This window comes from Equus przewalskii, chromosome 7 (genome assembly GCF_037783145.1).
Source record: "Equus przewalskii isolate Varuska chromosome 7, EquPr2, whole genome shotgun sequence".
Lineage (NCBI taxonomy): Eukaryota > Metazoa > Chordata > Mammalia > Perissodactyla > Equidae > Equus > Equus przewalskii.
Window position 1 is genome coordinate 63191067 of NC_091837.1, and position 243793 is coordinate 63434859.

General features: G+C 37.6%; 1 protein-coding gene across 15 annotated transcripts; it reads left to right on the forward strand.

The window, feature by feature from the left end:
- The first annotated feature begins 85686 nt into the window (after positions 1-85686).
- Positions 85687-237735, forward strand: PIK3C3 (phosphatidylinositol 3-kinase catalytic subunit type 3). 15 transcript variants are annotated; one of them, XR_011542007.1, is made up of 26 exons: positions 85712-85882; positions 88127-88315; positions 91746-91889; positions 104937-105066; positions 140444-140530; positions 142938-143033; positions 145627-145698; positions 148393-148497; positions 149164-149256; positions 155867-156052; positions 163199-163353; positions 165233-165323; positions 171515-171582; positions 177986-178091; positions 179636-179752; positions 184030-184161; positions 187544-187672; positions 188324-188393; positions 190729-190793; positions 193641-193725; positions 198823-198897; positions 201237-201300; positions 212982-213150; positions 219774-219864; positions 229382-229507; positions 236956-237735. XR_011542007.1 is itself a non-coding variant. In XM_070627570.1 (25 exons), exons 1-25 carry the CDS (start codon positions 85815-85817, stop codon positions 236968-236970), a joined length of 2664 nt encoding a protein of 887 aa, XP_070483671.1. In that variant the 5' UTR covers positions 85687-85814; the 3' UTR covers positions 236971-237735. The 15 variants fall into 15 exon arrangements, 6 of the variants coding, with proteins under 6 accessions (XP_070483671.1, XP_070483677.1, XP_070483672.1 ...); XR_011542005.1 differs by lacking the exon at positions 201237-201300 and adding an exon at positions 204137-204273; XM_070627570.1 differs by lacking the exon at positions 201237-201300 and having other exon boundaries at positions 85687-85882.
- The last annotated feature ends 6058 nt before the right edge of the window (positions 237736-243793 follow it).

Genomic DNA, 243793 nt, shown 5'->3' on the forward strand with positions numbered 1-243793 from the left:
TGCCCATTCTCCAAAGTTCACAAACCCTCCTCCGTATTCCAGGGACACAGCCTTTCCTCCCTGCCAGATAATTAGCAGCAGCAGCAAGCCCTGCCGACTTGTCACTGGGCACTCAATGGTGCTCCTTCCCTCCAAGCTCGTTTCCTTGGAAGGTGAGAGCCATTATCGTAAAGAGGAATATTGTCAATTCTGTTCCTTCTGCTACACAGTGGCTCTGAGTAGAGAAATCTGTATTTTCTGCCAGGGAGAAGAATAACATTTATTTAATGGATGCTGAGCAAAAGGTATTCACATTTCACGCTTCGGGGCTTAAGCCGATCCTAGATCAGAAGGGAACTTTTCCAGGCTCCAAATGGTACAACTGGGTAAGTGCTTAGTGCTAACAACCCTCTGTCCCCATCCAGGCATAGTCTGAGGTCACCATCTCAGGGGTGCCCCCACATCCCCTCAGCTCCTGAATTTGTTCAAAAACCATGTTTTATGCACCCTCTCCTGCCAGCTACCCTTACAAACTTAAACCTAGTGGTACTTCTTATAGATGGCTCTGCTCCACTGAATTCCAATCCTGCCTCATCAGCATCCCAGACTCTTCAAGAGAATCCTTTACAGTGTTAGAGTTATGATACGAGTGCATCCTCACTGGGATCGGGGACAGCAGAAAATCGAGAGGATGAAGAGAGCCTGGGACAAGAGAAAGAGGATGGCTTTCAAGGTAGAAAGATTGATCCAGGTTCCACTCATTTTTGCACCCTAAGTAGTTGGGTAATCATAAATTGCTTTATCTCATCGACAGTCAGTTTCCTTGTCTATAAAAAAGAATAATAAATCTTGTCCTGCAGCAATGTTGCAGGGACCAAGTGAAGTCACATGTCAGATTGTGTGGTCCATAGAGGGCAGAAGTTGGATCACGTCTCCCTTCTCTCAGGAGGTTGCAATCTAGTCTCGTTCTAACACTAAGCTGTTAAGTAGCTTCTGGAAAGTCATTCAAATTCTCTATGAGTTCATCTTCAAAATAAGGGGAAAAAATCTCTATCCTGCCACCCTTGCAGGATTATTATAAGGATTAAATGAAATACTCATTAAAACAGGAATTTTAGCATTGCCAAGAAATAAGGTGTTGATATTATGCTGATGCTTACTGTTATTATCTTTGAATTTTGGAAATTGTGTTTTTTAAAATATTATCTACAATTAACTAAGCCCATGTAAAAGTGCAATGACAGCTTTCAATCATATATAGATACAGGCCACGATGCTTCAATTGTAGGAAAGCTGACATAATCTTGTATCTTGAGAATATGTTTGCTCTCAGAGTTGGGACAAAAGATTCCTAGTGGCTTCATCTATACATTAAATGAATAAGCACTTGAAAATTTTATTGCATTATAGTTAGATGAAAGTTTTGTGTGCAGACGCTGAATCATTTAACAGACGCTCACGAGTCAGATTTCAAGCATTTCTTGTGCGCCAGCCAGACCATCCTCCTCACCCCCTCTGCTGGCATCTTGGCCCTCTCTACCCTCCTCTCTCAGCCACTCTGCCCCACCCCTGTTCCCAGTGTCTTTTGGACTTGAGAAAGGTAACAGCCAAGCATTTCCAATTGCACACTCAATCCTTGCTGCTGGTCTTCCCTGGGCATGAGTTCCCAGTCTCCTAGCTAAGGTTCTGCTTCATGTCTTTGATTCTATTAAGGGGATTCTGCCTTGTTCTTGGTTCCGGAGCCCTTTCTCGCTAATGTCCAGGGAAATTTCCTCCCCACTCTGGAAACTCAAATCTGCCAGCACGTAAGACTCTTCTAGTTGCAGAGTACAAAAGCAACTCAATCTTCCTTGTGAAATAAAAATTAGAGGGATACACTAGAAGAACACAGGAAGGCCTCACAGAACCCACAACTTGAATTGTGCTGGACTCGTCTCCATGCCTCTGCCTCATTGCCCAGCCTTTCTTACAGTGGGCCTCTTTGGTTCCTCAGTTCATGTAACCACCACCAATTCAAAGAATGCAAGACATGGATCCAGCTACCAGGAGAGAGTAAATACCTCCTTTGGGCCCAACTGAAATTTGTGGATAATGGGAATTAACTAGCCTGGCCTGGATCACGTACTCACCATGGTTAAACAACAGTAAAAAGTGATTGGGTCATTATTGACCAAAATTTGGAGAACAGCAGGACACTGTGAGCTGGCTACCCCAAAGGTGCCCACTATACATGGTAAGTTGGTCCCCAGCATTGGCCTCGACTCTTGTTTTAGCACCTTTAGGTAATGTCCTGCCCTGAGCCCTCCACAGCCTGCAAGACATCATCAGGCTGTGCGAATGGCATGGGGCCTTCCTGGGGCTTTCCAAGCCGCAGGAAACAATCACACGTGGTGTCTGCCACTTGGTTCACTCTGGTATCCGCCTACACTGACTGACACTGCTACTTCTCCTGTGCCTCCCTATCGCCACTAGAAGCCATTGCACCTCTGCTGGATCCTGCCACATCCATTAGGCACTGAGGTAGCATCTGCTGGGTTCCATCATTCATGCTACAGTGCCCAGCCTTGTTGTGCTTTGTGGCCACATCTAAGAATTACCTTCCACAAAGCACTGCCGTTGTTCAGAAGTCATTCTCTCCACAGCTGCCCTTCTATTGTTTGCACTTCCCACCAGGTGCCTTCACTGGTACATGGATTCTTTAAAGAGCCAAAATACTCAGGGGTGATTAGAAAGGGAAAGAAGGCTTTTAGACTTCGATTCCATTCTTGTGTCAAAGTCTTAGTGGGCTTTCAAATCCAGGTTGCTCGTGCCTTCCATGTTACAGAGATTTAAGTGGAACTACTTTTTCTGCTTTTATTTGTGACCGTCAGCATCACTTCAAACCCAAGGCTTTGCCAGGAGGTCAAGATCATCATGCTTGGTTCCTTCCTCCCCTTGATTTTTCCTCCTACAAGACTGCTTAGCTTTCATGAAATTCCTTCTGGCATGGCCTCAGATCCAGTTGTTCTGTAGGCGTAGGTGTAGGAATCTCATCTTGAGCTGAGATCTTGTACAATCAGAATTAAAGAGAAATAACTGTGGACCAATTGTGAATCTAAAGTTTAACCGAAAAGGATTTTCCTCACTTTAAGATTATTAGAATTACCACTCTTGGTGAATCCCATTATCTGGTCAACTAGGATTTTGTTTATGTCAAGAGCAATCTCTTACAAAGAGGAAGTTGTCCCCAAACAATTTAGTTTGCTTTGTATTAAAACTTTCTTTGTACTGAAATTATATCATAACAGATCTTCCAGATTATTGAAATAGTTTGAAACTGGTTGTATTTTTCAGGCAGGCCATGGATAGTCTCCAAGGCGAGGGAAGTTGGTGATGGGTTGGGTGAGACTAGGACAGGACAGGAAGGAGAGAGAGGCTGAAGTTGGAAAGCCACAGCAAAATACTGTAAACGTAGCCGAGGGTATCGTCCTGAGCTCCTTCTCCCTGAATTCCCTGGAAGAACTGACAACTGCCTGGCCTTTACAAAATGAAATTGACATTTGCAGGCTTAGGTTCAACAGAAACTGAAAAGGGAGGGGTGGAGGATGCTGCAGGCAAAGCCAGAGCCCAGTCCCCTGGATCCAGGGCAGCAGGCCCATAACTCTGCAGTGAGTGATGGGTCAATATCCAATAACTCCAAATCAAAAGCTGAAGTCTCCTTGAGTCAGCAGAGCTGAAGCCTCCTTCAGGGGATAAGAATACCGCACTGGGCCTCCTGACAGAGCTGGAGTTGCCAGGAGCCTTTAATCTAAGGAAACCACAGGCAGAGCAAACTTGGCATATAACTTTTCCTACATTAATTAGCACCCTTAAGTTTAAAGGGGGAAAAATAATAATACTCTTGGGAAAGCGGCTAGAGCTTAAACTCAACTCATTTGGATTCAGCACACAAAGACTCTGGGGAGGGGACAATGGGGCAGAGAACAGAGCACAGGCGTGGAGCAGCAGAAAGATTATTTTCAGGTCAACTGAACAGTGGCTCCCAGAAGCGGGCCATTGTTTGAATTGTGTTTCATGATATTGATTACGAATCATCCTTAGTAGTTCTTTACCTTTTTGGGCAGGCTTTGCCTGTCCTATTGGAAACGGGAGGCGGTGTGTCCTAGAGCTGTGCTAAATGTGCTCTTTTCTTAAAGGCGATGAGCTTATTGAGGGGACAAAGTCCGACATGGTTTTAAAATGCATTTTTAGTAGGTCTTTGTCTAGTTAAGGGAAATTAGCTAAATATTCTTATTTTCACTGACTAGCAATCAAAAACAAGTCAGTGATTGAAAAAAATTACAGAACAATATGTTCTATTTACTATTTGTATGATGCTAAAGACGTACAAAACAAGTGCTTTTTAAAATAAACTGAGGATATACCCACCAAACTCACCCGGTGGTGAGGGGGACAAAGGATCAGAACTCAGAATGGTGGACAAAGAAGACAGTCAGCTTTATCTTACCATTCTCATTTTTCTTTTTGATAAGAAGAATTAAAATTCATAAATCACTTATATAATTATTTTTCAGAAAAAAAAGAAATCAATGTAGCCTTCTGTATTTTTGTTAAATTCGCAGAATTAAAGCAAGGAGTTGGTATTAGGTGGTTATTGTTTCTGTCTGTAGATGGCATTTTAAGAACAGCTCTTGAACAAGATTCTGAGGTCACTGTCTAAATGCTTCCTAAGTTTCAACGTGGACACGGGTGTGAGGCTTTGTTCCCTGAGTCAGCGAGAGAGGCAGCAGCCACAGGGATCCCTGCAGGAAACCATGCCCCTTCTTCAAGGCCATCTGCAACCAGGAAGCCCAGCAGCCTGAATTCACTTCCTTTTATTTTTATATTTTTTGTTTCCCTTTATTGCACATGTAGCATATTTTAAAACATTGTGGAAACATTCAAAAATGAAAACAACAGTTTAAAATTGTATTTCATTCTCCAGTTACAAAGTACTTTTGCATCCATTATATTATTTAATTGTCATCATACACTTTGGAAGGTGCTAGGATTAGGATTATTTTATCACTTTGCAAATGAAGAAATTGAGACCCAAAAAGATTAAGTAACTTCTTCCAAATCATACCAAGAATAGAAAGGACCAAAACTAGAGTTCAAGTCTTCCAATTCTTGGCTATCCATCCATTATTCATTCGACAAATATTTATTAAGTTCCTAATATATAGACTTTTTTCTAGAATTCTTTTCAGTGCCTCTGGTAATTGTGTTTCCCTAACTCTTTATTTTGTCATTATAAGATCCCGTTAGCAGCTATATCACTAATTATTGTTCTATTTTGCATTTCTTCTCCTTCACCTTATCTACCTAATTGATTATGACATCCTTGAGTAGCTTCATAGTTCCATGGTATAAACTTTTTTCATGTCCCACAGGGCTTAGCACAGTTCTGAGCTCATGGAGAGAATCCGTGTGTGCTGCTTATTTGATTTACTGCTGATTATTCAATAGGTACGAAAACCTAGATGTTAAAGATTAGCCCACAGAGCATTCATTATAATAAGGAGATAGAACCACACTACATATGTACTGTCTGCCCAAACATGTGAAGAAGGTGGTAGAACCAAAAGCTGGGCAGGAACTTCAGAGAACATTCTCAGTGCCAACATTACCCTAGGAACTGTTTAAGCTTCTCGGTTTCCTTCCCACTTAGAGCCTGTTATATAACATTGAGAACATAATCAGACAAGACAAGACCATTAGGTTAGGAAAAAAAATTAAAGAGCACATGATTGGGGCCGGCCCCGTGGCCAAGTGGTTAAGTTCCTGCACTCCGCTTTGGTGGCCCGGGATTTCGCTGGTTCAGATTCTGGGCAAGGACATAGAACTGCTTGTAAGGCCATGGTGAGGCAGCGTCCCACGTAGCACAATCAGAGGCACTCACAACTAGAATATACAACTACGTACTGGGGGACTTTGGAGAGAAGAAATAAAAAAACAAAGAAGACATAATTGTCATCTCTCAACTGGTTTTTATTGAGGTCCTGTTCCATGCACAATATTTTGGATGATATTATGAATAAACAAAGCAAACCACATGGGCACGCACCTTTTCCTCAATGTGAATTGCACTTTACAGCTTATGTGTTTTCTCATTTCCAATTTAATAGTCCAGTATGGCCCTTATAGGCTTGAGCTCTGAGTCAGTCTAAATTTAAATCCTGGCTCTGCCACTTTCCAGCTGTGTGACCTCAGGCAATTTACCTAATCTCACCAAGCCTCAATTTCCTCATCTGTCCAACAATGATAATAGAGTTCTGGGGAAGATTAAAAGAGATAATTCACATAGAGCACTTAGCACAGTGTCTGGCACAGAGTAAGCCCTCAGTAAATGTTAGCTCTTCCTATTATCATCTTTACAACCACCCTGCATGATAGATAAGGTGTGCATTATTGATACATTAACAAGAAAATGGGCTGAGAGAAATTACATTAGTTGTGAAGGGTGACAGAGCTAGAAAAGGCCATCAACTCAGGCATTCTCACTGGAGTCCTGGGTGCTAACCCCATTTCACACTGTCTCTCTAACAGTGGGGGTGAGGAAAGTACAAATGTGGAAGACTATTGAAGGAAAAAGGACCGTCCTTGCTGGCTGAGCCCTCCTCTGCTTTCACCAACACCTGATTTGCTACCTACCAACCGATGAACACGTACTTGGTGTTATGAAGTTCTTCCCAATTAAGTTTATTTTCTTTATTCTAGGCCAGTTCTCTGTATTTTAATCTCACACAAAGACTTGTTGGATTTTTTGACAGCATGCTGTGACTTCAAATTGAACTAAATAATGCAAACATATATTCAAGGGATAAACATTATTCATGACGTGCCCAGAGGATTTACAAAGGAGGCAAAAGCTACCCCCAGTCTCACTACAGCCCCAGACCAAGTTCTCATCCTTTAGCATCCGAATCACAAATTGCTGGACCCATCTCGTAGATTCTGAGTCAATAGGTCTAAGGCGAATCCTGAGAGTTTGCATTTCTAACAAATTCCCAGGTGATGCTGTTGGTCTGGGGACCATGATTTAAACACTGCCCTATATCAGTGTTTCCCCAAACACAGTCCCCAGACTATCTATACCCAACATCTCAGGCAATTGTCAAATGCAGCTTCCTAAGTCCCACTCCAGAATATGATTCTCTCTGGACGGGTTCTAGGAATCTGCATTGTCACGAGTATCCCAGATGAATGTTAAGCCCACAACAGTTTGAGAACCACTAATATAAATTCTGAGTTTTTCCGTGACCTAAATTTTATTGTTGTATGCCGAGGACCCACCAAATGCTTGGCCTGTATTAGCTACTCAATAAATGCTTTTATTTAAATATATTCCTCTTTGTATGTCCTCCCACCCCCAAGGAACAGCTCTCTACTATGAATTTTCACCTTCCTGCGACACCCACTCAGTCAACATTTACAATGTATTGTCTTAAAACAGCTTTCTTATTGTCATTTTAATAACTTCCTCAAGTTGTTATTAACCCTTGTACAAACTCTTTTATTTAGTGGGTTTATAATCTCCCTGAGGAGAGTGACCAGGCCCTTTGCTTCTTCCATCCACAGAACCCAACCACTATCCCAGTCAATGCATTGTCCTTTCACCCCAAAATAAAATATTCATTTTTGTCTTATATTTAATTTCATTGGATTAGAAACTATATTTTCATTCATTCAATGGTTTAATTGGGGACCTACTAGATGCCAGACACTTAGCAAGACACCATGGTCTTTATTAACATATATAGAAATAATCAGTGAATAAATACTTAGCAAATACGATTCCTCTTTCATTTTACCATCTCCCCCATCACAACACACACACACACACACACACACACTCTAGGAGGCTGACAGTATTCATGGTAGCTGAAAAGGGGCAAAGCTGATAATAAAGTCATTTCTCAGGAAAGACTAGGGAGCTTATCTCAATGAATATCTATGCAATTCTCATTCCCACCTCACCCCAGAGAAAGAAGAAGGCCACTCTTCTTGCCCCCTCCAATCTGAGGACAGACACCTTCATATTCCTGGATTCAATCCATGCTTTATCATGTCACACTACATTGTTTTTTCACTGTGTGGCAAGGAAATGCTATAATCAGTTTTATGGAACACTCTCCCAGACTCAAGTAGCTATAGGCAAGATTGGCTGGCAGCAGGACGCACATGTCTACAGATGTGGATCTAGCCATGAGGGAGCAAAAAGCAATTTAAAGAGACACTGTCAAGTTTGAGAGGCCTAAATATTTCATCTTTAGTTTAGTAATTAGTCTCTTGAAAAGTGCCCAGATTAAAAATATTTTCATAAATATTTTAAAAAAAGAAACACCGAATTGGGGTATTTTTTAATCCATAAGATTATTCCCCCAAATAATAAAGCCAGGGAAAGCTGAAGGGCAATTAATAACTGTCTCTAAATAAATATAAGTTTATTGCTGAAAAAGGCCTTAAAGATCAGCAATCCAGCCCCCTCTTATGATGAAGCTAAGGCAAGATTTTGTTGCACTGATTAGGTAAAATATTAATGGCAGGGACTCTTGGAAATCTTAAAGCGATCATGTACTTTACAACTGAGAGAACCTGGACAAAGCAATGACCTAGGGTCACACAGCCAGATCCCAGTTTTGTGGCCTTGTCTGCTCCTACTCCCACTTACTGCCTCCCAGGAAAGACTCTCCCCAAGTTGAAGCCAACTTAGCGAGAAAGTAGTCTATCTCCATAAGGGGTTTCAATTAGATATAAAACCCCATTTCCCCTGGTAAACTTGGCTGCAGGGAATCTCTCCTTCTGCACTCTCCTGTTTTCCTTTAAAAGGCAGGAATGATGGCAGTGCCACATTTGTACTTTGGCAGATGCCTGTGACATGCAATTTGCAAGAACTAGAAAACACACTCTTGTGCCTTGAAACCTCCCTGTCATTTGCTTATCATGGTGTCTAAAGCTTTTGCCATTAAAAAAACTGTTCCAAAAACACTAAAATTTAAAGTATTTTGTCTCAGAAAACTCCAGGATTATGCTCCTACTTCCAGGAAGGGTAAAGCCTGAATCACAATAGCAGTCCAGAATGCACTGGCATAGAAGGACCCTGAGGGAATGAGACATGGAGCCCGTGCTGGGAGGAGTAGAGTCTGAAGCCATGGGTGCCACCCAGGGACGACAGACACAAAGGTGGCATAAAGGTGAGCCCTAATAAAGCCAAATTACAACTTGAGCAGAGCAAGCAGCTGAATTACTGAAGAAGAGAAATAAATGAAAGAAGAAAACCAAAAATGAGTCACCTTACTTCATAATTTGAGCTATAGTTGACTTTGGATGTCCCCAAGAAAAGCATAGGCTAACACAATCTTAATGACTCATTCAGCAAGTATTGATTGCACACCTACTCTGTCTTAAATTCTGTTAAGGAATATAGAAGGGAACTTAAGGTATGTTTCTTTCTGTATAGAGGTAGCAAATGACTAAAAAGACAAGATTGACTGAACCCTAATAACAGAAGAAATGTAATGGCTACACTTTAGAAGTATGGGTAAGCAGCATTCACTGAACTCTAATACGATCAAGGCTGTGAGTTACGCACGTACAAGGTCTTGCTGCTCTCCTAGACCACTAGAAAACGTGGCCGCAGTACACAAATAGTCCTAGTAGCAAGGGAGATGAGGTCCAGGCAGGAGGTATAAGCAAAACCTAAGCCTTAAGTGTGTGTGTTTGGAGGCAGGAGAAGACCGTTCTACTGCAGAAAGTCTTCACTGTGGATGTGCCATTTGTAGGAGACGAAGATATTTCTTCTACCCACTCTGGGTCCTTCCGGCCAGACAATGAATTAAATTCTCATGAGACAGAATAACAGGTGAAAATTAAACAAAGCTTTATAACATGTGTACATGGGAGAGACACAGAAAAACTGAGCAACTCACCAAAATGGTGTAAGCTCTCACCTTAAATAGCATCCTCAGGTAAAGACAAAGGAGGATGTTGGGGTTGGGGGGAGCCAGTTATGGGAGATTAACAGAAAAGCACAGTAAACAAGGGTAAGGTTATTATGCAGATTTAAGTTCTTGCCTTCTGCATCGTTAAGAGTGTCTAGAGATAAGGTCACCCCACTTCTTCCTGGTACAAAAAGGGAGACATCTTTACCAGATGGAAATTTCCTTTACAAATGTAAATGTTTCATACAAAGGGTAACTTCTGCTTTTCAGAGTTTCTCTCCTGTCTGCACTTTTTAAACGTAACCAGCCTAAATTGATCCTCCTGCCAAAGAGACATATCTTGGGGTGGCCAATTCCAGTTCCCCACACACTAAACCTGAATCTGAATTTGAAGGAAAGCTACACCTCAATAGTTGAAGATTAGGGATGGTGCATTAAAGAAGACCACAGAAGCAGATTTACAATGTATGTTAGCAGGACTATGAGCAGTCCTGTAAACTGGAATGACGGAAACAAGTGAGATCTTAGGAGGTGGGTCTTAGACAGCCTTGCAGATCTTGTCCTTTTTCCACCTTTTAGGCATCCAGGAATAGGAGGAAGCCTTGAAGGGCCCTTGAAGACTCCGCCTATTTCTCTAAAGTAGCTGAGTGAGTTAGACCCAACTTCAAGGCCTGGCTTCATCATTTAACATGTGAGTGACTTGGGCAAATCATGTAACCGGCCTTAGCTAGTTTCTTCATCTGTGAAATGGGGGAATTTTTCTACTAGCTTGATAGGGTTGTAAGAGACTAATGAGGTAAAGTTTTAAAAAAAAAAAGTCTTAGACATTTACACAAATATTCATTATCACCATTATTATGGAAGTGTGCCCAGCATGGCTGGTGAAAGCCATCCAGCACCAGGGCAGGACACAGAATTAAATTAGTCTGTCCCAAAAAGACCTTCTATTTTGGGAAAGTAGAGATCTACCTAAAATTGGAAATCAAGAGCTAGTACATGTGTGAGGTGCGCCTGGCTTCTGGCTTAGACATCCTCACTGTGTCTACCTTTTAAGCAGTGGAAAAGTTAGTGTCCATGGTGAGGTAGGGATGGGGGGTCACCTTGACCCTTCTGGAAGTGTTTAGATGGACAAAATGCTGCAAATGCTTTCAGAAAGAACAACCAAGAAATATTTTCTATACTTTTGATTGGTTAGAACTCCCTTGTATGTCATAATACTAATAGGATTATACGTCTTTCAATAGAACCAATGTATTTTCTAATTACAGATAAATACAATGCACAGTGTATTCTGTTTTCCTTTACACATACTTCAAAGATGTCAAATGCAGCTTGGAAGAATCTTAGGGAACTTAAGGCTGGTCAATGACCACTCCGGGGTAAGTGAAAAATAGATGGGTAATAACCATGGAGATTTCAAACTTATTATAAGAATGTTCCAAAAGATCAAGCAACCAGTGTGTTCGGTAAATGCCTCCTGTTGCCTTATTTCGCCCCATCTCAAATCTTCCTAGTGAGTGCCGTTATCTGCAGACTTCCCATACGTCTTTAGAACCTGTGACAGTCCAGGGTTACAGGCAGGCTTTGCGAGCAGTCACACAGGATCCCACATTCAGAAAGGCCCCATACTTGGTTTAATGCTCTTATTATTAGTCTTAATAATCTTATCTTTTGTTTTATAAGTAAGTCTGATAGGACAATGGAGCCTAAGTGTGAGCAGAGGAGATAAACAGAGGAAAAGAAAAACCTTCACAATTGGTACCTTTCAATGGTGTATTTTTACCTGAGTTGGCCAATGGCTATATTTACAGAACAGCACTTCAGACACGATGCATGACAATCAGGCTGACCTGGCAGGTACTGTTTCTTCGTTTCCTACTGGACCTTGTTCTTAAGACCCTGGTATGCCTCCAGCTTATTCTACCAGGGCCATGATAATTGCCACACTGTGACCCAAGCTATATCTTCTTTTGACCACAAAGCTATGCTACATTTTCAGAAATACATTAAGATGGTGATTTATATTAGTCTTTTGAGTTGTGAGAATGGTGTTAATCTTCTGTTTCAATCTATGATGAAGAAATATCCCCTATCAAAATCAATCCAGCCAGTTTTTGACAGTAATTCTTGAAAATAGAAGTCAAAGAAATGTTAAGCAAATTACTCAGAAATTCAAAGTAAAACAATGAGTTAGGATTAAAATTTTAAATGTCAAATCAGCTTCTATTTTGGCTGCTGCTTATCTAATTCCTTTCAATGGACTAAATTTGGATTTCTCCTTCATTTTTAATACTTCAGCACATTCTGATTTGTTTTAAATGGGTGCAGGGACACACACACTTACACACACCTATGTGTCCACAAATGCATTTGCTAAATTCACAGTCTGTAGATATCGATGTTCTATTTAGAAGGACATCAGACAATATGTAAAAGCTGTGGGGAAAAGTTTCTTTGCATAACAAAAGAGCTAATGCATCAACTTAGGGTTTGTTAATGGCATTCAATTAACACATAACTGTTGTTAGTTGATTAAAAATTAACTGTGAATAACCATTTAACATTTAGCACTTACAAATGTTCCTTGATTTATTAAAATTGTGGGAGCTAAAGGGTCCAGGGAGAAGCTAGAAATATTTGGTTAGATTTTTTAATGGAAATTTTAGGCACATTGTGAAATATTTCTTCCTAGTAAATATACATTTGTAAATCAATCTTCATGTTTTAACCACTCTTGAAGAATTTTGCAGACCTCCTGTTTTAAAGGCACTTGAGAAATAAATATCTGCCAGGGAGAGAAATCCCATCAGTTTTCTTGCTGTTCCTATACAGATGGTGGACCATACTGTGAAATTTGCTGTTCTTCGATTGCTCCATTCTGCACACGCCCCAAGGAATCTCAGAATTGTAGAAACTAGAGATGTAATAGACTAAATAGGTCATCTATTCCAATAGAAATTGTACCAGATTTGTACAAGACTCTTTTGAATTTACAATACAACTTACTTCCAAGGGGGTCCAAATGCTGCACAGAAAATTGGCTTTTTTTTCCCAGCCACCCTAGCGTCATATATTATGTTCTACTATTAATCATGTTTTTCTCTTGTGAAGATAATACACTGTCAGAATGTGCCCACGGAATTGCTTTTCCAACAAAGGGATTAGATTTGTAGTGATCCATTTCCAGGCTTTCATCTGCACCCCCAACCCAGCAGCTATATTTGCAAGACAGCTTGTCTGAGGCCTCAGGAGTATTCCATGGCCCTGGAAGAATGAATGTACAGGTAAGTGGCCTTTGTGAACATAATATTCAACAGTTTGGACTCTCTAAAAACCATATCCTAACCAACCAAAATAACCAACTACAGACACATTACATAATTACTCCAAAATCATTTCAACATATTTTTGAACACCAAGTGTGTATAAAGAATAGTCAGAGAAACAAAGGAATTTGAGACACAATCTTAAGCCTTAAAAGTTTGCGTTCTTGAGTAGAGGAAAACCATTTAATACATGAGAACTATTTACAACTAGGTATCATGGATGTCTATCATTTTTGTCTGCTTTCCTTCATTCTTCTGCTCACGCAGGGAATATTCTCTCTGTGGTTCAGATGGAACTGACCCCACAGTAACTCATACTGGTAGCCACAGTAATTGGTGCAGAAATGATGAATAATCTAAATTTGCAAATTGGGGTCCTCCTAGAAATGTTATGCTGGAGATCTCTAAGAAAATTCCTCTCTATCACCAGGAAGTCCTAAACTTCCTAAACTGAGAGAATAAGGGTCAGAGGCTGCCAATAGCAACTCACCCAATGCACAGAGAGAGCCTATCTGAGAAAGAAGCCAAGGTGAGAGATGCACAGAGAATACAAGAGCCCTGACAATGTCACTGAACTTATAAATTCAGCTACTCCTGAAGCTACACTCAAATTTTTACTTTCTCTGCTCTGCGACCTCTCACAAAAGATCTTCTTGCAGTTCAGATAGTTTGAGTTGGGTTTCTATCACTTATATCTGAAAGAGATCTAACTAATACATAGAGATACCTGCCAAGTGAGATATACAGATAACAAAAGTTATAGGAGTTCAGGGTAGACATTCAAGGGAAGACTTTCCATAGAAGATGGAGCTTGAGCTATGCTTTTAAGAATCTGGGAGGATAGAAAGGAGAAAAGAGGCATTGCAAGTAAGATGGCATATAAAAAGGCTGAAAAGTACAAGCCAGTTTCAAGGGTAGTAAAAGATCAATTTTGGGTGCAATGGAAGCTATATATAGGATAAGAAGTAGGAGGTAAGGCACAAAAATAGGAATATGCTTAATAAATGTGGAATGTAATTAATAATCTAGAAGAGAGAGAATGTTTTTTAATAAGCTTTATAAAGAATAAAATGCTGGATGATTATCATTGTCATCATTATTAAATACCATCACAAATTAGTTTTACTCATAAAAGCTTTGCCATGGATGCTCTTCCTTCCTGGAGAGGATGCTGGATACAAGCACAGAGAAAGCAGCCGTTTGGTAACCAGCGTTGCACATGCACTCTGACTCATCTACAGACTTGAGCATCCAGGGCTGTCTCCCCAACATTTGTCATGATGACATAACCCTTTTAGAAAGACCAATAGAATCGACTCTAGATTGCAATTTTTCTCCTCTCCTGGTGTCTTATCTCTGGAAAATAATTCAGTTAGATACCCTTTCTTCTCACTCATACCATCCTGAGCTTTTGTTTGTCTATTTCTTACTTTACGTACTCTAACTTTGCCTTGCCCTAGCATCCTATTGCATGCCTGATATAGAAGAGAAAAACTTATAATGTTTCTTCGCCTGCCTCTGTAAAGTTCTTTTGTACTTCTATAAAGCATGAAAAATATATGTCAGATGTCAAAAGAATTCTCTAGCCATCCTGATCCTTTGGGAGAAGAAGTGAGGAGTTTGGAGTAATTTACGAAGACAAATTTTGTAAGCCACATTAATAGGAATATGTAGTTAGATGCAGAGGATGTGGATTTAGATATATAGATATAGATGTAGATACAGATGTAGGTGTAGGGAGAGGGAGAGGGGAGGGAGACGGAGACAGAGAGAGAAAGAAAATGTCTGCAATCTAAGATTACCAGGGTAATTCATACTGTCTTCTTCTGATCTCCCCTTCCCCAGTGACTTCTGGTCAAACTGTGCTCCTTTTGGTTCTACAAGGGTTGTTAAATAACCTGTGTCTTTATTAGAATGAACTCACTCACAGAGGTGGTATATTTTCTGTATATTAGGCAACAATTGGTTGAAAAGGTAGAATAATTTGAACCACCTTTTGAATTCTGGCTGGGGAAGAGCAAAGATTCAGCTATGTCTGACTAAGAGAAAGAGGTTAGGCGAAGCTTTTTTCCACAAGTGTCATTTTTATCTACTCATTTAGAGTTCATACTTATACACACATATCTAACAACCAGAGAGAAAGCAATCTGCAGTGCATGCAGGGATAAGGATGAGAAATGAGTGTCCGTCTTACAATTTCTAAATAATTTTTATATTAATAATGTAGCTAACAAACATTGGTTGAGTACCTACTATGTTCTAGGTGTCAAATTACCTGCGTCACATGGCATTTATGTGCCCAAATTCTAGACTATGAGCTTGCTGAATGGTCTAGCCTATATCTTTCCATTTTTGTGTCATAGAACCAAAAGCAATGTCAGATATGTGGTAGATGGTTAATATTTGTTCAACAGAATGGTTTGATGGTTCAATGATATAATGCATGCAAATTATAGAATAAGTATTCCATCAGTGTTACTATTTTTATTATTATAACATTTAAAGAGCTGGAAGATGAAGAAGAACCTATAAACGTTGAGAAGGAAGAGAGAAGAGAATCAGTAAACAGTGATGTCATGTAAGCCATGCCTTCTGCCCACTGTGTTTTCCTCCTTAGAATGCCCTCACAACCCCTTTTGCCTCACTGACTTCTACTTGTCCACCAAGACTCAGCTTCTTTGAGAGGATCTATGAGTCTGGGTTACATACTCCTCTTTTCTAGTGTTGCCAGACTCCAAACCCACCACCTCACATTCGGTATTTATAGCTTCTGGAAACCTTCATAGTTAAGGTCATGAAAGCAGGAGTCTGATGAGTTTATCCATTATTTAGATTCTCTGCTGATCTCGTTTACTTATTCAGCCTACATTTTTTGAGCACCTGCTATGTGGTGTACTCCATCATCTAGGGAGTAAGCAATATCCCATCTCAAGACCAGTGCAAAGAGTAGGCTTTTTAACAAGTCATATGAAATAAGCCTATCTTCACACTGAAGCCATTTTTGCAAGTCACTTCTATTACCATAACAGCCCAAACCCATAATCATCAACATTACAAGGAAATTGATGAAATCTGGTCATTTGTCCTCAGGCATATTCAATAACGTTAAATCTTTCTGAGAGGTCAAGTAAGATGGGAGTTTAAAAATCTGCTGGATTGAGTCTCAGACATTCCTTCATGCCCTCTGCCAGGAATGTTGAAGTAAAGTGCAGTGATGGAAATCAGAAGGCAGTGGGTTGAAGCCTGAATGTGAGGTCAGGCAGCTTGATTCTCATCAAAGGAGAGAAGGAAGTCATTGCTAGAGGGAGGCGTGGAATATAGAGAGATTGTCTTGAGGATTTTTTGTCTTTTAAGATAGAAAAGGCTTGAGCATATTTATAGGACAAAGAAAAAGAACCAATAAAGTGGGAGAGGTTGAAAAGCAGAGAAAGAAAATGACAACATTTTAGAGGAGAGGTGTGGGACGGCTCATGAGTGGCTCTGGAGGGATTCCTGTTCCTCAGGAAAGGAGAGGAGTCTAGCGGAAGGTATAAATTTCCCAGAAAGCAAAAGGCAAGGTCACCTGCTATGATGGGACAGATTTGGGGATGGGGACTTCCGGAACATGAAGTGACCCTTCACAGGATATTAGAGCTTTGGGAAGGCCAGGACAAAGCCTTACCTTTGTAGAGATGCCAGCCCTCACCTTGAAGCCTGGCTGACTAGGGAAGAAGATGAAATCACGCCTGGTAGCAGCCTGGAGGAAAAGGAGGGAAGTGGAGGTCCATCACATTAGGAAGGAGAGATGGAAGAAGTGTCAGAGATCATACAGCCAGTTTAAGATTTTAATTGATTAAAAGAAACAAAAACCCAAGGTATGATCTTGAATTATGAGCCTTCAGTAGAAGAGATAATAAATATTTTTTAAGTTTTAAGGCTGGAGCAAGAAGGTCAAATGTGTTTTGTCTCATGAACTGCTATGTTGACAAGGATTCTAGGGGCTCATGTAGGCTTAACAGAAAAGAGTACCATAGTCAATGAGTAATATCTGCCCTGGGGAAGTAAACACAGGAACATATGGCAGGATTTTGCCACCTCTTGCCTGGGCTGTCTACGTGGGATTGAAGTCACCTAGGACTTTAGAGACAGAAACCGTAAGGTAAGGCAAGAACCAAAGTCCTAAATGAAAAGGGGTGGTAAAGAGTAGCCAGTGACATGAACCTAACAAAGGGGGATTTTTTCCATGATAGTCTAAGAGTCGTGATCTGGAAATAGTCATGGGGAATTTAAAAACTGCTGACCAAATATCAGAAGATAAGCAGTGCTGCCAATGTAAGAGAGATGGTGACTTTAGGGGGAAGTCAGTTTTCCATTAAGAATGTGGTTCAAGGCCCCCAAAAAAGTGTCCCAACAAACCATGAAATTGTTCTCTGTAATATGCCCCTCTTTGAACTTACCATGGAGAAAACCTGTTTTCGCTTTGTGCATAAATCATTGAGGGATATCACAACACTGAATTTGATCTGACGTGGGTTAATAGATAAAAATCACCTGAAAGGCCACTCTGACATGGCAACCTCTGCTTCAACATCTTCCATTGAAAGACAGTATGCCTTAGCCTGGCTTCAGTCTCGTTTCTCATTTTCTCCCACCATTCCCCTAACTAACTCTGTGCCCTAAATAGGCTGATATGTTCACAGTCAACGTCTAATCCACATTCTTGTGCTCATTAACCCCTTTCAGCATCATCTCCACCTCAGGGGCCCCTTTGTTTCTTTCTGGCTATTAACATCTTTCATGTCCTTCCCAGTCCAGTCCATTACCCGCTCATTTCATAAACTCTTTCTTTGATACCAGAGAATTATGACTCTGTCCTCCTCTGTCATCATTTGCACCCATTTGTACTTTCAGGTGTGATTTTTTTTATTTTTTATCACCAACAACTCTATTAGATCCTTGCATGCAAGAACAATTCATGTCTCCTACTTCTTTTAATCCCCCCCCAATACCCAACATATACTAGATACTCAGTAAATGACTGGTGGATAAATGAGTGAAGGAATTAAGGCAGGTCCCTGCATTCCTTCCACCCTATAAGTTTTACCTTCTTAAGAGGCTGGGGCAGGGGTGGGTTCTGAGTGATAGAATCTAGGACCCAGAAGGACAGCAGCACGATTCCAATAGGGAGATGAAGGAAGAAATTCAACTTTAATCTAGACACCTGCAGAGAGGTTTGACAGTGGGAAGGTGGGAGCCACAACCACCTGAAGGACAGAGGTGAGGAGGGGTGCACCCTCTCCCCCAAGGCTTGAAGGGTATCTCCATCATCACTCACCAGAGAGTACAGCCCTTCTGGCAAGCTCCCATTATCCCATCACTCTCTCAGATGGTGGGCAGTGGAATCGATATTCCCAAGGCTTTAAAAAGCTCCCAAATGTTGTGTTGCCATTCATTCAACAACAGGGGGAGAAATAAGGGAGGAAAAAAACTGATGTTGGCTTCTTATTTTGCTTATGTTGTTAAAAGCCGCTCCGATGCTGCGGTTCTGGAATAGGTCCCCTCTTTCTTTGAAAGCATGCTGTGTGATAGACTGTCATTTGTCCCCTGCCTCCAGAAGAGCCAGCTGGCAGCTAAGTGCTAAAGCCAGTGACTTGCATGTGTTTTTCTGACATTTAACAAATGGGAACAGCTTGCAAATCTGCATTAACTCACTCTGTCTCACAAATAATCAGGGCCTACGCAGTGTAGACGCTGGGAACATTAGCTCCGACACAAAAGAGTGAGAGGCTAGGGGGTGGGGGCGACAGAAAACAAGTCAGCAAATAACGGATGTTTTAACGAAGAGATGAATGCAACATTCTGGTTCAGAGGGAAGAGTTTTGAAGTCATTTTTGTTTTTCAACAAGCCACTGCTAATGGTGCTAAATCCGTCTGTCAAGGCCCAGCTTTGCCGCTTGAAGTCATCTTGCCTGCACCTCACAAATGCCAATCTGTGGGTTGTTTCCATCTTGCAAATACCATCGCAAAGTCCTCATGCTTCAGAGCCAAGCATCTCTCAAAGGGGCTGTGTTTGACCTCAAGTGGACTTTTGCAAAGCCACACCACACAATTAGATTGCCATCCTTACTCTGACATTGAATGAAAGAAAGAAAAGGTATCAAGTTAAAAGGGCACACACAGACATACATTTGCAGGAAAGTTGTCATATGCCTGTGTAGGTGTCTATTGTATGACTTCCTGACACACACGTACGCCCATAAATTGGGGTACAGGCCCAGGTCTTGTTAGCACTGTGGAGTTAGGATAAATTTAGCAGCCTTCCTCATTAAGGGTGATTAGGCATTTGGGGATATGCACTGCCATTCCCTAAATGTTTCATCCCCTTTAGAAGATCACTGCTCCTGATGTTTCAACTTCTAACCCCCCAATCCAAATAAGTCCCTAAGCATGAATAAAGAGAGAAACAGATACACTGGGGAGTGTATTTGGCACAGGTCTTGGAAAAGCTGTCTTCTAGGAGAGGTGAACTAAACTTGCACTTTCAGGAAGGGTCATGGTGGAGCAGCTTTACCCCATCCTCCTATGGGGGCTTGTGAGACACTGAGGCAGACCCTTAGACCCTCTGGAGGGAACCAGGAGGAGGGCCTGGGTCTCATAATTAGGTCACTGGTCCACAGGACTGAGACATTTTCACAAAAAGAAGGGATGTAAATGTCCCCAGCCACAGGCATGAATGCCCAGGAAGGCAGCCACTTGGCCAGAGGGAAGAAGATGTCATAGAGCTTGGCCCTGCCTGGAGCCCGGGCATGGTCAGAATTCTTGAGGTGGTATCTCTCTGTGCTACTCCGCGTCACAAGAAGAGGTTCCCAGCAAGGACTTCCTTCCTTCCTAGGTGCCTTGATAGAGGGAGCAATAACCCTAAGACCAAAGCTAACATTTAGGAACCAAAAGAGCAGGAATTAGGGGGCAAGGCCGGTGGCCGAGTGGTTAAGTTTGCACACTCGCCTTAGGCAGCCCAGGTTTTGTCAGTTCGGATCCTGGGTGCAGACGTGGCACCACTCATCAGGCCTTGCTGAGGCGGCTTCCCACATAGTGCAAACAGAAGGACCTAAAACTAGAATACATAACCATGTACTGGGGAGCTTTGGGGAGAAAAAGAAAAAGAAGAAGATTGGCAACAGAAGTTAGCTCAGGTGCCAATCTTCAAAAAAAAAAGAACAGGAATTAGAATCCTAACTGACCACTGATGCCTGAAAGAACTGTGACACTCAGAAGTAAAGTGGCAACTGCCAATGGAACAGATAGTGATGTGCAACCCTGCGTCTGAGGCTCACATTTTGGAAAGACTTCTAGTTCAACAGAGAAGAGCACGAAAACTGATTTGAGGTTCAGCGGTATGAGGCCAGCTAGTCAGGATAAGGCGCCCTGCAGCCTTGAGACTCTCTGGGCTGTTCTACAACCTTAATTGAGTTGTTCGTGATGCTGGGAAGAAAGGCAAGAAAAAAGTGTGGCCCATTCCTCTAGCATAGGGCATTGCACCTGTAGCCACCACGGAACTGGTCACGATCCAGAGGCATCTCTGCATAGCCCATGAAACCTGATTTGTGCCATGGCATGGCGCTGGGGAAAGCAAGAGTTACAGACAATTTTCATGCACAAAAGACTAACCAATTATTCGAGTGAAATGTGAGATAGCTAAGGAATATATCCCGGCACCTGGATCAAGCAGAGTTTATTGCAATATAATATATTTCAAAAACATTATATCCTAAATAAATAATTCTGGGTCCAAATCCTCTATTTTCCCTACCCTTGCTTTAGCTCCAAGCCTTGTGTTTTGATGACTTTTCTCTCGAATAAGGTTCACACACACCTCTTCATTTCTATTAAAAATATGCCAGACTAACCTGCCATCATTTTATCTTCTTCAGGGCAAGAGCTTCTGAACTCATCTCCTCCAATTCCACTTTTGATTCTGAGCAATCCACAGGCCAGAGTGGATTCTTCAAAACACAGGCTGGTCATGTGAATGCCCTGCTTAAAATTGTTTAATTAATAGTTCCCCAAATGTACTCCATTAAAAACTCACTAGAGTCTTTCAGGATATTTTTAATTTTTGAGGGAAACAGCAATACTCCACATCAGATGCTGCAATTTCAATGTTAGATCGCACTACATTTCTTCCAGTGACATCATATCTTTGTGATGCTGTTTTCAGTGATTGCTGTGATAAGAAAGCCAATACCGCATGAAAATCAATGTGGAACTGGAAATAAGGGTGGAAGTGTCCAATCTAATTCCAAGGTTTGAGAAGTTATGTAGTGCCCAACAGGCAAACGCATCCAATTAGTAAGTCAAGACATAGACTGAAGCCCCAGGTCCAGGATCCTGTGGTTAAGGAACCAGCAATGCCTACTGTGAATATCACACTGTAGTTCTCCTGGTTAACACTTATTGTATGCAGCCAATTCTTTATCCATCCGATTAGCCTTCTGGCCTGGTTTCTTGCTTGTACTTCTGCCTTCACCAAAATTGAAGTCTTGCTACAAAGCCCCAGGCAGTCAGCTGCCTCTTCCCCACTCTGCCTGGCTCTATCTCCCAGGATGGGCCCCTGTGTCTAATATGCTTTGTCCCAGCTTGGACAGTCCTCTTTGAACTACATCCCTGAGCCAGAAACTGCAATCTGTTGCCACTGAGAAGCCCTTACTTTCCACCATACCCCCCCCCCATCTTTCAACAACAATAAAAAATTATTGAGCACTACTGTGTGCCAGTCACTGAGGAAACTGTAATATTCATACAAACAAAATTTAATATGCACAGTGGGGGAGACAGAGAATAAAGTAGAACACAAAGAAATAATGTCATTTTTCAGCTAGTGTAAAATGATCTCGTTTGTGTTTTGACATCAGCTTGGATTAAACTTGAGTGAATGCTGCCTTTTGTATCTAGTATTTTCTGCTTCTGACTCTTCCCAGACAGAAAGGAGCCACTGCAGCTACCATAGTCAGCTTGCCCTGCCTGTCTACTGGACCAGTCTCCCTAATTTCTTTCTGCTAGAAGCTCCCAACATCCTTCAAACTTGAGTTCAAGCTTTTTAGAACACTCTTGTGATAGTCAACTTTATGTGTCAACTTGGCTGGGCCACAGGGTACCCAAATATTTGGTCAAACATTTTTCTGGGTATCTCTCTGAGGATGTCTTTGGATGAAATTAACTTTTAAATCAGTGGGCTTTGAGTAAGGCACATTGCCTTCCATAATGTGGATAGGCTTCATCTGGTCCGTTAAACGCCTGAATAGAACAAAATGACCAGCCTCCCTCAAGCAAGAGAGAATTCTCTAGCCGACTGCTTTGAACTTCATCTGCAGCATTGGCTCTTCCTGGTTCTACAGCAGATGGCCTTCGGACTTGAATGTAACATCATCTCTCCCGGGTCTCCAGCTTGCTGGCCCACCCTGTAAATCTTGGGACTTGCCAGCCTCCATAATTGCACAAGCAAATTCCTCATATTAAATCTCTTCCTATATATATACACATTCTATTGGTTCTATTTCTCAGGAGCTTATTGACTAATACAACTACAATGACCACTCAGAAATCAAAAGTAACTTCTTCCCCTAAATAAACAAAAACAAAACAAAACCTAAGATATATCCAGCGAAGACCAAGGTCAAATGGTATATACCAATCCAATAAACGCTTGCTGATTGATTGACTCAGCAACCAGAGAAAGCAACAATGATACTAATCACTGGATTTAGGATTACAAAATGCATACAAAGGCAAAAGATCAAGACATTTCACAAAGCACTTGAAGCAAGAACTATTGACCAGAGAAGCAACTAGGGAAAGAGATCGCATGTGCTATGTAATTATAAGGAGAAGAAATTGGGAGGGGTGCGGGGGCTGTAAGAAGAAACTTGTTTTATTCTCAAAATCAATGTGTCAAAAGTGGCAGAAGCAGAGGAGACTGGGCTCTTTATTACTTGGATCAGTAATGTCAAGCGTAAAACGAAGACAATAATAGCACCTACCTCATAAGGTTGTCATGAGGATTAAATGAGAGGATGAAAGAAAAGCATTCAGACAGTGGCCGACTCTACATGTAAGTGCTCAGAAACTGTTAACTGCTCTCATTATTATTTTTTTGTCCTACATCTTGAACTGTAAGGTCAGATAAGTGCCTAGAAATGTGAAGAAACAGAACAAGGATAAGAAATTAACAGGTTAGTACAGCGTATCCTTAGGAATAACATTCATTAACACAGCTCCAGCTCCCCACAAGGAGGAAGGCAAAAGTAGTTAGGACCTGACCTCCCCACCCCTGAATGTGACTATCTGGTAGATCAGTTAACAGTTATACAAACAAATGCAATTCAATGTAGAAACAGAAACACTTAAGTGCCACAAGAGCGTTTCAAGTACCACGCTGTTGAAGTTTAGAAAGAAAAAAGAAATCATTTCCTACCAGGAAATCAGGAAAGCAAGTGGCATGGAGCCTGGTTTTGAGGACGGAGATCACTTGTCTCTGTGGGGGTGAGTGATGAGAGGGGCAAGAGCGTGAGCCTGAAGGTGGAGCCTCCGCAGGAGCAGAAAGTGGTCCAGGTCGTTGGGGGCAAGGGAAGAGGGAGGCAGAGTAGCGACAGCTCAGTGAAAAGCCACCCTGAAGAGGTTAAATAGCTTTCCCAAAGCCACACAGTCAAGATGGGACTTGACTCCTATGCCCATTCCGAAATCCAGCCATCCACCCTGCTCAGAAAAACAAGCAAACAAAAAAGGCCACTATGATAAAGGCAAATCATCTAACATACAATAAGCAGATACTTTAAAATGTATTAAGAAAGGGATAATGAAATAGCATAACATGGAAGGCCAGCTTGTTACGTGATAAAAAATTAATATACTCAGTGAAATTTAATCAAGTTGTATCGAAATACCTCCTGATCCATGCCCAGAATTATGACTGAGGGAAAGTCCCTCAAAAGGAGTTCTGCCCCTCTATTCATACGCCTGTCTCAGCAACCTGGAAAATTCTCATTGACAAAAAAAATATCACTTCTGTGGGGTCCCATCTCAACTCCTGCTGCCTTCTAATTACAAGCCAAGTCATTCTACCAAAGTCTTTCTAGTAATCTACAGACCAATTCAAATCTCAGTTTGGAAAACCCTTTACAGGGCATTTGATGTTAATCACCATTTCTAGGCTCACCCTGAACTAAAGTCATGAAGAGGACTCTGGCTGGCACTTGAGTCAGGCTGCTGAGTCTTGTGTGCACTGGACTTATTTCACAGCCTCTACTGTGAGGAGTCAGGACATGCCACCATGACAGGCCTGGGTACAAACTCTCTCCCCTGAAGGCTTTCTTCAACATTCCTTGACTTCTCACAGGCCTGTCAATAGCAATCTCACCCAGCCAACAGTACCTTTGTATCAGGCCAGGTGTGTGTGTATATATGTATGTATGTATGTTTTATTGATTTATTTATTTTGACAATTTCTCCCTCCTTTCCAAACTACCATTTTGACACTGGCAAGATCATTTGTTCCCTCCATGATTTTTTCTTGTGCTTCTTTCACTTTTAACCCATTATCAGGCTAGAGGAATAAGCTTTTGATTTAGTCTTATAATTTCTATAAGAGTTTTGTTTTTTGGTGGCTACCCTGACCCTTCAATGTATATAAAATGTGTCATCACTGTTTTCCAGGATATTCAACCATTTATTCAGCTAATATATTTATGAAGCCCCTACTATGTGCCAGGCTTGGGCTGGATGCCAAAAAGATTGCAGGCATTCCATGTAAGTAAATAATCGACATAAAAGCCAGAAAACACTGAGGTTAGTAACATAGATCTCAATTGTAGGCGCAGCCTGGTATGCTAAACTAGGAGGCTGAGGCTCTAAATTTGGATCTGCCTTTAAAAATCTGTATTTTGGGGGCCGGCCCAGTGGCACAGTGGTTAAGTTCGGACGTTCTGTTTCAGTGGCCCGGAGTTCACCGGTTCGGATCCCAGGTGCAGACATGGCACCGCTTGGCAAGCCATGCTGTGGTAGGTGTCCCACATATAAAGTAGAGGAAGATGGGCACAGATGTCAGCTCAGGGCCAGTCTTCCTCAGCAAAAAGAGGAGGATTGGCAGCAGATGTTAGCTCAGGGCTAATCTTCCTCAAAAAAAAAATCTGTATTTTTGTTTTTCATATAAAAAAATTAAAGAACACAACGGAATGAATAATATTCCTTCCAGCTCTAAAATGATAAATTTAGGGATTTATAAAACTGCCCTGAGGGGCTGGTCTAGTGGTGCAGCGGTTAAGTTCGCACGTTTCACTTCTCGGCAGCCTGGGGTTCACCGCTTCGGATCCCAGGTGCAGACATGGCACCACTTGGCAAAAGTTATGCTGTGGTAGGTGTCCCACGTATAAAGTAGAGAAAGATGGGAGGGGGTGTTAGCTCAGGGCCGGTCTTCCTCAGCAAAAAGAGGAGGATTGGCAGTAGTTAGTTCAGGGCAAGTCTTCCTCAGAAAGAAAAAAAAAAAAAAAAAAAAACTGCCCCGAAACTATCCATGTTTCATTATGTAGAAAAATACCTTACTTATAATTTATCTCATCATATATTTCTCCAATGTGTTCTTCATATTGGCTATCAATGTCTTCTCCAGTATAACCCTAATATACCTTTCTAATAAAATCTACAATTTACCTTATACATACCCTAATTTCTAGGTCAATTTGACCTCTAACTGTATCCTAAAATCATGCCACATTCTCCCACCCAAATGCTTTTGCTGTTACTGCTCTTTCAGTCTGAAGTATCTTTTCCTACCATCTCTTTCAAAAGGCCACCCTTTTCCGTGTGGCTCAATGAAAACATTTCCTAATCCATAAACTTCACCATCCTTAATTCAGTCAACAATGATCGTTTTTTACATTGACCTCTCTAACACTTTCTACCTTCCTTACTAAACCCATCATATCATGTGCTCAAGTGTCACATTTGTTACTTCCTACTTGCTAGACCCAAATGTACAAAACTAGCATCAATATTCCCCACCTCGCCCCCAACCTTCATGTCCTTCTATAGGGTCTTTCTTGGTAGACAATAGCCTGAGAGCAACGATTCATTCATAAATGTTTACCAACTGGTTCTCTAGGGAAAAAATTAATTAAACGTTAATGAAAAAGATAAAACTGAAACATGAAGATGTTGGAACTTCACTTTTTGGTCAATGATATTAGAGACTTCTTTGTGCAATCAGTAATAGTTTTTGAATACTAGAAGAATATTTCCTCAAATTTTATCCTATTCACAATGTAACAGCTACAGAGATACCACACATTAGGTTTAATCTGCATTATGAGCATATTCTCCATCACTTTTGAAGTCTAGATAATCAGCAAAACAATAAATCAAGCCCTGGTTTGTAATGTTTGCTGATTCCCATGGTGTAAATATGTAATGCCTGATTGTAAGGTACCAACATGGCGCCACTGAACACAGAGCTCATCTTTCTGGACCCTGCTTAAGTGTCATCTACTCTAAGAGAATCTCTTGTCTTTATCCCAAATTTCCAAGATATCTCCTCTGTGTTCCCAAAGCACAGGATTTGGAACACGCCTTTTATCTTGGGTTTGAATTTCAAAGCTCTAATAAGATTCCTTAACTTTATAAAAGTTTGCTCTCCACCCAGAAAAAGAAGTTAAACATTAAAAAAGAAAGAAAGGCACTGAAGGAGGAGGGGGTGTAGTTGTGTATAGTTCCTTCACCAGCTCTTGACTCCCCTCTGTTGATGAAATAAGACACTCTCTCACTGCCATAGGTTCAGGAAAGGCCACTGGGCTCTTGGGCAATTGATCAAAGATCAAGGGTGCTTCTCTCAGAATTTTTGAGATGAAAGCTGCTCCATCTTCAAGAAGCTTGTTTCACATTCCCAACTTTTCAACAGGGTATATTATAATAAGTAATTACCAGAAGCATAGGATATTGGGTAAAACTGTATCCCCCATCTGAAAGCACCAGAGAATGGGGGCTTTTCCTCCCCATCAGTCAGCCTCCCCACTCACATTCATTAGGTGGCCCTCTATCTTGATAAATAGTTCCTTAGCATTGTGGATGAGCCTTCTCTGGGTACTACCTCAACCCTCAACTTACTCTTAACATTTTTGCTCATACCTTCCTCTGTCATAATCTTCAGCAGTTTACAGGGAAACATGCTTTATGATACATTGATACACAGATATTATACTCTAACTAATACAAATAACTTCCTACTTTATAATTTTCACCCACAGCAATTCATTCTCATAAACGATGTTTCTAATACTCTCCCAAGATGATACTATAAGTAGTAGAAATTATGTATGAGTGATGGTGGGGGTGCCTGGAGTAAGCACAATAACGAAGTTACATACCATCACAAGATCTGGGTCTGCCGTTCCTACAAAACAAAGAACTCAAGTATGGTAAGCCCAAGTTTCCCAGACCTCATAAACCCATGGGAAATGCAATCATAAAATCTCTGATTTAGAACTCCTCTCAACAAAATGACTGTAAAACCCCACCTACCTCTCACTTCCATATCCTTCCTTTTCTCTTCACTGGCTATCTCATAGGTCCTATGCATAGTCAGTAGAGAATGGCTGCAGGACTAAGATTCTTGGGGAGAGAGCAATATGCACAAGTTAGAAATGATGTAATGTTAAAAATAATTCTTTGGCACCAAACTGAGTCATCATCCCAGCTCAAACAAAGTCAATGAATCCCACCTCCCAGTATAAGAATGGCCATTTAACACATTGCTTGCTTGAGAATTTCAGCACTAAGACTTGACTACAAGTGCCACCATTTTTGGAAGACCCAGTCATTCCTCATATGAAAGTATTCTTGAAGGTCCAGGCAACAACAGGAGTTTCTATTATCCAACCATAATATCCTTTGGAATTCTCCCTGGATAGCACAAGAATTATACACATGAAAGGAGGAAAATGTTTTATTGGGTCATCATTGACCTGCATCTCTCAAAGAGCCAATTGATTCTTGCTTCTAGCACTGCCTATTAAGCACTCAACAACCATTTATAAGCCAACCCAAATAACCTCCCTCTTTCAGGGCTATGAAGATATGACTCTTCTGTGTCTTAGAACTTATTCATTCAGCCCATCTCAGAATCTTCTGGAGGAGTCAAAAAAAGGACATTTTTAAGATAGGAAATGGAAAAGTAAGAAGAGAGTATCTTTCCCTTGGCACCTATACTTCTAAAATTCTTTATGTTATTCTGAAAGATCCAGAAAAGATAATTAAGATTGTTAAGAAAATGGAGACTTCCTCTATAATGTCAAAATTCCAAGATCCGAAGGAAATGCAAGAGATAGTTGAAATCAATTACGTTTTGTATTATATATTAGTTTTATCCATTACAGGTTACCACATAGTTTCATGTATGTTAAGTTTTTCTTTTTCACAGCCTACACAGTAGATATCATTCATCTCTATTTCTCAGAGGTGGAAGCCAAGTAGAGAACTGAGTTTTTCATATTTACCCAGATACATGTTGATGGAACAAAAATTAGAGGGCCTTCTGATTGTTAAACCAATGTGCTTCCATTTTACTACAAATCCATTTTCACGAAAGTTTTGGTATGGTGGAGAGGAGAGGGTTTACGATATTGCAGAATATCAGAATTGGAAAAGGCAGAGTGGAGAGACATTTAAAAATTGAAAGAAGCAGTTTTAAGATGAATGAAGTTGCTATTAAGGCAGTTTAACAAACCTGTCATGCAGACAAATTCTGCAATCAGAAGATCTGAATTAGAATTCCAGCTCTTTCACTTACTCTAAGTGTGTTCTAAGGCAAATAACCTTATAAAATCTCAATGTGATCATCTGTAAAATGGGAGTTATCAGAGTATCATCCCTCTCAAGGCTGCCATAAGAAAATGAGACAGTGCATATGGAGCACATGGCATAGAAAACATAATAAAAACTTAACCCATTTTAACAATTGTCATTGGTATCTCACTGATTCTAACACTGGCTAGAAACTTAAAAATAGCTCAGAAAGAGTTGATGTGAATTCATAGATCTAAAAGTGTTCTTGAAAAGAATCAGCATATTTGGAAAATGTTCCTATCTCCTTAACTGCAAGGAGAACAGCCAGGGGCTCCCACAACCTCTCCTTTTGTGCCTTGTTAGAATAAATTCTAGGTGGATGGAACACAGAGTTTAATGTACGTATTTATAGAAAATTTTGTGTCTTGGTTAATACATTCTTAAGATTATTGACTTCTGGAGGGCAAGGACCGAGTCTTCTTTAGAGCATCTAAAACTCTCCCAAAGACCAATACACTGCTCTGCACTCAACGAAATAATTTTAATCCCTTATTTATTGATGGAAAAAACATGAGGTATTTGGAGAGATTTGCCAACAGCAATTGATCGTGAAAAACAGCAATTAGATTTCATCAAGCAATGTCAATGGCAGGCAGAAACCAAGGAAATAAGCCATGAAAAGATGGGCAACTGAGGCAGCAATTGCCTGGTTTAGAAAATACCCAGAGAAGAGCAGTTAGTCTGTAATTTTACATTAAGATCTCATTTGATCCTCTTGATAGCCCTAAAAGGTAGGGTAACGTTTTTACATATGATAACTCTGAGACTCGGCGAGAGAAAATGGCTGGCTTAGAGGCTCACAGTTAATAAATTAATATAAAAACATGAAGCCAACACCTTAAATTAAAAAAAAAAAAAAAGGTAAACAGTGTTTGGGGAAATGATCCTGTTTCAAATTTCTGTGCTTAAAGGCAGCTATATTGACAATGACTTTCAGGCACTATTCTCTAACTATCAAGATAATAATGCTTTCAGACTACAGATGAGTTTTGTTTTTTAATGGAGCTATAGTTGCTAAGATATAATGTTTGATAACTTCGTGGCACTGCCCTGAAAACCTGACTCCATAGTCTGAAATATTGAAATATATATATATATATATTCTCATCTAACACCACTTCAGTCCACTATTAACTGGGAAGAAATCAGATCATGTGATAGAATAATGCCGTGAAAGACCCAGATGTGCCCCAGGAGAGTAACCCGAGCAGTGAGGAGTCCTGGCTCATCTGGAAGCCTGTCCTTCTCCTCTGCTCCCACGAACCTCTCCCAGCTCTGAGCAATGCCCCTCTCAGCACCATGCTCTGCAGTCCCACCCAGCAATGCTGTCTGAGGGCCATGCTGGTCTGATCTGATCTGCCCAATTATCCCGAAAGCCCCTTAAAATCAGGTGCCATTTCTTCTCCTTGTGTTTAGGCAAGAACAGGTGCTTGGCAAATATTTACTGATGAATGTATTGGGGCTAGGGAATTGTAATGCAATTTAATAACTGAGGGTAAACATGAAAGAATTCTATAAAAATACAAATAAAGAAAAACTATTTCTGACCGAGGGAATCAGACTAGACGTTACCACATAACATCTCAGTGGGTCCCTGAAGGGTGAGTGGAGCACCACAGAGGTAAGACAGTTAGATAAACACAGGGCTGGGTGGAAGTTTAGTGGTGATGCAGTCCGGCAATGCTTTCAGTACCGTAAAATCCCTCCATAGTTTGAAAAGTGGACTCAAAATTTTCAATCGCACAACATGTCCAAGCTGATTATTGTGAAGTTAATGAAATGACAATGGTGGCATTTCATTTGATGGTATAAACTGGATCACAGTTATGGTTAGTGCCACCTGATGGCAGTTATCTATTCCAGATTAATACTGATGAGGACACTCAGGGCTGTAGAGCTGGCTGGGACTCCTAAGATGGCTGTAGCAATTCCAGGAATCATTTAATGAAGTGGCACCCGTTCCCTAGGTCTGGTCAGGAGAAACTGAGCCAGGAGAATAGAGGCCTGCTTCCCTGGGTGGGCTTACCTGGTATTTCCCTACTTAACCTCCCTCTCCTCTTCACATCCCAGTGAACTCTCCATTCCCTCTCTATGGCCCCCCAAAGACAACAAATTTAGCCAGCCCTTTTGAAGAAGACAATGGACAAAATGGCCAATTGTCAAGTGCATTACATTAGAATCCCTATTATCATGGCGCTCATTATCACAGGATTTTACTATATTTGACACCCTCTTATGGCCTATAAGAGATCAATCACTTAAGCTATATACCTTAGTTGTAAAGCAACCCGTTCCATCAGAGGATGCTTTTAATTGGTAGAAAGTCATGGCCCAAACACTACCCTATTTTAACATATATACCTTAGCATTATCTCTGTGATCCGCCAGAAGGATGCTATGCCCTTCAAATATTGGAAAACAGCACATATTTGCTAAGTTTTCTTTGACGAATTAAATTTCCTGAGTTCCCTCAGAAATTACTTGTCTGCCTTATTCACTGTTATATTCCAAGAGCCAAGGGAAGTGCCTGGAACACAGTAGGCACTCACTGAAGATATGCTGAATGAGTATGTAAATGAATGCATGAATGGCTCCAAATGCTTTTGCCCTATGATGAGCACGCCCACATTTGTCTCTGTTCCTCTACAGGTGTGGCACCCAAAATAGAATGTAAACTCCAAGTAATGTCCAGCAAGCCCAGAGAACCACATTTATCACTACCTTCATCCTGGATACCAAACATCCAGGAGAGCAACCTAAGACTGACTTCTGTTTTTCAACAATCCTATTACTATGGATTCATATCAAGTTTAGAGTCAGCTAAGACCCTCCTGAGATTTTTTCCACAGATCTACTGTTAAGCTACATCTCCCCCAATTGAGTTTTCAGACTGAAGTGCAAGACCTCACATTATTCCCTGTAAATTTTATCTTATTGGATTTAGACCATTACACCAACATCTGAAGACCTCTTTGAGCCTTGATGCTGACCTCTGACATATTAGATATTCAGCCTAGCTTTGTGCCACTTACAAATTTGATCAGCCTTCTCTCACTGTCCTCACACAGATCTTCAATAAGAAGACAAAGTGGACAAAATCCTGGACAGAGAGAGCCCCGAGACTCACTTCAAGAGACTTTCTTCTAGATTAATGGTCATTTATCTTGCAGCTGCATTATTGCCTGAAGCCACATGGGAAGTCAGAAGAAAGAGAAATAATATAGCAACAGACCTTAGACAGACTTACTTTGTAACCCCAGGTTATCATTTACTAATTGTGTTCCTTCTGGCAAAAGAAAGGGAAAACATAGCATCTACTGTGCATTCATTGTTGTATGTCAGACACTGAGAAAGGGTTTTGAACCCATACGTTCATCATCATTGGAACAACTTACATAAATATCATGATCCCCATCTTACACATGTGAAAATGGAAGTTTAAAAAGGTGAAATAGGAGCCAGCCCAGTGGCACAGTGGTTAACTTGGCACTTTCCACTTTGGCAGGCCAGGGTTCACCAGTTCAGATCCCGGGTGTGGACATGGCGCCGCTTGGCAAGCCATGCTGTGGTAGGCGTCCCACATATAAAGTGGAGGAAGATGGGCACAGATGTTAGCTCAGGGCCAGTCTTCCTCAGCAAAAAGAGGAGGAGTGGCATCAGATGTTAGCTCAGGGCTAATCTTCCTCAAAAAAAAAAAAGGTAAATAACTGAACCAAACTATGTAAGTAGGAGGTAACAAAGCCAGTATTAGAAGCCAGGTCTTCCTCAAATTAAAGCCCATATTCTTTCCACTAAATCTGTGCTCCATACAAATCTAACTTTACAAGATAGAAAATTTAGAAAACTTAGCAATGGAGGAAGGAACAGACACCACCTCAGTGTAATCTTATGTTAAACCCAGATGTCTTTGGGCATTTGGGCCTTTTAAAAGTCTCTTGAACACTCTTAAATAGAAATAAATTCTGACTTTAAAAAAAATTCTGGGAAATTAATCATCTTATCCAGAGACATGGGGTGTTTGGTAACAAAGCCCATTTGGCAAAGATCAAGTGAGACTCAGACTTCCATCTCCTTCATGTATACTATGCTTCAGGATAGGAAAATGCCTGCCTTGCCTTGGTGGAGATCAAAATCAATCAATAAATACTCAGCGAGTATATTCTTTGAACAATTTTTTTTCTGATGAATTTCTGAGAGCACACAGAGAAAACCAAGATATGGACTTTTTCCTCAAGATGCTCACGTTCTAAGTGGGAAGACATAATACACAGGATTTGATTTCATCTCATCTATACAATTCAACACTCTTGTATTAATGATGGCCCATAGCCAAGACAGTATGGCATATACAGGTATAATTAAGAGCTCCTGTGGGCAGATTGCTTACTCTCGAGTAAAGAGCAAAGCTAAGCAAACACATAGGATAAGATATAATAGTATATTAGGGCCCCAAGAGATACCGGCAAACTGTTCTAGGAAGAATGAGAGACTTTCCTAAGATCTAGCAGAACGCCTGGCTCTTTGTTGATACTTATGGCAAAAAGGTATTTTTCACAATAACAGAAATATTAGTTCCGAGTAGGAAATCCTTCTGACCTGCAAAATAAAGGGAAAATGACAATGAGAAAATGAATCTTGATTTTGATCTTGAGAAACTGGTAAATTTAGCTATATTATAAGTCTATTCTAAGGGTCTTCATCTAGACTGTCCAATATGATAGCCAGTGTCTATGTGTGGTGATTAAGCACTTAAGATGTGGCTAGTCAAAACTGAGATGTGCTATACATATAAAATGCATACCAGATTTGGATGGCTTAGTACAAAGAAAAGAATATGAAATATCCTATTAACAATTTCTATATAGATTACATGCTGAAATGATAATATTTTGGATGTACTGGATTAAATAGAACATGTTATTAAAATTAATTTGTACTATTTCATTTTTTTAGGTGACTACTAGAAAATTTAAAGTCTCCTGTGTGGCTTGCATTCTATTTCTGTTGGACAGTGCCAGTGCTGAAAGCATCTGGCACAGAGAAGGTGCTCACTACATGTGTATTGAAACAGACTGAGGCATAGGAAGACTATTGCAAGAGATGCAAACAACAAAAGCAGTGGCACAGAATTGGAAAACTCAGACATGGGCAAGGTCAAGGAAAGAAAGGATATGATGCGATGGTGCTGTGGAAAAAAGATAAGCTATGAATGCATCTTTTTTTTTTTTTTTTTTTTTTGCTTTTATGTTTGTATAAAGATTGCCTAACTCCTTTTTCCATCTACTATCTTGGGCTCATCACTTTGGGAGAATAACCACCTTAAATGACAACAAGATAATTCCTTTCAGAACAAGTATTTACGTGCAATTTAGTATGTCAAAAGAGGACAGGGAGTCCTGGTTCCTCCCGAACTTGCTTTGTGACATTGGCTAGATCACGTAATTAACCTCTTAGGTCTCCTCTTGTACAAAATAAGGGAGTTGGACTAAGGTGCTTGCATTTCTACTGTGGGGGTGGTGGGAGGTAAGGGGAAAAGTCTATGGGACCTAAGAGCAAAAAGTTACATTCTATTTCCTGCTGATGTGTGTTTTTCCTTCATCTAATCCTGTCACAGTTAGGTGCCAATCTCCAAAAAAACAAAAGAGCAGGAATTAGAATCCTAACTGACCACTGATGCCTTGTTAGGAGAATACATAAGAGAAGAACACTGGCCAGCTCAGCACACTGCCAGTCATCACAGTATTTAAGCAAAAAGCCCAGGAGCTGGTGAAAAATATATTCACTAAAAATTCCCCTATGAAAAGGAGGTAAATTGGTGTAAATGTTATTTGATTCTGTCCTAAACAATATCTCCTGAAGCAATACTCAATGTTTGTGCTTCAGGTCATAAAAAATGCTCATGAGTCAAAATGACCAAAATATGAATTATAATTATATTTTCTTCTAAAGATACTGACTGTTGTCTTTATTAGAATCAGATGGCAACCTGAGCTGGAGATGTAAAATAATTTAATTCATGGAATTCCTACTAACAACACATGTGTCTTATTAGAAGACTCAGTTGGGCTGGTTGGGGAATACCTTAGTCAAGATTCTCATGGCTGCCAGTGACAGAAACCCAGCTCAAACAGTTTAAGCTAAAAAGGAATTGAATTGGGTCATTTAACTGGGAGGATCAGAGATGGAGCTATTTTATCATCTCTCCCTTTGCTCAACTCACATCTCTGCTTCTCTCTGCGCATTGGCCTCATTCTCTATGACTTCCGACAGTCTTGCTCCATGTACTGAGGAGAGGAGGGAACCAGGCCACCAAAAGTTCCAGGCTTGCCTCACCCCAGCTTTGCTATGCCGGAGAAAGAGATAGCATTTTTCCAGATATAAAATCCCAGGCAAGAATTCTGATCAGCTGGTTTTGGATCATAAGCCAGTTACATACCGGATATTATGGATTGAGGAGGCCTAATAACATGTTTAATCTGTAACCAGAAGATTGAGATACTATATTTGGCAGACCCAAAAGGACCACCTGGTCAATTACCCAAAGAAAGGGACATATTCATACCAGAAGAAAGAGGAAACGTAAGTTGAGAAAAAAAAATGCCCAGGATAAGAAGCCATTGGCCCTGCATATGACCATTTCTCATAAATGATAAAAATTCACTTCACTCTACTTAGGAATCTTCTGGTCATCTCTCTGTTTGCCCCTGACAATAGTAGCAGGTATCAACTAAATCCTCAAACTTTCTTCAGGCAATGATTAATGCCTACAGGCTCAGGGCACTGTGCTAACAAGGAAGACCAGCACAGAGGGAGCAAGCAAGCTCTGATCTTGGGCTAGTTCTTTGTGCCTGACAGTGTCCGCCATCAATAGGGCTCTTTCTTACTTGGACCTTGTCAGCTCTGGAACCTGACTGCCTTTTGCACCTGTGGCTTCCTGTCTTAATCTTCCATGAACTCCACCTCTTTCCTCCATGGAGTTTTGGTACCTTTCACATTCCCTCAATTGAGTCAGTCTCCAAGGCCCTTTGCTGCATCTACCTCCACATGATCCTTGAGCTTCTCATGCATAATTTTCAATGTATTTGCTTTTTCACATTCTTTTATGTGTCCCTCACCAAATTCCAACTCTGGCACTTTACCAATAATTCAGCCCTGTTTATTTCCTAGTAAAAGTGAGCATATTCGGTGCTGTCAAAAACCAAGAAGCTAACTAGGCTCCTGGTCATACATTAATTTATGTAGTCAGGGATAGTTTTGTAAAAAACACAAAAGTAGATAGCCTAAATTGTGGCTTCACAAACAAGAGGGAGGTGTGTCTACACTGCTCGCCAAAACTTTCATTCTTACCATTAGAGTTTGATGCCACTGCTTTATCAATTTCTTGCTTTGACTCCTTTTAAAATGGCAATCTTCAGTTGGAACTAGTTTATCAATTCTCTTCCCAAGGTAGGATTTAAAAAGGAAATTTGGGAAAAGAGCCTAAAAGCTCAAGTAACCAAAAAGAGGACCAAGAGATGTCATTCTAGAGGTCAAAGGCATAGGACTACAGACATAAAGAGAGCTCCTGTCTCTGGTGTGGCTTCCCCAGAACATACATTTCTGTGTCTGATCTCCCTTTACTCCTTTGACCCAATCTGCTGTTTTCTTTTTGCCCTATTGGGACTCCCTGACCTCACCCTAATCTTCTTTAGGACAGATGTCCCTTTTATATCAGATCTGGCGATGCTTCAAAACATGTGCTTACAGCAGCTTAGGCTAAACAGGAGAAAGCTGAGGTTACTGAAAGGCCAGATTAGACAAGACCCAAAAGAGATCAGGCTCAGCACAGCAGTGACAAGCTCATGGGGTTGGCAGAGTGTAACTGGCAGATCGCCAGCATCACACCTTCCAGAAAAGGAGTTGTGGTTTGCTAGGTGGTTCTCAATAACAGCTCCAGGCCCAGAGAAATGAGGGGGCACAGGTTAGGCAAGATCGTCAATTCCTCTGGTCCTCCATTGGGATGTCTTGTGTTATTGAGGTTTTTGTTTATGTGTTTGATTGTCTGCTTGCTTGCTAGTTTTTTTCTTTTTTTTGAAGATGTGTCCTACACTGGTCTCAATACAGTTGTGGATGATGTTCACAGTTACTATCACACTTTGCATCAACTGAAGATGTCCAGATGAGTTGAGGCAGCAGTGAACAACCAGGCAGCCAGCTCTCATAAAGATGAATCAAACTATGGCAATCTGATAAGAAGACTTGTGAGATCGGTGTTTTTCACCCAAAAGGGTAAGAGTTATTATATCTTCTGAAATCGTCAGTGTGATAAAGTAACTAATTGGAAGACACACTATTCATGCTTCACCGAAATGCACTGGCTGGATAAACAGAGAACCATGGCTGGGACCAGCAATCATAAATTTAAAGTTAGTATTTCAAGTCTATGTCTAAAGAATGACAGAACATCATCTCTCCTGATTCATCCTGCAAGAATGCATCATCCTTTTTCTCTGGATCTAATCAGGAACACTTCTGCCATGTTCATTTTTCTTTATAAGTCAAAAAAGCATAGAAGAGATTTAGTCCCTCTATTCTACCCCTCTTGACTCAAGGTGGGGGAGGAAGTGGGCTGCATAAGAGCAAAACCTCAGATTCTATTCTGACCACACGGTGGTATTCCCGTTTTCACAGGAACCAATTTCAAATGCTGTTACACAAGTGCCATCCAGTGGTCAACAGGAAATTAACATGGCTCTTCAAGAAAGAAGGAAAGACTTCAAGCCTTTCATGAATAACCAAACATGTTTTTATCTTTTCTATTTAAACAGGATGACTTTTCTCCGTTTGCCTTCTCTTTTAGAGGAAATTATTTCTTTTATATGTTTATTTTTGGTCAAGATAGAAGTATCTTGGCTCATCTTCTGTCAAAGTGTGCTCAAGCCATAACATGTAGGCTGGGGTTTATTCACAAGAAAACACATCGAGAATGTCTCCTTTATCACCAGTCACTGCTCTGTGGAATAAAATTGAGGAGCTTCTATTGACTCTGTACTCTGTTTTAGCAAATGCTTTAGGGTTGAGTGGTGGCTGAAATGAAAGAGAAAAGTAAGAAATGGGGAGGGAGCAAACCACGGTCATCACCTTCAATGGTTCTCCATTGCATATAGGATGACAAAAGAAGCTTCCACCCCAAAATCAAAATCTTTAACAGTCTGACTCAAACTCACTTTTCTAGCCTCTTTCTCCTTCTGTGCCCTGGTATAAAGTTTTATCTCCACACCTATCCACTGACTCCTGAATAAATATATATTTTAGCCTTCATTTTCTTTCTTCTTCATTTTCTTACTATTGTCTCTTCTCCCCAGTTGGTAATATTCTTCCCTGCCTATTCAACCCTATTCGTTCTTCAAGTTTTATATCACTATAACAGGATATCAAAATGGAACTATTTTAGTCTTGGTTCTCATTGAGACCTGTATCAATTTGCATAATAAATCACCTCAAAACTTAGTGGTTTTCAATTACAAGCATTAAGGGATCAGCCCTGTGGCCTAGTGGTTAAGTTTGCATACTCTGCTTTGGCAGCCCGGGGTTCACTGGCTCAGATCTCGGGTGCAGACCTATACACCACTTATCAAGCCATGCTGTGGCAGGTGTCTCACATATAAAATAGAGGAAGATGGGCACAGATGTTATCTCAGGGCCAATCTTCCTCAGCAAAAAGAGGAGGATTTGTGGTGGATGTTAGGTCAGGGCTAATCTTTCCCCAAAAAAGCCTACAAGCATTAATTATTGTTCACAAGTCCATAAGTTAACTAGGTAGTTCTGGTCTCAGCTGGGCTTACTTATGCCTCTGCACTCAGTAGATAGTTCTGCTAGTCTCGGTCCAGCTGTCTCACTTGTATGTTGATGTGACATAATAAGAAATAGATGTTTGGTTTCTGCTCCTGGTTCCTGACACAGAACTCCTAAATCCCTTGGAAGTATCTCAGTGCTAGGAGCACTACGAGCATCTTTTGTTCTAATATTTGGTCTTTGACCTTGGTTCCTGACGCAGAACTCCTAAGCCCTCTGGAATTTCCTGGGTGGTGGGAAAGTCTTTTGTTCTAAAGAGACAACTCTTGATGAGCTCCTGGATAGCTCCAGGTTGGAGGCTGGTCACTAGAAAGAACAAGCCATGATTAGAAGCTTGGAACTTTCAGCCCTACTCCCCATCCTCCAGGCGTGGGAGAGGGGCTGGAGATCAAATTAATAATCAATCGTGTGTACATGATGAAGCCTCCATAAAAATCTCTGAACTAGGAGGTTTGGAAAGCTTCTGGTTGGTGAACACATCCCTGTGCTGGGAGGGTGGCACATCCCAACTCCATGAGGACAGATGCTCCTGCTCTCAGGACCCTTCCAGACCTCACCCTATGTACCTCTTCAGCTGGCTATTGATCTGTATCCTTTATAATAAACTAGTAAATGTAAGTAAGGGTTTCTCTGCATTCTGTGAGCACTTAAAGCAAATTATTAATCCTGAGGAGAGAGTTGTTGGAACTCCCAATTTATAGCCAGTTGGTCAGAAGTAAAGGTAACAGAATGGGACTTGCAACTGGTATTTGAAGTCAGGGGCAGTCTTGTGGGACTGAGCCCATAACCTGTGGAGTGTGCACTAACTCTAGGTACTTAATGTCATCGTTGAATTGTAGGACAGCCAATTGGTATCCAGAGAGTTGGATAACTGACTGATGTGGGGGGAAAAAACCCCACACATTTGATGTCAGAAGCGTTATGAGTACAGTATAAGAAAACAATTTCTTATTTAATTGGTTAGCTGCTGTGGGCTGGTCTAAGATGGTTACAGCTGGGACAACTCAGCTCTTATTGTTCTCTCCCAGCCTCCAGTAGGCTAGCCTGGGTTTGTTTACATGGTGGTAAGGGGTACCCAGAGAGAGCAGTACCACTCCAGACTTCTTGAGGCCCAGGCTTGGATCCTATTTCAATCAACTGGCCAAAGCAAATCGCAAGATCAGTTCAGATTATAAATAAATAGACTCCACCTTCTGATAGGATGAACTACAAAGTCACTTTGCACAAGATGTAGACACAGGAGAAGTGAAGAAAAATGTCCATTTTAGCAAGCAATCTACCTCAAGACCCCTGTAGATGCTACATTTCACAGCGACAAGCGACACCCCCCTGTAGAACTTTAAAGGGACTGTCTGAAACAGGTTTATAGTTCTTAACCCCTCACTGTCATCAAGAGTTGGAGATTAGGTAAGATGCTGAGCTTTGAGTATAACTAACACTCCCTTCTACAAACACACCAAAATGAAGGGTAAGGAGTGCCTGCCCTTAAACTGAAGTCAGAAAGAAGTAAAGCTTTAGATACACCTCCTAAAATCTGGAGGATTCCATGAACTGGTGTCTGACTCAAACTAGATAAATCTGAAGTAAGAGCAGCTGAATAAATCACTGCAGTTTGTGAAATTAATATACTCCTACCAATGATGGGTCACAGATACATGGCTTCCTGTGGAATAGACATGAACCAAGAGTTTTAGAGAGATGATGAGAGAGATGTCCTGGATCCCTGTCTAGAGGGACATGAAAACCTAAGTATTGAGAAAGACTCAAGCAAAAGGAAGCAGGATGTGCACCATGGGATGCCTGGAAGTCAAGTGACCAGTTGGAAAAGAAATGTAATTATCCATTTTGAGGGACCTGATGATCAGAGATGTTCAGATTGGGAGCGGGGGAGGAGATGGGGTTTAAAGAACCACAGAAGCACTCCCATGAGAGAAAGAGTCAGCCTTCGGTATAGGAAACTCAGATCACAGTGCTATCATCAGTCAAGTAAGGACTTTACTCCTGCCACTGACTCTCCTTTGTCCCCTCCTGAACCCCCAATCCCATCACTGTAACTCATACTAAGGAAGATGAACAAACAGCAGTAGCCCTGGGTGAGGGGAAAAGTTCCAAGCTCCCTTGCTCTTTGTAAGACCTAATCTTGGGGTGGGAAAGCAGCAAAGCTGTAATGTCAAAAGAAGTTTTGCTGTTTTATTGTTACCCTAGACATACTAATTACTGGGCTGGAACCATTTCTATCACCTCAGATTTGCCAAGAATCATGGACCATGCCTTAGCTTTCACTCAAAGGTAGACAAATATTAGTCCTGCAGCATGTGTTTGAATGGGCAGTGGAGAAGTAAATCAAGTTGTTTTCTAATTGCCCCTCTTGAGTGCTGCAAGTTCAGTGTAATGATTTATTTAAGTTTCCTCCTTAGTGCAGCTGTCCCAGATGCCTCTTCAACTGCTGTCCTCTCTTCCTTTTCTGGGTTGATTTGACCTTTTCTTAAAAGAAAGCATAAAGTCTATTTAGAGCAAAAGACCTAAATTGGAATTATAATTCACTCTATGACCTTGAGTATGTCTCATAACCTCTCTAAACCTCTATTTTCTTCCTTTCATTAAAAGTAAAATGTGATAATAATACCTATATACATGGTTATTGAAAGTACTAGATGAGATAGTACAAATGGAAGATTTTTTAAAAATATTTATTATTTTAAAAACTAAAATGTTTTAAAATATTTTCTAATTCATTTACAATAACAATAATAAACCTATGATATATTTATATAAGTAATATATTTGTATGAAAAGAGTATTTTCCAAAGCAAAATAATTTAGGGAGATGAGTGGCATTGTTTTTCATTTTTGCAAATCTTTTTAACATCTGCTCTAATGGAAGACAGCTAGATTCTTACATCTGCTTGTGCATTCAATATTGCAATGTGTGCTTTAGGTTATAGTATGTGAAGAAAATTTGGCCTCAAACAGATATGTAGTTGAAAGGGAGAGGAATATTTTAGTAGCAGCTTCAGATAATTGTGAATATTTTCTTTGATACTACACCAAAATTCAACAAGTGGTAATTTCTTTAAAGTTACTTACATTGTGGAATCTGAAACCATATCAATGATTTTTGTACACCATTACATAAAAATCCGTTGGTTTATTGTGTACTTTGAGTGGATCTTTTATCCATGTATGATTTTATAACAGTGGTCATTTGACACTTTGAGTTATATAGATCAGCCAAATGTTGACACATTTTATTATACAATATCAAAAAAATCACACTTGTTAATAATATCGCCACTGACCTCATCAGAAAATTCTTTAAGTACTGAGAAGCTACCATGGTCATGCGGTAGATATGAGGGGCCCATACTGCCAATTTTTGCTTAAAAGCTCAAATGTTTTCATTGACAATAAATATTGTTCATTGTTTTCTTGAAGTGACAGATTCACATTGTTCATTTTCAAAAAGGGTCTGCCAAATTCTCAAGTCTAAATAACCATAATTTGTCTGTCAGTGTTCAATTTCAAGCAAAATAGTGTCTCATGAAAAAAGCTGCAAGTTAAATGATTTCAGAAGTGCTTTTCCAGTGGGAGAGGGATTGTCAATGATGTTGGCCACACTGTCTGTGCCTCTTGGCCAAGTTAACAGTGGTGGCTTTCAGTCATATGTCTCAATGGGAATTTTATTTTGGCTTGAATCACCCAGAAGAGTCATCGTAATAATGCCAAATTTAGTGAATCATAGAATTAGAAGTATTTTAGACATCATCTAGTCCACTCTAAGAGAAAATTCTCTCTACAGCAGGCTTGACATGAGGTCATTCAACTCTGATCAAGTACTTCCAGTAATGTGAATTTCAATAGTTCTCTAAGCAGCCTATTCCACTATTCTTGGATTGCTTCAATTATTATTCACATCTTCATCATATTAGGCCAAAGTGTTTTTTTCTTGGTTTCATGATGCAGAAGAGAATGAATCTACTCTTCCATATGGTTAACCTTCAAGCATTTAAATTTAAATTTCTTTGAGTTTTAAAGACCACTTTAATCTATATCCTTCCCCACTTCATGCACACACACACACACACACAAACACGCTTCCCAATTCATGCTTTTCTTCTCTAGGACAGAATCTGATTTATTTACTACTTGTCCACAGATAACATAGTTTCAAGATCCCTATCACCTTATCATCCTAGACCCTTTATATTCACTCACATGCCTCTTAAAAATAGCACCAGAACTCTATTAAAAGATTCTGAATTAAGCCTTTCTGGATGAGAATTCATTTCCTTCCTGCACATTTGTATTGATGCAGCCTACAATTGCATTCACTTTTTTGTTTGTTAGTGTGTTTATTTGTCTTTCAAGAACAACATCAAACTGTGGCCTCATATGAATTAGTCTATGAGCAAAATTTCCAGGTCTTTTTCCTACATGAACATTGTTAATTTGGCTTTCCTATTCTGTACTTGTGCAATTAACTTTTTTTTGGCCTAAATGAAGGAATTTACATATTATACTGAGAAATTTTATCTTATGTATTTAGACCCATTTAGAATGACCTAGACTGTTTGAATTTTATCAAATTTAATTTTACATCTGTGGCAGAGAAGACTTGCTGGCCAAAACCTAGTCTTCCCTTTCTGGGCACTTGACTGAATCCCAGCCCACTTTGTAGTTATGCAGCTCTGAAACACATTTCCAGCCAACTGGATGTGAGCAAAAAGGGTGGGGACTACTTTAGGGGGCTTTAAGGCAGTGGTATACCTACTTCATCCTTTCTCCATCCTTCCTCTTGAACTTGGACATTATGACTCACCTTAACTATACTGTTGACAAAAAGTCCTTGGGTACAACAGAGCCATAGGCAGAAGGAGCCTGGTTCACTGAATCTGTGTGCAGAGAAGAGCTGCCTTCTGGCCTGGAATACCTGCCCTGGAATTACATGAGCAAGAAATAAACTGATTGTTCCTTAAGCCACTGAATTCGGGGTCTATTTATTACAACTGTTTAGCTTACATTAGCTAGTATAATATGCAACATATTGATGGCAGAAAGGATTATTAAGATATGTATCTTCATCTAAATTGATTATCTTTTTCTGTGGTTAAAATAGTGGGGAGAAATATAATACCCACTAATAAAATCAGGCCTTCCATATGTCTATGCTTCATTTCAACTCAAGAAACCTGTTTCATTTCCAGGAACATGCCCTAAGTATGTGATCCTACTCATATTGTGCTTTCATCATAAGTAACTTCCTCTTTGAAGTCCTTTCCATATTCCCCAGGCAGAGTCAGCACCTCTGTCTACCACGCTCCCACAAAAACCTTGCCCAAGCCTCATGATTTGTAATTCCATTAAAACGGTTTGCCTGCTATCCTTACATTAGACTATGTGCTCCCAAGGATAGAGACTGTATCTTATTTATCCGTGTCTCCTCAATGCTATGTCACAGTGTCTGTCACATAGTGAATACTCAATAAATGCTTGAGAATGAATGGATGAATAAATAAATAAATAAATGGATACTTTTAGATTTGGACCTATAAGAAAAAGAAATCATCAGGAGATAGTGGTTCTAATGTCACTAAATTTCCGTTAATGTCAAATAAAGACTGAGTCCCTGAGTACAAATTTATAGGAACAGAGTAATTACTTATCTGAAGAGTCTTTCTGGTATTATGAGATCTATGAATCCTTTTATAATCCTATTTTTGCTTTGATGGTGTAGAACTAGTCATGGTGTCATAATCACCTATGACTAGTCAATGTTTCACGTTGCAATGCACAAGCCTCTGAAAACTGGAGCATGTTTTCAAACTCATTCTCATTCTTACTCATTCTTACTCAGTCTCCTAAGATGGAACCTACTGTCTCCTTAGATTTCTTACTTTTGGTTCGATTTATTTAAGACTATTCATGACAGCCAGATGGTCCACACTGGTTTCAGACAATTTATCACGGTGCTCAGCTGTTGCATCAAACCTATTTCTTAAAGGAGAAAAACCATTTACTATTTTAACAAGAAGAGAGTAGGACTCCAGACCTACAAAGTAGCCTAAATGTCAGCTCATGGCTCCCTGCTCTTTAGAATCTTATCTAGAATGTATCTGATTGGCTCAAGCTCCACTAAATGTCCTATAGAAATCTCAAGCCCTTACTAAATTTTCTCCAGATTCTTGGGAAAATGGAAGTGAATGTTATATGTCCTAATGACGACCTCTTGCTTGAGGATCTTGCTTCTCACCTTCTCAGGTCTACACTCCACATTCTACACCACATCAATACAGGTACGAAGCTAAGTCCCTTTCTGGGGTCCCACTAAAATTCCCATCAGATGTTATCAATGATCTGGGGAAAAGGGGATGAAACATTATAGAATTGCAAACAACTTCAAAACAAACATTAGCCTTTCAAGTAGCCTTGTTCTCAATTTTTTTAATCCACCCCAGGGATGTTTTTCAGCTGGCCACATCAGCCATGGTGCCTCAGCCCTCTTTCTCACTGGCTCTTTTCTCCTTCCCTCTATATCTCTTCTCTCTCCCACCTCAATTTCTATTTCTTTCTAACTCAGAGCAATGTGCTTATTTCACTTGTGGTTTGGGTTCCTGCAGACCGAACGAGGATCTCACCTTTCTCTCTGAATCTTACCTAGGTACTTTCCTAAAAAAGATTATTTTTCTAAGTGAATTTCTATCTCCAACTGTAAGACAATAAAACTGTAAGCCCATTACAAACACTTGTTGGGGTTGGGAGGAGACTGCTGATTAGACCTCAGTCTTTTTGTACAGAGACTTGTCCAAGGATCTGCAGTACATCAGCTGCAGAATATGGCCCTGCCTCGGGGCCCCCTGACCCCCAGTTGACTCCTTACCACAGGCCATATCACCAGCCTCTGCAGTGTGGAGTGAGTGCATTTCAGCCTATACCCCAAGCCCAACTGACATCCCTCCAACCTCCTCCCTTTATGCCCCCGTTCAATAACAGTATATCATTCTTGTTCGCCGATCCTATATTGCTGTCCTCACAACCTGCCCATTGCCTCTGTTCCTCTAAGACTGAGACTCTGATACTCCAGAGCATCTAAGATTGGGGCTACAAAACCATGTTTCAGTATTTCACTGTTCCAGAATATTCTGATATTTCCATGTACTAAATCACCACATTTTGCTTATGTTTTTCAAAATCACAGATCAATATGATTTATATCTTGAGCTAAACCTTTAAAAAGCATTCTGACCACATCCTCCTCCTGATTTAAAATCCCTATGATATATCTCATTTTAATTCACATTTCCTGAGTTCCTAGGTAGGTTAAGCATGTTTTCTTATCTTCATTGGTCATTTGAATTCACTTAGGACTAGGTGACCTTGATAAAGTGTTAGAAATTGGGATGGAGATGAGGGAAAGCCAAGAAAAACTAGGAGTGAGTATAATTAATTAACAATTACCAAGATGAGTATTCAATATGCAATATCCAAATAAAGTTGAGCATTAGATAATCAGCATTCATATATATGCTGAGATAGAATTATCCACATTTTATCAATAAGACCAAAATATAATATGGACTATACTTACACATTCCTTGAAACTATATCATATATACTTTATCTCAGAGTTGGGTACAAGAGCAGTTAATAATTGTTTCAACATTACATCAATATATCTCCTCAAAAAGTTCATACAAACGTGTGTGTGTGTGCGCACACGTGCGCACACGTGCACACACACACACACACACACACACTCATCTTCCAGATGTTTTGTCTTCATGTTCCAGGCACCTGATTGTTTCTAAATAGCTGGGTGCATGGCCTCCTGCAGGTGGAACATCTGGATGATAGACTGTATTCTTCCCTATTCATCCAAAAGTTCTGGCAGCTAGCTGCAGACAGATTGAAAATCTTCCCCTGAAACAAGCAAGAGTAGCCTCTGTCAGCTGGATATTGACAGGATCCATAGTAGAGATTTTTTCCCAAGCCTCAGCTACCATCAAATTGTTATTTTCCAGCTGCTAAGTGTTGGCCTTTTATAATATAACTCAAGAACAATTATATTCAGAATGAAACATGAAAAATAGTTTTAGTAAGTTTTCAGTCCTGGAAGTGGTGTTTGGATAACAGATTAAGTCATAGAACTATATATGGGTCAATGTACTTGTGATTATCAGACTATTTGACATCTAAAATTTTCCCTCACGACTAATTTGGGCTTTCTGTATATAGGAAGAATTGGAGTTGGTCATCTATTGACAATTAAATTTATGTTAGTCCAGACCTGACGCGTCCGTTTATTCTAATGAACAGCAGAATATTAAATTAAGAAATGTTCTGAGTTCTAATGGAATAAACATGTAGTTTAAGTTGGTTACAGATTGTCTGACATTAGCAATTTCACAGATTAAGTGAAATATACCTGTGTAGTAAAATACATACACATATTTTTTGCCTGCATAGGCATACATTATTTAGCTATATGGATTGGTGGATAAGAACATCTGTTCTGACAATCAAGGTATGTATCAGTTTTGGCTCTACCACCTACTATCTACATGAACTTGGGCAAATTATTTAACCTCTCTGTGACTTTATAAAATGTGAATAACAATAAAGCCTGCTTCATAGGGTCATTGTATGAGGGTTAAATGAGATAACATGTGGAAGCTGCCTAGAACACAGTAAACTGTCAATAAACGCAATAGGACTGTGCCTGTGAGTGTGAATGAGAGTGGATGTGAATGTGTGTGTGCTTAAGATCTAGATATATGCCTTTTTTTCTGAATATTGAAAAGCTTTTGGCATTTTCTGAATTTTATCCTCAAAGAATTGTCATATGATTCACAGGTTATAAGAAAACAGGAAGCAAAAAGCCAACTTAAAGAATGGAAGGAAATTTTGTTCAAAAATAAAACGTAACTGTTAGGGCTTATCTCTATATTGTTAATCTTTCTTAAACATCATTGTGATCATTTCACTTCCCTGCTCTAAAATAGTCAATGGATTTTGATCAAGTTCTTGCTCAACCACTTACAAATTATTTGACTTCAGGCCAGCAACTGTGTCCTTATAAATTAGTGAGAATGAGAATTCCTGTCCTACCTGCCTCTTGGAACTGCTGTGAGGGTCACATGGGAAACTTTGATGGATATTTTGTGCTCTTGTCTGCCTAACTCCTTCTTTCTTTGGAGGAACTGTCCCCTTTCTCCTCTACAAGTCTCCTGTGGGATTGTCCTTCACTGGAACCCACTTGCTTCTAATCTCAGACCTGGGCATAGGGTAGAGGCTTAATCATGTGAATCTCCATTCCCACATCCTCAGCAATTGGTCCAAGGTACAGATATCCAGGAAGAACCAGGAATAGTCTACCCATGAATTTAGACATAAACAGACTCTTACTATCTTCCCCGGCCACGTACTGGAAGCTGTCTATAACAGTAGAGAAAGAGGGCAACTGGTAAAAAGAAGTAGATATGAACAAAGAAAGACAGAGCAAGTCCACACAAAATCACTTTTCCAATCTTGCTATAGATCTATGAGGAATCATTTAAATTATTTCTCACTACCCTGTGTCATGCAGGCTCCAAGTTTATACCTTTAGTCATGTGGCTCTATTACCACTCTCCCCGACCCCATTTCGAACACCTACATCTCTTTTCATTTTCATTTTCAAATTTTCAAATCTTGGGTCTTTCAATTTCTAGATTTCTTTTACTTCTGCACTCTTTACTGATTTCCTCTGAAATTTTACCAAACATTACCATGCACTTCATATTTTCCTACTTAATAATATTCTATAATGATCCTATTGGGTGTTTTATGTATCAGTCTGAGTCTTTGATCCACACCTGCTTCTGTATTATAGTCCTAAGACTTCTCTTACTCTACAGCAGACTCAAGGCTGCTTGCTTGTGAGCTGCTTTTTAAGTTTTAAATATCCAATCAATGTTCACAGCAAAACGAGCATATCTTTAAGAGATAGTGCTTAGTAAAAAAGTAAAAGAACAGAATGTTATACTAACACCTTTCATAGACATTGAACATAGAAAAAAATTGCTTCTTATAAAAATACAAACAAAAAAGTATATATTAAGCAAAATAAATGGACGTAGAAGAAGGCATAATTATAGGAGTGGCTACAGTGATGAAGGGGTTCCTGCATGAACTAATGGCGATGGTGTGCTGTAAACTGAGAAGCAAAAAAAAAAAATCAACCCTCTGCATCTGAGGTCCTAAATAAATCCATAAATATATACTTATATTCTGGGTCGGAAGTGTCAGAAGTTCCCTCAATAGTTTTGAGAACTGAAATCAGAATCCTCCCTAAGTGTATGTTTTGCTACATATATTCTGCTTATCCAAGGAAGCAAAAAGATTGCACATTGAATGGATGTCAAACTTTAAGAAAATCCAGCATAAGGAAATATGGATAAAAAATTCTAAAACATATATTCAAAAAGTTGGGAAGCAATTATTTCTATTGCCAAAAAAAAAAGTATCCTATTTAATAGATGACTTTCTGAAAGGTTAATTTCAAAAATTAGCTATCTTGTTCATGTAAAAGCATGTTTCAATTAAAACTTTCTTCCATTTATACGAATTTAATTCGCATCAATATTTCAGAAAGAGAAGCAGCTCCAATTTTTTGTTGTTGTTGAATCTCTGCTTTTCCAGCTTTAGCTTACATGCTACGTGTCTTAATAATGAATGGAATATATGCAATGCAAAATACAGACTAGAGAGTCTGAGAACATTTACTTTAGGAGTAATTTAACCAATTTAAAAATACATTTTCCAAGTATTTGCTGAAAGAGTTTTTCTTTTTTTTTTTTTGGTTTTTGGTTTTTGGATTTTTTTAAATTCTGGACAACACTAAAGACCTTTAAGAGCAGAGACATCTGATGTCTTTTCTTTGTGATTCCCAGATTTGCAGGGTCTGATGATGGCAATGATCACACTAATGATGCTAATGACAGTAATAATGTCTATGGCAGAGGTAATCAAGACTGGCAAAATGAAAAATCTTGTATTTGAAATGGGCCTTTTTAAATTGTCATTTCTTCCCTTTTTTTTCCTTTTCTGCATTGGCAATAATAGGTAGAGAATCACAAATAATTTCAAACCACATTACATTCCTTGACACAGGGGACTATATCTTAAATCACCAGTTCTCAACTAAGGTGTCATGACATGTTGATTTGTTCATCACAGCTGTGAAGTACTTTAAGATCAATCTTAGAGTGTGATCTAATTAGATAGGGAAAATACTTTAAAATGTGATTTTTAATAAAACAGTATCTTTGAGGCTCTACCTTGAGCAACATAACTTTCACTCATTTTCTTTCAAATATGCTCTCTTAAGAGAGGAAAAATGAAGATACAACTAGTATGTTAAAAATTGTACATAAAGCCTTTCTATTTTGTCCATACCATAGCTCCATGTTGAAAACCTTCACGGATCCTCATTTTAAATGTCCTGTCATCCCATAAGCAAGGAAAGATCCCAGCATTCAAGTCTGTAACAATCTCACAATCTAAATCGAACAATGAGCTTCTCAATGGCAGCATTGGCTCAAAAGTCTTTTGTCAAATTCTGGATCCTGAATTTTTGGTTGAAAAATACGGTCACCATGGAAATCTGCTAAAAATATAATGTTTGTTTAATCGCCATATAAAAAAGAAACAACTAGAGAACCATTATACAGACATTTAACCAGGTATAAATCAGGCACAAACTGGAAATATATGAAAACCCAGACAAATAAAAATTCTCTTTCAACAGAGCCATGCATTTAACTGATAATTTCAACATTTTCCATCTCCAAACCCTTTTTACTATGTCAGTTAAAAAAAAAAAAAGGAGAAAACTGCAAAGGGCATCCAAGCTCTAAGAATTTATAAGACCAAAAAGGGAGACATTTGGTTATATTCGTACCTGCAATAGAATGCCAGTCATTTGCAGTGCCCTGAATAAAGAATCGCCGTTTTCAATTCACACCGGGGAGAGAGAATGGGGAAATTCTATAGGTAAAAAGGAAAATGTCACATTCACACAAAATACTAAAAGTACAGAGTTGAGTGAGGCAAAAAAGTGAGAAGAAAAGGAGAAAAGGGGAAAAGAAGACTGTGGATGTCGGGGCAAGTCTGAAAGAGCAGAGAGACTGAATTGAGTTTTTAATTTTAAGAGGAGAAGGAATTAAATTCTCCGCCAGAAAAATAAATCAAGGGAACTTTTATAGGGTGATAATACATTAATAACCTACAGGAAGAGCTGAGCTCTCAGGTGAAGCCAGTTCAAGGACAAAAGGGCAATCTCCCACCCTCCGAATACCATCAAGGGATCTTCAATGAATTCATGGAGCAGAGACACAGAATCCGGGATTCTTAGAGATGCTCGTCTGCATCCAGAAAGCCTCTTGTGTACGTCTCTGAAAGGCCTTATTATTGACTAATGAGCTTGTCTGAATCACCTGTTTGCTTTATTATTTGCAAGCAAACATACAATTATGCCTGAGCTAATTTGAGATTCCAACTTTTCATTTTCAATGCGGCTTAGTTAACGCATAAAACCTTTCACAGTGTTCGTGACAAAAAGGTTATTCTTTATTCTTTTGTGCCGGTGATTTTTTTCAAAGCGAGCTTCACTGGATGTCATTTTCTCTAGAAACTTTTTTCCCTCCTTCCATTAGTGGAACAGTCTAATTACTGCACAATCAAAAAGAGAGGCGCATACGGGCTGCCTGGCTTCGCCACATCCACACAATGGTGCCGAATGCGTCTTAACAGTCCAGTGAACTGTCAGCGGCAAAAGTAATTGGAAATTGGGGGCTATTTCTTCGTGTACTGGTAGTGGGAGTTGTTCTTGTGCTTTGTTAATAGGCAAATCACTCTCGGGAGGTAGGAGTCTATAGTTAGTTTGTAAAGACTCTTTATAATGTTTAAAAAAAAAAAGTTAAGACACTGCCTTACTCCCTCCTAAAACTTTTTTTTCAATTACACATTAAATGACTTGGTATTTGAGGTAATGTTATCTAGTGTTAATTCACCTGTTCAGAAATTGCCTCTCTCTAGAACCTGGGGTTAATAGAGTGCAAAAGACCATTCTTATCACGGGGTGGGAGAAAGGCGATTAATTTACACTATAAATTAAAACATAGAAAATGGAAAGAAAACAGACTCTGAGTTCTGGCCTCACTCCTGAAAAGCTATTATGTTTTGTTGTTTTTTCTGTTTTTAATTTGTTATTTTTATCCACTTTAGCAGGCCTCTAATCATTCCAGGCAGAACACACAGCATGGATGAAACTATACATGAAAGAGTATGCTTCAGGAAGCAAAATTAATTGACATTGCAGGCAGCGTATTCACAGAGGCTGTGGAGTTACAGCTGTGTGGCTTCTATTCACATCACAGTAGAATCATTTGTCTGTTTAATATTTGCAAAAGCACATTTGAAAAGGAAAACCACGAAGTGCTAAGTAGCCTTGTTGACAAGCATGAATCTCCTTTGTCGTATTTCACCTTTAATAACAATAGTGATGCTAATAATGATTAAATCCATTTGTAGCACATTCAGAAGCCATTGCAAAGCAATGTAGGTCAGAAGATGGCTTCCAACAAGTGAGCCGGGAAATGATTGTTTATGGGCCACTATGCTGCTTTTTGTAAAAATCAGTTATTATAAATAAAGTCTCTGGTGAATTAATAGTAAAAAATAAATAAATAACTAAAGATAAATATATAAGTTATTCATCTTCATTTCAGGAGACAGGCCTTTGTTCTCTATGTCACCCACCTCCAACATCTAAAGGTAACAGCATGTCTTGTCACATGTGAAATTTTAAGTAAGTTACTGATGCTTACTTTTCACTTCCCCGATGGCCAAGTCCCAGCGTCCTCGTGATGTCTGGTACCTTTCCAGGAGCCCACACTCAGATACCTCAAGTTGCACCTCAGCATTTCCCTTCTTCTTCTCTGCCAGTACTTACTTCTCTTGTTCCTTTCTCTCAAGACTCTAACATAAGTAATCAAACACACGAATTTGGCCTGACTGGCAATTGCTTAATGTACAAGTCAACTAAGTAACGTGTGATTCATTGAATGTCAACCACTTACAAGTCTGGTGGCACTGGACGTGTTGCTTAATTTCTTAAGCCTCAGTTTCCTCATTTACAAAACTTAGTCAATGACCCTAGAAGATTATGGGGAAAATTAAACGAGATGATGCCCATAAAATACCCATCCCAGAGCCTAGGACATAGTAGACACTCAATAAGTATTAGATATGGGATTATTATCCTACTGCCAAGTACAGTACTTGCCACATATTAGAGCTACATATACGTTTGTTGAATAGAATGAATGAATAAAGACAGATTAGGCCAGATTGTCTCTGCACCTGAAATATCAGAACAAGTCATTGACCAAGTAGCAAATATTTTGTACATAAAATATCATGCAAATATCAACATGGTTTCCAGAAGAACATAACATTTTAGATTGGTTTGTTTCTTCCTATGATAAAGCATAGATTACACAGACAAAAGATAAATGTTTCATGCTTTCAGTAAGACATTAGAGGCTACGACAAATATCATTTGCACTGGAGGAAACATGGAATTGTAGCCATTGATGCTACCTGGGATTATTTGAAGGGGAGTTAGTTAGAAATGACTCATTCTTCCCCTGACAATTTCAAATCGTGGCCCAAATGATACATCTTTAGAATCCACTGTATTCAACCTATTTGTTGAAAACAATGGCTAATTCTTTGTTAAAAACCAACACTGTAGTTAAAGAAATTTCAATATAGTACAAAGTGTTAGAAGACAGAAAGAAAATTTCAAACATCCCTGATCAATTGGGAAAATTGTCTTTAAAATAATACAAAAATCATTGGGGGCAAGGAGATACATTTAGAGAAAATATAGAGAGAGATCTAGAAAACTGGGTAGAAGAAAAATCCTTAGGGGAGGAAAAGGGCTTTTAAAGAAAATGAATTTGGATTTGAATAAAACTCCATCACTTCTTAGCTTTATAAGTTTACATACACCACTTTGCCTCTCTAAACCTCAGTTTTCTTATCTTTAAAATGGAAATTATAATATATCCTTGCAAGTTACTTGTGAGCATTGGGATAATGGATATTCCAGGTACAGAGCAGCTGCTCGGGAAAGAGCGGTAGAGGAAGTATTGGTGGTGTCAGCAGCAGCAAGATAGAAGGAGCAGCAGGACTAGCTACTCTTTGGGGAGGCATATTTAACCACAGGCTAAATACAAAGCAGCAATTTCAAACTGCAGGAGAAAAAATAGTATTCTGAAATGTATTTTTTAAGCATGTAATGGAAGGGGAAAAAACAAATGGCCAATAAACATAGGAAAAAAAGTTCAATTTTACTAGTGATCAGGGAAATGCAAATTAAATAATGAGATACCATTATGCACACATCAGATTGTCAAAAATTAAAAAGTGTGACAATATCAAATACAAGTGAGGATGGGAAAAACAAGAGCTATGAGAAGCACTTTGGAGAGCAATTTGTAATATCTAGTTAAAAAGCTATAGGTCCTCTGCTGCTCTCCAGTGGTATTTCTCCACCGAAGTCACTCTCATATATGAACATGAGGACAAATGTACAAGCATTGCTCATAACAGAAGAAAAAGAAGAAAATATAAATGCCTCTCAACAGGAGAAAGGATATATAAAAGTGGTATATTCATTAAATGGAATATAATAGAATATTTAAAGTGAATGAATCAAAGCTACACGTACCAACATGAATAAACCTTAAAAACAATGCTAAAATGAGAAAAACATGTTGCTGAATGACCAAGAAAATTACACTCTCTTGTATTGGTTCTGGAAAAGTACAAAAACATGAAATGATACACACTAGATTCAGGATGGAGGTTTTTCTCCTCGGATGGGAAAGAGAAGAATAGAATCAAGCAGGAGTACCAAGTCTGTGATATTTGATTTATTGCAAATATGACAAATGGATGAGATTTCTTTAACTTGGTACTATGTATGCAGGAAAGCCCATATGATCACATCATGTAGACAAATCTCTGTGGCTTAGAGTTACCATCTGCAAAGTGAAGTGACTGGACCAGCTAATCACCAAGTTCCCTTCCAGCTGAGATATTCCATAACTCTGAAAAGAAGGACTTAAAATGATGGAGTGGGCCAGTCAAATTGTTCTCACTAGCATAGGAAGAGAAACTTAGTTTAAATTTAAGGAGAAATACTAGAAAGCTACAGTAATCAAAAGTGCACTGCTGGCATAAGGCTAAACATGGATCAGTGAAATAGAATTGAGAGTCCAGAACTGAAACCCCTATATTTATGGTCAATTGATTTCAATAAGGGTGTCAAGACCATTCAATGGGGAAAGAATAGTCTTTTCAACAAATGGTACTAAGACCAGTGAATATTCACATGCAAAAGAATGAAGTGGACCCTTACACTACACATAAAAATTAACTCAAAATATATCATAGACCTAAATGTCAAAGCTAAAACTATAAAATTCTTAGGAAAAAAAAACAAGAATCTTTGGATTAGGCAATGTTTTCTTAGATATGACACCAAAACCACAAAAGACAAAAGAAAAATAGATAAATTGGATTTCATCAAAATTAAAAACTTTTATTTTTCAAATGACACCATCAAGAAGGTAAAAAGACAACAGATATTATGGGAGAAAAATATTTTAAACCATAGTCTAATAAGAGACTTATGTCAAGAATACGTAATGAATTTTACAACCGAACAATAAAAAGATGAATTACCTATTTTTAAAATTTGCAAAGAATATGAAAACACATTTCTCCATATACGAATATACAAATGATATACAAAGGAGTAATAAATACGTGAAAAGATGTTCGATGTCCTTAGTCATTAGAGAAATTCAAATGAAAAAACCACAATGAGATACCACTTCAGACCCACTAGGATGTCTATAATCAAAAAGACAGATGCTATCAAGTGTTGGTGAGACTGTGGAGAAACTGGAAACCTCGTGGATTGCTAGTGGGAATGTAAATTGATGTGGCCACTTTGAAAACAGTTTGGAAGTTCCTCAAAGAGTTAAACATAGAGTTACCATATGATTCAGCAATCCCACTCCTAGGTATATATCCAAAAGAATTGAAAACGTATGTACACACAAAAACTCGTACACATATGTTCATAGCAGTATTATCCATTATAGCCAAAGAGTGGAAACTATCCAAATGTCTATCAACTGATGAATGGATAAACAAGTGTAGCATAGCCGTACAATGGAATATTATTTGGCTTTAAAAAGGAATCAGGTACTGATACATGCTACAACATGGATAAACATTGGAAACATTATGCTAAGTGAAAGAAGCCAGATATAAAAGGTCACATATTGTATGACTCCATTTATATGGAATGAACAGAACAGACAAACTCAAAGAAAGAGAAGGTAGGTTAGTGATCACCAAAGGATAAGGGAAGGGAGAATGGGAATTACTGCTAATGGGTAGAGGGCTTCTTTGTGAAGTGATCCAAGTGTATTAAAATTAGTGGCAATGGATGCACAACTGAGAATATACTAAAAACCACTGAATTGTACTCTATAAAAGGGTAAATATTGTGCTATGTGATTTATATCTCAATAAAGCTGTTAATAGAAAGTTTAAGGGGAGCCACCCCTGACTGCCTAGTGGTTAAAGTTCCGTGCTCACCACTTCAGCAGCCTGGGTTCATTTCCCAGTCATGGAAACACACCACCAGTCTATCAGTTGACACGCTGTGGCAGTGGCTCACATAGAAGAACTAGAATGACTTATAACTAGGATATACAACCATGCACTGGGGCTTTGGAGAAGAAATAAAAAAGAGGAAGATGGCAACAGATGTTAGCTCAGGGCCAATCTTTCCCTGCAAAAAAAAAGAAAAGATAAATATCTTTAAAAAAAGAAAAATAGTTTAAGAGGAAAAATTGGTGGTTAGGTTTTTCAAAGAATGTCTCAATTATCATAATTATTAGAATTACTAGAATTTGCTTGGAAAGCTCTAAGAAAATATATGTGGCATTGTTGTAGAGTGCTTCCAGAAGAGAATGTGTTATAAACTGTCTTGATGCCTTTAGACTTTTTTAATCTGGAGGCATGAAGTTGGTTCATAGAATTTTATGAGATTTCTTCCAGTTTTATTCAATAATGAACTTAAGACTTCTGTTACCAAATTTTGATTTTTCTTCTGTTCCTCTCTTGGGTTTTATTTTCAAATACAAAATGCATTCACTTCCTCATCAGATTTGAGGAAAACCCTTTGTGGAAATCAAAATTCGATGATACTATATTCACCTGTCATCCTTAAGGAAGGAATTGTTATATATAGGTAAACATTACAAAGTAACTGAAATTTATCTGCAACCCAGCCCCACACTGTGTTTTCCTTAATCATACTTGATAGAAATATCTCAAAAACGCTTTATTTTCCTGACTCCTGAAGCAGAGAATTGTGACTATACCCAACTTTTCTTCATGAAATGGGAACAGGATTATGAATGTCCATTCCCTGTAAAACACTATTATGCACCATCTGACTCTGCCTTGTTTTGAGTGTCCTATCCTCCCAGGCTGTCGATGGCTTCTTCTGTTGTCATTGAAGAATGTCTTCTATGAAGGCTTCTCATAAATTTACAGAAAGGTTATTTCACCTTTCCCTAGCCCTTCCCCATGTTTCAACCAAACAAACTCTTTAACATCAGTCACGTTTAGAAGGAAAAAAAGGGACCTTGTTATAGAAATAAAATTAAAATAAAGGACAGTTGCCCTGCACTTCCATAACTCAATGAGATCCCAGTTTGACTGATAGATGGAAAACTCTTGAGTCCTGCCATTCTTCCTTTAACAATGGATAGCTTATGGTAGACTCAGTGTTAAAGAACAGATGAATTCCCATCTTTTCAGTCCCAGGGAGAGCCAGAAGAGTTGGGATGGGTACCAGGACTTTATCCTCATAAAACGAATATACTGCTCCTCCCAGCAGCCCCATTCTGTGACCAGGACCCCTCCTCCCACCTTCTTTCCCTTCTCACTAATGTCCTTTCCATAAAGGTGGTAAGGGGTGGGGGGTGATTTTAGAAGATGAGAGGACAGAACAGATGTGGGAGCAGAGTTCTTACATTGACATTTCTTTCTAGGACATAAGCAGAAGAATAGGGATCATCACAGTATTAGCTTCTTAATCTTACTTAAAGATACAATTTCAATAAATTATCGCATTCTTCTGGCTGCATCATGTTGACCAAACAAGATTTTTTTTATTCTTGTACCATTTTTTATCTTTGAACCCTGAATATTGACATGCTCTTGGCTTTTGTTTTTTCTAAAGGAAGGGAAAAAAGCATCTATGAAGAAAATTTTCTCCCAAACTGGCTGCCGCCTGTTTTCCTTCTTTTGTTTTCCTAACACTTGTGTTAGATAATTACAAGCAAAACTTTAATAGCCTTTGAATCTGTATGAGTAGGAAATAATCAGATTGTTAAATGCTAGAATATTATAACAGATAATTTTGAATCTCAGAGTTTCTTTCAGTTATTTCTTGGTCCACAGATATGCTATTGGGTTGAGTATATCTGAAGTCTTGTTTCTTAGTAAATTGGATGTTATATTCCAGGAATTATTTGGAAGGAACAAATCTAATTTCAGTAAAGTTACTGTGTGTTCCAGATGGTAGGGCTACTTTTTTCAAGTATTGGTCCCTGAGTGATTGTGCGGAAGAGAAAGCCCTGATGACCTTTATTAGAAATGTAGCACGAACAAGAAATAAAGATTTGTGGCCAGCCCCACGGCCTAGTGGTTAAGTTGGTGCTCTCAACTTCGGTGGCAGAGGGTTTCGCCAGTTTGGATCCTGGGCGCGGACATGGTACCGCTCATCAAACCACGCTGAGGCTGAGGCAGCATCCCACATGCCACAACTAGAAGGACCCACAACTAAAAACATGCAACTATATACTGGGGGGCTTTGGGCAGAAAAAGGAAAAAAATAAAATCTTTAAAAAAAAAAGAGGAAGAAAGATTTGTTAAATGACTGATATTTCAAGGCATTTTGTTACCACACATAACCCATCAATCCTGACTAATATAGGCTATGAGTCTAAAGTTGAAGCAAATTTGTATGAAAAGAGGGTTCAGCTTGTGCTTTGTCAAGAATGGTTGGTATTTGGAAACAAAGAAAAGCATTCTAGGCTAGGATACGCAAGTTGAGCAAAAGGAGAGATGTGAGGTCTATGTAGTAAAAGAGGACAATGACGAATGTAAAGAAAGCATTCAAAAACATTGAGGACTATGGTTGGCCATATAGCATAAGACCAGATCTTACAGAGCCTTTGAAACCCAATGCATTACATAAGATAATTTACCTGCAAGCAACAAACTGATTTGACCTAGTTTAAACCAAATAGGGAAAATTATTAAATGATATGGAAGAGTTCAAAGGAATCCAAATGCAGGAATGCCTCCAAGCCTCAGAAAAGGTTAAGAACCAGATCTGGGAAAAGTGGTCCAAGTACTTTCTCTGGACATTTCACCTCTACTTTTTTTGACATCTTTTCATTCTTCTCTCTCTCTCTCACTCTCCAGACTGCCTTTCTCAGCTTCTATTTACATGTTACAGTTCCAGACACAGACTGGCCAGTTTTAGATTCCAGTATCATATCCTACGAGAGATGACCTTTGGGTGCTACTCAGGTCAGATGTCACCCACTGACCCAATCAGCTGTAGACCAGAGGGAGGATCCCATTATACATACAGGGATGCTGGGGAGCTCACTCTGTGAATCAAGGGACTCCCAGAAGGCAGATGGCCTTGGGGGCTGGACTGACCCCCAGCAGTTGCCCCTACACAGAGTGGACTAATTAACATATGATACCTTACATGATGATGAAAAGGTAAATAATATGATAAAAGCTATTTTAGGAAAATTACTTTGGTAATATTGAGCAGACTAGATCAAGATCAACATAGATCAGAGGCAGAATAGATCAAGAAACGTATACAGGTAAACACATATCCTAGTAAAATTAACTGCAATTTTAAAATGAAAGCAAATATGAAGGGAAATTCAGTTAAACCATTTCAACAATAACGACTGTTTCTTATTTGAAATCACAGGACTTGCATACTGTGTAGACAATCCATTTCTTACCCAGTTAGGGGCAGATGGATCATGAAAAAAATATTTTTTAATGAAGCCAATCAAGTCAGTTCCTCAAATTTTAAAGATAAATATACACAGACCTTACAACATTAGTAAGTGAGACAGTGATGCCTTCTATCTGGTCAATAATGGTAATCTCCTCTATCTTTAAACATTTAAGTCAGTAGAGTTAGTTTAACTTTTCATGCTATGAATAACATTTTCTCATATTTTTTTTCATTCAGAATTTATATCCTCTTTTGATTCAAACCTACTAGAAATGATAGTTTGATGAGGTGGAGAGGTTTCTAGCTTGATAATTAGAAGACCTACTCTGAAACCATAATTCCACCACTCTTGGTTTAAAGCCCTTGAGCAAAGATTTAGGCAGACTGAACCTTTGTTTCCTCATACAGATATTGATTTTAAAAAATATTTAACAAATAGGGTTTTCAGCAACACCAGAAAGGACCATTTCTTTCAGGCTGGACACCAAAGACAGAGGGTTGGCACATGTATGTCTTCCCAATTCTTAGGTCATCCTGTGAAGTAATCTGATTGACTGAGTAGCAATGGTCCCACCATGAGACTGGGCTCCAAGAGAAGGATCTTGCCCTCTGCAGCTGCATTCCTTTCCTGTGCTGCTATGCATTGTGGAGGATGCGGACATAGTCTGAGCGTGGACATCAAAGTCTGAACTTCAGGGCAGCTGTTCTGGGGTTGCTGAATGCTAGCAGCCTTACACAAAGCCACCTGTAGGAAGTTGATCTTTTCATAGGCTAACCTTCAGTTATTTACTGATCTGACTAATTTTCCTGTTCCAGGGTAGTGTCTGCCACTATCTATCAGCAAATAAAAAGGCACACATAATCTAAGTAGTCTTTGCTGCCACCATGTGATAACAGGTTTACACTCATGTTTTCAAATAAATATATATTCTTCCATAAGAACCAAACCTGCATTAGTGTAAGCCACGACTCCATTTGGCACAACTCCTACTGACATCTCTTATCACGTGGTCATATCAACATTAGTGTCCCACATTGAACTCTGAAATACTAGGGTGGAGATAATTTGCCTTTTTCCCTTTTGTGTTTCCTGAACTTTTTACAGTGCCTAGAATAGAATATAGTAGATGTTCAATACATATTTATTAAACAAAGAAAACACAGAATGCTTCCTTGCAAAACAAACATCCAAAAGAAAAAAATGAAGAGAGGAAGAGAAGCAAAGATTTGAAAAGTAAGCATGCAAACGAGTCGCTTGAGACCTTAGTAAAATTCCAAGTGGATTTCCACCTGTCCTAGGGAGTGCTTTTGTAAAAAAAAAAAAAAAAAATGGGGCTCATTAAGCAATGTGATGTGCCCTTTCTCTCCAGCCCAGATGCTTTTGCCCTTTCTAGTTAATACTTATCATCAGAGTGGGTGTGAGTCTTTGGATTTATTGTATTTGATATTTGATATGCACTCAGCTCTCTAATCTGTAGATTTATGTCTTTCACCACATTTGAGAAAATTTCAGCTGTTATTTCTTTGAATAATTTTTCAGTCCCATTCTCTCCCCTCTTTTGGGAAGTCTAGTGATACAAATGTTAGCCCAGGTCCCTGAGACTCTGTTCATTTTTTCATTAGCTCATTTTCTCCCTGTTGTTCAGATAAGGTAAATTCTATTAATCTATCTTCAAGTTCACTCATTTTCTTCTCTGTCATCTTCACTCTACTACTGGGTCCATCATGAAAGTTTTTCATTTCAGTTACTGCATTTTCCAGTTCCATTAATCTCCATTAGGTTTTTTTTTAATGTATATAACTTCTATTTCTTTACCAAGGTTTTCTCTTTTTTCATTTGTTTCAAGAGAATTTGTGGTTGTTTGCTGAAGCATTTGCTGATGGCTGCTTTAAAATCTTTGCCAGATAATTCCAAGGTCATTCATCTTGGTGTTGACATGTATTGATTGTCTTTTCTCATTCAGCTTATGATTTTCCCAGTTCCTGGTATGAAAAGGAATTTTTGAATGTATCCTGGATATTTTGGATAATATATTATGAAAGTCTGGATCCTACATAATCTTCTTTTTTAGCAGGCTGTCCACCTGTTGAAGAGTACTGAGAGGGCCAGGTGGGTGTGTATGTTCTTCTCTAGGCCCCACCTCCCATGTCTCCATTTCCCAGCAGCACTCCAGCAGAAGCGGAGTCCTGATTCCTATTGCTTCTTTGCAAATGCATGGAGTAAAAGTTCATCTCCCACTTTGGCCAGGCTGACACCTTCCCAAGAAAGTGAGACAACACTAGTACCATGACACTCTCTCCAGTGGGAGTGTAAATGGAGCTCTAAGCTCGGCCTTCTGCTGACACCAGAAGAGGAGAGGAAAGAAAGTGCAGTACCAACTAGCCCTGCCTCCTACCAACTCATTCTGCTTCATTAGATGCCAGGTAGGGGTAGAGACTAGCGCCCCACTGGGCCCTGCTGATGAAAAGATAGAAGGGGGTGGGATATGGGAGGGAAAGAGCTGGTAGCAAGAAGGGGGACTGGAGTGCAGACTAGCCCTGTTTTGCACTGCCTCATTCAGTCTCATTGCAGCTAGGTAGATGTGAAGGTTCAGCTCCCCACTGAGCCCTGCTGACAAGAGTTGGGTTGAGGAGGAGTGAAGCATAGTGGCACTAAACCTCCTACACCCCTCAAATCCCCTACAGCTGCCTACCTCATATCATCTCTTTAAGTCTTGTTGCTGCCTGCTGTGAATGAAGGCTCAGCTCCACATAGGACCTTGTTGCCACTGCCCTGTCAGGGGAGCCTGCTTCACTGAGGGAGGGAGGGAAGGATGGAAAATCAGTTCTCCATTCAGCCTTGCTGAAACCACAGTGGAAGTGTGTGCTGGTTTTTCTCTAAGGCCACCCTTTTCCCGATTCTTTGGCTAGGAGAAACAGGCTTTTCTTGGAGCCTTTTTGTCTGTGCTTCTTGCTGATTCCAGGTGCTTCTGCCAGCCAGATCTAATCCTGGAATATATGGGAGGTGAAAAGGAAACCCAAAGAACTCATTGCCATATGGTTGCTCGAGTCCTAAGGTCCCTAGGCAGTCTATCCATTTCTTTCCACCTTTCAAAGTCTTCTTATGTTTGTTTGTTCTGTTATGACCAGGTTTTTTCAGTTGACCTTCGTTTTGGTCAAAACAGAAAGTTTGGGGTCTGATGCTTTAATTCAGGCAACTGAGACACTCCCCAGATCCACAGGCAGGAGCCAGCCCAACCAGGAATCTTCCTGGGCAAAAATACTCTGGGGCTGGCCCTGTGGCCGAGTGGTCAAGTTCGCGCGCTCCGCTGCAGGCGGCCCAGTGTTTCGTTGGTTCGAATCCCGGGCGCGGACATGGCACTGCTCATCAAGCCACGCTGAGGCAGCGTCCCACATGCCACAACTAGAAGGACCCACAACGAAAAATGTACAACTATGTACCGGGGGGCTTTGGGGAGAAAAAGGAAAAAATAAAATCTTTAAAAAAAAAAAAAAATACTTTGGAGGAATGAATGAATACCATATGCTCTAAAATTTTAGTCTTTGATATATTATTTGAAGAGCAGTTTCATCCTACTGTCATCCATTTCAACATAATTTAATATGACCACCCTTTATTTTCACTCTAATACTAAAAAGATATTTTACTAAAACAAATAGATTAACGTAAAATCACTCTCTATTCAATTGTGATGTATATATTTCAAGATTTTAAAGAGTATTTAGTTGTTAATCTAATGAGGAGCTTGTCTCCAACTCTGATTTTAAAATATTTTTTCTGGGGCTGGCCCGGTGGTGCAGCGGTTAAGTGTGCACATTCCACTTCGGTGGCCCGGGGTTCGCCGTTTCAGATCCCGGGTGCGGACATGGCACTGCTTGGCAAGCCATGCTGTGGTAGGCGTCCCACATATAAAGTAGAGGAAGATGGGCACGGATGTCAGCTCAGGGCTAGCCGTCCTCAGAAAAAAGAGGAGGATTTGCGGCAGTTAGCTCAGGGTTAATCTTCCTCAAAAAAAAAATAAATAAATAGACATACAAAATAAATGAATAAATAAATAAATTAGATCCTTTTTCTTTAACTTTTAAAAAGCTCATTTTCATTAGAAAAGTAATATATGCTTATTACGGAAACCTTTAAAGTATAAAGAAGTTTAAAGAAGAAATTAAAAATGCCTTTAACCTTACTACTTTTAATATTTTGGAATATTCCTTTCCAATCTTTTTGTGTGTGTCTACTTAGATGCATTAAGAGGATTCATATAGTACATACAATTTTAAATCCTCCTTTTTTTAAAAAATTTAACACTGTATCCTGACCATTTTCTTATGAGACTAAAATTATTGGGAAAATTTATTTTATTGTCAACAGAGTTTACCATCTCAGAGATAAATCTGAATTTATTTGGACAATCCTCTTTTATTGAAAATTAGATTTTTTTTAAATTCTTTGCTGCTATAAATTGTGCTGCAAAGTATAATTTTTTAAATAAATGTTTATCTTGACATAATTGTGATTATTTCCCTAGGATAAATTTCTTGCCTTCAATCTTTATTTTCATCTATATTTCCCTTTTTTTTCCAAAGATTTCATTTTTCCTTCTTCTCCCAAAGCCCCCCAGTACATAGTTGTGTATTTCTAGTTGCAGGTCCTTCTAGTGGCATGTGGGATGCTGCCTCAGCATGACTTGACAAGCCGTGCTGTGTCCGAGCCCAGGATTCGAACTGGCGAAACCCTGGACCACCGAATTGGAGCCTGTGAACTTAACCACTTGGCCACGGGGCCAGCGCCCTCAATCTATATGTCAATTCCATTGCATAATGTTAATACCAGTATTTTGGTCTGTTCAGTAAAGGTGGAGAAAGTCAAGATCCTACTTTTGAACTATGCAAAATGCTGTAAAAGCATATAAAAATATACACAGTTATATGGAAAGTGAGAGCTCCATGTTTCTAGTAGATATTTACATCTTTGTTATTAGATATCTTAATAAAGAGCTCATGATATTTTCAATTGTCTCCATAATTATGCTGGACTAGTGATGAGTGGCTCTTTCCTGATGCATCTGATTTTCTCACCAAAGTTTGAGAATAGAATTAGAAATAGTAAGGAACATCTTTAAAACGTACCTGAACACATGAGTTTTGTTTGTTTGTTTGTTTTAGTTTTAAGTCTTTATGGTATCATGAGAAAAACATATCATACTAATTTTTCTTGAATGACGTGTAGGAACAACATTGTTGAACACATAATTAGTTTGAGAATGGCCATAGGTGGCATGCAAATTAGTGAGATTTTTAAAGACCTTTAGTTTATAAAATTCATATGATTTTTAAAAAAAATCTGTTTATCATTGGTAAGCTTAATAATTAAGCTTCAGAAAAAAGGGGTACCAGGACTATCATAAAAGATGAAAAACAAATTGTGTTCAGATGATTTGAAGATGAAAAGAGACTGGTTATAGGTACATTTCTTCATTTCCTAAAATGCTCAATGGTAGAAAAAAAATAATCACATGAAAGAGTTTAAAGATTAAATTGCTTTGAATTGCCTTTTCTTCCTTTAGAAAATAGACACAATATGGCTCTTTGTAGCAACAGATCTCTTCTGTAATTGAAATGATAAATAAACGGAGCTGGGCAAAACCCGAGGTGGTTTAGAGTTTGAGCTAAGAGTATTGCATTTACACTTTCCAACTTTCTTAACTTGTGACTCTGGGGCTGAAATAATGATCTCTTTTTTTCCCCTTTAAAATAAATCCTTCCCTGCTTCTAACTACCAGGGGAATATTATGAAAACATTCAGAACTCACATTACAGAACTAACATAGCTAAAAATCGTGCATCAGCATTGTGAAAAGGCCTGTAATTCCAGAGAGAGAAAAACTCCAAATGTGATCATGTAGGGCTCTTTACTGTTGATTCTGAGAAACAGTAAGTTTGGGGCTCTGGCTGCTCATTTAGCAAAAATAAACTTAAAAAAAAGAAGAAAGAAAAGAAAAAAAGAATCACATAGGAAACACCTCCTTGTGTTACCTGCCTCTCAGTACCTCATGACCAAGTAACCCATCCTGTTCTCTCAGGACCACAGCTGATGTATGGGAAGGATGGGGAGGAGAGCATGAACAGGAGGGACAGAGTTGGAGTTTCAAGCTTCTGGGGTGTTGCTTCCTCCTCTGTGCTGCTTTGCACATCTAGAAAAGAATATAGATGGCAGACACCAGTTTTACTCTGCTATGCCTTCCCTGTGGTGGGGGACTGATCAGGGAATCTTAAGCAGCTCAGGCCAAAAAAGTAGCTGTCCTCAGAAGAAGTATGACTGCCCCCAAACACACAGAAATTAAATGCCACCATCTCGATGTGAGATCTCTGGTTCCTTTTGATATTTAGTTACTTTCACAGTAGTGTCAAAGTCCACTGTGCATTTGTTTATCACAGTATGCAGAACTCTGTGTGTGTGTGGGGTGGGTGTGTGTGTGTGTGTGTGTGTGTGTGTGTCAGGGGGGAGGAGGAGGGGTAATTCATTGTTTCACTGTCTCACCACTTACTTATGATCTCCTTGAGAGTATACTTGAATCCCTAAGACCTTACAAAGTACCTAGCACATAGTAAGTATTCAACAGTAACAATTATTATTATTTATTGAGCAACTATTGACTCATAGGAATTATACTAAGTAATTTTACATAGATAATAAACAAAGGTTTAAAGGAATGAAGTAATTTGTCTAGGATAGCCAGATAATGGGGGCAAGTCTAGCTTCAGTAGCAATGTTCCTGACAAGCAATAAAATCTGGAACATTTGTAGAATAAATATAGGAAGCTCTCTTATTCTTTCCCCATTGTGATAACTAACGAGGACTACGAATAGCTGATATTTTTAATATAGGAAGCTGAAAACTCTATCTTTTCACTATCATCAAAACACTATTCAGCAGTTGGATACACTGAGATTGCTTTAGAATGTTTCCTGCCCTCTAGGAAGCTAGAAGCCAGGGCAATTACGTTATGGGAGGCACAGATACATAAAGGACACTCAGTCTAAAGAATAAAAGCATTACCTTACACAATAATGGACCATTATACACTATACAGGGGGCCTCGCTTTTCAAGGCACACTTAAGACTACAGCAGAAACATCTGATATATGTGTGTATACATATATACTTCTGTATATAAGTGTTTGTATATATATAAGTATGTATATATACTTCTGTATATTTACATACTTTTGTAATTGTATATATACGCTTCTGTATATACATATATACATGTATACACACACACACACACACACAACACAGAGAGAGAGAACGTCATTACTGAGGAGTGCCCCCAGACAAGAATCCACCTCTCTATTTCTCTGATCACTCTTCTGTAAAATGGGTTGTTGTTAGAATTAAATGACATGAAGCATAAAAAGTGCTTTGAATGCAGTCTGCACCCTCTCGGTCATTTCACAGATCATCACAGCAGGGGGGAACTGTCCTTTGAGGTTAAAGATAGCACTCCAGTGAGCTGAATTCCCAGAGTAGAGCTCTGATGGGCCACCCACCCACTTTTAAACAACTCAGGACCTCTCCAAGCGTATCAAGCCTCATACTCATATTGCCCCTCGCCGCTAGAAGTCCAGGTCATCCATCATCACCCGAATTCTCATTCCCATTTGGCCACAACACCCCTAATCTGACTCAATTCCGTCCCTTCTCTTCTCTGAATCTTTTCTCTGGGCCTTCTGGAACTGTCTACTGTGATCAGACAGTAACCTCAACCTCATTTCCGGAAAATGCCTTCACCTCTGTGCCTACGGGTAATGTATCCATCCCCTGAGGATACCATGATCGCTTTCAAACAGAGGCTGTTGTTTCTTTTTTCCTGTTATACACCACCTACTTCAGGGCCAGGAGGTGGAGTAGATATTCACTCGATCCCCACTGCTGCTTCCAACCATTTCTCCTTCATCCACCTTCAAATGAAGACAGACATCCACTGGGCACAGTGGGCACAGTGTCTAGGGCCTATGTTGCTTTTAGGGGACTAGGAAAATATTTTGATTTTTTTTTTAAATCAGAAGAAAAAATGAATATATTCCAATGCTAATTATATTCATCTTTTACTAATGCAGTTGTAAAATACATTTTTTAGTATTTTTTATGAAGGAGGGGCTATATGCCTAGGGCCTAGGAAAGTCATAACGTGGTCCTACTTTGAACCCCAAACTCTTTCCAAGCTCCTGCCATCAGGGTCCATCACTTCTACTCAGTTACTCGTCTATCTAAGGACCAGAGGTCTGCCCTTATTTATTGAGGACCAGAGCTCCCATCCACTACTTTCCTCTCCACCCAGACTCTAATATTCACAGTTGGCCCAACTGTACACTGAGGCATTAATACAACAGGCTACTCTTCTAGATCAGCCTCTCTGCTGGATTGGAGTATGTGTGTGTTTGGAAAGGCGCAGGGGGGAAGAGCAAGGAGAGTCAACACTAAGGGCTGGAACACTAAGTATTTCCTATTCAGTTGGTATCACCTTGGACATTGGGGAGAGATTGACTCTGCAAGTAGAAGGCCTTGCAGGCCTGGTGAGAAGAGCTGGGGAAGATAGAGGGAGGCATAGCAACTGAGGTTGAGGACAATATCATCATTTGGGGTTTTTCACCAATTATTATTTCCCTCTCTGTAGCCTCAGCTGCTCCCATTTACCTGACAGGGCTGGGTGAGCCAAGAGAGGATGCCAGGTGGGTGTGCTCACAGCCCAGTGCTGCTAAGGACCTCCTTGAGCTCCAGCCCTGGATCAGCAGACCACACTCCTTCTGTCTCTGAATTGCCCCATGTCTTGAAAGCTGCATGTGAATTTTCAAGGTGCTTCAATGCATCCTGTGGGGAAAGCAAATGCTCATCACAATGGAGGGAAAAAAAATTCCTGAATCCTTATTTCCCCTGAAGCTTCCTAAGTTCTTGAAGTGCAAAGTAGAGAGAAGAGCTCAATGTGTGTGCAGAGGGCTCTTCACGCTGTAAAAGCCAGCCCGAGAGTGGCAGACAGCACTCATTAGGCAGTCACACTAGAAAGCCTCTTCTTCAAAAGGCAGGAGGCAAGATAGCAGCTGATGGGGCAGACGTGTTTGTTTTAGCCTGGGCTTGGTCCTGGGACTGCTCCGTGGGGAAGGACAATCGCCTGGGGTCAGAGGATGACCCTGCCCCAGGCATCTCGCTCTCCTTCCCTTTTTCTCTCTTTTTCTCTTTGTTAAAATACAGATTTACATCAGGAAGCAGCCTAGCTTCATAATGATGGAGACTGCCTCTGTGCAAATATAATCTCTGATTGATGGGGTATGGGGAGGGAAGGAAAAAGACAAAAGAGAGTTTATGAATTCACTTTAAGATTCAAATCACATCAGGGGCCCTGCGAGTCACCTTAGGTATAAAATAGGGCAAAGCAGAGCCAGCACTGTGTGTGCTGGTGTTTCACTGCTCCCCCTTTTCTCAAAATTTCTATTTACTCACTTAATGACCTACTGAACTTGCAGAATGGAGCCTTAACACCCTTCTTACATAAGGCCAAACAGAAATGGAGATTCTTGCTGTTTTCTTTTAATCATCATCCTTCCCTGGGGACACCAGCAAAACTGAATTTATCGGTTCACTTTCAAAGAAATTTTTATCTAAGTTCCTTCCAGTGGGATGCCCCAAGGTTATTTAGTTGACTTTTTGTCTCAGTATTTAAAAGATTAACATATTAATAAAAACAGGGATTTGCAAATGCTCACTGTCACTCACCTAGAAGCAATTGCTCAAATGATAATCAATTTAACACAAACACCTTTTTTTTTTTGAGTGCCAGTATCTGTCTGGCGCTGTTCTGGGATCTTTCATGAATATAAGAAAATAAAAGTCATATTGCATGCTGATCAATGTGGGGTGAGAAAGCAAACACGGGAAACAATAACAAAGAAAGCAGCACACTAATTAAAGTTACCAACAGGAATATCAATGTTCCTTACATATTCTAGGTGTCCCACATGTGTGTTGAATAAATAAAGCTTGTATTTTCTGTATAGTAATACCAACCTATAAATAAATTACGTCATTTGACAAGAGATTTTCACATATTGAGGTATGTGGGGTAACTATTCGAGTTCAAAACTGATTCGGCTTGAACCAGAAAGCCTGATTTATGGCCTATCAAACACATGCTGTACATCTGCTTATCCATTAAAGTAAAGAATGCACTCTCTTGAGATAAAGAATGTATACTTCCCCTCCTACGCCCTATTGGTAACACCCTATTCATAACACATGGATTAGTTCCTTTTCTGGCATCCTGGTCATTTTGACCTGCTAATTTGCAAATGAATACCTTTTGAAAATGTACCCTGGGTGTGTTTACTGTATCTTTTTTGTTCTAAAAAGATATAAGATTGCACTGAAACCCATGCTTCTCTGGAATGCCTTCTAAGCCCTTCCTGGGTTTTAATCCTCACTCTGACTCATAATAAACTTACCCTAATTTTGATTTATAGGTTGGTTATGGCTTATTTGCATTGACACATTTCATAATGCTGGTTACCTCACCCATATAACATTTTGGAATAAAATGAAATCAAAAAGACCCCCTGAGAACCAGATGGACCCTGTGTGGCTAACTGGGAACTAAAAACAAAATGGAGTCAAACGGCTGTGGTGGGGCCCAGATGCAGCTAACAAACTCTGTTCTCAGAAAAATACACAGAATGAACTCTTGAGCTTTGACTCTGCCAAAGTTCCTGATTTTACAAAAAGCCTGGAACAGCCACCTGGACCTAACCAATAAGACTGTGACCTGCGCCAACCAATCAGGACTAAACTGGCTTGCGTTCCTCATTTGCATAGGTTAACCTGGGTGGAACTTGTTCTACAAAAGCAGCCCCCTTTCTCTGTTCTCCTAGAGCAGACAGTTTGCTGCTGTCAACGAAAATAATCCATAACCAATCTGTAAATGAAAATTTGGGTGAGTTTATTCTGAGCTGAAATCTCAGGACCATGGCCCGGGGCCTTTCTTCCTGAAGGAAGAAAGGACACCAAAGAAATGAGGTGTACAGAATGGTTATATACCCCCAAAGAGGGTGCTTTACATATGATTGAAATGTCCCTCCCACAATAGTCACAAGATTGCCCTGTCTGCACAGCGCTTGATGGACACAGCAGGTAGTGGGTCTGCTATCTTCGTGGGTGTAGCAGGAGGTAAGTCTATTGTCTCGAGCTGGGCGGTCACAGGTGAGCGCAGCAATCAGTTTCTAGCCTAAGGAAAGATGCTTAATCCTTAAGGAGATGCCAACTTTGGGAGGGGGAGGGAAGTTGCACCTTTATCTCAAGGGCCTTTGTTCTTGCCATAGGGAATATCTAAAGCAGATATGTAATGCATGCTCAACGGCCTCGGTCAGGCTCTTTTGGAAAGACAAGGTCAGGACAAATTAGGTTTACACCAAAATGGTTTCCTCATATATTCCAATATATCCTATTACTTGCCATTTTTATTTGACACTGCAAGAGGCCATGTCTCCCAGTTGGTGTGTATGAGCAATAAAGCTTTCCTAACTAAATTCTTGTATTCCAGATATTGTTGTTGACACACACAAATTATCTAGTTCAAATAAAATTAAAAAGGGTGTGAGGACTTTTGCGTTTTAAGGTGGGATCATTTGTGAGGCTAAGGGAAAAAATCGACAACTCATAGAAAGATTCTGAGTCATGGCAGAACTAAATCAGTATAAGAAAAACTTATATTTTAAAAGGGTGCCTTCTGATGAGGATTTTTAGGCTGCTTAATTTTAAAATGGCTTATGATGAGGATTTTTAGGCTGGTTAGTTTTAAAACTACAGATGAGATTCAGGCTCCAAGGAGTGGAATTTGTTTGCCCCTTTGTTGGGAAACATTTACATTTCTAAGGGAAACCTCTCTCTGTGAAGATGCCTCCCTCTCTGTGCCAGGAAGAAGGGGGAATGGTCTTATCTCTAGAAGTTCTTAATGGGGAAGGCAAGAACTTAAGTTGGTTGATGTCTGGCAGAATCTCATGTAACTGATTTAGGGTGGTGGCTTCTGACCTTTACTTAATCCGATTTGATTCTTGTCTAAAAGTCACGGGATCACCCAACGACCAGACCCCACCTGCACTGATACCATTTTAACTTTTTTTGTTCTTTCCTTTGTCTTCGTAAAGAGATGACTCACATACCTATGCCTTAAATTTAGCCCTAACCCTCAACTCAGGGCAGCAGCAGGAGCTCTGACTGCCCGTGGGTCCTGTCCCCACACACCAGCTCTGCCTGCCCATGGGTCCTGTCCCCATGCCATTCCACACTATTCTCTAAATAAAAGAGCACTACTGCCAGATCTTGAGAGTCTAAGAAATCTTTCTTTCGACTCCTTGGCTCACCGACCCCGCATCACCTTCTATAAAAAAGGGGAATACATAGCTTTTAAAAATAACTTTTTAAATTTATTTTTATTTTTTGGTGAGGAAGATTGGCCCTGAGCTAACATCCATTGCCATTCTTCTGCTTTTTGCTTGAGGAAGATTGTCACTGAGCTAATATCCCTGCCAATCTTCCTCTATTTTGCAGGTAGGACACTGCAACAGCGTGGGTTAATGAGTGGCGCATAGGTCTGTGCCTAGGATCCCAACCCACCAACCCCAGGCCGCTGAAGCAGAGCACGTGAATTTAACCACTGTGCCTCTGGGACAGCCCCAGTTTTTAAATTTTTATCAGAGGATTATCGTGCAGGGAGAAGTCAGGCCTCTTACAGTGATAGGGTTCCATTAGCAAATATATTCAAGCAATAAATACAAAAACTACACGATGAGATCCAGCTATGGAATGGGAAAAGAGAAGGCAGAGTTGACACTGGAATTAAGATTGAAGAGGAAATAATAATTTCACTGAATGTACAAATTGTCTGTTAAATTCTAGATTTCATTCCCATTTCAGGAATGCTTGGAGGCATTGGAATCTGGGATTGGCTCTTGATAAAGACAAAACAAGGAAGGAAATTACTTTTTTGGGGGGAAGGATAAGATTAGCCCTGAGCTAACATCTGCCAATCTTCCTCTTTTTTCTGAGGAAGACTGGCCCTGAGCTAACATCCATGCCCATCAGAAGGAAATCACTTTTATTCAGGCTATGAATAGTGGGACACTCCAGATCTGAAGATCAGTGTTTCTCAGCAGGATGGTTTCATCTTAGACTTTTATAGGGAGAAGTAGCTAAGTCACAGGTGGGATGATTTCACAGTTGGGATTGTTTTTATAATCAGGAGGATTCTCAGGCAACTGAACAGGAAATATTTCTCTCTGTGTTTAGCTAATTTGGGGAGGACAAAGAGTTCATTTAATCACTTAGGAGACAAAGAAGGAAAGGTCTGTGTCTGGTCTCATCATAAATAAAAAGGGGCTCATTACCAAGTTTTATCTAAATCACGGAGGGAAGGGTGGTTCTTTGCAGTAATCCATTTTCCCAGATCACAAAGAAGAGAAGTTTTCTTAACCATTCTTGTTTTCCAGTAACACAGGGCTCAGACAAAGTTCAACATTGTCATTCTCAATCTGGTTATTAACTAGAACCAAACTGTCTTGTCTCTTGAGAGTTCACCTACTAGACAACCTGTCCTATACATGCACTTCTTCATTTATTGATGTATCATGCATGGAGGGCTTCATATTCCTGTAAAAGGTAATTTTCAGAAAAAGGTAAAATGATGACTCTCACACAGATATAAAAATGAATACATGTTAATAATTTTATTCTACACATCAGCCTGGTATGACCAGATGTCCAGGATTCAAAGAATATTCCTGATGTTTTTGAATCAGGAATATTGACATAAATGTGCAAGTTAAGGCAAAACTCTTTTTTCCAAAGGTTGTGGAGGGAAGTTGTGGGGGACTGGCATTGGCCACCCCAAGATATGTCTCTTTGGCATGAGGATTATTTGGGGCTGGTTACTTTTAATAAACTGCAGATGGGAAGGAGGCTCTGAGGAGTGGAACTTGCTTGTCCTTTGTTAAGAGACATTTACATTTGTAAGGGAAATCTCCATCTGTAAAGTTGTCTCCCTCTCTGTACCAGGAAGAAGGGGGATGACTTTATCTCTAGAAACTCCTATCAATACAGAATGCAAGGACTTAAATCTGCATAATAATCTTATTCCTGTTTATTGTGCTTGTCTGGTAACCTCCTGTAACTGACTCCCCCAACCCCCAAAATTCTCCTTTGTCTTTAGCTGGATATGATATTTAAGGTGGTGGCTTCAACAATTTTGGTGAGTTGCTCAGCTTGCCTAGCCTCTCCCATGTATACATGTTATAAAGATTTGTTTAATTTTCTCCTGCTATTCTGCCTCCTGTGAATTTAATTCATTCTCCGGCCAGATGAACCCAGAGAGGATAGAGGAAATGTCTTCCTTCCCTAAAAAGGCCAATTGAATTTGTCTGTAGGAATTATTTTGCATTGCTGTTAGTTGCCTATAATTTAAGAAGTGGTAAGATAGTTCAAAAACAATGAAAGATTAGAATCATATAACCTGGAGGAGTGTCAGTGGGAAATGTGTAGTTCTTCATTGAAGCACCAATTTTTTCTACATGACCTTTACAGTGAAGTCTGAACTTTTTAGTAGTCTACCAGACCCTGGCTCCTCCTCTCTCTCACCTTCCTTCATTGCTGTTTCTATCTGTTATGGGTTGAATTATGTACCCTCAAAATTCTTATGTTAAAAGTACTAACTCCCAGTACCTTACAATGTGATCTTATTTTTTATTATTGAAGTACAGTTGACATACAATATTATGTTAGTTTCAGCTGTACAACATAATGATTTGACATTTATATACATTATGAAATGATCACCATGACAAGTCTAGTAACCATCTGTCATCATACAAAGTTACTACAATATTATTGATTATATTCTCTACCTGTACATTACATTACTGTGACTTATTTATTTTATACTTGGAATTTTGTACCTCTTAATCCCCTTCACCTATTTGGCCCATCCCCAAACTCCCCTCCTCTCTGGTGACCACCAGTTTATTCTTTGTAACTATGACTTTGTTTTGGGGATTTTGGAGTTGGTTTGTTTATTTAGGTTTTAGGTTCTACATATAAGTGAAATTATATGATATTTGCCTTTGCCTGACTTATTTCACTTAGCATAATACATTCTAGGCCCATCCATGTTGTTGCAAATGGCAAGATTTAGAATGTGACCTTATTTGGAAGTAAGGTCATTGCAGATGTAATTAGTTAAGGTGAGCTCATACTGAAGTAGTGTGGGCTCTAATTCAATGACTAGTGTCCTTATGAAAAAGGGAAATTTGGACACTGACACATACGCAAAGAGAAGGCCATGTGAATATGAAGGCGAGTTCAGGGTGATGCATCTATAAACCAAGGAACAAAAAAGATTGCCAGCAAACCAGTAGCAGCTAAGGGAGAGAGAAGAAACAGATTCTCCCCCACAGCCCCAAAAGAAACCAACGCTGTTGAGACCTTGGTCTTGGACTTCTAGCCTCAAGAGCTATGAGACAAATTTCTGTTATTTATGCCACCCAGTTTATGTCACTTTGTTACAGCAGCCCTAGCAAACTAATATACACCCTTCCTCCTACTGTGTTTGGTGCTTCTTTCAATTCATCCTCTTTTGAGGGAACCCAGGCTGTATCCTCTTCCCAGTACACTCTTCTTCCTTCCTTCCCATCTATGTTTCTCCCCAGTTACCTGCCAACTTCTACTCATCCTTCAGATCTCTGCTTCATCCTTTATTCCTCTGCAAAGCCTTCCTTGTCTCACCTGCACCCCACAAATGTAATGAACCACTCTGGTGTTCTCCCATGGAATACTATGTCACTTTTCATACTTATCACAACTAATTACAGTCAGTTCTGATTCTTTGCAGTAGTTATGTTCTATAAAGTCTCCATGGTCATTCAATTGGTGAATACTGTTCCTAGGGAAAGTATAGGGTTAAGTTCCTGTGAGCCTCTGGTCCCAACATTTTCATCAGTCAATACACAATCTTGTTTTGTGTGTCTTTTTGTTTAAAGACACCCGGGGCCAGCCCGGTGGCACAGCAGTTAAGTGCGCACGTTCTGCTTCAGTGGCCCGAGGTTTGCTGGCCCGGATCCCTGGTGTGGACATTGCACTGCTTGGCAAGCCATGCTGTGGTAGGCGTCCCTCATATAAAATAGAGGAAGATAGGCACAGATGTTAGCTCAAGGCCAGTCTTCCTCGGCAGAAAGAGGAGGATTGGCAGCAGATGTTAGCTCAGGGCTAATCTTCCTCAAAAAAAAGAAAAAAAGAAGAAGAAGGAAGAGCATTGTCTTGTTTGATCCCCACTGGGAATGCGCACATTGGATGACTCAAATTTTTTGCCACTCTTCATGTCTGCAAATGACCACAAAAGTGCCATATTAATTTGGGGGTTACAGATAAATTTTAGTGAGACTAGGTAAATTCATCAGTATGGAATTTGTGAATAATGAAGATTACTGTACTTGTTTAGTTTTCTCTCTTCCCTATGAGATTGTAACTCAGAGAGAGCAGAGGCTATATCTACCTGTCTGTTTTCTCTCCAGTGCTATGCCTGGTCCATGGCAGATGCTCAGTAAATATCTGTTGAAAGAATGAATGAATGACAGGTGGAATAATAAATTTGCATGCTATTGTGCTGTGGAAAATGCAAACATAAATTAATTTGGGCTCTGGGCTACTTATACAAAATAACAAATTGACAAATAAAAATGGCAAGTAATAGGATATATTGGAATATATGAGGAAGCCATTTGGTGTAAACCTAATTCAGCCTGACCTTGTCTTTCCAAAAGGGCCTGACCATGGCCGTTAAGCATGCATTACATATCTGCTTTAGATATTCCCTATGGCAAGAACAAAGGCCCTTGAGATAAAGGTGCAACTTCCCTTCCCCTCCCAAAGTTGGCATTTCCTTAAGGATTAAGCATCTTTCCTTAGGCTAGAAACTGATTACTGCACTCACCTGTGACCACCCAGCTCCAGACAATAGACTTGCTTCCTGCTGCGCCCAGCGAGATAGCAGACCCACTACCTGCTGTGTCCATCAAGCGCTGTGCTGACAGAGCAGTCTCCTGCCTATTGTGGGAGCGACATTTCAATCATATGTGAAACATCCTGTTTGGGGGTATATAATCACTCTGTACACCTCACTTCTTTGGTGCCCTTTCTTCCTTTGGGAAGAAAGGCCCCGGGCCATGGTCCTCACATTTTAGCTCAGAACAAACTCTCCCAAATTTTCATTTATAGATTGGTTATGGATTATTTTTGCTGATAAAGTGTACATTCATATGTATGCCAATAAGTATAGGGGTTTCAAAGACATCTAGGAGTTTAAAAAATTTGTGCCTGAAGATCAGTGAGGGCTAAAGGGAATGAAGCTGGTTCTTGAAGTAAGTCAGACGATGAGGAAAGAAGAGACTTTTTAGGGAGAGAACATAGCATAAGCAATACATATGTGGGAAAACATAGGTTGCACAGAAGATTGCATTTGGCTAGACCATAAGCAGAGGTTCACCTTCAGAAGCAGTAGAAAACAACATACCAAAAGGAGGCTGAAGTAAGAGTCTGGAAGATAAAGCAGTTCCAGATAGGAGACCTAATTTTTATCCCTTCAGATGTGATGAGGCATTGGAGGGTTTTGAGCATGGGAGGGGCAAACTCATTGTGATGTATAATAAAGTGTAAGCATGATGGAAAGGATAGAATGGACCTTCATCTGGGCTTATAAGAAATCCTATTAGACAGATTTTGTTCTTTTTAAGAAGTATTAAGAAGACCCTCCATAGCATTGAGGTAGCCTTCAAGAAATGCAAGGAGATTTACGATAGAATGGAGAAGGGGAGAAGCAAAGAGCAACCAAAGCAGATCATAGTGTGGGGGCCTGGATGTGGCCACCCCAAGATATGTCTCTTTGGTATGATGATTATTTGGGGCTGATTGCTTTTAATAAACTGGGACAGGGAAGGGGGTTCTGAGGACTGGAACTTGCTTGCCCTTTGTTAGGAGACATTTACATTATAAAGGAAATCTCCAACTGTAAAGATATCCCCCTCTCTACCAGGAAGAAGGGGGGATAACTTTACCTCTAGAAACTCTTAATCAATGCCAAAGGCAAAGACTTAAATCTGCATAATAATCTTATTCCTGTTTCTGGTAACCTCCTGTAACTGACTCCCCCCACCCCCAACATCCTCCTTTGCCGTTAGCTGAAGATGATATTTAAGGTGGGGACTTCAGCCATTTTTGAGAGTTGCTCAGCTTGCCTGACCTCTCCCATGTATACATGTTATAAAGCTTTGTTTAATTTTCTCCTGCTATTCTGTCTCATGTGAATTTAATTCGTTCTCCAGCCAGACGACCCCAGAGAGGGTCGAGAAAATGCCTTCCTCCCCTACAATAGCTTTCTAAGAAACCCTAACCATAAATTTAGTTGGTGCCTCTTAGCCTTGCAGAGGTCCACTTCCTCCATGAAGTCTTCTCGAACACTGTACTCCAGTTCCAACTCTATAATTACCCGTATGACCTTAGCAATTTACTTTAGTCTGTACAGGATTCAATTTCTGTGTCTCTAAATGAAGAGGAATGGATGATACGGATTATCCCTACTCATGAGAGTCTTAGCCTCACTCATTAGAAATGAAGACTCTCAGGCCCCACCACCCCATATCTACCGAATCAGAATCTGAATTTTAGTAAGGTCCCCTAGTGAATCACATGCACACCGACTCAGAGAAACTCTTCATTCTCCTTTGAGAACAAATACAGTTGATTCTTGTTAGTCACAGATTCCGTATTTGCGAATTTGCCTGCTTGCTGAAATTTATTTGTAACCCCCAAATGAATACTCATAGCCATGATGGAGTATTTGAGTCACTCGGAGCAGTGTAAAATCAGAGTCGCCTGAAACACATGTTCCCAGCTGAGGTCAAACAATGCAACGCTCTGTCTTCTTCTTTCAGTTCTTATACTGTAAACAAATGTCTTTTTTGCAGACTATTTAGTGCCATGTTGTGGTTTGTTTGTTTGCAATTTTTGTGTTTTTTATTGGTGATTTCACTGTTTAAAATAGCCCCCAAATGCAGTGCTGAAGTGTTGTCTGGTGTTCCTAAGAGCAAGAAGAATGTGATGTGCCTCATGGAAGAAATACATGTTAGGTAAACTTCATTCGGGCATGAGTTATAGTGCTGTTGGCCATGAGTTCAACGTTAACAAATTAACAACATATATTAAATAAGGTGTCTTTAAACAGAAACATGTAAAACAAGGTTATGTGTTCATCGTTTGATGAAAATATTGTGACCAGAGGCTTGCAAGAACATAACCCCACTGTACCCCCAAATAACATTATTTCCACTAAGAGCAATAATTCAATATTCACTAATTCAGTGCATGATGACCTTACACACAATAATTTACTATCCCACTGCTGGGTGAAGATAGAGGCAAAATCTGAACATAGAATAAGAGAAAGGATATTACACAGAACTGATACCTTCAAACAAACATTGAGAGACAAATAGAAAATAACCATTTCACAAAACAACTAAAACTTAGCTGCAATTTTAAATAGTCCATGAGGTTTCTAGAAAGCCTGTTTTCTCTTAACTGCTGTGAAAAGCCCTGGGATAGAACCACACTTTGTGTTGTTTTGTCTTTCTTGGTTCACAAACATGGAGCTTCCCAGGTGAAATCTGAAACTGACTCCCACACACAGAGGGCAAAGAGAGACCAGAGAAAGGGAAAGGCCTCTCCAGATTGGTAGGTGGTAGGCTTAATAAGCAAGGGTACTTACCTATGAGGCTTTTCTTGGGCGGCTGGGAGATGAGTAGATCTCTGAACCCACCCACCAGAATCTTGAGTTTATATAGAGAATTCAGTCTGGGTTCAGTCTTTACTGGCTTCAGTCCCATATACCATCCAGATAGTCTCAACGACACACTGCTGTCTCTCACGGCTACTTCCTTGAAAATGGTTCCCGCTGTGGGAATAGTGGATAGAAGTTACCTTCCAAGGACAGGTGAGGGAGATGAAGAGCCTCTGATTGCCTGGGTCCAGCTTGTAGGTCAACCAGTGGTCACATCCTCTCAATGACCACCTCCAACTGTCTTTAAGATGAAAAAAGAGACAAATTTTCACCCCTGCACCTTAGTTAGGCTTGGTTTCTCTGAGAAGATGGAGGGCCCAGTGTTTTACTTCTCACATTCTCTCATTTGAGTCTTTCTCTGTCTGTTCCCCTATTAAATCCCCCTCCAGTCTGATAAGCATCCCTCTCTTTCCGGAATGAGTATTAACTTTTGGAAACTTCACAATAACACATAGCTCAAATCCAAGCAGACTCTCAAGTGAACAATTCTCTCTCTTTCCCCGCCTATTTTTTTCATTTCAGGGTTTCTTTTAGTGTTTAAATAAGCTCTTTGTTCTTTTTCTCATTAAAAGATAAATTCCTACAACATAGTGAAGATCTTTCCTTTTTTTTGAGATCTCTGTCACTCTCTCCTTGTGCATTTATAGAATTTGGGTAGGTGGCAAAGTGACTTAGAATGATTCCAGGGATCACAAGGAACTACTTGTGTCACTAATTATTGTCTATGGACTCAGACTCTGATCGCTCCTCTTCCTTCTCTCTCAGAGAAGCAAGTCTGAGTGCTGGGTCAACAACGTGTCCGTGATTAGATATTCATGCACAAACACAAACGCACACAGGAAAGGCAATAAGAAGTGCCCAAAATAACAGCAGCATCTCTGTCCTGTGGAGCACGTAGATGCACAAGTAAGGAGTGAACACAGACTATAGTTGTAGATCTAACATAATGTAGGCTGAGGATGCACTCATTGCAATGCGTTTCCTAACAATGAGTTCTCAGCAATGTCTAAAGTTATTGCCATCCCACAATATTTACAGAACAAATGAAATAAAGCTCTTTGTAGCCTCTGATCTTACAGGACAGGTTGCATGATGACATTGAGGGATACCAGGGGTGGCACCACACACAAGATGGGGCACACCATTTTCTTCCTGGTGAGATTGGAGAGGCCAATGTCTAATACAATGGTTGGTGTAGTTCATGGCACATTTTAAGCACTCAGTAAACATTTTTTAAATAAATGGAGGACCTGCAAAGATGGAGTGGATCAAAATCTCCTCCCTCCGTGGAGTTAATGTGTAATGAGTCAAGACATTTACCTGAGAGTATAATCTATATAGAGGTAGAGGATCAATGGTAGTACTAAATAGCACCAAGGATGTTAAACATACCTCCATTAATGGTTTAGTTTTTGTTGGAAAAGTTCCAGAATTGTTCTGGAATACTTCCTCATAGTTTGGTAAAGATATTATGCATTTTGAAGTCAGACACACCTGGCTCTGTCATACATTAGCTATCATCTAAACTACCTTATAGTTACTTTTCTGTAAAATAGGGTAACAGCACCTTCCTCACTAATTTGTTGAAATAATTAAATACATAATCTACACGAAATCACCTAACGTGTTATCTGACAGATAGTAGTCTTTCAAGAGCTAGTTTCTTTCCTACTATCCTTATTCAACACCACTATGTGCCAGGAACTAAAGTAGGGTACAGCGCTAAGTAAAATTGACACAAACTCTTCCCTTGGAGACCTTGTAGTCTAGTGAGAGAGACAGCCATTAGCTGAATTATTCTAGCAGGAACTCTTGAAAATACTGTGAAAGAAGACTAGAAGGAATGATAGCTTTTTGAGTAAGAGGACTTAACTAGGGTTGGGGAGGAAAGTGAGGTCAGAGGAGGCTTCTTGGAGGGTGTGATCTTAGGCTTGCAATGCAAAGATCTAACAGATGTTCCTTTGGTGGGATGGGGGAGGATGATGGAGAATCTCCTAGGGTCCAGTATAGCTTTGTAAAAGCCCAGAGTTGATGGGGCTTAGAGTTTTTAAAATCTTTTAAAATCTTGACTCAAGAGAATATAAATAACAATCAGATATTTCTCATACTGTTTTTTAACTCTCTTTTCCAAGGTCTGAGTATTAGAGATCCTTACCATGTTGAGTGAGAGGGGTGAAGAGGGACAAAGAGCTCATCCCACAACCATGTTCATTGGGCATGACTTGATCATACTTCCTAGGGGAGATATGACCCCAATCCACTTTATAGCTATGATTCTTGACAGTGATATGATTCAACTACAAATTTTCTTTTTTTTTTTTTTGAGGAAGATTAGCTGTGAGCTAACTGCTGCCAATCCTCCTCTTTTCACTGAGTAAGACTGGCCCTGAGCTAACATCCATGCCCATCTTCCTCTACTTTATATATGGGACGCCTACCACAGCATGGCTTGCCAAGCGGTGCTATTGTCCACACCCCGGATCTGAACCAGCGAACCCTGGGCCGCTGAAGCGGAATGTGAGTACTTAACTGCCGCGCCACCCTGCCGGCCCTACTACAAATTTTCTTTTCTCACTTGTGACACTGAGAAAGGAGCTTCTTCTATTACATAACAGAAATAGTACAAAGGGGGACACATGCAAGATATACTTTTTTTATTTTTCAAAATACCTCATGCTTTTGATCTTTTCCTCTTTGTAGCTGATAGAAATTACCTTTTTGAATGGAATCCCTACCCAGGCCTTGTGAGTTCCTGCTCCAGAATCACTAGGAGACATTCTCACATCCATCTTTTTCCACATTGTCGCTTGACAAATGGCCAAGAGTCTTGGCTTATGATATAAGATTTTTCAAGTTTCCTGACACCGTTATCTGTTCTCTCATGTGATTAGGTTCTAAGACACCTGGAGTTATTAGAAAACTTGTAAAGGCTATTTTTTTTGTTAATTAGAGAAAAAGGAATTATGAGATCATTTTAATCTCACAATATCAGAGTCATTTTTTCTTGACAGAAGTTCAATAATAGATGGTTGCTTTTTTAAACTATGAGTGCAATTTTTTTTATTACAAGCTAAAGAGGATAAATTGGGTGACAGAAACTGACAAAAACAAACCTCATTATCACTCCACGAGTTGTGGGCAACTTGAAGGAATAGACCATTATCAACAAACTTTTCAACCATCATTCAAACATTATTTGAATAATTAAACGTGAAATTGAAACAATATGGCAAAAGAAACACAAAATGAAAACTACAACTCCAAAAGTGAATTAAACATGGGACCAGTCAATGAAGTAGCCTAACACACAAAGAAAACACCTATGCATAAAAGTTACTTTCCTACAGATCAGCAGTGGTCTGTGGAAATGTGGGTTCTTGCAATGCAAATTGCGTTCTATAATTATGTGTGTGTTATATTTATGAGTTGTAAGAGATCAAATGGGAAAAAAAATTATCATTCCTTTCCTTTCAGGATAAGATGCCTAAGGCTTCCATTTCCTCTATGGACATAACCTTGCCAACTGGACTTGGATACCCAGATCTAATAATCAATATCTTCCTCACCCATGGTTGGTCCAGGAAAGGCACAATCAGTTTTGGCTTCTGTGACTTTTACAATGCCTCTATGACCTACCAAAATCCTCCTCCTTACTGGCATATTAGTTTTTCTTGTTGCATTAATGTCCAACAATTACAGTCCAGTCTTCTAAGATTCCCCCATAATAAATTTTTAACATTATTTTTACTGATGATTTTCTTGGAAAAGTTAATATAAGTCTACCATGTCTTCTATGAGTGAATATCTCAGAACTAAGCACTAATACTTCATTTTTATGCCTTTATCTGTGTTGTGTTTGTGACTGTGTTTGGGTCAATTAGTATTACTTCAACTGCTGTGAGCTAATGAGAAAAGGACAGAAATAGACTTAAAACCAAAAATGCTTTGGGGGCCAAGAAAAGGCCAAATGCCATCACGGTACTTACACTAATGAACATATCATAGTAATTTGAGTTAGATAATGAGGCAAGAAAATTGAATGCCATGTGGTAGACAGCAGTATAGATGTGCTGAATTTCAAAGAACTGGTCCTGTAAGAGTAGTCAATGACATTTCAGTGTTGTAGGCAATAGAGTTTCAGAGAAAGACCATGTATTCTACTAAGGTTGTTAATTTGAAGTTTTTACATTTAATTTGTAAGTTTGATTTTTTAATAGTTTATAAGAATATATATCTATACATACAGACTTTTACTTACGATTATACATTAAATAATATTATAATAAAAGTAATTTAAGTCTAGGATGAGAGCATTTAATCCTCTACAATTTTATTCAAGTTTGAGAAATCTGTTTCACATCAAACCTCACACCATTGCTGGAATTATCCCTTAGACAGGGCAGCTGTAACTATTTGTTTTATTGTTGGACAGCTCTTATGATTAAAAAGCTTAATTTTTATTGTTTGCTGAAACTACATTTCCTGTAAGTTCCAAACCTTGGTGGTAGTTATACTTAGGAACAAATCAAGTCTGCTGTTCTTTTTGTTGGAAGTTGAAGTTATAGGAGGATAACTGTCATGTTTTTCCTTAGTCTTGCTTCCACAAATATTTTTGAGTACTTAGTTTGGAAAAAGCATTGTGCAGTAGTCATTTTTTGCCTTTCCAGGTTAAACAGCTATACTCCTTTCAACCTTTCCATGAAAGATATTTTTTCCCTAATTACTGTAACTTACACACACTCTAGCAGGTGTCCCTCTTACAATGTGGCACCTAAAAATAAACACATAGAAAATAGAGACTTTTATTCAATATCATCAATAATACACAGGAATTACTCAACTCAGCAATGTATTGGGCGCCAATAGGGGCAGACAAAGAAGTATATGACACACTATTCTCGCCTTCAAAGAGTTTTGAATCTAGTTGGAAATGAAGATTACAATTTTAGATAATATTAAATATTATGAAAAGCATTGTTGTTGTTGTTCAGAGCATTCAGAAATTTGAGTTCTAGAGTCATTATTGGACGTTTCTAGGTTTTAACTGGGGTTAGGTCTTGGAAGTCACATTGGGTCTGAATACATCCAGTGTAAACAAGCACCCAAGTATTTTGTCCAAAGCAGCTTAAAGATTGGTAGTGCCAAAACGGGAATCCCGGTTCCCTTGTTCTTTGTTTAGCCCTTTCTCCACTCTTTAGAGCAGAAAGAGGAAATCTTTGCTTGAGATAGCAAATTAGTGATCAAATCCATAATTTTTCGAAAGGCCACTGGAATTTACACTTGGCAAAATTCTAATTCTCGTAATTGTTCCCTGTTCAGCCTACAGCCAGTGGAAGTTGTCACAAATCTTTTTCAATCGAATTTGCTTTTGCATTGATTTTAGGTACAGCTCAAGCTCAAACGACAGCTTCCAATTTTCTTTAAAAAAAGTAAAATCCTGTTAAGACAGGAAGAACACAGGAAGCCTGGAACCTAACCAGATAGGCTGTGTCTCTGGAATCCGATTTGCCCTTAAGCAAGATGGTGGGCGCCTTCTGCACATGCGCAGAATGGAAGCCTGGGCGGGTGGTTCCGCCGCATCCGGTCGCGCTGCGGGCAGGGATTGGCTGCCCTCGGGCGGAGAGGCGAGGCCGGAAGCGCCCGTGTTGTGGGGCTCGGCCGGTTCAGTCCCGCTGTGGTTCCAGTGCCCTGCTTCCAGCCGTAGGTCCTGTTTTTGCACGGGGCGCCATGGGGGAAGCGGAGAAGTTTCACTACATCTACAGTTGTGACCTGGACATCAACGTGCAGCTTAAGATGTAAGAGAATCTGGGGACGGGGCTGCGATTGCTGGAGCTTAGGGACGGGGTGGCAGGTGCCTGGGAGTTGGGGAGTGAAAGTGGTTACTAGCCTGAAGGCCGCCCAGGGGGCGGCCGGGAAGGCTGTGGCCGGGGAAGCGGGGAGAACGGAGAGTGGGGAGGAGCCATGTGGGGAAGGATTGAGGACGTGGTCTCTGTGAGAAGGACAGTGGTAGGTATAGCCCTAAAGTCGCGCGGTGTTTTACTTTCCTCAAAGCATTTTGCTGTTCACAGCAACCTCTTGATGGGTTCTTACCGTCCCGTTTTACCGATGAAGAAATCAAGCCTCGGTAAAGTCATCTTCACGCAGTTAATAATTGGAAGATCTTTACTTTAGAACGGGGCTAGAAGGTGGAATAGAGACTGCAGAAGTTATGGAGAGGTAGACACAGGCAGGTGTGGGGGTTGAGAAGATGAGCACGTGAGTGTAGTATTAGAAGCGCCGGAGGTGATAGATGCTTAGGTTGAATCTTTGGACAGTCTGGAATTGTTTAGCCAGCGAGGTTGTGAGTCAAAAATGAAGGTGCTAGGTGGAAAGGGACCAGAGATCTGAGAAAGGAGCCTTGCAGGAAAATCTTGGGGCATCATGGTTGAAGTAAAGGGCATGACATCTTGATATGAGAATAATGGAACTGAGATGGGGAACGGGTAGGACTGAGTTGAAAATTCTGTCCATTTTAAGGCAAGTCTTCTAGAAGTATTTTCGTATGTGAAAGCTATCACAAATTATTAATCACAACGTCATTCATAATATGTTTGCTCAATAGTCAATACATGTGCCTCAGGCAAAGGGCAGCACACCTGCAGTGATTGTTAACATCATTCATCAAGGTGGTTAAGACAGAAAACTTCCAGTTGTGCTGACTCCCCTCTCTTACCTTCTCCGTTTAGTCATTCACAAGTTGTCTTGACTCTACCTGCTAAATATCTTTGATCCCTGCCCCCTTTTCTGCCCTACTGCCCTTAGCCTTAGCCTGCCATTTTCCTTTCTAATTTTGGCTGAAGTTCTTTTAAGTGATCTGTTTGCTTTGAATACCACTTCTCCATTACGTTCTTATCCCCCTGCCAAAAGTGCCATAAGTACAAATCTGATTATATTACTCTCACTTCAGATAATTCAGTGAACAGATTTTTGCATGTTCACTTTGTGTCAGGCACTGTACTGAAATTTCATTTTCCCCTTAATTTGCATTTTCACCTCCAGCTTCTTCCTCACCATGAGCTTTATGCTTTCGCTATACAATCAAACAACTTGGATTGCCCCAGACACACCGTCTTGCCTCTTTGCCTTTGTGTCTCCTGTTCTTGTCTTCTGGGCTGACTTCCTACCTCCTCGGCTCCCATCTGCCTTATCTTGTTCAGGCTCATTTCAGGCATGTATCTGGGTTAGGTGCTCCTGAGACTTTTTGATGTATCTTTCTATGGTGGGAAGAAGGTTCGTGTTGGCTTCTTCTGCCCTGGTTTTTAGTCTCAGCTTTGTTACTTACTTTGTGATCCTGGATAATGAGCTTGATCTCTGAGTTTCTGCTTCATCGTTTATAAAATAAGAATATGGTGAAAAATAAGTAAGAAAGAGTACATAAAGTGCCTGGCACAATATCTTATGTAATCTTGATGTCCAAGCAATGTTCTTTCCTCTTTTATAGTATCTTGTGAATATCTTTTATGACTTATAACACTTTATTTTCAACTTAAAGAAGTGATCATACATACATCTACATAGTAAAATAAAAAATTGAAAGAGTACAAGAAGAATATGCAATTAAAAAGTGTGTTTCTTCCCCAGAAGCAAGGACTTAACATTTTCTTGTAATACTATGTTGTCTTTTATTTCTGGACCTCTGTGCCTAGTACAGTAAATGTTTGTTGGAAGAATAGATGAATAAGTGGTCAGCTTGAAATTAATAAAATGAAATTAAGGCCTGGAAAGCTGGTGACATCTAGATGATAGACCAAGAGTTGATGACACTGTTTCAAATTAAGCAGCCTAACATAGAGAAATATGTTGATGAAGAAAGGAATGATCTTAGGTATGTTAGGATTTTTAAGAGGCCTTTATTAGATATAAAAGTAAGTTTAATTTCATATATAGGACAATGTTTAGGTAGCAGCAGTTTACTGTGACACAAGCATAAACTCTTCTTAGTATTTGTTGTGTACATGCTTAAAAAAATGTATCTAAACGTTATTGTTTTATGCTTCCAGAGGAAGTTTGGAAGGGAAGAGAGAACAAAAGAGTTACAAAGCCGTTCTAGAAGACCCAATGTTGAAGTTTTCAGGACTGTACCAAGAGACGTGCTCTGACCTTTATGTTACTTGTCAAGTTTTTGCAGAAGGGAAGCCTCTGGCCTTGCCAGTGAGAACATCCTACAAGGCATTTAGTACAAGATGGAAGTAAGTTGTTTTATTGCATATGGTGAGTTCCAGACTTTTCTCCCATTTCTTTATAGACGTTGCAGGTATGGAGTATAGTTTGGTAGGGATTACAGAGGAATTTTTGGTTTTTAAAATTTCGTTATTTGATAGCTATAAGCACTGATTGCGTAGTTTAAAGCAATAACCTACTCAGATAGAATAAAGTATCACACATAGCAGTATTATAACTGCAATTGAGGTGGAAGTGAATTTATGTTTGTTTTCAGTATATTGACTTATTTTTATAAGAATTTGACTGATTCACAAAAAGACCCAAACCAAAAGCATATGTGTAGCATCTTTAAATTCTTTACCATTTTATGCCCTTGAACACGTGAACACTTCTGGATAGTCTGAAATGTTGTCCAACCTGATATTTGGAGCTTAGGTGTTTAGAGAGATCTGTTGTCATCTGTTTGGATCCAATTTTTATTATTATTTTAAATATGAAACCACCTTTGTAAGTTCGTGGTTTATAGAGCATGGTGCATTAGCAAACCATTGTTGGGATACAAGGTAAATATAATGAACATGAAGTCCCTATTTTTCCAGAACAGTATTGTGAGTTCTTAGTTTAACTTCTTGACAGTTCTTATTTGATAGATTGTATGATGTAGTGTTTTTTTTTTTTTGCTGGGAAAGATTTGCCCTGAGCTAACATCTGTTGCCAGTCTTCCTCTTTCCTTTTTTTTCCTCCCCAAAGCCCCAGTACATAATTGTATATTCTAGTTGTGAGTCCTTCTATGTGAGTCACCGCCACAGCATGGCTACTGACAGATGAATGCTGTGGTTCCGTGCCCGGGAACCAAACCTGGGCTCCCAAAGTGCAGTGCGCTGAACTTTAACCACTAGGCCATCAGGGTTGGCTCTGTATGGTGCAGTTTTAATGATTGATCCATGAGTATTATTCAGCACCCTGGTAGCTCAGTGCAGGATCCATAGGTTGTGTTCCTCTTGAGGAAGGAGTTTATTCCCACAGTCTTCATGGAAGACAAGGTGTGGCCATATGGACTGCCAAGTTCTGCTGTTGAGGGTACGTACAGCCCTGAATTTACCAGGTGTGGCCTAGCATGCTGACAGTGTTCAGAGACAGCAGAAGCCTGAGCTCTGGTGATCTGGCTACATTGAAACCAACTATTTTAAAGGTATAATTTCTTTACTAGTCCTTTTGTGGCTAGATATACACACGAAGTGTGTGTGTGTGTATACATTTGTTATTCTGGCAAATTTCAGACTTGTGAAAGTAGAGAGAATAATACAATGAACTTCCAAGGCCCTATCGCCTAGCTTTGATAATTACTAAATCAAGGCTAATCTTGTTTCATCTATGTCCACTATTTGAAGCAAATTCCAAATATTATACCATCTTAACTGTAAATATTTCTGTATATCTCTTTTTTAAATATAACAACCGTACCATCATTACACCTAAAATGGTGGACCAAAATGCTTTAATTGTATCAGAGGTTCTTAATCTGGAATCAGGAGGTCTACAAAACCTTGAAATTGTATGCAGAGTTTGTGTGTCTTGCGTGTTTGTACGGGAACAGAGCTCCAAGCTTTTATTAGATATGTTTTGAGATGATTTGTGACCCCAAAAAAGTCTTAGAAGCACAAATTTAGGGTGGTTTGTTCATTGGCACAAGATGGCACTGCTTAGTATTTACCTTTTCAGCCTGGCCCACCATGTGGATAGTAATTAAATAAGTTCATTTAGTTCCTCAAGTTATCTGTAGTGGAGAATGGCTTTTTAAAGCATATGACTTATTTTTTTAAGAACTTCATGCAAGAAAAGGATTTAATGACTTTTTGATTCTCTTTTAAATTGATAGCCATCTCTAATTTGCCTGTAGGCTCTTGAATTTATATGGTGGATATAAATGACTTACTCTTTGAGTTTTTGAGAATTCTGTTCAGTTTCATACCAGTGCAGATATATTTGACCTAGATTGGGATATACCCCTTTAAGAATAATTTTGAGTAAACAGAATAATTTTGAGTAAACAGAGAAACAATTTTCTGTGTCTGCTGGGTATTACTTTGTGTATTGTTTGCATAGTTTTCGTCTGGGATTTTGAAAGCCATCTCTTATTTAAGGGCTTTGAAATTGTCAAAGAAATCCAGTGTGAAGTTTGAATACCGAAGAAAATTTGCAGAGATGAGTAGAGAGTGAAAAAAAAAAGAGTTCTGCTGTTATTGCTATATTATTAAGAACAGTCCTTAGTGAAATCATATATACAGACATGCTTTGAAAGCATAAAAAACTAATAGTTAAGCATTATCAGTATTAATGAAATAACTTGAGGAACAGAAAAATCTCTCGTAAAAAAATTGTCACGTCTGGCCACAGCAGTCTGGTAACTTCATGTCATGAAGGTAGTGGATAGGCTGCTTCAGTCTCTTTAAAGTTGGTTGTTTTTTTCTGCTTTATTAAGGCATTTGGGACCATATCATCCTCAGCAGTGTTTTCAGGTAATATGAGTCATTCTGATTTTTTTCTCTTCAGAGAAAACACTTCTCTAAGTGTTCTGGAGAATGCTTATAGAACATCATAGTTCAGTTCAAAACAGGTTTGGTTCTAACAGGTTTAAGTGGTTTCCCAGATTTTTATTGGCCATTATCATATTCCTTGTGTTTTAGTGATGTTGTCTGAGTTTCTTTTTTTTTTTTAAAGATTGGCACCTGAGCTAACAACTGTTGCTAGTCTTTTTTTTTCCTGCTTTTTCTCCCCAAATTCCCCCAGTACATAGTGGTTGGTATATTTTGGTTGTAGGTCTTTCTAGTTGTGGCATGTGGGACTCCGCCTCAGCGTGGTTTGATGATTGGTGCCATGTCTGTGCCCAGAATCCGAACCAGTGAAACCCTGGTCTGCTGAAGCAGATTGTGCGAACTTAACCACTTGGCCACGGTGCCGGCGACAAACTTTTCCTTTTTTTTTTTTGAGGAAGATTAGCCCTGAGCTAACATCTACTGCCAATCCTCCTCTTTTTGCTGAGGAAGATTGGCCCTGAGCTAACATCTGTGCCCATTTTCTCCTACTTATATGTGGAACACTTGCCACAGCACGGCTTGACAAGCGTTGTGTAGCTTTGCACCTGGGATCCGAACCAGTGAACCCAGGGCCGCCAAAGTGTGAACTTAACCGCTGTGCCACTGGGCCAGCCCCTGAGTTTCTTGATTAAAGGATTTACCACTGTTGTTTTACATGAGCTTTGTTTTTAAAAAATTTTGTTTCATGTGTTCTGTATTGAAAATTGGAGTTGCCTAGAGCAAAATTGAGCTAACTGCCACCTTCTTTTTTGTAGTAATCTTTTGGGACATTTTCTCTGGCCAAACCTTCTTGTGTGGTTTGTTAATTTAAAAGACAGTTATATATATATATATGTTTATGTTGACTTTATTTTCATAGCTGGAATGAATGGCTCAAACTGCCTGTGAAATACCCTGACCTGCCCAGGAATGCCCAGGTGGCCCTGACCATATGGGATGTGTATGGACCAGGAAAGGCAGTGCCTGTGGGAGGAACAACAGTGTCGCTCTTTGGAAAATACGGGTGAGCATTCTCTTCTCCTCGTCTCTAGGAATGGTGCAGGCCCTTTTCTTTTTTGGAGGGCTTTAATCATTTCTGCCCAGTCTGGTTCTCTGTGTGCGAGGAAGTGAAAAACCTGTTTGGTACATGATTCTGTCATTCTTGAGACTGAATTTGACGCATATTTCTTACGGGATATGTAGATAGATTAATTAAGAAACAATTTATGTAACTACTGTTAGTGATGGGTAAAGTGATTTCTATGAGGAAATCGTCATTGGAAACTAGAATCGTGCTTTTAGGAAACAAAGGTTCTTTGTCATCTACTGCTTTGTTATAGGGTTTTTCTGCTTTGTCATACTAGTGATAGAAAGGGCAATAAGCAGGTTTAAAAAGTGCTAATTTGCTAATAATGGTCATGATTATAATAAAGTTGTTAATTCAGTTTTTAAAAAATTTACAGAGAGTAGAAGTTTATTGTAAAAAAAAAAATAAAACCCATAGTCCTGAAGGGTGTTTTTATCTGTCCCTTTTCTCCTGTTACAGAGGGGTTGCTATTTATCTTTGGAGAATTTGTGATATTTTATTCTTTTTATGTTTATTAATTGGAATTTTCCTCTAAAGAACGTGGTCTTTCATCAAGTGTTGAGTTACCTTGTTGTATATATATTTTCATGTAGTTCGTATAGGAAAGGCGGATGGATGTCTAATTTTTTCCCTCTTGCCAGTTTTAAGAATGAGTTGGTGCCCTGGTAATTGCAGAGGTGATGATTGATGGGTTTTTTTGTTTTTAAGTTTTGTCTTGAACTTTTAGTTGTAGACATTTTTGAAATGTTTCACTCCATTGCTCTCTTTAGTCGTTATAATGCTGAAAAACTCTCATTTTTGGTCGGTAGGAGCCTCTTCAAGTTCATCCTGTGTCCTTTGGACAGTAGTCCAGTGGTCGTTGGTAGCTTCTTTGCTTTCTGGTTGACAAGCTGTTCCAGGCTCATTGGGCAGTTTTCTGCACCAGACCTGGCATCTCTCAAAGAAGTCCTCGTTCCTTTCTCTGAAATGGTAGAGACCTTCATCTAGGTATTAGCAGACTTCTTAATTTTTGCCCATTTTAAAGTTGAAAAATTTTATCTCCTTGAATTAGTTTTCATGTCACTAAATATGAATGAGGATGATCATATTTTGATGTCTTCATTTGCTCTTTGTGTTTATGTTTCTGTGAATTGCTTTTTGATGTCCTTTTCCTAATTTTTTTATTGAGATAAATTCACATATTGTAACATTCTTTGCCTTTTTTCTTCTTTTCTTTTGTTTTCTTTTTGGTGAGGATGATTGGCCCTGATCTCTTGCCAGTCTTCCTCTTTTTGCTTGAGGAAGATTGTCCCTGAGCTAACCTCTGTGCCAGACTTCCTCTGCTTTGTATTTGAGAGGCTTCCTCAGCATGGCTTGATGAGCAGTGTGTAGGTCAATTCCTGAGATCTGAACCTGCGAACCCCAGGCCACGAAAGCAGAGCATGCGAACTTAACCACTATGCCACTGGGCTTCTCCCTTTTGCTTTTCTTTGAGTTGTGATTTTTCTTATTAATGTATAAGGAGTCTTTGCAGATTAATGAAATTAGCCCTTTGTGTGTTATATGTTACAAATATTGTTTTTCCTGTTTGGCATTTCCTTTTGAATTAGTATATGTTTCTTTGCTTGTTTGCTTGCAATTCATGGCTCTTAAATTATGTTGAATTTGTCAGTTTGTATTTTTTTTTTTGAGAAAGATTAGCCCTAAGCTAACATCTGTCCCCAGTCCTCTTTTTGCTGAGGAAGACTGGCCCTCAGCTAACATCTGTGGCCTTCTTCCTTCACTTTTTATATGTGGGACGTCTGGCACAGCATGGCTCGACAAGCGGGATGTAGGTCTGCACCCGTGATCTGAACCAGTGAACCTCGGGCTGCCGAAGCAGAGCGTGTGAACTTAACTGCTGTGCCACTGGGCCAGCCCCCAGTTTGTATTTTTTTATTTTATTTGAGTTCAAAACAATTTACATCTTTGTGAGATTTCAGTTATACATTATTTCTTGTCTGTCACCACATAAGTGCTCCCCTTCATCTCCTGTGCCTACCCCCCAGCCCCCTTCACTTAGTAACCACTGAACTGTTTCCTTTGTCCATGTGTTTGTTTATATTCACATATGAGTGAAATCGTCTTGTGTTTGTCCTTCTCAATCTGGCTTATTTCGCTTAGCATAATTCCCTCCAAGTCCATCCATGTTGTTGCAAATGGGATGATTTTGTCTTTTTTTATGGCTGAGTAGTATTTCATTGGGGATATATATATATATATATATATATATATATATATATAAATAAAAGAAGATGTGGGATATATATATATATATATATATATATATATATATATATCTCTTCTTTATCCAATCATCAGTCACTGGGCACTGAGGTTGCTTCCATGTCTTGGCTATTGTGAATAGTGCTGCAGTGAACATAGGGATGCGTATGCTACTTTGGATTGTTGATTTCAAGTTGTTTGGGTAGATACCCAGTAGTGGGATAGCTGGGTCATATGGTAGTTCTATTTTTAGTTGTTTGAGGAATCTCCATACTGTTTTCCATAGTGGCTGCACCAGTTTGCATTCCTGCCAGCAGTGTATGAGGGTTTCCTTTTCTCCACGCCCTCTCCAAAATTTGTTATTTTTAGTCTTAGTGATTATAGCCATTATAACAGGCAAAAGGTGGTAGCTTAGTGTAGTTTTTATTCCTTTCTCTTGCCTAATTACTCTGGCCAAAACCTTCAGTACTTTGTTGAATAAGAGTGATGATAGTGGGTATCCTTGTCTTGTTCCTGTTCTCAGGGGGATGATGTTTAGTTTTTCCCCATTGAGTATGATGTTGGCTGGGGGGTTTGTCATGTATGACCTTTATTATGGTGAGGTAATTTCCTTCTATCCCCATTTTGTTCAGAGTTTTTATCATAAATGCTGTTAGATCTTCTCAAAATGCTTTCCCTGCATCTGTTGAAATGATCATGTGGTTTTATTCCTCATTTTGTTAATGTGGTGTATCACACTGATACATTTGTAGATGTTGAACCATCCCTGTGTCCCTGGTATAAATCCCAGTTAATCATGATGTATGATCTTTTTGATGTATTGTTGTATTCGGGTTGCCAATATTTTGTTGAAGATTTTTGCATCTGTGTTCATTAGCGATATTGGCCTTTAGTTTTCTTTTTTCATGTTGTCCTTGTCAGGCTTGGTATCAGAGTGATGTTGGCCTTGTAGGATGTGTTAGGAAGTGTTCCATCTTCCCTAATTTTTTTGAATAGCTTGAAAAGCATAGGTATTTAAATCCTCCCTGAAAGTTGGGTAGAATTCCCCAGGGAAGCTGTCTGGTCCTGGGCTTTTATTCTTTGGGATGCTTTTGATTACTGTTTCAATCTCTTTACTTGTGTTTGATCTATTCTGACTCTCTATTTCTTCTTGATTCAGCTTTGGAAGGTTCTAAGAGTCTAAGAATTTACCAGTTTCCTATAGATTGTCCATATTGTTAGCATATAGTTTTTTGTAGTATTCCCTTATAATCCATTGTATTTCTGTGGTATCTGTTGTCATTTCTCCTCTTTCATTTCTGATTTTATTTATCTGAGCTCTCTCTCTTTTTTTTTGTAAGTCTGTAGGGGCTTGTCAGTTTTATTTGTCATCTCAAAGAAGCAGCTCTTTGTTTCACTGATCCTTTCTACTGCCTTTTTTGTTTCAATAGCATTTATTTCTGCTCTGATTTTTATTATTTCTCTCCTTCTGCTGACTTTGAGCTTTGTTTGTTCTTCCTTTACTAATTCAGTTAGGTGTAATTTGAGATTACTGATTTGGGCTTTTTCTTGTTTGTTAAGGTGAGCCTGTATTGTGGTGAATTTCCCTCTTAATACGGCTTTTCCTGCATCCCATATGAGTTGGTATGGTATGTTTTCATTTTCATCTGTCTCCAGATATTTTTTGGTTTCTCCTTTAATTTCCTCAGTGATCCATCGCTTGTTCAATAGCATGTTGTTTAGTCTCTACATCTTTGTTGCTTTCTCAGCTTTTTTCTTCTAATTAATTTCTAGCTTTATAGCATTGTGATCAGAAAAGATGCTTGTTATTACTTTAGTCTTCTTAAATTTATTGTGGCTTGCCTTGTTTCCCAGCACATAGCCTATCCTTGAGAATGTTCCATGCACACTTGAGAACAATGTATATTCTGCTGTTTTTGGATGGAATGTTCTGTATATGTCTATTAAGTCAACTGGTCCAGCTTTTCATTTAATTCCACTGTTTCCTCGTTGATTTTCTGTCTCGATGACCTATCCATTGATGTGAATGGAGTGTTGAGGTCCCCTACTATTATTATCTTATTATTAATATCTTCTTTTAGGTTTGCTAATAGTTGCTTTATGTACTTTGGTGCTCCTGTTTTGAGTGCATAGATATTTATCTATTTCTTCTTGATGGAATGTCCCTGTGATCATTACATACTGCCCCTCTTTGTCTGTCTTTACCTGTCTTATCTGAAGTATTGCAACATCTGCTTTCTTTTGTTTGCCATTAGCTTGGAGTCTTTCATCCCTTCACTCTGAGCCCGTGTTTGTCATTGGAGCTGAGACGTGTTTCCTGGAGGCAGCATATTGTTGGGTCTTGTTCTTTAATCCATCTAACCACTCTGTCTTTTTGTTGGAGAATTCAATCCATTTACGTTGAGCGATTATCAATACATGAGGGCTTAATGCTTCCATTTTATCCCTTGTTTTCTAGTTCTCCTGCATTTCCTTTGTTTCTCATCCTGTGTATTTTGTTCTACCAGTTGAGTTATGTAGTATTTTATGTTGTGTTTCCTTGTTTTCTCCTTATTTATTATTTGTGTCTCTCTGCTTTTTTGTTTAGTGGTTACCATGAGGTTTGTATTCAAAATCTTATGGATAAGATAGTCACTTTTCTAATGGCCTCTAATTTCCTTAGACTAAACCGATTCAGTCCCTTTCCTCTTCCCCTCCTAAGTTGTTTTTCTCACATCTTATTCCATTTTGTGTTATGAGTTTGTGGTTAGAATAAGAAGATTATCTTTTTTTTTTGGTGTTTTCCTTCCCGTTGTCTTTAATGCTATAATTGAGTATTTGCTATTCTGTTCTTATTCTTATCTCCTGACTCCATGCTTTGTAACCCCTTTCTCCCTTTTTTCCCTCCAGGTATGAGGACCATCTTGAGGATTTCTTGTAGGGAGGCTCTCATGGCTATGAACTCCCTTAGCTTATGTTTGTCTGGGAAAGTTTTTAGTTCTCCATCATATCTGCAGGATATTTTCACTGGATATCTTGTGGATCCTGAAAATTTTTGTCCTTCAAAGATTTGAGTATATCATTCCAGTCTCTCCTATCCTGTAAAGTTTCTGCAGAGAAATTTGCTCAAAGCCCGATAGGAATTCCTTTATAGGTTATTTTCTTCTGCCTTGCTGCCCTTGGTATTCTTTGTTTGTCATTCACTTTTGCCAGTTTCACTACTATATGCCTTGCAGTTAGTCTTTTTACATTGACATATTTAGGAGATCTGGTATTGTCTTCTGCATGGATTTCCATCTCCTTCTCTAGGTTTGGAAAGTTCTCTGCTATTATTTCATTGAACAAGCTTTCTGCTGCATTCTCCTTCTTTTCTCCTTCTGGAATACCTGTATTTCTTATGTTGCATTTCCTATGTGAGTCAGCGATTTCTCAGAGACTTTCTTCATTTCTTTTTAGTCTTAGTTCTCTCCTCCTCTGTCTGGAGCATTTCAACATGTCTATCTTCAATTATGCTGATATGCTCCTTTATGATGTCTGCTCAAGTATTCAGAGAATCCATATTTTATTTTTTCCATTGTGTCTTTCATCTCTAATATTCCTGATTGATTTTTCTTTATAGTTTCAATCTCTTGTGAAGTAGCTCCCAATCTCATTGAATTGTTTTTCTTTATCCTCTTTTAATTCGTTGGGATTTTTGATGAGAGCTATTTTGAATTCTTTGTCATTTAGATTACATATTTGGGTGTCCTCAGGACTGACTTCTGGGTACTTGCCATTTTCTCTGTGGTCTGAAGATCTGATATAATGTTTGATATTGCTAGAGGGAGTGGCTCTGTGTCTTTGCTTCCTGGTGTTATTTGGTTGCTGTTACCGCCTGTCGCCACTGGGTGGGCGTCGAGAGCCCCGTATTCTGAGCTCTCTGCCTTCAGCTGAGATGCCAGGTGCTGGACAGGTGGGAGGAGGGGTGCTTTCTCCTGCATGTTCTTGGGTTTTCTTGGTCTGCTCTCACTATCTGCTCTCCTGGGATATTGGCTTTATGAGGTCCCCTCCACCCCCACCTAGCGAAAGGTTTTGCCTTGATAGAAGGCTTCCCTTTAGGCTGCAAGGGCCCTGGGGGATCCTTGATGTTCTTACCAACAAACGTCCCTCCCCCTTTCCTTCTCTTTCCAAGGCTTCCCGCTGTCCCAGTATCAGTCTTCAGGGGAGGGAGCAAAGTTTTCTCTTACCCTGTTCTACCTCCTCCAAGGGAGGCTCCCGCCTCTCCGCTCTCCATTGTATGGCTGCATGGGACTCTGTGACGTTTTTTGTGTTCTGTTTGGATGTCCTATGTTGGAGTATGAATGTCTTTTTCATTGTATGTTGGAGGGGAGAGATTACTAGGGAAACTTACTCTGCCATGATGCTGACATCACCTCCCTGGTTTGTATTTTTATGACCTGTGAATTTAGTGTTTTGGAAAGTCCTTTCCCATTTTTATTTTATTTTATTTTATTATTTATTTATTTATTTAATTTTTTTGTGAGGAAGATTGGCCCTGAGCTAACATCTGTTACCAGTCTTCCTCTTTTTGCTTGAGGAAGATTGTCACTGAGCTAACATTTGTTCCAATCTCCTTCTATTTTGTATGTGGGATGCCACCACAGTGTGGCTTGATGAGCAGTGTGTAGGTCTGTGCCTGGCATCCGAACCTGTGAACCCCAGGCTGCCAAAGTGGAGTGCGCAAGCTTAACCGCTATGCCAACAGGCTGACCCCCCTTTTTCTATTTTTAAAAGGGGTTTTATCCTGTTGTGCTTTTAATCCTTTACATTTAAATCTTTGATTCAACTAGATTTACTTTCGTGAAAGGAACAATATTTTGATAATCAGCTCCTTTTTAAACAACAAGAAAATAACAAATGACTGGTTATTTGTCTCAACACTGTTTATTAAATAAGTCATTATTTTCAACTATTTTGAAATGGTATCCTTATATATTCAATTCATCTTGTATTGAAGCCTAAGCAAAACAGTGTGGTATATCATATGGTGGTTAGGAAGGCAGGTTGTAGAACTAGATTATCTGGCTTGAAATCCTATCTCCTTTGCTTAATATCTGTGTGCCCTTGGGCAAGTTATTTAGTCTCTTTATGCCTCAGTTTCTGCCTCTGTAAAGTGAGATAACAGGGGCCGGCCCAGTTGCTCAGCGGTTAAGTTCACATGTTCCACTTCAGCGGCCTGGGGTTCACTCGTTCGGATCCCGGGTGTGGACATGGCACTGCTTGGCAAGCCATGATGTGGTAGGCATCCCACATATAAAGTGGAGGAAGATGGGCACAGATGTTAGCTCAGGGCAGTCTTCCTCAGGAAAAAGAGGAGGATTGGTGGCAGATGTTAGCTCAGGGCTAATCTCGCTCAAGCAAAAAAAAGAGGAAGATTGGCAACAGATGTTAGCTCAGGGTGAATCTTCCTCACCAGAAAAGAAACCCCCAAAAAACAAAAGCTCATTGTTTTTTTGTTGGGAAATCATATTGAATTATGTCTTCCAATTAAGGAGAGAATCGAAACCTTTATAATATTGAACTTTTCTCTCCAGCAGTTGGGTGTTTCAGAAAGGCTTAAACTCATCAATAAAATCTAGATGTAATTCCATTGAGAATAGCTTGATTGCTTAGTAATGTGTTGGTATTTTAGTTTATTGTAGCTATTAAAGAGATGTTTCTTATTGAAATACATGCAGGAACAGTAATTTAGACATAGTCTGAAGCATTGTGGCCTCCAGTTTTTAAATATAATTTTTGATAAAATAGCATGTCACAGTAGGACGGACATATTACTAAATCAGTAAGGTTCCTCTCCAGAACGTTTGTTCCCTTTTACCTTTCTTTACTAAGGTGGGATTTGCTTGCCACACAGAGAAAAATGAACAATAGTTATTTATAGTTATCATAGTTATAATAGTTATCTTAACTGTAATCTTAGTGGTTAAATGTTCTTGAGAAACAGCCAGGTAGACCTGTTGGTTTTTCCTCCCAGTCTTTTCATAAATGATTTACCTCCTGGAAAATCAGCTGGAGGTTCCCTTATAAAAACACCTCTTTTAGCACACTCGTGCATTTTAGATGATCTTAGGATAGAGTTTCAGGAGATATTGACGAGACTGTAGGTGTAAGACAATTGAAATTTGCACAGAAGTGTGGTGAAATGACCTGCCTACAGCCAAGCAAACTCTCAGATTGACATTGGTGACAGTCTTTTGCTTGGCTTTTGGCACTTTTAAAAAAGTACATGAAATAAGTAGCAATCAGTCCCTGTATAAGAATCATCTGTGAAGCTCACTAGACAAGCGCCTTCCTATGTTCTCACTAATTCAGTAAGTCTGTGGTGGGGCCCAAGAATCAGCATTTATAATAAGCATCCTGAGTGATTCTGTGAAAGGTGGCCTGTGGACCACGTTTTAAGAAACACTGCGTTAGCCCCAAGTAGTCTATTTATGTGACTTATGCATGCAGTTCTTTTCAAGAGTTCTTCCTTTACTCCATCCCCTGGCTTTATTTGTATTTTTATGTACATCCCAGTAAAAGAAAAATTCCTTTACCTCCCATCCAGATCACACTGGAAACGTGCCTGAAAGATAAATCAGTAGTATATGTTCTATTTTAAGAAGTAATTAAATTCCAAAGATTTCCATAAAGGTAGTAGTAGCAGTAAAGTGGGAGTTAAACTTCAACTAGTTTTTCTGGTGTTAAGACTTTGAATCTTGGACAGTCATCTGTTTTCTCTCATCTCTGAACTGGAAAATAGTTCATGCCATTCCTCCATGTCGTGAGCACATCAGATGTCAGATAGAAGTGAAATATGTTGGAGAGCTGCATTGATTCTGTGAAATTACTTCGCTTAAAGCAGAGTTTCTCAAATATGAGTAATCATTGACTTAGCACTTTCAGAATTCCTGCTCTGTCTCTGTACTAAGTATACTCTTATTTACTTGAGATTTTTATTTAAACCAGCTCCCTTTCTTTGCTTCCAATTAATTTAAAACAAGATCTTAACATCCCTTCTTTACATGGAAAGCGAGTATTAGTTAACATTGGTGGGTAATGATAAAAATAAATACAATGAAAATAACTATGTTATTAAGTTTTGGAAATTCAAGCAAAAAACCCTTAATGAAATACAAATGATACTAAATCTATTTGATTTGCAAAATGTGCATGCAGTGATCTGCAAAAAAAAGTCCTGTAATTGGAATGGTTCTGTTTGTGCCTAGTCGGGGCTATTCGGCTCATTGTCACTTAATTTAAAGTAAAGGTAAGGTTTTACATCAGCATTTTCTTTCCTAACCAGTCCAACTCCTATGTGGTTGTAGGGCAGTTAGCCAGATGATAACATTAGATTTTAATAGTGGCCGATGTATACTTTGAACAGTGGGGAAGGAATACAAAAAAGCTAGGTTATCTGCTCCTGTTCACTATAGGCTCATACTTATGCTTATCTTCACCTCAGAAAAAGGAATCCTAAGAAACCTCAGGACATTAAAATAACTTCTTTTTCTCTGTCTCCTGGAGCCTTTCCATGAGAGCAAACTGGGTTGCAGAGGAGGCAAGTCTAGGCATTCCCTAGCATGTTACTGGACTTCCTGTGTAGCTTTGGATCATGGAAGAATATGACGTGGAGGAGGTTCCAGGTGCGGTAGCAGAGTGCAGACATCCACTGTGACCGCTGGGTCACATCTGCTGCTCTGTATGCTGCTGCTCACATCCAGGGAGAGAAAGCAGCGTGAGTCTTCTGGGTGGCCGTAGCAGGAAGCCTGGGCAAATTTTCTTCCACCTGCCATTAAAAATCATGTCCTGTGCCACCACAGTTCTCGTGACTTAGGGAAATGGTGCTTTAGACCCAGGTTTCCTGGAATGCTTCTTAAGCAATGAAATAACACCGGTTGCTCCTCACTTGTTTCCTAAATAGGCCTGTTATGGACTTAGCAGCTTTTTAAAAGTAGTCCTCCAAGCATCTAATAGTTTTATTGTAGTACTGGGAATCTTGTGACTACCAGCTCTTGCTAAATGCTGATATCTGTTTTGTATATTTGAGTCAATGTGAAGCAGCACTTCTTGGATAATAGTGTAATTAATAATTGAAAGACTGATTTGTTAGGATATGGCTAGGATAACTAATAGTCCTCATTTTGAAAGTCTGGTTTGTGAGATTTCTAAGAAGCTAAAGAATGGATTGATCATTAGGTTGAATTGGCAAAGACCCATAGGCAAGCTGCAGATTTCGCTTGCAGATGTTTTTTCCAAATGTGGATTCTGGAGTCGGGGTGCTTGCTGCTGTAGTGGCTTGGCACTGGGAGCTGGCGCTCTGGGCCCTCTGCTGGAGTCTGAAGGAGATCCTGCTGTGCTGTTTCTTCTGTCTTGACTGTTTGGCTTAATTTCCCAAGTGGACACGAGGCTCTGAGCATCTTCTGGCTTGCCACCTGGAGGCTGTGTAACTCTCTGCAAAGGTTCCATTAGTGTCAAAAGAAAGTAATATGTTCACTTGATCATTTGAGTCACTTGGCATCTCTCCTACCCTCCCTATCCCCTATCTTAAATCTTCTCTCCAGACCCATCCCCAGACACCTAAATCATTTAGTAACTGACTTCCTGCCAAATGTGCTTATTTTTGATGTAGTTAAGTTCAGCCAAAGTATTCACTGGGGCTGGGGAGGTGGAGAGAAGGGAAACCTTCTGCTGTTTCTGAAGGTACACTTAAGGATGTTCGTTTAGAGTGGTGCTATTACCTCACTGTACCAAGTTTCTTAGAGACTGAGTGAGTCAGCTTGATGGTGAATCTATATCTCACTTGAAAGGGAAAGAATATAAATTTTATAAAAGGCTTGTATATGTGCTCTTTTGGTAATATGCCTTTTTTAAATCTTTTTTGTTGTTGTTGTTGATTAGCCCTGAGCTAACATCTGCTGCCAGTCCTCCTCTTTTTGCTGAAGAAGATTGGCCCTGAGCTAACATCCGTGCCCATCTTCCTCTCTTCCTCTATGTTATGTATGGGACGCCTGCCACAGCATGGCTTGATAAGCGGTGTGTAGGTCCACACCCGAGATCTGAACCAGTGAACCCTGGACCACTGAAGTGGAACATGCGAACTTAATCACTGCACCACTAGGCTGGCCCCCCTGTTTTTTATCTTTAACGTGATAAACAAATATTGAGAATTTTGATTCTTCACAACCAGTCAGTGCATTTTGTATTGGGCCTATAAGACAAAATTTCGCAGAGATGGTTGCTGGATATTACCTGTTTTATTGCCAACCTTAGAGACCTTATAGTAGATATGGTCCTTAATCTTGTTGTACTCATGAGCTTGTAGCTGTCCTTTATAGTTCCCAATCTAAATGTTTATGGCATAATTACTTATATACATTACATAGTGTTTAGTGAAAATCTGGTTTATTACCTCAGAAAAATCTGTGAAGAAATTTTCCATTAGTTGGAACATGATAATGGTTTAAAAAAAATTATGTAAACCTTTTTACAGTTAAGTAGACAATGTTTTTAAAGATGGAAAAAATGTATCAAAATATCTAACATGTACCTTAGTTTTAGAAAAATTGCCAAATGTGAGAGTGTGCAAAATACTGTGGACTTGCCTCGTCACCTGCACGTACTTTCAGCCTTACTCATTCTGTCGATGTTGACAGCTTGCTCTTTCTGCTTTAGGAGGATGTTCTTGAGTAGACTTTATATTGTTTGAAAGGCCTTGTTAAAAAACGGTTAAATAAAGAGAACACACTAACAGAAGAACATGTCCAACCCCTCGTAAAAAAGCAAACTTGAAAACTTGAGAGCAGCATATATGAAAAGCATAGTTGTCTAAAGCTCCTTTATGAATGTGTTTGGCATTTACTCTAGATCATTTTCGTAGCTTTTTCAAGGAAATGTGACACTAAATGTTAAATAGTCTTTCACTTTAAAGCAGGATCATCAAGCTTAGACTGAATTCTGACTATATGTTCAGTTTCTGATTTGTAGACGTGGCACTTTTTTTTTTTATATAAACGCACTATTGTATTTCCTTTTAGACATCTTTCTTATGGAAAAGAAGACAGGAGACAAATCAACCTGTACCTAGTGAAAAGGATAATAATAGCTAACATTTATTGAATACTTATTATGTGGCAGGCACTATTCTAAGGGCTTTTTACTTCTGCTAATTTACTTAATTTTTCCAACAACCCTGTGAGATACAGATACACTTTATAATCTCACTTAATGGACTAGGAAACTGAGGCACAGATAAGTCACTTACCCAATGTCACATAGGTCATAGATAGCACAACTGAGATTGAAACCCTGGCAGTTTTACTCTACAGTCAACTATGCTGAATTGTCACTTAAAGAAGACGCTTATGTAATTATTTAGGTTTTGGCTTCAGTTGTTGTAAATGTGGCCTTCTTCCATTGGGTAGGAATTTGGTCTCCATTATCAAGGTCTCTGTAAAAGTGATGCAATGTGTATGGTCTATGATGGATCCTTCTCTCCTTCCACTCTACCCTTAGAATCTATGATAGTTCTAACTGCTTGGAAGAGAAAAGAATGACCTGTGAAAAACACTATTACATGGGTTCTAGTTGCTTAGTTAATTGCTTCATAACCCACTGGGGGCTTAAAGCTTGGCAAGAGAGACATGCATTTACTCGTGTAGAATTCTTTGTTTAGGAATCTAAAATTACCTGTAATGAACTGCATTAATTTACTTCTACTCTGAACATTCTCTTTTTGCCTAGCATGTTTCGCCAAGGGATGCATGACTTGAAAGTCTGGCCTAATGTAGAAGCAGATGGATCAGAACCCACAAAAACTCCTGGCAGGACAAGCAGTACTGTCTCAGAAGATCAGATGAGCCGCCTTGCCAAGGTAAAAAAGAGACTATTGGAACAGGCGGAACGCTCTGAGTGATGTCTGTTATAGTATAGAATGACATTATAAATTCTGTCAGATTATTTTTTTATTTAAATTTAATTTTTTAATAATAGTTTTATTGAATATGATTCATATACAGTCACACGCTGCATAACGATGTTTTGGTCAACAACAGACCGCATATGTGACTGTGGTCCCATAAGGTCAGTACCGTCTAGCCAAGGTCTGTAGTAGGCTACAGCATCTAGGTTTGTGTTAGTCCGTGCTATGATGTTCACACAAAGACGAAATTGCCAAATGATGCGTTTCTCAGAACATATCCCCGTCGTTAAGCAACGTGTGGCTGTGCCATAAAGTTCACCTTTGGAAAGTGTACAGTTTAGTGGGTTTTAGTGAATTCACAGAGTTATGCAGTCATCACCGCTATTTAGTTTTAGAACATTTTCATAAAATACTCCTGTATACCCGTTAGTAGTCACTCCCCACTGCCTCCTCCCTCCAGCCCCTGGTAGCCACTAATCTACTTTCTCTGTGGATTTGCCTGTTCTGTACGTTTCATAGCTGTAGCCTTTTGTCTCTGGAATTCTGTCAGATTTTAAATTCTGGATGTTTTGGTGATATTTTCAAGATGACCACCTGCCTTTTTTTTATTGACATAGATAGAACAGTTACATGCTAGAGATTTTTAGGTTGTTTAGAAGTGAAAATTTTTTATACTATTAGCTAGTCTAAATTGCCCTCACTTCACACCCCTCCCCCCTGTTTTTGTAAGCAGACTGAGTTATTACCTTTTTCTTTCAAAATTATTTTAATGAAGTGTTTTCATTTAAAAATACAAAAACAGCTCAACTCTGTACTTAAATCACAACAATATAGCTTATTTTGTGAATACCAATTCACAAAGCACTATGCTAGATACTGTTTAAAGATCCTTTTACAATTCTTTTATTAAGAAACTTCTTTTACTTCTTACATGTAAGTTTCCTTTGCAATCTTGTTAGTATGGTTGACTCTTTAATGTCTGGAGAAAGTTTTGTTTCCAACTATTTTTCAGCTTATCTCAAGCTACATATGGAAAAAATCTTAATTATAAGGAATAAGTACTTGTGCTGGCTAGGCTTTCTGTTTCAATGTAAAATTTTTGTTGTCAAGTTCATTGTATGTGATTTTGTATTACTCTTTTATGGAAAAATGTCATAGCTACCTAATAAACTTTTAAACCAAATTACTATTGTTAGCTTTCCTCTCCATAGTTAAATAAATAAAATTTAATTTTCATTTCAGCTACACATTCTGAGGTTTTGTTTATATTATTACACGGAGTATAGGAAAGTTCTCAAGCTTTTCATATGTCTAGCTTCTCTTTAAGTGTTTCTCTTAGTGATGAATTTTCATTTAATTTATTCTCTGTGACTTTTATAAACCTTGAATATTAACAGAAATTTTATCAGAATCAGCTCATTTGTAGCCTATGGGTCACTATAATGTGAAAAAGGTTAAAACTCAAGCATAAGAAGATATGTTGACAAAGCAAAAGATTTACATGGTTTTTGAGAACCAATATTATGACTCACATTATGGGTAAAACTCCAGATTTGAAGGAGAATGGGCACAGTCAAGAAATATAAAACTGTGTAGTTGACAATTTATCCACTTTGTTGCTCTCTTAAGCAGACTATTTAGGCATCTGTTCACATGTTCCTAATGTTTTTTCCCAATTATTATTATTACTGTTATTATTTTTTTAATTTTTTTTTTTTTTTTTTTGCTGGGGAAGATTTGCCCTGAGCTAACATCTGTGCCAGTCTTCCTCTATTTTGTATGTGGGTTGCTGCTGCAGCATGGTTGATGAGTGGTGTATATCTCTGCCTGGGAACTGAACCCACAAACCCGGCTGCTCAAGTAGAGCACACTGAACCCAACCACTATACCACTGGGCTGGCCCGTCAATTATTTTTTATGGAAGGTTCATAAATAATTTTTATAGGGGCTGGCCCAGTGGCACAGCAGTTAAGTTCACATGTCCCACTTCAGCAGCCCGGGGTTCACTGGTTTGGATCCTGGGTGCGGACCTGTGCACTGCTTGTCAAGCTATGCCATGGCAGGTGTCTCACATATAAAGTAGAGGAAAATAGGCACAGATGTTAGCTCGGGCTCAGTCTTCCTCAGCACAAAGAGGAGGATTGGCAGTAGATGTTAGCTCAGGGCTAACCTTCCTCAAAAATAAATAAATAAATTTTTATAACAACTGACTGACATTTTTCAAACAGCAGTATATGTGTCTTTGGAATTTGTTTCAACTGGCCTTCTGGCTTTTAATGTAGCGTGATGGTACAGTATACATTTCTTAATTTTATCTTTTCAATTTTATGGTAGGAAAAAAGATGTGCCTTGATAATGATCAAGTTTTTAATGATTGAAACAGTAACCCCTTAAAGAGTTATATGGTTCATATTTATTCTTTTACTTGTCAGAGGTCGTGAGCAACTCTAGGAACGATGACTAAGCATGTGCAGAGTTGGGAAGGAGCGTTCTTAGCATTTTTGTTCATCGGGAACAGTCATCATCAACAGTCTGAATTCTTTATATTGGAGAGTATGACAGGTTGAGTCCTACTTTTTCAAGAGCTAGGTATTAAAGTTTAAATGCTGTCTTTATTGCCTAGAGTGGTTACCAGTTTTCAAGTAAGTCTTTGTGCACTGGTTTCTAAATCTTTAAAGCGGGAATAAAGATTAATGAGACTAAGCATCTTACAGTCTTTCTGAAGCTAGTTGGAGATGAGCTTGTTTCAAAATTCTTTGCCCCTAATAGAATTGTGCTTTTTGCAGCTGAGTGGAGAGGAGACTTCAGAGCTTGCTATGCTGTGACAGCTTGCATTAGTCTCATGTTCCCAAGAGACTATATAGAAACCATCAAAAGCAGTAATTACTTTTCTTAAGGGGAACATGCATCATGTTTGAAGCATTGTTGAAGGAACTGCTCCCTCTTTGAAGGAAGCTCTTTTTATCTCTTGGCACTGGGGGCTAATATGTTTCATTCTTTTCTGTTGGTCATGGTGGTTGAGGTTTCAGAACCTTTAACATCCCTGCTGCTGTTGAAGAAGAATGTGCTTTTAACATTATGTCTTAGGTTTGATGCAATTGGAAGCTTGGGCGCTGGGAAGCACTCTACAGTGAGAAAAGAGAGCACTGTAGTATGAGTCAGATTTGGCCATCCTACTGACTCAGGGAAAATAATTGCTAAGGCTGTAAAATTAAAAGTTTAGAATGGATGATTTCTGAAGTCCAATTTGGCTGTTTATATTCTGTGATTCTAAAAGTACTGAAATAGAAATAATTGGGATTATTTGTCTACCTGGATTTTCTAGTTATCACTATAGAAATATATTTTTAGAGATAATGTACTGTATATCTCGTATAGTAGAGAATAAACAGGTGGTCATCAATTTGCAATTGTGAACGTGTTGTGTTCATGTTATTCCTTTTCCTGTGCTGCGTGTGCTGAGAGTAAAGCGTTATTCAGGGCCTGCCTGATGTGTTCTTAGGTGTTCTTTATGTTGTTGTTGTTTGATTAGTGCCTGCTTCTTTACTTAAACTTTTCAGACTGACTTCCTGGAAGCTCTTTCTTTCCCCACACCATGGTGTTGCCCTTGCCTTTTACCAGAGAAAGTGTGCTTTGGTATTTATTGTGGTCTTGACTTCTTAAGTGACTGGAGAGAGTATACTTTGATATTTGTTGTGTTCTTAACTTAAGATTATACTTTGATATTTGTTTTGTTCTTAAAATTGTGCCACGACAGCTCTCTTTCTTCCTCCTTCCCTCTCATTTCTCCTCCTCCTCTGATTTTTTTGGTTCCACATGGAAAAGTTTGTTCAGTTAGATTGTCGTTCTCTTCCTCAAAACATTTTAAAATTGTTTTTGGTACAATATGCTTTTAAAAACTGGAAAAGAGTGTGTATATTCATGTTTCCATTTTCATACAAAAGGAACAGAAATTTTAAATATCGCACTTATATTTCTCGCACTACCGTTTTAAGAAAATAAATGAGTATTCAAACAGATGAGGTTTAAGTGGTTAGAACTGAATGGTTTATTTCTTGTTGCGCTTTGATTTTCTAGCTAATGAATTTACTATGATTGTTTCTAATTGTTGAGAAGGCAGTTGGCCTCAGAGTAAAAAGGTGCTCATAAATCTTAATAATAGTAACACAGAGTTACCATGCATTGTACCCATGAGCCAAAATAAATAGCATAGTGATAATTTTCAAACCGCAACGTAAGAAAGTTTGTTCAGTTCTAGAGCTGCTTCAGTCTTGGCTGCCTGGGGATGATGGGACAGGAAGACTGTAAAATGCAGTGACTATTTAAGTGGCCTGTGGAAAGTGGTGTCAGATAATTATTAAGAAAAGAACCTCAATCTCAAGCTGGACTAAATATTTTTATTCTGACTTACTGCTCAGCTATGAAAGTTGAGTTATAACTGCAGTATGAATAACTGAAGTTTAAAAGCCTGATTTCTAGGTTTAACATTTTTTGAAAGTCAAATCCTTTCGGAGGGATTTTAGTAGAATTAACCTCTCTAACGATTTCACGCATTTTGTGAATGTGCCTAGTTTTTCTTTGAAGAAAAATGAGTGTGAGAAAAGGAAACAAAACTGAATAGTTTTCAGTTTAGTTCTTATTTTTTATAACTTCGATTTCTTAGGCTTAGTAAGGAACAGGAAGAAACGAATGTATTAAAATATATTCTTTCCCCCCCATCTTCCTCATTGTCTTCTCTTTCCCATATCTAAGCTTCCCTAATTAATTTTTACTCATATAGTATCTTTCTGTTTGAATTGATTTGTGACAATAATCAAAGGCCAGGCTTCTGGGGCATTTATTACACTTTCATTAGCCGTGACCCAGCCTTTTAATGATTGTGAGCCTTCCTTGAGCAAATTTGCCCGTTGTTCCCATCTGCTCCGTTTCTCAGCTTGTCATATTGTAAGAGTTTTATGACCAAGATGCATATCCACCTGGGGTTGGAGATGTGACTACCAAGCTTTACTGTTTGATTTATATTTGAATCCGTGTCTTTAGACATGAAAGGTGAGTGCAAAAGCATGCTCTTCCACTGTCTCCTTTTCATTTTAGCAGCTCTGCTTGATGCCTTCGGAATGTGCTTTAGTTTCTGTCAATTTGATTAAGAGGAGGCAAAGAGAAAGTAACGACTAGATGAAAAATGCCTTTTTGCTCTGTGTGACACAGATAGGTTGGGGAATGTTGAGCAGAGTGTATGGGTGAGCATTTGCTACAGTGAAGTTGTGGTAAGATGTGGTGATGTTTCAGGCTGACCCTTGGGTTGCCTGCGTGGGGTCACTCTGGGTCCAGGGTCCAGACCTCAGGTTTATAGCAGTAGGAACTGGATTTTTTTAGTTCATCCAGGAATGATTACTATGTTGAGACTAGGTTCATGCCAATCAATTCAAAGTGTTATTTACAGTCTAGAGCTGTACTGTGTAAGATAATAGCAATAATTCACATGTGGCACTTTGTTAATTAAAATTAAATAAAATTAAAAATTCAGGTGCTCTGTTACCATAATTACATTTCAGGTGCTTAATAGCCCCATGTGGCTAGCAGCTACCTATTGGACAGTGCAGATAGGGAATATTTCCATTATTGCTGTAAGTTCTGTTGGACAGTACTGGTTTAGAGTGCCAATTTTCTAATTTGTAATGGGTGAGTAACCATATTATTATCTTTCTGGTAACTGTATTACTTGTGTCTGCTACCCAGGACACCATTTTTCAAGGCACCTTGGAAATTAAATTAGTCTTCAGGAGATTGTTGATTTCTTAGTGAGCCATGAAGAAACTAGCCTGAAGGAGCTAATATGAGGAGCTAGAAAGTTTGGTGAGCTATTTCTCGCAGTTTGGGGAGATCTTAAAAGGACTTTCTCTCTTGACATTATCTTTCTAGTTGCAGGATTACTTGAATATACTGGCCACACTGCATCTTTTGCATAAACATTGACAAGTGATCATGGTCACAAAATAATCCTTTAAATTGAAGTTAAGATAACAAGAAATTTTTTTGTCATATAATTTCGTGAAGTGGGATTGAGGCTATTTTAAATTATGTTATAGTACTTTTTGACCTGCTGAAACATTTTGCCTTGAAAGAAAATATTTTGCAGTGAACGCATTGCATTGAATGGGTACTTGTTTTGAGGCATTGATTAGAGGAGCTCACCGAGATTTTTATTTTACGTATGTGAACAAGTCCTCTTTATGTCTACCACCATCACCTGCTGTGTCAAAGGCACACTTGTAAATGTTGGAGACACAAAAAGTGTATTACGAGGTTGATGTTGTCATTATTATTAGTGCCATTATGAGTAATAATAGTAGTAACTATAATGATAATCACTATGTATGTATAAAGTGCTTTAATATCTATAAAACCCTTTAGCATAGATTGAGAACTAAAATGGAGAAGTGGTTAAAATCAGGGTTTTGGAGATTTTTTAATTCAGATTCCAGTTGTGTCTTTTCTTTAGTTGTGATCTTGGATTATCTACTTAATCTTTACTAAGCAATGAAATCCTCATCTGTAAAATAGGAATAATATGTAGTTACATCTACTTTTTTGAGTTATTGTAAAGACTAAATATAAATGAGATACAAGATTTAAAGGATTTAGCATATTGTCCAGCAATACTGAGCACTAATAAATGTTAGCTGTTGTTGTTAATTTATCTTATTTGCTTTTGTTTGATTCTACAAGTGTAATGATTGGACTTGTAATATACATTGTTTTTAAACTCATGAAAAGATGGAAGCTCAGAGAAGTTAGGTGATTTATTTAAGGTTTCATGTTTAGTAAGTTGTAGAACCATGAGGTAAAATCAAGTCTTTAACTTCTTTGTAAATGTCTTTCCAAATTTAAGTATCAGTGACGTGTTTAAGATTTAAGAATTGTGAAGTATTTGTTTGCATGGACATTATGTTCTTCTTATCAAGAGGATTAAAATTGAAAATTGAAGAGGCAGAGGGAGTATGAAACCATTCTAGGGGAGCAGAATTTGCTACCCCAAAATGTGTTTCTTTGGCTTGATTATTTTTAGGAATAAGAGACTCAGGAAGAAACTTTTGACCTTCCTCCTAAAAGAATTTTAGAAGGTCTGTTCTAGGAAGGAGCCATCACCATAGATAACTGGCATAATATAAACTAGGTGTGGTAGACAGGGAGGAACATAGCAAGGCCCATTTGATCAAAGTCCTCTGCATGTCCCATTGTCTCTGCAAGGCATGGCAAACAATTGTTTACCAAACATTTACTTTTCCGTCTCCATGTGAATTGCCTTCTTCTCCTTTGAAGTCCCAAACCACTACCCCCAACATCTTCTTTTGTCTTTGGCTGAAGATGGTATTTAAGGGGGTAGCTTCAGCCAGTTTGCTGAGTTACTCAGTTTTCTTGGGTTTCTCCCATTTATACATGTTATTAAACTTATTTAACTTTTCTCCTGTTATTCTTTCACATATTAATTCAATTCTTAGACTAGCCAGAAAAACCTAGAAGGGTAGAGGAAAATTTCTTCCACCCCTACATGGTATATGTACCTGCAGGTCCTCAAGTGGTGCATAAAAGATGAGGCCTAGTAACTCAGTAAATAGGGACTTGCCTGTGGTGACTGAGTGCCCATTACATATTTGTGCTCTGAAGGAACTGGAGTTATAAACAATACTTACGGCTCCAGTTGTTACCAATGCATAAATTAAAAGCAAAAAAACCAAAAAACAGCCACTCTTAAGATTTCTTTCACCCACAGACCTCAAAGGACTAAGGTTTCAGAGGAATGGAAACATAACTGTGAACTGGATATGTGTTGTTCAAAGAAACAATATGATAGGAACTTCAGGGTACAGACACATGAGAGAACCCTCTACTAAGGATAAAAGACAAAGAACAAATGCTGATACAATTGTGGAAACGTTTTAGAACCATGGAGAGGAAGTAGCTGATACTTTTTGTGTGATCACAAAAAAATGATGCAGTTTGAAAGTTAGTAGTGGTAATGAAGTATCATTTATTTAGCCCAAGGTTTTGTCAAATTATTGCTTGATCACAAGATGGTTTTTCAGAAGGTTAAGGAAAAAAGACATGGCTACTCCAGGACTAATTATAACCAATGTGAAGGAACCAGTTGGTGAAAGGGGAATAACAGGAACTTTGGAAAAATCTAAAGAGGTCACATTATATTTTGGGATAGCAGTTATGGTCAAGGAGTGGAATAATTGACCAAGTGAGAGGTTAGTCTTTGGACTCTAAGAAAACAGTTTTCAACAAGTTTGGAGAAAGGCAAGATATTCTGTTAATTTGAGAATGTAAAAGAGAAGATAATCCAAGAGAAACAGTGATTCTCAAGAGGTGATTTGAGTTGGACATGAGAAGGGCTTGTGACAAGAATTGTCTTACATTTGGAAGGAAAAATCCCTCAGGATAACAGAATATTTGTATTTTTCCTTTTGTTTTGAAGGTCCTAAAAGCACATTGAAGAAGAAGGTCTATGTTAGACAACCTAATTGAGTTAGTTGAGTTTTATCTTCTTTATCAAAGTGCTCTTCAGCCTAGTGGAGCTAACCAGATAATTTGGTTAAGTGGTAATTGAAGCTCAAGAATGGTGAGAAGAGGTAGTAGGAAGGCACACACTGACTATAGAGTTATTCACTTTTCCCTTTCCTGGTGCATTACATTTTTAAAATTATGTATGTATGTATTTAAATTTTTTATTTTTATTGTATAACAATCTAGAAAAGTATGCAGAATAATGTAGTAGGCGTCGTGTTCACTGTCAAGATTGAATCTTTTTATTTTTAAGATTCTATTTTTCCTTTTTCTCCCAAAGCCTCCCGTTACATAGTTGTGTCTTTTTAGTTGTGGGTCCTTCTACTTGTGGCATGTGGGATGCTCCCTCAGCATGGCTTGATGAGCGGTGCCATGTCCGCGCCCAGGATTTGAACCGGGGAAACCCTGGGGCGCCAAAGCAGAATGCGTGAACTTAACCACTTGACCATGGGGCCAGCCCCTCAAGATAGAATTTATGTTAACATTTTGCCTTGTTTCACATCTTTTTGAAAAAAGATTTTAAAAAGATAGCCGATTTTTGTAAAGACTTCCCTCATTCTTTCATTTCATAATTTACTTTTTTAAACTCACTGCCGTTTTTGAGATTGATCTCTGTTAATCTATATAGCTCAAGTGCTTTCATTTAAACTGTTGTATAGTATTCCACTGTATGAGTAAATCAATTTATTTATTCTCCCAATAACTTCAGCTTTTTATATTGTTAACAGAGCTGAAGTGAATATCTTTGTGTACTTCTTTTTATGCCCCTTTTTGAGTTTCTTTAGTGTAGAAATCTAGGAGTGAAATTGGATTTCTAAGATGAAGATCTATACATTTTCTATTTGGTTTATTTCTAAATTTCGTGTGGTTTTTGTTGCTGTTGGAAATATCTTCTAAAGATTATACTTTTTGATTGGGAAAAAGGGAATAATTAGGAATTTTGGAATAATATTAATTTCTGTTTATTAATGTTGTATCCAGCAACATTTCTGAACTCATTTCTAATAGTTGGTCTTAAAGTTCTTTTGGCTTTGTATCTGATCATCTGTAAATAATTATTATTTCTTTTTCTTTTGTTTTTTTCAGTAGTGCCGAGATTGAGAAACCCTGGCTTAGATAGAATTTTATTTTATTTTTTAGGGGAGGGAGATTAGCCCTGAGCTAACATCCACTGCCAATCCTCCTCTTTTTTGCTGAGGAAGATTGGCCCTGAGCTAACATCTGTGCCCATCTTCCTCTATTATTTTTTTAATTAAGATTATGATAGATCACAACCTCGTGACGTTTCAGTTTTACATTATTGTTAGCCATGTTGTGGGTACACCACTTCACCCTTTGTGCCCTCCCCCCACCTCCCCCATTTTCCCTGGTAACCACCGATAAGTTCTCCTTGTCTATATGTTAACTTCCACCTATGAGTGGAGTCATATAGAGTTCGTCTTTCTCTGTCTGGCTTATTTCGCTTAACATAATACCCTCAAGGTCCATCCATGTTGATGCGAATGGGACGATGTTGTCTTTTTCTATGGCTGAGTAGTATTCCATTGTGTATATATACCATATCTTCTTTATCCAGTCATCAGTTGCTGGGCACTTAGGTTGGTTCCATGTCTTGGCTATTGTAAATAATGCTGCGATGAACATAGGGGTGCAAGGAACTCTTGGAATTGCTGATTTCAGGTTCTTAGGATAGATACCCAGTAGTGGGATGGCTGGGTCATAAGGTATTTCAATTTTTAACTTTTTGAGAAATCTCCATACTGTTTTCCATAGTGGCTGTACCAGTTTGCATTCCCACCAACAGTGTATGAGGGTTCCTTTTTCTCCACAACCTCTCCAACATTTGTCACTCTTGGTTTTGGATGTTTTTGCCAATCTAACAGGTGTAAGGTGATATCTTAGTGTAGTTTTGATTTGCATTTCCCTAATGATTAGTGATGATGAGCATCTTTTCATGTGTCTATTGGCCATCCTTATATCTTCTTTGGAGAAATGTCTGTTCATGTCCTCTGCCCATTTTTTGATCGGGTTGTTTGTTTTTTTGTTGTTGAGCTGTGTGAGTTCTTTATATATTATGGAGATTAACCCTTTGTTGGATAAGTAGCTTGTAAATATTTTTTCCCAATTAGTGGGCTGTTTTTTTGTTTCAATCCTGTTTTTCCTTGCCTTGAAGAAGCTCTTTAGTCTGATGAAGTCCCATTTGTTTATTCTTTCTATTGTTTCCCTCATCTGAGGAGTTATGGTGTCCGTAAAGATTCTTTTGAAACTGTTGTCAAAGAGTGTACTGCCTATATTCTCTTCTAGAAGACTTATTGTTTCAGGCCTAATCTTTAGGTCTTTGATCCATTTTGAGTTTATTTTTGTGAAGGGTGAAAAAGAATGGTCAATTTTCAATCTTTTACATGTGGCTGTCCAGTTTTCCCAGCACCATGAGTTAAAGAGACTTTCTTTTCTCCGTCGTAGGCCCTCTGCTCCTTTGTCGAAGATTAGCTGTCCATAGATGTGTGGTTTTATTTGTGGGCTTTCGATTCTGTTCCATTGATCTGTGCACCTGCTTTTGTACCAGTACCATGCTGTTTTGATCACTGTAGCTTTGTAGTATGTTTTGAAATCAGGGATTGTGATGCCTCCGGCTTTGTTTTTCTTACTCAGGATTGCTTTAGCAATTTGCAGTCTTTTGTTGCCCCATATGAATTTTAGGATTCTTTGTTCAATTTCTGTAAAGAATGTCATTGGGATTCTGATTGGGATAGCATTGAATCTGTAGATTGCTTTAGGTAGTATGGACATTTTAACTATGTTTATTCTTCCAATCCATGTGCATGCAATGTCTTTCCATCTCTTTATGTTGTCATCAATTTCTTTCAAGAAAGTCTTGTAGTTTTCATTGTATAAATCTTTCACTTCCTTGGTTAAATTTATCCCAAGGTATTTTATTCTTTTCGTTGCGATTGTGAATGGGATTTGAGTTCTTGAGTTCTTTTTCTGTTAGTTTATTGTTGGTGTATAAAAATGCTACTGATTTATGTATGTTGATTTTATATCCTGCAACTTTGCTGTAGCTGTTGATTGTTTCTAATAGTTTTCCTATGGATTCTTTGGGGTTTTCTATATATAAGATCATGTCGTCTGCAAACAGCAAGAGTTTTACTTCTTCATTGCCTATTTGGATTCCTTTTATTTCTTTTTCCTGCTGAATTGCTCTGGCCAACACCTCCAGTCCTATGTTGAATAGGAGTGGTGAAGGTGGGCACCCTTGTCTTGTTCCTGTTCTCAGAGGGATGGCTTTCAGTTTTTGTCCTTTGAGTATGATGTTGGCCGTGGGTTTGTCATATATGGCCTTTATTATGTTGAGGTACTTTCCTTCTATACCCATTTTATTGAGGGTTTTTATCATAAATGGATGTTGGATCTTGTTGAATGCTTTCTCTGCATCTATTGAGATGATCATGTGGTTTTTGTTTTTCATTTTGTTCATGTAGTGTATCACGTTGATTGACTTGCGGATGTTGAACCATCCCTGTGTCCCTGGTATAAATCCCACTTGATCCTGGTGTATAATCTTTTTGATGTATTGCTGTATTCGGTTTGCCAGAATTTTGTTGAGGATTTTTGCATCTATGTTCATCAGTGAGATCGGCCTGTAGTTCTCCTTCTTTGTGTTGTCCTTGTCAGGTTTGGGGATCAGAGTGATGTTGGCTTCATAGAATGTGTTAGGGAGTGCTCCGTCTTCCTCTATTTTCTGGAATAGTTTGAGAAGGATAGGTATTAAATCTCCTTTGAATGTTTGGTAGAATTCTTCAGAGAAGCCGTCTGGCCCTGGACTCTTATTTTTGGGGAGGTTTTTGATTACTGTTTCTATTTCTTTACTTGTGATTGGTCTATTCAGATTCTCTATTTCTTCCTGATTCAGTTTGGGGAGGTTGTAAGAGTCTAGGAATTTGTACGTTTCTTCTAGGTTGTTCAATTTGTTGCCATATAGTTTTTCATAGTATTCTCTTATGATCGCTTGTATTTCTTTGGTATCTGTTGTGATTTCTCCTCTCATTCCTAATTTTATTTATTTGAGATTTCTCTCTTCTTTTCTTAGGGAGTCTGGCTAAGGGTTTGTCGATTTTGTTAATTTTTTCGAAGAACCAACTCTTTGTTTCCTTCATCCTTTCTACTGTGTTTTTTGTTTCAATATTGTTTATTTCTGCTCTAATTTTTATTATTTCTCTCCTTCTACTGACTTTGGGCTTTGCTTGTTCTTCTTTTTCTAATTCTGTTAGGTGTCATTTGAGGTTGCTTATGTGAGATTTTTCTTGTATATTGAGGTGAGCCTGTATTGCAATGAATTTCCCTCTTAGGACTGCTTTTGCTGCGTCCCAAATGAGTTTGTATGGCGTGTTTTCATTTTCCTTTGTCTCCAGATAATATTTGATTTCTTATTTAATTTCTTGAATAATGCATTGTTTGTTCAGTAGCGTGTTGTTTAGTCTCCACATGTTTTGCACTTTTCTCTGCTTTATTCTTGTAGTTGATTTCTAGTTTCGTAGCATTAAGATCAGAAAAGATGCTTGATATTATTTCAACTCTCTTGTATTTATTGATGTTTGCTTTGTTTCCCAAGATATGGTCTATCCTTGAGAATGTTCTATGCGTACTTGAGAAGAATGTGTAACCTGCTGTTTTTGGATGAAGTGTTCTATATATATCTATTAAGTCCATCTGGTCTAATTTTTCATTTAATTCTATAATTTCCTTGTTGATTTTCTGTGTGGATGATCTATCCATTGGTGTTAATGGGGTGTTGAGGTCCCCTATGATTATTGTATTGTTGTTGATGTCTCCTTTTAGTTCTGTTAAGAGTTGCTTTACAAATTTTGGTGCTCCTGTGTTGGGTGTGTATATATTTATAACTGTTGTGTCATCTTGGTGGAGCGTCCCTTTTGTCATTATGTATTGTCCCTCTTTGTCTTTCTTTATCTGTTTTGCTTTGAAGTCTTCTTTGTCTGATATTAGTATAGTGACACCTGCTTTCTTTTGTTCATTATTAGCTTGGAGTATTGTCTTCCATCCCTTCACTCTGAGTCTGTGTTTGTCTTTGGGGCTGAGGTGTGTTTCCTGGAGGCAGCATATTGTTGGGTCTTGTTCTTTGATCCATCCTGCCACTGTGTGTCTTTTGATTGGAGAGTTCAATCCATTTACATTTAGAGTGATTATTGAAATGTGGGGGCCTACCGCTGCTATTTTCTCTCTTGTTTTCTGGTTCTCTTGCATTTCCTTTGTTTCTCGTCCCATGGTTTTTGGATTACTAATTCAGGTATGTAAATTTCTGTATTGGGTGTCTTCTTATTTGTAATTTGTGTCTTTATTGTTGTTATTTGTTTAGTGGTTACCATATGGTTAGTATAGAACATCTCATAGATGAGATAGTCCGTTTTCTGATAGCCTCTTATTTCCTTAAATTAAAACTTTCTATCCCTTTTCTCTTCCCCTTCTAGGTTGTTATTGTCAGATTTTTTTTCCCCCTTTCTTGTGTTATGAGTTTGTGGTTAAAATGACAGGGTTATATCTATTCTTGGTTTTTCCCTTCCTTTTATCTTTAATGTTTTATTTGACTTTTGCTAACCTGTTCTGATGGAGAGCTGCTACTTTCTGTTATTGTCCTTCTACTTATCTCCTTTGCTCTGGGTTTTGTAACCCCTTTCCTTTTTTTGATTTTTCAGGTATGAGGGTTTTCCTGAGCATTTCTTGAGGAGGAGGTTTTGTGGCAATGAACGCCCTTAATTTTTGTTTATCTGGGAAAGTTTTTATTTCTCCATCGTATTTAAAGGATATTTTCGCTTGGTAGAGTATTCTTAGCTGCAGGTTTTTGTCCTTCAGAGTTTTGAATATATCATTCCACTCTCTTCTAGCCTGTAGAGTTTCTGCTGAGAAATCTGCTGATAGCCTTATGGGGGTTCCTTTTTAGGTTATTTTCTTCTGCCTGGCTGCCCTTAGTATTTTCTCCTTGTCCTTGACTTTTGCTAGCTTCACTACCATATGCCTTGGGGTTGGTCTTCTTGCATTGATAAAGTTTAGAGATCTATTGGCTTCTGTCACATGAAGTTCCATCTCTCTCCCCAGGTTTGGGAAGTTCTCAGCCATTATTTCTTTGAACAGGCTTTCTGCCCCCTTCTCCTTCTCTTCTCCCTCTGGTATACCTATAATCCTTACGTTGCATCTCCTAATTGAGTCAGATAATTCTCGGAGAGTTTCTTCATTTCTTTTTAGACTTAGTTCTCTCTCCTCCTCTGCCTGCAGCATTTCTATATTCCTATCTTCCAAATTGCTAATTCTGTCCTCCATATTATTGGCCCTACTGTTCAGTGTGTCTAGATTTTTCTTAATCTCCTCTATTGTGTTCTTCATTTCCAGTATTTCTGTTTGGTTCTTCTTTATCGTATCAAACTCTTTTGTGACATAGCTCCTGAACTCGTTGAGTTGTCTATCTGAATTCTCTTTTAACTCATTGAGTTTTTTAATGATGGCTATTTTGAAATCATCGTTGTTTAGGTTATATATTTCATTGGCTTTGGGATTGTTTTCTGGGTATTTGTCATTTTCCTTCTGTTCTGGAGATTTAATATATTTTTTCATATTGCTTGATGGTGTAGATTTGTGCCTCCGCATAGAGATAGAGTTTAGTTACTGCTTCCACTTGTTTCTCCTGGTGTGGTGGGGGAACAGCTGTTTATACTGCACCAACCAGGAACCCTATCAGCTGTTGCTAACTGGTCCTGGGCCCCTCCTCGTAGTCACAGTGGTCCTGTGGGGTCCCTCTTCAGCTGTGGGGGCAGTCACAAGGGGGCTTCAGGCTGCTAGTGCCTACTGTTGCAGACCACCTAGACTTGCTCCCTCCTTATGGTCTGCAGTGGTATTATGGGCTTTCCCAGTGGCCAGGGGCAGGATCGCCTATATTTGCAGTTCTGTCACTATCGGCACCCACAAAATCTTACTTGTCCACTATAGGTCACAGCAGAGCTATGGGCATCTTCTGCAGTCTGTGGTTAGCTCACCTAGCTGTGCTACTTTTGTCCCAGGGTCTTCCAGCCTTGTGGTTGCCAGGCAGGGGCTCTCTACTAGTGCTGTGCAGAGGCTCTCACTGAGGCTGCTGTGAGACTGTAGAGTTTCCCCCTCGGCCACGGAGCCGGGCCGCTGGAACTCCACCCACCCCCAGTCCTCTCCTAGGAGATCTCTGGTAGCCCCGTGCCCCGACCGGGCGACAGTCGCAGACCATGAGACCGGCAGCGGTAGCCGGCAGCCTGCTGCCCCGATTGAGATTTTCTCCGAGACCCTCCCAGTGTTCTGAATGCTGTGTGGGGCCTCTCCGCTAATGGTAGGTAGAGGCTTTGCCTGCTGCCAGGACGGATGCCTGAAGTTTCCCCCTGGGCCGTGGATCCGGCCACTGGAACTCCACCCAGCCCCAGTCCTCTCCCAGGAGATCTCTGGTAGCCCCGTGCCCCGACCTGGCGACAGCCACAGACTGTGAGACCAGTGGCGGCAGCTGGTGGGCTGCTGCCCCATTCAGGATTCTCTCCGGGAGCCTCCCGGCATTGTGGATGCTGAGCGGGGCCTCTCCACTAATGGCAAGTAGAGGTTTTCCCTGCCGCCTCTGGTGTGGAACTCTGGAGTTTCCCCCTGGGCTTAGGTGTAATCGCGGGGAGCTTAGGTAGGGTTGTGGTCACCTGTTTCCACAGTCGCTCCTCTGGTGTGCGCACCCTCCTGCCCTTGGTGTGTGGCGATGTTCTGGGGGCGTCTGATGGAAGAAAGCTGCTTGCTGGTACTAGGCTGTTTGGGGGTGGGGGTTGGAGAGTTTTCAACTATCTCCACCTCCTCCCGGGGCGAAGTCCGTCCCCCTTCCGATGTATAGCAGCACGGGTCTCTCAGGCATCCTGAGATGCTATATGGATATCCTTTGTTAAGCGATGAATGTCCAATTAGTTGTAGATTTGAAGGGGGAGAGACAAAGAAGACTACTCACGCCGCCATCTTGGTCCTAACTCTCTAATTATTATTTCTTACTTTGATATATGTGTTGTTTTTGTACTGGCTAGTACAAGAAACTCTGGTATAGTGTCTAATAGAAACAACAATAGAGGCATCCTTGTTTTGTTCCTGACTTTCATGAGAATGCTTCTTACATTTAACCATTTGGTAAGATGTTGGATATTAGTCTTGATCTATGTCTTTTATCAGATTAAGAAAGTCCTCTTTATTTTACCAAAACTTTATATGAATGAATGAGTGTTGCAACTTACCAAAAAATTTTTGGGGTCTTTTTGACCATATTTGTTTTTCTCCTTTAACATGCAGGAAACAGTTAACATAACATGCCTAAGGCTGTTGTCTTTAGAAGGACCTGCTTGCAAGAATGGCCTTTGGCTCATGTTTGGGAACTTGGCTTCTGAAACATTCCATAACTGGTGTAGATGTTTCACTGTGCCTGGGCTGTTTGTACATTGTGATTTACGATGAACACCTGCTTTCTTTCTTGGAGTCTAGAATTTTGGTAGTTGAGAGCGGAGAATGCCTGTGTTAGCAGCTTCCAATAAAACCCTAATCTCTGATTCTACAATGGGCTTTCCTAGGCTGCATTTTTCTTGCTAGAGAAAGAAGCACACTCAAGTGTGTCTCTCCTTGGCTGGGAGGGGATGGCATAGGAAACCTGTATATAGATTTCTCCAGACCCCACCTATGTCTTTTTCCCTTACTGAACCATCTAGCTGTATATTCTTACTGTTGCTATATTAAATCTTAGCGGGGATTACAACTGCCTCTGAGTCCTATGAGCCCATCTGCTGATCTTGGGGACCCGTGCAACACTTAATAGTGTAATGCATTACACTAATAGATATTCTGTGTTAAACTGCTCTTACATTCTTGGGATAAATCCTATTTGGTCATGGTGTATTTTTTTCAATTGCTTGATTCCATTTGCTAATTTTCTGCTGAAGTTTTGCATCTATATTTATTAGTGAGAGTTGCCTATATTTCCTTTTTTTTTTTTTTTAACTTTTCTTCTCTAGTTTTAATATCATGGTCATATTGATCTCATCAGCTTTTGTAGATCTGACTTATAAAATCACTTGAGTTTGAAAAAGGAGAATGAAGGGGGAAGAATTACTTTACTCACTGTTAAGGCTTACTATATAGCTATAGTAATAAATGATGTCTTGTTCTTTCCTTTGTATTTTGATTCCTTGGTTTGTGTTTTATGTTTTTATACTATTGTTTTATTTGAAATAGTTATGTCATTTCCAGTAGTCATTATCTGAATTTCTGGTGTATGTATTCCAGTTATTATGATTATTGGTTTTAGCCTTCATTGGATTGTAGTTTTTGATTGTAAACTCATCTTTTGCAAGGCTTACCTTCCTAAATTGTTATACCTGTTTTACTGTTACTTCACATTTTTATCTGTTGTGGGAAGATTTTCAGTTTATAGTCGTCTTCTACATTGTTGAAACTTGAAATCAAACCCCACACCATTTGCTTATCTGCTGCTGATATTAGAGGAACCTAGAGAATGGAAGAGATATATTGGAAAAGTAAGATTGGCAAATGTTTTTGTTTTTTGAAATTTTATTTAAGGAATGAGTTTTGTTATAAGCTGGACATTATTTCTTGTTACAAATCCTAGAATAGATTATCAAATTGATGATTTATGTGGATTTTTAAAGTTTTACCCACATAATAACATGTTTTTTAGTTAGATTTTAGAGAAACGAGGAACATGGAATTATCTAAGGAGGTGTTTTGAAAAATAGGGCATCTTTTATTTTATGCTTTTAATATTAATAGAACTGTCAAAACTGATGGAGGATTTAAATTGTAATGAGATACGTTATAACTGGATATAAAGACTGGCAGTCGAAACTTCTGATTTATAGCTCTCACAGTGGCTCATTGCATAACCAATTACTTCTGTATTTGTGGATATTTTTCATTGATAAAATGTGGTCACTTGGACTCCATTCTTTTGGTTAAATATAGGAATCATAATAATTCCATTATTATTAATATATTTGAGCTATTCTCACAAGGAAACAACCTTAGAGACCATTTTGTTCATAGCATAGCAAGTTAATTAAGTATACTTTTCTTGGGTTCTGAATACATTGCTACCTTGAAGCAGCTTTGTGAAATAATTTTCATGAATAAACTGACATTCTGGGTAAAACTAGTTTAATAGAATAAATTATTTAGTAGAACCTATTAATGATCTTTCCCCCTTATCACGATTATGTAATTTACTGTTTTCAGAATATAATACTGAGTTCCTAGAGATACTTTCAGTTGATTTTATGTTAGGGCTTTTCTTGGGAAGTTGGTATTCTTTGTAATATCTGTACTTGATTAGGTCTCTTCGCATAAAGAAAGTATTCTTTTTTTCATAGTGCTAATGATTAAGGTTATAAGTGATGTAATATCTGTACTTGATTAGGTCTCTTCGCATAAAGAAAGTATTATTTTTTTCATAGTGCTAATGATTAAGGTTATAAGTGAGGTACCTTGATAATCTTCAACTTTTCATCTTCCAACCAGTTCATGTATGAACTGCTGTTATTATGATATGAACAGTACATGCAATGCAATATTAGATTAGGTACAGCAGTTTAGAAATGTGATTCAGCTACCCACAATCATGTAACCCACATCTAAGTAAATGTATGGACAAAGTGCATACAGGGTTTGGTCTTTATGTATGTCTGTTATATTTACATTTTATCCACAATATAAAACAAGCACTTGAGACTTGACCATATAGTAATGAGTACAGTAAAAATAATTTCATGTTCTCAAAAAATATGAGTACTCCATTTATGTATTTTGTCTGTAATAATGTACTTTAATGACAAGAAACAAAACAAAAAACTTCTGTTTTTTAAATGTCTGCATTTTAGAGGAAGGAAAACAGTGATCAAAAGTGTTAATGGAGAAATTTTTTGCTTTGAAAATGAAAAAACAGAATCCTGGCTGTCTGATTTAAGTTGGACAGAGGAGTCTCATTTTGTTTTATTTCCTTCCTCATATGTTTTCTAAATGACGATAGTAAACATCAGAATTATTATGACAGGTGCTGAAATTATTCAAGGCTATGAAACTTGTTCAGTGATACCATTGACATCATAAAAATACCTCTTAGCTACAGGTTTTTGTATAAATAATATCTGTAACCTTTATAAACGTAGCTTATTTGATTTGATTCTGTGTTGCCATTCTTTTGTGTCATAAAAGAAGGATTTGGGAATCTCTGATAAATTTATTCCTAATGATACATGGTAGAGACTTTTTTATCAGTGACTTTGGTTTGCTTATTGTTGTCTAAGACTGTCAGAACTTTTAGATTTGTCTAGAAATCAATGGTAGCAAGTAGACTAAATTAGTTTTTGCAGTGTAAGATTGAGCCCTAAAAGAATATTGATTTATGTTCTGTAAATCTATTGTCTGTCTTTATGGCTATAGTTTCTGCCAGAAAAATAGAAAGTAGCATACTTTTAAGACTAGATTAATCTCTGAGAAGTTTAACTGAATGAAAGTTTATGAGGCAAATATCACTCTTCCTGAATAAGATTTACATGTAAAGTTTCAAAGTAAAATGGAAGATTTGTGGCTAAGGCTTCATTAATCAGGAAAATAGAAGAAACTCCTCTGCTTCCTAAGAATTAAATATATAGGCATTTGTGCAAACTAACATACACACCACTCCTTTTTTAATCTCAGTAGTTCAAGTGAATTCTTATATACAACTACATTTTGTTTTGAATTATAAATTACTGCATAGCTTGTATTTAATTTGATGCAGATAGGACTCATCATATGTTTATTGAAGAATTATACTTTGTAGTAATAGAAATCTATGAACGAGCCATAGTGCATCATGCAGATAGATTAGCTGACGAGTAATGGTCTTCTCATCAAGTATTTATTAATTTAGTGCAGTTCTAGTTTAGGCTCAGGGAAGTGTTAAATGAAGGGGTTACATTATGGCCTTTATAAAACTTGAGGGAATTTAGAGGAACAAGATATGGGGTAGTTGAATAAACACAACCCTGTATAATCATGCTGGAAAAAAATAGTCTTGTATGTGGTAGTACCAAGTACTTTTATTGGCCGATTCCTATAAATGTTTCAAGAGAGAAATTTTGAACATTCATATAGGCTCTGTGACTATGAAAGTTTTCTGTTTGGTGACAGAACAGACTGAGTTTTGTTTTTTTTTAAGATTTTTTTATTTTGTTCCTTTTTCTCCCCAAAGTCGCCTGGTACATAGTTGTATATTCTTTGTTATGGGTCCTTCTAGTTGTGGCATGTGGGGTACTGCCTCAGCATGGTTTCATGAGCGGTGTCATGTCCGCGCCCAGGATTCGAACCAAGGAAACTCTGGGCTGCGTGCAGCGGAACGCGCGAACTTAACCACTCGGCCACGGGGCCAGCCCCTAGACTGAGTTTTTTTGTTTATCTTTCAAATGAAAGAGAAAAAAGGGAAGCAGTATATGGCTTTGTTATTTTTTTATGCTTAGATTTCCTAAGAAAGCTTACATGTATCTGGCCCAAGCATCACTTATTGTATAGCTACTTTTTTTGTAAAATCCATTTATCTTGTAACTCTCCTTTTAAAGTTTCTTGACATGAGTAGGGTTTGATACCTAAAGCCTATAAATTTCTACATATAGGAGTTATTATTAAACACATATTGAAAAATGGTAGCAGCATTTAATTTATGTGGTCCTTTAGTTGGACCTAGTTGAAAGGCCCCTGGAAGAAATAATTTTAGAGAGAACAGTTATGTTAATACCTGGTTTTCATTTCAGTTGGTCAAGTTAAATTAATCAGATAGGTTTTTATTCTTTGAGTTTTTATTATGAAGTAAAATAATTTTATTTAGCATCATCTTGATGAATTCCAGTCTTTAGTGGTTTTCTCAACAGAAATTACTCTGCAATTAACTATTTTAAAATAACTTTAGTTTTTAAGTAACTTATATCATTTTTTCTTATTACAAAGATAATATGCGTCTTCCATAGTGGTAGATGATTGTTAAAGGACGAAGACTATAACAATGACCTCTAACCCTCTGCTCAGAAATAAACATCATTAATATTTTAGTTGATATGCTTCCAGTAAATTAATAAATGTGTGTATGTATGAATGTATGTCTTTATTTTTAAATTGTGATCCTATTGTGTGTGTTTAGTTGATTCCTACTTTTGCACTTAATGGTGTCGCAAGATCGTTTGATAATTCTGCAACATGATTTGTAAAGACTGCTGGGCTTTACATAATGTGTCTAGCTTATTTCACTTAACCTCGTACCCTCAGGGTCCATCCATGTTGTTGCAAATGGGACTATTTTGTCTTTTTTTTAATGGTTGAGTAGTATTCCATATATATATGCACCACGTCTTCTTTATCCATTCATCCATAGCAGGGTACTTAGCTTGCTCCCATGGCCTGGCTATTGTGCATAATGCTGCAGTGAACTTAGGGGTGCATAAATCTGTTTGGATTGTTGATTTCAAGTCCTTTGGATAAATGCCCATTAGTGGGATAGCTGGATTGTATGGAAGTTCTATTTTTATTTTTTTGAGAAATCTCCATACTGTTTTCCATAGCGGCTGTGCCACTTGGCATTCCCACCAGCAGTATATGAGAATTCCCTTTTCTTCACATCCTCTTTAACATTCATTATGTTTTGTCTTGGTAATTATAGCCATTCTGACACATATAAGGTGATATCTCATGATAGTTTTGATTTTTGTTTCCCTAATAATTAGTGATGTTGAACATCTTTTCATATGTCTGTTGGCTATCTGTATGTCTTCTTTGGAGAAATGTCTATTTCCTCTACCCATTTTTTGATCTGGTTTTTGTTGTTATTGAGTTGTATGAGTTCTTTATATATTTTGGAGATTAACCCCTTGTTGGATATATGATTTGTAAATGTGTTCTCCTAGTTGGTGGGTTGTCTTTTTTTTTGTTCATGATTTCCTTTGCCTTGCAGGAGCTCTTTAGTCTGATGTAGTCCCATTTGTTAATTTCTTTTATTTCTCTTGTTTGAGTAGACAGGGTGTTTGAAAAGATGCTAAGACCAATGTCAAAGAGTGTACTGCCAGTATTTTTTTCTGGGAGTTTTATGGTTTCTGGTTTTACATTCAAGTCTTTAATCCATTTTGAGTTAATTTTTGTGTATGCTGCAAGATAATGGTCTACTTTCATTCTTTTGCATGTGGCTGCCCACGTGCAAGTTTTCCCAGCACCATTTATTGAAGAGACTTTCCTTTCTCTATTGTATGTTCTTGGCTCCTTTGTTGAAGATTAACTGAATGTAGATGTGTGGTTTTATTGCTGGGCTTTCACTTCTGTCCCATTGATCTGTGTGTCTGTTTTTGTACCAGTACCATGCTGTTTTGATTACTATAGCTTTGTAGTATAATTTGAAGTCTGGGCTTGTTATGCCTCCAACTTTGTTCTTTTTTTCTCAGGATTGCTTTGGCTATTCGAGGTCTTTTGTTGTTCCATATAAATTTTAGGATTCTTGCTTCTATTTCTGTGAAGAATGTCATTGGGATTCTGACTGGGATTGGATTGAATCTGTAGATTGCTTTAGGTAATATGGACATTTTAACTATGTTTGTTCTTCCAATCCATGAGCATGAAATATCTTTCCATTTCTTTATATCATCTTCAATTTCTTTCGATAATGTCTTATAGTTTTCAGTGTATCAGCCTTTTACCTCCTTGGTTAAATTTATTCCTAGATATTTTATTCTTTTTGTTGTGATTGTAAATGGGATTGTGTTCTTGACTTCTCTTTCTTCTAGTTCGTTATTAGTGTATAGAAATCAACTTATTTTTCTAAGTTAATTTTGTACACTGAAACTTTGCTGTAGTTGTTGATTATTTCTAATAGTTTTCTGATGGATTCTTTAGGGTTTTCTCTTTTTAGAATCATGTCATCCACAAACATCGAGAGTTCCATTTCTTCCTTTCCAATTTGGATTCCTTTTATTACTTTTTCTTGCCTAATGGCTCTGGCCAAAACTTCCAATTCTGTGTTGAATAGGAGTGGCGAGAGTGAGCACCCTTGTCTTGTTCCTGTTCTCAGAGGGATGACTTTTAGTTTTTCCACCATTAAGTATGATGTTGGCTGTGGGTTTGTCATATATGGCCTTTATTATGTTGAGGTACTTTCCTTCTATACCTGTTTTATTGAGAGTTTTTGGCATAAATGGATGTTGGATCTTGTCAAATGCTCTCTCTGTATCTATTGAGATGATCATGTGATTGTTATTCCTTATTTTGTTAATGTGGTGTCTCACATTGATTTGCAGATGTTGAGCCATCCCTGTGTCCCTGGGATAAATCACACTTGATCATGATGTATGATCCTTTTAATGTATTGCTGTATTTTGTTTGCCAATATTTTGTTGAGGATTTTTGCATCTGTGTTCATCAGCGATATTGTCCTCTAATTTTCCTTGTTTGTGCTGTCCTTGCCTGGTTTTGTTATCAGGGTAATATTGGCCTCATAGAATGAGTTAGGAACCCTTCTGTCTTCATCAATTTTTTGGAATAGTTTCAGAAGGATAAGTATTAAATCTTCTTTGAATGTTTGGAATTCTCCAGAGAAGCCACCTAGTCCTTGACTTTTATTTTTTGGGAGGTTTTTGATCTCTTTACTTGTGATTGGTCTATTCAGATTCTCTATTTCTTCTTGATTCAGTTTGGGGAGGTTGTGTGAGTCTAAAACTTTATCCATTTCTTGTAGGTTATCTAATTTGTTGGCATGTAGTTTTTCATAGTATTCTCTTTAATCCTTTGTATTGCTACAATATCTGTTGTAATTTCTCCTCTTTCGTTTCTTATTTTATTTATTTGAGCCTTCTCTCTTTTTTTCTTTGTTATTCTGGCTAAGGGTTTGTCAATTTTGTTTATTTTCTCAACTGGATCTTAATTTCATTGATCCTTTGTACTCTTTTTTAGTCTCTATTTCATTTATTTCCACTCTAATTTTTATTATTTCTCTCCTTCTGCTGACTTTAGGCTTTGTTTGTTTTTCTTTTTCTAGTTCTGTTTGGTGTAGTTTAAGATTGCTTATTTGATATTTTTCTTGTTTGTTGAGGTGGGCCTGTATTGTTATAAATTTCCCTCTTTCACCACTTTTGCTCCATCCCACAAGAGTCGGTATGTTGTATTTTCATTTTCATTTCTCTCCAGGTATTTTTTAATTTCTCCTTTGATTTCTTCACTGATCCAGCCGTTCTTCAGTAGCATGTTGTTTACTCTCCACTATTTGTGACTTTCCCAGGTTTTTTCTTGTAGTTGATTTCTAGTTTCAAAGCATTATGGTTGGAAAAGAAGCTTGATATGATTTTAGTCTTCTTAAATTTATTGAGGCATGCCTTGTTTCCCTAGATTTGGCCTATCTTTGCGAACGTTACGTGTGCACTTGAGAAGAATGTGTATTCTGCTGTTTTTGTATGGAATGCTCTCTATATATCTATTAAGTCCATCTGATCAAGTGTATCATTTAAATCCACTGTTGTTGACTTTCTGTCTGGAGGTCTATCCATTGATGTAAGTAGGGTGTTGAGGTCCCCTACTGTTACTATGTTGGTGTTAATTTCTCCCTTTAAATCTGTTAAAAGTTCCTTTATATACTTTTGTGCTCCTGTGTTAGGTGCATATATGTTGATAAGTGCTATGTCCTCTTGGGGGAAAGTCTCCTTTATCATTATATACTGCTCCTTTTTGTCTCTCATTGTCTTTTTTATCTTGAAGTCTGCTTTGTATGACATAAGTACGGCAATGCCTACTTACTTTTGTTTTGCTATTTGCTCAGAATATCGTCTTCCATCCCTTCACTCTATGCCTATGTTTGTCTTTTGAGCTGAGATGTGTTTCTTGGAGGAAGGGTTTTGTTTTCTAATCTATCCAACTACTGTGTGCCTTTTGATTGAAGAATTCAATCCATTTACCTTTAGAGTGATTATTGTGTGTGAGGGCTTAATGCTGCCATCTTATCTCTTGTTTTCCAGTTGTTCTATATTTCCATTGTTTCTCTTCCTTTGTATTTCTGACTGCCATTTCATTTTGGTGATTTTCTGAGGAGGTTTTCTCTGTTTTTGTGAATTCTGGCTCTGCTCTGATTTTTTTGTTTAGTCGTTACCTTGGATATAAAAGATCTCATCAATGAGATAGTCCATTTTCTGATAGTGTCTTATCTCCATTAGCCTAAGTAGGTTCAATCCCCCTCCTCTTCCCCTTGAGTTATTGTTGTCACAAATTATTCTGTTTTGTGTTATGAGTTTGTGACTAAGGTAAAGTGTTTATAGTTACTCTTGATGATTTCTTTCCCTTTATGTTTCAAGTTATAATTAAGTATTTGCTACCCCTCTTCTGAAAGAGAGCTGAAGTTTGCTGATTTTGCCTGTCTGTTTATCTCCTTGCTCAAAGCTTTGTAGACCTGTGCTTTTTTGTTTCAGATATGAGAGCATCCTAATCATTTCTTTTATGGGAGGTCTGTTGGCAATGAACTTCCTCAGCTTTTGTTTATATGGGAAAGCTTTTATTTCTCCACTGTATCTGAAGAATAGTTTTTCTTGGGTAAAAGTTTTTGTCTTTCAGTATTTTGAAAATATCATTCCATTGTTTCCTAGCCTGTAAGGTTTCTGCCAAGAAATCTGTTGGAATTCTGATATGGGTTCCTTTGTAGGTTATTTTCTTCTGCCTTGCCGCCCTTAATATTTTTTCTTTGTCTTTGACTTTTGCCAGTTTTACTATTACATGCCTTGGATAAAGTCTTTTAGCATTGATATAATTAAAAGTTCTATTGTCTTGATGTATTTGTAAGTCTGGTTCCTTCCTGAAGTTTGGGAAGTTCTCAGCTATTATTTCTTGGGACAAACTCTCTACTCCTTTCTCCCTCTGTTTTCCCTCTGGAATACCTATAATCCTTAGGTTGCTTTTCCTAATTGAGTTACATATTTCTCTAGGAATTCCTTCATTTTTTAAAAATCTTTGTTCTCTCTGCTTCTCCAACTGAAGCATTTCTATATTTCTATCCTCTAAATCGCTAATTCTTTCCTCCATACTGTCAGCTCTGTTATTTTAAGGATTCTAGATTTGTGCGTGTGTGTGTGTGTGTGTGTGTGTGTGTGTGTGTGTGTGTAAGTGGCCGTGTGCTAACATCTCTTGCCAATCCTCGTCTTTTCACTTGAAGAAGATTGTCACTGAGCTAACATCGGTGTCAATCTTCCTCTATTTTATGTGAGATGCCACCATAGCATGGCTTGACAAGTGGGGCTAGGTCCATGCCCAGGATCTGAATCTGTGAACCCTGGGCCACTAAAGTAGAGTACAGGAACTTAACCACTATGCTACTGGGCCAGCCCCAATTCTGAATTATTTTTTACCTCATTAATTGTGTTCTTTATATCCAGAATTTCCACTTGGGTTTTTAAAAATAATTTCAGTCTCTTTGGTGAGGTATTCCTTCTCATTAATTTTATTCCTGAGCTCATTGAACTGTCTTTCTGAGCTTTCTCGTAACTCGTTGAGTTTCTTTATGAGAGCAATTTTGAATTCTCTGTCATTTGGATTGTAAATTTCTATGACTTCAGTGATGGTTTCTGGAGATTTGTCATTTTCCTTTTGCTTTGAATTGTTGCTGTAGTTTTTTCATGGTGTTTGGTGAACTAATTTTTTGCCATGGCATTTGTGGTAGTATCAGGTCTCAGATTTCACCTGCTGCCACTGGGGGGAAGCAGGAACTGTGTTTCTGATCCCTCCCTGTCTCCTGGAAGTTGTGAGGGTATGGTGGGTGCTCTGCTTGGCTAGGAAAATGTTCACACATGGGCTCAGGGCTGCTGCAAGTCTGACGTGTGTTCCCTCTTGTGGGGCCACAGCAGTACTATGGGTTTCTTGTGCTGGCCGGGAAAGCGTTTGCTGCATGTGTATATCTGCCACCACGTTTTCTTATGGTCATGCTGGCCCCTGTGATTGATGAGGGGGGCTTCTTTGTGGGATTCGAGCCTGGGCCACTGGTTGGGACCACACTGGCAAGGTGGGCTCTCCCACCAGCTGGTAAAGTGTTTGCTTATGGGCCCTGGGTGGCCGCTGCCCCTTCTCACAATCACACCTAGGTGTGTTCCCATTTTCAGCACTGCAGCAGTACTATGGATACTCCTGCCAGCTAGGAAACATTCAGGCACACACTCAGGGCTGCCAGGGAAGGGTAAGGGATTTCTCACCTATCTCTACCACTTCCCAGGGAGCCAGTCCATCCACCTTCATATGTGTAGCTACGTGGGTCTCTTAGGCATCCTTTTCTGCTGTGTGGGTATCCTCCATTGGTTAATGACTGTCCATTTAGTTGTAGCTCAAAGGGAGGGAGAGAAAGGGAACAGCTCGCTCCACCACGTTGCTGACATCACTCCATAATTTTTGTTTTTTAAATTAAGCAAGCAGTGCTTTCGTTTTTACTTTCTTTTTTTTTGCTAGGAAAGGTTTGCTTTGATGTAACATCTGTTACCAGTCTTCCTCTCTTTCCTTCTAGTTCATCTGTGTGAGCCACCCCCACAGGATAGCTACTGATAGACAAGTGGTGTGGTTCCACATCCAGGAACTGAACCTGGGCTGCCAAAGTGGAGTACGCCAAACTTTAACCACTAGGCCATGAGGGCTGGCTCTTGAGTTGTTTTTAGATGGGTTATTTGATTTGCTCATATGCTGTATTTTGAAGTTAACAGACATAATTATAAGTTATATTTGGATGCTTAAAATTAGGATCAAAGTTTGGTATATATCTTTGAATTGTTTTTATCCATTGTAGTGTATTTTATGTGTTCATTTTGTTTTCACAGCTAGATATTAAACTCCTTAAACAATCATACTATCTTTTAATAAACAAATAAAACTAACCCACCTTGTGTAGCATCTGTGAACTTGGGCCATGTATCTAGTATTGTTTTTTAAATACAGTGACATGTCTTTTGTTAAGATAAAATGGGTATGTGAATATGGAAGAAACTGGCCAAGGAAAATTTGTAGAGTGGAAGACAGTGCTCTATAGTTTCCCTTTGAGTCTGTCTATCTGCCCCTGTGTCGTTGTCTCCCTGACCCCTACCGTGCCTCACCTCCTCAAGCAGACTTGAAATAGATAAGCATTGTTGTTCAGTCCTTCTCAGTCTCTCCCACTTCAGGCTTTAAGTGTAGTGTCTACTATAAGGAAAAATCTAGATCATGATGAAACTCAAGAAAGATGATTCCCAGTAAGCATTTTATGTACGTATAGATCTTTCTACTCTCCACCTTGAAGAGGACTTGATTTATTTAGCTAAATATTTACTGAGGCCTACCATTCTGGTCTCTGTTTAATGCATGAGCACATTAAGCTCACTTATGTGCTGACAAACCGTTTCCTCTGTCTGCAAGATTTCATCTTGTTTGTTTGACTGATTCCTTATCCTTCAAGCCTCTGCTTAAATGTGACCTGCCTGAGAGGCCTTCTCAAGACCCCCCCCCACCCCCCCAGTATTTTCTGTCACAGCATCCTGTTCATTACCTTCATATTACTGTTTCAATTTGCGGTTACACGTATAGGCATTTGCCATATGAATGGCTCACCTGTTCCTGCCTTTAAAGTTCTGTGAGGGCAGGGAACTTACTTCTTTTGTTCAACATTCTATGCTTATTTCCAGAGCAGAAGACCTGATGGAAGTTTGTAACTTCTAACAGCTATCAAGTAATATGTATTTCCCTTGAAAGTATGTAAATACTAGGGAAAAGTGACTAGGGAAAAGTCTCCAGCTTTCTTTTGAGTAGCACTCCCTCCCCTCCCCCCATCAACTCTGTAAAGTTCTTGAACAGAATTCCAAAGTAAACAAACATTTGTTTTCCATTCTATATCACCCTTCCTTGTTAGAAGCACTTTCAATAAATGTAAATATTCATTGAGTGAATAAATGTTGAATTCTATCAACCATTCATAGCTCTAGCACTCATGAATAAGGAGTGATGAACTGTAAGTTGTGGTGATCATGGCAGTCTGTCTTTTCCCAGGCATCACCATCCAGTTTGACATGCATTTCCCCTGCTATTCTTAGTCTATATACAATGCAGTGAGTTGGCCCACTTTTAGGTCTGTCCTTGGTACTTGTATTGAACACCTACTAATCTGAGACATCTTTCCCAAGCGCATATTTCTGTCTTCCCATTAAATCTGATAATATATGATTAGTACTCCAAGTAGTTTCCTGGGCATGTTGTTATGTGGTCTCACAGATTCTTTTATTTAAATAGCTTTTAAAATCCATTGCTGTTTAATTCTTGAAGAAGCCATAGCTCAGTAATTATGCTATTATTTGTGTGACAGTGGCCTTCTCTTCCAAGCTCTATATGACTTCTTGTGAATTCTGTATTAACTTGTGCTCCTTAAAAAGAGAGAATGACTCTTTTATGGATTTCTTGACCCGTCTGCTTTCTAAGATGGGCACCCTAGTGAGGATTATTTCTTTGCAAGCAATTTGAAACAGATTGTACTAGTTTTACCCTGCTGTTTAACAGAATGCAGATTTTCTCTTTTGAAAGATCTAGGTCACTGACATTTCAGACCCAAAATGAAATATAAATTGTTAAAGTTGAATTTTGGTCTTCAGTATCTATAGAAGGTCCCAGACTGGAGATAACTAGAGCTGCTCGGGACTGGTAAAAACCACCCATGTCTGTCTGCATTGCTATCAGCATCTATGAGAGATGAAGTGACATAGATCATGGGTTAATTGTAATAGTTGCTTACAATTTGCATAGTGCTTTGTAGTTTTATAAAATTTTACAAAATTTTTAGTGAGAAATTTTCATCTAATATTTAATTATTTCATCTGCATTGAGTCTTAAAAGTAAAAGACCTTCTGGTTTGAAGAACTGAAAAGGGTGGCTGGAGTGTAGCTCGTCAGTTGGCGAGTTGTAGGAGATTATTTGGAGATGAAGGCAGGGGCCAGTCGTTTAATAATTGTGATAACCAATTCTAGACTTTCCCTGCTGCCTAAAGTCTAGCCAAGAGTTCATTTTACCATTTCCAGATTCTCTCCCTCTGCTCTTTTGCAATTGAGCAATCAATTATATTGTATGCTTGGACTTTCCACTACGTAAGTGTTATGCTAGCTGGTCTCCAAAGATGACCCTCAATGAAACATGCCTCCTGACACTTACACCTTTCCACATTGGATCTGTACTAACCCTGTGACTCATTTTGACCAATATGATACAGCTGAAATGGTGCTATGCCTGTTCCTGGCCTGAACCTTAAGACAGCTTGATAGGTTCTGTTTTTGTGCTTTGGGGAATAATGAGCTACCGTCTAAAAGTCTGGCTACCCTGTTGGAGTGACTGTTGAAAGACCACCTAGAGAGGGAGCAGCACCGAGAATACACGCAGGAAGAGAGAGACCGCACCACCTTAGTTTCCCAGCTGAGCCCACCCTTTCCCACAGAGGTGTTGGAAATATGAGTGAAGCTATCTTGGACATTCCAGCTCCAGCCCCCAAATGATAGCAGTCTCATGAAAGACTGTTAGACCAATAGAAAAAAAAAATGTCCAGATTCCCCTCAAGAAGGTGACTTCTTGACTTCTCTGAGAATCATGCGAGATAAAAAAAAAGAATGTTGTTTTAAGGCACTAAGTTTTAGAGTGCTCTGTTTCATAGTAATAGATAAGTAGCACAAGTGGCTAGGGGACATTTTGAGTGGTAACTTTCCAGTTCTGCAGGAATTATAAAACTAATTCGAGAAATACTTAGAAATTCTGCTCTCAATCAGAGAGTCTGGTGCAGGAGACAGGCTTGTAAATAGACAGTCATAGCATAAGTGTAGTTGCTTGTGCATTCAGCAGTTATAGTGATTTTTTGCTATCGGTATATAGATTTTCCCTGTTTTTCATTATAGTATTTTATAATGTGTGTGTACTATAGTTTACTTAACAGTACCCATTACTGATGGACATTTACATTCTTGTATGTGTAAATTTTCTATATTGCAAATAATGATACACAAATGTGAATGTATCTAGGATAATTTAAACTTGTCCTCCAAAGTGGCTTTACCACTTTATGGTGCTACCATCCTGACCATGCATTCTTTGATAGCTATTGGTAAGGTTGAGAATCGCCATCTTTAGTATTCAAGTAGGGAAGCTACGAGGATGCTATATAAGAAGTAAAACATATTAGCAACAGATCTGAGTTCTGGAGCTAGTGAGAAAGACTTTAGAAAATTTCTGATTTGTCCAATGATTTAATAAGGAAAAGAAGAAGCCCCGCCACATCCTCCCACGTCTAAGCTTAATTGGCTATTGGCTGATTCTTTCCTCGAGGGAATCAACTACTGTATCATAAGTATGAAACTAGTGTTTGGTAAATTACAGAAATTAGTTGAACTTAAATCTCTTAGTAAGAGTGCATCAATAGACAGGATAACAAAGACTGGTGGAAGGAACATAGACTTTAGAATCTTATAGATCTGGCTTTAAATCCTAGCTCTGCCACTTCACTGTGGTTGTTGATAGTTCTGACCCCAACTTGTGGATGATTATCTACTTCATAGTGTGGTCAGGTTTTAAAAAGTGCCAAAAATTTGATGTGTAAATAAATGTTATTTTTCTCTTCCTTCTTGCTGTATATATCTAGGAAGTGAATATAAGCTTTTGTTACAAATTTTGTACTGTTACTTTGTTCATAAAAGCAAAGGATGTAATATGACCCCTTTTATTTTCATTAATTTTAAAAACCGGTTTGGAACATGTTGCAAAGTGACAGAGAATATAATTCTTTAAAGACTGCACGAAATAATGCTACCTGTCCTATTTTGCATCCATTATCTTATTTGAATTTGGGGAGGAGGAATAGAAATTAATACTTCCATGTTGTAGATGTGGGTTAAAAAATGACAGAGTTTGAAAATGGAGTGCAAGGTTTCGAACCCAGGTCTTCTGGCTCCCGGGCTAGCACTCCTTCATTGAGGTCACATTGCCTGATGTTCTTTTGGTTCCCTTGTGACTAATTCTTGGTCTCTTTCCATGTTGCAGCATATTTGTCTAAAATTCCACCAGAGCCAACAAAATGTTTATCCCTGCTTTATGTGAGTAGTTATATGCTAAGCACTTGTTGTTGCCTTATCAGTTTTTGCTTAGAGATTACCTCAGGTGAAAAGGAATTTGTTATTTGGAGGAAGGCTAAGCTGGTACTCTTTCCCTTTTTTTTTTTTTTGGTGAGGAATATTGGCTCTGAGCTAACATCTGTTGCCAATCTTCCTCTTTTTGCTTGAGGAGGATTGTGCCTGAGCTAACATCTGTGCCAGTCTTCCTCTGTTTTATATGTGGGATGCCACCACAGCGTGGCTTGGTGAATCACGCTGTGTAGGTCCACACCTGGGATCCAAACCCGTGAACCCCAAGCTGCCAAAGTGGAGCACACCGAACTTAACTTCTCTTCCCCTGGGCCAGCCCCTGATATTATTTTTATATTAGAATGATCCTGAAGCTTTTTGTATGAAGTTACTGTTTTCATTTCTATAATCATATGACCACATAGCTGTGATGAGAGTTGCTTAGTTGACGAAGATAAAGAGTATTGATGGTGAAGAGTTTTAGTTCTGTGAGAGAGATAATTAATTAGTGGGAGTGTTTGGCATCCTTGTAGAAAAGCCATTGTAGCATGTATAATGGAAAGGAAGACACTGATATAGACAAGCTACTATGTGAGGCTTTGATCCTCAGTTTTGCTTTATACTATGAATTTGTTCAGAAAGAAAGAGGGAGTTTTGATAGATGGATAATGCTGATGTTTAAAATTACGCTTTCTAAGACAAAATCTTGTTCCAATTTGAGGACCTTGGAAATTATCTTGAATTCTCTGGATTTGAAGTGTCATTGTATTATTTAATTAGTGAAGCCAACAGTAGATTGGTATGGAAGAGGACTCTACCAACTGCAACTCTAGAAATTCTTTTATAACTGTTAATTCTTTTATCACTGCTTCTTAAAATTAAAGCACACCAACACACCTATGCCCTTAAATCTTGGAGTATTAAATTATAGACTCCAGAGAAATACCTTACTGTATGTAACTCTTTATTTTTCATAATATTTTTTAGATTGAGAGGTGTGAAGAAAATAGAAAAAAGTAGTTTATGTCCCATTCGAGTAACTATTCTTACTATAATTCTCTCTCTTTGTCATAATCAAAATACAAGAAGTGCAGGACATGGAGATAGTTTCAGGAAAGAAGTCATCCTCTTTTAGCGTGTTTAGATGGCAGATTGTGGACTTTTTAAAAAAAATTTTTTTAATTGTTTTTCTCTAAAAAAGCATAATGATTATTCTCTAGCCAAGTCCATTTCTTATCCTGATAGTTGTGAATGGTTTCTGTTATGTACAGGAATGTATCAAATATGAAAGTGACATTACTAGTTTTTTTTCTCTTTTTTGTAGATTTAAAAAAAATTTTTATTTATTTATGTGTTTTTTTGCTGAGGAATATTAGACCTGAGCTAACATCCATGCCATCTTCCTCTATTTTATATGTGAGATGCCACCATAGCATGGCTGGCAAATTGTGTAGATCCGTGTCTGGGATCTGAACTTGTGAACCTGGGCTGCTGAAGTGGAGTGCGCTGAACTTAACCACTAGGCCACTAGGCTGTCCCCTAAAGATTTTATTTTTGTAGTGCAGTTTTAGGTTCATAGGAATATTAAGAGGAAGGTATGGGGATTTCCCATATATTTCCTGCCTCAACACATGCAAGGCTCTTCCCTTATCAACATCCCCCACTGCAGTGGTACATTGTTACAATTGATGAACCTACATTGGCACATCATAATCAACCAGAGTCCATAGTTTACCTCAGAGTTCACTCTTGGTGTTGTACAGTCTATGGACTCAGACAAATGTAAAATGACATTTATCCATCATTATAGTAGCATACAGAGTAGTTTCACTGCCCTAAAAGTCCTCTGTGTTCCACCTTTTCTTCCCTTCTTGCCCGCTCACCCCGGACAACCAATTATCTTTTTATTGTCTCCATGGTTTTACCTTTTCCAGAATATCATATAGTTGGAATCGTACAGTATGTGGCCTTTCAGATTGGCTTCTTTCAATTTAGAAATATGCACATAAGTTTCCTCCAAATCTTTTCCTGGATTGACAGCTCCTTTCTTTCTAGCGCTGAATAATATTCCATTGTCTGAACGTACATTTATCCATTCACCTACTAAAGGCTATCTTAGTTGCTTCCAAGTTTTAGCAATTATGAACAAAGCTGCTATAAACATCCATGTACAGGCTTTTGTGTAGACATAATATTTCACCTCCTTTGGGTAAATATCAAGGAGAACAATTTCTGGATTGTGTTGTAAGAGTATGTTGTTTTGTAAGAAACTGCCAAACTCTTCCAGAGTGGCTGCACCATTTGTATGCTGCAGCTTTGCTATAATTGCTTATTAGTTTCAGGAGGTTTTTGGTCCATTCTTTCGTAGTTTCTACATAGATGATGTCATCTGCAAATAAACACAGCTTGCTTTCTTTCTTCACTGTCTGTATACCTTTTATTTCCTTTTTCTTGTCTTCTTGTATTAGCTGGTGCTTCCACTATCATGTTGATGATCATTACCATTTGTTTGTCCTCCTTTCTGAGAGATCTATGTTAAAACTTTCTCCATTATGTTTGTTCTGCAGCTCACCAAAGCTCATCGACAAGGACACATGGTGAAAGTAGATTGGCTGGACAGATTGACATTTAGAGAAATAGAAATGATAAATGAGGTGGGTTGTATCCTTCCTTTTTGTTTCAAAATATTTTCTCCAGATTTCTAAATCAAGAATTTTTTAGAAGAATTGTTTATTGCCAGGTATCTCACAAATGTTGGAATGTTAAGGATAACCTGTAGTTGTGATTTCTATGCTAATAAGTCGAAAACTTGAGATATCCGCCTTTCTTATGTTTTAATGTTATAGCAAACCATGAAGTAGGTAGTGGATATTATAAGTGTATTAAGTATCATATAAGTGAAGCCTGTATTAAGCTTGATGCCTCACTTGTGCGTTCTCCCTCTCTTCGTATGGCTGCCTATGATCAAATTCAAGTCAGTCTTGGATAAATCTGTCAACACAATGCTACCTCTTCACTTCAAGTTACGTTAAATCATCGTTAACAGTTCCTCTCCCCAGTTAAGATACTGTGTGTCTTATGTACTACTTGTAGGACTCTGCACCCTTAATAAGGTTACATGGGTCAAGTAATGTATTTTTTTCTTGATCTTGTGTATTGGTTTGAATATGTTTAATTAAAAGATGGCTTCAGGGGCTGGCCCCGTGGCCGAGTGGTTAAGTTCGTGCGCTCCGTTGCAGGCAGCCCAGTGTTTCGTTGGTTCGAATCCTGGGCGTAGACATGGCACTGCTCATCAAACCACGCTGAGGCAGCGTCCCACATGCCACAACTAGAAGGATCCACAACGAAGAATATACATCTATGTACCGGGGGGCTTTGGGGAGAAAAAGGAAAAAGAATAAAATCTAAAAAAAAAAAAAAGAAAAAAGATGGCTTCAATGTACCTCTTTCCAGAAATTAGAACAAAAAATTTATTTCTTTTTTTGTATATTTGTATGAAAATACTAGCTGTTTAGCCTAACATTCTCTGTCGAGAGAGCAGAAATAAAAATTATATTCATAACATTAGGAGAGAGGAGTATTACTTTTTTGATATGTCTAGCTTATAATGATGACCACAAGGCACAATTCTCTTAATTTGTATTCTCTGAGCTGTTTTCAGCAGATGGAAAGAGAGAGAAATTTTTAATTTTACAATGAATTATAAAAGTTAAATTCTAGCATTGTTCATTTTTTACAAAAAATGAGTGGTGTTTCATAACATTTAAATTCAGTATGAATACGGGACATCTTTTCTAAATTTACTCATAATACACTTTCATATACTGAAACCAGAAGAAAAGTTTAATTTTTTAAATTTTTATGGTACATACCAAAAATAGTTTAACCAAAATGCTTAACTTATATAGAAAACGTAATGTTAGGGCTTCCTTGGCTCAGCCTTTCTTATCCTCCCTATCCCCACTCTTGAAAAGGTAAGAGACCATTAGCATTACCATAATAGACTATGAGATGCTTTCATAAAGCTGAACAATTTGTGACCTCTTTAGACCTTTATGGCTTTATACATATTGATTTAATAGCCATTTTAAAAACTGTTTTGGGTCAAGACTAATCACCCTTTTAGACTTCATTTTTATTATTAACATAGTATTTGCTTTTTTTTAAGGGAACGCATTTATACACACAGTCAATGTTTTCGTATGTTGGGGAAAAAGTAACTATTCCCCAGTATACTTGTAGTATATTGATAAAAATTTACAAATGACTGTTAGTCATTTTCCGGCCATTTATAAATTGTGAAAAACTTGTAAAAATTATATCTATCAAGCTCAAATGAACTCTTTCCTTTGTTACATACTTTTACTTTTTTTTTTTTTTGTGATACTTAGATTAATTTCTGTAGTTAGTTATATCATTTAAGGGAGAACTGTTCTTTGCTTAAAATTGTTAGAAGTACAAAACATTAGGGCTGGCCCCATGGCCGAGTGGTTAAGTTCACGTGCTCCACTGCAGACGGCCCAGTGTTTCGTTGGTTCGAATCCTGGGCACGGACATGGCACTGCTCATTGGACCACGCTGAGGCAGCGTCCCACATGCCACAACTAGAAGGACCCACAACGAAGCATATACAACTATGTACTGGGGGGCTTTGGGGAGAAAAAGGAAAAAATAAAATCGTAAAAAAAAAAGAAAGAAGTACAAAACATCTTTATTTTTGGAATAAAATAGTTCTTATGCAAATATATACAAAATACTTTCATGATTTTATATCATAAAATGTAAACTACCGTATAAACCAAACATTTCATTAAGTTTGGAGAAGGAGTTATAAGTGAACAGTAGACACTACTGGATAAAATAGTAGTGCTGTGTATAATAAAATAGCAGTACTGTATAAAATAGTGCATTTATAATAATGAAATAAAAATTTGTTACATTTTAAGTTATAATTGATAGGTTTATGTATTACTAAATGGGGAATGACAGTATACAATGATTCTTTAAGAGAATGTTGAAGATGATCATTTTTCATAAAAATCTTTTTTTTTCTTTCTTTAGAGTGAAAAACGAAGTTCTAATTTCATGTACTTGATGGTTGAGTTTCGATGTGTCAAGTGTGATGATAAGGAATATGGCATTGTTTATTATGAAAAGGTATTTGCCTTGGAACTGTTTATAGTCTCTAAAGTAGAGGGGAGAGGAAACATTAAAAAAAATTACTGTTGTTCCTGCTGCGATGAATTATTTGGTTGCGGGATAGCGGCAGACAGCTGTCAGCAGCAGCTGTTTATGTATACACAAATCAAATCGTATAGCTACAACAAGATTACAAAAACCGATCATTCATGTAATGCAGTTTTGGGTTCCAGAATTCAATAAATATGCAAGAGATTAAAAACTTTTTGATTAATTGTTCTTCAGATTGGCAAGTAGGACATTAAAGCAATAGCTTTTAACAGTTAGTATTCATTTGAAAAATAAAAAGAGGGAATCATATTTTTTAAGTGGTAGGCTATTGAAAGTTAAGGGTATGTTTGTTATTTGAGTATAATGTGTTGGAATGTATATATGACCTAATATAAATATGCTTATGAAAGACTTCATAAATATGCATTTACTTTTATAATATATGCAGAATTAAGAAAACTGTGTTATTAGTAGGCTGAGTGATAAGTATGCAGTTATGGATTTACTCTGATCTGCTCATTATATGAAATAAAGTAGTTGTATGTTTGATATTTAGCTACTTGAAAAATATCTGTGCCTTAAATGTTTGTTGAAGGGTCTTCGTTTAAGTACTACAGAAATGTGTATTTCCAAACCACATAAACCAAGTACCTTCTATTATTGAGGAAATACTTAGACAAGTGCTTAAATCACTGTGAATGAGGACAGACTTTGATACATGGCATAATAGCGTAATATTTCTTCTAGCATATAGCTAAGCTTATATGCGGTATATTTGTTCATTAGAAGCAGCACTTTTAAATTACGTTTACACTTCATTGTTATTTATTAAAGCTGTCATGAGTGATTTTTTGAAATACATATATTTTTATAGCTATAAATTACTGTTTGAAACATGTTTTCAAAATGGATTTTTAGGATTTGTTTAGTCAATTTATAATCATTTTTCTGGTATTTTTCAAGTAATATTCATATTTTTTCCCTTTAGCTTGTACCCTACCTTCCCTTTAGTAAAAGGTTAGGAAAAGTTAACTTGTTTCAGCTTTTTATTTTATAAATGATACTCCCTAGGAAAAAAAGAAGAGGAAGATAGAGTATTCAACATTATTTATTAATTCATTAGAAAAACTATGTTAAAAAGGAAGGGAAATTCAAATGAATGAAATTGTTTTGTCACCAACACATTTCAGTAAAATCACATTTTACATTTTATAGTATATGCAGTTTCATTAAAAGCAATATTTCCTGCCCATATGGAGTTTATATTGCAAAAACATGCTAATGGAGATGGTACTTTCAAACGTTGGAGATCTTTTGAAAGACAGCTTTGATAATAGATGAAATAATAACAGAATAGAAATTAGAAGAATTTCAAGTATTTTTGAAAAGGTTCTTGACCCCTTTCTACTGCTTCTTGAAAATTGCCCATAAATTAATGCCTGTCTACCTACCCTGTCATATTTCCACTTAGTGTAAAGATTGCTGGGCTAGTGTATTGAATCTAATGAAAATAGACTTTCTTGTCACCTGTCTTTTGTGACAGATAGCCTTAGTGAAGATTACTTGTCACAGTTGGGCTGATAAATGTGTTTTCTGGTGTTGTGACTGAGAACCAGCCTGTTAAACAACGGCTGTGGGGATTTGTGGTTTTCTGTAAGACTCAATTACCGAGCCCAAGTAAAGTCACAATACTTCCCCTTTTTCCGTCTCTTCTGATTTTGTTGCACGTATCTAAAATTGAAAATATTCTAGCATTTGGAAATTGACAGAAAAACTTGATGCTAGGTGTACAATTGTGAGGCATTGCATTTCGACGTTAATTAGTTTGCCTTTTCCAGTGTGTATGCTGTGACATTTATAATGCTGAATTATCTTTCTTGCCTAAATTGGATAAAAATAAAAGCTAGCGTTCTTTTAAAATGATAATACCAACAAAATAAGACAGCTTTATTTCTTAAGAATTGATGGATTGATATTTGGTATTCATGTTTACATTGTGTTGAGTAGGTGTTTCTCTGAGAAGCAATGCAGCTGAGTTTCTAGTTGTGTATAAATTTGGGTAACATTAACCCACACTTAAAATTCTGCTTCTTTGAATGGAACTCAATTGTGATAATTTGAAGAGTAACCAACATCCACTTAGTAGTTTTTGCAAATGATGCCACACATCCATTGTGACATATTTCAGTTATACTCTGGTTTCTTGTTGTAAGTTTGAAAATTAGGACATGTTAGTTTTGATCCTTTGTCAATATAAACAAAGTTAAAAAAAATCCAACAAAAGCAGTCTGTTAATTTTAGACCTCATATCTCTAAAAGCGGTAGTATAAAATTTTATTGTTAGATTTTATTTTTCTCAGAATTTCTCATCAGCAACAAAAGATAAAGAGTGGATATGTATTTTAAAATATAGTTAAAAGAAGGTAATGTTTTTAAAGGGAGGAATGATGTTCACTTAATAGGCTTAAAATACATTGAGGTGTACATCATCGTGTATTGTTTCTTACTATTGATTAAATTTTATATATTTATTTTTTTAACTTACAACACTGTAATCCAGGATGGTGATGAGTCATCTCCAATTTTAACGAGCTTTGAGATAGTGAAAGTTCCTGACCCTCAGATGTCTATGGTGAGTTATTGTCAAATTTCTTATGAAAGTGCTTTTCTCCAGAGTGATTATTACTTACATCCATGTCATATACTTTCTTTTTAAAAAGTGTATCTGTAACTACCTAAAAAGTATGTCTATACCTACCTCATAAATCCACTTCAGCTGTCTGGGATCAGATTCAGAGGGAATTTTTACAAGAAATATCAACACCTAAAAATAAGGTCAGGATAGTATAGTGTGGGGAACCATTTTATTTGAATTATTGAAAGAGCTAGGGAGTGTAGTCTTGAAGTGAGGACTTGGGGGAACAGGTATCTGAAAGATAGTCATCATACAGAAGGGGAATTTGTTTATACCGGGAAGTAACACTAGGATCAGCAGATGAAAATCTGATTTTGTTGAAAAATATGGAAGATCGTTGTTGCTACTACAGCTATTCAATTTGGATCATGGTGACTTGGATGATTTTGAGATACCTACCTATTGAATTTTTGAGATGATAGCTATCTAGGGGATATGGAAGAGGAAGAATTCTTACTTTGCAACAGAGGTTTAATTAGACGACTTTAGATTTAGAAAGTTCCAGGCGAAAAATCCTTTTAGGAGCACAATACATGGCGTGATGTTCACACGTATAACTCATTTATGTCACTCTGAACCATTTTATTCTCATTTTATAGATTTCTAATTAGATTAGTTACCTTCCTAATTAGACCAAAGTAGATTAAAAGTAGCACATTGGAAGATGAAAACATGATGACCTAGGTAAATACAGGTCATTAAAGCAGGAAGTAATGGCTGATGGCCCAAGATCAAAGAGATGGGAGAAAAAGAGTATAAAAAAGTTAGGAAAAAAGGTTACTTGGGAATCTTTTAGAAACAAACACCCTAAGTACCTTCACAGTCCCTATGCATAGCATAATGAAATCAAGTTAGTATATCTACAATTGACACTGGATTTTCATTATAAAATCAAATTATATTTTACATTCTGGATACTTGCAACACGTGAATGGACATTCTTTATGGTTACCTTCAAAATGGCTTAGAGTAAACAAATTTTCTCATACTGGGACCTTAGATGTCACTTTTGTGTAACTCCCACCAAAATGTCAAGTAAATGAGATGTCTGTATATTTAGTGGATTCTCTCCAAAAAAAAATGCCTATTGCCAATTATAGTTTTGGCATTATGGATGCTGTAATTAAAAAAAACAAAATAGAACTAGGAACTCTGTTAAAAATTTTTACTTTTAAATGCAAGCAAGCATAAAACAAAAGATTAAAAAAATGAAACTACCCTCCTCACCCTCTATGTTCATGAATTCTGTTCAGTTTGTAGCTGTGATTATTTACTAAATAGAGGAATATATTTTAACAAAGAAACTTTGAGTACCACTGTATCACACAATAAAACAGACTGTAAGACTTCTATAATTACAAGTGTGGTACTACACACATAGCTATACAAATTGACTGATAAAACAGAATAAAAAGCCCAGAAATAGATCCAAGCACATATGGAAATTAGTATATGATAAAGGTGACATTTTATCATTGGAACTTAGTGCCAGGGAACTGATTAGCCATTTGAAAAAGATAAATCAGATCCGTACCTCACACCATACATAAGGGAAAACTCCAAATGGATCAGGGATTTAAACGTTAAAATATGAAACCTTACTAACACTTTACTCTCAGTGTAGGGAAAGACTTTCTAAGGATGACTCAAAATCCAGAGGCAGTAAAAGAAATGATTGATGAATTTGTCTATGTTAAAAAAATTGCATGGTGAAACCACCATAACAAAGTCAGTCAAAAGACAGTTGACAAACTGGAAGAAACTATTTGTGAGACACATCACGGACAAAGGGTTTGATATCTAATATATAAAGACTCTTAAAAACTGAGGAACAAAGGATCAAAAAGCTAATTGAAAATTAGAGAAAAAACATGAACAGACAATTCACACATGCAAAAATAAATAAAATAAAAAGTCTCTTAAGCAACATGTTCAAAACTAAGGGTTTTGGCCATAGGCAAACTACTGAACACCAAATATGTGTATTCAGGCCTTATGGTCATTGTCCCTGCCTCACTTACTACTGGCAGTTGAACTGCTAAGACGATAGTGCAGTGATATCACAAGGTCGCTAGTAGCGCAGAGGCAGAGGGAAAACTTTAGTTTGGGTTATCAGGGGAGATTTTAGAGTGATGGTGATATTTAAGTGGATAGAGGATGTGAGTATGTGGAGAATGAAGGCTAGAGGTTTTAAGAAGCTGGAATGGTTGTGTGTATTATGGCGCTAGTGAAGCACAAGGCATGCTTAGTTTCCCTATCTCAAAATGGTGATTTATTTGTAAGAGATATATAGGAGATTAAAGTTACAACAATAAAATGTTAAGTACAATCGTGTGCCACGTAGCGATGTTTCAGTCAATGGTGGACCACGTATTTGATGGTGATCCCATAAGATTAGTACCACAGAGCCTAAGTGTATGGTAAGCTATCCCATCTAGGTTTGTGTAAGTACACTCTATGATGTTCGCACGACAAAATCGTTTAATGACGTATTTCTCAGAACATACTCCTGTCATTAAGTGACGCATAACTTTATTCTAAAATGATCTTAAGTAACTATTTACTTTCCTATTTCTAACTGGCTATTGGTGAAGTTTTCCTTGTTGATTAATACTTTTAAATAATTTGTAGGAGAATTTAGTTGAGAGTAAACACCACAAGCTTGCCCGGAGTTTAAGAAGTGGACCTTCTGACCATGATCTCAAACCTAATGCTGCTACAAGAGATCAACTCAATGTAAGAGAATTCATAAAATACTAATATAAAAATAATTAAATGGGTATTTTGGTTTCAACTGATGTGATGTGATGCCACTTCACTAAAAAGGGATTCAGATGCATGTTTTTTCCAGGTTAGTGAACCCTACGTAATTTTAACAGTTTCACACTTTTGTAGTTTTATTATCATTTTGGGGCTTTCAGCAAGTATATTAGCCCTGGAGACAGAGCTACAAATAGTAACATATACTTTCATGATACAGTGTTCTTAGAAGCTGGCCCTAAGTACACTGCCTTCAAAAGGCCTTGGTGTGCACACATGCTTTGATGTGTACGTTGACTTTACAAGAGAAAGATTTATTGTTTGGGTTTTTTCCTCTTTTGTCGGGGGAGGGAGCTTTTGTTATTTTGGTTTGTTTTGTTTTTGGTTCAATTAGATTAGCTCTATAGTTATATACATTTATCTGGAGTGTGACTTTTTCATCTCATCTTTTTCTCCCCCTTACACTGTGATAATTAATCCCTTTGGACTGATAAGTACAGCAAATTTAAGTCTTACTCAGCTGCATGTACATTCTCCTTGCTTTTATAATAGTTCTATTATAGAAATATTTAAATAACTGAAATGGAAATGTATAGGAAGAATACATTTGACAAAAGTAGTTCTTTTTTTCCTTCCTTGTAGATTATTGTGAGTTATCCACCAACCAAGCAACTTACATATGAAGAACAAGATCTCGTTTGGAAGTTTAGATACTATCTTACTAATCAAGAAAAAGTGAGTTTCTTGAATATTTTCATATATCAAATTTATCTACAGATTTTGTTGCTAATGAACAAGATGAGGTAAAACTGTCATGGAAATAGAGAGTTATCATAGAATTAAAAAAAAGTTATAGAACAGTATATCTCACACTCTTTTTTTAAAAAAATTATAAAGGTATACACACAAAGACACATGTACCAGTTTGTTGATGCATAGACAGTCTTGGAATGGGTTAAGTCAGAGAGACTTGGGTTCAGTTTCTGGCACTAAAACTTATTCTTACCAGATAGGTGAGGCAGATTGCTGGGGAAGCTTGGTTTCCTCATTATTCTAATGATGACAACCCTCTTTCACAGGTAGGGTAATACAGGTGAATAACCTGGCCATGTACCTGGCACAAAGTAGGTGCAGAGTAAATCTTGATTCATTTCTATCTTCATTTTTCTTACCTCTTTGAAGCTAGGTGACTAGCCCAATACTTACATTATTAAAAGAAATGTAGGATTCTGGAGGAGATGTGGCCAGAAAGTATGAGAAATGTGATTTGAAATGTGCAAATTGAGTTGGAGTGGCATCCAGCTTGGCATGCAAGATAGAGGTTGGGTCAGAACTAGGCATTTGCTTTCCGTAATGAAACATGGAACAGATAAAGTTTCTGGAGAGAGAGAATTGTGAGGAAGTAGTCAGCACTAGACTTGTGTCTGGACACTTGGTTTTGAGTCTTGTTATTGCCGCTAAGAAAGCTTTTTACTGCAGGCAAATTACTTCAGCTGTCCAAGCTTTAGTTTCCTCATATTTAATAAGAGTCTATTAAATGATAGTGAACTTTATGTCTCTTCTAGTTCTTAAAATAATCTACAAATTCTTCGAACATAGCTTCAAGGACTAACTCTTAAGGTATAGTAAAAATAACCAGCATCTATTAAACAGCCTCTGTGTGCCATGGATCTTTTAAATCCCACAGCAACCCCACAATGTAAGTATTATTGTTTTGTTCTACAGATGAGAAAACTTGAGTCGTAGAGATTAAAGGACCTTTGCAGAATCATAAAGCTTATAAGTGCTTCCTCTTGATATGCTCACATTTGTGAGTTAGAAGAGATGGTAGTCAGTGAAGCCGTAGAAGAGAGTATTGTAGAGAAAACATTTACAGCATCATGCACATGCTTCAGCAGGAATCCTGAAATGCATTGGGTGCAAAACAGAGAAGCATCGGGAAAATTAATATCTGCCAGAAAGCTATTATACAATTTTGTGAGAATGAATGCATATATTTTACTTGAGATGGTCTTTTAGGTACTTTAACTTGTTTTTTCTGAAACAATTGTATTTCGTTTAGTTTCTCAAGTAAAGATAAAAATCCTCTTGCAGCTCATCTTAACTCTTCAACTTTTCCTCTTTGTCTTTTATTGATGCCTTGGGAAATTCTTTGTAGTGGAATCATATTCACTCTCCTTTATATCCATAACAAGCATAAGAGAAGAATTTTAAGTTTTTTCTGTTGCTTTGAGTGTTATTCTCTTCATCGCTGCAAAAAAGGAAATATTCATCCATAGAAACACAGGTTTGTGATTTTGTGTTTTGTAAAAAGATCAGGTGAGTACATGATACTCTGTTAAATGAAGAATAACCTTGGTCACAGAAATTGCATCTTGAATGCTGCACAGTGTTGTCCAAAATACATGACAAGATACTGAATTAAACCTGTTACAATGTATAGGTTCAGGAAGCATGGAATAGATTTACAGAGCAGAACTGCCTAGATAGAAAGGCTTGCAAGAAAAATTGTTTGTTTAAACAAGTAGTCACTTCCCACTGAAATTCAATTACTTCTAGATATGTGCAAAAGAAATAAAATGCTCAAGTGATATAAAGTGTGTGACAAGTTTCATTTAACTAGTTGATTTCAAGTTTTCGAAAGGTGGGTGATGAAACTTCAATTCTCAGGACATATTATAGTATTCTGATTATCACTAGAGTAGAGTGAACGATATTTTTTAATGTTCAAGAAGCAGTTTTCAGTAAACCAAATATATACTGGCCTTGAAGTGACCAGAGGAATTATTCACACAGCCATATTTGTATCTTTGTAATAATTTAAAATGGGTTTTGTAGAAAACAAATACTCCTTTACTCCTGTCCCTTAATTTATTTACACAAAGAAATTTTTTCAGTGTCAGTTTCTCAGGAACTGTGATTTAGGTTATTTGGCATTTGGGCCCTGAGGCTGAAAAGATTTCCTAGAGAGAAAGCAGTGCGCAGAAAATGAATTGGTGGAAATCAGTTCTTACACAGTTATACTTCTTATTTATTTTTTAATTAAATTTCATCTTTCCACCTGTTATTTTCCAAAATGACCTGTCTTGAGTGTTTCAGATGAAAACCCTCTAGTTTGGATTTGATGTTGCACCTAAAAAGTTCGCAGTAATAACTGTGTCCAACCAAACCAGTTAAATTTATGAAGTATTTTTAAATTTGTGTTCCATAGCCTGTAGGAAGTGACTCATTTTTATGGAACCCAAAATCTGATTATTGTAACTTTTCAAAACCAGCTTTTACCATGGTAAATAGCCTTTCTTCTTATAAAAATGTTAACTAAAAATAACTGTTATTTTAACTGAATGCCTTCCGTTATGGTTAGGAAGAGTCATATTTGGTGAAGGCAATAGTGATGCACTGAATGTTCCTAAGAGAATGCTTCTGAAGTGGCTGCCGAGACAGTGACAGCAGGACAGTAATCATGTTTGTACCTCATGACAAGAAGTTGGTGGTGACCCATAGCAGAAATGAATTCAGTCCAGCAAGCATTTGTTATCAACTATTGGCCTAGCATTATTCAAGACTCTGGACTTTGAGATGTCATTTCTCTGTCTTCATATAAATTAAACTGTTTTCCAGAAGGATATTCATGCACAATTAAAATGGAGATGTATAGGAGAGTGGTTGACTGAGGATTACTCTCAGTAAACATTTAGGTAATTACTATGAGTGATAGAAGTGTGGGGTAGAACAAGATCAGTGTGCTGTGATATGAAGGAGCTTTCACAGAGCAAAGATTGGTCAAAGTTTGAGTAAGCTTTTATGGTGTTTTTTATTTGATGCTCATTTTTCATGGGGAGGAATAGCATGAGTAACACAGAATGTCTGGTTCAGAGACAGAAAAGTCTGTATGAGTGGTTATGAAGTAGAAAAAGTGGAATCAGTTTATGATGCACCTTGAATTTTATCCTTGGGAGTTAGATTTCACTGGCAATAGGAAACCGCTAAAGCAACAGAATGTGTCTTAACTAGTGATGTTTTAAGACAAACTAGGGTGGATTGGAGCAGAGCTGAGAATGAAAAAAGCAACAAAATTAGGAGGCTTATGTACTGATTTTGAGGGTGATAGTGGAGGGCAAAGGAAGGGGAGAGAAAGAAGAATGTATAAATGACTTGGAGACAACTCCCAGGATTAGGCCTGAGTGCTTGAAATGAGGAAATGTGGCAAGTGGAAGAAGCAGGGTAAGGAGATATTTTTGTTTTTGAATTGAAAATATTAGAACAACTGTGATATTGCAATATAGTAAGAAATATCTGTTGGGTCTTCATCCCTGGTTCCTGGCACAGTTTCTAAAACTCTAGAAATTTCATGAGTAGGAGTGTCTTTTGTTATTCATAGTAATCCCCTTTCAGCCTTACCTGAATATATGCTAATAAGGTAAATCTTGGAGGATGGGGCTGATTGCCAAAGGAACCAACCATGTGATTAGAGGGTTTGAACTTTCAACCCCACCCTCTGACCTCTGGGAGAGGGACTAGGGATTGAGTTAGTCACCAGTGGCCAGTGATTTAATAAATCCTGCCTGTGTAACGGAACCTTCATAAAAACCTGTAATGATGGGGTTCGTGGAGCTTCTGGTTGATGAATGCATCCACGTGACAGGAGAGTGGCACACCCCAAACTATATGGGGACAGAACCTCTTGTGCTTGGGACCCTTCCGGACCTTGCCCAATGTACTTCTTCACCTGGTTATTCATTTGTATCCTTTATAATGAACCAGCAGTAATAAGCAAAGTATTTCTCCTGGTTCTGTTGGACATTATAGCAAATCATCAAACCTGAGGAGAGTGTTGTGGCAACCTCTGATTTGTGGCCAAGTCAGACAGAAGTGTGGGCAACCTGGGGACCCAGAATTGGCAGTTGGCATCTGAAATGGGAAGCGGTCTTGTGAAGCTGACCCCTTAACCTGTGGAATCTACACTAACTCCAGGTAGTTAGTGTCAGAATTGAATTAAATTGTAGGATACCCAATTGGTGTCCACAGAGAATTAGAGAATTGGTTGGTATAGAAAACCCACACATGTGGTGTCAGAAGTGTCTTAAGTAGAATAAGTTTTCTGTTAGCAACAAAGTAAAAATTTCCAGTAATCGATTTAATAGAAGTTAAAATTAAAAATATATATGATAAATAATTTTTTTCAGTTCTGAAGTGATTGTGATTGTGAATTCTAAAAATAGAAAATAATAGTGAGATGATTCTAAAATAGAAGGGAGGTTAACAAAATATTTATTGCTGTTAATATAAAACATGGTAATAAATGCAGGTAAGTTAACATTTGACATTGGACTCAACATCAGAAATAGAATAACAATAATGATATTGAATAATAAAATATTAACAATTATCAAGTATTATATACAAGGTACTGTTCTAAACATTTATGTTCAAGAACTTATTTAATCTTTATCACATCTTATGAGATAGGTCTCTTAAAAGTTAAATGATGTGCTCCAAGCGGCTCAGTTAATAATTGTTGGAGCTGGGAATTAGGAATTGACCCCAAGCACCCTGGCTCTCAAGTCTGTACTCTCCAGTTATCCGCAGAGTCTGCTACCTCCTTGCTTACATTTGTAATGTTTAGCATTATAAAGTGGTGGAATTCTTTGTACAGTGCCTTAAGTTCCCTGGCAGCAGTGCGCTCTATAAATCTTGCTAGTAAATCTGAGAATCTGGGGGTTAGATTGTTGCAGTTATTGAATTGAGTACATTGGCGTGCTGCAAGATTTGCCTATAATAAGTACATACCCACACGTTTCTATTAAGACTGCTGGTATACTGTGAAATGGAAAAGCTTTCACTGTAGTTATTTAAGAAGTATTACTTTGTTTCCACATTCAACCGAGAAGTGCATTTTAGAAGTAAAAAATAGATGCATGGAGTAAATTAGTAGGGCAATCTGTGTTCCTCTATGGAGATGGAACATTATGCTAAATGGTGTGCAGGAGGTGCAGAAGAAATGGATAGCTGTCCTTGGGGAATGCAGGAGGGAGATCAGTGTTGGTGAGGTAATGGCTCCAAGGGGCATGGGCTTAGCTGATTAGGAGATGGTGGTGCCTTAATGGTAGGGAGGAACTGTTGGTGGAAGAGGCACAGGCTGAGACTTAGTACACCTGGATTCTAGGTCTAGATTGTCAACCACTTGTAGTGATGGGCAAGGCGCTTAACTGAGGTTATATGAAATTTGAGCATTGGACTAGGTAATCTCCACAGTGCCTTTTTTTCTTAGTTTAGTAAAATCAAGAATAAATTAGGGGATGGGCATGAAGGTTTGTTTTGTTTCATACTATACAGTAATTGTGTTTTGTTGTCCAAGTGGACGTTTTCTTGAGAGCTTGACTGGTTGACTCGTGAAAAGATTTTAGTTTGGCAGAGCAGGAATTTAAAATTTTAAAGTTAGCTTTGTTCAAGAGATGAATTTGTAGAGGGAGACAAAGAAGAAAATGTCTTGGGTTCAGTTGGGAAAGTGTTACCAGTAGGGAGACCTAAAATAGAGATTGCTTTTTATGAAAAACAGTTATGTACCTTTCTTAAAAGAGCATTTATTACATAGGCAACCATGAGTGATATGAATCTACTTAACTGACAGTCTTGTGAAAACTTCCGTATGCTACCGATCTACAGAAGTGAGGTTCCAGAAAGATGCTACAGCCAGCTGGATCATAGAATATTTGCTGCTGCTTCTGTATATACCTGTTTTTGTTCTTGTTTCTTTGAGTTTTTTTTGAATGTCTGTCTTTTTAAATAGTTACTTCTCTGTGTAAGAGAGACATACATATTCAGTTTAGTTTGAGTCCTCATGTGGGAGCCTCTAGGAAACCCAGTGACTTAGGGGAGGTGATGGAGAGTGGGGTTAATCGTAGGGATTCTGCCTTCACTTGGCATCAGACTCTTTCATCCGTTGGCTGCAGTATTTTATGTCACATATAGATGTAAAATGAAGATTGTCTCTAAGGCATCTCAGCTTCATGAGACATCTCTTAAGTACTTCCATGAGGCATACAGTATTTTAACATAACAAAAGCAAAATGAAGAAAAGCCAAAACAAATTTAAAAATTCATAGTGCTCTGCAAGTGGTTTGGCCTGAGAAATGTGGAGTTACAGGGAACATGCTTTTTTTTCCCTCTCCTGTAGTGTTTTTCTAGGATCATATGTATAACTTTGTTTAGCGTTTACGCAAGGAGTCTACCATTGACTGTATGACTGCCATCAGGACCAAGTGGAACTGCCTCGTCACTCTTGACTTTCCCTAGCCCAGGCAATGCCTCTTGTTTCTAATTTTAAAATCTTTTCTGATTTTAGGCTTTGACAAAATTCTTGAAATGTGTTAACTGGGATCTACCTCAGGAGGCCAAACAGGCATTGGAACTTCTGGGAAAATGGAAGCCAATGGATGTGGAGGATTCCTTGGAGCTGTTGTCCTCCCATTACACCAATCCAACAGTGAGGCGTTATGCTGTTGCCCGGTTGCGACAGGCAGATGATGAGGTACATTATCCATTACTCCTCCTCAACGGGGCACATTTTAAACTAGAGACGGGTTATAGACTCCGCGTGCGTGTGTGTGCGTGTGACAGAGAGAGAAAGAGAGAGACAGAGATTTTAGAAGGGAAGAGGATATACTAGGTGTGTTTTCAGAGGTAAAATTAAAATATTCCTCCAAGGACTTCTCTGTGACATGAAAATTTACTTCCTGATCTGTTACGTGATAGGACACTCTCTCCCAGGACATTTACCTGGCAGCAGAGCTTGTGTTGCTGTGTCTGGAAAAAGGAATTCTAATGAAAAATGGTTTAATGCAGCACCAGCTAGGGAATAATTCAGATCCCCTCCGTCAGTCAGTATACAACAAGCCACATTTAATTGTAGCCTTGGAAAGCCCTTGGGGCCTTTAAAGCAGAGAGATGCATGGTCATCTTATTCTCCGTCAAACTCCTTCTTTAAACTTTCAGCTGCTGACAATTAGGTGTATATGTAGATTTTCTGAAGGTGGTTTTGAATCCTCTGGAAAGCAAAGACTGCAAACTTTATGCTGGCTATTTATATACATATAAGGCCACCAGGGAAGGAGGAACACTCTGTGTTGACACAAATCATTGCTGGATTTTGAATTTTAGTAATTCCTAATGAGGCAGACTAATCCAGCAGTTTGTTTTTACTTATTAATTTTTATAGAGTGAATATGTTCTCCAGTATAACCTAATAGTTTGTGCCAGCCCCTAGGGCTTGTGGGATATGGGATGACTCTTCTCAAGCCTCGATGCTGATCCCATAGAACAGCTGTTATCAAAGACCTTTTTTTAAAAATAAAAATAAATCATTTTTGAATTCATAGTGGTATCTGAATATCAGGAAGCAAAATGCAGCATTTTAAGGTTGATAGTGCATGTGTATATTTAATTATAGTAAAATTTAAACACTAAAGTACATCGTATAGTGAATGCTCACATAGAATTTACCTGTCTTCAGCAGCTGTCAACTCATAGCCAGTCTTGTTTCATCTATAACACCATTTACTCTCTCCTTCCTGTCCCCTACCTGCCACTAGATTATTTGAGGCAAATCTCAGATGTTGTATAATTTTGTCTGAATAGGATGTTTTTCACTCTCCTATCAAAAAGCAATCTAAGCATTGTGATTATCTTTTCTTTTTTCGTTGTCTTTACTATATCACAAGTAAAAAATTTATTACAATGTTTATTTGAAATATTGAAATATTTATTTTGATGTTTATTGGAAATGTCACTTAAGTCATTAATTCTCTATCTATGTTTGACATGAGTCATAGAGTTTAAATAAAGCCCTCTGGGCTGTAGTCCAGACAGCCCCTGGATGTGAGTTCAGGATTTAAATCAAAAAATTGTAAATCATCATTTTTGATTGTCTGACGTCACTTCCCTTCCAAGCTTAGAGGCTAGGTATTTGGTTGTCTCTGGAGTGATCAGTGTTCATGCAGATACTGAACTATTTTTAGACCATTTTATAATTTTTATTATGAGATAGATGATAATGGTAGAAACATTGCATGTGTTCCAAACTCCAAAATATGATTCAACTATTGATAGTTATTTTAATTGAGGTTTTAGAGATATAGCGTAAATAGTATGGCAGTTATCTCTTGATTTCCCTTTCTGTGAACTTAGTTCAGTAATGAATTATGTATACTCAGCTAAAACAAAAGGTTTTTAATTCTTTACTACTGATTCTTCAGATGTATATTAAGATCTGAATTTTGTCTTTCCTCTGACTCTGTGTACCTTTATATATGTCTTTGGGAACACTATACGTTATTCTCACCTCGGTTTCCTATCCAAAAAAATAGTGACAGTAGCTACTTAGGTCACTTGATAGTTATGAAGGAAGAATTGTGGGGCAAGGTTTTGAAAACTACTTATACACATATGCAGAAAGAATGCACATTTATATTATGTAAATTTCATACTAAAATTATTCATGTACCTTTTGTTCCTAATTGGTTTAAAATATCCCCTTGTTTTTGCATTATCTGTGGAATAGAGTATTTATGGTTTTATAAAACTTCAGAATTTTTTTGGTATCAGAATCATAGCATCAAAAGACACATTAAAGGCCACATTGTCTAAATAGCCACATCTTGGGCAACTTGAATGAAAAATACCGTGTTGTATGTTTGTACAGTTAGTCTGATTTCTTGAATATGCCATAGTCTGTCCAGTAGCCATGCCCTTATGTGTGTTACTTCATCAGCATGGAGGAGTCTTGATCCTCTTCATCCTTCAAGCTGCAGCCCAAATCTCATCACTTTTGGGAAGCCTGTCTTAACCATCCCATGAAGCAAGCAGCATTTTCCTTTGTTTCCTACTCCCACAGCATTTGTTTTATTCCTTTGCTGTAATATTCATCTTTTTTTTTCTGATTTGCTTTCCTTTTTAATTATGAAAGAAATAATGTAGACAGTAATACTCCTTGCAACAGCCCTACTCCTCCCACCATTTCTTATCTCCAGAAGGGTAGCCACTTACATATCCTTTCATGTATTCTCTATGCAAATTGCAAGCGTACCTACGCGTGTATAGTATATATACTTCTCACTATATAGAAGTATATAGTATATATACTTCTATACTATGTATATACTGTTAAAAACTTGCCAACTTAACAGTATATCTTGGACATTTTCTTATTAGTGTGGGGACCTGGAATTGGCCACCCCAAGATATGTCTCTTTGGCATCAGGATTATTTGAGGCTGATTGCTTTTGATAAACTGGGACAGGGAAGGAGGCTCTGAGGAGTGGAACTTGCCCTTTGTTAGGACACGTTTACATTTGTAAGGTAAATCTCTATCTGTAAGAGGTGCCTCCCTCTCTGTACCAGGAAGAAGAAAGGAGATGACCTTCTCTCTAAAAACTCTTAATCAATACCAACGGCAAGGACTTAAATCTGCATTTTATTGTGCTAGTCTGGTAACCTCCTGTAACTGACTTCCCTCCCCCTCCCAACGTTGGCATCTCCTTAAAGATTAAGCATCTTTCTTTAGGCTGGGAACCGATTGCGGGGCTCATCTGTGACCCCCAGCCCAAGGTAACACACCTGCCACCCTGCGGCGCTCACTGAGACAGCAGACCTATCTGCCGTTTCCATCGAGAGCTGTGCTGACAGAGCAACCTTGTGACTATTGTAAAAGGGACATTTCAATCACATGTGAAACACCCTGTTTGGGGATATATTACCATTATGTGCACCCCACTTCTTCGGTGCCCTTTCTTCCTTCGGGAAGAAAGGCCCGGGCCATGGTTCCTCATAAAGCTTTGTTTAATTTTCTCTTGCTATTCTGTCTCATGTGAATTTAATTCGTTCTCCAGCCAGACGAACCCACATTTGGGGAGAGGAAATGTCCTCCTCCCCTACATTAGCAACTTATGTATTCGGTGTCCATAAAGTCTGGAAACATAGGCAAATGAATGTCCATAATGATGTCAAGATATGTTTAATCTATAAAAAAAAAACCACTGTGTTTCTAGACCTTATGGATACCTGTAGTTCTTATTCTTTTTAAACAGCAACATAATATTTTACTGCAAGTTTGTTTTATAACTTGTTTAACCAGTCAGTCTTTCAGTAGGCAGTTAGGTTATAGTCTTCTGCTATGACTGTATTTTAGTGAACAAACTAGTGTATATGTTTTTTTCCATATTCTTGACTAAATAGCTTGCATTGGAACTATTGGGCCTTTTACGTTTTGCTGATAATCCTCTTCAAGTTTTCTATTTTTGTGCTTGTATTGTACTTAAAAAAAATTACAATAGATTTATAATAACTTTAAATATATGGTTTGACAAATCTCCCTTTGTAATTCTTTATAATTTTTGTATATTTATTCTTCCCATGAATTTTAGAATAATTTTGTCATTTTCTTAAAACTCCACCAAGATCTTAAGTGGAATTACATTAAATTTATATTTACATTAGAGAAAAACTGACATCATTATGATATTAAATCTTCCCTCCTAGAGATATATGATTTTTTAATTCATTCAAGTTTCGAATTTATAAAAATCTTATACATTTCTAAAAATTAATTTTATCTGACAATTATATTATTATTACTGTTATGAATTACCTCACCCCTTTTATCTCTTTTTTTTGTTTGTTGGTTAAATGTGGAAAACTGTGTTTTTGTTGTAATATGTATTTTTTCATCTAGCCGCTTTAGTGATTTCTTTTGGTACTTCTAGTTGATAGTAGGTAGGTATATTTTGTAGGTATTGCTTCATGCTATCTGAAAAACATCGATATATATAGTATATACTATATATGAAATCTGTGCTGATAGATTTCCTAATGTTATACCAGCCATACATCTGTAAAATAAATCTTACTCAATTTTTTAATACCTTTGTGAATTTGACTTGCCAATATTCTTCTATTTAGGGATTTTTTAAAGGGATATTTTGTACTGTTGTGTGGCTCAAAAGGAGAGAGAGATTCCTTATTAGATTTTAAGGAGGGAGTGGCATTTGAGATAGGCATTGAAGGAAGAATAGAATTTTGACAGTTGGACATGAGTTTACATTCCAAATGGAGAGAGCAATACGAGCAAAGGCAAGGAGATTGAAGAGTACAGGAGTAGTAGAAAATATTTCACTTTAACAGGAGTGTAGGCTATATGTAGGTGTCTGGGAGACAAGATCAGAACTCGTGTCTCTCTAACTAAATGCCTATATGAAGAACTACTCCTAATTGAGTAAGAAATGGGACAGTCGGGGAGTGAGTTTTGACATGGGACTTTGGATTTGCACACTCAAGCATTAGAATTAACTTGTTCTTGAGAAAAATGGTGATCACTATCTAGATAATATTTTATAACTCTTGGGAGATTTTTACTGAATAGCCTGAGATGAAAACCTGATTTTTCTTTTGTTTTATGCTTTAGGTCCTTCATGCTTGGAGGACTTTTGTATTTTTCAAGATGTGACTATGTAATGAGCAAATAGACTTTGTATTTACTATTGAAGTTAATTCATTTTCATACAAATGAAAGAAAGTCTAGTTTGAATATAGAATACCAGATGGACCAACAAGTCAGATGGTGATGAGTGACTTAAAAAGAGAAAAGTTTTCCCCTGAATTTCCCCTTGTTGGGGAATTTAATAACAGTGCCGCCGTTTTGATTTCGTGTGGTTAGTCTTTTGTATAATTGGGAAAACACAACAGGTGATAGATTCAGCAGCCCTTCTGAAGCATGCCTCGGTAATGAAGGCTAGCAGTGAAACGAATAACTCACACCTCCCCAGAAGGATACTTGTCCTTACATAGTTAGATCAGTTTTCTGTTATGTAATACACTTTTTTTCTTAGAAAAAGCATTTAAGTATTCCTGTAGCAATTGGAGCTGCATATCTCAAATAAAATAATAGAAAATCAGATGTGTATTGTTCCAAATAAAAAATGGTTTTTCGAAACAGCACTCGAGAGGTGCTCTGATACAGTCACTTGATTTCCCTGGCCACTGACATTGACATGTTTGAATAAGAATAAGCCAGTTAACCTTTCATTTAATTTTTTTGTGAAAAAATCATATTTAGGAGCCATCCCGGTGGTGCAGTGGTTAACTTCACATGCTCCACTTCAGTGGCCCAGGGTTCGCAAATTCGGGTCCCAGGCACGGACCTATGCATCGCTTATCAAGCCATGCTGTGGCAGGCATCCCACATATAAAATAGAGGAAGATGGGCACAGATATTAGCTCAGGGCCAATCTTCCTCATCAAAAAGAGGAGGATTGGCAGCAGACGTTAGCTCAGGGCTAATCTTCCTCAAAAAAAAAAAAAAAATTTACTGGTAAAATCATGCGTATTAATTGCACTTTGTCAGTATTTGGGTAATGATAAAAATGTTGACTATGTCAGTGTAAGAAAAAAATTATGAAAAAAATACATATGGTATTAGTTAAGGGGAAAGTGGTCTCTGTCCTCATGGAGTTTATAATATAAAATATATAATATAAAAGTGGAAAAGACAGAGTAAATAAGCAAGTAATTACAATTGCTATAGGTGTTACAAATAAGAAAGGAAAGAGTGGGCCATGAAATTTTCACAGGGTATTTAACCTCGTTCGTGGGCTTAATGATGAGACTGAAATTGAATCAGTAGTTACAAAGTCTCAGAATGATCTAATTATGAGTTTTAAGGGGCTAACTAGGTGAGTCGGAATTGGAATTGGAAGATAATAGATACTTGTAAAATATTTTTCAGCTCTCTGAGTTTCTTCAGTTTGTAATTCTGTTTAAAAGTAAGATTTTTGGAATATTCTTAATAGTCCTTGGGAATGGCTAAGAACTACATTTATAGAGTAAGACAGGAAATGTTTCCCATCCTAACCATTAAACCTAAAGAATCTTTTTACTTGAAGGGAAAACTCAGAAAAGTTAAAGCTACTTTATTGGCACTTTTTAAGTCCTAATTATCCCATTGAATGTCAATAGAAGTATGGAAAATTTAGGCTCAGCAGTTTGTTTTTTTCAAGCCATTATTGGTAATTGGCAGGAAAGTAAGCGTTTCGCTTAACCAAGAATATTAAATTAAAACACCTGTTTTATGGGATTTTCCAGTAAAGAAACAACTGAAATTCTCTAAAACTTGAGCTTTCAGCCAAAAAAAACCCACAAGATTTTTAAAACCAGAAAAGGTTATAAAACAGAAAATCTTTGAAAACTTGAAAATTGGGTGTCTCTTATCTAATCTTAGACGTAAAATGCCAATATCTGATCTATTGCTGAAAAAAAGGATCCTTCCCCAATTTCTTAGTTTTATGTGAACTCTCTTGATCCTTTCTTTGTTTTTGTTTCTTGCTTTGCTTTCTGGATACTACTTTAAACAAAGCATTTACTGGCCACTTAACTTGTGCCAGGCGCTATTCTGTGACGTGGTTTAATCCTCGTGACTCATCTCTAAGGTTTATGATTATGTCCGTTTTACAGATGAGGACCCAGTGAGGCACCAAGAGGTTAAGTAATCTAGTAACCCGCCAGAGGTAACACAGCTGATGACTGGTAGATAAAAGTAAATTGTTAACTTGGTATTTAGGAGTAAATTATGCCTATAATCATATTGCATGTTTTTCTAATATTAGCTTATTTTTTGTTTCTTTTCCAGGATTTGTTGATGTACCTATTACAGCTGGTCCAGGCTCTCAAATATGAAAATTTTGATGACATAAAGAATGGATTAGAACCTACCAAGAAGGATAGTCAGGGTTCAGTGTCAGAGAGTGTGTCAAATTCTGGAATAAATTCTGCAGAAATAGATAGGTATGGATATCCAGGGAGGACTTACTTTCAAATCTTACAATTTTCTCCCTTTTCAAACTTTCTTCCTTTCCTTTTTTCCCAAATGTGCCAAACCCTAGTTGGTACTTAGTTCCAAGTTTTACCAATGAATAAGGGAGGTGCACTCAGAGAACACAAATTACCATCTTACAGAGCAGCATTTTCAGGCTGTGGAGTCAGAATACCTGTGTTAAAATATTGGCTCTGTGTGAGTTACATACTCTCTGTGTGGCCCCAGTTTCTCATCTTAAAAATGGGGATACAGCAATAGTAACTGATATGTAAGGGTTGTTGAAAGATTAAATGAGTTAATTACACATAAACCATTTAGAAAAGTGTCTGACACATAGAGCTCAGTGTTAGGTACTATTACTGTTCATGCGAAAATAAAATGAAGGACGGGGCATGTTAGTGGACTCAAATATTTTATTATAAAGTTGTATTTTTATTGACTGCTTTTCACCTCTTTAGTAGTTATACTGAAAAAAAAATAGCACGTTAACTTGAATTGAAAGTCAGGGATGAACAATAATAGCAGTTAAGAACTCCCACCTTTGTAACAGACACTGTGAGGTGGTCCACGTGTATTAACTCGTTACCATAATCCTCTGAGATAGGTATTCACATCCCTAATTTCAAGATAAAGTACTTAGCAAGAAGTTAAGTAAATTGCCCACAGTCTTATATCTTGCAAATGGTAGTGCTGATTCCAAAGCCCACGTTCTTTCTACTTTGCCATTTTACTCTTCATCAAATTTTCAAGTTTGAGATAAATGGGAACTTTTGGGTTAGAAATCTAAGGTTCAGTGGTTATAAAATTGTTTTGTGAAGGTCATGAGATTCGTTAATCCCCCAGAATGATGTCTAGAATTCAGATTTCCTGTGTCGGTCCAATTATTTCAATTATCAAGATATATTTCTGAATTTTTTTTATGTTTATGATAGTACTGTTTTTTATCTTTTATGTTTCATTTGGAGAAGAACTGAAAAACAAGAAAAATCGTTTTCTCTTCTCTAGGCTGCTTTCGACTTTTCTATTTTTAAGAGAAGAGACCCCTTAGGTTTTTTTCCCACTGTACATTGGAATCCTCAGTCTCTAATCATGCTTGTTTACTTTCCTCCTAACTTATGCCACCTAGAACGTCTTATTAGAAGTCTAGGATTTCATGACCGGATGTAAACTGTAACCCGGTATTTCTCAAATTATGGTCTGCTGGTCACTAATTTTTGTGTGTTCTTTAAAAAGATAAAGAGGTGATGGTGGTCTTGTGGCCAAATATATTTGGAAAATATATTTGGGTTTACAGTAAAATGGGCTTCTTTTTAAACTACATTATTTTTCAAAACCTTTTAATAGGGGCTGGCTCCGTGGCCGAGTGGTTAAGTTTGTGTGCTCTGCTGCGGCGGCCCAGGGTTCAGATCCTGGGCGCGGACATGGCACCGCTCATCAGGCCACGTTGAGGTGGCGTCCCACATCCCACAACTAGAAGGACCTGCAACTAAGATATACAACTATGTACTGGGGGAGTTTGGGAAATAAAGCAGGAAAAAAAAAAAAAAAAAAGATTGGCAACAGTTGTTAGCCTAGCTGCCAATCTTTAAAAAAAAAAAAGGAAAAAAAAACCTTTTACTATGCAAACTTGCACTTAAAAATCTCCAAGAGGCTATTCATTACCCATATTATTTAACTATGGAGCCTCTTTTTCCAGAGCATGATGCGACTCAGTGTTACACAGAACATACCTTAGGGAGTGGTGCTTTAACCAGACACAAGTGAGGTCAACTGTGCTAAAAAAATGTGTATCTTCTATTATAGACAGAAAATTTTTCATATCCGTGCTATCTCCTATTATCTTTTCAGCTCCCAGATTATAACTAGCCCCCTTCCTGCAGTGTCTTCCCCTCCTCCTGCATCTAAAACAAAAGAAGGTCCAGATGGTGAAAGTCTGGAGGTGAGTACAAAGCTTTCCAAGTTTCCTTTAGGAGATCTCACCAGATAAACATTTTATGTTAGTCTTTTAAACATTGATTTTGACTAATAAACTAAATATTACAACTTTATTAAATAACTTGTTTTATGATGCATGTTTATGACTTTTCCTCTCAGTAAAAAGTGCCAGATTATCCTCAATTCAACGCATTTTATTGCTGCTTCGGGCGTATAAATGGATTCATATGCAATGTGAAAATAAACGGGGCTTAAATATTTTATTAAGAAAACAGGAATATTTATTGTTAACATATTTATGAACACTACTGTAATTGTCGGTGTGATTACATTGTAGAAATGTATGACTTTGCTACTAGGGATCATATATTAAGCAGCTGTTTTTAACTCTTACAGAAAATTGTTGAGTCCTTTTAGATAAGTAGGCTAATTTTTAAGGTAAAACAGTCTATTTGGCTAGTGCTGCTCTGAAAAGTACATTTGGAAGTGCATTGCAGAAGCTGATCCAGTACGTATTGTTGAATTTCTCCCCAAGACTTCTAATTTGAGAAGAATATTTCACACTCCTGATGTTGAAAACATATAATACATGCTTTGATATTTGAAAGTTCAGTTGATTTTTCTAACATATATACATTGCTTTTAGTCAGATTTTAGGAGTTAATGTTGATGGCTGAATGACTCTTGTTTTCACTCTTAACTGTTAACCAAAGTTTGAATGTTTGCCTGCCTCTTACTATCATAGAAAATGTTGAAAAAAGAATTTTAAATTACAAGATCATAGAATCCTTAGGGGAGTCCTTTAAGGAAGCATTCACCTCCAGTTTAATTATTTTGCCCTTTCAAAGGTAAGATGCTGATTTATTGATTCAGTAATTCATTCACTCACACTTATTTTTTGAGCTTTTATTATGTACCAGATGCTGGGGATGATGCAGTAGAGAACAAAACTGTGAAAACTTGAGTCTTCATGGGGCTTACATTCCAGTTTTTGGGTGGGTGATAGTCAGTAATATTTATGTATAGTCGAAGAGAGAATGATCTGTATTTTCTATGGAGAAAAATGAATTAGAGAAGGATGATAGAGAGTGTTGGGGTAGGATTCAGTGTTTGCAATTTTGAAACGATTGGTCAAGGAAGGCCTCCCTGGAAAAATAGCATCCTTGTAAAGATGAAGCAGGTAGGGGAACAGCCATGTGGCGATGTAGGGGAGGAGCATTTCAGGCAGAAGGGACAAGTACAGAGGCCTTAAGACCAGAGCTTACCTATGTCTTTGGGGAACAACAGAGGCCACTGTGCCTGGGTGGGGAGTGAGCGAAAGGGAGCTTGGTGGAAGACTGGATCAGGGAGAGAGCAGGAGATCAGCCTCATAGGGCCTTACAGGTCATGGGATCAAGTAACTGTTACTTGGAAGCTATTGAAATAATCCAGGTGAGACTTTCTGGTGGCTTGAACCAGGCTGATTTACACTGAAGATTGTGTGAGGTGATTGGATTCTGAAAGTTATGTTCAGAATATGGTTTTACACACTCAAAACTTCTAGGCTAAAATTAAAAGTTTTATATATTTCTAATATTTCTTTTGTGACTGCTGAACTTGTCTGTTGTTCCTCAATGATTAAGTCATTTTACCTTTTTCTCAGCTGAATAGTTCTTTAAAGGGTTCAGGTAATCCATGCTATCCCGGAAAGCAGTGGGGATCATCTTGAGTGCAGCTCCCCTCCCCTTCCCTTGCCCCCAGTGGAGTAATAATACTGGGCAAGCAGTCGTTACCCTTGGGGTAGCCCGAAACAATTAAGCGTCTAGAGATGTCAAGGTGCTATCCAGCCGAGCTGAGTTCCCTCTCCTCATATCACGGCTTGACATACCAACATCCTTGTCACTTCCCTGACACCTGAGGAGTCTCATTTTTTTCCTCTTCCCTTTCCCTTTTTTCTTGGAGTTTCAGGAAACCACTATGTATATCTGGCAACATGTTAGAAAGAATATAGAAACTCAGTTAATCTCATTGCCCCAATATGGTCATTTTTCATAAGTTCCATGGGTTCTTGAAAAGAAAATATATTCCCCAATCGTTGGGTACAGCATTGTACAGATGTCACTAGGGCCAGCTTATTAATTGTATTGTTGAAATTTTATGTACCCTTGCTGCTGCTTTTTCCTGCTTGATCTTTGAAAGAATTAGGATAAAATTCCCCCTGTATAATGGTGGAATTATCAGTTTCTCCTTGTATTTCTGTTGGCGTTTGCATGAAATATTTTGAAGCTATTTTTTTAGGTACATTCAAGTAAATTGAATCTTTTATGACTGTTTAGTAACCCTCTTTATATCTAATCATGTTCTTTGCCTTAGAGTCTGTTTTGTCTGATATTCATATAGCTTTGTCTTGATTAGTATGCACTGGTATACTTTTTGATCCTTTCTTTTCAATATTTCTGTAGCTTTGTATTTTAGGTTTGTCTCTTGAAGATATCATATAGCTAGATTTTGTTTTTAATCAGTTTAACCCTCTGTCTTTTTTTTTTTAAAGATTTTATTTTTTACTTTTTCTCCCCAAAGCCCCCCAGTACATAGTTGTATATTCTTCGTTGTGGGTCCTTCTAAGTTGTGGCATGTGGGACGCTGCCTCAGCGTGGTTTGATGAGCGGTGCCATGTCTGCGCCCAGGATTTGAACCAACGAAACACTGGGCCGCCTGCAGCGGAGCGTGCTAACTTAACCACTCAGCCACGGGGCCAGCCCCCCTCTGTCTTTTAACTGGAACTTTTACACCATTTGTTTTTATTGTGATTAGGGCTATATTTGGATTTATTTATTGGATTTTATTTATGAAGGATCACCATCTTCCTTGATACTTTCTATTCTTTCTTTTATTTTTTTCTAGTCTTTTTTTTCTTGTCTGTATTTGCCTGGATTCTCCTCCCCATCCCTCCACCCACAGCTTGGAGGTTATATTGTCCATGCCAGTTCTTTCACTGGTTATACTAGATATTTTAACAACTATCCTTAACTTTAAGTCTGGCATAATCAGTATTATCCTTCTCCAAAACAAGTACACATCTCTTCTTGTATGTAATTTTTATCCAGTGATTTAGTTCTGTCTTGTTTAACCCCCAAATTAGATGATGTTGTTATTGTAGACAATCAGTAATTATTTAGAGGTACTTAGCTGTATCCCTATTCACCATTTCTTCTTATATCTCTGAACTTCAATATGAGATCATTTTCTTTTTGCCTAAAGCGCATTCTTTTATTCTAATTGTTTTTAAATTTTAAAATATTGCTTATACAAATTGAATTTAAAAATTGATAAGACATGTCACCTGTTTCACAAATGTTTTTAAATTTAATTCTTCTCTATTTATGCTCTGTAAATATATATATATATATATATATATTTTAAAGATTGGCGCCTGCAATGGTTGCCAATCTTTTTTTTTTTTTGCTTTTTCTCCCTGAATCCCCCCACTACGTAGTTTTATATTTTGGTTGTGGGTCCTTCTAGTTGTGGCATGTGGGACGCTGCCTCAACATGGCCTGATGAGTGGTGCCATGCCCGTGCCCAGGATCCAAATCCTGGGCCACCGAAGCGGAGCCCGGGAACTTAACCGCTCGGCCACGGGGCCTGCCCCTGTAAATAATTTTTTAATGAGAAAAGCATAGTGTCAAATGAGACACATGCATTTTCTGTTTAAATATATACATCATTATGTAAAAGTATACTGTCCTTCTTATATAGTCAGATAAACTTTAGGCCTAGATTCTACCTGTTAAACTCATGGATTCAGCATTGTGTTATGGCTTTCTGATTGACGAGTTTCCTTATTGGGTTTTTAAATGTTTTACATTTAAAATGTGGTGCTAAGATTTTAGCTCTAGAATTGCAGATAAGATTCCTGCTACCTCTGAAAGCACTGATGTATCTGCTATGTGATAACAGTCTTGTATTACTCTAACTTACTTTCTTAAATGCTCCTGTTGCATTGAAACTTCGAATCCATTGATCTTTACCCTTTTCTGTGTTCATCAGCCCCCTTCAATATTTGGTTTCCTCTGAATATAGCTTTTATCCCATGGCTCATCATTTTAATCATTCTTTTAATAGTACTTTCAGTTCCTCCAGCAAAATCTCACCCCTTGATAAGCCTAATTAATTACCTAATTTCTCTATGCCTGAATATTACTAAAGAAAAGCGCATGGCCTAGTATGTTGGTATCACTATAAATTCATGATCACAGACGTGAGCTGGGCGCTAAGTGGATTGTCCTCCCCGCTCTGCAGTGTCTCTTCCATAACTTTTCTTCTCTGTTCTTCATGCCTTGCCTTCCAACCTCCAAATGACAGATCTGCCTCATCCTTAATGGAAACATGTAGAAGCTGCTAGGTAAGAATGGCCTCAATTTCCCATCACCTGGTTTACAGACGTGAATGCCTTCCCATCCTGTCTTTCTGTTGTCTTACACAGAAGAAATATAACTCCCTTCAAAGATATGCTCTCTTCTTTTCCTGATAGAAATATTCAAGTGTGTGTTAGTATCTCACATCTTAAAAATTCAGAAATGAAAAAGAGAAGACGAAACAAAAACTCGCCCTTAATACCACATCTCTTGAAACAGCACCTTATTTTCTTATTTCCCTTCGTGATCAAACTTCTCAAAGGAGTTGTTTGCACATACTGACCCCTCTTTCTTTTCGTTCCAGTCTTTAATCCACATCATCCTGACTTTGCTTCCCATCATTATATTAAAACATACTTTGCTAAAGAAGTAAATGACTTTAATGTGTGGTTGCACATACATTTCAGTTCCTCTCAGCAAAGTAAATGATTCCCTTCTTGGAAAACTAACTCTTGTGTTTTAGATGATCCTGTACCTCCTTTGTTTTCTCTTCTCCTCTCTGGCTGTTCCTTCTCAGTTTCCTTTGTCAGCACTTTCTCTGCTGCTTGACATCTTAATGTTCCTCAGGGTCCTCTTCTGTTCTCAATTTATACTCTTGCCCCAGACTGTACCGATAAACTCAAATTTATATTTCTAGCACATTTCTCTCATCTGAGTTTTAGATTCATATATCCAAATACCTACTTAATCTCCATTGTATATCTGACAGGCATTTCAAACTTAATATTTCAGAATACAACTCTCCCCACACTAGCCTGTCCCTCATTTGGAAGTTCCATCTGTAATGTAACAAATCAACCCATTTGTTAAATTCATAAATTTGGGAGTTACTGTCAATTTTTTTTCCTTCCTCCTTCCTCTTCACCAGCAAGTCCTATTAATACTTCCAAAGTAGTTTTAGAATCTGTCTACTTCTCTCCATCCCTACTCTCACTGTTCGCTCTTCTGGACTACTATAATAGCATCTTAACTGATCTCAGGTCTGTACTTTTCAGAGCAACGAGAGTCATTTTCATACAATATAAATCAGATCATCTCACTCTCCTGCTTAAGATCTTTTGTTGAATATCTGTTGCTTTGAAAATAAAATCCATACTCAATAGTGTGACCTTAAAGGTCTTGCACAATTTGATCTTTGCCTACCTGTTCAGCCTCCCTTACTTTAGTGTCCATTATATTTTAGCTACGTTGAGCCTTTTTAAAATTGCTTCAACAGTCAAGTTCAGGGCCTTTATACCTACTGTCATTTTGCTCTTGCCTAAATTTCATGTCCTCATTGCTGCCTTGTCTGACTTCCCAACCTAAATTATTTCTATTATTGTTTCTTTTTTTTTTTGGTGAAGAAGACTGGCCCTGAGCTAACATCTATGCCAGCCTTCCTCTATTTTGTTTGTGGGATGCTGCCACAGCATGGCTTGATGAGCAGCGCATAGGTCTGCACCTGGGATCCAAACCCAGGAACCCTGGGCCACGCCAGCAGAGCATGTGAACTTAACTGCTACGTCACTGGGCCGGCCCCTATGACTGTTTCTTTAATGTCTTTCTCCTCCACTAAATGTTAAGCTTACAGTAGGACAAGAAAATCTGGGAACCATGGTGTCCTTAGCCTCTCATATGTTGCCTGGTTTAGAATGAATATTGGATAGTGAGATGGAGGGATAGATGGACGCGTGAAAATCTGATCTGTGACATAAGATACGTAGATGCAAACTGATAGGCAAATGTAGATTCTCTTATTTCCTCCTTGTTAATAGCAGATGGTAATATAATATATATACATGTCTTTTAATTCTTTCAGCAAGATCTCTGTACCTTCTTGATATCAAGAGCCTGCAAAAACTCAACACTGGCTAATTATTTATACTGGTATGTGAAATAATTTTCTTGTTTATTTTCTTGTCACTCTTTAGGACTATTTTTTTCCCATATGTAAACACGAAGGCAGTTTAAAATAAGGTATGATCAATCATCAAAAGCCTCAGTGCAGTGTTTATATCCAGCTGTATCCCTTTACAACTGTTCTCATGGCAATGCTTGTTTGCGCCAGTGTTTCTCTGTCAATAACTTCCAGGATCTAAGATAAAACGGGGTAAGGTCATGGGTTTTTTCAGTTTGATATCTGTTTGCTTTCACCCTATTAAGTAGTGTAAATATGATACATCACAGTCCTTTAAGAATGTGTATTTTCACAGTATTTACCAAAACATTTGAATCATGTAAAAATAGAAAGTTGGAATTTGAAGTTACTTATCTCATAGATGAGGAAACTAAGGCAGAGGCATGATGTAACTGACCAGGTAGAAGCAGAACTAAGATTAGATCATTTATCTAGCACTTTGCTATTTACAGAGGACTTCCCGGGACCTTATCTCATTTGTCCCTTCTACAGGGCAAGTATAAGTATCTCTATTTTACATGAGAACAGATTTCCTGAGTGAGTTGCAGGAAAGAGATAAACTAAAGCACAGAGAGGCTGACTTCCTGAGATGCAGTTAATATGAAGCATGGCTCCCTTTATCTGTCACAGAATTCTAAAGCATAATGGATGAGTAGCTTAAGCCATAATGAGAAATATTTTGGTTCAATAAAAGAAAGCAATAGGATTAAACACTAGACAAGAGAGCCTTAACCAGTTTACAGAGCAGACAAAGGACAGAGCCAGCTGGGTCAGCCCTCCTGGAAGTCTTCTGTACATTTGGTTTGAGAGAACACTTTAAACTTCTTGATATACTTGATATTTTTCAACTCTGGAAATGATCTCTGGTCTTACTCAATTTACTGTGTTTACTTAAACAGTACAAATTAATAGATGTCCATTCTGAAAGTTCAGTATTTTTGAAGAATAATGAGGCATTTTGCTTTCCATGAAGAAATTAAACAAAATATTATCTTGTTCAGACTGAGTTTAGAGAAACTGTGTTGCAGGTCAGATCAAGCCTTACCTTCATTCTCCCGCTCTCCAAACACAGCATTATTCTGGACACTGCCCCTGTAGCCCAGAAATAGGTAACGAACTCAGAGGCACTTTTAACAAACACGGGTGTTCATTACTTACATAGTAAATAATTGTTTAGTTTAGTCTTTATCGTTCTCTAAGGAAAACTGCTATCAACAATCTTAACTAAATGTTGCTTTTTCTTCTCTTTGAAACCTGTGATTTGTTTTTTCTGTTGCCCTTAGTAGTGGAAAGAGAAATAGTTCCTTACTTTTACTTTAGCAGTTTAATATAATACTCATAAAACTACATTTCCCTCACATTAAATTTCAGTGTGTCCTTGAAAATATACCCACAAGATTTTTTGGGTAGTTGTTAATCACCATTTTTGCTTTCAAAAGTTTACTTGGAACTTCTCATATTGCCAAATGGCTATTGCCTTTTAATGAAACCTCTTGCTTCCTAATGTTCTACATATTCCAATATGAATTCTTAAGTGCATGTCTATTCACTGGTGTTAGGGAAAAATATTTCTTGATGAAAATCTAGGTAAATATTTAAAAGGAAATGAAAAAAATGTATGGAGCATGTTACTGAGTTTTTAAGTAAGTACTTATATGCTTCTTAGGTATTTTAAAATTAAGATTTTACACATTTTTAAATCATTTACTAAGAATTCCTTTATAGGTATTTTTATTTCATTGCAATATTCATGAAAAGTTTTCTGGCTGACAATTTGTAGTCTAGAGTAGTCAGTATTATAAGAGCTGTGTGTGCAATATACTGATTATGTGGTATTTTAAAGTTATGTATTTTTTTGACCATACCAGATTTCATTGTAAAATCTGAAATTAGTTATGATAGAATCTTTGATCTCCTATTTCAAGGAGGAAGAGTTTTTAAACCATTCTGAAAGCAGCCGAACAGTAGATGAACTGTTGGATGAGCAGTTTCCCACAAGGCAGTAGTTTTTGTTCAGAAAGAGCACTTTGTTTTCTCCGTAGATAAGAAACGAAGTGCACCCCCAGCTCCCAGTCTTATAAGCATTCCATCAAATTTAGATTTGATTTGTGTTTTTCCACTATTTCTGTGATTCATTGAAGCAGTAGCTTGTACTATGTCTTTTCATTCTCTGAGGAGTAATTGTTTTTCCTATATTTACAGTCTACATATTACATATTCAGAAATACTCCTGGGGCAAAAAGCTATTGATGTGGACTTCTGACTTTGGTACACACTGCTTTTTGTGATTGTAGGATGAAAATATGGGTAATAATTTCAAATAGTTGGTTTAAAATGATCATTCTCTTCCTTTGAACATGCACAGAATAGTATAAAAATATTAATCAAGTGTAACAATTTAAATGCATTTCACTGTTAAGCTTACTCTTTTATAACAAATGTATTACAATATAAATTTTAATTGTGCTGTTTCCTTTTGAACATTTTGATTTTCCTTTTTCATTTGTTCCCTTTCCAGTAATTTAAATGGGATTCCTGCTATAGCTGAATCCTTAGGGGCCTATAGTTGTGCAGACAATCCTTTTAAAATGAATAGTGTCAACCTTTTAAGCCTCAGAGGGGAGTTATAGTCTCAATCTGTAAAGTGTTTGGCATCAGGATCTATAAATCGTTCCAGTTTTTTATTTTTATAGCTATTCCAGTATGTTGAAATTGAAAGTAAACTTTGGATGCTTTGACATGTTTTTCTATAACTTTTAAGACCTTTCAAGGTAATAAAGGTTATTTACCCACAAAATGAAATGGCCAGGAAGCAGGTAGCCCACTGACGTCATCTTACAATAGGTACCTGGACAGTTTTGTCTGCATTTCTACTTGAAGATGGCAAGTTTCAAGGGAATACCTTCGAGTGCTTTGTATAACCTAGCTTATTGCTGTGAACAGAGAATTCAGAAGTGATTCAAACCTAGGTCTTCTAGTCTTGATCTAAATTTGTTCTTCACGTTGGAGATGACGCTGTCATCTTTATTTTAGATGGACTTTCTCTTTGCAGCAGAACTTTGGCTTGAGTGATTTTGAGAGGTGTTTGATACTTGACCTTTATCATGAGCATCAACATATACCCTCAATCACAGGCAATAACTGGGCCATTGTGTTCACTTGGTCAAGGAGACCTGAAGATAGCAATGGAGCCTATATATTGTGGTTATCTGTATTCTGTATTGCTCATTTGGAAATGAGTTTGCTCTGTAAACACAGGGAAAAGACAATGGATATACTAAAGTGATGGAGACTGTCAAGGACTTTAAAGGTTAGAAGGCTATGGATTAGATTTGAATAGGACTGTGTTGCCGGCTTTCTAGTTTAGAATCACTGTCTGTCTGACAGTCTTAGGTGGTGTCCTGAAATGCCCAAATATCCTGGAATGCCACGAATAGGAAATATGAGTTTGTTGTAACTCTTCTTAGCTTATTCATCTAGAACAGAGCTATTCAATGAAACTTTCTGCAATGATGGAAATAATCTACAATGCTGCACATATGGCTACTGAGTGCTTGAAATGTGGCTAGTGTGACTGAGAAACTGAATTTTTTAATTTAATTTTAATTAATTTTATTTTAAATAGTCATATGTGTCCTGTGGCTCTAGAAAGCTTTCTTGATTCAAGATTCAAGAATACCTTCGTGAATTTTTAGTTTAGAACTCTTCTTGTGAACATGATATGGTCGATATAGTGTCATGGTTCAGTTCCTCATACCACTTTACAGAAAATTCTAGCTTATTCAACTCTGGGAACTTCCAGAACACCTGTTATTATTATGGCAAAGCGTTGCACTGGGAAGTCAGGAGAGGAGAGCTCTTACTTTTATCAACCTTTAAAATATTTCTGTGTATAAGACTATATTGGGTGTGTCAGGGGCTACTGAAAATTTTTGAGATATGGCATCTGGCATCAGTTTCTTTATAACCTATGTAGGGAGCTAGGAGTTTAACATGTGAAACAGTGACAAGCAAGATAACATTATCAGCACAAGTTGTGTGAGAGGCCATGCCTATTCTAGAAAGTCAAAGAAGGAAGAAATTGTTAGGGTCTGTGAAGACTTCCTGGAAGAGATGGTATGTCATGTGTACTTGAAGGCTGATCGGAATATGGAAAGATGGCGATGGGAACATGTTTCTGGGTGGTAACTGCAACATGAGCAAAAGCACAAAATGGGTACATGTGAGGGTTGCTTTGGGGGGTGACCTGACTGGAGTTTGAATGCATAAATTAGGGTTAGTGGATGTTTGAACCAGAAGTTGGGGCCGTAGAAAGTGTTTTAAAATAGTAGAAAAGAGGGAACCACTGATGTTTTTGTTAATATAGATGGGAGACAATGACAGTAGTTTAAAGAAGAAAAATTCAGGATGATTGCATTGAGCAATAAGGAGTTTCTTTTTTAATAGTTGGAAAGCCAGGTAAGAGGTGTCTGCTGGTTGATTCCAGATAGAGCTGGCTAGTAGTGCAGAACCATCATAAGATGCATTTTTCAGGAAAAAGTCAACAGGCTGTGGGGACTAATTGAGTACAGGTGTTTGAGGGAGGGAGTGTGAGCTGAATTTGACTCTAAATGCAGGGACTACAAATTAAACTCAAAGGGCCAATGACAGTTTTAGGTAGGCCTTGTGTTCTCTGGTTTGGTTACAGCCTCAGCTCTTTTTTCTTGTAGTCAAGTGATTCTAACATTGATGTTTCCTGCCTGACTTTTGAGAAAACTTGAGTTTGTGAACCCTGCTACTTGAGAATTTCCAGCCCAAATACCTGGAATATCGATAGTACTTTCAATGGAGATAGAAAAATAAGTCATTTCGTATGTTCAGTTTTACACATGTTCAGTTAAAAATGACAAAATGACAAACAGTATCTTGAAAGGGGGGTCTGGTGCTTGAAAATTAGGGTGGATAAGTGTGAAAGCAGGCCACATAAGGAAATGCAAAATTAGACCTTAAGTGTGAAAAAAGGGAAGTACGTTCATATTTGAGAATTATCAACATTGAGTAGTCATTAAATTCAGGAGATTGGAGTCATTCATTCAACAGTAATACATTGAGTATTACGAGCTAGGCATGGAAGTGCTGAGGGTATAGTGTGAACAAGACAGGGAAGCTCTCTGCTCTCACGGAGTTTATCTTCTTGATGGCTGAATATACTCTTTTCTCAGAAAAAGTGTAAAGGCAAATAACAAGTGACTGTGACTTGAGATTTGTGGAACATTATGAGTTAAGGAGGTTGAAGTTTCATGTAGTTTTTAAAGATAAGGCATTGAGAGGAAGCTTAGTAGAACAGAAAGAATTCTGGCCTAGGAGGCCAAAATCCTGGGTTCTGATCTCAGCTCTACTGTCAACTAATTGTGCCACCGTGGGCAAGGCACGATCTCTCTAAGTTTTGCTTTTGATAAAACAAGCAGATTGGTCTAGATCTGTGTTTTTTAAACTACACATCATGATCCATTGAAATCAATTTAACAGTTCACAATCTAGTATTTCTTATTTAAACAGTAATGAAATAGAACAGAATAGCAAATATCAACATATTGTTCATTGAGTATTGCTATCTGAAACTTTTTTTTCAGTTTTAAGCATTTATATGTACATGTGGTTATGTGTACCAAGTTGTGATATAAAATTTGTTTTTTTCTGTGGCTTGTTCCCATCAGAACAGTTAGAGACACTGGGTTAGATGATCTTTAAGATCTAATCCAGATCATTGTTTATAATTTTGTAATTGTGTAAGTGGTTTAGGTTTAAGAAAATATTTAAATTTCTTTAACTCCCTAAAACCACAATTTTATGGTAGAAAAATTGAAGATTATATGTGGATATTTAAGAAATGGGGAAATTGGATGGGAAAGGAAAAATCAATTAAAAATTTTATTCCTTGTTCAGAAGTATGTTAATAAGAGAAGTAGCTTCAGAGTAGTTTACAGAATGGAAAATCCTTATGTAATATTAAAAGTATTATATTACATAGATTATGAAAATATTCTTCTGCTTGAGTTACTTAGTAGGGACATGAGTATAGATGATTTCTGAAGATGTTAATGCTCAGTGTACCTTGTAAAGTATTAGGAGAAAATGCTTGTTTTGATGTGACAATTTTTAGAAAATCTAGGATCTTGTACAAATTAAGGCATTACTATTATCAATTTACCTTTCATAGATGGTTGTATATGTTGTTCCTTAATTTTCCACTTTAAAAGAGTGATGATAAAATGTGTTTCGTAACTCCCAGTTATTTTCGCAAATGTGAATTAATCTGCTTTAATGGAAAAGTACATTTACAAAATGAATCTGAATTTTATTTCAATTCACATGACTTAACATATATTTTAGGTATGTGATAGTGGAATGTGAAGATCAGGATACTCAGCAGAGAGATCCAAAGACCCATGAGATGTACTTGAATGTAATGAGACGATTCAGCCAAGCATTGCTGAAGGTAACTGGTAGTGGGGTTAGCAAGCACAGTGACTGGGCCAAATCTGGTCTGTCGCCTGTTTTGGTATGTCTATGAGCTAAGAATGGTTTTTCTATTTTTAAATGGTTGAAAAAAATCAAAAGAAGAATAATATTTTGTGATATGTGAAATTCAAATTTCAGTTTTCATAAGTAAAATTTTATTGAAACATATTCATCCTCATTTGTTTTTATATTGTTTATGGCCTTTTTTGCCCTGTAATAGGCACTTATACACAGTATTGTAAAAGTACTTATTATGTATGAGATCCATATTTTATGAGTTTGTAATAGGAGTTGAATAGTTGGAATGGAAACTTTATGGCCAACAAGGCCTAAAGTACTTATTGTGGGCCCTTTACAGAAAGTTTGTTCACCCCTGATTTAATGAAATAAACCTATACATGCAACAAAAATACCCAAAGCCTTCCTTTTTCATTTCACTCTCTGTTTTCTGTTTTTCTTATCAAGACTAGGTACATCTCCAGAAATCTGGCAATGGTAATATTCTGGATAATGGTCATATTGCAGATACTTCCTATGTAACTTATATTTTTGCTTCTTAAACAGTTTCTAGAGATTTGTAAAGCCATTTCTCCCCAGGTATTCTTGTGATTCTTAAAGCAGTGTCGCAGTTCAGCCAGCAGAGGGCGCACGGGCAATGAAAAGAAAACTCACAACGTTAATTTGTGATTTGCTAAAGAAGTGTTTTACTTCATAGCATCTTTTATCTATTTCCTATTCCATGTTCTTAAAAATTTAAATCACATCTTACTGAACTGTTTGAGACTAAACTTAGTTCACAGAGTTCAGAGCTTCTCTACATCAAACTAGTTGGCAAATAAGCAGTTGGTCCTCTGGTCTCATCTCAGGTCTATCACTGACAGCCTTTGCCATCCTGTGAAGAAATTTCAGTTTCTCTTCGAAATGAGCATGATAATATTTGCCCAGCTGCCCTTTGCGTAATTGGGAAGATTAAATGATAAGATGTATTTTCCAGTGTTTTATGAACAGGGAATCGCTTCATAAGACTTTATAAGAGGCATTTAGTTTTTATGACTTATATTTTACTAAGCAAGCATGTATTATGTTGCTATTTGAGTAGTTTCCTTTTTTTTAGTAGATTTTTAGTTTCTTGAAGATAATATTGTTTCTGCCATATGCCCAGCACATTTATGAAGACATCATCGGCTTCCAGATAGTAACTAAATCAGTGAGTGAATGCATTTTGGATGAGTGAATTCTATCTTGTTACATGGTTGTATGTGAAAAGAAGTGCTACTTTTGATAGACTTTAGTATTCGCTGAAGGCTCAGATAATTTTCAGCTGTGGAAGAGTTGGTGGCGTTTAACTAAGATAGCAGGTTTCTCATTATCTCTAAATCAAGATAATTAATCTTTTTCAATTTCACTTTATATTGAGGTTTGCAGCTATTAGAGAATAAGTAAAGATCACACATGCTATTGAAGAAACCCTGATCATTATGCTACATAGAACTCATCTCCCGTTCCTTTGAATCCCTTCAGGGTGATAAGTCTGTCAGAGTTATGCGTTCTTTGCTGGCTGCCCAGCAGACGTTTGTAGATCGGCTGGTACATCTAATGAAGGCAGTACAGCGGGAAAGCGGAAATCGTAAGAAAAAGGTAAACTTCTGGGCCTTGCTTTCTGTTTATGACTCATAATGCCTCAGTGTCATAAGATACTGAGTTTTGGTACTGTCTCTTTGGGCTTATATATTTTATGAAATTCTTATCATCTAACTATAGTAATAGGAACACTTAAAAGTACTTATTATGTATGAGATCCTATTTTATGGGTTTACGTATAGTGATTTAGCCCTCACAACACCCTAGAAGTTAGGTACTGTTATTATCCCAATTGTAAGGAAGAGCGGGGTAGAGAGGTTAAGGAATTTGTCCAGTGTCCTCAGCTACTAAGTGTTGGGTTTGGGAATTGTACCCAGGCATTCTGGGTCCATAGTTTTATCTATGATGTTTTATTGACTCTTATTTTAGAATCTTAGCATCCTAGAAATATAATCTATTTGACATGGAAAGGACCTCTAGCAATCATTTGGACTAGAATTCTTCTGACAAATTGAGGGTCCAGAGTGACTTGTCCGAGGTTGCAGAACTAGTTTAGGAACAGCACTGGCTTTGTATCTGTTCTCATGGCTGGTACACTGACCTTTCTCTCAACAGTGAGGCCTCTACTCACAGGCCTCAGATGGGTACCTATCCGTTCTTCATGTCCTTTTTCCTGATTAATAGCTGAAATGATATGAAGGATTCACTTGCTATCTTCCCCTTACCCGTCATAGGCAGATCTTTCTTAGTGACCTTTGTAAAACAACACAACCCATTCATCAGACTGTTGCTCTGCAAACTTATGAGAGGAAAGTGGAGAGCAGAGATGGTGAAAAATAGAGTCAGGAGTCCAAAGGCAGGGGATCAGGTCTAAAGATATGTGCAGGAATGATGTTCACAAGGTTAGGGAGGAGAAAACAGGATGAAGAGAAACACACTTTTATTGAGTTGGTGTTTTCTTTGTTGTTGAGAAGAATCACAAACTGTGGTTAAATAACTAAATCCCTACTGCTGTTCCTCCTGGAGCCCCCCTCCCCAGAGGTGCCTGTGTGAGAAGGTGAGATCCCAAATGCCCACCAGCCGAGGGAGTGTGGGTTCCTATGATGGTCAGTTTGGGGCATATATATGTATTTTTTTTTTCCCCTTCTCCTTCTCCCCAAAGTCCCCCAGTACACACTTGTACATTCTAGTTGTAGGTCCTTCTAGTTCTGCTATGTGGGATGCCGCCTCAGCATGGCTTGATGAGTAGTGCTGGGTCCGTGCCCAGGATCCAAACCAGCAAAACCCCGGGCTGCCAAAATGGAGCGTGCAAACTTAGCCACTCACCCATGGGGTCAGTAGGGCATATATTTAGAGCACAATTTCTTTTTGTGTGACATGCTCGTCTGTTCACCACACATAAAAGCTTCTGGCTACACCTCAGTTTTTAGCTCTTCTGGAGGATGACTGCCTATTGAAACATCACTTAGAGCCCCACCAAAATAAATTTTGTTTTTGCTGCAGAGCCTATATTTTAAGTCAGACAATCCCAAATACAGTCTCAAAATTGGCTAAAAATCTTTTTAGACAATTTTTTATGATATGGTAAAAGACAATTTTATTTACACAGATTTACTAGAAACAAGCCCCAGCACCAAGGAGAAATGCCAAGATGGGTCTCTTCTGTTATTATTTGTGTTACTACTAGTAATAATGAAATGACTACTGCTAATAATTTAAAATCCTGTGTTGCACTTTTCCATCTCTCATAAGGAAGTTGGGAGAGACATTGGTAAGTGCATAGTGTTAGACAGATGGCAAGGTCACTAGTGAGTTATGTGTCAAATGGTTAAAACAAATGATGCTATTGTTGCTATCTTCTTTCTCACATCAACCTCTAGTTTAGGAGAAATTCTGTTAGAAGAGATCTCTGAGTTCAGATATTTTAGTTCTAATAAAAATGTTTTTCATCGAAGTTTTTTAAAAATTAAATTAGCTTTCATTTTGCATATTAAGTAGTTGCTTTTCATTTTGTGATTCTTTAGGTGACTTTACTCATTTATTTGTTCTTTAAAAATGTATTGCATGCCTACTGTGTGACAAACTGTTTTCTAGATTCTGGACATAGAACAGTGAATATAAAAATTCCTGCCCTTTTGGATCTTACCTTCCTGTTGGAGGAGAAAGTAAACAAAATAAATAAGTAAAATATATGGCATGCTAGATATAGTGTTCTATGCTATGGAGAAAAATAAAGCAGGAAAGGGGTGTTGGTTCACAAACTGGCCCCCATACGTGGAGGGTAAAGAGAGACTGAAGAACAAGGCAGGCCACTCCAGATGGGTAGGTGGCAGTTTTAGTAAGCAAGCGATATACTTAGGAGGCTTGTCTTGGGTGGCCACAAGATGAGCAGATCTCCGCAACTGTCCACCAACTCTTAAAAGTTTATATAGAGGTCATAACTAGGTACAGTCATGTATGCTGTCCAAATGGTGTCAACGATACATTGCTCTCTCAAGACTGCTTCTTTGAAACCAGCTCCCACTGTGGGAATTGGGGGGAAAGTGTGCATTCCAAGTACAGGGGTAGGGATCAGGTGCCTCCTATTGCCCAGGTCCAGTTCTCTGGTCACCTGGTGGTCACATCCTTTTGAAATAGAGAGTGGGAAGGACTGGGTTTGAGTAGTAAGGTAGTGTTTCACTTCTCAATACAATGGTCAGGGAAAGCCTCACTGAGAAGTTGACATTTGGACAAAGACCTGAAGCAGATGAGGGGGCAAGTCATGTGACTATCTAGAGGAGACTATTCCAGCCAGCGGAACAGCAAGTACAGAGGCCCTGGTGTGGGAGCATGTGTGACGTGTTTGAGAATTAGGAAGAAGTCCAATGTATTGGGAGCAGAGGGCGGATGGGGGAGAGTGGTAGGAGATGGGAACAGAGGTGATAAGGCAACCGATGGAGTATATCCTTGTAAGGCATTATAAGGACTTTGAGTGAAACAATGAGCAAGAGTGGAAGCTATTGGACGTTTTAAGCGGAAGACTGACATGACTTTCATCTTAGCAGCAGCACTTTGGTTGTTTTTGATAAGACTGCAAGAGGCAAAGGTTGAAGAAGAGGGGCCGTCAGGAAGCTGTTGCAGTAATCAAGATGAGAAGTGATGGTGGCTGGGACCGCAGGGCTTACAGCAGTGGAGGTGTGAGAAGTAGCTCGATTTCTCACCCTTCTCTTATTATCTGCTCTCTGGTTATTTTAATGTTTATTAGCACATCAGCTAGAAATTTGTTGTGATAGGATAACTGGAAATTCAGATTAGTTGACATTAATTCATACTAGTCTAACTGATCGTACATTTGGTGTGGGGTAGATTTACTGATTTTTTGTAAGGGATGTGTAGGAATTCATACCAATTTTCAGTTGACCTTAACTTGAACTTTTCATCATTCGGAAGGAGATTTGGAGTATTACTGAAAGGGAGGAATTTAATTTGGTATCTTGGTGGTCCTAGAAACATACTGCTTTTTTGAACTTCCATCTCATTGATTTAAGAATTCTCTCCTTTGATGTTCTCAGTAGTGTTCTGGTTGAAGTGCTTTATGCTGCTGGGATTCGCAAGTCAGGTTTTCTCCCTTTAAGAACAAGCTCACCTGTTGAATAACTACAAGACTCTCACAGCTTTCAAAGGAAATAGAGTGTTCTTTTGAAATGTAATGGAAGGCCTTGGTCTAAACACTATAAATACTGCTAGATGATGAAGCTGTTTTGCCATGACTGGAATTTCTATTTTGGAAATCATGGCTAAATGCAGTATGTATGTGAGCTATAGAAAAAAAAATTATTTTCCTAGGAAATGTTTGATCAGACAGAGTCAACGAACAGGAAAAGGTAGGGTCCAAGTTTCCTCCAAGTGAGTTGAGTTTACTTTTTAAACCCAGAACATGTAGTTGAACAGCATAATGAAATTCTCACTTAATATTTGGTCATGCAAAATTAAGCTTCAAATGAAATTACGATTTTTTTGTGGCTTCAGAAATCCTTTGAAAACACAAATTGAATCTTTAAGTCCAGCTGGAGAGCACTCCCGATTCTCAGCTGCAGCAAGAGAAATGTATTCCCTAACCTTGTGAAAGTCCAGCTTTTCATAGTTAACAGATTGCTCCTTTTAAAGCGTGCTGCTGCTGTTGTCAGGTGGATTAGAAGTGCTTGTCTTTATGTTTACTATCTCCTTTATGTTACTTTGCATATTCTTTTATGGTGCTTTGCAAATATTTTAAAGTTAACAGAATCCGTCTTTACCATATGTTTTATAAACCGCTTTTCCCTTTTATCCTAATTCTTTCTAACTTGTTCTCCTAGAATGAGAGACTCCAGGCATTGCTTGGAGACAATGAAAAGATGAACCTGGCAGATGTGGAACTTATCCCATTGCCTTTAGAACCGCAGGTGAAAATTAGAGGAATAATCCCAGAAACAGCCACATTATTTAAGGTAATTGTGATGGGTTTTTAATGTATATGATTGGAACCCAATTCTTTAAAGCTGGAACAGAGACACTACCTTTGAAAATTATTATGTTGCAAGTAATATTTATAATTTTATTTGATTTAGTAAATACTGGATAAAAAGGTACTTTTTATTTTTCAGTATGTTTTAAGATCTTGTATTACCAATAGGTGTTTTTATATGAAATGTATAAAATATTTTTATATCTCTGGATTGTTTTTTAATCTTTAATTCTTTGAACTATTTATTAATCAGAGCCACACCTGTTTTCTTCCAAGTAAGCTATTTTTTTTAAAAAAATTAAATTGCAGACTTATGTTTTGTATTCACTTCATAAGTTCACATGGTTAGATGAGTCCTGACATTTTTAACATTTCTCAATCTGCTATCTGTTCTTATGACTTAAATTTTTTCTTATGCTTTCAAATAGTAATTCTTTGTAATCCTTAATAGTTTCTTTTGGCTGGCCACCACTTGGATAGTTAGAAACAGCTGGTGGTAGCTGCCGCCTCTAATTGGGCCACAGGACTGAGCATTACTACCTATGAAGCATCGTTATCTGCCCAGCATCATAATGAAAGTTCTCTGTGTTTTAGGTTTTGTGATTCCAGGGGTGGAGGGCATAAGTTGCATTAGAATATTACTTTGCATCAGATAAGAAAAGACTCATAGAACAACAGCTTAGGTGTATAAAAAAAAGACGTGATTATAGTAAGAAATAGTTCAGACTTTTTAAGGACATGATTAAAGGCAACCTATGGCAGTCCAGCTCACACAACTGAAACATAAGTTTCATAAAGTGGTACTAAAGTGTACTACATGTTATGGACTCTGATAGTTTCTATTCTTTTAAAAACTTTTCTGTTGCATTAATTTTTAAATGTTGCTTGAGCCTGTTTAATTGGTTTTAAAACTCAATTGATTATAACCTTCAATTTGAAAAATACTGGTACAGGAGATAAAATCCAAACATTTCTTAGTTCGTGCTTACAGTCCACTGGAGGCCGAAATATAAAGAGCTACACACAAGATGGTATATATGTAACAACTGATGTTCCTTTGGGCTGGAACTCCCAAAAAAGACCAGCTTCTAATGTTCTCGGTCCCTAAGGACTAATCAAGAGCATTGAACCAAAAAGGTAGTTTTATCACTTTTTTCAAACAGGATGAAAAAAGATATGTAAGATACACAGCAGGAGTTGTCAGAGTTGGGTGTAAGAATGTCTATCTTTGGGGCTGGCCTGGTGGCATGGTGGTTGGGTTCACACGCTCTGCTTTGGTAGCCTTGGGTTTGCAGGTTTGGATCCTGGGCACAGACCTGCACACCATTTTGTCAAGTCACGCTGTGGCGGCATGCCACATACAAAATAGAGAAAGACTGGCACAGATGTTAGCTCAGGGACAGTCTTTCTCACAAAAATAAAAGAAAGAAAAAGAAAAAAAAGGTATGTGTATCTTCCACTATTGTTAGGTGGATTCTGGACCCATTTTTTTCTTAATTATATAATTTTATAATTGTATCTTATATATACAAAGTAGATGGTCAGTAAAATATCATGGGACATCTTATTTGATCCTAATATCCAGTCCTGAGTTTTTTCTTTGAGCCCTTAAGTATTTGGACAGTCTTGAAAATTCCGAGTTGGAGTTTAGGATTAATAGTTCTAGGACATTTACTACATAACTCTGCCATAGTAATTCTTAATCATTTTTGGGTCATGAGTGCCTTTGAGAGTGCAAGGAAAGTGATGGATTGATTGTACACTTTAGAAAGTTACCCATATACTTGCCCATACGCTGAAATTTCTGTACACATTCATGGATTCTTGTCCTTTTATGAACTCCTTAGAGGGAAGAGGTTATGGACCCAGTTTTTGATATTTTTCAAGAGTATTTTGTAGCCCTTAGCTGAGGAGCTGAAGCTAGATCTTCATGGGGGTGAGTCCCTGAAGGTGCTGGGATTAGCGCTGGCATCCTGTGGTCATCATCTGCTTGCTTTAGATTTCACGTAGAATCTGAATGTCAGAATCAGATCTGAAGCTGAAAAGGGAAATTACAACAAAGATCCTCTTGCCTATCATTTATCTTTAGGAAGATCACTTCCAGTTATTCTTCTTGAGCTTTTGTGAACTAGGGCACAAGATAATTTATAAGATGTATTTTTGCCTGGGGTGATAAAAGGACAGTCCAAATTTAAGATAATTTAATGTTCAGAGTGGCAGTCCATAGAGGTTATAAGTTGTAAAAACATATTCTTTATAGCTTTTTGATGCCTTTTTCCCAACATTTTATAGGATAGTTTTCAAATGTACAAGAAAGTTGAAAGAATTTAACAGTAAACAGCTGTATACCTACCCCTTTGATGTTGTCATTAAAATTTTTGTTTGCTTTGTCACATAGCTGTTCATCCCTCTCTGTGATACTTTTTGTCCTATTATTTCTCATGGCCGGTACAAATTAAGATTATCATCATTTGTTTTCTTTGTCAGATTCATTTCTTTTCTTTATATTATTATAAAATTTCTCCAAATTTCCGTCTTATATAATTTCTTCTCAGTGATGAACACCAGTAGGGCATCTCTCTCAGGATAGTTTTCTGACCTTTTATCTCCAAATTAGTGGTCTCCATGTGCTAGTCCATGTGATGTTTTGTTTCTTAAGAGAATTTAATTTCATTATTTGTTAATTTAAACATTTACCTAAAGTAAATCCAAGATTTCGTCTACTTAAGGGAAGACTTCTGGGGAAAACATATAGTTATTCCAGAGTAAAAGATACAGATATTTGAGATCTCCCTTCGTTTTATAAAAGAGGAATTTGAATCTCAAAGCTGCACAGTCGTCGTGTACTTGCTGTTAGGAACCAGGGCTCTTGACTTTTTATCTGGTACATTTTTATGCGACACTGTGTCACCTCTTTGACTGCAGTGTGTCTCTAATAATAAAATAATAGTGGTGAACGTATGTAGATTGTCTGCTCTGTATCAGGCATGGTGCCAGACTCTTGACTTCTACAATTTCTGATCACTTTAGCAACTCTGCAGCAGAGGTGTTATCTTTATTTTACAGGAGAGGAAACAGGTTAAAGAGTATGCACAGAATCATTCAGCTCATATCTGGCAGAGCTTGGGTTCATGTCCGTGACTAACTCCAGAGCTGTGCTCTTTATACCATGTAGTCTTCTCGCTATTAGCCAGCTCACGGTTCCCTCCAAGGTACCCAAGTGCATCTTGCTGCCAACCCAGCTTGTTTCCTTCAGTCCTGTTTATCTGTTTGTTTACCTGCAGGTCAGCGTTTGCTTCTCTACATAGTAGATCTTCATGCATTAATTTATATCCAAATTTGAAAAGTCTGTTTTTTGTTTCCAGAGTGCTCTTATGCCTGCACAATTATTCTTTAAGACAGAAGATGGAGGCAAATATCCAGTTATATTTAAGCATGGAGATGATTTACGCCAAGATCAACTTATTCTTCAAATCATTTCACTCATGGACAAGGTGAATATAACCTTACGTTAGTGGGGAACATTATTTCATTTTAGAAAACTATGGTTTAATGCATACGTTACGTATGAACATAGAAGTATTTGTAATATTTAGGTACAATCCAGAAAGCTGAGCGATCTCCACTTGACCTTGAACAAGTTTGGTGGTGGTTGTACACTGCAGAATGGCTCTTGTCATGAGTATAAAATGAAAGTACATGTTCCTTTCTATAAAAACTTTTTTCCCAGTTAAGATCTCTCAATGTTGGATTTAGTCATGTCCTTCCTCTTAGTCAAGATCTTTTTAAAATCTTATCCCTGTCCCTGGCTTTTAAAGGAACATATCTGCCCTCATTTTCTTTTTTCTGAGTTCTAAAATACTTTATGACAAGAAAAAACTGCATAAATGAGTAGCAGGAACCCTGCTGTTCATTGAAAACTACTGACAGTGATTTAGAATAAGAAAACATTTGGCGTACCCTCAAGTAATTGCTTAATAAATTTACTTTGATGATGAAAGTTAAATTAACTAATTAATTTAGTTAAACCTTAATTTAGGTTTACCTCCTAAATCTCTTACATTAAACTGCTGTAATACATGTCTGGAAAATTATTTCATAGCAATCTTTATATTTGGTTAATGCATTTATCTTTTGGTCAAAAGCTGCTACGGAAAGAAAACCTGGATTTGAAGTTGACACCCTACAAAGTATTAGCCACTAGTACAAAACATGGTAAGTTTCTTTTACACCATGATTGTTTATTTCAATGTCCAATGAGTATACTTTTCCTTTTTCAGTTGAAAGTTGTTAAGAATGTTAGACATTGAGTTCATTTGTAGCCCTGAAGATCAGTTGGGCCAGCCTGCCTCCCTGTCTCCCTCCCTCCATTCCTCTCTCATGAAATTATTAAACAGTGTATTTGGAAGAAAAATTAACACCTTTATGATGTATTTTTTTGCATGCAAAACTGGTTGTAATTCACAGTAGTTTCTTACGTGGTAATCTGTGTCCTGAATCATCATTTGAGAATTGCTATGATCAAAGTGGCTTTGTACTGTGTCTGCTTATAAAAGCCGCTCAGCAAATGATGTTACCTTATTAATTAATTTTCTATGTAGATCTATAGCGTCTAAGTCTTTTTGAGATTGAATAACCTCTGTAAGTTTGGTGTAAGATTTCATAAGAATGCTCGCCTAATGCCTATTGTGAATTCCATAGTCTTGTTACTGTTAGAGCTTTTTACCCTAAACACTTTGGAGAAACAAAAGTACCTCTTTTAGGTTTCCTGCCCTTCCCCTGGCTGCTCTCAAATCTTTTTGGTGGTTTAATTCCTCTTCTCGTTTTCCTCTTAGAATTATCTTGTTAAAAGTGCACATGGGCTCTTTGACTATCCTATGTACATGATTTATTAGCTTTCGTTTGCTCTTGGGACAAAGACAAAAGCCTTAGCCTGGTCTACAAGTTCTGGCATGGTGTGACATCCCTCCTGCACCTCTCAAGCCTTTTTTGTCTCTCTCCCCTTTGTTTCCTAGGTGTTAGCCACACCAGCCGCCTTCCATTTTCCCAAGTGCTCTTTTAAGCCTTAAGGCCTTCTCATATGCTATGATAGTTATTACCTTTAACATCCTTTCTTCCACACCTTTACCGATTTATGTCCATTATCCTTCAAAACATGGCTCAAATGTCAGATGCCGTCTGATCTCTATTGTGATTTAGGTTTCCTTACACAATTCCCTTTCATTTGTAGAATAAATAAAACTTGCAAGCTTGTATGACTATGAAGGCAGGGTCAAGGTTCTATTTTTACCTGGAGAAGTTCTTGTTATAATGCTAGAAAAACAATAAATATCTCAAGTGAATTAATGCAGACTATTCCGTGTTTGTGATATAGGAATGAATGAGACATTTCTTACTCTAAAGTATGCAATCTCCTAATTTGCATGCAAACAATTATAATGTAAGGCTCACCAAAACCAAATCTTGATAGTTTATGCTCCTGAAATAGTTTCCTTTCTTCAACTGTGATTTTTTTCATAGAGTTGTTATCTTATACGCCAGTTGTTTCCCAGACTTCCTGGACTTAGGTTTTCTCCTTCTTGCACTCTTATCCCCTTCTTTTTGGTAGTTTAAGGAATTCCCATACTTTCTTCTCATATCATTTCCAGGAAATGGCAGAAGATGGAATAATAAACGTAGTATAGCTTTAGCATTGGGTGATTGGTATAACACAATTTCAAATTACTTAAAGTGATTTTAAATTTGGAATATTTTTAATTGCTATATGTTATAAAACTACAGAAAGAAGAAATTTTTATGCCAGGTTTAAGAAGCTTAGTCTATTACTTTGTGTTCTTTGTGTACAGTAATAGAAATTGGCCTGGAGAAGCATGCAGATTAAATCAGCTTAATTTTTTTAAAAGCTTCCTTGTAGTTTCTGATGTAAATGCCAGTATAAACTTAATATAGTGTTTACACACCTCTTTAAGTTGTTCAGGTATGCAGTGTATATATTTGTAAATGAAAGTTAGTCTTAGCAGAACCTTTATTTTATTGCTTAACCAAATGTGGTAATTAATAAAAGGAACCTTAACTAACTAAATTGGAGTGGAGAAGGCCTGTAGGGGGAGCTCTCACGCCCTATCATACATCATCAATTACACCAACCTGGAAGAGAGGTAGGCTTGTATCTTGAACAGGAAGTAGAACCACTTTCCTACTGAAGGAAGGTTTCTCTCCCTACCCAGCAACAGCCCAGTCAATGAGAAACGCTGCAGCTCAGCCAATGAGAAGCCGTTGTCACCCTGAACTGTTACTTACTCCCAATGGACTTTCATTTAGAACAGCTCCTTCCTACCGCTCCCCACCCCCCACCTTTTTCTCTATAAAAGCAGCTCCCCTCCTTTGTTTTCTGGATTTGCCTCTGGTTTGTCATAGCACGCATGTCCCGAATTGCAATTCTTTTGGCTATTCCTGGATAAAATCATTTCGAGGATAAAATACAGGTGAATTTGCTTTTAGGTTAACATACAGTAGCATTGTTTAATACAGCGGATGTATTTCTGTGTAGGTTTCATGCAGTTTATTCAGTCAGTTCCTGTTGCTGAAGTTCTTGATACAGAAGGAAGCATTCAGGTACAGTATCTATTTTAAAGATTTATACAATTCATAAATATATTTTTGTATGTTGTTATAAAAAGCTTAATCTTTATAAAAAGTATATAGAATTAAAAGTGAAAGGCTCCTTTTATCACCCATCTTCCTTCAAGTTCTTTTCCTTTTTCCAGAAGTAAACAGTGCTAATAGTTTAAAATTTTTCCATGTCAGTACATAGAAATGCTTGATTCCTTAAACAGTGCCTAGTACATAATAGATCAGGAATTAATTGGTGAACAAGTTAAAAATTTGTTAAATTTTATGGTTATATCCCAAAGTATGAAATCATATAATTTATTTAAGCATTAATGAACATTTTGATTATTTCCAGTTTTTGTTGTTATTCATAACAGTGCTATAGTGATATTCTTGCTCATGCATGTTTTTCACGATTGTTTTAAGACCCTTTTCCTCCCCCTCTAACCTCATTGCTCTCCTTTAATAAAAGAAAAAGTGAGTGTTCCCAGGACTAAGCCATTTATACCTTTGGAATTTTTTCACATTTTAAATACACAGATTAGTTCTTATTGCATCTTAATGGTTTATTTTTATCTTTTAAATATAATTTTTCTTTTCCCCTGTATAATAAAAATTTGTGTAAGTCACACACAAAAACTGATATGCCTGAGATGAAAGATGATACAGAGAAGGGCTTGATAGAGGATGTTTGCTGCAGTGTGTTTTTGTCTTTCCCAGTTTAGAGGGTCCCAGTAATTCAGTGTGGAGTTTAGATTTGCAGAAAAGCGTTTCTCTGATTTCTTGGTAAAGCAAGTAGTTATTGTGGTCTTAGGTTTGGGGTGTAGTTATGTGCGATGGTTAAAAGCTCAGACTCAGAACATCAAACTGCCTAGGGTTGAAGTTTGGCTATGCAGCTTTCTAGCTATGTAACCTTAAGTGACTGCTTCACACTTTGTGCAGAAAAGAGTTAAGAGCCGGCCTGAGGCTACTGTCTTGAGAAAGGCCTGCTTACAAGTTTAGCCTTTGGCTGGTGTCTGGGAACTTGGCTTTCAGTGTTTTCCCTCTGTTCCCTAACTGAGAATGTGGTTCACTGTGCCTATACGGCACAAGTGATGTGATTTATAGTCAACAACCTGCTTTCTTTTTAGAATTTTGATAGTTGCCAGACAGAGGGTGCCTATGTGAGTTCCTGCTGGGCTTCCCCTGGACAGAAACATTGTACCATATTACTCCTTTTTTTTTTTTTTTTTCCTTGCTGTTGGAGAAAAGTAGTAAGTATGCTTAGTGTATCCCTCACAGAAGAATGCAAGGTTTGTGCCTGGATCCTCTAGACTTTGCCTATGTATTTTTCCCATGATGATCCTGTTGTGTATCCTTTCACTGTAATAAACCTTAGTTGTGTATTACAACTATATGTCGAGTCTGTGACTCCATCTAGCAAATTAAACCTCAGTTTTTGCATCTGCAATATTTGGGTAGTAATTAATAGTACCTAGCTCTAGGATTGTTCTGAAGATGATATGAAATGTATATAGAGTTTTAACATAGATTCTAACTAAAATAATTATTTAATAAAGTTACCAATTATTATGCTACTCTGCGTAATTAAGATTTTGTAAAATAAAGACAACAGCAGTTTGTATACTGATTCTTGGTTCCATGTCATTTGTGTCAGTAGTTAGCAGGGTCACAGGTTATTCTCATCTTCAACTTGAGTAGATAGTAATTAAAAACTGTTTTCCAAAATAGTTTCACCTCTTGTGTTTCTTATTGCTACACATCTTGGCCTAATCTTGGTATTGTCAGACTTTTAAATTTTGTTATTTTATTGTGGTTTTACTTTGTATTTCCCTGATTACCCACAAGGTTGAGCATTTAAAAGGATATGGATAGGCCATTTATTTCTGCAAAGTACTTGTTCACATACTTTGCCTGTTTTCCCATTGTGTTGTTTATGTTTTTCTTATTGATTTATAGGAGTTCTTTATATATAGATTTATATATATATAGATTTATATATATATAGATTTATATATAGATAGGTATATATAATATATTATTTAGACATATATTATATTTATATTATACAGATATATTAGATATATTTAGATATAGATCTTTGTCTAACTTATAAGGTATTCATAGAAGCTAGAAATATAGGCTAAACTTATTTTTTTAACAGTGCATTATTGTATTTTCAAATAATATACTCTATGTGTTTTTCTTTAACATCTAAATGTAGGGGAATAGATCCAGTTTGTAATCTTAAAAAAGTAAATAAATATTTTCCTCCATTGTTTCCAGACTCTTTGGACACTCCAGTGTATTGCCCCCTTAATTCTTTTGTTCAGTCATTATCTTTCTCATATTTATCAATTTCTACTGAATTCTGAGAATTCTTAGCACTTGTAATTATTTAAAAATTTGGGGCACAATTTTATTGAGCGTGCTAATGGTGACAGGATTTCAGTAGGTATGCTTACAAGGTGATTTTAAAAACTCTGTTTATTTTCAGGGGAATGTGTGATACAAAAAGACCCACTCATGTTTACTTTCAGGAGAAAGATGAAACAAAGTGATGTATTAAGTATAGAGATATAGCAGTAAATTTATTTTATTTTATATTTTCCCTATGGTATAGAAATGGCAGCATATATATATATATTGTATGTGTGTATATATATACATAGTCTGTAAGCATAGTAATAAGACTGATTACTGAGGAGTATGCTTCCTAAAATCCACAATTTATAATTATTGACTAAGTCTTTAGAGCAGACACTTCTTGGTCATTATTTACAATTTTGAAATGCTTAATTTATTTAAAGAGTATATTGAATTTATAAACATGTAATAATATCTTTTCAGAACTTTTTTAGAAAATATGCACCAAGTGAGAATGGGCCAAATGGGATCAGTGCTGAGGTTATGGACACTTACGTTAAAAGCTGTGGTAAGTTTTTCAAGCTGTTACTTTCCATTGATGTGTTTGAATAAAGGAAAGCAGTCTATCTTGATATTGCTATATTCATACACATTTAGAACATGATAGGGTTTTGTCTTAGTCCATTCGGGCTGCTATAACAAAATATCAGAGACTGAGTGGCTTATAAACAACAGAAATTTCTTTCTCAGAGTTCTGGAGGCTGGAAGTCAAATCAGGGTACCAGCATGGTCAGGTGAGGGCCTTCTTGGGTCGGAGACTTCTTGTTGTGTCTTCATGTGGTGGAAGGGGGTAGGGAGGTCTGTGGGGTCTCTTCTGTAAGAGCACTAATCCCACTCATGAAGGCTCCACCCTCACGACCTAAGCACCTCCCAGAAGTCCCACCTCCTAATACCATAACATTGGCTGTTAGAATTCCAACATGTGGATTTTGGGGCGATACAAACATTCAGATCATAGCAGACTTAAATGCTCTATGAGAAGATGACAAGATATAAAGTGTTGACAAAAGAAGTCATTAATGTTTTGACATAATCTTAGTAATGAGATATAAATTCTGTTTAGTCTTTAATAGATGTATCTTTGAAATCACTTATCTACTTTATAATTACAAGTTCTCTCTCCCTGGAAGCTGTTAATTCTCCCCTAGATTTTCCCTGTGCTTGAGTAACTGATTAAGTTGACTGTGGACAAAGTCTCAGTCAACAATAATTATGCTTTCGATAAATCTCAAGAGCTAGGATAACAGTATTGTTATTATGAGGGTTCCTCTCATGGTATTTTAGATTAGTTTTCATGGTTCTTTCCTGGAAATAAGTAAGTAGCAGCATGCCGTGGGGATTAATTCATATGTTTCAACCATTTATGCCAGTTTTCATGAAGTTATATTCTAGAAGATTATTTTTTATTTTCTTAAAAGATTTGTTTTTAATCACTAAACATTGTTTAGGGGAGGGTTAATAAAGGAGTTGACACTAGAGTTGAGCCCTGAATGGTATCTGGTATATAATATGTTGTTCCTATTTTGTATAAATATTATCTTTATTTATGTTTATGCCCCTATTCATACCTATACTCAAGTAATCAAAGCTGGGAGAACAAAGTAGAGGGCTTTCTAGACATATAACAACTATATTTAAACTTACATATCATTTTATGGTTTATAAATTGCTTTCTTATACATGATTTTTTAAAATTTTCACAATGCTCCTGTGAGGTAGTATTCTAGATTATTTTAGACCCCATAATTTATTCCCAAATTTATACTTGATAATCCAGTTTTGGCTAAGAAGTATGAAGAAGATGTAATATTCCTAGGAACTTTAAAAACGTAGAAATAAAATATGTGTGTATATTAGAATCCAAGGTTTTAATTCTTATTTTTATTGAAGGAACATAACGTGTGTTACATCTAACTGTGTTTACTCATAAAAATGATCACATACAGTGTATTTAAATTTAAAGACTAAAAAACACTGATTGAAACATTCCAGAGAAAATGTTTCCCTTCTCTTAATCTCCCACTCCGTGTTTCTCTCTCCTTCGCTCCCTCCCTCCCTGCTTTCCTTCCTCCCTTCTTTCCTTTTGTCTTCTTTCCTGTTTTTCTCACACCTTCAAGTCTGTGTTTTCTATAATGTAAAAAAATTACATATGATCTAAAGACTGGACTAGGCTGGACATCTAAGATAGATCATTCACATGACTGGTAGTTTATACTGTCTTTCAGCAAGGCTTGTCGATCAAGTCACCTATGCATGGCCTCTCTGACTTGGGCTTCTCAGGGCTGGGTTCCAAGAGGAAGTGTTGTAAGACACAGAAAGTACAAACTGTTGGTTTTTGAAGGCCTGGGTTGGGAAGCTGGTAGTTTGTCACTTCTGCCGTATTCTGTTGGTCAAAGTAGTCACAGAGCCTGCCTGGATTCAAGCGGAGGGATATAATTCCCACCTTGAATGAAAAGCGTGTTGAATAATGTGTGGCTCTCTTTAATTCACCACACCTAGTTCTCAGTACCTTATACATGAGATATTTTGCATGCCCTCAAATACTTGGGTCTTTTAACTTAACTTTCAGATAGTTACGATAAACTTTTTTATATCTTAAGTTTATTTAATAAAGAAATGTTAACTTTTTCTGCTTGAAATATACATACACACACAACCTATAAATGTTGACTAAAATTTGAAAACCCTGCTCACTTAGTAAAATTACTGGAAGAATATGTTATGGATATATGCTAAATGTCATAGTGTTGTGCCTTTTATAGAATGTTCCATTTCTCCCGAAGAGCTAATGAAAATATGACTGCTTTTTCATGTAAAAAAAAAAAAAAAAACAGCCGTTTGTCATACCTATCAGACAGTTAAATTCAAGTTAGATCCTGTTCCTCTCATTTTCTCAACATTGCACATTTATTCATTCCCTCATAACTGATTTGATGGCGAGCCACTTTTCTTTGCATCGTATTTTGAATAGCCTTCTGTTTTCTATATATCTTACTATGTTACAAAACAATCTTTTCTGTTTCACTGAGGTTGGTAGCATTCCAGGTAGTGTTAGAGGTTGAAAGCCATTATTTGAATTTTTTCATTAGAGGATTCAATGCTTGATAAGTTGCTACTTTGTACTAGAATCTGATTGTTGGACATTATCATATAGATGTATGTATAACTTTCATTTTAAAAAGTAACGTTTTAGGTTTCTGGCAGAGTGTAAGAAGAAAGCGATAATAGTTACGGTGACATTTTTTCCAGATTACACAAAGTGTCAAGTCTGTATCATGTAAGTGAATGTGAGAATACCAATTATTCTCACACACATATCTTTACTAAGGAAAGGTAAATCATATCATTTAGTTGTCTGTATTTCTCTTTATTTTACTTTAAATCAAAATTGTTTTGTAAAATCAATTTAATGATAGAGGCATCTCACGTGGAGTTAAATTCTGGTTTACAGCAGCCTTTTGACAAGATTCCCTTGGACTGGTATAGTATTTCCATTGTAGTTAAAGAATAACTTCAGTTTCCCTAAAAATCCTCTAATCTACTATGTAAATATATAAATGAATGGGTGTTGCTGTATTCCAATAAACTTTATTTATGAAATGTAAAAACAGAGGGAGACCAGTTTTGGCCCTCAAACTGTCTCAGACTCACCCTTTAGAGTGCTCTCAAGTCCGCCAGTGGACCACTAAATGTATAAGCAATTGCCTTCAGCTGCAGTTAACATGATCTAACTTTCGTGAGTTACACACATAAGAATTTTCTTTTTTGTAAGAAGCTCAGATGTAATTGCTGTTGTTGTTTTAGGTGCTTAAGGATGCTAGGGCCCCCAAGGTCTCTGTGATTCTCTTGGTCTCAGATGACTCCTGCATCTGCAGTCATTGTGTTTGCAGTCTAGCCAGGAAGAAGAAAAAATCTTAGGGGCTCACCTCCCAGTCCAGTTGGCCTCCTTTTTAGAAATGTTCCCCACAAAACTACATTTGCTTACATTTCAGTAGACACGCCTAACTGCAAATGAGGCTGGAAAATGTGGTCTTTTACCTAGGCTCAGTCTTGCCCTGTAAATCCTGGTTTGGTTTTGTTTTAAGGAAGAAGCATAGAACGGATATTTTGTAGGCAAACTGGTAGTCCCTATCACACTACAGACTAGGTTTTGAAGATAACTGATTATTAGTGAACTGTAACTGATTTGTTACAGTTAAGTAGAATTGTTAGTAGACTAGTATATGATTAGAAGTGTTTTTTTGAATGATAGTATGCTATCTTTTACTCATTTTCTACATATGGATATATTTTGAAATATATATAATATGTAGTTTTATCTATAATTAGAATATAGTTAGTTAGTCTAAACAGATATACTTGATCTCAAATATCTTGTTGAATCTTGCATCTATCAAAATAGCCACTTAGGGGAGGAGGAGTTGCAAAGTGTAAAACTGGCATGAGCAAGGACTTTAGAGTCACACTTAGGTTCCAATTCCAACCCAGCGACCTTAAACAATCATCTTAACTTCTGGAGCCTGAGGTTTTTTCATTTGAAGGATGGTTATAATACTTAGATGGCATCATTAAAAGAGTTAGAGATGATGAATATAATGTGCCTAGTGAAGAGCCTAGCCTTCAATAAATTTTAACTGTTATTATTATTAATTACTAATTAAAGATTAATCCAATGATGATATCATTGTTTAAGTCACTTTTGGACTTCCAGAATGGCCTTCAGAACATGAGTCAAATGAACTTTAATATTTATTGAATTTGTACAGGATTAATTTGTTTATTAACAGGTGGTCTAATCTCTTTTCTACATATTGGCTGAAATAAACTTTTTTTTGTAAGTACTGGTATAGTCGTATGTATGTTTGCAAGTTGTATTTGTTGTGAAGTTACTAATGGGAGAAAGAGGGTGGAAAAAAATAAGCTTCAAAAAGGTGTTATTTCCTTAATTGTGTTTCAGCATTTTCAACACATGCCAGATTTCCAGACCTTTTAGAAGAGAAAGATAAAAGAGAATAAAGCGAGAACCAGAGACTCTGCCCCAAGCTCTGCTCGTGTAATTTTTCTCAATAGTTTAGATTATGCTGTGAACTTCATAAACGCCTTAACGCTCAAATAAATTCATTTGTCTTCCTATCTGCTGGCACTTCAAGATTGTTTCTCTAAAGATTTTTTTTAAACCCTGCAGTTACTTCTCTTATCTTGTAGATAACAGGGTTCTATTCTTTATGTGTATTTTTGTAGATGCTTTTTTCCAACTGTGATCTTTAACATGTGTCCAATTTGAAGTGAGAAATGGCAGACACAGGTTATAATTAAGGTTCTTGGGACTTTATTTAACTTTTGATACACGTGACTTTTATAATTTGACAATACTCTGCAGGATATGTTTTCTGCTGCAAATCATAATTTATTTTGCATTTCAAATGATAAACTCTTCATAGAGTCAAAGAAGATTACCCATTTAATTTGAAAATTTAGGTGAGAAATCAAAAAGTAATAATCAAATTGAAATTAAAGTAGCACAAACTGCTTTTATGTTGAATTATATGTGTAACCTGGTTTGCACGTGTTTTTCACAATTCTTTTTTTTGAACTGTTACTGCAGCTGGATATTGCGTGATTACCTATATACTTGGAGTTGGAGACAGGCACCTGGATAACCTTTTGCTCACAAAAACAGGTAACAAATGACAGCTACTAGCAGATACACATTTTTATATGCCAGTGATTTTTACCCTGGAATCTACTTAGTAACAAAATAAGTTGCATAATGAAGATAAATCATAGAATTTTAAAAGTCCCTTTATATGGTACCTTTGAAGCATCGAGGGGAACTCTCATCCCTTTTAAGAATCACTTTAGTAGTAATCCTACAGATGGTTATAGCCCTTGCTTCTTGAAATGCCTCCTTTGGTGGACAGCCCGTAATGTATGCAAGCAGTCCAGTCTCTTACTGTACAGCTCTAGTTAGAATGTTGGAACGTTCTTTCCCTTATCAAACTACACTTACCTCACATTAACCCCTCTCTTTCTTTGCCTTTCCCCTCGGAGCTCCATGGAATAATCATTCACATCTCCATCCATCCCATGGCTTTAAACACCATCTCTATGCAAACAACTTCCAAACTTAGAGCTTTCTACTTCAATCCATTTCATCAGCTTCAAACTAAAATATCTAACCACTCGAAATCCTAATTATATGACCAGTTGTAAAAGTTGTTTTCTTCCTCCACTGCTTGTCTAATGCCGGCTTCTCACCTCATTTTCCCATCTCAATAAATAGCAACATTATCCACCCAGTTATTTAAGCCCCAGACTTAGGAGTCATTTTTAATTCTACTCTTGGCCTCATCTCACATATTGAACCTATCAGTAAATCTTGTCTACTCCTCACCTCCAAAATAGATCATGAAGTTACTCATTCTCTTCATTTCCACTGCTTTGACCCCATTTGAAGCTACCAACGTGTTTTGTCTAAACTGAATAAAATCTGACCTCTACTATGGCCATGGTGCCTTGCCCACAGTGACCAGTTTGAGTGTCAAACCACTCCTGCTTTTGGCAAGTGCCCTTGTTGTTTCCTCTTCCTGGCAAGCTCTTCTCTCACGTCTTTGCCAGTCTGACTTTGGTTATTAAATCTAAGTTTGAAAGGCATCCCTTAAAGAAACCTTTTCTAACTCTCTGATCCGAAATGACATATACCTGCCACCCTACCCCTCTCATTACTCTGTATTTATTATTCTGTTTTGTTTCCTTTACAGCACTTATCACTAGCTGAAGTTATCTTTTTTATATAACTCAACAAATGTTTATTGAGCACCTACTATGTGCCAAGTATTGTTCTCAGTGCTGGAGATACCAAAACGAACAGAGCAGACAGAAATCCTGGCCCTCATGGGGTTTGTTGACTTCTTATCATCATCTGCTCCCATTCAGGATGCAGGTTCCATGAGAGCAGAGACCCTGCCCACCCAGTTTGCCACCACACCTCCTGAGCCTTGAACAACACCTAGCTAAACTGTTTGATAAATCAGTGATCAGTGTTAAATGAATGAATGAATAAATATTTCTGCTCTTCCATGTGGGCTTTTCTTTCCTAGGTTAAATAATCTGTTTCTTCAGCCTTTCACAGAAAATAAATTTTAAAGTACTCTTAAAATAGTCTCTCAGGCAAGAACATTTTCTGTTTTGTTAATATTCTTCCAAATTGTGATCCCAAGAATTTAACATAGTACGTGGAGTGGAGACTGACTAATTAATAATATAGTAACCCTATTAATTCACATAATCTGGAATTTCATATATTCAGTTTTAAGGTATTAGTGTGAAAAGTTATCTGTGGTAGAATTTACATATGAAAGCCATGTCTGTGTCAAGGCCAGGCAGTCCCTTTAATAGCCAGGACTGAAGTAATGTAGTCAGATTGTCATGGAGGTTCTTGCCAAATTTGCTAATTTAGCAAAGGATATTTATAAAACATAAGTGTATTTGGAGAGAATTGTAAATTGGTTGAATCTTTTAACCACATTTGTTTTTGCATTGTGATCATTTTATAACCATAATGGAATTCTTTAATGTGTAGAGTAGCATCACATCTATAATGTTATATTCACAGATCTTACTTGTCTCTTCTTTTGGAAATTAATAAGTAATAGGCCTTTTTCTGATGGACTTTGAGAACTGCTCTGTCTTGTGTGTGTGTCTGTGTCTGTGTGTCTGTGTGTGTTGAAGGGAGTATTTTGAATAAAATTTGGAAAGAGGAGCCTACCTAATATAGTTTTTTGGCCCAGGTCACAGTTACTTGTTTTATGGAAATTGATTTATAAAATTTGTAAAACAGAAGGTTTTAAGCTTCTTGTCACCAGTTTTCCACTAGAGGGTGCTCCAAATTTGCCTTTAAAAACCAAAAAGTTAACCTTAAAATGTGCTAGATAAGAGGCACAGTCTCTTTCTTTTAAAAGAGCATTTCTTGAAATTACTTTTTCATAACTACTGTTTAATTATTTTATCCATTTACAGGCATACCTCAGAGACACTGCAGTTCAGGTCTAGATCACTATACTAAAGTGAATATTGCAATAAGGCAAGTCACACGAATTTTTTGTTTCCCAGCACATGTGGAAGTTAGCTTTACACTGTACTGTAGTCTATGAAGTGTGCAGTAGCATTGTGTCTGAAAAAGTAATGTACGAACCTTAATTAAAGAAGACTTTATTGCAAAAAAATGCTCCCGTCACCTGAGCCTTAAGCAAGTCGTAATGTTTTTGCTGGTGGAGAGTGTTGTAAAAAACGCACTTATCTGCAAAGTACGATAAAGCAAAGTGGAATGAAATGAGGTACTGCTGTATATCAGACATTTTAAGTCTTCCTCACTCGGATAAATGTTTTCCATTTTCAGGTTCAGTTTGAATCAAATTAGATTATACATATAAAGAAACAGCAATTATGTCAAGACAAATGGAAGTATAATGAATGCTTCAAATTCAAAAAATTTAAAATAATTTATTTAAAAATGTTTTGTGTCTATAGTCATTTTCACTAACAATATTTCAGAGCAGCTTCAGGTTATATTAATTGCATATAAGTTATAATTAGACTTGTATGGTTTAGACAACTATTATATATTTAAAGTGAATTTTGAGTGTAGTTCATTGCAGGAAATACATTTCAGTAACTGTGGTTAAAAATACCTCAGATATCATGAAGCGTCTTCCCTTGTATATTTTGGATCCATGATGCCTTCAACACAGACTGTTACATGTTAAAAATTTAGAACTTTAGATTCTCTTATATAACTCTTTAATCTCTTAGTATTGATAGAACATCTTTTTATAAGTAACGTTCCTCCCATTCTTCGAAATAAAACACTTTTTATCTTCTGTTCTTCTCATTTGCCAGCTTGGGCAGGTTTAGAGTCTATGACTCTGCTCTGGGTGAAATTGGCTTGGGATTGTAATCAGAGTTCCACTGACTCATCTGTGTCCCGTTCCCTGGTCTGAGAGACGGAGCAGGGAGGAAGGAGACACCCAGACTGCATTTCACTGGAGTGTTTTGGGGATTTGCCCCCAACACACTGTTCTACCTATAAATATAGATAAGACAGAAAAGGGTCAGACTGAGAACTTTAGGAGTGTGTGGAGGAAAATGTTTCACACTGCATGTAGAGAACTGCAAAATCTATATGGTGGTAGTGTACAAACATGCAAAATATAAGTCTTAGTGACAGATTTCCCAGACATGCTTTTGCCCCTGCTTTATTTTCTTGTGCCAGCTTTCAGCTTGGAGTTTCCTCAGCTTGTGCAGCAGAGGGCGTTGTGTATCCATCATAAACGTAAAAGTCGAAATCCTTTGTCAGTGTGTTGTCATGTGGGCAATTATAACTTGTTTTTCTTGAAACAAATTTAGGGTGAATGATGTTTCCCTTATTAATGCATTAAGATAACATTATTTGGGCAAGAAATTACAAAATTTAAGCTATGGTGTGAGATGAGAAAAAATGAATTTTTTCAGAATGGGTGTTCTTTGAGGAAGCTTTAATAAGTTTATTCAGGGTAATTTAGTTGTGGCAGGACTGAAATGAAACGTGATTTGAGTTTATCTCAACTCTGTGGAGAAAGTGTTTGTTTTGTTTTTATTTTTGAGAATTTGAGGGGCAAAAAGGAATAATGTAAGTGAAAACTTTGTTGTTATGGTATAAAGACTTTATAATGGAATTAACGCATAAAATTAATATATAAATAACCTGAAAACATTCACAAAGGAAAACAAGGAGCTGGATGTCTGTAGTAAATAGAAAGTTCCGTGTAGTCCTAGGGATGGCCCTTCTAACCTAGAGTCATCGTTCACAGAGTGAGAGGAGTTGTGACTTTTTGTGTGTCTTGGCACTTCACAGTAATACCCTTTGAGCCTTTTGCCAGAAAGCTCAATGTAAAGGAAAATAGTCATTCTTATTGTGATCCTAATTGGATATTTTTTTAAATACATCTCTTATCCTGATCTTCATCATTCTTTAATTTTATCTGAAATTGATTCCCTTCCTTTTTTAATTTGGAGGAACAGACTCACATAGAAGTTAATATGTCAAGCTCTAAAGTCACATTCCTTAGGTTTAAATTGCTACTCCACCATTGGGTGACTTTAGATAAGTTATCTAATATGTCTGTGACTCAGTTTCTTTTTCTGAATTTGTAAATGATAAAAATAGAACCTCTCTCCTGGTGGAGTTGGGAAGGTTGATGAGATAGTATAGTAGAGTTTTGTTTGGTACTGAGCAGGCAGTACACATTCCTGAAGGACTAGTCAGCTATTATGGTTTTGCTTGTTTGTTTTACCACCAGGAAATAAGAATGCCCTCTGTTTTTGGCTTGTTATTTGCAATCTTAATTTTAGAGATAAGAAAATAAGTAATGTATTTCAAAAATTACTTTTTTTCACCCTAAAACCCAAACTCCTTTAAGTTACTGCCTTCTAAATTCTGAGTGGCTCTGTAGTTTGGGAGTGTAGGAAGATTTATAAAGAGAAACAGTCAATTTGATCATTGATTTAATGTCATCCTTTCTGTGTTTTCAGATAAACCTTGATAATTTAAAAATAAACGTTTATTTATTTGTTTTATTTTTTTCTCAGGCCATAATACAGTTGTTCATGATTTTCAAAATCTTTTTACATAGAAAGCACTTAGTTACTATTCAAATGGTGGTACTTCCTTAACTATTTGTATTTGAATTATTCAGTTTAATAGATTAAATATACTGTAAAATCTAAAACTACAGACTTATTTTCTTAATGTGCTTGTTTATTCTCTGGGACATGAGAGAAAGGGATATAAACAGTTTTATGCCCCTAGTAGGCACCCAAAAAATGGTTTTAAAATGAATAAATCAGCTAGATTTTTTCATGTCATTTTTATCTGTCTTCAGGGTTTCCAGAAAAATCTGTCTCCTGTCTAAACTTTTATTGTTCCTGTAGACTGTGGGCTTGCTACTATTTTGTAGAAGTTTATAGACCGGTTGGATTGGTTTTTCTCAGTTGGTGTATGCAAAAGAGAATCAGGCACGTAAGACCTTCTCTTTTTATCCATAAATACTTTTTTAGTCTTTATCAATCATTACTTTAGATAATAATGAGAAGGACTTGTCTTGATGTGAATAGTTTTCTTTTTAAACATTATTTGAATCTGATCTTTTGAAAGTTTCTTGAGTATTTCTTATCAGGTCAGTTGTCTTATGTTTACTGAAACCTATCTTAAGGAAAATGTTAATGGTTGCTGTAAAGGGTGCTTTTATTTTTAATTTTGTTTTAGAAGGACATTGTTTCTTCTCATTAGAAGTAATAAAAAATGATAAAGTGCTATACTCTCTGTGCTTCCGGAGCTGGAAATTACCTCATGAAGAAAGTAACTTAGAGTGTGTTGTGAAGGATGCGTTGGGCTTGTATAAGATGCAAATGGAGAAAAGCACACATTCCAGTAAAATACCCAGAAGCTGAAATAAGCAGTGCGTTTGCAGGTTTATATAGGCTGGTTAGATTAATTTGAGGTCAGATTCTGGAGGGAAATCAGTCTACTTCCTTTTGGGTTACCTTTTATATAGCACAGCTGAATTCAGTCATTGAAGTAGAGCTGCAGATTAGGATATTAAGTTTTTTTTATGTAAGTTTCCTTATCAGGTGATATATTCCTTAATGCTGCAAAGACACTGCGTTTGTTTTGCTTTGCAATGAATAATTTGGGGGGAGGTTAAATTGTAATGTCCTTTAAAGCATTCAAAGTTCCACCATAGACTAGTGATCATAAACTAGATTATTAAAACGTTAATACATTTTCATAGTGACCCCTTGAACAAAAAATGTGTCAAATTTTAAGGTAATGGGATTATACAACACAAGAAAACTGTAACTATTAGTCTTGAATATGAGTTTTAATTTATTTAAATGATTCATCTTAGTACTATCCCCTTCACAGTGACCTAACAGAAGTTCAGAGTTCTATTAATCCGTATAAACTAGATCAGAAGTACTCAAGCTTCGGCCTGTATCAGAATCACCTGCAGAGTGAGTTCAAATACGGATTGCTGTGTCCCAGGCTCAGAGTTTCTGATTCATTAGGTAGGGTAGAGCCTGAGAATTTGTTTTTGTAGCAAAGAAAACTATCCATACTTATCTGAAAAGGTTATTAAAATTCTCTTTTTTTAAAATCCATATCTGTTTAGAGGCTGGATTCTTTTCTTTTGCTTCAGTTAAAACAATATATCATCATAGACTGAGAGAAGAATAAAAAGTGAGAATCCAGCTGTCTCCTTTTAAGCCAGACATTAAAGAGATTTGCAAAATATAAGGCAGTGCCACTCTCCTCACTATGTTATTTTTGTTTTGGAAAATGGTTATTATTCATAAAAACAAGTTACATTAAAATGTTATTGACTTATTATTTTCAAATTAATTAATATTTTTTAAGAAGTTGCAGTTTTAATTTCAAATTCAGTAAATATCGGTAGAGGTAGCCCAACTAAGGCTTTTTTGGGTCCTCAATAATTTTTTTTTTTTTTTTTTTGAGGAAGACTAGCCCTGAGCTAACATCCGCCAATCCTCCTCTTTTTGCTGAGGAAGACTGGCCGTGAGCTAACATCCGTGCCTATTTTCTTCCACTTATATGTGGGAGGCCTACCACAGCATGGCTTGCCAAGTGGTGCCATGTCCGCACCCAGGATTCGAACCGGCTAACCCCGGGCTGCCAAAGCGGAACGTGCACACTTAACCGCTGCGCCACCGGGCCAGCCCCTCAATAATATTTAAGAACATAAAAGGGTCCTGAGACCAAAATGTTTTAGAATTGCTTATTGAAGGTCATTGTTTTACATCTTCAAAGGGTTACTGTTCTGCTTTAGACATTAAAACAGTTCTCTAGAAGAAAAGAATATTTCAGGGGAAAATACTTCATTGGTTTTAATCACTATAGGAAAAAAAATATATATAAGATTTAAGAATATGTTTTTCTTGAATGGAAATAGACTATATGATGCGGGGTCGGTGAGCCGAGGAGTTGAAAGAAAGATTTCTTAGACTCTTAAGATCTGACAGTAGTGCTCTTTTATTTAGAGAATAGTGTGGAATAGCATGGGAACAGGAGCCATGGGCAGTCAGAGCTGCTGCTGCTGCCATGGAGACAGGACCCACGGGCAGTCAGAGATGCTGCTGGCATGGGGAGCCGCTGCTACCACCGCTGGCATGGGGACAGGACCCATGGGCAGGCAGAGCTGCTGCCGGCATGTTGCTGCTGCCGCTTCTCCTACAAACATGGGTGGAGAGTAAGGCTAAATTTAAGGCATAGGTATGTGAGTTATCTCTTTAAAAGACAGAAAAACGGTTAAAATGGTACCAGTGCTGGTAGGGTCGGGCCATTGGGCAGTCCCACAACTTTTAGATAAGAATCAAACCGGATTGAGTAAATGGCAGAAGTCACCACTTAAATATTATCCTCAGCTAAAGACAAAAGAGGATTTTGGGGGGGTGGGGGGGCGGTCAGTTGCATGAGGTTGCCAGACAGTAAACAACTTAAGTCCTTGCCTTCCCCATTAAGAGTTTCTAGAGATAAGGCCATCCCCCCTTCCTCCTGGAGCAGAGAGGGAGGCATGGAGATTTCCTTCACAAATGCAACTGTCTCTGATCAAAGGGCAAGCAAATTCCACTCCTCTGAGCCTGCCTCTCATCTGCAGTTTTTTTTTTTTTTTAAAGATTTTATTTTTTTCTTTTTCTCCCCAAAGCCCCCCAGTACATAGTTGTATATTCTTCGTTGTGGGTCCTTCTAGTTGTGGCATGTGGGACGCTGCCTCAGCGTGGCCTGATGAGCAGTGCCATGTCCGCGCCCAGGATCCGAACCAACGAAACACCGGGCCACTTGCAGCGGAGCGCGCGAACTTAACCACTCGGCCACGGGGCCAGCCCCCTCTCATCTGCAGTTTTAAAATTAACCAGTCTAAAAATCCTCATCATATATAATCAAGATATAATAAGTAAACATAGTTTGCCCCCGTTTCATCAGTTAACTTAATTTTGTCCCTATTCATTAGAAGCCTTCTTAACAGTTGAATGTGAAGTTATGATAAATTATATGAAACATTTAGCAGATAGTTGGAATGTCTATACTAATCTGTACGTATGTATGTCTTATTGTCCTTTGTTACTCAAAAACTATTGTTGAGAAATATTTCATCGTTGCTATGCTTTTAACTCTAAGTGAAAATACTTCTAATTATATCATAAGGGTTTAACTAATAAATATTGGGAGCAGTGGGAGTGTGGATAGGCAGCATTTTTAATTCCAGAAATACAGGTTCCATTGCATTGATGAATAGTTGTTTGCCACCTTCTTTGTTTCTAGGTTTCATGGTAGGGCAACAGGAAAGATGTAACATTCACATTAGAAATAAAGGTACTTAGTGGGAAAATAGTAAAATGTCAGGTTTGTATACAAAAAAAGAAAATTGAAGAGAGTGAGAAACTTACTGTGGAATAGAGTGGCAGGGAGGAATTTTTGAATTTGGGAATTGCAGGACTTTCAAAAAAACAGAGTTTGGATTATAAGGAACAGAAGAAGAGAATCAAATAGAAGGGGAGTAAGCAGAGGAGTGAAAAATGGAATAAGTACAACTTTGAGATTGGTCACTTTCAGCTATTAGATAGCCAAAATGGAAATTTAAAAAAACCTCTACTGTTAAATAACTATTCATTTCAGCACTTTCTGTTCTCTTTAATCCAAGAACTACAAATGTCTTGAACTACAATTTTAGAAATAAGTTCATGTTACTTATGCAAATATTCCCTTATTCCCTTTGTATTGCAAATCAGGGACAAAAGGCAGTAATTACAGTCAACATTAGTTTTGTTTTATGTACACTTTACCTCTTGACTAGGTGATAGATTTGAATAGGGCCACATTCCCTGAATCTCTTAATTGAAAATTTTGTAAATTTCATGAAATGCGTTTTAAAAATCCTTACAAGTTTCATTTACAGATATTAACTTTAAAAGAGCTATTCTCTTTGGTTTGTATGAGGATGAATTTTCTTAAAATATTAATAACCTCTTTTCAAAATACATGACTCTTTGAACTTGCAAAGCATAATAATGGTTTCATTGTTAGATATTGAATCTTTTATGCCTTATAATTAAGCGGTAATCCTGTTCTTTGAGAGTTTTCTTACAAGAAGGATAGAAATATGCTCTTCATTTGCAGGCAATGATGCATAGCTGACACTGGAATTCCAGTAATGCCTGTAATGAAATGAAGAAAAGTGGGTCTAGGTTTCCTATTAAAAGCATGGAGGCCATTAAATAAACCATGTGTGATGGCTGATGCCATTTGAAACTAGGATAGCATGATTTATTAAGGGTGGCAGTTTTGAATCAAAGATTGGTCAGGAAGGTCATCTGCTCACGAGCTGAGTATCATTAGGAACTATACTGGTAACAAAACTTATTTCAGTAATTAAGTAAAACCCAGGAAAGTTTATCTGTACCTATAATATTGTAAGCTTCTTATCTCTTTATTACTTGAAGGGTAGAATGTTGTTTCTCTAATAAGGTAGAAAATATGCGAATGAGGCACAAAATGAAGTGTTTAGCTTTTTTGAATAGAGGATACATATTTAGTTATAGGCAGTGGAATCCTTAACAGAAGTTGGTCATGGACTTTTTACCAAATCATGGAAAATTCAATGATAGCATATTCCTTTGAACCTTAAGCGATTAGGAGATGCTGCTTTCCCAGTGAGTACTACAGTTATCAAATTCATTATTCTAAAACTCGTTTCTCATCTTTTTGGAGTTATGAACTTCCCTTTGAATTTGTTGAAGTCAATGGATTGCCCCAACAATTGATTTCGTTGTGTTTAGAGACCCCTGAAGCCTATTTCGAGATTCTGAAAAGGTATTTTTCAATTGTGAGTAACACACAGAACTGTTTTAAATAGAAATGAAGCCCCCTGTGTTGACATATTACCTTTTATAATCTTAAATATGTACAGCATAAAACCTAGTATTAACTTCTTGTGCATCTACTCTTACATGCTATAAAATAAAAACAGATTTATAAATTAAATCATGTTACACAGAGTAGCAAAATTAAATCTAACAACATTAATGTGACAGATGTAACATTGAAACTAAATTGTCACTTGCAGTGTGACTGTGATACAGATAGTATGATGTGAGTTTGAGTTCAGAGTGCTGTTAATATATCCCACGTGATTATTCTTATACTGCTTTTCTCTGCTTGAACTACTTTATAACCTCCATTTGTTCAAGATGCTTTCATGTAATTTCAAGGTATAACTAATTCTGCTTCTGTTAGTATTAGCCTGCGACAATTAAAATAGCCTTGCTGTTTGATACCAACCAGTCAAAAACCCTGAAATCACAGGACAGTACTAAGTAGTAACGTAGCATCCAGATGATCCAGACTTGGCCTCGATTAATTTTACTATAGATCTTCATGGAAATGAAGACATGAAATTTTTAAAACAAAACTGCTTCTCCTAAGAACTCTCAGGATTCTAGGAGAAAATTTTTCATATCAACAATGTTATTAAAAGTTGTCTAAGCTGTAAATGCAAAATTGAGATGTCATTGGTTAATGAATGCAAAATAGCACACTGAGTGTTCCTGTATGCTAGACATTATCCTAGGTTTCGGAACTATAGCAAAAATAAATAAGACAAGATTCTTGATTATAAGACTTTTAATGATTCATTAAGAGTTTAGTGTGGGAGAGAAATATAAATGAAAAGGTAATTTCAATGTACACTTAGCGAAGGTGTTTTGATCAAAATAGGTGAGATAGGAGCCCTTTTCATAACTGCTTACCAAATGCATGCTGATTTGGGTAACCCTAGTTGAGCTAGAGGAACCATTTAGCTATAAGCTGTTACTGCCTTTGTTGTTTTGGTGGGGGACAAAACCATTTTTCAGTTCTCTTCATGTACCTTACTATCTATATCTAATTGTAATTCCTTCTCATCTCACCTCCTCCCATTTGTCATTTACTGTACTAGATATATCCATTTTTTTAAAAAAATTCCTATGAGACTTTCACAAGTTCTCCAATTTGAACAGAATGTTTAAGCTTGATATAACCTTAAAAAAAAGACAAGGAGATGATTTGGGTAAATGGAAAACTGGTTTTCAGTGCAATGGTTAGATTGACAACGGTTCCTTTTTCTACAGCCAGGTGGTGACAGTGTTTCAGCCTTTGGATAGTTATTATTTCACATGTGAGCTGTTCTCTCTCTTTATATATGAATCCCATGTCCCAAATTTAGTACAACTTCTACTGTCACCTCCAGATAATTTGCAGTGTGGTTTTCTTTACTGTTGTGTGAAAATAGTGCCAGTCTCTATCTTAAATTTTATTTCAATTTAATATCATTATTGCCTAAAATGCAGACTTTTTTTATTTTCTGGCCTTGGCAGATTTGAAGTTCTTTCTCTCTTCAATGTTTTATAAGGTTTCCAACTTAATGTATTATTTAGTTTTTCTTTGTAAGAAAGATGCCTTAAAGAATTGCAAAAAGTGACATTACTTAGCCCTTTATTTAATTTATTTAATTTTATTAATTCCTAGTAGTTGTGATCTCAGGTATAAGGAACATGTAATATCAATTCAGTATATTTTAAGCATCTTTAAAATGATAGTTATTTAATTTGAATAGAGTTGAGTATTTAAAATTTTTTTTTAAAGTGGCATCTAAGGTATTTAAGATGAACTTTTTTGAGCACCTTTAAGAGATCTGCTCATTAGATATTAAATAGCTTGATTTAGTTTTGTGTTCAGACTAAAATTTTTTTTTTTTCTCTAACTTAAGGACATACCTTCCAAAATGTGACAAGGCAATAGATGTAATTATTCTTAACTTAAACGAGATTTTTTAGTAATTTTACTTAACACACTCGTCTATAACTTAGTTGGGAAGAAGAATAATGACAACTAACATTTAGAGTGTTGACTGTGTAACAGGTACTGTCCCAAATATTAGATGTATTATCTCTTTCAGTTCTGCCCTATGAGGTAATTATCAGTATGAACCTATTTTGCAGTTTAGAAAGTGAGGCTTAGAAAGGTTAAGCAGCTTTGTTAGGGTCACATACCCGATCAAGTGAGACCTGAAGGTGTCAGCTGTACTCTAGGGCGGTTGTACTACAGACTCAGCATGCCATCACATCACTGTTACCTGGGGCTTCATCGCCATAACCAGTCCGTTCTGTGCCTGTCACTGTTGTATACTTCCAAAAGACCCTAAGGATGGAATATAAAGTTTACCGATAACAGTAAATAATGCACAGAGAAAGAGGTAGACAGAAGGGCATAGGTAAAGTCTTAATGGGTACAGTCAATATATAAAAATATTTTGCAAGGTGGCAAAAGTGTGCAAAAACTCAACACGTGTACCTCAAGAAGGAACACTTGGCTGGTGAGCTTGAGGGAAAAAAATCTAAGATTCCCAAATACATGATGGAAGACAGGCCACATAAAACAGGTCATAATGTATTACAAGACAAAAGAGGGGGCAGGTTGCGCTAGGGGGATTTTGGGTTGGGTTTTTATTTTTATTTTATTTTATTTTATTTATTTATTTATTTATTTATTTTTTTGAGGAAGATCAGCCCTGAGCTAACATCTGCCACCAATCCTCCTCTTTTTGCTGAGGAAGACTGGCCCTGAGCAAACATCCATGCCCATCTTCTTCTACTTTATGTGTGGGACGCCTACCACAGCATGGCTTGCTGAGCGGTGCCATGTCCACACCTGGGATCTGAACTGGCGAACCCCGGGCCGCTGAAGCACAATGTGCGCACTTAACCGCTGTGCCATCGGGCTGGCCCCTGGGTTGGCTTTTTAAATGAATTCTTTTCTTCTTTCAACAATGAGTACCTACTATGTGCCAGAAACTATTCAGAGGCTGGGGACACAGCAATACACAAAACAGGCCTAAGTCCCTGCCTTGGTGGAGCTTAGATTGTGGGATCCATGGGGTTACTTTTTGTGTTAAAATATGTGCCTACTTTATACCTAGCGGTCAATCATAAGGTACTTCTGAATTCTGTGGTGAACCATTCTCTGAAGTAAATGATCGCATTCTTATATTTCTGGTCTTTGAGTTTAGATGGCTACTCTACTAGGATCTGTCTTCATGGGCACTGCAGCTGTGTTCAGCTCTTGGCAGATGTAAATACTGTGGTTGGTTTCTTAGCTTTAAATAATGAGTGACATGGATCAGTGGAAGATGGTTCAGATGAAGCTAACAATATAATTTGAAATCAGGGGATTGTTTGGGGCAGGGGGAGAATAGTGATAAGTTAAAGGAAAGATTTGTTTAGGAATACTTAAAAGAAATAGTCTTCTGCTATGTGAAGGGCAAGTTTTCGCTTAAACTTTAGCATGAGAAATTTGCTACATGATACTAATTTCTACTAATACTTAAAAAGTTGTCTTTGATTCTGTAGATCTAAGAGTAAGATTTAAAATTTTAAATTATTATTACTGTGGGATAATTTTAAACATAGTTTCATCTGATTGAATGTGAGTCGAAACAAAAATATGCTGTGAAAGTCACTCCTGAGCCTAGGGTTAGAAAATCAAACAATTTAATAGACTTCATCATGAACTAGTATTCTTTATGAAGAGACACTGCTTTACCAAATGTATGACATGTCCCCTTCCCAGTTCTTTAAGATAATCTGGAAACAGATGAGTTTCTTCTCAACATCCAGGCAAACTCTTCCACATAGACTTTGGATATATTTTGGGTCGGGATCCGAAGCCTCTTCCTCCTCCCATGAAGCTGAATAAAGAAATGGTGGAAGGAATGGGGGGCACACAGAGTGAGCAGTACCAAGAGTTCCGTAAACAGTGTTACACGGCTTTTCTCCACCTTCGAAGGTAAGTTGATTTGCTTGACATGGAGAATTTTGGTAAATTACTTTCAAAGAGCAAGAAAAGAATTGCTAAATGTACGTGTTCTTTAGCATCACTCTTATAGTGACACAACCAACAATATTTCTTAATGTGCATTTGATGTCTATTTTGATAAACAGTCTGATGTTGAAGGAAGAAGAATTTCTTGTTTTCCCACTAATTATCTGATTGCTAAATCTCACCAAACGGGAAGCTGGCGTTACACAAGATTAGGCAAACACAGAGGCTTCCAAATCAGTGGGTTGAAATATTTTTAGCAAAATGTACTCTGTGCTCTTTGACAGTGCTGGGATAGAGAAAAGGTTGAGAAGCTTCATACCATTCAGACCTCCCTGAGGGCCAGTCTTGAAGGATTATAATCACCACATTGGGTTTTTTCCTTCTCCCTAGCTGACTTGCCTCTTCTTATTAAAGACTGAAGCATTTAGCTTATTTAGAGTGATATTAATCCAGTCATTTTTACTCTTTAGCACCTTTATCAGCCTTAGTTTTGATTGCTCTTCAGGAGCATTCAGAAGTTTGTTAAATGATTGAAGAATAAACGTTACATATGATTTTGTCTCTCTTTAGCATCTCATGAGGCATTCTGCTAAAAAAAAAGCTGATTTTTCTCTATCCCTTCTGTTTTCTCCAATGCCACTGTATCTCTGTTTCCTTCACCCTGGTTTATCAGGACTGAACATCATATATCATCAGGTACAAAGTAAATTAAAAGTCGCATTTGTTAAATTCATGACACAACTCTGATGATTAGTCAGAAATGGCAGGATCATTTGACTCTAACTCTGTTTTCAACATAACTCTGCAAAATGAATATTCTTAGTCCAGCAGAAAATCCCAGCTCAGGAGACATACCAATAGACTGTGAGTTGCCTGTGCACTTGGGCTCTGTCTTGTCTATTTTGTAAGCTCAGTTACTCAAAAGTAGTTAGAACATAGACACTCAATATATGTATGTTGAAGCTTCGGTATTTGCATGAAAACTCCCAGAATTTCTGCTTCACGTGTAGGATGAAGCCATGTTCCCAGGTGATGTTGATGCTGCAGGTCCCAGGAGAATGGTGGTCCTGTATTAATCAGGTTTCATCTTTGCAGTGACTCAATGGGCCTTCATTGTTAACTCGGCTCTACTATGTGTCACAAACTCTAACGTGCGTTTTACAAATGGCCACATTATTTATCCTCTGAGTGGCAGAGTGGCTCAGTTTTACTTCCCAGAAATGCTAAAGGAATACTGAGAAGATCAGTGCTCTTTTGATTTGCCTGGCATTACAGAAACACGTTCAGAGAGATGCAAGTTCCACTTTAATATCTGGGATTTTTAATTTAAAATAGTCAAAGCCTACGGAAAGCTAAAGGGAACCATGGTGATCTCAGTGAGGAGGCAGACAAGATGATATGAAATGATAAGTAGAGAAATGTCAAAGGTGCTCCATCTTATTGAAAGCAGAAGGAAAACAATGTGCTTTATGAACTGTCATTGATAATGGATTGGTAGCAATTCAGTAGAATGAGAAAACAGAGGCAGATTATTAACGTGGAGCCAAAATTAACCTTCCTCACTACTAAGAAAAATCAGAAACAAATTAATCTAAATAATTTTATGTTGAGTCTTCGTGAAAATTGTTTTATTTTTTATTTTTAAAAATTTCACTGTACTTCAGCTATGATTAGATGGACCCTAAAATTTTGATCAAGATTTATTTTTTAATGTAATATTTTAGAATATGGTTCAGTTAGTAAAAATTACCCTTAGGACATAAGAGTTAACCTGATAGTCAAAAGCTTCTTTGGAGCTAAGGTTATGAGATGTTTATGATTAAGGTTTATTATTAAGGTAAGTATGACCAACCATCTTCTTTTCATGGTTTTTGTTGATTTCTGATCAATTTCTGCAACAAGAAACCATTGAATAACAGTGGACTACATAAACAGAGCAGTTCCTTTGGAACTAAGTTAGGAATGGTTACAGTTGTACAGATGTCAGAACACATTTTATGGTGGTGTGATTTTCATGTAACAAAACATATTATGGTCTCTTTTATTAATCAGTACCCATTAAACCAGTAACTAATTGGTAAGTTTATTTTTGAATACTCTCTCATGGCAGCAGTAGCAATGGTAAAACATTTGAAATCTTAAGTATTCAAGGAAAACGTAATTCCTTCTGTTAACTCATATTTATGTCAAACACAATGCTAGACACTGATAATACAAAAATGGCCTAAATTTTTCAGTAAATATACTGAAATTAGGAAGCATTTAGCTGTGTTAAGCAAAGTTCTTATATTGCATCAGAGGACATTTGCCTAGTCACCAAATCGCAGTGAGTTTACTGATCACACTACTTTTTATCATTCACTTAATTGTTTTTCCTCCTTGAAGTTGTACACTTATAAAATAAGCCTTTTTTTGGGGATTCTACTCTGATATTTGTCGCATGCAAAATGGATAGATTGTAGGGGAAGTAGATCTCTGAAGCACTGTAAGAACCTCACTTGATGTAGTTCAATGCATTTTTATTTTTAGTATTAAAGGTTTTTACTGAAAATTTGGACCATCATTGTATGACCGGTGGGTAGCATGGTGGTTGGCATAAACATGGGTAAGAGAAAGAACACGTTTTCCTAGAACACTGTACTCAACCCACTCCTTTTACAAAATCTAAATTATATCATATCCATCCTTACATCTTTGTCTAGACTTGATTTTGCACACTTTCCCCACCTTGTCATTATTTTTTTAACCTTAACTGTATCTTCTCTTTTGATAATGGTTTTGAAGATTTTTAGTAACCTTTAAATCTGTTTTTCTGGGTAGGATATTGAATGACTAACATAGACTTTGTGTTTTGGGTCATTTGTTCTATCTTAAATTGAAAATGCAGGTTAATGGCAACAGATGTAAAAATTAATACAGTTAAAATAGGGACAAATTATCCACAAAGTAATTGAATGTCTAAACTCCTTACAGAATATTCCATTTTATATTTATTTACGTTCTGTTTCCCTTTGCTATAGTAATAGAAGCATGAATAGTTAAATTTAAACCAGCAAATAATCCAGAAAGCATTTATATTGGCCTTTAAAAAAGAACACACATTATGCATCCGTAAAGGCAGAAATTTTAACATAGTTCCTGGCTGCCTATTGGAATCACCTGGAGAACTTTGGTTGGGGGGCACTTCTGGGCCCTGTCAGATTTACTTGGTCTGGGGTTGGGCCCAGTATTTTTCTTTTGTTTTTTTTTTGAGGAAGTTTAGCCCTGAGCTAACATCTGCTGCTAATCCTCCTCTTTTTGCTGAGGAAAATTGGCCCTGAGCTAACATCTGTACCCATCTTCCTCTATTTTGTATGTGGGACGCCTGCCACAGCATGACTTGACAAGCCGTGCATAGATCCGTGCCCAGGATCCAAACCCCAGGCTGCTGAAGTGGAGCTCACAGACTTAACCACTACGCCACTGGGGTGGCACTGGGCCCAGTATTTTTTTAAGAAGCTCCTCAGGTGAATCTAATGGGCAGCCAGGTTTGCGAACCTCTGAAATATCTCTTTCAAAACTGAGCCTTTTATTTCCTCCCTGTGTTACCCTGTGACCTACCCTGTGGTATGTTTCTGAGATTCCCCTATGACAAGATTGGGAGAAACTATAGTCAACAAAGCAGAGTATGAGTAATTGAGGGTTGGTTGAAGGAGCGTCTTTTTTCATGACATAATGCATAGGAGCTAGCTGTACTCTGCTGATACTGTCGTCCTTGCAGCCCTCTCGAAGCCCCAACTCTGCTCAGAACTGTCTGTCTTCCTATTTCATGTGTACAGTGTAACAGCTGTAAGTTACTGGTGAAAATCCAACAATGATGGTATTCTCACCACTGGTTTTAAATCGATGGGTCTCAGCTGAGAGCTGTTTCACACTTGCCCTCCACCTAAAGCGCATTTGGCAATGTCTGGAGACAATTTTGGTTGTCACAACTGGGCAAGTGCCACTGACATCTGGTGAGGAGAGGCCAAGGATATTGCTAAACATTGTACTGCTGCCCTATTTCTGCCCATTGTACTGTGCCCTCTCCTTCACAGCCCGTCTACTTTAAATTCTGTTCTCACTGTCTCCTCTTGCTCGCCCTTCCTTCAGCCTTCTCCGCTAAGACTTCCAGTCCTACTCTGCTATGAAAACTAATTTTATCAAGATAAACAGTCACCTATACCAAATCCAGTGGCCACCTTGCTTACGAGCAGCTTTGACACAGTTTACCACGTCTTTGTTCCTAAAAACCTTTCTTAGATTTGGTGTAACTCACTCCCCTGTTTTCTTTTTGCCTTATTGGCCACTCCTGCTTCTTTGCTGATTTCTTCCCTCTTCTGTCTGACTTTCACATAGTGAACTGTCTAGAAATTCCATTATCAGTGTTTAGTTCTGGATCTTTTTTCTGTAAACTCTCTGCTTAAGCATTTTCATCCAGACCTGTGACTTAAATAGGATTCAAATGCTGATGTCTTCAAATACCATCAGCCCTAATATCTCTCCTGAGATATATCTAACGGCCTACTTGACATCTCGACTAAGAATCTAGTGGGCGTCTCAAACTCAATAGGTCTAAAATGGAATTCTCGATTCCCTGCCCAAAATCCTGTTTTTCCATCATTCACTCTTTCTTATTTTGATAAATAACCATAGTTCCCCATTACTTAGGCTAAATTGTTGGTCATATTCAGTTCCTCTTACCTCTCTTCCCCATTCCATTGAAACCATCAGCAAGAGTCATTCACTCCATCTTCAAAATATAGTCTGAGAGCCTCTATATTATTGTTTCTTTTTTACCTGGACATCTGTGAAATAGTTTCCCTACCTCCATTCTTATTCCCCACAAGATGGTCAGTGTAAGCTTTTAAAAATGCATATCTGAGTACCTGCCTCCCCTCTTTAAACTCAGTTACTTCCCAGTGCATTTAGAATAAAGTCATACCTCCTTAAGATGACTCCTCTTTCCACCCCATCAGTCTCTGATCCATTTCCTTGTTTTTACTTTATTTTTTAAATCTTTATCAGTGAACCAGGTATGAAATTATCTTCTTTATCAGTTTATTGTGTGAGTCCCCCCCCCCCTTCCAGAATGTAAGCTTCGTGAATGTAGGGACCTTGTTTGTTCAGTTTGACACTACATCCTCAGTACCTAGAATAGTGTATAGAGTGAGCACTCAGTAAATATTTGTCGGTTGAATGAATACAATTACATGAGGAAAAGTGTGATGGCATCTATGATATGCTTTTTATCAATTCCCACAAAAAAATCAGTAACTTAAAGCTACGTTAAAGCTGTTTACCTATGATCATGCTTTTTTTTTTTTTTAAAGTATAAATGAATTGGGGCCTAATCTGACTGGAAGACTATGTCAAGGTAGAAGTTTTCATTATGAGCCCTCTTGATCTTCATGGGTAATATAAAATACAAAAATGGTGATAAAAATAGGTAATTTGAGGTTCATGTAGTCATTTTTGTCTACAAGTTCTATTATCATTATAGTTCAAGTGTTAAATAGTTTTTATGTATCAGATTGTGCTTTTTTATATTTGGATAGGTAGATGGCTGGAATAAAGATTCTGTACCACCTGACCCCTGACGTCCACCCTCTGAGAAGACAGTGCAAGGCCCTTGTGTTGACCGTTTTACTGAGACCAGCTAAAAACCTTCATTGCCTAAAACCAAAGCTTCCTTTACTCACATCCATCCCCAAAGTCAAACCTGAACCTCCTTTTATCACTGTCGTGCTAAGGGGCCACCTGGAGCATAACTGTCCAAGGGGAGAGTGTTCTGGAGCAGGAGGTGGTTGTGCGCAGTGTACACTTATTTACACCTTTCCCCATAAGCCTCCACCTCCGGAAACGAGCATTTGGAATAGTAACATTCTTTCTCCTTGTTTGGAGGAAGAGGAAGAGTTTGAGGATTGGTGAGGATGACCCTTTAGTTCCTGTAGGGGCCAGCATACCCCAAAGTTATTTAGCTATCTTGCTGATTTTTAATAGAGAAGAGTACTAGCTATTTTTCCCTTCATTTAGAATTACTCATATCCAGATTAGTCACTGTAGTTCCTGAAGTGGTGATTAGTATCTGTGGAGGATACTCATGAATGACTAGTGGGATGACAGTGTTTCCCTTTCGTTCGTTTAGCAATGACATACTGAAGTGGTCCTAAAGTAGCATATTCTTGTCATCATTTAGCAAAGCAGATCTTCATTGTTTAGTAAAATGCTAATTAGGTATAAAGTGGATTCTCCTTAGACCCCTTCTAAAAAGAATATACTTATTAAAGAATGAGAAGAACGTCATTATTAGATGCTTACTCCAAAAGTTTTTTCCATAGTGTGGGACCTAGAAATGGCATTATATCAACACCCCAGAATAAGATATTTTCAAGGCTTGCTTCTCATTGAGACAGTTGGTGAATAGTCTTGCATTCTGTTTTCCACAGGAGTAATAGTAATCATTATAAAGATCCAAGTATCACTACTTCTAGGAGTGTTCTTGCTATGTTAAAGAACGGCAAAATTCTAACATATTGCTATTTTTTTTCTTTCCCATTCTCCTTTAGGTATTCTAATCTGATTTTGAACTTGTTTTCCTTGATGGTAGATGCAAACATTCCAGATATTGCTCTTGAACCAGATAAAACTGTGAAAAAGGTAATTTTTATACATGCTTAGATATCACAGTCTACTTTCATGGGTAGAAGACATTAGGGTTTTAATAACCCATTTGCCCCTGTCATCCCGACCCCTAGACTCTTAAGTAACATAAATTAAGAACAAACTCTTGTGTGTAATTTTTTTCACATTCCAGAATACAACAGCCTCTCAGGTCCTCTGCAGCCAGTTTTGTCCCTTCCCTGTTCATAGCCCCGTGAAGAGGTCACTTTATTTAGAGAGAAAACTTACTACCACAGCCCTTGCTCTTTGTCCTGAAAAGTTTAGTTCTTCTTTAATACTCATAATAGGATACGTGGTTTCTTGCCCTCCAGGCTAAGCAAGCTAAGGATCAGAAACAAAATATTGTAATAACATATGGAAGAAACAGGCCTTCTTTATCCTTCGCTTCTATACCCTTACAGGGATTTCTCACTGTGTCAGGAGAGTAGAGACCTGCTTTTTAACTCTGCCTACAAAGACAAGAACAAAGGACATTCATCACATAGGTGAACAGTGATTCAGAACTATCTTCCCTTGAATTCCAGCAAGAAATGGGAGAAAGGGTAGCGGATTTGAAGATTTTTGTCCAGATTAATTTGACTCTCTGATTCATTGATGGGGGAGGGCAGTGTATGTAAAGCACTTTATTCCCCTAGAGATAACGTAAGATGATCTTAAATATCAGTGTGATTATTCATTTTGAACTTCAAAGAAAGATAATATAGCTTTTTAACCTTGTAGAAGTATAAAATTACTAAAGGGCAGTTGCAGTCTCACAGATAGAATCACTGTGGTGGTTGAGAATAATTATTGGCTCCAAAAGCCCTGAGTTCTGATGTAACTGACTCCGAACATTATTGGAAGATACCTCTGTTGATTGACCATTGTCTTAGTCCATTCGGGCTGTTATAACAAAAATACCGGAGACTTGGTGCTTATAAACAACAGAAATTTATTTCTCATGGTTCTGGAGGCTGGAAGTCTGAGCCTGGGGAACGAGCACGGTAGGTGAGAGTGCTCTTCCGGTCGAAGACTTCTTCCTGTATCTTCACATGGTGGAAGGGCCTAGAGAGCTTTTTGGGTGTCTCTTTTATAAGAGCGCTAATCCCATTCATAAGGCCTCTACCTCCCTCGTAACCCTGCTCCAAGGCTCCACCTCCTAATACCATCACACTGGGCATTAGTAGTTCAACATGGATTTTGAGGGGATGCAAATATTCAGACCATTGCAAATATGAACGAGGCTGATCTCTTTTACTTAATTTTATAAGTCTTTGACAGACAATGAGAGGGACTTTAATGTAAATATTTTATTGTTTAACCATTTAAGAAAATTAGGCTCTTAGGATTTCATTTATTATTTTATCCAGCAAGCACTGTTTCAGTAAAATCCTGCCCCCAGTAGGAAATAGACTATTTATCACACTAGTTTTTGGCATGGCTTATTTTTTGTCATTTTATTTATTATTTTATTGACTAAAGCTCATCCATCAAAAAATATAATTGGCTGATGAAAATTTCCATAGCTATAATTGATGACTGCACCAGATTTCAAATGTTGTTGCCTTTTTTTTGGTTTTGTTTCATTGCTGTATTCAGGGTCTGTTTTGCTGTTTATTTTAAACCCATTTATCTCTGTCATATGTTCACTCTTCCCTAACATCTCTTGTCCTCAGAAGTCATTTATGAACGTTCTAAAAGCATTTGTCAAATGGAGTCTTCCAGTGTCTTCTGCCAATTAAATTATGTTATTCTTGTTCTTATTAGATCCTTTGTTCCAACTCTGTTTCTCCTTTAGAAAATCATGATTTTATTGTTTAAGGAGAATGCCCTTTTGTTACCAGCTATCTGTATGACACTATCTTTTAAAATACAAAGCAATTCATTTATGAAGAAAAAGAAAAAAGCATGTACATTAGTCATTTTTCTTCAGACTAGTAGTCTCTAGCTGTTTATTTGTTTTCATTAAGTGAACCTTGAAAAAAGGTATTTTACCATATTTTTCCCCAAAAGAGTATTTCATAAAAGGTTTCTTTGCTTTCTGTTGTTTTATAAAGAATGTGAAGTAGCCAATTGCAGCATAAACTTGACATTAAAATCCTAATATTGGAAAGTTATGCTGGAATAAGCTAAAATTTATGTTTCATATTGGTTGACTTTTTTAAGAGGTAGAAATAGGTTTTTATACTTTGATGAAATAACGATTTCTGGCATTACTGTGAAGTCTTACTACTTGGCAAATGTTTTCATTGGCCTCATGATGGAAGCCGGCTAGAGAAACAGAGTAGAACATTTGAGGCTGAAGTCTTCACAAAAGTACAGGTTTCCCAAAGTGCAACAATATTTTCCTGTCTCCATAACTTATTTTGGCGTATGTCAATTTCATTTTAATTTTTTGGAAATTGTTACTTATTTATGAAATACATGATATTTTGGTTATCAGATTTGTTTATTTCTTAGAAAATACAGTTGCCCAAACATATGATTTTGGATCACGATTTAAAACACATAATCATTAATTTCAAACATCAATCGAATACCTGGTATTAGTAGGTTAGTGTGGTACTCGTTGCTTGGTGCTGTAAGAAGCTTGATCAAAAATTGTCTTAATCTTTTCATAATGTAGAGCAAGGTTATCCAAGTAGTCTAATAAAAATAATACATATGATAAAAGCAAAATGTTACAGTGCTGGTGTAACTAAAGCATAGCAGATAGACTAATTTCCAACAATGAGCAAACAGATCATATTAGTTCTTTTCTTAATAAATTTTTATATGAAATATTCAAATCATAAAAAATGTGGATGTTCATGTAACAAACACCTATTTAACCACCACCCATATTTAATAAATATTAACATTTTGCCCTATTTGCTTTAAATCCTCTTTTATTAATGAATCAAAATACTACAATTGGTGTTGAATTGCACTCATGTGCGTTCCTCTGTCCTAAGGGTAATTATTCTCCTGCAGTTTGAGTATATCCTTCCCAGGAATATTTTTTATACTTCATTCATTCACTCAGCAATATTACTTGAGCTGTTTACTATGTATCAAGCACTGTTTCAGTGTTTGAGTTGTAGTAATAAACAATACAAAATATCCTGCCCTCGTGGAGCCTTAAGATAAAGTGAGTACTGTAAAATGTATAGCATATTAATAGAGATCAGTATTATAGAGAAAAAAATTAAAATAAGAGGGAAATTAAATGTTGGGTTGGTACTGGTGTTGGCAATTTTAGTTTCGGTGGCCAGGGGTGGCCTCACCCAGAAGGTGTGTGTGAGCTCTTTTTGAATATAAATTAAAAGGAGATTTTTATACACCTGCAGTATGGAAATAAGACTTCTTATTCAACGTCTGTAGAATGCACTAATGAATGAACTGAAAGTTAAAATATTTGAGATAAAAAGCATACATATTCCCTAGGAAATATTAACTTTGCTGCTAGGGAGAGTATGTTGAAAGGAGACATTGCCTGTCTTCAAGGAGTTTTAAATCTTAGCCTTTTGATACATATGAATCTTTGTTCAGAAAAAAATAAGGAAAGAGAAGGTAGAACTACTTTAATAGATAAACATGTCCACTTGACAGTCAATGCTTTTCCATTTGTCTTTTCCTTTAAATCAGTATAATAAAAAAGAAACCTTTTTAAACTGTGGTAACAAGCTTGTTCGAAGTAATTTAACCCAATAATACTATTTTATGTTGAAGAATTAAATGGATATGTTCCTCCTTTAAAATGAATTTTTTACCAAACTTTAAAACAAAGAAATTATTCTATTGCAAGCAGCCACAAATTATCTGAAGATCTATTTTGAATGATCTTTAAAATTAAATTGCCTTTGGTGCCTATAAGATTAGTAAACATACAAGCTATAATATCTACTCTCATGGAAATTTGACAATGTAGTTAGGGTTTTTTTCTTTAATAGTAATGTGTCTTACAAACAATTATTTCCCAGATTCTCTTTTAGCAGTAGTCGGATGGGGGTTCAGTTTTCATCATTTTTCTTTTTAATTACTCTTTATTTTAAATTCTGGGTTTTTCTCAAGTTAAGGGATTTTTAATTCTAATGCAACTCAAGTAATCAGATGAACTCAGCAAGAAAGTAATACTTAAATGAAAACTCTTCCTTTCACCCTGATGAATGAAAATTATTCCTTTGTTGTAATTAATTTTGTGTTTAAGTTATTAAGAAATGAATACCAGGAAAAATATTTTTTCTAATTCTAATGCTTTGAGTAGGAAGAATTTGATAGGGAATGTCTGCTTTTGTTATTTTAATGAAAGTTACTGTTATTTCAGAGATGCTGTCACTAAATTATTTTAAGCAAAAGCCTTCTTTCTATGTTAAATTTGTCTTGTAATAGTTGTATTTTGTTAGCTCCCCTAACCTTTTCCAGAGTTTGGTCTGACCACAGAGTAGAGTAACAGATCACAGGAGGAATGAGGTTCCTTATCCTTCCACATATTTAGATAATCCCTAATTATGGTGCCCCAAAAAACCATCTGACATGTGGAATTATCTCTCATTGCCAGAAGTGTGAAATCTAAAAAGAAAAGTATCAGTCATCCAAGATTTATCAGAAGAACAGATATATAATAGCTAGGGCTCTTGTGTCTTAAGAATGGTTGTCTTTCACGTCACATGTTAAATCCTCAGGGACAGATTAGAAGAGTATACTTTTAAATTAGTCTTCAAATATAACAAAACATATTACTCACTTGTTATTCTACTTGATAATCATTAAATGTTTACATTAAATTTGTGAGTAGAAGTGTGCTAACATTTCAACAGAAAAATAAGAAAATGAGTTTTCACTTTTTTAATGTATCCAAAATGAGGTTTATGAAGTTAGTTGGAAGAAAGAAATTGATAGGTCTTCATTTGAAAGCAGGAAGTCACATTATTCAATTCTGTCTTTTGTAGCAGATATGACCTTTCAGTTGGACATCAGCAACTGGTAATTCATTGACATACAAAGAACTCAGTAAACTTCAGGTACACTGCTCTAATTGCCTAAGCTGGGCATCACAACTGTCCATTGATTACAGTGGATGCCTCTGGTGTGAAATGCCCATGGTTTCCTTTAAAAGCCGTACTGTCAAGGACATGTTTTTAGTAAATCTTTTAGACATGAAGTATCAAGCCACAATGAAAAAGTGTTCTCTCTAGTTAAAAGAGACCAAGTGTAAAATGGTATCTGAAAATGGGATGTGGATATCTCAGAGACTTTCTGTTACAGTCATGCACCGTATAATGATGTTTCAGTCAACAATGGACCGCATATATGACAGTGGTCTCATAAGGTTAGTACCATATAGCCTAGGTATGTGGTGGGCTATACCATCTTGGTTTGTGAAAGTACATTCTATGATGTTTGCACAGCGACAGAATCACCTAACGATGCATTTCTCAGATCATATCCCTGTTGTTAAACCACACATGACTGTACTTTGCTGATAAAGTTTAATTGAGTAGCAAATGTGTTTATCATTAATTACAACTTCTCTAGAATCATGTCTAGAATCAGTGAGTGATAGAGTCTACAGAATATACAGATTTTGTCTATTACATCTTGTGAAAAATTTTATCTACTTTGTTTTCTTAAAGTTATTCTAATGTATGTCGTTGATTCTTACACCGTCGTTTGACTATGGATGGAAAACTGAAATGAGCAGATAGATAACTTAGTGGACAATAAACCTGATAATCCAAGAGAATAAATAAGTACCTCTCCAGCACAGGTTGAGAGGTTACACTGCCCTTCAGTGTTAGACAAGGAATGTTAGGCTGCCCTTTGGTAAAAGTAAATAAAAATATCAATTTTTATAGGCTAGTTACAATACAAATTTTGCCAGATTAAACCTCTCTTACAGTCCAATATGAAAGTGATGCAACCCACGTGTATGATCAGTCCTGTTTATTATTGGCAGAGGATGTTAACTGAGACTGTCTTCAAACAATTCTAACTTTTCAAGATGAAATGTCTTGTGCTCCTCCATATAATCATTTTTAGTCATAAAAATTTTGTTTTCATGTCACCAATATTTTATGCTTTTAAAGATAAGACATCCAAGCATGAAGTGATAATGTTAAGTTTGAAGTTCTTGTTCTATATTCTCTTCTCTGTAGTTAAGCGTAGCAATAAGGGAAATTTTCAAAAATAAAAGAACAAACAGTAGTTTCTGGTAGCTTTAAAAAGGTAGGGAAATAAATAAATTAATATAAATAAAAGGGTTCATTTTTGCTTGTAAGTCAAATTCCAATACAATTTTGAGAAAATGGATTACATTTACAGTTGATAAATGAGGGTTTTAAAAGGACAGAGTGGTAATTACTAATTTTTACTGCTGGTGCGTCTAGGAATTAAAAAGCAAAGAGGGCGAAAGTTGATCTCCAAGAGATCATTACATGTTTAAAAATAAGATAGATTGGTTTAAAAAAAAAACAGAAAAATTGAAACTATTTTATTTTCCCTCATTTAGTTCCAACTGCCTAAGGCTGGGGTGTGTATTTAACACCTTCAAAGTTTTTACCAGTTCTAGAAATCTTCCACCATGGGCACATAAGCAAGTGATGTTTTAGTTGATTGTTGCCCACCTTCCAGTTGATTTCAAGCTTAATGAGAACTAACTGGTGTGCGGTTAATATAAAAGCCTATAAAACTTATCTACTACTTGAAATACTGTATCCAAATGAAGAAAGATATTAGTTCTACCATATTCTATAGCATTTGTCTACTACTGTATTAAACTTTAAGATGAATAGAGACACACCAGTCAGGACATGACAGTGTTAAAGAAGAGATGGAAGGAATGTCTAGTGAAGCTGTTTCCAGGATATTTAAAGGTTTGGCAATTATGGCATTTGGAGGACCAGAAAAAGACCTCAGAGAAATTTAATCAAAGTAAGAGAAGGTATAGAAGGACCAACACAAAAAAAGGTGTAAACTTAAAGTAAAACTGAAATGAAGGAATACATGTTTTAGCTCACTGGAACTGTGAGATAATTTGAGCAGCTGGTAATGGTAAAATGGGCTCCTCAAAATTTAGTTAATTGCCTCCTGCTGAAATTTTATTAGTGGATGAATGACTATCTTTCAGAGAAGCTGTTTTGTTTCCTGTGGCTGAAATGGTTCCAGTATGGTGCAAGATTGCAAGTGGATCATTAGGACCGAAGGTGGTGATTGCATTTATAAGTTGGAGAAATAGAAACTGAATATTAGGTTGTTTCCCTCGATCTTCTGGTATATCTCCATTGTACTAAGCATTAGACCTGTTTCAAAGACAGAGAACCCTGATCCAGATAACAATTTTAAAAATATGGTAAAAATAAAAAATACTATTCAGAGGATTGGGGAGTAATCAAAAACAAGCATAAACACAAATGATGTCTACCTTTGAAAGATAAACTGCAGAGACTCAGATTTGCGAGTTTGCAACCTTTGGCTTGAAGGCACTCTCCAGATTGTTCTAGGTGTGGCCTTACTGAGGAAGTGTAAAAGGACAGAGTTTGGAGCTGGTAGGATAGTCAGGAAGTTAGGGGAGAAATTCTGGAAAGGTGAAAGTCAGAAGTAGTGCGTCCCTTTCCCCTAGTCTGCGTACAGTTTTCCTAAATCCTGACTGAAAGTGAAACTATGTGGACACAATGATCCCAGGGGAGGGGGAAGCAGCAGCTAGAAGCTTAAAGAATTGAGCAGAGTTTACAGCTGTTGTCCATCACAAGAAGGACAGATTTTGGATTTGATTTCAGCCACTTGGCTTCCTGTTAGAATGATTCTTCACAGGAACACAACATAATTCAGTTTCTGTAACATAGTCAAAATGTCTAGTATCTAATAAAAAATCAGTAGATATGTGAAGAAACAAAAAAATTTGACCCACAGTCAATGAAAAAAAAGTCAGTGAAAACACACTGAAATGACCCAGATGTCACAATAAGGGCTTTAAAGAAGCTCTTATAAGTGTGTTCAAGGGCTTAAGGGAACATAAATGCATAATGACTAAACAGATAGGGATCTCATCAGAGAAAGAAAAATTAGTAAGGAAAAAGAACAAAATGAAAATCTAAAGCTAAAAATACAGTAACTAAAATGAAATGTTAATTGGATAGCTTTAAAAATAGATTGGATTATGGCATTAGAAAGAATCAGGGAACTTAAATCAATAGAAATTATATAATCTGAAGAACAGAGAGAATGTAGCTTGAAGAAAATGATTAAAACCCTAAGGACATAGGGGACAATAACAAGTAACCTAAAATAAGTCAGTAGATATGATACCAAATCAACAATCTATGCAGTTAAACTTTGTTATAAAAACTGTTTTCGTATTTGGTAAATAACATTTTTTATATGCCAAATACATATCTTCTGTTTGTAATTCAAGTACTTATACAGGTATGCAAATTTTGATAAATTGGGTTAAAGTTTTGTTTTGATTCTTCTGCCCTGTAATTTTTTTAGGTCCATGAAGGATAGTTTCAAAATTCTCAGACATGGTCTCTCGAGTAGAAACCAAGGAATATAAAAGATTAAACTCAAGGAACTTGTGTGTCGTTAATTGGGGTCCAGAAACGGGAGAGTGAGTTCATTGAAGATCTCTGCCCTTAGATTTCCCCCTCACCGAGTTGTCCGTCAGTTTTCTGTCTGCCTCTCTCGTGCCTCCCCTGTCCTGAGGCCGCAGAGCTGTCAGATCGTCTGATAGACCCCCAATATGAGAGTCAAGTGAAATACTCCATGTAAAGTGCTTTGCACAGTGTTCTGCACAAAGTAGTCATTCGATAACATTGGCGGCTTTTATTTTTTAGGGAACCAGTCTCATGTATGTCTACTAATTTATCTTGTACTTATTGCTATTGAGAGTCAACTGTATCTTTAAATATGAAATACGGAGAAATTCCTCTGTCTTTGGAAATTCTAGACCAATTGAAGTAGTTCTTTGCAGAAGTACTAGAAACTCCTATAGGAAAGGAAACATTTTAGAAGATCTAGGTTAGTTTCTTTGCCAGTGAATGACATAGTTCTTGTTGTCATATAGGCAGTGAAAGTGGGAGAGAATATTAATGTAATCTGACTTTGCTGCATCCATTTAATAATAACAGGGATAAAGTGAAGGAGATTGTTAATAAATATGTCACAATTTAAATCTGAAATAGTCGCTCCAGCTTTTAAATGCAAAAAAGTAAAGCACACCTTTGATTTAAAAGAACAATTTTTGTCTGTTTTTAAATTTGCAAGGCCTAGTAGAATCAGATTTTTTATTTACTTTCTTAATTTTTTTTCTTAAAAAATATTTACAACCAAGACAGATAGGGTGATATAAAGAGCATAAAACAGTAAACTTCTACACTCGAAGAACAGTATTCAAAACTCCTTGTAAGTGTGAATCATTTCTTTGGCATAGAAATCGCTCATAATATATTGTAATATCTATATCCGTTTGACTCTGTCTCTTCAAAATATGTCCGCTTTTCTTCCTTCAAAATACTAACAGACTGTGACTTTGTAGGTTCAGGATAAGTTCCGTCTAGACCTGTCTGACGAAGAGGCGGTGCATTACATGCAGAGTCTGATTGATGAGAGTGTGCACGCCCTGTTTGCTGCAGTGGTGGAGCAGATTCACAAGTTTGCCCAGGTAAGTTCTCTGAGGGCAGTGCACTTAGCTCAGCTTCTCCATGTACTACCCTGCAGTCCTCGGAGAGCCACACTTTTCTCCTGCCAGTGACATCTTTTCTGGTTTTTTGTTAAGCCTTTTTGACACCTCACCAGCCAGCTGATATGAACGTGTTCAATGCATTAGTAACTCTAAAGTATCCCCCTTAAATTTTCTTAGTAATGACTAAATTGTGGCTCATCAGCATAGGTGTATTCGTCCTTTGTAGTCAGTGATGATTGTAAACCCTTCTTGAGAATGATCTTGGGTCTAGCGGAGGCCTTGGCAAGTGAGACTTGGACATGTATTGGGTTTTGGTAAATGGTGAAGTGCTAGGAAAGAAGTTTAGAAGCTGTGAAAAGCAGTGCATTCCACACACTGAAAAGGTCTATCCGTAGACTTAGTTAGCAGAATCGTCCATACAAATGTTTGACGGAAGACCTTTCACACTAGCCTATGATGATAAACCTCAGATTTAAAACCTCTTTTAATTTTGAATTTCCTAATGAGGATCATTATGAAAGTGGTTAGCAAACAGAAAAATTAGGCTGCTTTCCTCTCCCACACCCTCACACACCTCTCCTTGTGAACTCCGTCTTGACTATGTATATTCAATTAATAATATTTTTTTAAATTATTTTATTGAGGTCATATTGGCTTATATCACTGTGTAAATTTCAGGTGTATATTCTTATAGATCAGTTTCTATATAGAATGCATCATATTCACCAGCAATAGTCTGGTTTTAATCCGTCACCGTACATATGTGCCCCTTTACCCTCCCCGCCTTCCCCTCTGGTAACCACTAATCTGTTCTCTTTATCTATGTGTTTGTTTATCTTCCACATGAATGGAATAATACAGTATTTGTCTTTCTCTATCTGACTTATTTCGCTTAGCATCATACCCTCAAGGTCCATCCATGTTGTTGCAACTGGCAAGATTTGGTCTTTTTTTGTGGCTGAGTAGTAATCACCCAAGCTCAAAACCTGTCTGCTTTGACGACTCCTTCACTCAGTATCCAGAATGTCACCAAGCCTTAACCATTTCTTAAAGTATCCGCTTTTGTAATTTTCTCGCTACTAACATTCTATTCCAGTTGTTCTTCACTCTACCATACCTTAGATAACTAAAACCCTTCATTGACTGTGTTCTCTCTGTTTTTCAGTCTTTTTCTCTTGGACCATTCTTATCTTTATTCCACTAAATCTTCCAATGAGATGTATTTTCACAAAATAATGTTTTACCTGTTTCTTTTAAATTTAAATGTGCACGGTGTTTCCCTGTTGCCTAACAGTGGTGTCCAATCTCTAGCAGCTCAAGGCTTTCCAGCATGTTGTGTTCTAAGCCCCTTTCCAAGCTGTTCCCCTAATACTCTCCTTTTCTGAATATTTGTGTTCTCTTCCATCTCTATGACTGTTTTGCTGCTGCCATTTCTGCAGTCCGGAAAATCCATCTTCTTAATAATTAACCTTTTGTAAACTTCTATTTGCCAAAATCCAATCTGTCCTCCAAGATCTATTCTTAATGCCACTTTGATTCATCTTCCTCTGAATATCTATAGTATTTGTACTTTTATTATGAGTTGCACTTACATTTTGCTTTCTATTATAGATATTTGGATACTTGCTTTATAACTCTTAAAATGCAAACTTCTTGAAGGCTGGGCTATATCTATCAGTCACCTAGGAGCACAATGCCTTATGCACTTAAAAAATATCTGATGACATAAAGGAATTTCTTCCTGTAAATGTTAGCTTATACTCTTTTTCTCACTTAACAAAAAAAATTTCTTCTCCCTGAACACCAATCTGGGTCATATTTTATTACAACTGCCAATTCTAGGTCTGCTTCACATGTCATTAATCCTAACCAGTCACTTCTGAAGAGAGTAAACCGTGATGATGATAGGTAAGTGACTTGTCGAAGTCACCCAGATAGCTAATGGTAGATCTGGGTCTGTGTATAGCTCAGCACATTATTTAAGGGCTATAGGGAAAAAAAGGCACAGAGAGGTATTATGACCTAGCCAACTTCATGTTAGTCTAACAAGGGACAGAACCAAGACTTGATCCCAAATCTTTTGACTCCCGCATCGAAAGTTGTTTCCTAGCTTACCAAATTCAGGTCTTCTTTATCAGAATCCCATATTCTTTATCCTAAGAAATTAACTTGAAAATGCTCATGCTATTTTTTAGGTTTCCTTAAATATGTCACTTGTGCCCATACTATCGTGCAAGTGAAACAATATCAAAATAAGTGTAACCTAAGGATGTTAAATTTCATTGGAACTTGCTTAGGCATTGAAGGGTACAAGAGCTACTAAGTAAGGTGTTAACTTCACATAAGTCTGTTCAAATTATAAAATTATAGAAGCAGAGCTGTTTCTTAACTAATCTCTGAAGTTTATTTTCTCTTTGAAACTCACATTTCTATGTACACATTTTCTAAGTATGATACTAATAAATCACACGCACACTCAAATTCTGATGAGGACATCTATTTTTTTTCGTCATGCATAGCATTTATTATAAGGATGTATATTGCTAATTGATTTATGCTAATTTTAGAGTACTCTTATTAATCATTATGGATTATAGAACCCAGTTTTTTAAAAATGGAGGCATACTGATACATGTTAGCAAAAGATATAGTTGTTTCAGCATAAAAGAAATTACATCCTAAAAGACGACTAAAAAATTGCCACATACAACTATTATATGGAAATGCTGAAAAGGCTTATTTTCTTCCATCATGTCATTCCCGAGGACGGGTAGAGATTAAACACTGCAATATTCGTTGCCTAGCAACACCCACCTATTAGTGGTACAAATTTTCCACTGAAAAACACTTTTATTTGGGTCATTGTCTTTGAAATTGCATCATCAGAACCTCTTCTCCTCGCTGAAATGATCTTTAAAGGGCTTTCTAGACTTGTCTGCACAGAAAGGTAGATGTCACTTAGTTTGGGTCACTTATCACTCTAAAACTAGGCCTTTCAATGGTGCTCTCTCACATCGCAGCCCATTTCTTTCCAGTTTCTGCTTTTTCTTGTCTGTCTCTCTCTTCACTGATTGATCGTAGAATGGAGTATGGTTTCCTTTAATCTTAATACATATTAAATCTAATTAAATGAATCTTGGTAGATTAACTGGGATTAGAGATATATTTTTTTGCAGACTGAGCATAAAAAAGTAAGAACAAATTGGGTTGGGAAAGTTTACCCAAGTTCCAGCTCAAGATACTAAGAACACGTCACTGCCATTCATTTGACAAGAACCTTACTTAGCCCCTGTGGTGTTCAAGGAGGAAAAGCGCAGGTCCAGGCAGAGGGGCACGTGAACGTGTAGTCCATCTGTGCACGTTTAACCTAAGACTTCAACTGCACGCACACGCACACACACGCACACGCAAATGCTTGAGGGGGTTAAAAAAAAAAACCCAAAAGTCAATAAAAGGAGGAAAATGGTGTGGTTAATATGCCAGACGTTTCCCCTGAAGAGCGTATGTCCTCTAGTAAATGTGACAGGGGCTCCCTCAGAAGTGTTTCAGATCCCAAGTGCCTCCCGTACCGTGGCATCTTACTATACTGAATGTGATTCCAATACTGAATTTCCTGTTTTTTTGTACGTTATTGCCTCTAAGTGCAAGCTATCTGCCCCATCTGTTGCTCAAACAAAGAAACAGGATTTTCGCATCAGTACTGGGGAAAAACTTCCTGTTTTGGACTTTTTAGATGTGTTCCCTTCTGAAGGGCTTTTCTTGAGTGATTTTGTTTATATACATATTCCAGTGTTACCTTCATGTGCTGCCCTTGGCACCTAAACCCAGTGTAGGATGTTTCCACTGTAACTGTTCTACTCTCTCATCGACTTTGAGAAGGCATAGATGCAAAAGATGCCTGAAGGAGAAGAGAACAGAGCATCCTTTCTGAGTTTACATTGTATGGACCTTATTTTGCCAGTAGGAATAAAAAACAGCAGTGTAAAATATTTTGTTGAACAAGACAAAAAGTATTGAAATCTGTGGCCAAATAGAAATTTTTCTTCTCTAAAACCAAGTGCTTTTTAGTTTACTAAATAATTTTCTAAAGAGTCAGGTGATCCCCAGACTAGTGGTTTAAATAAATAGCTGACTTAACACAAAATATGTCATACAAAACTATTTTGCATCATTTCGTGTCCTGGATCTATTCCTCATTTATTTGAATTATCCTGGGAGGAATAAAAACAACAAAGAAACAAGAATATTAGCAATAGTAACAGGCTATTGAACACTTAAATGTGCCAGGAATTGTGTAAAGTGCTTTCTCTGCATTACCTCATTTAAAAAAAATTTTTTTTATGGAGGTTATGATAGTTTACAACCTTGTGAAATTTCAGTTGTACATTATTGTTTGTCAGTCCTATTATAGCTGCACCACTTCACCCTTTGTGTCCACCCCCCAGCCCTCTTTCCCCTGGTAACCACTAATCTGTTTTCTTGGTCCATGTGTTTATCTATCTTCCACATAGGAGTGGAGTCATACAGAGATCGTCTTTCTCTGTCTGGCCTGTTTCACTTAACATAATACTCTCAAGGTCCATCCATGTAGTTGTGAATGGGATGATTTTATCCTTTTTGATGGCAGAGTAGTATTCCATTGCATGTATATACCATATCTTCTTTATCCAGTCATCAGTCGGGGGGCACGGTCGCTTCCATGTCTTTCTGCATCACCTCATTTAATGTCCACACCTGTGAAGTGGGTATATCACTAGGCCTGTTTCACAGATGAGGAAACTGAGGCTTAGATACGTTAAATAACTTGTCTCAGGTCTCAGGATTAATAGGCAGCAAAGTCCAGATTTAAACCCACACCCTGACTTGCAGAAATAGACACTAGTTTCTAAATAATGTTTTTCTCCATATGCATCTAAGCTTAATTTACTAGGTATGAATAGATTTTGTTGTGAGCAGCAAGTTTTTAAAAATAGACTTGTAAATTTAAAAAATGATCTTTTAACTTTTCTCTCCACAATCTTTCATCTGAGCATCAAAAGAGAAAAAAAAAAACAGCCAGTAGAGTATGATATAAAAAGGAGTCACTGGGAATAGTCAATCTGAGATAAATAGGAAAAATATGGGATAACATTTATTTTGCACATTGGCCAAAAGGCAGTCTTGAATTTTTTTGACCCCCACGTGCTCCCTGGTTGCACTGTAATCAACACTGCTGCCCAACTACCCGTTTAAACGCGTGATCTTTAAAAACATAACATAGGCACTTGCTGCATCACACGTGTTGTAAGGTCTTAAGGTTAGTTCATTATTGTAATAGCAACAGTCAGCAGATGCCCCAAAATTTTCAGCTGAAGTGCCCTGCCATTTGTTTTTCATCCGTACAAATTTAATTTCCTTCTCTTCCCAAAGAAAGTTTTCCAACACTTGAGTGTAGTCCATGGTAAGATTTGCCTCTTTGCTTCATTAACAGTACTTTTAGTAAGGTTCACTGTTACACTAACTTGTTTTCCTGCCCTTCTGGTTTACATCAAACCGTTTTATATAAATTTTTCAAATGTACAGGGAGTTGAATATTTTGGGACTGGCTCTGCTACAGAGTATTACTAATTTTTCTTTTCTGCAGACACAGACACTTTTAAAGTATTTAGGAAATATATGAGAGACCGTCTCTGCAGTAGCAGCATTTTTCTCATACACACACATACATACACATACATGTGTACATACATGTGTCGTTTTTAATTGTTTCCAGGATATTTAGACTTCCTAATGTGTCAGTGAGGACCTTTCACAATTTTGTTTTAACCCACATTCTCAGCTTTCATCATTTTCCACCAGCCTTCAAAAAGAACCTTCTTTGTAGTTCTGATGATCTTTCCCCATACCCAATACCTGCCCCCCGAAAGCAGTATACCTTTGTCTTTGCCTGGATGAGTTCCCCACCCATTTCCCCAGCTTTGGGGGGGTGGGAGGTGTGTGTGTGTGTGCGCAATGACTCTTCCTAGATGCATTTTGTCTTCAGGCATTTTGTTGTAAGTAACCTGGGGTGGCCCAGAGAACCTGAATTGTTTGTGGCGCCTAGTAGCCACCAAATAAATGTGTGTGATTTTATGTAAGTGCCGAGGACCATCTGAGAAGTTTATTTTTATTTTCTCTGATACTGCCTTTAGGAAAATATTTAAACACTTCTTAAATTGTAAATTACACTCTTTTTATTAGCATTAAAAATGTATCTTACCATATCATTTCTAGAATTACCTCTTTAAATTGTATCAGATTAAAATCAGCCAGCATCTTTCACTGTTTTACACATACACACGCATGTGTACACACCAAAACCAAACAGATTTGTCAACAAGGTTTTTTTCCTTCACGTTTTCTTTCAGAGTAATAATGAGGTGAAGTTCATAGAAACAAAATTTTGCTGCACATAAACAGCATTCTTAATTCCTTCAAGATAATGCGAGCATATATTTGACTGAAAGGGCACGTGAGGTGTGGATGTCTCAATGTATATTCACCCAAACAAAATGATCAGAGTTGTCCTTACTGAGAGTGTGGGTGATTGACAGTATCTGTACATGTTAAAGACAACCATTAACTGTTGCAGATTATTTTTGCATTAAATTGTCCTCAAAAGTAATAGGTATATTCTGTCAATTTCACTGAATGCTAAATTTGAGAGATAATAACAATGAAGAGAGGGCAGTGTCACTGATAGTTCTTTATAAGCCCTCTGTGAGATGATTGTGAGGGTGCCTAGCATGAAATAGGTGCTGAAAATGTTGATTTCTTTTATTTCTACTTGATATTTTAATATTGAATACTGTTAATGTGTTGGCCCCAAAACTACTCTTGGCTGGGCCTCTCTTGTTTTTTCAAGACAACTTCCTTTGATTTTATTCCAGACCATTTCTGGAATGAAACAGCTGCACTCTGTGGAATAAACTACAGGTGTACAGTCTCTCTAAAAATGTCACACAAAGAACTAGGCACACTACCCAAAATATTAATCTTCTGTCACTGCAGAGTTCAGTGGGATTCTTGTTTTCCTGGTGCCAAATTTGTCTGCCATATAATAATTCATCATTTTGAGATTACAGTCGGCAAACATTCCCTCCCCCAAGTATTTTCTCATATAAACTGATTTTTAAGCTGTCTCAGGAATTCTGTACATTGTGGTTAATTGCAGTCTTCTTCATGGCGTTTAGTAAAGTAATTCTTTCACTTTTTTTTTTAATAAAAGTATTTTTTTAAAACTTAACGACTGGAATTACCTCAGTTTTTTTTTTTTTTCCTGTTAAAGAATTATATCTTCCTCTCTTTCTAAGCATTTTTTATCACTATAGACTCTGTTGTTTACTTTTCGTGAACAGTGAAGCTAATTATTTTCTACATGTTTCTTTATTTGTTCTTAATTTTTGTAGTACTGGAGAAAATGAAACTGGCTTTGGCCCATCAAGATGCTTGACTCCATAAGGAAACTACTTTAGAAGAAACCTGTGTATAAGGAAGACTTCAGAGTAACAAGCAAGGAAGAGAAATTTAATCTTCAAGATATCATCCGTCCTGAATGTTCCATGGTGCCTGAATTCCGTTTCCTTGAATGTCATTGCTTAAATATGGTCTTGAAGGATTTGTTTTGAAATACTGTATATATTTATTTTTAAATGTACACATTGTTAAAAAGCTATTTCAGGATCCTGTACATATTGTGAGAGTGCTGGAGGAATTTTATGTTGAAATAGTAAAACATTTAGTGTTTGTTTGAAATGCCTTTCTTCCCTCAGCCCTTCTCATCAGGTGTAGTTATATGAATTTGGATTAACTGTCTCAGTTTAGAAGTTTTTTCTGTTTTGTCTCTCTTTCCTTCGTTTCCAGATTTTTATTTTTCTTTTTTGCCTTATCTATAATACTTCGAGTTTTACATGTTATGGCTCCTTCTTTTATAGTTCGAGAATTGTATATACTTCAAATAAGACAGTCATTTTCTCTTACTTATAAATCTTGTGGGTTTTTCTTTTTGAAAACTATAGTTCACAGATCTCCTAGGTTTTAAGTACATAAAGCAGGATATAAAAATGTAATTACTGGATAACTGGCCAATAGGTAATAAGACAGAAGCTTTTAGTATTGAGCCTAAGATATTTTTACACAAAATGTAAGTAGAAATTGCCTTTCTGCAATAAATTCCTTTTTGATGAAAACTTAGTTTTCAAAAGCTTTATGAATTGGCTCTGCTAAACCTGTTAATGTAATATATCTTTTCTGATCTAAGCAAAATAATTTTTTGTCTTTTAAAACTGGAAGTCCCACTAATCCATCTAGCTTTTTTGCCTCATGGAACTTTGGGAAATAGGAACACACACAAATGAGAAGAGCAACATAATAATCTTTGCAAATTAATGTGTTGCATAGTCATGTGACTTTGTTTTGGAAGATAAACAATATCTCATTCTTTTGGTGCTGAATAAATATTAAATATCAAATGACAGAAAAGATTAAGAAGGTTAAATTAAGTCACAGTTTCAGAGAACGCCATTAATTATAATGTCTATTTGATAGCAAATTCTCATCTGTGAGCTTGCCTCTTTAGAGTGGGGTTACCAGCTGGAAAGCAAGCATATAATTAAGAGACATACTAGAGACATATGGAATGTGATTTGTATAAAACATACATGCAGATTAGAAAAATGGTAAAGATGAAAAGACCTTTACAAATCATCGTTAAGAGAGTTTATGCCCAAACTAATTGGCAGGCTCCATCTTCTGTCTTGCTTTTTCTTTGCCTCACATAGTTACATCATTTTTTGTTACCTAGGAGTTTTTAACCCATCAGCATTCCCATTCTTTTAGTCCTTTTTCTATTGGCACCTCCTCCAAAAAGTTTTCTCAAAATGGCGCTGTTGAAAGTGACCTCTCCAACCTTCTGAACTCTTGTAATTCTTTATATATAGCTTTTTAATTGGCATTTCGTAAAGTAGGGTATTTTTGTTATGCTTGTGTCTCTTGTTTCAGAGGTTGGCAAACTTTTTCTGTAAGGGGCCAAGATAGTAAATATATTTAGCTTTGGAAAGCCTATGTTCTTGGTCACAACAACTCAACTCTGCTGTTAGGGTGAAAAAGCAGGCATAGATAACAGGTAAACAAATGGGCAGGGCCAGATTTGACCCTTGGGCCATAATTTGCAGAACCCTGTTTGAATTAACTATAAGGGAAAACTGTGTCATGTTCATCATTTTTATAAACTCCACAACACTTTGCATAGATAGTAGCATGCTTATAGTGGAGCTCTATAAATAATTTTTGGACTAATATGAAGTTCTATAAGGCAAACACTGACAAATGGTAAGAAGAGTTGATCAGGAGTAACCTTGTATTCAGTGTGAACTTGATAATTATAAAGGAGGTAAAGCTTTCTAGGAAGAAAGATAGGTAGTGAGTGAGGAAGGAGCATCTCAGGATGGACAGTGGCTGTGGTTTTGCTGAGTGTATTTTGGTTGTGGGAGGCGAGCCTACATCAGAAAGAAAAGTAATTCATCGGTCTCAATTTCTGCTGCTCAAAGCAATCTCTTTGCTCATACTGTTTCCCCCGAATCCATTGTTTTTGTTCAGAGCTCTGTCTTTACAGTGTAGACTATGTGTTTCTTTACTGTCATTGCCATCCGGATCCTTTGACAAGTTCAATAGTTTTTCGAGCAGGGTTTTCTTTGAGTTTGAGAAATGTGTTTGTGAGGACACAGTGCTTTAATTAAAAAGTGTTGAGTACCATGGTCATGTACTGTAAGTATTCAGAGTGAGATTTCTGAGTAGGGGAGAGAATGTGGATGACAGCCACCAAGAGGCTATGAGAAAGAAAGAAGTAACGTGTGGTTCACGTTCCTAAATGAAGGGTTAATACACCCTGATTTTTGCTATTCTTCATACACTAGGGTTAGATGCTCCCCAGCTCATTTGTATTCTAGAGTTTTCAGCTTAGGTATATGTGTATTATAGCAATAGCAGTCCACATTATGATAAGGGCTTATGTGTCACCACTATGCTAACTACTTTATATGCCTTATCTCACTGTCAACAGTCCTCTGAGGTAGAATTGTCTTCTCATTTTCCAGAAGTTGAAGGCAGTTGAATCATCTGCCCAAGGTTAGGCTGCAAGTGAGAGCAGAGATGAGATTTGAAGTTGAGTTTCTCAATTCCAGTGATCACAGTCCCATCAAATTCTCCTGGCCATTTCTCACTGAGGCGACAATGATAGTACTGACCGCTAGTGTGAGCATGTGTGTGTATGTGGTCTCTTAGACTTGAATCCCCCCAAAACAAAGCCTATTCCTTTTTTCTGTTTCTTTTTCTTTTTTTTGTCATGAACAAGATTACCACAGGTACAGGCAGTAGTCAATAAAGTAAATTAAATTTCTAAGAAATTGAGTCATGTCATCATGCCACATATTCATACTTGCCTTGAGATGGAAAATAAATCATTCGGTAAAAGCATACAGGCAAAGTAAATCATAACCATGCAGCTTTGAACCTGCAGTCATGATGTACTTTAAACTGCACATAGATCTAATATAGCAATTTTTAAAAAATAAACCAGATTGAGACTCTCGGCAGGATTTTCTTTTGCAGATAAATTTCAAAAACAACATAGACTTTCTGTAATTAAATACAGAAAGTATACTAGTTTACCAAAATGAGTAATTTGATATATTAACACTTCACCATAAAGAATGCATACCACCTGGATGGTCCTGGAACAGAAAAGAGACAAAAGCTCAAAACTAAAGAAATCTAAAATATAGACTAGTTTAAAAAACAAAAATGGAATGAGTAGCCTCAGAGGTTGGTGCACATCCCACCTTGGTGACCGCTTAGAGAAGCTGGAGTCCTGCATCCTGAAGGAGATTTTCAACCTGACGTTGTTCCTCAGTCTTCTCTTGTCTTTCTTATCTTGACATATTTTTAAAAGTACAAGGCAGGCAGTTCGTAGAAAAACCCACAGTGGGGTTTGTTTAATTTTCCTCAGGGTTTGTTTATTTTTGGTAAGAATACTTCAGAAATGATGATATGTTTTTCTCAGGGCATCTTATCAGAAGGCACATGATGTCAATTTGTCATATTCCTAGTAGTGGTAACTTTGATTACTTGATTAAGATGGTGTTTTCCAGCTTTTTCTATTCTGAAGCTAATGAATTTCTATTTGATACTTATAAATTAATAAGCAATTCCTAAGTGTTTTATGAGGAGATACTTTGAAGCTATGTAAATATCCTGTTCTCTAGCACATTTTTACCCACCTATTTTAGCATATGCTGATGATTCTTGCCTGAATCAATTATTACTGTGGTGAAAGCCAAATGATGATTTTTCTTTTAATTGTTATTCCTTCTACATTTAGTGTTCTACTGTAAGGTAGAGCTCTCCTTTCTCCATTAATTATGTATTCATTTATTTCTATTAGTATGGCCTCTGTGGATTCCTATTTTATTTTATTATAGAAGGTATTCCTATGATCACTTATTTTGATGGTAAAACTGCCCCAGAACTGAGCTGTCTTCAGGCGGGTGCCTGTGTCCCCTGACACGGCCCCCAGTATCCTTTGAACCTTTCCTTATTTTTGGCACAAGATGTTCCAGGCTCATCTTCTACTTTCTCTTCCCCAGCCCTGGAGTCAGCCATTCTTCTAAGGAGTCCTGGTTCTTTTCTGGTCTGATTTTACCAGATAACTCCCCAAATAAAATGTCTGATTTTTCTAAAATAGAGGTTAATATGGCATCCTGATATTGCCATTCTAAATCTCTGGCATCTCAATGGACCACATGGATATAAATAAGCTCAAAATAGGTGGAGTAACCCATAGATGAATGAACCATAGAATTTCACTAGAATTGAGCTATTTCTTCAGTTCTTCCCAGCTTTAGATCTTCACTACCAGTATCTGCCTTGAGAGTACCAGAACTCATCTTTTGCCCTTTATCTCTGTTTTGTTAGTCACAAGAAACCCAGACTTCCCTGAGTCATCCCTCATACCCTGTTCGCTCATTCCCATACAGCTGTGTACCACCCCTGTCTCCCAAACCTCTTCTGCAGTTCCCGGGACCATCATCAACAGACTCTGTGGGTGTCAAAGTTTACTTTCTGTGCTGTAAAGCTAGGTACAACTCACTTTTTTTTCCCCTATTCTCTCTTTTTAGAAGAAAAAAAGCAAGTAAAACCAAGCAAGTTGGTTTCAGGAATTCAGTAAAGTCAACTAAAAAAATTCTCAGAATATATCCTAAAGTCTGTATACTTTTAGCCCCGTTCTCTTTACACACCACTAAATAATGCCTGTTATGTTCATAACCGTGATTCTTTGCAAGATTACCAGTCATCAAAGAAAACCAATGATGTTTAGTTAACTGTACCTAATACTGAATGGTTAGTGCAATGCTCAGCTCAATAAGGGTTTCAAAAATGAGTAAAAGAATAGTTAATTCTCAGTTAACAAGAACATTAATTAGAACATTCTTCACCAACTTTAAGTTTAGTTTCAATAAGTTGGCTTCTTGATCACACATTCTCTTTTAAATCTAATAAAGAGATCTGAGTTGGCTATTTAAAAAAGTTTATCGTAAACTTATAATACAAAACTGTAGTTTCACTCCTGGATATCTACCAAGAGAAACGAAAGCATGTCCACATAAAGACTTGTACACAAATGTTCCCAGCATGATTCATCGTAACACAGAGAATAGACAACTCAAATGTCAGTCAACTGGTGAATGGTAAACAAAATGTGATACATGCTATTTACTATTAGGCAGTAAAGAAGAGCAAACTACTTAGACTGCAGCAATATAGATGAACCTCAAAAATATGTAAGTGAAAGAAACCAGATCCAAAAGACCGCATATAGTAGGCTTCCATTTCCAGAAAAGGGAAATCTTCATTGGCAGAAAGCAGGTCAGAAGTTGCCAGGGCCTGGGGGTAAAAATGAGAATTGTTTGGAAAACGACACTGAGGGAACTTTATGCGATGATGGAAATGTTCTAAAATTGGATTTTGGTGATGGTTGCACAACTCTGTATTACTAAAAATCATAGGTGCCAGCCTGATGGCGCAGGCGTTAAGTTCACACGTTCTGCTTGGGGGGCCCAGGGGGCCCCGGTTCAGATCCCAGGTGTGGACCTACGCACCACTCATCAGGCCATGCTGTAGCAGGTGTCCCACAAATAAAGTAGAGAAAGATGGGCACAGATGTTAGCTCAGAGCCAGTCTTCCTCAGAAAAAGGAGGATTGGTGGCAGATGTTAGCTCAGGGCTAATCTTCCTCAAAAATAAAAAAAAATCGTAGAATTATGTTTTATGCCATGTAAATTGTGCTTCAGTAAAGCTAGTTCTAAGAAAAGAGATCCGAAGCAACTCATTGTCTAAGGCAAGGAAACATTGGCTTTCTAGCTCACGTAAGGCGGGCAGATTTGGAGAAGTAAGAAGACCACATGGCACCCTAAAGAGGCGATTCCAAGCGAATTCCGCTCAAGCCACAACTTCAGCCATGTCTGCCTGGTCTTAACCTGGGCTTCGCCTGGATCTCCATGGTAGCCTGCACTGTAGTCACTGGCCCCATCATGGGCCTGTGAACCCCTGGCAGACAATGCCTTCTTCAGCTCTGCTTTTCCAAGTCATGGGAAACTGACACCATGTGTATTTCTGGGCCTTCTGGCTGGGCTGATGGTAGGGACCGAGCAGCGCAGGCCGCTGCAGAGGAACAAGAGGAGCCTGTGAAGCCACGGAGGACCCTGAGGCCCTGGGCACGTCGCCACAGACGCCGAGTTCCTTAACAATGTGCTGGGACTCAGTGCACGATGACAAGTCCAGTTTGCTAAGAGACTCAGATCTTGAAAGGCAGTGTGTTGCTTAAGTCTGTACATTATTTGAGACATGGAATCTTCAATTCACAAAACACTTGTGATAAGAAAATAGAGCAAGAGGCAGAGATCAAACAGGAGGCAAAGCCCAGTATATAAGCAGACGCCTCCAAACTTTTGAGTAGCTCTCTTGGGGCCTTTCTCCTGGGGCACGGGGTGAGAAAATACCATCTTCACCACAAGTAGGAGAAAAAGAACCTCTTGTGAACATCGCAGTCCCTTTGGAAAGGTAACCGCCCCTCTTCAATCCTTTTATATATAGTGGGTGTGGGTGCTGAGTTGGTAGTAATAGCACCAGGGCTTATAAATTATGAGAAAAAGTTATGAGAAAAAGCCAAAGTGGTGTTCTGAGACTTTTGTAA

Bases quoted from the DNA above. Each gene is read 5' to 3' on its own strand.
- PIK3C3 (XM_070627570.1), top strand. From the start codon at position 85,815: ATGGGGGAAGCGGAGAAGTTTCACTACATCTACAGTTGTGACCTGGAC. The intron at 105,067-140,443 runs GTAAAAAAGAGA...TTTGTTCTGCAG, and splicing joins AGATGAGCCGCCTTGCCAAG to CTCACCAAAGCTCATCGACA. The intron at 184,162-187,543 runs GTAATTGTGATG...TTTTGTTTCCAG, and splicing joins AAACAGCCACATTATTTAAG to AGTGCTCTTATGCCTGCACA.